Genomic DNA, 288358 nt, shown 5'->3' with positions numbered 1-288358 from the left:
TCCTCTATGAGACTCTTAGCTCCATAAGAGCATGAATAGATTCATTTTTGTTAATTATTCATTCTCTAGCATCTAGCACATTTTAATAGGCACTCGGTAAATATCTGCTGAATAAATGAACAATTCCCAAATCCAACATTTATAATTATTACCTAAAAAATTTGATCATGAATTCCCACTGGCACTATGTCACTAATTTGGTTCAGTCTATTTAATGATCTCCTACTTAAATTCCTATAACCAGTCTTGTATGTCCAAGTCTAGTGATAGCCAAACATTGTTTTTCCCAGTCCACAAGGGAATAGAGAGCTTGCAACAAAAGGTAACTATGTCAACACTGTCAGTGAACATATTGCTTTGTCTGACATTTTTAATAGCCAGCCTTTTTAATGATGATGATGTCAACATTTCAGTTGGCTTGGTTCTGTTTTTTGTAACAAGTCTTCCTTGATGAAAAGCAGGACATTTCCCTGAATCCTGGAAAGAGCTCTTTATCTCTTTGGGAGACCTTAACTAACAGTTTGGGGATCAGCTATTTCCAGCATTACTATCAAGGCTGGACCTTCTCTGAAAGAATCTCATATTCTAACCTGACTGTTCACTCCCAGGCCAAGCTACATGATTTTTACTCCTCTGTGTAGTGTGTCTTATCCCTCTTCTCCTAGGAAGGTCAGAAGCTCTCTTAGCACTATGTTTTTACAATAGTAAAAGCAGTTATTACATGACTTTGTACTTTTTATTCATCTATCTCATCGTGTTCCATATATTTTAGCTAAATAAATGATAAAATTATTCATGAATGCCTTAGTGTATTCAGGTCCCCATAACAAAAAACATCATAGTGGGCTGGGAATTTAGCTCAGTGGCATAGTGCCTGCCTGGCAAGCAAAAAAAAAAAAAAAAAAACCACATAGATTTATAGATTTTTTAAATTAATTTGTTTTTTAAGTTATAAAGGCCAGAAGTCCAAATGGAGTGTCTTCCTTGTTCATTGAAGGCTTTGTCTGTATTTTCACATGCCACAAAGAAAAAGGGATCTCTCTGAAGCCTGTCTTCTAAGGTCACTAATCCCATTCATGGGAGCTCCACCTTTCCAACCTAGTCACTTCCCAAAGTCCCTGCCTTCAAATATCATCACCTCCAGGGTTATCATTTTAACATAAAAATTTGGGGGCAACCAGACACTGAGTCCATTGTAATACTGGATAACATATAGAGAGAAAACATCAGATATAGTTTACATCTACCTAATTTTAATTAAGTTAAAATACATGCATATTTCAAAGAAAATAGTTTACCAGTTTATTTCAACATGATTTTATTCATACAACACACCATATACCTAATAGAGAAAGTTTTCATAAGTCTATACATGAAGAAATTCTGGCCCACAACAAATATTTTTGGCAAGAGTATCTGTAGACAATTTTTGGTCCAAATCTGATTTGGCACCTAAGATCCATTTCCACATCTATTTGGCCCAAAGTTTACTGTTCATATCACTTGAAACCTAGTTGTTCAAGAAAATATGTTTTTACAAATTGTATGAGCATGCATTTTAGTCCCATGATAGGTAAATGTGTGTAATTATGTGTGTGCTATATTCTTGGAAGAGCCAGAAAGCACACACACAAACAAAACAAAAGTAAACAAATACATCCAAACATCTTGTACATTAGCTGATATATTTTCAAGGCAACAGCCTGAAAATGTTCTTCCCTCCCCTGTTTACAGTTGCAGCTGCTTATGCAGCTTGCCACTACCCTCAATTCAAGAATTTACACCTATGACTTGTAATTACCCAGGATGTGTAGATAATGTACTAAAAAGAAAGGTTATTTCTTCTATCTCCATACTTCTCAACTTCATCTTTCACTCCTAATGAAAACTCAGAAAGGCAAGTCAGCATACCCCAACATTTTGGCCTATTTAGTGAGAAATGTGTATCTGGAATAAATAACACAAATTAACATGGAGAAGCTGCATCACTTTCTAGCTTCTCACAGGGGAGTTATTTGCAAGTGGCTTCGTGATTTGTTTGAAATGCTGCAGATGCACTGATTGTCGAGTGTCTTTCCAGACTACTGTATGTAGACAAATACATTACTAAATGTTTCAGGTTTAAAGATAATTTACCATTTTTTAATAGACCCTGCTTATGTCCAAAAACAAGTAATTAGAAACTAAAAAGCTTATTACATACTGATGCACTCTATTTTTCAATTATACATCACATTTCTCTCATATTTAAAAAATTTGGAAACTGCTCATGATACATCTACTAACTGATTATATACTAAATTTGATGAAGTATCATATTAAGCTCATAAAAATCAGCAAAAAAAAATCAGCAAAAAGTAACTATTAAAAAACAAGGAGACAGATGTCAAGTAACTAAATTTTTAAGGACTCTCATAAAAGTATCCAGGTGCTGTTCAGTGATACCATACTCATTTTTCAAACACGAAATATTTGAAATTGAATTCATTATAGTGAATTATTCGAGGAGGAGTTTCATTCATACACCCTAGTAGCTCTCTTCCAAATGGTAGGCTCTCAAAATATCCCCTGCTGAATGAGAGAATTATTGCATACTGGTAAGTCAAAAGGTGCTAAAGCTTCTTGGTCTTGTCTCTCATCAGAGAGTGAACAGAATGGCAATACTTCTCACAAAGTATTCCTATTTTCAGATCACTTTAAATTGATTTGAAATTTAGCTCAGTGGTTCTGCTGCCTGCCTCACAAGCACAAGGTCCCGAGTTTGATCCCCAGTACCAAAAAAATAAAATAAATTGATATGAAATCACCCACCTAGCATTTGATCATTCTTAGGATCAAAAGTCAAGGGAAAAATAAAGGAATTCAGATATTTCTCTTGCCTAAGCCCCGAGTTTCTGTTATACAGATCCAGGAATAGGAGAAAGGGCAGTTTAGATTTTATTTTTTATAGGTTCTTTTCCCTTATACTACAGTTGAGGAGGAACTGAGTAATAGTTTTATCTAAACAATAACTTTGAAGAAACTGAATCCCATAATTAACATGATTTGCCAAAATTCAGACAGCTGTTGAGTAGTAGATTGAATTAGACCTATGCCTCTGATTCCCACAGCCAACACTTTCTCCATTACATCACTCTGCAAAAGGAAAGCACCACCTCCCTGGGCCATGGGTTACAAAGCCTTCAAGTTCAGTAACAGTAGAGTTATATGATTCTCTACATAGAATATCCCTAAAATAAATTATGGCCTTTCTCCTACCCCCTACCACTGGTGGAAGAATAACTATCAATGTCCTCAAACCTAAGAAAGCAGGTGAGACTATATTTGCTGCCAACTCAAACCATAAGTTCTTTGTCTGTTTTAACAACATACTCATCTCTTCCACCTGTAGGTTTTCCTTTCCGTTTTTCCAGGGTTAGTTTAAGTTGTCTCTAACATTGTATATGTTAGAATCTTCAAAAAGTTTTATTTATTATGTTAGCATGTTAGTAAATGTTATACAAAAACATTTACTTTTCTTCATCTACATTTTATATTTCACTATTCACACATTATATTTTTCTTTCTATGGATCATTATATGTGACTTAATCACTGTAAAATTTAGAAAACAAAACTGATGAATACTTTTGGTGATCATTTCTTATTCTTTCATTTTTGTTCTCCCTTGACTTTATATCTAAGTACTGCCTCTTTTTTTTTTAGCATTTTCTCTGCTTTACTAGGTAATCATCATCCTAAGCTTTACTTTCCTAAGTCTCACTTTTTTCCCAATTACAATCTAACTGAATTATGATGGCTATCACTCCATTAAACAGTCCCTTATGTCTACATCATTGATCATTTCCTCTGTGTTAAAGATAGACATAAATCATTTCCTTTCTTGTTTGTGCCTTTAAAGTCCATTTTGGATAACCAACCAGTACTCTACCATATATGTAAACTTGGAGTTAAAATGATTTCTTTTAACATTCTGTGGCTCAGCTTATGTCCAAGTGGGTGAACATTTCTATAACCCCTCATTTATCTTTTTCATAAACCTTTCCTTATTTTTCTATTTCCCCAACCATGTCTGTCATATCAGTTTTCCCTATGACTAAACTCAATTTTGAGTTGCTTAACAATGACACCACAGTTATTTTAAGGTCTTTTCACTCACTCAAGTATTCCCAAATGTCATTGAGCTGGAAATTGTACCTCCAACTTAAGTAAAATATTCTTGTTTTGTTATTTCAGGACCTGGGGAATAGCACACATAGTAAAATAACTATGAATCAAAAACATAGTAAGCTTTCATTAAGTTCTATATATAAATGGAGTTTCTAAATTATGTGAAAAGAATTTCTTCTCATATATTGCCTCTAGATGGGAATCAGGAGCCCTGAGCTGTAGTAGTCCTGCCTCCATCATTAATTAATGTGTGACTTCAGACAGTTTCTTAACTTCCATGCAACTCCCCAGTGACGTCATTTAAACAAATTATCTACTCAGCAACAATTCCCTAAGAGACTATATAAACCCAAGCCAGTCTTAAACTGCATTATAACGAGTTCTGAGTAAATCAAATCCAAGTTAATAAGATTTAAACTATGTTTTTAAATCTTGAGACTTAGTGACACAGTATTCATTTATTTAAACCAATTAAGAAGACACTAAAAAAAGAGAGTATGCTTATTTCCAACAACCAAATAAATAGGAGAGAGAAGCAATGGATGATTTCAACAATAGGTGATCCAAAAATTTATGGTTTGCTTTGGATTGTTTTTATTTCAAGGGTCTCAGCTACAGTATTTACAGTAAGATTTAACCTTGTAACTTTTCCTCTCTTCCCCCATCCTCACTTTATGTTCAAAATGGACTTAGTTATTCTTCAAACTGATACAAGTATTAAGTAAGAAATGCTCTGCAAATGTCCTAATTTATATCTTTCATAAAGCAGATAAATAACTGCTTTTATTTTAATTACTATTAAAATTTGGCAAACATGTTTATTGACTCAATGCTTAAATATATTAAAAAGTTAAAAAGCAATATTTAGGCATTATGATTATGTATCAACAGATAAGTCTTGAGCATGTTCTCTTTTTTACCCTCCATAGAAGGAAATAGAAGACCCCAACACAGAATATGAGTAGATAAATAAAATAATAGAGAACAACCCTGATCATTCTGCCTCCAGCACATCCCTACACACACACACACGCACACACATGCACATGCACACACACACACATACATCACAAAAAAATCTTTGCATAATTCTAAACTAGAATGCCTCCTACTGATGAAACTGTATTAATTGTTGCTGTATGGACAGAAAGCTAATTTCAGGCTAAGCATTTTGTTGTAAATGAAGGAAACTTAAATATTCTTAGTATGTATGTAGAGAACATAATCTTGCTAAACACAGATTAGTCTGCCTTATCTGTGCTACACAAGAAGCCAGAAGTACTTTTCATGGAATCTTGAGTCAAAACTTTAAAGAAGAAGCTGCAAACTGAAGGTATTGATCAGCAGAGATTTGGCAAATGGACTTAGGCTAGGAGAATCTTAACATGGTAGCTTGGGCTGAGGGAAGGGGAGGGGTGAATTCAAACATTTTTATAAATTTTTAAAATCAAGATAATCTTTCTGATCCTGTTGAAACCTATCTTTAATTTTAGATAAATATCATGGAAAAAATCACCATTAGAAAAATAATTTAATTTCAAAATTATGGACTTTTAAACAATTTAAGAAAAAAAATTTAATGTGACTTTTAAAAAGTATATCAAACCCAAGATTCACTGACCTGAAATATAGGACTTAAACAATTGATGATTATCCACAAAATTCATTTAGACATTAAAGGATCAAAATTATCTCTTGAGTAGATATTGAGTATTTGGGGGAAAGAATATTTGAACATACTCATGTAAACAATAAAACATAATTTTTCAACATGAGACTTATTTTATTTGAGACCTGTATATCAATGAACTAGTGGTTTAATATTTGTAGATAGATAAGAGGTAAATGGAGGATAGATAGAAAGATTGATAGATTGTTAGATAGATAGTCAGATGATACAACCTATACCTTCCTTGTGACAAAAGTAAATTATTAAAGACCTTTCTGACTAAGTTTAAAGATTATAATTTTTAAAATTTCATTTTGAATTCTAAATAAGTATATGTGAGATGAAAACATTTTGAAGAGTTTATTTTTTAATGAAGTCATACTGTACTTCTAAAATTTAAATTTCATTGATTCCAAAAGTTTTTAATCTCTCATGATCAAGAGTAACTTTTATAGTTTTCATGTAATATTTTTTGCTGTTCTTTTAAAAATTTAACTTTTGAATCAAAAGGTATAGTAGATAATGTGAAAGGGGAAGAAAAAGGGCAAAGAGGAAGTGGGAGAAGTAGGGGAAAGGAAAGAAGGGAATGGAATCAATATGAGAAAAGGAAAAAAATGGAAACAAAGTCTTTGTAAATAGGGAAGGGTGGAGGCGTTGAAGGGAGGACAGGGGAATGGGGAAAAAATAAGAATCAAGATATATTATGTAAAGGTACAAATTTCCAATGATGAATGTGATTATATTGTATACCTAAAATGTACTAATAAAATTTTTTAAAAATTTAACCTTTGAAATGTGTGCAATTTAGTTTTCACTAAACTAAATTCACTTTTCTATACATTTTAGTTAGCACTGTGAGCAAAAATTTAGTTTTATCATTAGTCATTAAGGTATAAGGTAACCTCTTGATTTTTCTTTGTACTTCATTAAAACATTTTAAGATTAAAAGATACAGAGCTGATTGTACCATCACTATAACTCCAACTGTTATAGATTTGTGTTTTTACTTAGCTGCATATTAGAACATAAACTCTTCTGGGAATGTGTTTCAATCTCAGAAAAAACTCGCATTATTGATAAGCTGCTTTAACCATTTGGTCCTAATGACCATTTAAATGCACTCAAGAGTGATGCATTAAAAGATTTCCTAACAATAAAAATGTCCCAAAGTCCCTAAATGAATTTCAGACCTTGATCATTTCAGGATAATTAAATGGAAAAAAGGGAACCAGCAATCTGGGTAATTGAGCTTGCTAGTTAGTCTTCAATAAATATAAAATGATGTAATTGTCTTTAAAATTCCAGCCATCAATCTTATATACTCTAAAAGATTTCAAAACAATTTGAAGCATCTTATTCTGAATCTGTTGTAACAAGAACATGTATTTTTTGTTTTACTGTTCATCTTTCCCTATAAATCATGCTGATTTTGTTTTTGAAGGAACACTATCCATCTAGTTGATTACCACACTATATGCAATTTGCATGAGAACTTTGCCTTTCTGCACATACACCTTTTGAAGAAAATAGTTACACACTTGGGTGTAGCAAATCAGTTCTTTATATCCATCTGATCTTCTCTAAGAGATTTTTACAGATAACCAGTAAAAACAAGTGGTAAAACCAGCATTTCTATCTGAAAATTTCTGAGTTGAGTTTACTCTTTTCTCTTGAATATACTTTTTAAAAGGCATTAAATGCTAAAAGAAGTAGAAATAAAAGCAAAGTCCCCAATGGCCAAATGAAGTAGAATGTCTTTCGGTATATTTGGATATAGCATTTATCCATTCACTTTTCAAATATTTACTGAGCATCTATTATGCACAAAGTGTTATTATAGCTAAGGTAAGCAAGGCAATAATACAATCCTTACTCTAATGGAGTTTATCTTCTAGTAGAAAGGATGGACAATACAAAATAAATAATGAACAAGATAACTTTAAATAAAATAGTTTCAATTGATTAACATATAAATAGTACAAATAAACATCTATGCATTTTTAGGGTAAACTGAGGTGCTATTGAGACCACCAAGTCAGGAATAGTTAAAGCAACAAACGGAGTTTATTTCAGCCTAGGTGTAGGTGGGCCAAGAGTGAAAAGACAGGTGACAGCAATGGCAGGGCAAGAAGAGACTTTTATAGGGTGGTTTGGGTAGGGGAAGAGAGGTCATCAGGGGAAGGTAGGTCATCGGGGGAGGGTGGAAAGTTTTGACTGGAGGGGGGGAGGTTGAAACTTGGGAAGGGAAAGGTCTGTTGTGGTACAGGATGTTTCTTGTGGTTGCTGGGCATCCAGACTTGTAGGTGTTGCTGGGTGTGGTAGGTACATTTCTTCTCCAAACCCATGTTTTGGCTTCCTCTTGTACATTTCTTGTAGGTGTGAAGAGCTCAGGACATAGCTGCCATGAGATATGTTTCTATTCAGCCTGAGCGGGAGGCCTGACATACATAAAAAATGAAACACCTATAAACATATATAGGACATATAAACATATACAGAAGCTTGATATCTGCTATTCTGAATAATCAGAATAGCATTTCTAGCAAGAATTGTAACCATGTAAATGGCATTGTTTCTCATAATAAAGATATTAAGAAAGATTCCTCAACAATAGATTTTTTAAAAGAAGTAAAAGTGATGTATTTTTCTCCAGAGCCATTCAATCCTTTGGATGATGCCTTAAAGGTGTAATACATTTGTAACATCAATCAATGAATCAATGGCAATAGGCAATGGCACCATTATCATATCTGCTTGAAATCCAACTAAATTGATTATTAGCCTTCTCATTTGCCAGCATTTGGGAGAGCAACTTTAACTCAACTCATATTTATGAATAAATAAGTGTCCAGATGTCATTTTGAATGTCAGTCATATGTGCTAGGGACAGTTCATACCAATTCATAAGAGCCAACAGTTAAATTTTCAGGAATTTGGGCATCTGGCTAACATTATGTTGGCAGCTTGAGTCAACCACAGATAGGGGTGCTTTCACCAAAAAAGTTGGCAAACTCTAAAAATCAGGAGTCTTTTTGAAAGCCAGTTGCTAAACACCACTGCTTCTGGTTAACAATAATAATGACAGTAATATTAGCCTAACTTGACATTTTTAGCAAGTTGAAAATATGCCAAGTACTATGCTAAGTCACCTCAGTTAGTCTTTACGATAACCATTTGAAATGAGACTACCATTAACTGCATTTTACAAGTGAGAAAATGGAAATACAGGAAGATTAAATAAAATGCCCAGTATTGTGTAACTATATAACAGTGGAGTCAAGACTCAAACCCTCAGATTCTCAGACTTCATCCTTAACCTAAATAAACTGAGAATGTTGCCAGGAACAAGGTCTGAAGAGAATGGGCCTCTGAGTGCCTTTTCTTGGCTTTACTCAGAGACATCATAGTCACTATTGATTACTTACCAAAGGGCTTCCCCAGCCCACCCTCCTCTTCCATACACACAAATTTTTTTCTTAGTTTACAGAGCCTTAACATGTTAATGGCAATATTCTGAAGAACAAGGTTTAGAAGTTTTTTAAGTAATCTGGCTCAATAATAGAGCTCATTCCTCATTTTCCCATAAACCTTCTGTAAAGACTTGTCAACATTCAATACTAATGAAACTACATTCAATTGTATTTGGTTTAATGTGGCAACTAACATATGAGAGTGGCCAAAGGGCCAATGAAAGATCAGGACTGCTATAAAGGTCTCTAAAGTACAAAATTTACATTAGGTAAAAGTAGCAACTCTGTTGTTTAAAAGACCAATGTTAGGGTTTGTTAATTTTGCTTTCAGAAAAGAAATGAACCTACAAGATCTACAAGAGAGAACAGGTCAAGGAAGAGGAAAAGATCTGGTTTTATCGTTTTAGCACCCAGGCCAATACATTTCTTATATCTAAAAATATTTTATAATAGTAATAATTATCATCCTGTATTACTCTGGCCCACTAGTTTCTACCTTAGTGTCTTTTCACATTATCTTCTTCATGACGCTTGTTTTCATTATGACTTATGACGTCATTGCATATCATCTGCATATGCTTGTAGCAACATGTAACTGCACTCTGGAATGTATAATTTACCTTGGAATCCTTAAATATGTGGAAAGCAACACTACCAAGCAAACAATCTTGATGCTTTTAGTTTAATGTATTTGAGACTATGAACAAAATGAGCAGCTTGGTGAAGTAATCTCAAAAAATTTTTAAAGACCATGATTATTATTGCTCATTTGATACATGAAGATATTTGTAAATTTGTATTTTAAAATCTTCCCTACCTATACTGATATTAATATTACACTGATGAGGGCTGGTGATTTAGCTCACTGGCATCATGCCTGCCTTGCAAGCACAAGGTCCTGAGTTCAATCCCCAGGACCACACACAAAAAAAATTACACTGATGATATATTTAACAATCTTCCTAATATAATAGTATTTTAAGAGGAATGATGGTTTCATACTTACATACAGTTAAGAACTGCATATGTAAATGAAGTAAATGTGAAAAAATCCAGCTCCTGATCCACGCAACTCTAAAGTAAAAAAAAGATTTTGTTCGCTGACACCAAGGTGCATTTAACAGATTCTAAGGAGAAGAAAAATAGAGTAATAATAAGCCATTAAAAGTTACAATCTATTCAAAATCAGTTAATCATATTAAATAACTAGCACTAATAGGACCACAGTGACAGAAAAACATAGCAGATATAACTTTTATGGAATAAAAAATATTATAGCAACTTAATATCAACTTTGAAACTTGGCTGAGGAATTTCTCTAAAAACAAAAGGATGGCAAACAGTTCTCCATGCCACAGGAACCCAGAAAAAAGCAGGAGTAGCAATCTTATTTGCAAACAAAGTAGATTTCAAACCAAAACTAATTAAGAGAGACAAAGATGGTCACTACATCCTTGTGAAGGGAACAATCCAAAAGGAAGAGATGACAATCATAAATATATATTCACCAAATATGAATGCCCCCAACTATACAAAACAAATATTAATGGACATGAAAAACCAAATAAGCACTAATACAATTGTAGTGGGGGACCTCAATACCCCACTATCACAAATAGACAAATCATCTAGACAAAAAATTAACAATGAAATTCTAAAACTGAACCAAGCTATTGAACAAATGGAATTAATAGATGTTTACAGAGTGTTCCACCCCACAAAATCAGAATACACATTCTTTTTGGATGCACACAAGTCATTCTCCAAAATAGACCACATGCTAGCTCACAGGACATATCTAAGTAAATGTGAAAGAATTGAAGTTACCCCCTGTATATTATCTGACCATACTGCAATAAAATTGGAGATTAATAACATAAGAAACCGCAAAACACCCACAAACACATGGAAATTGAATAACACCCTCCTGAACAACCAATGGGTGACAGAGGAAATTAAAGAGGAAATTAGACAGTTTCCACAAGTGAATGATAATGCCAGTATGACATACAGGAATCAATGGGACACAATGAAAGTGGTTCTATGTGGAAAATTCATAGCAGTGAATGCCTATATTAGGAAAACAGAGAGAAATCAAATAAACAACCTAATGCAGAATCTCAAGCTCCTAGAAAAAGAAGAGCATAACAAAGCCAAAGCTCAAACAAGAGAGGAAATTATAAAGATCAGAGCAGAAATCAATGCAATGGAGACCAAGAGAACAATACACAAAAAAAAATCAATGAATGAAAGAGTTGATGTTTTGAAAGAATACATAAAATCAATAAACCTTTACCCAACCTTATCACAAAAAGGAAAGAAGGCTCAAATCCATGCAATTAAGAACAAAAAAGGTGAAGCCACAACAGATCCAGCAGAAATCCAGAGGATCATCAATACCTACTTCAAAAACCTGTATACTCCAATAAAATGGAAAACACAGAAGAAATGGACAGATTCCTAGATACATATGAATTGCCAAAGTTAAATGAAGAAGATATAGAAATTCTAAATACACGAATTACAATGAGTGAAATTGAAAATGTAATAAAAAATTTACCAACAAAGAAAAGCCCAGGTTCTGATGGCTTCACTGCTGAATTCTACAAGACATTTAGAGAATAACTATTGCCATTACTCTTTAAACTCATCAAGGAAATTGAAAGGGAAGTAATACTTCCAAATTCATTCCTGGAAGCAACTGCTACTTTGACTCCAATACCAGGGAAAGACCCAACCGAAAAAGAGCACTACAGGCCAGTCTCCCTAATGAACAGAGATGCAAAAATCCTCAACAAGATACTGGCAAACAGAATACAGATGGTCATTAAGAAGATCAAACACCCTAACCAAGTTGGATTTATCCCAGGGATGCAGTAATGGTTCAACATACGTAAATCAATAAATGTAATACACTGTAATAACAGAGCCAAAGACAAAAACCATATGATCATTTCAATAGAAGCAGAAAAAGCATTCAACAAAATCCAACACACATTCATGGTAAAAAAAACCCTACATAAAATTGGAATAGAAGGTCTTTATCTCAACCTAATTTTGGGGGGGGGGGTTGGTTCCATTTCCCATTAAGTTTATTGGTACATTTTTGGTATAAAATACAGTTACATTCATCATTGGAATCTTGTACCATTACATGAATATCTTGGTTCTTATTTTTTTCCCCTTCCCTTGTCCTCCCTTAACACCCTCCACCCTTCCCTATTTGCAAAGACTTTGATTCCATTATTTTCCTTTTCTCATATTTTTTCTTTTCCCTTTTTTCCTTTCCCCTACCCCTCCCACTTCCCCTGGACCTTTAGACCTTTTCTTCCTGTTACACAATATCAATTATACATTTTTTAAGATGCAGAATCTCCCCGCTGCAGACAGGCAGCCACCTGGTTCCACACTACAAAGACGCAGAGAACCCCAGACCACCAGACCAAGATACTGAGTCCCACTGCTCCCGGCCCAGAGGTAGGGGCTTCTGAGCCGCTGTCCCACTGCTCCTGGTCCAGAGAAAGGGCCTTCCCGGTCACCATCCCTCCTGCTGCTCCCAGCCCAGAGGAAAGGGATTTTGGGCCACCTTCTGTCCCACGGCTCCTGGCCAAGAGGAAGGAGCTTCTGGGCCACCATCCCTCCCACCGCTCCCAGCCCAGAGGCAGGAGCTTCTGAGCCGCCATCCCACTGCTCCTGGTCCAGAGGAAGGGGCTTCCTGGCCACCATCCCTCCCACTGCTCCCAGCCCACAGAAAAGGATTTTTGGGCCACCATCCCTACCACTGCTCCCAGACCCTGTCCCACCTCTCCCAGCTCAAAAGAGGTAATCCGTGCAGGAGCTAATGGCCACCCGCACCAGTCGAAATGAGAAAACACATAAATAAGTCTCAAAACCAGACTTCCAGATCATCTACAGCAACCTCAAAGGGAAATGAGATGGAACACTCTGATACTCAAAGACCTGGACCCACTGAACTGGCAACAAAAGGGGATCTGGAAAAAATGAAATCAGAAATAATTTCTCAGATAACAGGAGAAATTGTGCCCCTAGTGCAAGACATGATTAATAAATCTAGAGAGGAGCTCAGGAACATGATGGAATCCCAACACAAGAAACAAATGGAATCCATAAAACAGATGCAAATAGATTTCCAGGACATGAAAAACTCCATTGAAAGTCTACACAGCAGAATGAGGCAATGTGAGGACAGAATTTCAGATATAGAAGATAAGATTGCAATTAGTGACCAGGAAAAGAAAAATTGCTTCAAAATTATAAAGGAACATGAGAAATCAATCCAGCAGCTGCTAGATGAGGCAAAGAAGAATAACATAAGACTGATTGGCCTCAATGAAGAAACAGAAGAGAGTGGAGATGACATAAAAAATTGCTTCACAGAAATAATGGCAGAAAACGTTTCAAGCAAGGAAAAAGAGCTTGACATACAGATAAGTGAGGCATATAGGACTCCTAATAGCCTTGATCAAAAAAAATCTACACATAGGCATGTAATTGTTAAGATTCCAGAAACTCAACAGAAGAACGAAGTTCTCCAAGCAGTCAGTAAAAAGAAACAAATCACATACAAAGGAAAGCCCATCAGAATCACAGCAGACTTCTCAACACAAACCCTTAAGAAAAGAAGAGTTTGCAGTGATGTATTTCAAGCCCTAAAGGAAAACAGCCTCCAACCCAGATTGATGTACCCTGCAAAACTATCTTTCAAAATTGATGGAGAAATAAGATACTTTCATGACAAAGAGCACCTAAGGAACTTCATGAATACCCATCAACGTTAATGGTCTCAATTCACCAACCAAAAGAAATAGACTGGCAGAATGGATCAAGAAGCAAAATCCAACAATATGCTACATACAAGAAACACTCTTAATTCAAAAGGAAACTCATAGACTGAAAGTTAAAGGGTGGAAAACAATACTCCATGTGACAGGAACCCGAAAAAAAGCAGGAGTAGCTATCCTCTTGGCAGATCAAGTGATTTCAAACCAACACTGATTAAGAGAGACAAAGAAGGACACTACATCCTTGTAAAGGGAACAATCCAAGAGGAAGAGATGACAATCATAAATATCTATGCCCCAAACACTAGTGCACCCAACTATATAAAACAAATACTAACACACAAGAAAAGTCATATATGCGCTAATACAATTATAGTGGGAGACATCAACACCCCACTGTCACAAATAAATAGATCAACTAGACTAAAAATAAGTAATGAAATACTAGAACTCAATCGAACTCTTGAAGAAATGAACTTAACTGATGTTTACAGAGTCTTCCACCCCCACAAAATCAGAATACACATTCTTCTCAGCTGCACATGGCTCATTCTCAAAAATAGGCCACATACTCACACATAGAACATGTTTAAGTAAGTGCAAAGGAATTCAAGTTATCCCCTGTATATTATCAGATCATAGTGCGATGAAATTGGAAATCCATAGCAAAAGAAACTCAAAAAATTTCATAAACATGTGGAAATTGAACAACACACTTCTGAATAACCAATCGGTCACAGAGGAAATTAAAGAAGAAATCAGACACTTCCTTCAATTAAATGACAATGACAGTACAACATATCAGAATCTATGGGACACAATGAAAGCAGTCTTACAAGGGAAATTCATAGCAGTGAATATGCATATTAGGAAAACAGAATGAGCCCAATTAAACAACCTGATGATGAACCTCAAGCTTCTAGAAAAAGAAGAGCAGGACAACCCCAAAGCTTATACAAGGGAGGAAATTATAAAGATCAGAGGAGAAATCAATGCAATGGAGACTGAGAGAACAATACAAAAAAATCAATGAAGCCAAGAGTTGGTTCTTCAAAAGAATCAACAAAATTGGCAAATCTTTAGCCAACCTTATCAGAAAAAAGAAAGAAAAGGCCCAAATCCATGCAACTAGGAATGAAAAGGGTGAAATTACAACAGACCCAACAGAAATCCAGAGGATCATCAATACCTACTTCCAGAACCTATATGTCAATAAGATGGACAACACAGAAGAAATGGACAGATTCCTAGATACATATGAATTCCAAAGTTGAATAAAGAAGACCTAAAAATTCTGAACAACCCATATATCAACCAATGAAATTGAAAATGTAATTAAAACCTTATCAACTAAGAAAAGCCCGGGCCCTGATGGCTTCACTGCTGAATTCTACAAGACATTTAGAGAAGAACTGCTGCCGCTACTGTTTAAACTCTTGAAATTGAAAGGAAAGCAATACTCCCAAATTCATTCCTGGAAGCAAGCATCATCTTGATCCCCAAAGCAGAGAAAGACCCAACTGAAAAAGAGAACTATAGGCCAATCTCGCTAATGAACATAGATGCAAAAATCCTTAATAAGATAATGGCAAACAGAATGCAGAAGATCATCAAGAAGATCATACACCCTGATCAAGTGGGATTCATCCCAGGGATGCAGGGATGGTTCAATATATGCAAATCAATCAATGTAATACACTATATCAATAGACCTGAGGACAAAAACCATATGATTATCTCCATAGATGCAGAAAAAGCATTTGACAAAATCCAACATGCATTTATGATAAAAACCCTGCAAAAAATTGGAATAGATGGTCTCTACCTCAAACTGATAGAAGCCATCTATGAAAAACCAACAGCCAATGTCATACTAAATGGTCAAAAACTGAAATCCTTCCCACTAAAATCAGGAACAAGACAAGGATGTCCACTATCACCACTCTTCTTCAATATAGTTCTGGAAACATTAGCCACGGCAATTAGACAAGAGAAAGAAATAAAAGAAATAAAGATAGGAAATAAAGAAGTCAAATTGTCATTATTTGCAGATGACATGATTCTCTATATAGAAGACCCCAAGAACTCCACCAAAAGTCTTCTAGACTTAATAACCAAATTCAGTCAAGTAGCTGGTTACAAGGTCAACACACAAAAATCAATAGCTTTCCTCTACATGAATGACAGACTTACTGAGAGAGAAATAGGGCAAATAATTCCTTTCACAATAGCATCCAAAAAACTGAAATACCTAGGAATCATCCTAATGAAAGAAATCAAAGACCTCTTCTCTGAAAACTATGGCACTCTGAAAAGAGAGATTGAAGATGATATCAGAAAATGGACAGACATCCCCTGCTCCTGGGTAGGAAGGATTAATATAGTGAAAATGGCCATACTTCCAAAACTGCTATATAGATTTAATGCAATTCCAATTGAGATCCCAGCAGCATACTTCATGGACCTTGAGAAAACAATCCAAAAATTCATTTGGAACAAGAAGAGACCCAGAATAGCAAAAGCAATTCTAGGTAACAGAGATATGGCAGGGGGTATCACAATCCCCAACCTGAAACTCTACTACAAAGCTACTGTGATAAAAACAGCATGGTACTGGAAAAGAAACAGACCTGAGGACCAGTGGAACACATTAGAAGATGCAGAAACAATGCCAGACACACTCAGCCATCTCATCTTCGATAAAGGAGCCAAACACCCTCACTGGAGGAAAGATAGCCTCTTTAATAAATGGTGCTGGAAAAATTGGGCTTCAACTTGCCAAAGATTAAAACTACACCTGTATCTCTCACCATGCACTAAACTAAAATCAAAATGGATTAAAGATCTAAATATTAAAATAGAAACTCTGAACCAGTTGGAACAGAGGTTAGGTAGAACCCTTGAAGACATCGGTGTAGGAAAAGATTTTATGAACAAAACCTCAGTTGCCCATGAACTAGCACAAACAATCAACAAATGGGATCTCTTCTTATTAAAAGGCTTCTAAACAGCAAGAGAAACCACCAGCAGTGTGAAGAGACAACCCACAATGTGGGAAAAAATCTTCACCTGCTCTTCCTCAGACAAAGGTCTACTATCTCGAATCTACAAAGAACTTAAAAAGATCAGACCTCCCAAATTTAAAGACCCAATCCAAAAATGGGCATCTGAAATGAACAGACATTTCTCAGACAAAGAAGTAGAAATAGCAAATAAATACATGAAAAAATGTTCAACATCACTGGTCATTCAAGAGATGCAAATGAAAACAATGCTGAGATTCCACTTCACTCCAGAAAGAATGGCTGCTCCCATGAAATCAACCAATAACAAATGCTGGCAGGCTCTGGGGAAAGAGGAACCCTGCTCCACTGCTGCTGGGAGTGTAGACTGGTGCAACCACTATGAAAATCAGTATGGAGATACCTCAAAGAACTAGGACTGGAAGTCCCATTTGACCCTGCTATTCCACTGCTGGGGATCTTCCCCAAAGAATTAAAAGAATCATACCACAGTGATATATGTGTGCCCATGTTTATAGCAGCGCAGTTTGTAATAGCTAAAACTTGGAAACAGCCCAAATGCCCATCAACTGGTGACTGGGTAAAGAAAATGTGGTTTTTTTATAAAATGGAGTACTACTCAGCCATAAAAAATGAGAAATTAGAGACATTTATAGCTAAGTGGATGCACATTGAAGTGATACTCGTAAGTGAAATAAATAGGACACGCATGTATAAATACTGAATAGTTTCTCTGGTGTGAGAAACTGAAAGTGTAAATAAGGACTAAATGTATAACAGGTAATGTGAAACAGGAAGAAAAGGGGCAAAGGGGAAGGAAGTAGGAGGGCTAGGGGAAAGGATAGAAGGGAATGGGCTTAATATGAGAAAATGGAAAAATAGGAACAAAATCTTTGTAAACAGGAAGGACTGGAGGGGTTGAAGGGAGGGCTGGGCAAGGGTGAAAAACAAGAACCAAGAGAGACTATGTAAAGGTGCAAATTTCCAATGATGAATGTCATTATATTATATACCTAAAATGTACCAGTGATTAGAATGAATAACCGATAATGTAAAATAGGAAGAAAAGGTCCAAAGGGGTAAGGGTAGTGGGAGGGGCAGGGGAAAGGAAAAATGATGAAAAATGGAAAAAATGGAAATAAGTCTTTGTAAATAGGGAAGGGTGGAGGGTGTGAAGGGAGGGGTAGGAATGGGGAAAAATTAAGAACCAAGATGCATTATGTAAAGGTACAATTCCCAGTGACAAATGTAATTGTGTTGTATACCTATAATGTACCAATAAAAGTATTTAATAAAAATAAATAAATAAATAAATAAATAAATTATACTTATTTTAAATTGCAATATCAAGATCTAGGAGACATTACCACAGATTTTACAGAATTTAAAAGGATATAGAAAGCATATTACAAAAATCTGTTTGGAAATAAATTTGACAACTTCTAAGAAGTACCTTGGAAGACAAATTAATGAAACTAACTCTGGAGGAAATATAAAATTTGAATAGCACCTATTAAAGAAAGTATATTCCTAGCTTGAAAACCTACCTATATGACAATGACAACAGCAGGCTCATAAACATTTTAACTGATAAGTTATATCAAACAATTAAAGCAGAAAAAAGAAGGAACACTTCTCCCCTCATTTTAGGAACTCAACATTGTGCTAATCCTAAAGTTGGATAAGGATAATAGAAGAAAAAAGTATGAACATAGATAGAAATTTGTTTAACAAAACAAACTATTAGAAGTCAGATCTGGCAGGATGTAGAAAGTGGTTTTGTTATAGGGGTGGCAGTGTTGGTTCAGCATTGGAAGACCCACCCCCAAAAGTCATCATTTTAACAGAGGAAAGGAAAAAGCCATATGATCCTGTCACTAGTTGGAGAAAAAGTACTGGACTAAATTCTACAGCTGTTCATGGTAAAAGCTATCAGGAGACTAGAAGTAGAACAGAACCTTCTCAATAAAGACATGTACTCCATACTTCCAGCGAGAACTCCTTATATGAATGGAGAAGATACAATGCTTTCTCCTTAAGGTGGGGAACAAGGGCAGATATGCTTACTCTTTATCTGTCCATGAAACTTTGAAACCTAGGCCCCACCAAAATAGTCTGGCAATAAAATGATACAGGAAACCCAGCACAATGAATCCATTGGGCGTGACAAATTAAATGCAAAGGGGGAGAATCCAACAAAAAGAAGAAGTCATAACAAGGCTTTTAAAACTTTTAACTTCATCTCCCTAAACTTGATCTTAGCCAAAAGGCCGAGAAGCAATTAACTTCATCTCCCTAATGAATGTATAATTCAATCTTGTTATTGTACTGATTAGTATTTTTCTGATTCTAGAGTTGCACACCTTTCCTCATGCTGTACTGGCTATTTATCATCTTCTTATGTCTACTTTTTAATTGGATTGTCTATTAATGAGCTCTAAGAATTCTTTATATATTCTGGTCATAGATTATGTGCATTGTTATTATGGTCTGTTTAAGGACGACTTTTCATTTTAATGATGTCATTTAAAGTTCTAAATTTTGATGGAATCTCATTTATCAATTTTTTTCTTTTATCAACCTGATTAAGGCTATGAAAAACCAACAACCAACATCATACTAAATGGTCAAAATACCACAGTGATATATGTGCATCCGTGTTTATAGCAGCACAGTTCATAATAGCTAAAGCTTGGAAACAGCCCTAGTGCCCATCAACTGGAAACTGGATAAAGAAGATGTGGGGTTTTTTTTATAAAATGGAGTATTACTCAGCCATAAACAACAAAAAACTAGAGACATTTATAGCTAAATGGATGCATATTGAGAACATACTCTCAAGTGAAATAAATAGGACCCACATGTGTAAATACTGAATAGTTTTTCTAGTGTGAGAAACTGAAAATGTAAATAAGGATTAAAATGAATAATTGATCATTTGAAATAGGACGAAAAGGTCCAAAGGTGTAGGGGAATTGGAAGGGGAAGTGAAAAGGAAAGAAGAGAAAGGAAAAATTATGAGGAAAGGAAAAAATGGAAACAAAGTTTATGTAAATAGGGAAGGGTGGAGAGGGTGAAGGGTGCACAGGTAATGGGGAAAAAATAAGAACCAAGATACATCATGTACAGGTACAACCACCCAATGATAAATGTAAATGTATTGTATACCTAAAATGTACCATTAAAAAAAAAGAAAAATTTTTCAGAAATGCATAAAATGCCTTTGCAAGAACATTTTTTCCATTTTTATCTGTATATTTAGGTGAACAAGTTTTCTCATAATTTATGCCTCTAAAAAGAAAAACTGTAAATAGAACATTATAATTTATCTCATTCTTGACAAGTATTTTAAAAATTTGAAATATTTATTTTTCTCAGTTGTGAAATGCTAATTACCAAAAATTCTATTAAAAACAAATTTCTAAAGAGCCATAGATAACATGAAATGACTGTTACAGCATTTAAATGTATCCACAGGCACTTGAAAGAGAAATATGATAGGATGATCAATAAAAGACTTTCTATAATTAAAAGATACCATATTATGATAAATTTACATGGTAATAAAATTGAAATATGAATTCAAGAAGAAAAATTAAAACGTGAAATTTCTTGTTAAAAAAAGATAATCATTATATAGTTTAATTAGAGGATGGGAATTTCAAATTGATTCAAGACTAATTGTATACAATACTTTCAAAAGTGAAAAACATTATTTTTATATATTGATTTTGGATTTCTCCCAGTAATTTTTCCCACCAACTATTTTTCTATATTTTTTTAAATTTTTTGTAATTTTCAAGTTAAATGAAAAAAAATACCTTTTAAAACAACTTCTGGGAAAATAATATGTTTGTATTTCCCTACCCATTTATCTACAGAAATGTAGTGAATGATTTGAATATTATAGATTCACTAGTAAAAGTAAATGCACAAAGCACAAATTGAGACAAGCAAACACTAATTAATAATCATAATTCGATTTTTTTTTTTTGGTACCGGGGATCGAACTCAGGTCTTTGTGCTTGTGTAGCAGGCAGCGAAACCACTGAGCTAAATTCCCAGGCCCATAATTCTATTTTTAAAAATACAAAATAAGATATGCTTAGTTGTCCATTTAAATATATTTAATTTTTGTCTCTATGTCTAAAATGTGGTTTTGACCAATATTTTATTCATTTATTCTCAAAAATCTTTTTTTTAACCTTTAATCATAATGGAGCTTGACTTCAAAGAGAAATTCAATACCCTTTTTTTAGATACTTTGATAGGATATACATGTTCACTTTATAGCTTTTGGTTTCATGTATCCCAGCACACTTAAATAGTTCATATTTATCCAAATTTTTACCATCATAGAGCATAGGAAACATTATTCTTTAAAACTCATGACATTGGAAGTTTTTGTACCTGGAAAAAAGTAAACAATATCTTTTATTTTCATAGAAAATTTTTAAGTTAATAATTTGTGGTGGATTCAAGTCCTGATTTTTCTTCTTTTAAAAAGAAAAATTGGTTCCATTTGATCCTTGTTATAAAAAAAAAAACAGGTTCCAGGAAAATGCAGATTGGTGAGCAGAAGTAATTCAGCCTCTTGGAGATTCAGAACCCAGACAATGGAAAATAACAGCTTGGGGAAGGAAAAATGGGGGATAATGGGAATCAAGAGGGAACTGACAGGAAAATTAAAAGGTGACCACAACACAGAGAAGGGAACAAAACAGTCTGGACTTTCTCCAGGACTCCTGGCTCCTGACTTGTGGGGAAGAGAAACTTAATCTGCAAAACAAAATGAATGCTGGGGACTCCAGGGAGCCCCAAGAGGAAATAAGGATAGTGGAATGGACTGGTGTTTGTTGTGATCTGCAGCGACAGCAACTAGTTCTGCTTCCACAGGAGTCCTTCCATAGGCAACAGCTGGTGAGTGATCCCAGTGCAGGCACCTGCCATATCCCTGGAAATAACAGAGGCTTCGGCACCATTCCAGGAAAGGGTTGAGTGTTTAAAACTGGGACTCTGAAGAACCATGGGATGGTTTCACTTCAGGGTTACCAAGGTTGTCTACCCACAGTGACTGAATGAGAGACAGATGTGGACAGGGAGCAGGCTAGTAAGAGACTGACTGAGGAGTTTGACCTCTGTCTGGAGGACACAGGTTCCACCCTCCATGACCAGAGGCTAGGACTAGGCTGAGTTGCTCTGGATTTGAAAGTCTTGGCATCAGGCAACTGAGCTCTCACCCAATTGCCCACATCCAGCACAGATTTTGGGTCCATAAGGGCCCATTGCTACCGCCTGGAAAAACAGGGGGAAAACTGAGAATTGCTAGAATCCAAAACTGAGGATCCCAAAAGGAAATGACTAATTCAAACTCCCAGAGAAAGCTTTTTTTTCATTTCTGTCTCTCTTTTTTCCCTATTCTTCCCTTTATTTTTATCCTGTTTTTTACTTTTATTCTTCATATCATGTCTTTTATTTTCCCCCTTTTTGCTGTTATCTTCTATTTCCCATTCATCTCGCAGGATTTTTCTTATTTCAGAAACTCAAAATATAATAAAGTGCAAAATAAAAGATAGACAATAGAAAATAATGAGATAGATCTTTAGCATTGGGAAGGGAACCAAGAGATGGAGGGAGAGGGAGGACTGAGGAAGAGGATAAAAAAGAATTAAGATATGCACATGTACCAACTCCCTATGATGAATGTAATCTTTATGTACCACAGACATGTACTAATAGAGAAGAAAAAGAAATTTAGTAGCAACTATTGGGAAGTATAATACTATATCAAAGAAAACACTCTTTCCCTTAAAGATTTATGATTTTTTTTCTCTCTAAAATCTCAAACATAAGAAACTTCAGCATCTTGCTGTTAATCTTAATCAATTTTGATTTTAGTTAGTAGCTCAGAAAAGTATATGGAACACTGTTCTCTGGAAATTGTCAGTGTGTCTACTTTACTTTTTCAGCTCCCACCAGAATTATACACCAAGAGTAAGATTTACTGATGGGCAACATAGCAGAAATCATTTGACAATTTTATTTTATTGAGAATTGTTTTCACTGCTAGAAAACTATATGAATATCCTTTGTACATTACCAGTATTACAATCAATATTTAAAGTTATGTATAACATAATTTTTTTTTCATCTTCAGATCAAGTCACTAGAAGACTCTTTAAATAAAAAGAATGTTATATACTTATTTTTACCTAAACAGTCTAAACAGGTCCATGTTTGTTCAATAGCCCTAAGCATCAGATTTCAAATCATGTTATTTAAAGATACATGTGGGGCAATATCACAAGCAAGTAATAAAAAGCACTTAATGTAAAATAAGGTCAGGAAATTCAGAAGATATGAAATAACTCTGTTGGCTATTTATAGGATATATCATTAAAACATTACAAAAATGTTTAACAATTGAATACGTAGCATATACAAATAGTTCTTATCCAATATTCACATTTCTATTCTCCCTTTTCAAGATAACCCCTATTTGGAAGATGGAAAGAAGAAATGGCAAGATGCTCAAGTTTTTAAAACATTACATTACTGCTTCCCTTGCAGGTAGGCTTTGTGGCAGTTAATCTTCACCAATGAGAGCTGACAAAGGTTTCTGTGAAGGCCAACTTCGGGGTTTCTGCAAAAGCTTTGCTTCTTTAATATAGTTACCACCTCTTTCCCAAATTTCCTTTTTATTCCTGCCTAGAATGTGGGTTTAATGGCTGGAAACAGCCAGCAGAACCACAAAAGTAAAGCCAAGAGAATCAGAGACTTCAGCCTTGATGTCCTTGACTGGCTAAACCAACCTCAGTAACTACTTATCTCTAAACTACTTATTATACAATAAAAATAAAACAACTATTTGTTTTTTAGTTGGTTTTGAGAAGTCTAAAGCAAATCTTTACTAATGGAGAATACAAAATTTAAGGTTTTTATTTTGGAGGGTTGATATAATAAGTATGTTTTGAAACTGATGAAATTTCATTCAGCAGAAAACTTGCGATCTCTCTAAGGTCATAGTCAATAATTAAGTCCACCAATATATGTAAAAAATAACTATTTGAAGACATTTCCTGAAAACCTGTAATTGATGACTTTACCTATTGGTTAATCAGGCTGAATAAGTTTCCAAACCATAAATTTCTCAAAACAATTTGTATCATAGAAAAGCAGGTCCGGATAGGCAAATATTTAGGAGTCCATTAACTAGATAATGTGAAATTGATGTAACCTATCTTATTTCCCTATTAGCCAACTAACAGGGAGTTGAATTTCATACTCAGTTGCAATAATTATTTTATTTCAATGTGTTAGTCAGCTTTCCATTGTTCGCTGGAACAAAATACCTGACAAACACAACATAAAGGAGAAAAAGTTTATTTTCAGAGGTTTTAGTTAATGGTTGGCTGGTTACAAGCAGAAATGGCATAAGAAGGAAAAAAATCTTACCTCATGGAAGCCAGGAAGCAGAAAGGAGAGGAAAGCCCAAAAGGAAGAGGACAGTGGACACCAAACAACTTATAACTTTCAAAGCCACTTTCCCAATGACCTGCTTCATTGAATTAGGCTCCACCTCCTAATAAACCAACTCAGGTATCAACTAAGCTATAAACTCATCAATGAATAAATCCACTGATGAGATCAACACCCTCATGATCCAATTACCTCTCTAGGCGTCACCTCTGAACACTGCTGCATTGGACATCAAGCCCCTAGTATGTGAGTCTTGGGAAGATGACTCATAACTTTCATGAAGCACAAACTTGCTCAAGTGTCCAGTTTTAAAAGCAAGTAAAAAAAACTTTCTCCAAGTACCTAAGTGTAATGGTTTAAATATGAACTACCTTCTTTGAAGTAAGAAATATAAAATTTTATACAAAAATTTCTGGGATAAAGATCTATTCCTTTTATAAAATCTCAAAAGGGTACATGACACCACCCTCAAAGACTAAAAATCATTTCCTAAATTGTTTTAATTTATTTTCCCAAATTCTTCTAATTGTTGGTGCATAACAACTATTGTATAACATAGCATAACAATAGCATAACAGCTATTGTTGGTGCATAACAAATTACTCTAAAATATAGTAGCTTAAAATAAGGCCTTTGTTATCACTCATCATTTCTTTGAGTGGTAATTCAGGAAGGCATGGCTGGGCAGGCCTGTGTCAGGGTCTCTTATGGAGTTGTAATTAGATGATGACCTAAGTCAGAACAGCATGAATCTGGAGAGCTGTGGGTGCCAGCAACTCTCTCTTCATAGAGTCTCAGGACATCTGCATGTTGCTTTTTCTCATGGGTTGCTTTGAGCTTCTTCAAAACATGATGACCTCCCAGATTTTCAATTTGCATATCTTCATATATAACCAATTACATATGAAAATATTTCTAGAAAGATTTTCATAAAAATGAAAAAGCTTGCTCTCCTCAGCACCTAAACACACAACATAATGTATAGTAGATATTGAAATATAAAATATAGGGCTGGGGATTTAGCTCAGTGGTTCCGCCACCTGCCTCGCAAGTGCAAGGACACGAATTCGATCCCTGATACCAAAAAAAAAAAGAAAAGAAAAGATAGTGAAGTTGAGAATAAAAGCAAGTTCATAAGGACATAAGAACTTGATCCAGGCCTATTGTCCACACAGCTTGGCTATAACCAACCTTCCTTCTTAAAACAAAATTATCTTCTCTGAAAAACATTTTAATCATTCAAACTTTCCTTAATAATCCACTTCTTACAAGTTATACATTAATGTATTTAAAGCTACTGTTTACAATATTTACATTGTACAATTTATCCAGTAAAACCTTACTGCTGTGATAATCATAACAATATTCTTTTTTCTCTAAAGTTTATCTTTCACTCTTCATGAGTTTTCCCACATATAATATTCTGAAATGTACAAATGTAGTAAACCTGTCACTGCCCACATACCTCATACCCATTACAGCATTACCAACTTCAAGCATGTGATCCCACCAAGAATAGTCTCAATCTTCCCAGCTCACTTTCATAATTTTTTTCCTCATGCAATCATTCCTCTTAACTGATGTGAGTGCCCTTCTTCACCTTTTTATGGCTCCCACCTCTTCCCACCACCATCTTCAACAACAATAAGACCTCCTAAAGCTCAGAATTGAACATGCCACCACTTGGAGTCAGGGAGATAATATTTCTCTATCTCTTTCCAAAAGCACTTTCAGCAAGTTATAAATTTTCCACACGCTCTTAAATCCTGTCTTTCACCACCTCTGGACCTTTAGAAAGATAATCTAGCCAGGAAAGAAAAGAAAATGAAGGTAGAAATGTTTCTGTATGAGAAATGGGGTTCTTTAGCAGTGGGTCAATTAGCAGCATTTACTAATCTATCATAACTATTTGAATAAGTATCTTATATCTCTTTTTCCACTACATGCCTATTTTAAGCAGAACTGTATTTTAACAGTTTATGGATTCCCATAGTAAGCATAGAAAATAATATTTTGAGTGTAGTCATTTCAGTAGATAATTCTGTGAATGTTGAAGGAAGACCTATTAAGCCACATATGTATGGGTACATTAAATTATATACATTAAACATATACATGTATATGTATATACCATATGCCTGCATATAGGCACACATGTATTGATATATATATTTAATATACCTATATATAAATGGCTTAATAAGTCTCCCTTCAACATTCATATGTATGCACATGTTATATGAGTATGTGTGTACATATATTTGTTGAATCTAATGTAGTATTTTATTCACTAATACAGTATTGGGCTACTAGTACCATGGCATATAGAACTAAATTTACATGCTCCTAGAACCAGCTGCCATTTCCCTTCTGGAAAAAGATAATAACAGCTGCAGAAAGTTAGCATTGAATGAACCCATAAGAATCAACTATAACATAGTTACTAATAAGGAAATTTTATTTTAGAGAGGTTGAATAATTCACCTAATGTCACAAATTAGGGCAAGCAAAGACCCAGGCCTCTCTTTTAGTAATAAAGTGCCCTTCCTTCCATGTGACTTGGATCATCCTTTTCATATTTCTGAGTGAGTAAACTGACAAGTGTTGTGAAATATGGAGGATAGCTGGACTTAAAGTGCCTGAGCTAGCAATACCTCTTGCTTGGATATGACTCTTGCTTCCCTACAGGACACATTAGGCATAAATGAATATTTATAATAAGTTACACAAAATTATACTATAGACCCAAGTTATCCTTACCCTCTGAGTTGCCCTGGGGCAGTCAATTTTTTCGTGTTTTATTTGTTATGTTCTTGCTTATATTTTTCAAAGATGCTATGATCAGTCAAATTCCAATGATCATGGGATATCCCAGAATGCAAGGCTCACAATTACAAACCCAAAAATGTGTTTTCCTGCCTGCAGCTCTTTTCTTTTGCAATAAAGAGGATTCATGAGTCAAGATTTTGGATGAAAAACATGCTATCCCAAGGTATTTGGGGTATTTTGTGGCTGTTGGGAGAGAAGACTGAGAAAAAAAGAAGCTCCACTCACATGCTCATGCCTTTGTTTATTTCTTAGCAAGAAAAGAGAAGAAAACCACAAAGCCATAATTTACAGATCTTGTTTGCCAGGAACACTCCTGAAGGTAACACATCACACTATGATTTTAATCTTGCGATTCTTGACTCAGTGTCTTGAAGAAATGGCTCTTGAGAACACCATTACAATTGCCCCTGCTCCTCCCAAATCTTCCATTCTCATCTTATATTTTAAAAGATGTTTGTTGCTTCTTTTTTTAAAGTTTGTTTTTCCTTCAGTCCTTTTTCTTCTTTGGCTGGTTCCCTCAGGATCATGGACAGGAAAATATATTTTATCTCCTTCCTACCTAGGTCACAGTCCCTTTCCTTACTCCATTTAAAGTAACTGATACAAAATGCATCAAGAGAAACAAAGCTTAAAGAGAAATTACAGAGTGAAGAGGATTTGCTAACACAGGGTATTAAAACACAAGAAAACAGGCCAGGGATTTAGCTCAGTTGGTGGTGCTGCCTGCCTCGCAAGTGCAAGGTCCCGAGTTCAATACCTGGTACCAAAAAAAAAAAACCCCACAAGACAACAGGGGTCCCTGACAACCTAGAAATAATATTGCAATTTCTTTGATGATAAACATACTTTCCCTTCCATGTGTCACTTCCACTTCCAGTTTGTCAAGCAAAGATTCCTAATAGTTCAATAAAATGCATGATCTTCTCTTTTTCCAGAGCACATAACTATATTGTATTTCATAGTTTTCTTTGCCTTAGGTGAGGCCATGTATTGACTTCTAGCAAATGAAACATGAGTAGAAATAATATGTGCCCCTTCCACCTGTTACCTATACTAACTTTGAATGTGTTCTATTTTTGAATATGTTCTGTTTTTGTCTTTTGGCTGGCAGAGATGGCAAGAATGATTTTAATAAACATGTGTTGAAATTGGCAGTCTTGACAAATCTGAGTCACTAAGTAAAGGAAAGCCACCCATGATTACATGAATTTCTATTACTCTGAGCTATTACAATTTGGGCCTATTTGTTAAAATAGCTAATATTGGGGCCGGGGATTTAGCTCAGTGGTTCCACTGCCTGCCTTGCAAGTGCAATGACCCTAGTTTGATCCCCGGTACCAAAAAAAAAAAAATAGCTAATATTACTGTAACTGACACACACTGTTTTTTGGAACTGTGGTCATAGAACAGGCATCAGAAGACCTATAAATTGTTCCAACTCTGCAGTTGGAACTCTAAATATGGTTTTTATTCAAGAGTCATTCTTTCATTTCTTTATATCTTTTGATTTGTATCTTTTGATTTTTTTAGAAATAAAATCAATAGTTGATCAAAGAATAATAGAACTTTAATGTTAAAAGTTCATTTAGCCCAGTTCCTTTACTATACAGATGGGGAAAATGCAAGCCAGAGCAAGCAGTCTATTTGAGCCAGATCTTACCAGATATATAGATATAGATATAGATATAGATATATCATATATGTCACATAATATATGTATCACATAATATGTGTATTACATAATATATATCATATATATCACATAATATATAAAATACATAATAATTTCAATCATCTTAGGGAATTAGTACATATACATATCACATCTTTCTATCACTATCATTGGGTAAAATAAACTACTAGTTATTTTTGATACATAGTACCTGAATTGCAAGCCTTAGGTAGAAAGTCCAACATACCCTTAATCCAACATGCAGAATAGTGTAGTAACTAAAAACCATGGACATTAGCCAGACAGCCTGGGTTTTCATCCCAATTCTACAAATTACCTTGTATCCTTTACCTATCTTTACTTGCCTTCTAAATCACATATGGGTGCTGATAATTACAGAATATACTTCAGTCTGAATAACAGCAGAAAAACATAACACACTGAATGTTTGGAAAAGTTCAATGAAGACAGTTTTTACAGACTTGTGAGCAGATCATCCCTGACCTAGTAACATCAAGGAGAGTTTACCACTACTCCTAGGGCTAATGAGTGAGAGTAAGAAGCTGTTACCAGAATCCAGAAAGAGTAACTGTTGAAGATCAAATTTAAAAAGTGCAATGGTTCCTTTTCTTAGGGGAAAAGAAAGAAGGGAATGGAATTAATATGAGAAAAAGAAAAAATGGAAACAAAGTCTTTGTAGATAGGAAGGGGTTGGAGGGTTTGAAGGGAGGGCAGGAGAATAGGGAAAAAATAAGAACCAAGATGGATTATGTAAAGGTGCAAATTTCCAATGATGAATGTCATTATATTGTATACCTTAAATGTACCAATATAATTAATAATTTAAAAAGTGCAATGGTACCCAAGAGAAAGATGCAACCAGCTCATAGTGCTCCTGAAGGGAAAGTTCTAGGGTAGTGTCTTAGTGACTTTCTCTCTTAGATACAATACCATATACCCACAATTCTTCAGTTATGACCTGAATGGCAACAGCTTGCACTTCCAGTTTGTCTCAGATACAGATTTAACCCTTAAAGAGTTCTGGAAAGAACATTGCAACGTCCTTTCCTGTGTGGAGTTAATAGAGAAATCCTGGCTCAATGCCTCTCTAAGGACACTGAGATCTGCTTGTGTACAGGAGAGAGACTTGAAGGCTGTGTAGAAGAGCCTTCAATTGACCAACTTGAGTTACAACCAGCCCTCATGAACAAATTGAGTTTGTAAGTCAAGTGTCCACTGAACTGTTACAGTATACAGTTAATTTCAAGTTTATCCCTTAGGGAGGCATGAAGGCCTGGCCATTGCATCTCTATCTTGAAGCCTGGCCTTCTTTAAATGTACCTCTAGCCACAATTCTGATGTCTTTATTTTATGCTGACTTCCTTGAGAGCCCAGTCACTCTCTCACTGTGTATTAATTTCTATCTAACTTTGCCATCTATAATACTCCCCCCTCTGAAGAGCTATCCCTAAATGCAGTTAGGGGAAAATGGGAGACGTTTCAATCTAGCTGCTTCGAGCTGAGCAGAGTCAGTGTAGGTGTGACTGCAGCCAGGGGCCCTTTTCTGAAGAGCTGATCTAGGGGCCTTGAATAGAAGTCATGTTGCAGTTCAGAAGTTATGAACTCCCTTTACAAGGTTAATCTAGTAGATGGCACATTTATCATTGTTTCTTTCCATCTGCATGATCGCTTAGAGTCTGGCAGTCTCTAGGCAAGAACAAACAAATTTTCCAAGAGATTAAAGCATGTATGACCAAAGCATGAGCACTAGAATAGAAAAAAGATTGGAGAAAAGCACTGATCTTAAGGATTGGAATAGCGATTGTATCCAGCTGGCTCCTAGACTTCTCTATTAACTGAGGTTATCTATAAGTCTGATATTTCTGTCGCAAGTCCCTCCAACTTTTGCTGTAAGAAGAAGGTTTGGTGGTTTTAAGGTCAATTTTATCAAGAAATTTAAAGACCCCTGCTGAACTTTTATAGCTTCCACTGTAGCTTCCTAGCCTCACTGAATCATAACAGTGACCAGCTTCAAGTATAGCCAGAAATTGCCAGCCAGAGTCAGTGACTGCAGCCCCTTTCACTATCTAGCCTTTATTAATATGGTATGATTTTTATACATCTTTTGGTTATACTTTTCTTCTAGGTGTTTAAGACCAGGTAAAGTTAAGACCTGTTACTCAAAATTAACCTCTTGCTATCTATCAAGGTCAGTTAAACTTTTCAGGGGTTACTTTTGGAACCATGTACAGAGTGTCTTAGCTCCTTTCATTGTCAGCTGCCAAGATGGCTCATAGTCTTGCTTGACAAATAACAGTTATAAAGTTTTATAGACAAAATTTGAGATCAAGAGCAACATAACATTTTAGCATAACAATCATGATGACATTATTAGAAATATGCATGCATTTTGAAATGGCTTAACCAAGCTATTTAATACATGAATTATTTTACATAATATCACTTTTTGTATTGTAACATGTAAAATTTACTCTTAGTGAATGTTCAAGAATGTATTACATAATTATTAACTATAGTCACCATGTTATACAATAGATCTCTTGAAAGTATTTGTCTATATAAATGAAATGTTGCATGCTTTTTGTAAACTTTTTGCATACTTTTTTAACAAGACATTGGCATTGGCATTCTCAGATGTCACATAAAGTGAGAGGTAGAGGGTATAGCTTTCAATAATGTAAGCATGCCTCTGCTTCACTCTGAACAGTTATGTTTCCATGATTGAATACAGAGTTAGAGGAAACAAAACAACTAAAGAATAGGGCAGCCAAACCAAGCCCAAACAACAGATTACCTGGCCAGCTGCCTGGAACCCTGTTTAAATCCAGTCAAGCACAGAACCCACAAGGTTCCTATTTCCTCTTTTTCACTCCTTGATGCCACCAAGGAAGACAGATTCAGACCATTTAAAACTCAATTATTGCATACCATTTCTAAAGGAGAAAGAAACAGAGTCAGGTCCCCACATCCACTGCAGTTGCAAATTTTTGAAATACATATTTTTACTTCTTCAAAAAGAAGTTTAGTTCTCAAAAACACTGTTTATAATAAATCATATGTCTCTGTTTTTAAATTGTAATCAACTATAGGGTGAGAGCAGCTCTTTTATAAAAACTCTGAAATTAAAACAACCACTTAACACTCGAATCTAATGCCTGCAGTAAATCAAATGTCTTTGTTGTTTAGATTTTAGCTGAACAGGTCCATATAAAAAAAGGATTTTTAGCACTATTTATAAGAAAAATTGTCTCTCCAAACCCATCCAACAATTTTTTTCATTCTTTAGGTAAAAACTTCAGCAGGAACTTAAGTAGAGTATAGGCAGGCTACCAATAACTTCTTATGCCAGACGTGATATAACAGGTCAGATTTTAATGTACACACAAATATATAGCAATTTAAAAGAAGCAGTTGTTCAAAAACATTGTCCAATAAATCATCACCACAGGCTTGGAGGGCTGACAAGGCATCTGTGTTAAAAGTACACTCGGTCACCAGCACACTGTGTGACCTTGGACATATCACTTAACCCCTCTGCTTCTCGGCCTCCCTATATTTGACTTCCCTACTATTCCCCTATGTCTTTGAGATCAAACTTTCTTAAGAACACTCCATGTGCCAGTGTTCTTTACAGGTTCTCTGAAAGGAATTTACCTCATGACCTTTTCTGCAAATCTTTTCCACAAAGAGTGTAATTCAGTGACTGTTTTTTCTCTACAAAAAGCACACTCTATCCCATAACTAGATTTTCCAATCTTGAAAAAAACAGCAGAAGAGAGCTGAGAGCAGCACAGTGTAGGAAGAAAAGTATTATGTCGTAAATCAGGAAAACCAGTTTCCAACCCTGGTTCTGCCACTCCCTGTTTTAGGAAAAGACACTTGACCTTCAATGTCTGTTTCCTCATATGTAAAAGGTGAGGTCAGAATGTGATCTACTTGTAAGTAAAACCACATGGTACTAACACATGAAAAGACAAACATACTGGTAGAAAAGAGGGGAAAATCAAAAACCAGACCTAACTACTTATGGAAATGGTTTATGGTAAAGGTGATATCTCAGATGACTAGAACAAAGTGGGCACTTTAGTAAATGACATTAGAGCAACTGGATAACAATTTTGAATAAAAATTAATTTAGATCCATTCCTAACAGCTTTTATAAGCATAGACTCTAAATGGCTCTAGACTATGAGGGTCAAAAATATAAGTGATCCAAGTACTTAGAGAATACAGGGTTGAGTTCCTTTATAACCTGGGTGAAAGTAAAGGCTAAAGATGATTCAAAGTCCATATGCAATAATGGAAATTCTAGTAGATGTGAAACTGCCTATCACAATCAAAAACAAATTACAAATTAAAAGATAGAACAGAACTAAAGGGCTAATTGTTCCTAATATTTAAATTTTTAATTAAAAGAATCCAATATAAAAATGAACAACGGACTTGTAATTTTGGTTCAGGTCTAAAATCCACCCCCTCCCCAAGTGTCATTTTTACAGAAGTGGGGCCTGGCCTAAAGAGGCAGGTGGCATGACCTGGAGGGGTATATTTGTCCCCAGCTCCTCCCTTCTTTGTTTCCTGGCTGCCATGGGTTGAGAAGCTTTCTTCCACCATAGCCTTTCCTTTTTCTGCCTTGAAGCCAACAACCATGGACTAAACCCACTAAAATCATGAGCCAAAATAAACCTGTCCTTCTCTAATTTGAAGGTATCAGATATTTTTGACTCAGTGACAAGAAAGTGATTAATAGTCTTATACAGAAATTTCAGAAAATTCAGAAATTTCCTTAATCATACAAAAAGGCGTTCATGTTTATTCATAACAAGAGAAGTACAAAACAAGACTATACTGAAATAAAGTAAAAAAAAATTCAAAAGTTTGACAATATGTCCTGTTGACTTGGCCGTGAAGGAAAATGCTTTTAAAAAAATTAACCCTGGCAGAAAAGAGCAGAGCCAGTGCCCTGATCTTGTTTTCTTAGTCCCATTCTCCATATCAGAGGAAATGGACATCCTTGGAGATAGGGCTAATTTGGGAGCTATAGGAGAAAATACAATATGAGCCTGGAACATCTTTTTTGGAAAAAATAAGAGCGTTCTCCAAAAAACGATGGGAATGAAAGAACACAGAAACCATTTTGCAAAGACACCAACCAACAAAATCTACTATATTTGAGCATGAAAGTAAATAAGGCTAAGAATAAATTGCAATGTATTTGATAAAATAGGAATTCATGAGTCTATATGGATAACAAATAAAGAAATAAGTACAATAGAAGAAAGTATTTTTCTTTACAATCAAATTCCTGTAAATAAATGTGGAGGAGCTTGAAGATCAGTATTTAACAATTATCCTAGCAATGCTTGGGACAGTCAAGAATTATCAGTGGATACTAAAATTTGATGAAAAACAGCATTTATGTAGTCTAAATATGTCTCCCCATTGATTGCTTATGAGTTTCATAAGAGAAAAATAGTAACTATCCAGTGCAGAAACCAGAGAACACCTTGACCAGGTTATCAAAATTAACGTTTCCTATGAAAAGTAGACAGACATCATGTGCTTCCAGATTTGACAGACTGAGGAAGGACATAACATCCTTATGTACTATTCTGGCTGAGAATGTATAACCTGTACCTGATCATGAATATTGCAATGAAATCACACTAATTGACATTCTATAAAATACTTGGCTCACTTTCTTTAAAAAATATGTCAGTGCTATGTAAGGCAAGGAAATGCTAAAGAACTGTTTCACATTAAGAGAGATTAAATGATCTCATTAACTAAATGCAATATAGATTTTAAACTGGATTCTGTTTTGAAAGAGGGAAATATCAAAAGACATTATTGATCAGTGAAAACAGTTGAAATATGAACTTCAGATTAAAGTATCAGCTCAACTTTAAACTTTCTAAATTCAATATCTGTACCATGGTTATATAAGAAGATATCCTTTTTCTTAGGATGTGCATAAAGGACCTATACTCAAACTTTCTAATAAAAAATTAATTATAATGTTTTTAAGTAGAGGATCTATCAAATGCTGTAAAGGATAGAACATGAGATTTGATGCAAATTCTGTCCTCACTAATGACTTCTGGTTTTTTACTTTTGCAAAGTTTTAACTTTTTAGAGCTTTAGTTACCTCACTCTTGAGGTAGATTAAAAGAATATGCCTTATAGTGGGTTTTGAACATTAACCAAATAATTTATGTGTTAATGAGACAGCACTGAAAATACAAATAAATTACTAGCGCCCTTCTTTCTACCACCTCTCCCTTCTAAGTACTAGGATGTTTTGGAAACTCATAAATGTTTTTAGGCTACCATAACACTACAAAGAATGTAGTAGTAGAGTTAAAAAATTAGTAAGCAACTTCAAACAGTTAACACACAATGTAAGTTCAAAGTTCTGCATCACTTTCTGTGTACAAATGTTTCACAAACTAGTGTGGCATTCTGTTTGGAACACAAGCTCCAGCAGTTACTAGTTGTTGACTTCCAAACCTCAATTTTCTCACCAATGAATCATGCATAATATTACCTTGCACGGTTCTTGAAAAGGCTAGAAAGAATATCTGGGAAAGCCTCAGTTCTTGACATGAAAATGTTGTTTCCATAAATGTAGGTATTATACTAAGGTTACCAATGAATGTTTATTGATTCAATTTTACAGTTCCTGACAAGAAGTTTTGTTGTTGTTGTTGTTGTTGTTGTTGTTAAGAATAATGAACACATTTCTGAGAAAAACACGGTAGATTACAGAATTTATTAGGGCTTTGGTGGTCCATTCCACACAATCTCTTTCCAGTGTTGCCAATCAAGGCCAGTAATTGCTATTCAAGTAAATAATTACCAAATGGAGACTGGATTCTTCATTAACTGTTAGGAACTGCCCATTAATCCATAATTCCAGAAATTGTGTTAGGAATATAAAGGTAGCTAGTGATGTAATTAAGGAATAAAGAGAAAATGAACTTTTTCTTTAGGAACAAAAGAATTTTATTTTATTTTATTTGCAACTTGGGAGGAAGTAGGTAGTAATAGAGGTAAAAAATGGAAGCAATGGCCACTCAGACAAAAAGTATGGAAAGTGAAGTGCTACCTAAGTGACCTGGAAATTTATTCTTCTGAAAAGCTGAAATGAGACTGCTGAAGATTAGCCAAACATCACCACCAGGACTTTTAAAACAGAAAAGTCCCTTGGCTCCCTACAATGACATGAGTGATGTGTCTTGCCAAGATGAAACTTTGTAGGACTCTTGGTTTCCATACATATTCTAAAGGCTCTATTTTACAGATGCTAGAGGAAAGGGAAGTGCTTTCAGCTAATTTCTGAAGCAAAGAGCTAAAGTACTTTGCTTTCTTGCTGGGGGATGGGCTTTCCAAATGTGCTGCATGGGGCTCAGCCAGTGATATGAGACTCTCGATGTCTTGGTCTGTTATCACTTTTTTAGTTTGAAGACAAAGGTGATTATGAAAGTTTTCTACAAAGAAGAAATCCCAAATTAAATGCCATAGAACACTGAAATCTCAAGAGTGAACATGGCAAACTACCAAACATGTAATTATGTGCTCAGAACAATGAAAAAAAATCAAACAATTGAAACTGGATCCCAGAATCTTTGAAAGATCACATCTGGAGATGTCACTCATATTAAAACAGACTATAGTACTATAATGAAGCAAGCCAAGTGTACCATAGTACTATAGTGAAGCAAAATGTACAGACTACAGTACTATAGTGAAGCAAGCCAGTGGAATCCAACATTGAAATTTTAAAAATCCATCCAGTTTCCAAATGTCAGAGTAAATACCCAGGATATTGTAGACTCCCTTCTCTAATCCACATTTGGGGAAAACCCAACCTACCAGACTTGCTTGACTATTCCAGTGTCAGCCAGTCCAGAGAGGATCCTAACAGAGTGGACTTTTTTTTTCCAGAGTGGACTTTCCTGCACTGTATCTTTTAGCCAGAGATGCCAATTAGAAAACTAAGTGAGGCAATATATATGTTCACTTAATGATTTATTGCTAGAATTTGACCTATCAGCAGGGAAGCAACAGATCTCTAGTAACCAAGAATTTCCCAGACATGTAAGGTTGACATTGCATATTTTTATAAAAGTATCTTTCCTCTTCCTACTTTACTGTCCTTTGACTTAATCCAAATTCCTTCCTTGTACTTTTTTGAGGAAGTTTATACAGGGCCAGTCACGTTGGGCTAGTCATAACTAGGCTAGTCATTCCAATTACTTCTTTATGCTATCACTTTACTATAAGGACTGTTTTGGAGTCCCATTTAGATAGACATATGCATAAGCCTTGCTGGTGGCAACAATTAATAAACTTAAAGCCCATTTTTTCACATATAGTAGTATAATAGTAAATAGTAAAAGTGTAATAATACTTTTCTGGGTGCTCATCAACAGATGAATGGATAAAGAAAATGTGATTTATATAAATATACAATAGAGTACTATTCATCAATAAAGAAGAACAAAACTCTGTCATTCACAGGAAAATGGATGGAACTGGAGATCATCATGTTAAGTAAAATAAGCTAAACTCACAAAGATAAGACTCACATATTTCCCTTTGAATGTGGAATATTTTTACATGATATCAAAGTAGAAGAGATACTATTATTAGATAAGAGGGAAGGAATGAGGGACAATGGCGGTGTGCATAATAGAAGAGATGAATAAGAACAAAGTACATTACATACACTGAAATCCCCTCCCCCCCAAAAGGTAAAACTAAGGGGGAAGATGGAGATGGAGGTGACAGGGAGTGATGATTAAAGTGTGTTATGTACATATGTATATCCACCACAATGAAACCCATTACTCTGTATATCCAAGGAAACCAAGACAAAATTAGAGGTCAATATCAAAAGATGAGTCCTGGGTGCTGTGTAATAAAACCATTCTCCCAGGCACCTCTCCCTTGGTCAAGCTGCAAGTTTCTTTTGGAAAAATTGCAGCAACATGTCCTCTATTCTCCTCTTTTCTCTTGTATAGTAAAAAAAGGAATTACTAATACTATAAAGGGCCAACAGAAAATTTTGTTAAGCTTACTCCAAGAAAAAAATATTTTTAAACAATCAAAGACACTCTCCTTATCCTGAGATTAATGTGCTACTATATGAACCCACCCAACTGTTCAGGGTTTGAGGACATTTCCTTTATGTTCTGGCTTCTGTATTTTTTCCTTAGGACTGGCTAATGCACCTAGTTAAATTATTCTTACCTATTTCCCATATTGTATTAAACCCTATCCGGAATCCCTAAATATAAATCCACTTTCTACAGTTCACCAGGCTATCTCAGACAGTGAGCTCTGTATCCTCTAGCCATAGATTTTTATGTAACCTATGCTCATTTTGAATCTCTGAATGTCTACCTCAAATTACCTATCAAACTCCTGAACCCAAAGTTTGGCCTTTCTTCTGAGACTACAATGTCTAGTTTACCCTTAAGACTCTCATTAGTTGGGGTAACCACAACCATATCTTCTTCTTACCCTGCTCTCCATTGACCCAACATGTTTTGACCACTGAATCCAGATACCAGCAAAAAGACACAGTGGAACTCACCAAATAATCCTTCAACTTACTGAAGATATGATGAGAGGCCTAGAAACAGTTTCCACATTAAGAAGAAAAATTGGATCTAGCTGATCATTTCAAACAAGAGTTAAAGTGATTTAAGGAGAGAGCTGGTTGAAAACTATGTTTTTGACAAACAATTCTATAACTGTGTAAAGTTGGGGTTTTTTCAATGATTCAAGGAGAATACCACAACCACAACTATAGAAATACACGTGTTAGAGTAGAGTTTTCATTGTTAATGCATTATATAGTATAGCTTTCACAAGAAAAATGTTAATCCTTGTAAGGAATTGGCATTGCATAACCATCAAATATTTTAACCTCACAGATGCTTTAAGATGGTTTTTTACATCTTGCCACATTCTTCCACAGTTTTCTTCATTCTAATCTTAACATCAAAGGTGAAATTCCTCAATGTATTAGACTTAAGTTTTTACATTAAGTTCAAATAATACCTCTATATAACATCTCTAAATCATTTCTGTCTCAAGTTCACGATTGGTCATTTTCTGTGTGGACAGTGAAATATGCAGTGTTTTGGCAAATGTTACAATATTCTAGTGGAAGATGTAGTGCTCAGGCCCCTCATTCTGTCTGCCTCTGGTTTGTATCAACCTTACACTCTGTGGGTCAGTTCACTCATCCTTAATACATTGTTTAAATATACAGTAAAAGCAATAGTCATGGAGTGGTATAAATATCATACCCCCCAAATTATGGCAGTTTTATTTAAATACTCCCATTTCTTCTACAGAACTCATAGAAATTTCAATGTTTTCACAATTTAAGAATCTAAACAGATGAAAGGAAATACTGTGAGATGGATGGGATGAAAGTAAAATATGAAAGGAGGTATCATGGCTTTTTAAGTCTCCTTTTCATGCATCATTATTTTGCAACTTTGGAGAGAAGTGCTAGTGAACTATGGATCATGCTAACAGGTAACAATATTTTCTATAAAATGCATGAATTTGTAAGATCCTTTCCCCAACCCCATCGAGGAAGTCAAGGACAAAAAGATTAAATGGTCACAACAGCAAACTACATTCATCAAGGAAATAAGATTTAGAACTAAATTTCCCCATGTAGAATGAAACTACCTGATTGGTAAATTGCTATACTAATTTCACATAGATGACTTAATATAGCACATGATAGGAAACTAATATATACTATTAATCACCATTCTCACTTATAAGAAGAATCCCTTAATTGTTTTGGTTCCCCTGAAATCTGACTTTCTAGGTATTTAAAACATTTGCAGTTTACACTGGGTCTGGGAAACACTCTGAAAGAGAAAAATTTATTTGTAGCCCCAAGTTAATTGCCAAATAGATGTGTGGCTTCATTCAGAAATTAGAGAACAGTTGGCTGAGATTGCTAAGAATCATCTGTTAAAGGGTTATCAAAAACACACAAAAAAAGAATCCCAAATCCAGAAAAAATAGTCTTTTCTTACAATCTGAGAATTCCTAAGCATAACACCTACAAGTGAATTTCAAAATTTGTTATGCCATTTATCATTATGCCTAAAGAAAGGATATATTTCATTTGGGGAGAAATATAAGAAAATTCAAAATAAATTTGTATCTTGATATTTCATCACTTCATTATTAGTACTAGATATATTACTCCCTCTCTTATGATGATTCAAATGAAAATACTAAAATGAATATAATAAACAAGTTTCATTGAACAAAACACATTAAAATACTTTTTCTTTTGAGAGGAATGCATAGTGTATCTTCACAAATAGTTTCAGTAGATGAAGAGCTTCCTGACATGAAAGATGGCAACAGATAGTCAACAACATAAGGTAACATTGAGTCATAGACCAAAACTCTAGCTGAAAGCTTCAAAGACCCTAAGAATTACTAGTGAATTACATTTAAATCCATTGATATGAGAAGAATTTTAAGTATTTTTCAAATGCAGATGTCTGTAGAATAATGAATTCAGCAAAGACTTCCCTTGATTTTATTGAGAACTTTTTTTAAAAGAAAACCCACCTCCTGATGTTGACTCAAAAGTAAAACTTATTACAATCAAATTGTTGTCCTATGGGGCCCTCTTCACTCTGCTTTTTGTAATTGTGGGCAATCACTAGACACAACATTCCCCTAGTATGTGAGCCAAAATCCCAGAAGTGTGCCCAGGTTCTACCTTTTTCAATTTACTCTGACATCCTCAGCTCCTTTCATAGGAAATGAACATCAGCCTCTTTTGAATCTCCCTTACTCCCTGATGTCCTGTCCAAAAGTCCAGTGTTAGAAACGAGCCAGTTTTTACCTGACCCAGGCACATAATTGAAATACAACTTTACAGGTGTTTGGCAGATGAACTAAGAGAAAAGCTTCTGTAATTTCCATTTTTATTCTACAGCCCCACTGTCTGGTGCTTACATCATTTTTTGTTTTCTCTTATTGAATCTAAGTGAATGTTAAAGTAGTTACTAAAGGGGGACTCATTATAGTTTTTGCCATCTGTTAAAATCTGCCAAGTTTGTGTATTGCTTTCATCATTTTGTGACCCATTCTGCATTCTGGCCAGGACCTGCTCCTGGTTTGAGATGATGACCTGTGGCATTAGTCATAGAACGATGGAGAACTTGCCCAACAGCCAGTTCCCTGGCTGATGAAATACAGTGTAAGCTATGACCTATGCCTCAGCCTGCATGCTCCAGAAACAAGAAGTCACATTTTGCTTCTTAAACACGAAGCTACTTCTGATACAATTTCCTACTGCTTGCTGGTAATTCTAGAAGGAAATGGACTATTTGTTCCTCCATGAGAATTTTCAAAGCCACAGGATAATGGTTTCAAAGACAGCACAGTGGAATGATGAAATAACAGCAATGCCATTACCCTTTCAAGGAGAAAAACTACCAGCATATTTCAACTGGGTGGTCTAATTATTACAAATGAATACTTGTTTTTTATTTGTTTGTCAATAATATGACTTTTTCCAGAAAGGATTTAAAGCAGCTTCAAAAGAGACTTGTAATTCAGCAAGATGTAATAACTTTAAAACACATAAGGAAAAAAAATCAAATAAATTAAAAGGGAAAAAAAAAGGAGACAAAATTTGGTAAATAAAATTCATGTTAAGTCCTTTGTCTCATTAAAAGTATATCACAGATTATTATTATTACTTATTAACTATAAACTAATAAATCTACAAGTCACAAACTACTCAGTACAATGAAGAAATGGGACTGAAGAGTTCTGAGAGGTGTTTTTGAAATGAAGACTGTAGAATTCTTTGTAGAACAGCCATGTTGTCACTAACATATGGATTTATTTCATATTAGAGGCAAACATGCCAAAGCATACTCTTAGTCTTAACCCCAAAGTTCCTAAATACTAAAGCCAACATGAAAGCATATCTTTATTGAGAATTTATATTTATCTGTTCGAGATCATGCCATGAAAATTTCCCACACATAGAAGACTCATGATTTGCATCCTAGAAGCTGATGTTCTAGTGTTTCATGCCAATGACAGATGAGCAATGGCACTACAAAATAACACTTGTAATTAGGATTAAGAAAAAAATCTGATAATGACTAGAAAGCAGGTTTTTACAGGCCTAACAAAGAAGATCCACAAATGGATTAAGCACTAGGGAAAAATTTCTCCTTTTGCCTCAGTAGCTGTCAATATAATTTCACCATAGCTTTGGGTAATTTCTTACCTCCTGGTGGGAAGTTACTAGGAAACTAAATCATTATTCACAGAACTATTCTATCCATGAATCCTGTGCATGACATGTACTGACATAGCAGGATGATTTTTCAAAATCACCAGCCCCTGCTGCATTCATTTTCTGTTGTTATAACAAAATACCTGAGGCTGGTTACTTTATAAAGATGAGCAATTTATTTAGCTCACAATTTTGACATCTGAAAATCCAAGATTTGGTAGCCCCTTCAGTTCAACCTCTAGTGAAGACAGCCTTCACTTCATCACAGATGGCATCATAGTAGGTACATGTGTGACAAGGACAGATAAGACAAAACAACTTACTTGTTTAAAATAACTCACTCCCAGGGAAGCTAACTGAAATCCCACAAAAACTGCCCTTAACCCTTCCAAGCGCAGTGTTCTTAGTGACCTGATTATCAGGAACTAAGCCTCACCTCTGACAGGTTCCACCATCTTCCAACATTACCACACTGGGACCAATATTCTAATACATGAACCTAAGATTCTAATCAATGAATTCTAATACATGAACCCACATTAGTCATATCTAAACCATAGCACTCACTTTCATTTTATCCTTGAATGAGAGGGTGGAGAATTGTCCTGGCTCTTTCTTCAGTGCTTCACCCTCTACTGTTAAAGAGAACATGTAGAAAACTGAACATAAAGAGAAAGTTCAACTGACTTAAAATGTCTTCTGATGTATTTTTTGTAGTTCATATTTGCAGTGCATAATGATTACATTTGTGGGAGTTGGTCTATGAGTTTTGTTTTTTATGCTGCTGTATTCTTCAAGGACAGCAGAAAGAAAGACTTATGGACCTTTCTACACTGGCCAAGACAATGGTGACATTATAGGCTAAGATTAAAATTTTCATCTTAAGGTGTAGATGGTTTGTGTTGGCCTTTTCTTGGCACTAGCATGGTAAAACGCAGTTGTGCTTCAGTGAATGCCAACATGCTGACTGGTGTCCTTGGATGTGTAGTGCTTTATTTCACAATGCAGGACTGAGATTTCCAAAACTTTCTCAAGATTAATTGCAATCCAATTTAGACTGTATCTGACCAAAATAAATTCTTCTTGCTATGAATGAAACACTATGTTCACTGGGGGGTTAAGAAGTGTTGAAGCATATTTGCAGAGCCTTTCAATTTCATTTTCAGAGGCTTCTTTGGCCTATCAAAAAGCCACAAAAACAAATTACTGGTGTGCACTTTCACTCTTACCCAGATTCATTCATCTGTCCTTTGTATCCATAGAAATAACCAATATCATTCTAGTCAAAGCTTGGGATAACACCAATAATAATGGCAGCAATTCCAATTCACAGATCTATCATGTATCTGGTACTCTCCTAGATGTTTTGTTATGTAATTTTATTTGATCTTCATAATAGGCTTATGAGATTGAATCTATTACTCTCATTTTACAGAGAAGGAGACCAAAAGTTAGTGAAGTCAGTTCAAGAACACCCATCTAACAAGCGGTGGGATGGAAAAAGTTTAAGCACGGGGCTGCTGAAAATGTCTTTCAACCCTCTGGAGGAATACATCATATAAATTGTAAATTATTAAACTTCTGAAAAAGCTTTCCAAAACTATTTATTGACCAACCATGAAATTGTTAAGGAATATAGTTAATTGAGCATAGACAGCCACATGGACAACACAAAGTCTGCCTCCAATTCAGAGAAGCTGGACAGGCTAGAACCATAATGTGAGTTTGTCCCAAGTTGCTATTTGTTATCTCCAAAAAAAAGAAATAGTGGTTAACAAGTAAAAATAAGTTTATTATTGTCCTAGAAAGGTGGGATCCACAGAGCATAGTCCCCAGTCATTTATTCACTCACAATTCACTCAGATATTCAAACTAGCTGACACTCCCTAAAAACACCCTATTTATTTCAAGGAATCCAGCAAAACTCTGTCCAACTGAAGGCTTAGCAAAATGCCTCCAACTAATCCATGGCCTGTGGGTTCATTGGGAGCTACTTTGGGAGGTCAAAGCTTACACACAAAGGAAAACAAAACATGTGCAAATGTAGCTGGCTCTTTCCTTCCAAAGCAGTGTTGGAAAACTCATGTAAATATACAAATGCACTGAGCTGTATTGTGAAAGGAGCCATTTGTTTTACTAACACAAGTTGGTATGGTGCAAGATTTTTCTTGGCAAATAAACAGAACACAATGGAAAAATTTGTAAACAATGGAGTTTTCTGGCAATTTGTTAAAAACTGAATGAATAGCCTTTCCAAAAGGTAAAAAAGAAAAATAAGCCTCTTTCTTTTCCTCTGTCTCTCAAGAGACACCACTTACATATAGTCATTTAAAAAGTCAAAGCAGATGAAAAAATATGGCCCAATGACCAACAGAGCTTGTTTAAAAAGACCATTTGGTCACTGGTGAACTAACCTGCCAAATGTCCAATGTGGGAAACTATGTAAGCCAAGGCTTCTTAGCCAGAGCGAGAAGTCTCTTGATGATGGTCGCATGCTAGAGTTCAGAAGGTGAAGAAACTACTTCTCTTCCCAGAATTCCTTTGAGCATAGTTGTCGTCACAGTGACGGAGACTCAAATACAGGTTGCTTTAATTACCAAATGTTACTTTAAAGACCAGATGTTCTTGCTTAAATACAGGTTTCTAGGAAGAGTGTTGGCTGAAAGTAAAAATCATAGAGGAGAAAATTTCCCCAAAAATAAGGTGGATGATGGTGGCTTAAGAAATCTGAGCCTAGTCTGGCCATTTCTGTCTCCTGAGTAGACCCCAAGCAAATAGGTAAAGTCCTGTCTTTAACAACTTGTATGTCTCTTTCTCTCCTTTGTCATCTAAAATGGTTAAAACAGACACACAGACACGCACACATCACACCACACTTTAACATGCTCAGAAATACATTTACATTATACACATTAAAGATGAAAAAGAGTATAAATTAAATTTACTCTTAGATCAGTTTATATCCAAAACATTTTAACCGAGAATTTTATGTACTTTTCTGTGTGTGTGTGTGTGTGTGTGTGTGTGTATAAAATTATTTAAAAGTACATTCAAAAAATACATAATGGGGTTTGGTATCCAATTTGTCCTCCCTAAAAACCGGTAATAATCCTTAGTTACTGTGCCTAAGGGAATATCTTGTATAATTCTAGATCTTCTTTGTGCCATAGTAGGTTTATGCTGTCTGGCTTATGCTGGGATGTGTCCTTTCTTATTTCAGGGTCCTCCATCAAAATTCACAGATGCTCCTTAAATTCTTAAAGTCTATTTGTTCTCAACCAAATAACCAATGTTGACAGTCTGTTAAACATCCATGTGTATATTTATATATTCTCCTCTAAGTTCACATATTCATATATAAGCATACATATATACATACAATATACTAACACAGGAGTTGAAAATATGTTTTCATTTTCAAGAATAAAGCTGTATGCACCTATACATACATGCACATATACATGCAATAAAACTGCATGCACATATACAAGAATAAAGCTGTATGCACATATATTATTTCCTCTTGCTTCAAAATAGATGCTGGATATCCTTCCCATTTTTATCTTATTTTTTAAATTATATAACAACCCATGGTAAAAGTTTGTTAGAGTTTAATCAACCATTGTTCTGTTTATGAGGATTTATTTAGTTTTCTTATTTTGATATTTAAAATAATACTATCCAGCTAGTAGTAAAGTATCAGTGGAAATATATGTAAAGTTTACTTTAGGGCACCTGAAGGGCACTCCAAATAGAAAACCAAAGCTGAACTATACGTACATAAATTATATTCCTATGTCCCTCTTCTGATCTGGTATCAATGCACAGACTGCAGTAATTCCCAGTATGTCTCTATGTCCACTCTTGCCCTTCTGCCTCCTATTCCTTGCATAACAGCCAACTCGTTGTTAAAATAGTAAGTACCTTTTGTTTCACTCCCTCCAAAAGCTTTAATTTACACAGAGAATGACATCACAGCCCACCAAACCCTAGGTGATCTGGCTACTGACCACTGTTCCAACCTCTTTCCTGGACATCCCACATATTCATCCCTCCAACCACATTCCTCTCTCCCTGTTCCTCAACTGCACCAAGAATACTCCAGCCATCAGCCTTTACCCTTGTTGCTTTTTCCCGCCTGAATCCTCCTCTCCAGGAGCCCCTGGTTCCCTCCTACACTTTATCAAATCTCTGCTTTGACATCCTATCTTCAGAGAAGACTTTCCAGAATTCCATATTAAAATTGCCCCTCACCTTGCTATATTTGTCTGAGTCACTGATCACTACTGGATAATACAGAATTATGTAACTCTATATTTTCCTTCATTAGAATGTAAGCACGTACCTTGTCCTCCACAGTATCCCCAGTCCCTGAAACCATGTATAGCATGAGAAGGTGCTACATAAAAATTTCTTGACAAATAAATAAACATGAGTGTAAAAAAGATTATAAATGGAACACTATGCAATAAACACAGCCCATGTCAATTTTGAGGATTTCAGGAGAGTGGTACCTAGGGGCATTTTGCCTGGATAAGCTCTAGCATGCACTCCATTTTGTATTAGTACTTTATGTTACTAAATCTTCTCCACAACCATAGACACTTAAAATTTTCTAAGAAAGCAGCCAATTGTGGATTCATTATGCCATCTATACAGTGGCACACAGTTGCCTGAGTTTTCATTTAATTTCACCCTTTGTCACCTTCCTGAGCATGAACTGCAGAGTTGTTAGTGGAGACTAATGACAGTACTGGAGAGAAAAACATCATCACATTTAAGGGGTGTTCTGTTTCACTTTGTGTTGTGATATCAAAAAGAGTCTTTGAGAAAAATTATGAGAAAAGAAAAAAAAATGGAAACGAGTCTATGTAAATAGGAAAGGATGGAGAGGGTGAAGGACGCACAGGTAATGGGGAAAAAAATAAGAACCAAGATACATCATGTACAGGTACAAGCACCCAATGATAAATGTAAACGTACTGTATACCTAAAATGTACCAATAAAAGAATTTAAGGGAAAAAAGAAGAATCTTGGAAAAAATGAATGCTGATTTGTATTAAATTGTTTCATACTTTCCTGTGAGTCCAAAATAATTGGAAAGATATTCAGCCTATATATAGAATATCTATAGGATATATATACATATATAGGCTTTATATAGGATATATATGTATATGTGTATATATGTATATGTGTATGTATGTATATATATCCTATATATATATATTTATAAATATTTATAGTTTGTTTCATATTAATTTTATTGGTGCAGTTTAAATATACAAAATGATCACATTCATCAAAGGAAGTTTGTACCGGTACATGATATAGCTTGACTCCTCTTTTTCTCCCATTCCCCTCCCCTTCCTTCCTCCCCTCCCTTTAACCTCCAGCCCCACTTATTTACGAAACCTTTGTTTCCATTTTATACTTCTTTTATCAATTTTTTCCCTTTTTCCTCTCTCCCTTTCAGTTTCCCGTTCCTTTTGAATAGTTTATTCCTATTTCATACTATTACACATTTTGATCTTTATTTACCTTTTCAGTTTCTCACACTAGAAAGACAATGCAATATTTACACGTATGTGTCTGATTTAGTTCACTTAAGAGTATAGTCTCAAGTTGCATCCATTTAGCTTAAATGTCTCAAGTTTATCTTTCTTTATGGCTGCGCAGTACTCCATTGTATAAAAAAACATATCTTTTTCATTCACTCATTGGTTGATGGGCATTTGGTTATTAGATTTAGCTATTAAAAACTATGCCACATAGGTGCACATATATCATTGTGGTATGATGCTTTTAATTCTTTTGGGAAAATACCCTGCAAGGAAATAGCTGTGTCAAATAGAACCTCTAATCCTAATTTTTTGAGGAATCTCCACACTGATTTCCACAATGGTTGCACCAGTCTATATTCCCACCAGTGGAGAAGGGTTCCTTTTCTCCACAGCTTGCCCAGCATTTGTTTTGGTTTGTTTGTTGTTTTTGGATTTTTGGTTTTTTGGTACCGGGGATCAAACTCAGGACCTTGTGCCTGTGAGGCAGGTGGCAGAACCACTGAGCTAAATCCCTGACCTGGCCAGCATTTGTTGTTGGTTGATTTCTTGATAATAGCTATTCTTTCTGGAGTGAGATGAAATCTCAGCATTGTTTTAATTTGCATCTCTCAGATGACAAGTGATGTTGAACATTTTTCATACATTTATTTGCCAATTCTATTTCTTCAACTGAGAAGTATCTATTCATTTCAGATGCCTATTTTTTATTGGGTCTTTAAATTGGGGGAGTCTGATTTTGTAAATTCTTTGTATGTTTTAGATATTAGTTTTTTATCTGAGGGGCTATTGGCTAAAATTTTTTCCCACTCTGTCTTGTCTCTTCACTCTGTTGTTGATTTCTTGTGCAGTGCAAAAACTTTTTAATAAGATGAGATCCCAGCTGTTGATTCTTTACACTATTTCCCATGCGGTTTGGGTTTTGTTCATGAAGTCATTGCCTACCCCCATGTCCTCAAGAACTCTACCTATTTTCTCTTCCAAAAGATTTAGTATTTTTGTTTTAATATTTAGATCTTTTATCCATTTTTATATTAGTTTAGTGCATGGTGAGAGATATGGGTCTAGTTTTAATCTTCAGCATGTAAAAAGCCAGTTTTTCCAGCACCACTTATTAAAGAGGTTATCCTTCCTCCAGTGAACATGTTTGGGCTATTTGTCAAAGATAAAGTGGCTAAGTGTGTTTGGTGTTGCTTCCACCTGTTCCACCTCTTCCCAGCTGTTCCATTGATCCTCAGGTCTGGTTTTTTACCAGTACCGTGCTGTTTTGTTTTGTTTTTTTTTAAACATAGTAGCTTTGTAGTCTAATTTCAAGTAAGGGATTGTGATGCCCCCTGACTTGTCTTTGTTGCTCAGAATTGTTTTTGCTATTCTAGGTCTCTTCTGGTTCCAAATAAATTTTAGGAGTTTTTTCTCTAGTTCTGTGAGTTATGCTAATGGTAATTTAATTGGGATTGCATTAAATCTGTATAAAAATTTTGAGAGTATGGCCATTTTCACTATGTTGGTTCTTCCCACCCAAGAGCAGGGGATATCTTTCCATCTTCTGATATCTTCATAAATCTCCTTTCTAAGAGTACTGTAATTTTCTATGTATAGGTCCTTTATTTCCTTTGTTAGATCAATTCCTAAGTATTTCTTTTTTTTTCTTTTTTTGGTGCTATTGTGAAAGGTGTTGTTTCCCTACTTTCTTTTTCAGTGATTTTGTTGTTTGTATACAGGAACGTTACTGATTTTTTTTTTGCTTAAATTCTTTTATTGGTACATTTTAGGTATACAATACATTTACATTTATCATTGGAGCTTGTACTTGTACATAATGTATCTTGGTTCTTATTTTTTTCCCCATTACCTGTGTGCCCTTCACCCACTCCACCCTTCCCTATTTACATAGACTTTGTTTCCATTTTTTAATTTTCTCATAATTTGTCTTTTCCCTTCTTTCCTTTCCCCTTCCCCTCCCACTTCCCCTACCCCTTTGGACCTGTTATTGAATTTTGAGTGTTTTGTATCCAGCTATGCTACTGAATTTGGTTATTAAATCCAGAAGTTTTTTAGGGCCAGGGATTTAGCTCAACAGTACTGCACCTACCTCCCAAGTGCAAGGTCCTGAGTTTCATCCCTGGTATGAAAAAAAAGAGTCTAGAAGTTATTTGGTGGAGTTTTACAAATATTTATAGTTTAAATATAGATTAGATCTTTGGTCAATAGAACTAGTTAATTAGTCTAGAACAAGCATTTCATGAAATGAGAAGTAGTTGAAGATTTCCTTAAGCAGAATATGAGTAGAAAAGATTAATACTATTTTTAATAGAATAGCCTATCTGTTGACTAGTCATAATCATACTGTAATTTCTGGTCTCAGTACCTTACTCCAGGGGCAGCAAATTGAAGTGATTGTCACCCTCTCAAGTTTTATGAGATTATCAAAGTTAAGAGAGATTAATCAAATTTATAATCAATTTATAGACAGGCCGAATCAGCCCGCTGCATACAGGCAGTTCTGCGCACGCCCTACTGAGGTTGCCAGTCGCACATAACACGCCGAATCAGCCTGCCCCCCAGCAACAATCCACTGGACAACTACCCCCCCACCCTGCTCCTCTGTACAGCCACCTGGTTCCACACTACAAAGACACAGAGGACAACTGACCACCAGACCACGGTACTGAGTCCCACTGCTCCCAGCCCAGAGGTAGGGGCTTCTAAGCCGCCATTCCACTGCTCCTGGTCCAGAGGAAGGGGCTTCCCGGCCACCATCCCTCCCACTGCTCCCAGCCCACAGGAAAGGGCTTTTGGGTCACCATCCCTACCGCTGCTCCTGGCCCCTGTCCCACCTCTCCCAGCTCAGAGGTAATCCATGCAGGTGCCAACAGCACCCCACCCCCAGTCAAAATGAGAAAACACATAAATAAGTCTCAAAACCAGACTTCCAGATCACCTACAGCAACCCCAAAGGGAAATGAGATGAAACACTCTGATACTCAACCACCTGGACCCACTGAACTGGCAACAAAAGGGGATCTGGAAAAAATGAAATCAGAAATAATTTCTCAGATAACAGGAGAAATTGTACCCCTAGTGCAAGACATGATTAATAAATCTAGAGAGGAGCTGAGGAACATGATGGAATCCCAACATAGGAAACAAATGGAATCCATAAAACAGATGCAAATAGATTTCCAGGACATGAAAAACTCCACTGAAAGTCTACACAGCAGAATGAGGCAATGTGAGGACAGAATTTCAGATATAGAAGATAAGATTGCAATTAATGACCAGGAAAAGAAAAATTGCTTCAAAATGATAAGGGAACATGAGAAATCAATCCAGCAGCTGCTAGATGATGCAAAGAAGAATAACATAAGACTGATTGGAGTCAATGAAGAAAGAGGAGAGAGTGCAGATGACACAAAAAAACTCTTCACAGAAATAATGGCAGAAAACATCCCAAGCCAATATCAACCAATGAAATTGAAAATGTAATTAAAAACTTATAAACAAAGAAAAGCCCGGGCCCTGATGGCTTTACTGCTGAATTCTACAAGACATTTAGAGAGGAACTACTGCCACTACTGTTTAAACTCTTCAGTGAAATTGAAAGGGAAGCAATACTCCCAAATTCATTCCTGGAAGCAAGCATCACCTTGATTCCCAAAGCAGAGAAAGACCCAACTGAAAAAAGAGAACTATAGGCCAATCTCACTGATGAACATAGACGCAAAAATCCTTAATAAGTTACTAGCAAATACAATGCAGAAGACCATCAAGAAGAACATACACCCTAATCAAGTGGGATTCATCCCAGGGATGCAGGGATGGTTCAATATATGCAAATCAATCAATGTAATACACTATATCAATAGAGCCAAGGACAAAAACCATATGATTATCTCCATAGATGCAGAAAAAGCATTTGATGAAATCCAACATGCATTTATGATAAAAACTCTACAAAAAATTGGAATAGATGGTCTCTACCTCAAACTGATAGAAGCCATCTATGAAAAACCAACAGCCAATATCATACTAAATGGTCAAAAACTGAAAGCCTTCACACTCAAATCAGGAACAAGACAAGGATGTCTACTATCACCCATCCTGCTCGATATAGTTTGGGAAACATTAGCCACGCCAATTAGACAAGAGAAAGAAATAAAAGGAATAAAGATAGGAAATGAAGAAGTCAAATTGTCATTATTTGCAGATGACATGATACTCTACATAGAAGACCCCAAAAACTCCACCAAAAGTCTTCTAGACTTAATAACCAAATTCAGTCAAGTAACTGGTTACAAGGTCAACACACAAACATCAATAGCTTTCCTCTACACGAATGACAGACTCACTGAGAGAGAAATAGGGCAAATAATTCCTTTCACAATAGCATCCAAAAACTGAATACCTAGGAATCAACCTAATGAAAGAAATCAAAGATCTCTTCTCTGAAAACTATAGCCCTCTGAAAAGAGAGACTGAAGATGATAGCAGAAAATGGAAAGACATGCCTTGCTCCTGGGTAGGAAGAATCAACATAGTGAAAATGGCCATACTTCCAAAACTGCTATATAGATTCAATGCCATCCCAATTGAAACACCAAAAGTATACTTCACAGACCTTGAAAAAAAATCCAAAAATTCATTTGGAACAAGAAGAGACCTAGAATAGCAAAAGCAGTTCTAGGCAACAGAGACATGGCAGGGGGTATTACAACCCCCAACTTGAAACTATACTACAGAGCTACTGTGATAAAAACAGCATGGTACTGGCAAAGAAACAGACCTGAGGACCAGTGGAACACATTAGAAGATGCAGAAACAGCTCCAGACAGACTCAGCCACCTCATCTTTGACAAAGGAGCCAAACACCCTCACTGGAGGAAAGATACCCTCTTTAATAAATGGTACTAGAAAAATTGAGTTTCCACTTGCCAAAGATTAAAACTAGACCTATATCTCTCACCGTGCACTAAACTAAAATCAAAATGGATTAAAGATCTAAATATTAAAACAGAAACACTAAACCAGCTGGAAGAGAGGTTAGGTAGAACTCTTGAAGACAATGGCATAGGAAAACATTTTGCGAACAAAACCTGTTGCATGTGAACTAGCACAAAGAATCAACAAGTGGGATCTCTTATTATTAAAAGAAACTTCTGCACAGCAAGAGAAATCACCAACAGTGTGAAGAGACAACCCACAATGTGGGAAAAAATTTTTATCAGCTGTTCCTCAGACAAAAGTCTACTATCTCGAATCTATAAAGAACTTAAAAAGATCAGACCTCCCATATTTAACGACCCAATCCAAAAATGGGCATCTGAAATGGACAGACATTTCTCAGACAAAGAAGTAGAAATAGCAAATAATCATATGAAAAAATGTTCAACATCACTGGTCATTCAAGAGATGCAAATGAAAACAATGTGGAGATTCCACCCCACCCCAGAAAGAATGGCTGCTATCATGAAATCAACCAATAACAAATGCTGGCAGGGCTGTGGGGAAAGAAGAACCCTGCTCCACTGCTGCTGGGAGTGTAGACTGGTGCAACCACTGTGGAAATCAGTATGGAGATACCTCAAAGAGCTAGAACTGGAAGTTCCATTTGACCCAGCTATTCCCCTGCTTGGTATCATCCATAAAGAATTAAAAGAATCATACCACAGTGATATATGTCCACCCATGTTCATAGCAGCACAGTTTGTGATAGCTAAAACTTTGAAACAGCCCAATTGCCCATCAACTGGAAACTGGATAGAGAAAATGTGGTTTTTTAATAAAATAGAGTACTTCTCAGCCATTAAAAAAATGAGAAATTAGAGACATTTATAGCCAAATGGATTCACATTGAGGCAATACTCTTAAGTGAAATAAATAGGACACACATGCATAGATACCGAATAGTTTCTCTGGTATGAGAAACTTAAAGTGTAAATAAGGATTAAAATTTATTACAAACAATGTGAAATAGGAAGAAAAGGGGCAGAGGGAAAGGAGAAGCGAGAGGGATAGGGGAAATGAAAGAAGAGAATGGAATTAATATGAGAAAATTAAACAATGGAAACAAATTCTTTGTAAATAGGGCAGCATGGTGGGTTTGAAGGGAGGGCAGAGGAATGGGGAAAAAAATAAGAAACAAGATAGATTACATAAAGGTACAAATTTTAATGATGAATATAATTATATTGTATACCTAAAATGTACCAATAAAATTAATTTTTTAAAAATCCAAATGAAAATAGCTCTCAGACTTTTTCCAAAAACTAGAATAGTTGATTATAAAGATTGAAAAATGAGTCAAGTAGTAATTTTGAGGAAAAATCTAAAAGCAAAGTAACGATAAAAATAACTAAACTATTACAAACTGTGCTGCTAGAAACATGGGTGCACATATATTGCTGTGGTGTGATTCTTTTAATTCAAACAGCCCAAGTGCCCATCAACTGGAAACTGGATAAAGCAGATGTGATTTTTTTATAAAATGGAGTACTACTCAGCCATAAAGAATGAAAAACTAAAGACATTTATAGCTATATGGATGCATATTGAGGCAATACTCTTAAGTGAAATAAATAGGACACACGTGTAAATACCAAATAGTTTCTCTAGTGTGAGAACCTGAAAGTGTAAATAAGGATTAAAATGAATAGTTAACAATTTGAAATAGGAAGAAAAGGTCCAAAGGGGTAGGGGAAATGGGAGGAGAAGGGGAAAGGAAAGAAGGGAAAAGAAAAATTATGAAAAAAGAAAAAAAATGGAAACAAAGTTTATGTAAATAGGGAAGGGTGGAGGGGTGAAGGGTGCACAGGTAATGGGGAAAAAATAAGAACCAAGATACATCATGTACAGGTACAAGCACCCAATGATAAATGTAAATGTACTGTATACCTAAAAGTTACCAATAAAAGAATTTAAGGAAAAAAAGGTAACTAAACTTACAACAGGTTGATATTTCTATTTTTACTTACTGTCCTTGTCAACATCTTAATTTAGATAAAAGTAAGTCAATAGCAATACCAAAGGTGCCTTCAAGTAGGGATAAGGTTAAAGGAAGGAAGTCAAACCTGGAAAAACACCTGTCCATATGTAGTATACTATAAAATAATATAGTATATTATAAATTATATATAATATATAATACTATAGATAATATTATATATAATGTATTAGATATTATCAGCAGACAAGTGTTTATTTTTTAAATACTCATAAAATAGCCAATCACCTGGCAAAACTTATGGAAGAAAAAAATACTGGACTTAAATTTCATTTAAAATCATGTGAATATATACAAACTTTCTATCCAATGGGAGCAGAATACATATTCTCCTCTAATGGAAATTAAAAGTGGAATGTTCATGCGACTCAGCAATCCTTTAAGAACATATTGACAAAGGAAATGAAATCACCACCTCATAAAATATCTTCATTCTCATTTGCACGTAGCATTAGTAAAAATAGCCAAATATAGAAACGTGAGCATCCATCAATGGATGAATGGATTTTTAAAATTGTAGTGTGTGTGTGTGTGTGTGTGTGTGTGTGTGTATTTAAAGTAATATTTTACTTGGCCTTAAAAAGTGACATCCTGCTATTTGCTACAACATGGGTGGAACTGAAGGACATATGCTAAGTGAAGTAAGGCAAAAGAAAAAGACAGAAAGAAAAATACTGCATGATCTTGTGTATGGAGAGAATAAAACAATAGTTAGCAAGGGTGAGGGGAGAGGAAGAAAATGAAGAATGTAGGTGAGAGAACAGAAAGAAAGTAGTAGATACGTAGAATGATCAAGTCTAGACATCTAATATGCAATATGAGGACAAATTAAAAATCTTCTGAACAGAAAAAGGAAGAACTAATGGTGAAAAAGACAACCTATAGACTGGGGAAAAAGTTTGCCAGTGATTCTTCAAACAGAGGACTCATATTTGGAATATATAAAGAACTCAAAAATATTACACCCCTCAAAATAAAAGACCCAATCAAAAAATGAGCAAGCAAAATAAATAGGCACTTCACAGAAGTACAAATGACCAATAAATACATGAAGAAATGCTCAGTTTTACTGGCCATTAGAGAAATGAAAATTAAATCAACACTGAGATTCCATCTTACCCCAGAAAGAATGGCCATCATCATGAAATCAAATAAAACAAATGTTAGAGAGTCTGCAGGAAGAAGGAACCCTGCATTTCCTTTTTCTGGGAATGTAAACCAGTACAACCACTATGGAAATCAGTATGGAGATTCCTCAAAAAACTGTAACTAGAAATTCCCTTTGACTCAGATATTCCCCTTCTAGATATCTTTCTGAAAGAGTTAAGGACAGCGTATTCTACTGATACATGCATACTCATGCTTATAGAAGCACAATTTATAATAACTAAATCTTGGGAGCAGCCTACATGTCCATAAACAATGGATAAAGACAATGTGATATTTATACACAATAGAGTACTACTCTGCCATAAAGAAGAATAAACAAATCATTTTGGGGAAATGGATGCACCTTGAGATCATAAAGTTAAGTGAAATAAATCAGACACACAAGCTTAAACATCATATGGTTCCTCTTATATGAGAGTAAAAATAAAGAGCAAAATAAAAGATAAATAATAGAAAATAGAAATTAAATCTTTTTCAAAGGGGAATGTGTTAAAAAAGATGAAGGGCAGGGAAGGGAAAGGGAGGAAGGGGGAAAGACAGAAGGAAGAAGGGATGAAAAATGAATTGGAATGTGTTATGTACATGGAACAACTTCACACAAGGAATGCAAACACTATGTACTGCAAACGTACAATAAAAAAGGTAGAGGATCAAGAGAAGGTTGGAGAGAGAGGAAGGGAAGGTAAAGGAGATTTTAAAAAGGAATTAAGATATGTTATACATATATATCAATTCCCCACAAGGAATGTACACATTATGTACTATACACAGGTATTCATAAGCTAAATTAATTTTTAATAATGAAAAAATGAACAAATAAGCCGACATGTATATTAAGTTGATGGCATAGCCATATAAAGAAAAATTATATCAAGTATTTTAAATGCAACATTTGTATTGTACATCAACAGTGGAATATATCCTAAGGCCAAGAATCACAAAAACTTAAAACTGTTTTAAGTGTCATATTAGTAGTACTATAATTGTTATTTTGAAACTACTGTGTATATAATGCCCCAATATTACATTTATTTCTATACAGTAAATATTGTATTAATATTAATAATGAACTCAGTGTAACAGATATACACCTATAAAATCAATGTGACTAGATTAAAACCCTATAATCTTACATTTGAATGTGAAATGTCCCAGTGAATTATTTACTTTTCTCTTTCTAAAAAACAAATTTAAGCAGCTCTTACCACTGAAAGAGCCTTAGAGGAATGATAATTCAAAAGCAATGAGCACACCAGTCTCTAAACACTAATTTCCAGATGGGCAAGTAGTACACAAGATGAGCTTAGGAACCTCTCAAGCCAGAAATCAAAAAAGCTGTAAGAGACAACATTGACCCATGCTGGGAGAACAAAGAAACGAACTCTAATTAGTTCACTGGTCAAAAAGCACTCCCAGAGGAAAAAAAATTGAACCGAAGGAAGGGATGGGAGAGAAGAAAGGGGAGAAAGGAAAAAAATATTTTTAAAAAGGAAAGGAAAGAAGAAAGAAAAATACGCGTATCATGGGACTGGGGATTTAGCTCAGTGGTTCTGTTGCCTGCCTCACAAGCCCAAGGTCCTGAGTTCAATCCCCGGTACCAAAAAAAAAAAAAGGTCCTGTGAATTAAATGCAGGACCCAGAATACACACATCAAATTTATAAGGCTGCCAACTGATTATTCTAAAATAATAAATTCATAGTAAATGAAAATAATTATTTTTCCTGTCTTTTCTACATACACTCTACAAGAGAGTAACAAAACTGTTGATGAGCAAAATAATTCCAACTCTAATGCAGAAGGAATAATAGAACTATGCAATCATCATTAATGGGTGCAAAAACTAGTAGGTGAAATGTTGAGAATTTTCAAAAAGGGAAGAGCCAAAATGCCTAAACCCACTAATTGATGTTAACATCACTAAGAGCGAGACAATTTGATGTTATGGGTAAGATGTGATGAATTGTATGCCCTGAGACATGATGAATAAGAATTACACAGAACCTATGAACTAGCCCGACCAAATGAAATTGAATATCATTCTCCAAATCTACCAACCAAATTACAGGAACTATATGGGATAAAGAAACTAAATAATGTCATGAATATCTGTGGCGGACCAGCCGTCACCAGTCGAAAGGTTCCTGAATGGGGGAAAGGAGGACTGAGAAAATAAGACAAAGAGACAGAGTCGGGAGGGCTCCCAAGACCAAGCGAGCAAGTTTATTTTCACCTCTCTTTTATACACTCTGTGAGTTAGGTCATTAATCATGACCTTTATAAAAAGCACCTGCTTCCTTGTTTACTAGTTCTTTGGGAATTCCCCACCCTCATGGGCTTCCTTGTTTCTCGGGCTTACAGAACGTTCATCACGTTCCAGGGCAATCTAACTGGGCAAGTACGTGGTTCCTCATAACATAGTCTCCTTGCTCTATATAATGGAGGGTAAGATCAAACATGGATCCTCTATGGCTAACACCGCTCTCCACAAATATCCATTCAGCCAAATACAGAATGAGAGATGTTCAATAATAGCAGCAACAATATCATTTGTCCAACAAATTAATATTAAGGAAAGGGGAAATGGAAGAAAAGAAAAATATTACAGATTGGAAAACATCTTAAGAAACACATCAAACATAACTGTGGTCTTTATTTAAATCCTGCTTCTAATAAACCAACTGAAAACAACATTCTGAGAAAATTAGGATAATTTTAAACAGCTTCAGATTTTAAATGGTTCTAAGGTATTGGTGCTATTTTTTTTAGGTATAACAATAGTATTGTCATTATATTTTAAGCCCCTATTGATTAACAATACCTACTTTTCATAGAAGAAATAATATAAAGTATGGTATTTGCTGTCAGTTGCTGGAGTCCTGGAGAAGGAAAGTAAGAAAAGGCCTCAGAAAAGAGAAAAAATAGAATTGGCAAATTGCTGGCAATTATTGAAACTGAGTGGTAGGTATATTGGAGTTCACTATACTAATTCTCTCTACTTTCATGGGTGGACGTTTGAGAAATTCCACAATGAAAACATTTTTAAACTTTTATTTGAATTTCAGTGTGACATTGGCAATCGTAATTCTACCCAAAACCTGTGCTAACTGATTGTCTCTGCTATGGCTAAGCAAATATTTCATATACTTGATACACATCATGCTCTCTTCGTCTTCCATCCTCCTTATTCACTGAGTGCCCCAATTCTACACTGTCCCCAGGCCACGGAAATACGGGATTGCATAAAGCCTAAAAAAATAATAGGCTACATGCATCAGCTGGCTCCACAGGCTAGTGACATCATGAAAGCACTTTATGTGAAGGCTAAACTAGTTGAGGATAATATTAGGTTTACTTAGGTCAGATGAGAATTGTGTTTGTCAGGACCTTTAACACGGATGTTCCAAAACAACGACAATGTTTAAATGTCGAGATGAATAATGAGACATTTCCAAGATCCATTGACTAGATTTACAATCCCTTTTTGGTACTACTACTCTCTCTATGGACCATCACAGAAGGCTCTTATTAGAAATATAATACACAAGTTACATGAGGGCCCTGTCATCCTCTGCTGCTACAAGAATATCAAGCTTGATCTGCAAAGGGCAACACGATCCTTCAATAATCCCTCGAACAATATTTTCAATTCCTTTAAGAAATATTCAGTGCTACTGAAAAAAAGGAAATTTTGGCATAGAGATCAGCTGTAAGAATACCGATATGCCATTTTAAATGATTAAAAGTAAACTTCTGAAAAAATACTGTTGAGTCATAAAAAGCACACAGATTTTGGAATCCAGCAAACTTGCATTCAGATTCTACTTTCATCACTTGCCCAGGATAGGCTGTTAAACTTCTCTTAAGTTTTATTTTCCTCATTCATCAAGTAGATATGAAAGTGCTTATTTGGCAAGATTTTGTAAGGACTAAAGAAAATTTTACACACACTCATACACATGTAAGTGATCAATAAAACACACTATAAGTACTAAATAAAAAGTAGCTATTAGAGCTATATGAATTAGAGTAATGAAATGTTCTATCCAATTAAAATGACAGGCACTTAAAACTACTACGAAACTAGAAGAAAGGAAATCCAACAGACAATTTTTAAGATTATTTCAGGTGCATAACAAAACACGAACATTTCATGGATCATTTATCATTGCTGAATACATATCTCCTTGATGTGGTAGGAACAGATATCTAACTTTACAAATAAGAGACATAATGACATTACTGAAAATGCCTTGGGTGAAGAGAACAATCAGTTGGTCAGTGAAAACTTTAGCTCTCTGTTTCCTAGTACCATTTCATAAAATTTCCATTGGTCCATTTGTCATTACTTTGATTTCTTCCCATCAACTCCTGGCCAGCCTGGTGTGCAATCCCAATGGTCATGTCAACCTATGTGCTCATCTACTATCTCACTTCTAAAGTACATTTACCTTTTATTGTCATGTAATCTGTTGCCCATTTTTAACCACCATTTTTAAGTGACTGAAAAGTTCAATTTTTTCCCCCATTGGCTGGAATACAAATATAATATTCAAAATTCAAACTATTTTCCTAACACTGAGATGGAATTTTAAACTTTTTTTCCATTTCAACTTCATTTATGAAACTTTAAAATTGCTCTTAATAGATATGCAGAGAGCTTTCTAAAAACAGATTTATTTTTTAATTTATTTTAATTGATATATAAAAACATGAAACAGTATGTGTATGTTTCAATACATATATATCATGTAATGTTCAAACCAGGTTAGATATATCTTCTCAAACATTTACTGTTTCTTCATGATAAAAACATTCAGAATCCTTTCTTTGAGGTGTTTTTAAATATACAATATCTATTTGTTATCTATAGTCACTTTGAAGTGCGATAGTACAGAAACTCTTACTGCTCTTTAACAGTAACTTAGGGAGCCGGAGATTTAGCTCAGTGGTTTCACTACATACTGCACAAGCACAAGGACCCAAGTTGGATCCCCGGTACCAAAAAAAAAAACCAAAAACAGCAACTTAGTACCTCTATTGATCAGCATTTTCCCTTTCCCTCCTACTCTCTCCATCCTTTGGTAATAGCATTCTCCTCACAACTTTTATAAGATTAATTTTCAGTATTTTTTTCTGTCTGACTTATTTGACTTAACATAAAGATCTCCAGTTCCATCCATATTGCCATAAAAGACAGGATGTCATTCTTTTAATGAATGAATATTTGCGTACACTTTCTTTATTCATTCAACACATAGATATTTAGGTTGTTTCCAATTGTTGGCTGTTGTGAATAGTGCTGAAATAAACATAAAGGTACAGATGTCTCTTTGGCATACTGATTTCATTTCCTTTAAATATATATCCAAAATAGGACTAATGGATCATATAGTAGTTCTAAATTTAATTTTTTGAGGAAACTCCATACTGTTTTCCATAATAACTATACTAATTTATAGTCCCTCAACAGTGTGCAAAGATTCCATTTTTATATAGTATAACTTGGTAATGGTCATTTCTAATGTGCGATAACCTGTAGTGGCCAATTTTTACTATAGTTTTCAAAACTTTTTTTTTTTACATACAGGGATTTTTTTATATTGAATAAACACTAAAAATTTTAAATATTTTAGCAAATAATACTAAAATTTTTGTAGCCACATTGAAATGCCTTCATTATTAATGAGCTGTTACATTATGATACCTATATCTATTTAAAATTAAATGAACACTTCTGATATTTAACAAATGATGTATTTAACTGAAAGTTTTATTTTTTTTCCCCCATTAACTTTGTTGGTACATTTTAGGTAAAAAATACAGTTACATTCATCATTGGGATCTTGTACCATTACATGAGTCTCTTGGTTCTTATTTTTTTTTCCCCTTCCCTTGCCCTCCCTTCACCCTGCCACCCTTCCCTATTTGCAAAGACCTTGTTTCCATTTTTTTCCTCTTCTCATATTTTTTCCTTTCCCTTTTTTCCCTTCCCCTACCCCTCCCAATTCCCCTGCTCTTTTAGACCTTTTCTTCCTGTTACACAATATCAGTTATACATTGTTTAAATTACAATATTAAGATCTAGGAGACATTACCACAGATTTTACAGAATTTAAAAGGATATAGAAAGCATATTACAAAAATCTGTTTTGAAATAAATTTGACAACTTCTAAGAAGTAACTTAGAAGACAAGTTAATGAAACTAACTCTGGAAGAAATATAAAATTTGAATAGCACCTATTAAAGAAAGTATATTCCTAGCTTGAAAACCTACCTATATGACAACAGCAGGCTCATAAACATTTTAACTGATAAATTATATCAAACAATTAAAGCAGAAAAAAGAAGGAATACTTCTCCCCTCATTTTAGGAACTCAACATTGTGCTAATCCTAAAATTGGATAAAGATAATAGAAGAAAAAAGTATGAACATAGAAATTTGTTTAACAAAACAAACTATTAGAAGTCAGATCTGGCAGGATGTAGAAAGTGGTTTTGTTACAGGGATGGCAGTGTTGGTTCAGCATTGGAAGATCCACCCCAAAAGTCATCATTTTAACAGAGGAAAGGAAAAAGCCATATGATCCTGTCACTAGTTGGAGAAAAAGTATTGGACCAAATTCTACAGCTGTTCATGGTAAAAACTATCAGGAGACTAGAAGTAGAACAGAAACTTCTCAACAAATTAAAGACATGTACTTCATACTTCCAGCGAGAACGCCTTGTATGAATGGAGAAGATACAATGTTTTCTCCTTAAGGTGGGGAACAAGGGCAGATATGCTTACTCTTTATCTGTCCATTAAACTTTGAAACCTAGTCCCCACTAAAATATTCTGGCAATAAAATGACACAACTAGGATAGGATTGGCACGGCAGAAGCAAAATCTTTATATGTAGATGAAATGATCATCTACAGAGAAAATACTAAGAAATCTCTAGAAGCCCCTAGAACTTGTACTTGAATTCAGCAGAATTAGAAAACACAAGGTATATATAAAAATTCAGATCTGTGTATACTTGCTATAAATGAAGAACTGGATATTGAAATTTAAAAGTTATATAGGAGTACAAAGGACCCAGAAAAGCCAAAAACAAAAACAAAAACAGTGTTGGAAGACATTTAGCACCCAATTTTAAGACTTCTTCTAAAGCTACAGTAATCAAGGCAGTGTTGGTGTAAGGAAAGACATATAGATCATTGGAATAAATCAGAGAATCTAGAAATAGAAGCACACATATATGGTCCACTGAGTTTTGAAAGATTATTTAACCTTAACATTTTATAGAATATAAACTTGATTCAAGAGCTGAGGAAGAGATAGTGTCTTCAGCAAACGGCACTAGAATGCCTAGTATCCATACATAAAAAATGAACCTCAACCCTTTATTTCCATACATGAAAATAACTTGAAGGGATCTATGAACCGAAATAAGAAAGCCTAAAAGTATAAAACTTTAAGAAGAAATTATAAGGGAAAATATTTATGAATTCAGAGCGGGCAAGAACTACCTAGGATACAAAAAACATGATGTATAAAAGAAAAAAAATTGATAAATAAGATTCCATCAAAATTTAGAACTTTAAATGACATCATTAAAATGAAAAGTAGTCCTTAAACAGACCATATTTACAATGCATATAACCTATGACCAGAATATATAAAGAATTCTTAGAGCTCATTAATAGACAACCCAATTAAAATGTAGACATAAGAAGATGATAAATAGCCAGTATAGCACAAGGAGTGGTGTGCAACTCTAGAATCAGAAAAATACTAATCAGTACAATAATAAGATTGAATTATACACTCATTAGGGAGATGAAGTCAAAAGTTTTAAAAGCCTTGTCATGACTTTTTCTTTTTGTTGGATTCTCCCCCTTTGCATTTAATTTGTCACACCCAATGGATTCATTCTGCTGGGTTTCCTGGGGTTGTGATCCTCATTGTCTTTTCCTAGGGTGTTGTCTAAAATTTTTTGGAGTGCCAGTTTGGTATTCATGAAGTTCCTAATGTGCTCTTTATCATGAAAGTTCTTATTTCTCCATCAATCTTAGAAGATAGTTTTGCAGGGAACATCAATCTGGGTCGGAGGCTGTTTTCCCTTAGGGCTTGAAATACATCACTCCAAGCTCTTCTTGCCTTGAGGGTTTGCATTGAGAAGTCTGCTGTGATTCTGATGGGCTTTCCTTTGTATGTGATTTGTTTCTTTTCTCTCACTGCTTGTAGAATTTTGTTCTTCTGTTGGATTTCTGGAATCCTAACTATTATATGCCTATGTGTAGAATTTTTTTGATTAAGGCTAGCTGGAGTCCTATATGCCTCACTTATCTGTATGTCAAGTTCTTTTCCCCTCCTTGGGAAGTTTTCTGCCATCACTTCTGTGAACAGTTTTTTTATGTCATCTGCACTCTCTCCTCTTTCTTCATTGACTCCAATCAGTCTTATGTTATTCTTCTTTGCATCGTCTAGCAGCTGCTGGATTGATTTCTTGTGTTCCCTTACAATTTTAAAGCAATTTTTCTTTTCCTGGTCACTAATTGCAATCTTATCTTCTATATCTGAAATTCTATCCTCACATTGGTTCATTCTGCTGTGCAGACATTCGATGGAGTTTTTAATCTCTTGGAAATCTGTTTGTATCTGTTTTATGGATTCCATTTATTTCCTATGTTGGGATTCCATCATATTCCTCAGATCCTCTATTTTTTTTATCTGTGTCCTCTCTAGATTTATTAATCATGTCTTGCACCATGAGCAAAATCTTTGCTGTTATCTGAGTAATTATTTCTGATTTCATTTTTCCCAGATCCTCTTTTGTTGCCAGTTCAGAGAGTTCCAGGTTGTTGAGTATCAGAGTGTTGCATCTTGTTTCCCTTTGGGGTTGCTGTAGGTGATCCAGAAGTCTGTTTTTGAGGCTTGTTTATATGTTTTCTCATTTCCACGGGGAGAGGGCTGCTTCTGGTGCTCACGTGGCTCACCTTCTCTGCCCTAGGAGCTTGGGGTGGCAGCGGGGGAGCTTCCTTCCGGGTGCTGGGACCGGCTGAGCTTCACTGCCCTCTAACTGAAAGTTTTATTAATGATGGTCGCTCCATCTTTGTTGTTTCCAAAATATTTTGCATAAGTTTGAATTAATGATAACAATAACAGCTAATAATTCATTAAGCAATTATTATTTGCCTGAAATGAATAAACTTGTAAAATCCTAAAAAACAACCCTATAAAGAAAATTGTCTATTTTCGTGGTACAACAGGGAAACAAGTCTTAGAACATTTCAATTTTTACTGAAATTCACACAGTGAATATGGAGAACATGGAGAGTAATTGTAATAAAACGTGGAGAATAATTGTAATAAAAGCTCAGTCACTCAGAATCCAGAGTGCACTGTCTCTCTCTCTCTCTCTCTCTCTCTCTCTCTCTCTCTCTCTCCATGGAACAGGGGTTTGAACCCAGGGCCTTATGCATGCTAGCCAAGTGCTCTATGACTGAACTACACCACCAGGCTAGAAACTTTCTCCTCACCATGATTTCTATCATTTATTTGTATTTAGGATTCTTTATCATAATTACCTTATAAGCTCAGTATTATTCAAATAATAAAAATATAATTTGCTGAATCAATGAAAGATCATATCTTGCTTAACTATACTTTTGTTTAGACCCCTGTCATGTGCACAATATTTGATAACTGATTAATTTATATCATACAAAAATGTAAAATCTTCTAAATTGGTAGATTTTGCTTTGCTTTGTTTTTACTCAAATTTAAAGAATTATTACCCATTTTCCAGTAGACCAACATAATTTTTTTTTAATATTTTGATCTTTTAACACAAACCCTCTGTGAATTTTTATAAGCTGTACTTTAGCAGTCTAGCTTATTAAACTAGTATTTTTTAAGTACTTTAAATTCATAAAACCAAAATTATATTTTGCCCAAAGTATCCTTGGTATGTTTTCTATTAATTCAATTTATTAGTCCAGTAGAACTTACCACTTTACTTAGGCCAAATTAATGAAGTTTTGTTGGGTTGGCTTTATATATTTACCTATTGTGCACAGTGCATATAGGCCTAAGACGTGCAAAATCATACATACATTGAAAGTCTATATAAATGCCTATAAGTTTTCTGTGTTTTAGCTCAATAAAATTAATATTATGGGGCCGGGGATTTAGCTCAGTGGTTTTGCCGCCTGCTGCACAAGCGCAAGGACCTGAGTTCAATCCCCGGTACCAAAAAAAAAATTAATATTGTGAAGAATTTGGGAATGGCTTCTGTATTCTGGCAACTAGCATGTTCTTTTTAATGATAATAAAAACAAAAGTCATTGGAAAAATAACCACTAAATAACTCAAGGCTAAAAGTCTTTTCATTTGGGTTCTCATCATCATTAAATATCATGATCAAAAAGAAACATTTATTGAGAACCTCTTATGAGTGAGACAGTACTCACAGCTTAAACAGAGTAGTCATGACAGAACAGGAACTCTCATTGTGTTCATATACTTATCTGTTTTGTGCAACTTTTCTTAATCTATAGGATGAAAATGTCCATTTCTGTTTTCTTCATATTTTATAAATATATGAGATCTAAACAAATACAAAATGAAAAGTTTCACAAAAAGCTGTATATAAATTCAAGATGTCTTTACCTCTGATATCATATTAAAAGCACATGAAGCAAGCAAGAATAACAGCACAACAGAGAGCCAAGGTCCTAAAAGTTACGGAGCTTAGATCTTTGTTGAGTTCTGACATCTTGTTTAGCTCCTTGCTGAAGGATTAGATGACTGAAAACTAGACTAGATTAGTGAGAATCTCAAGGTTAATCAAAATACATGTCCTAGGCAAAAGAGAAAAAGCAAGTCCCATTTATGTTAAACATAAATAATGTGGGACAACCCACAAAGAGGAAGAATAAAGAGAATGTGCCTCATAATCCATAGTCCCCATCTCCTAAGATTTTAGTTTTATCAGTTTAATTAAGTGTTGCCATTCATTTTTTCACTTACAAGTTACTAGACATCTAATATATGGCTAATCATCAGGTATCTAAAGATGACAGACAAAATCCCATCTCTCAAAAAGAATTGTGAAATAGAAAAACAAGTAAAATTTTATAAATTTTCTGCTGAAATTCTTATTCTACTTGAATGCAACTTTTCATCTCCCCTTTGCCCTGCCTGGGCAATTGTGTGCCTACAGAAAAGCACACCACCATGAAACAAATCTCTTTTCTCTTTGTTCCAGTAAGCTATGCAAAGCTCTTGATACTGTCTGGAAATTCTCATTCCCTACTTCATTCACTATCCTACGCTCTTAGAAATCAATGTCACACTCTTCACTTCAAATTACAAATGCCTCTTCTGCTTCCTCCCTCTCAGCTCTGGCCTTAGTTACAATTATACTGAGAAAACAGAATCCATTAGAAAAGTAACTTCCACATGTTTCCCACACCTCACATCTACCACTATATATTTTCTGCCTCTCCACCTGTTACAAATGGTGAATGGTTCGTGGTCCTATCCAGTGCCAACTCCTCCACTGGTACATGGTTCCCGTTTGCTTTCATTTAATCAAGGATATTGCTTCTGTTCTTGTTCCTACTCTCTTCTGAATCAACACTTTTCTTCTCTGATGAATCAACAGCATTTTTCTTCTTCTTTAAACAGTTTCCTTCCTTAACTGAGGAGACATTATTCTCTCTTAGTTCTTTTTCGAGCTCAGGGACTGCTCTTATTCAGGCTCCTTTGCTGGTTTTTCTTAATCTTCCAAAACTAAATATAGGAACACTGACCTCACCTGTTCTCTGTCTATACTCTAAGTAAGTTTAAGTATATAAATTGCATTTATACCTTCATGGCCCCTAATCTCTCTTTCTTCCCTGGACTCTCTTTCTTACATGTAACACAGAGAGTCAGAGTTTTTTTGGGGGGGGGGGCAGGGCAGATAAGGAGCATATACATAAAGAGAGGTGACCCAGGATAAAAATCACAGACCAACTAGTGAAAAGAGAGGGTGAACATGGAAGGGAAATTCAGCATGGGATATCAAAGCCCAAAGATGGCAAGAAGGACATCGATGCAATAGGGTAGTGTAATGTGGGAAGTCCAACAGACCAGTAGCCTCTGCAAGATGAGTAAAGCAGACATATGGGTAAAAGGAATGGGCCATGAGGGGCAAGAGCCCAAACAGGGAGAGGAAGACCTTGGCAAAGGAATATGGCCAGGCATAGACTATCACAGCCCAGTCTAGGTCTCCATATTCCCAGCACTGCCTCCAACCCTACAGTGTATCTATAGGGTAAATGACAAGATGTAGAAGCCAAGAATTAAGCAAAATAAAATGTCTACACACTTTTCTTCCAAGGAACTATTTGGTCTCTTTTAAGTAACTTTGTAGATTTTCAACTTAATATAGTATGTGCTTATTACATATTTAACCTTCAAAATACAATCATGCATCTTTTCATATTTTTCAAGGTCACTTGCTGCTACATCCATGTTCTACCCATAAAAATAAAGTACTATGAGAACTTGGAATGGGAGTTGGTAGACATATGAGCAATGGCCCTCTCTAGTATCACAGAAGAGGTTGTATTGCTCAGGCTATCAGAATTAATTTGTTTTCTCTAGTTGGGAAGAAGGAGCAAAGTTAATCTGGGCAGAAACAAGATGTGGAAAAATACAAAATATTGAGGAATTGAAAATAATGAAATAAAGTCTGAGTGGAAACAATCTCAACTTAAACTGGATTATCAGAAGCCACAGTTCCTGTTTAAATAAGAAAACCCAAATTCCATGTAGTAGTGAGTATGGTATGTGGGTTAGACATTCATTTCTGTAGCTACATTTTGCTATCATCTGTGATTCAGAAATTACTCTTCACAAGACTGTGAGAAATTATTTAATGTTACAAGACTTCATTATTAAACTACCTATAAGATGGAAAATTAAAATTCTACTTATTTCATAGAGTGATTATGAAGATTAAATCAGAAATCAGTAGTTCTCAGCTGGAGGAAATTTTTCCCTTCAGGGACATTTAATAGTATCTGGAGACGTTTTTTTGTCATATTGGGCAGGTGAGGAGGCTACTAGGTGATGATCAGGAGTGGTCTTAATATCCTCTTTCGCATAGGACAGCCCTCCAAAACAAAAATTATTTAGAACCAGATACTGAGGAGCTTGAGGTTGTGAAACCCTGACTTGGACCAATATCTAAACTATAGCACATAGTAAAAAGAAAAAAAAATGTTATCCAGAAGGAGCAGGTAAAGGGAAAGAGGAGGAGGAAAGAAGAAAAAGGGGAGAGTCAGGAGGAGGATGGGGAATAATACTATGCAAGAGAGACAAGCTCACAAGAGCTGCTTTCTGTTCCAGCGATCTGACTGCATGCCCAGTCCGAGCCATCACCTGTCCTGCATACAAATTGGTCATAAGGTGACTAGATAAGAATTCCAAACCAGTAGGCCCTGGAAGGGCTCAGGCATCTGACCAAAATAAATTATTATAAAATCCAGGAAGGTACATAATCAAACACACATGACCACCATCTTCTGTTCAAGGAAAAATCATCTCAGACCTGAGAACAATAAATGGCATGACCTAAAAGCCAAACATGCAGATTTGATCCACTAATACATGATCATTTTGTCCACTATCTTTGAAAAAGTGAATCATACATTTCAGGTTCAGTGAACTAGGCATATATAAAAAATGGCCCGTGGCACACAAACAGCCCTCCCATATAAAATCTATCAGGCCAGGGCTGGGGATTTAGCTCAGTGGCACCATGCCTACCTCGCAAGCACAAGGTCCAGAGTTCAATCCCCAGTATAAATAAATAAATAAATAAATAAATAAAATCTAGAAGTCCAAAAAGCTTCTGAAGATTCTGCAGTCCGAAGGATGGTATGACAAAGGTAGGAAGATGCCCTGATAAATATGTAGAATCAGTGATATGATAGTATTCAATCTAAGCTTCAACTAACCACATCTTGGCACAACCACACTTCTACAGAAGCAAGGCTCTGTCAACAGAGGCTTGAGCCACAAACCAAAAAGCAATCTGCATGTATACATGATGTGGAAAGAACTGCTTGTCAGATGTTGATTTTCTCAGCCACAGGCTCATATGTGGTGGGATCATCTTCAAATCCTGAAGGACAGTTTGATTCTTTAACTCACCAGGCATGCAGAAAACCAATGAAGCAAATTCCCTACATTGACAAATTAATGTCTCAATCAGGAAGGCCAATTAGAAAATGTGTCATTTAGGGTGCTGCCTACACTTCCAGAAGCAACACAATGTCTTTATTTGAACTGACATCTCAAGAGAATGACTAATGCTGAGGCTCTAGAGTCAGACAGAATTGGGTTTCAATGCTAGCTCCACCACTCCCTGGCTCTGTAATCTAGGAAAAGTTATCTGATTTCTCCAAATCCCAATTTCCTCAATTCTAGAATAGGAATAAAAATGGTTGCTTTGTAGAATTGTAGTGAATTAAATGTGATGATTCAGGGAGAATTCCTACCATAAAACCCAGCACAGAATTAGTCATGGGTAAATACTGGCTGCCTTATGGTCTTTGGTATTCAAGAAAAAAAACAATTTATTTTGCTTTCACATATTCTCTTACATTCAAGAACAAAGGATACAAATCCTATCAATCATATCACATGACAACTGTGAATTGGGGTACCAGGGTCCCAGTATACTAAAAATAAAACTATAAACAAAAACTATGACTCATAAATTTGTTCATAATTCTTAGATGTAGACACAATTGTCCTTTAGTTTTGATATATCTATTCAAGTGTTTGTCCTTCTTCTGTATTCTTTTACTAGTATCTTGAGAAGAAAGATATTTCTTTTGAATAATCTTGAACTCTTTTCTTTTCCGTTATGATCCTGACCAACCACTGACAGAAATCTCTTGGCAACAGAAGGTCTACTGGCAGAAGTTTTTTATCAGTCACTGCAGTTGCTAAAGTGTGGGAACCATAAGGCAAAAACAAACCCACTTCTTCCAATTCAGAAGTTAAGCTAACCCAAAGTCCAACACTAGAACATAAGTGCCTCTAATGAAAGAAATGTTCAGTAAAAACAGAAGTCAATTTCACATATACAGACTGAGTAATAATAGGTTTGAATACTAGAATAGCAGAAAGAAAAGAAAGAAGCATAAACTTAAATTGGTATTTTCCCCAGTGGTTTATGACTTAGGATCTATTAGTCTTCCTTAGTAAGTGAAACATAATGAAAAAGGTCACGATCATTAACATTTTTTGAGGGCCTACAATGTGCCAGACACTGTTCTAAGTCTTACAAACATTAACTCACAACAATCTTATGTGGTAGGAACCATGACACGTTTCTTTTGTGAAACTGGGGAAAATATGTTTGGAGAGGTTAATCACCGAAATCACACAGCTAGTCATAGGCAGATGTACAGTTTAAACTCAATCACTATGGGTCCAGATACTTTTCCTTCTATACCCCTTTACATTTTAAATATCCCTGGATGAAGGGAAAATAATATTGCCTATCAGGCAGCATTAAAAATCTGGATAACAACCCATTTCACAAAATAGGTAATGAAGCTATACTTTCATGCTAGTAATAACTCAAACAAGTTTACTTCCTGCTGAAGATTAATGTTGTATTTTAAGGAGAGTAAAGAATGCAGAAAATCTTTTAATTTACTGGGTTTACCCCTCAAAGCATTCATAGTTTGATGATCATAATGGCCTTAACGAGTTAATTTTTTCTTCCAAGAGTGTAACATTTTTACCAGAAAGAGAGATGAAGTTTTCTCCAAGTAGTTTAAACTATAAAGGGCTGTCTTAAATGTCTTAATTTTTAATTGCCTGGTTCTATTTAATTCACAGATTTCTTTGTTCCCCTAAGTGAATAAACGATAAGCTCGATTTTTCTTTTCTTTGGCTCACAAGCACCATCTAGTGAAGAAAGAGGATGATTACAGAGCCATTCCTGGCATCCCTATTTAACTTGTATTAACAATGCATAATGTGGCCCTTTCGTTGTTCTAAAACAGAACGACATTTGTTAAATGTAAAAATTATGGCTAAAGCTAAAAATATTTATTTCAAATTTGTTATTATTTTGAATTCACAGAAGTTGATGATTAGCCTAAGCTGTATTTCCAATCATTTTTTTTAATTCATTAAATTTATTGGTATATTTTAGGTATACAATATGATGACATTCATCATTGGGAATTTGTACCTTTACATGATATATCTTGGTTCTATTTTTTTCCCCATTTCCCTGCCTCCCTTAAACCCCTCCATCCCTCCCTATTTACAAAGACTTTGTTTCCATTTTTTCCTTTTTTGTATTTTTTCCTTTCCCTCCTTTCCTTTCCCGTACCCCTTCCCCTTCCCCTTCAGACTTTTTTTCCCTATTTCATGTTATTTATTATACATTTGATCCTCATTTACACTTCCAGCTTCGCACACCAGAGAGACTATTTGGTACAGTTTGTAATAGCTAAAACTTGGAAACAGCCCAAATGCCCATCAACTGGTGACTGGATAAAGAAGATGTGGTGTTTTTATAAAATGGAGTACTACTCAGCTATAAGGAATGAGAAACTAGACATTTATAGCTCAATGGATGCACATTGAGCCCACACTCTTAAGTGAAATAAATAGGACACACATGTGTATTTCCAATCTTATTGGCCTTTCTACTGCCAATGACTCCAGTTTCTCAGAGTACCAATGCTCAAGAATGGCTTTCCAATTTTTTTATTCTACATTAGCCCAGACTCTGTTTCTCTCTCTCTCCCTCCCTTTTCATTATTACACTATACTCTAGAAGCTCACAGAGCAGTAGGTTTAGACTGAGGGAAATAAATTATGAAATCATTACAAGTATTATGATAGAATTATGGCAGAATTTAATCAGTTCTAATAAGTGTCAGAATTGACTATCATTTTGCAATTTCATTGCAGGTCCGGGAACACATTTTATTCTGCAGATCTTTTAGCTAACCTTCCATTAGCCACTCACCACATTAACTGAATTTCTCCATTATATGTGTAAAATATATTGACCCGTGCCCATTGCACACTGAATGCTCAGGGATAGCAGGCTGCTCTAAAACACTCATAAACTTCTGTCCCTACTGCATATTTGTATGCTTCACAAGAGACAATTTACTTGTTTCCAAGAACATTATGCCAGTTTTTCTTGAATTATAGAGTATGAATTATGCAATTTCAATTATTAATACATCAACCAACAAAACATAAGGTTAAGAATTACTGTCAAATTTCTATGCACCTTGAGGCCATACTCTTAAGTGAAATAAATTGGACACATGTGTAAATATCACATTGTCTCTCTGGTGTGAGAAACTGAAAGTGTAAATAAGGACCAAAATATATAACAGATATTGTGAAATAGGAAGAAACTGTTCAAGAGGAAAGAGGAACTAGGGTGGGAGGATGGGGAAAGGAAGGAAGGGAAAAGAAAAAAAGTGAGAAAAGGATAAAATGGAAACAAAGCTTTGTAAATAAGGAGGGGAAGAGGGGAGGGGAATGGGGAAAAAAAGAGAAATCAAGATATATCATGTACAGGTACAAATTCCCAATGATGAACGTGAGCATTATGTATATCTAAATTGTACCAATAAAATTAATTTTAAAAAGAATTGGCATTAAATCAAATGGAAATGAAACAACTATGGAAGACGGGAGAAATCTAAGAGGATTCTGCATTCAAGTTGAGTTAAAGATGACAGTTTAAAATTTGAGAACTTAGAAATGCTATGCATTACTTCTTTGGCATAAACATACCCATAAGTATGAGCTGTTCTTAAATCCTATCTTGCTTTGTGTACTATAAAAATAGAATGAACTTTTAGCTGGAAGAGGTAAATGAGAGGACTTTATAAAGGACCTTTTAACTGCTCTAAAATTTGTCCAGAACATGCCTTGAGATTAATGAATTTGTTGTCAAGCATCTTCAAAGAATTAAGACAAACAGGAGGAGCACAATACAAGATTGATGGAGGGCAAATACATTTCTGATCAAAAGTACCAAGAGATAGACATTAAAAATGATGGACTTGGAAAATGCTATCATCCTCAGCTACATCTTAGAACAATTTACTACAGTCTAAAATGATGAGACTTTCAAAAAGGAATGATTTTGAGTAAGACTCAGAATTAATTCATAAGAAACAAGGCCTACTCATTTCTGTTTTCATATATTTATTAGGTTAGTCAGTTTCCTATTTCTATGTTTTTCATAAGACATTTGACAAAGCTTATAAAGATATCCATCTGGACAAAAAATGAAGAAATGTGAGTTCAAAACACTACATTCATTGCTGTTTGTACCTAATTGTCTTGATTATCAGATCAAAGTCAGCCTTGAAGAACAGACTGGCACATGTTATTCACTTTTGTCCTACGACTTACAAAATGAGGAAGTCTTTTCTCCCTCAGTGAGAATATTGATGTCATATTTGAAAGTTGACACAAAATTTGAAGGAACAGTCAACTCACTGGATGGTAAACTCAGGAACCTGATCTCAAAAAATAGAAAATGAGCCCAAATGAGTCAAGTTAAAAAATAAAAACTATTTTAAAATAAACTATGGACTTGTAAATGGGAGAAAATGGATTATCAGCAGCATGTGTGAGGAAAGAAGTTTTAGTTTAAGTTCGCTGTGAGAGAAAATGAAGTATCAAAAGAATTAATTTGTTTATAGGCCAAATTAATTAATATAGTAGTACCTAGAGTAACACATAGAGATGTTTTCCATAGTTGCTAGCTAAAAAAATGTCCAAGAAAAGAGATTCTGAGATTTATATTTGATGATAAGGAGGTCACTGTTGACTTTCAAGAGTGATTTCAAATAAGTAATTAGGGTAGGAACCAACAACAGAAGTGTTCAAGGAGAGATGAAGATATGGCAAAAGTAAACCAAATATTTCACAGATTTTAAAAAGGAAAGAAAATAAGTTTTAAATTGAGAAGATAAATTAATGCTGGATTCATTTTAAGTTCTCCCAACTTAAGAAAACTGATAATTTTATGCAACTCAGAACAAAACAAAAACTCATCATTAAACTCAAGAACTAAATGCTCATTATTCATAGATTACTATCTAACTTTGGCTATACTCTGCCTCTAATAACTAATGATTTTGTATTTTATCTTATATGTAAGCCTATGAGAAAAAGTAGCTGTAAGATAATATAAAGGAACTACCATATGGTTTAGCAAAATTGTTAGGCTAATTTTTAAAAAATAGGGGAGTCTAAATGGTGAGCTGCAAGAGATGAAAGATAATTTCATCTTAGCGGCTGTATTGTAAAGAAAGAGCCTCTGTAGGGAACATGGACAGACAGGCAAGGGACAAAGAAGGGGATCAGAAGATGAAGAACCCAGAAAACAAAGAGAAGGACCCAAAAGAGACAGACAGGGATCCTGCCCAAACCAGGCTTCTCTACTGAATTCTAATTTTTAGTAAGTAATGAGTGGTAGTTAGCACCAGAACCACAATGTAGTTTTGAAGTTGAATTATTTGTACCATGTTGTATAGATGTGTATGTTTAAGTACATGAAAGCTTCTATAGCTATATCATGAAAGAAGGAAAGGGAAGGGAAAGGAAGGAGAGAGACAGACAGAGAGAGAAAAAGAACTCAAGAGCAGCCTGCACTTCAGCATTAGTAGTCCAGACACTTGGAGTGAAGTACATGAGACTTCTCATGGCACCACACCAAAAAGACAGATTCTGCATTTCTAAAAGGTGAAAAAAAAATCTTTTGGAAAAACTGACTCTGCCAAACACATGCATGAAGTTAAGGAAATGTCAAACAGGTACATTAAACTACATCTTTGCTTCTTTGTTTAGTAGTGCAAAGAGTTCACAAATTACAAGTAGTTCCCAATTTATCAAAAAGTCATTTACTAATGTTAGTTGGCAAATCAGTCCTATGACAGCTAGTGTTGTGGTTGTGAGTGGAACCAGGTTCAAATCTTGACTCTACCGCTTAATTGAACTCACATGTATAAAATGGAATAACTACTCAAAAGATTGTTCTGTTCTGCTTAATAGTTATAACACAGAAAATCTTTACAACCACGCCTGGTGTTCGGGGAGTGTTAGACAAAGGTTAACTATTATGATCATCAGCACCACGCAGAGACAGGAGCTCAGGAAGTGGTTCCTAGAAAAAGATCAGAGGTCTGTGGCTATGGGGATAAAGGGAGAAATGCCATGTCCTGGGGATCTGATCATGTATATATGTCTTTAAATTTAAGAGATTTTGTGAGGTTACATCTCCCAAAATATTTAGTATAGCCCACTTAAACTTCAAAGAAAACACTAAACTATCTCCTAATTAAATTACAATGCTGTATATTATATCCTTTTTCCTTGGAGATTTACAACGCATATTAGTATCAATCATGTGGTTTTTTAAAGAAAAAAAAACCTTACTTTTGTTTAATCTAGCATTTTCCAAATGTATATAGCCATACAACCCATTTTTCTCTTACCTGCCATGCATCATCCTTTAGGAAAAGCTTCTCCAAGTCAATTACTTCCTAGATATTCTGAATTGAAGAGCAAACAGCAGTGATCTCTAGGGAAATTGAAATGGAGGTTTTTGACTCACATCCCTCAAAGGATTATAAAAATGGTATTGATAAGTTGAACATTGGTTAAGCTGTGATTGCTACTCTTGCTCAACACATTCAAAGTCAGAATAGCAATATTAAAATGAAATCCAAAATGTCATCACTTCCTTTTTCTGCTCATTTTAAACCCATTATAAATATTTTTGTTTAATTATTATAGACTTTAACGGAGATAAATCTAAGAACTGCAAAGTGTACTAAAGATTTTAGTTCTTCCTTAACAAATCTGAAATTATTTAATTATAAAAGAAAGAGAAGCTTCTTATTATTGCATGGAAAAATGGGAGTCATGTTTACAGCATCCCAGTGATAGTTTTACAATGCACGCTAGTATAATGCATGTTAGCTCTTATTAGTTTTCCTGTTTCTGGGAATGGTTTTGTTCATGAGTAGAATTTAAATGGATGAGGCATTGTAAGTAAACTAAGGTTGGTCTAATAAGTCTTTGTTTCAGCACAGCACTCTTAGCTTTAATTTACTCTCTTGAACTAGCTCACTGAGGTCTTAGATTGCCAAGAGCTATCTTCATGCCTTCAATAAAACACCAAGCCCAGGCACAGAATTTCCAAATTAAGGGCCGGAGATTTAGCTCAGTGGTTCCGGTGCCTGTCTCACAAGTGCAAGGTCCCGAATTCGATCCCTGGTACCAAAAAAAAAAAAAAAAAGAATTTCCAAATTAAGAAAGTAAGAGAGAGAATTTAATTGTCCCAAAATCTTCATTCATTAACAAATATTGAATACATTCCATGGTCAAAGTATATTCAAGGTATTGGGAATACAGTAATTCATCCTTATCAGTTTTGCATTCCATGGCTCAGTTACCTACAGCCAACCATAGTCCAAAAATGTTGGCATTTGTCTTAACTCTCTTGAGAAAGTGCACACTGCCATAATTTTAATATGGTACATTTTTATAAATATTTCATTGTTGTTAATCTCTTACTGTGCCTTATTTATACATTGAACTTTATCACAAGTTGTATATATTACTTTATCACAAGTTGTATATATTAGAGAAAATATTATATGTAGGATTCCATAGTTCTGTGGTTTCACAAATCTATAAGGAGTCTTAGAACTATGTCCTCTGCAGACAAGGTGTAACTACTGTACTACATAGGTTAAAATGTACAAGGTCTCTGTCCCATGGAGCTTATAGTCCCAGAGCATACAAATATAATACAATGAATATAAAGAAGATTGAATTGTAACTGTGATAAGTTTCCCTGAAGAAGAGATATATGAGAGTCTATAATAGAACTGTCTTTTTTCTTTTTTTGTATTAAATTCTTTTATTGGTACATTGTAGGTATACAACACAATTACATTTCTCATTGGGAATTGTACCTTTACATAATGCATCTTGGTTCTTATTTTTTCCCCATTCCTAGCCCTCCCTTCACGCCCTCCACCCTTCCCTATTTACAAAGACTTTATTTCCATTTTTTCCATTTCTCATCATTTTTCCTTTTCCTTCTTTCCTTTCCCCTGCCCCTCCCATTACATCTACCCCTTTGGACCTTTTCTTCCTATTTTATATTATCAATTATTCATTCTAATCATTGGTACATTTTAGCTATACAATATAATGACATTAATCATTGGAAATTTGCACCTATACATAGTCTCTCTTGGTTCTTATTTTTCACCCTTGCACAGCCCTCCCTTCAACCCCTCCAGTCCTCCCTATTTACAAAGATTTTGTTCCTATTTTTCCATTTTCTCATATTAAGCCCATTCCCTTCTATCCTTTCCCCTAGCCCTCCCACTTCCTTCCCCTTTGCCCCTTTTATTCCTATTTCACATGACCTATTATACATTTAGTCCTTATTTACACTTTCAGTTTCTCACACCAGAGAAACTATTTGGTATTTATACATGTGTGTCCTATTTATTTCACTTAAGAGTATTGCCTCAACGTGCATCCACTTAGCTCTAAATGTCTCTAATTTCTCATTTTTTATGGCTGAGTAGTACTCCATTTTATTTTAAAAAACCACATTTTCTTTATCCAGTCTCCAGTTGATGGGCATTTGGGCTGTTTCCAAGTTTTAGCTATTACAAACTGTGCTGCTATGAACATGGGTGCACATATATCACTGTGGTATGATTCTTTTAATTCTTTGGGGAAGATCCCCAACAGTGGAATAGCAGGGTCAAATGGGACTTCCAGTCCTAGTTCTTTGAGGTATCTCCATACTGATTTCCACAGTGCTTGCACCAGTCTACACTCCCACCACCAATGGAGCAGGGTTCCTCTTTCCCCACAGCCGGGCCAGCGTTTGTTATGGGTTGATTTCATGACAGCAGCCATTCTTTCTGGAGTAAAGTGGAATCTCAGCGTTCTTTTCATTTGCATCTCTCAAATGACCAGTGATGTTGAAGATTTTTTCATGTATTTATTTGCTATTTCTACTTCTTTGTCTGAGAAATGTCTGTTCATTTCAGATGCCCATTCTTCGATTGGGTCTTTAAATTTGGGAGGTCTGATCTTTTTAAGTTCTTTATAGATTCAAGAGAGTAGACCTTTGTCTGAGGAAGAGCAGGTGAAGATTTTTTCCAACATTGTGGGTTGTCTCTTCACATTGCTGGTGGTTTCTCTTGCTGTGCAGAAGCCTTTTAATAAGAAGAGATCCCACTTGTTGATTGTTTATGCTAGTTCATGGGCAACTGAGGTTTTGTTCATAAAATCTTTTCCTACACCAATGTCTTCAAGGGTTCTACCTGACCTCTGTTCCAACTGGCTCAGAGTTTCTATTTTACTATTTTAATATTTAGATCTTTAATCCATTTTGATTTTAGTTTAGAGCATGGTGAGAGATATAGGTCTAGTTTTAATCTTTGGCAAGTTGAAGCCCAATTTTTCCAGCACCATTTATTAAAGAGGCTATCTTCCCTCCACTGAGGGTGTTCGGCTCCTTTGTTGAAGATGAGATGGCTGAGTGTGTCTGGCATTGTTTCTGTATCTTCTAATCTGTTCCACTGGTCCTCAAGTCTGTTTCTTTTCCAGTACCATGCTGTTTTTATCACAGTAGCTTTGTAGTAGAGTTGCAGGTTGGGGATTGTCATACCTCCTGCCATGTCTCTGTTACCTAGAATTGCTTTTGCTATTCTGGGTCTCTTCTTGTTCCAAATGAATTTTTCAATTGTTTTCTCAAGGTCCATGAAGTATGCTGCTGGGATCTCAATTGGAATTGCATTAAATCTATATAGCAGTTTTGGAAGTATGGCCATTTTCACTATATTAATCCTTCCTACCCAGGAGCAGGGGATGTCTGTCCATTTTCTGATATCATCTTCAATCTCTCTTTTCAGAGTGCCATAGTTTTCAGAGAAGAGGTCTTTGATTTCTTTCATTAGGATGATTCCTAGGTATTTCAGTTTTTTGGATGCTATTGTGAAAGGAATTATTTGCCCTATTTTTCTCTCAGTGAGTCTGTCATTGGTGTAGAGGAAAACTATTGATTTTTGTGTGTTGACCTTGTAACCAGCTACTTGACTGAATTTGGTTATTAAGTCTAGAAGACTTTTGGTGGAGTTCTTGGGGTCCTGTATATAGAGTGTCTTGTCATCGCCAAATAATGACAATTTCACTTCTTCATTTCCTATCTTTATTCCTTTTATTTCTTTCTCTTGTCTAATTGCCGTGGCTAATGTTTCCAGAACTATATTGAACAAGAGTGGTGATAGTGGACATCCTTGTCTTGTTCCTGATTTTAGTGGGAAGGATTTCAGTTTTTGACCATTTAGTATGATATTAGCTGTTGGTTTTTCATAGATGGCTTCTATCAGTTTGAGGTAGAGACCATCTATTCCAATTTTTTGTAGGGTTTTTATCATAAATGCATGTTGGATTTTGTCAAATGCTTTTTCTGCATCTATAGAAATAATCATATATTTTTTGTCCTTGGCTCTATTGATATAATGTATTACATTGATTGATTTGCATATATTGAGCCATCCCTGCATCCCTGCGATGAATCCCACTTGATCAGGGTGTATGATCTTCTTGATGATCTTCTGCAATGTTTGCCATTATCTTATTAAGGATTTTTGCATCTATGTTCATTAGTGAGATTGGCCTATAGTTCTCTTTTTCAGTTGGGTCTTTCTTTGCTTTGGGGAATCAAGGTGATGCTTGCTTCCAGGAATGAATTTGGGAGTATTGCTTCCCTTTCAATTTCACTGAAGAGTTTAAACAGTAGTGGCAGTAGTTCCTCTCTAAATGTCTTGTAGAATTCAGCAGTGAAGCCATCAGGGCCTAGGCTTTTCTTAGTTGATAAGGTTTTCATTACATTTTCAATTTCATTAGTTGATATTGGGTTGTTCAGAATTGTTAGGTCTTCTTCGTTCAACTTTGGTAATTCATATGTACCTAGGAATCTGTCCATTTCTTCTGTGCTGTCCATCTTATTGGTATATAGGTTCTGGAAGTAGATATTGATGATCCTCTGGATTTCTGCAGGGTCTGTTGTCATTTCACCCTTTTCATTCCTAATTGCATGGATTTGGGCCTTTTCTTTCCTTTTTCTGACAAGGTTGGCCTAAGGGTTTGTCAATTTTGTTGATTCTTTCAAAGAACCAACTCTTGGCTTCATTGATTTTTTTGTATCGTTCTCTTTGTCTCCATTACATTGATTTCTCCTCTGATCTTTATAATTTCCTCCCTTGTATGAGCGCTGGGGTTGTCCTGCTCTTCTTTTTCTAGAAGCTTGAGGTGCAGCATCAGGTTGTTTAGTTGGGCTCATTCTGTTTTCCTAATATGCATATTCACTGCTATGAATTTCCCTCATAAGACTGCTCTCATTGTGTCCAATAGATTCCGATATGTTGTATTGTCATTGTCATTTAATTGAAGGAACTGTCTGATTTCTTCTTTAATTTCCTCTGTGACCCATTGGTTATTCAGAAGTGTGTTGTTCAATTTCCATGTGTTTATGAAATTTTTTGAGTTTCTTTTGCTATGGATCTCCAATTTCATCGCACTATGGTCTGATAATATACAGGGGATAACTTCAGTTCCTTTGCACTTACTTAAACATGTTCTATGTGTGAGTATGTGGTCAATTTTTGAGAATGACCCATGTGCAGCTGAGAAGAATATGTATTCTGATTTTGTGGGGTGGAAGACTCTGTAAATATCTGTTAAGTTCATTTATTCAAGAGTTCGATTGAGTTCTAGTATTTCATTACTTATTTTTAGTCTAGTTGATCTATCTATTTGTGACAGTGGGGTGTTGAGATCCCCACTACAATTGTATTAGTGCATATATGACTTTTCATGTCTGTTAGTATTTGTTTTATATAGCTGGGTGCACTAGTGTTTGGTGCATAGATATTTATGATTGTCATCTCTTCCTCTTGGATTCTTCCCTTTACAAGGATGTAGTGTCCTTCTTTGTCTCTCTTAATCAGTGTTTTTTTGAAATCTTCTTGATCTGCCAAGAGGATAGCTACTCCTGCTTTTTTTCAGGTTCCTGTCACATGGAGCATTGTTTTCCACCCTTTAACTTTCAGTCTATGAGTTTCCTTTTGAATTAAGTGTGTTTCTTCTATGCAGCATATTGTTGGATTTTGCTTCTTGATCCATTCTGCCAGTCTATTTCTTTTGATTGGTGAATTGAGACCATTAACGTTGATGGTTATAACTGAGATGTATTGACTTGTCATTGCCATGACTTTTTCTTTTTGTTGGGTTCTCCTTTACATTTAATTTCTTGTCATGCCAGATGGGTTCATTCTGCTTTGCTTCCTGGGGTTGTGATCCTCAATGTCTGTTCCTAGGATATTGTGTAAAATTCTTTGGAGTGCTGGTTTGGAATTCACAAAGTTCCTAAGGTGCTCTTTGTCATGAAAGTATGTTATTTCTCCATCCATTTTCAAAGAAAGTTTTGCAGGGTACCTCAATCTGGGTTGGAGGCTGTTTTCTTTTAGGGCTTGGAATATGTCACTCTAAGCTCTTCTTGCCTTGATGGTTTGTGTTGAGAAGTCTGCTGTGATTCTGATGGGCTTTCCTTTGTATGTGATTTGTTTCTTTTCTCTGACTGCTTGGAGAACTTTGTTCTTCTGTTGTGTTTCTGGAATCTTCACAATTATATGCCTATGTGTAGATTTCTTTTGATCAAGGCTATTTGGAGTCCTATGTGCCTCACTTATCTGTATGTCAAGCTCTTTTTTCCTGCTTGGGAAGTTTTCTGCCATTATTTCTGTGAAGAGATTTTTATGTCATCTCCACTCTCTCCTGTTTCTTCATTGACCCCAATCAGTCTTATGTTATTCTTCTTTGCATCATCTAGCAGCTGCTGGATTGATTTCTCATGTTCCCTTATAATTTTGAAGCAATTTTTCTTTTCCTGGTCACTAATTGCAATCTTATCTTCTATATCTGAAATTCTGTTCTCACATTGGCTCATTCTACTGTGTAGACTTTCAGTGGAGTTTTTCATGTCCTGGAAACCTATTTGCATCTGTTTTATGGATTCCATTTGTTTCCTATGTTGGGATTCCATCATGTTCCTGAGCTCCTCTCTAGATTTATTAATCGTGTCTTGCACTAGGGGCACAATTTCTCCTGTTATCTGAGAAATTATTTCTGATTTCATTTTTTCCAGATCCAGATAATAGATAATGTGAAACAGGAAGAAAAGGGGCAAAGGGGAAGAGGAAGTGGGAGGGGTAGGGGAAAGGAAAGAAGGGAATAGAATTAATATGAGAAAAATGAAAAAATGGAAACAAAGTCTTTGTAAATAGGGAGGGATGAAGGGTTTCAAGGGAGGGTAGGGGAAAGGGGAAAAATAAGAACTAAGAGAGATCATGTAAAGGTGCAAATGTCCAATGATGAATGTCATTATATTGTATACCTAAAATGTACCAATAAAATAAAATTTTAAAAAAATTTAGATGACCTAGAAATGCAAACTTATGTTCCTAAAATTGGAGTAATTATCAAAGGAGCTCTGTTTTGACCTATCTTTGCTTCAGATGTGCTCCGTGAATCAATGGTTCTTTTTAACTTTTGGCTAAGTTAAAAAGATTAGTTTATCAACTAAAGCATTGTTGATAACCTAATAGAAAACACATTATAGAGTACTTTCCTTTCCTCACAGGTTTAGTGGAGGTCAGCAAACAAGTCAATGTCTCAGTAAATTTGTGAAAGCATAGATTTCTGAAGCAATTTAGTTCATCTTTAGGAGATGAACTAAGTGGCTCTTCCTTAAAATTTCTTTACTTGGAACATTTAAATGCATTCCATTTCAAATTATTTGAAGAGTGCCGCCTATCTTCCTTGTGAGAAGAGCATTAATATTCCATTCTCATACGAAGGCTTTTAAAAATTGCACCCCAATTGTAAATTGTAGTAATAGGAGAAAACTGTCAAAATATGTTGAGATAATTATGTTCTCTGCCTTTTGTATTTCTTCCATTCATCTCAAATGGATTCAAGCATCTTGAAACTTAATTCACATAGTCCAAAGAATTAGGAAGTCACCGTGCAAAGATATCAGTAACCAAGACTAGTTAGCACACTATACATTTCAGACTGGACCCATGAAGACCAAGGACTCATTCCACCCAAACTTGATATCATAACATTGGCCTTCCTCCCCATCTCACTTGGCCTCTCAGCGAAGATATGTCCATAGGAGGAGGAAGACAAAGAAACATCCTGAATTAAAATCAAATTTCTATCATCAGAAAAATAGAAACTCAAAAGTAGAATTTAGTTATAGAAAAATAAAGTCTTATTTCGACACATCTGAGTTTGTGGACTGCGAAAGGTAAAAATTTACGGCAAAAATATTTTGCTTCAGTAGCTGTGAAGTAGGAAGGAATAAGTCAAGAAAGGATAAACCAGGCATGGTGGGTGTAATCCCAGCACTCTGGAGGCTAAGGTAAGAGGATCACTGTGAGTTTGAGGCCAGACTGGGCTACATAGTGACTTCAAGGCCAGTCTGTACTACATAGCAAGAACCTGTCTCAAAAAAAAAAACAAAAAAACAAGTGCAGCAGGTATGGGCTTGGAATGGTCATGGAAAGCAAAATTCAAAGAAATGGTGATTCTGTGCTGAAGTCCTCATTATTCTGCTCCTAAGGAGGAAGGGGTTTCAGTTTTTGTCTATAAGGCAAAAATGGCAGTGGCTGCTTGAAGAAAAACATTGGCAGAAGCACAAACCATGATTGTATAACCAGCAACTTTTCCTAATGTTACATAAAACAGTAGACATTTATTTGATGCAGGAAGTTAACATTTCCTCCTATCATTGTGTAAGTGACATCTTCTTGCTGAAAATAAACTGGAATCTTTAAAAAATATTTAATTTAGCATGACATTGTTCTTTCCTTTCATAAATGCCAAGCTTCACTTGAATTATTTTTGTTTAACCAAAGTCAACAGAATGGTTAAGAGGATCTCTTCAGAGGTTAAGAGAACAATACCCAACACTAACAACTTAAAGAAGAAAAGGTTTGTCTTAGAGTTTGGTTAAAGGCCAGGCCTGGGGTTAAGTCTCACTGCCATTTTCTGTTGTAAAATGCAATGAAACCTGTAGGATACTGATAGGATGGTGTAGCATCAAAAATTCATTAACTAATAGCTACTCCTACTGTTACCCATGTAAAGAGATACTAAAATGAATGGGAGAGCAGAGTCTTTTCATGCATAATCTAAAAATAAAATAAAATAACTAGGATGCATTTCCAAATAAAGAGCCCTGAATAGAAGTCAATGTGAAACATAAATAAATGTGCATGATTCTCCCCACCCAGCCCTGACTGGGGGAGACATGCCCTTGTGCTTATTTTATCGAGGTGATACATTCTAGAAATAAACACAAGAAGTGGTTCATTATGTAAAAAACAGTAACACTTCTCATAGTAATGCCACTACCCAAATATTCATCCCAGGTTGAGCACTGAAATTCACCCCTTAGAGCTGCTTTTACACAGTTCTCTGAGTAAGATGCATTACAGCAAGGACCAAAGACAATACAGATATTCTAAAATCCTTAAGTGTATGATGTTCCCTGTAAGATTTTTCTGTTATCATCTTTGAATGTTCTGTTGCCCTCATTTACAATGATAGTCCTAATCTTTATAAGAACATTTTCCAAGCTAATATACGACATCCAACATTAATGAAATAGTTATTTCCAATGCTGCCATGCCCATATATACTGAATGGCACAAAATCACAGCCCTAGAGGTAATTTACAAGTACAAAGTTTTCCTGAATCATTAAAGCCATGAAAGCTTTAAAAGGCTCTTTTTAGGAGTGATTTCTGAAGCATAATATTCCAGTAAACTTGGAGAATAGTGACAAAATATTATAAAGACAATCTTCACTCTAACAGAACAAAGGGGTCATTGAGACACATTCTCCCATTTCTGTGTTGAGGTTTAGACATGTCCTCTCAGTTCTAACCCACTGAGGCTGCTTCCTCTGTGCATATCACAGGGGACTAGAAACACAAAATCTGAAGAGAATTAACCAGGCATGGTATCCTGCTATGCTATTGTTAAAACTGTATTCTTACGAAAAATGCACTCCCCAAGAGGGAGAAAGAAAAACTAAAAAGACAAGACTGAATGATAACAACTCATTGGATTTTGGAAAATAAGTTTCAGAAAATGAGTTCATTTAGCTAAAGTTCACTAGCTGAATCAAGTTCTGCACTTTGCTATAGATATTTCTAAGTTTTCTTTTTTCTCTATGGTAAGCCAAAAATAAAGTAGAATAAAAGAAAAAGAATGGCCTACTTTTGATTTCTAAGGCAGAACAGCATGGCACAAGGGCATGGTAGAGAAGTGTTGTTCACAGCATGGCAAATAGGAAGCAGAGAGAGATCAAGGAAAGAGAGGATGAGAAAACTCCATTAGATCTTCATTTTTCATCTTTAAATAAGAAAACTGAGCAATTCCAAACCCCTTCTCTGAACCCTTACTGCCCTGTTCACTGCTCTTGATTCTGGGAAAAAGAACTGGTCACCAACATTCTAAGCATCATGTGTGTTCTCCAAATCCACATCTCCTTCACAATTCTTCTCTAGCCCAGGAGCCAGTTTTACTACCCACTACTCTAACTCTCATGTGTACATTTCTCTCTGAATTTCTAGTCACCTTAGGCCAGTTGGATTTTTACTCTATCCCAAAATCTTTGGGCCTATTTTTCATAATGACTCTAAACAATGTGGCTCAAGTACACATGTCTCTAAAAGTTGGTTTGGTCTATGGGTAAAATACAAAATATCCAAAAGACAAACTGGACTCCACAGCTTTAAGACAATTTTTTTCAGTGACTATTACCCTTCACAAATATGCCTTTGACAAGAACTAAAAAGCAGAATTTAAAGCAGTAACCTTTGGCAAGATATAAAATGCAAATACCTTATAATGAATAAGGCAATCAGAGGTTCTGACAATGTGATAGTCATCCTTCACTTAGGGCTACAAATTTGCAAAACTCTCCACAATCATTAACTGGGCTTTCTCTACTAAGTATGATTTCCCAATATTTCTTCAAATAAATTACCTCTGATCCATCTGTTCTTAACCAATTTCTTAATCACTAAAGACTATGAAATATTGTCAGCTTTAATTATTGTCTCATCATATACGTCACTGTTGCCAGCATCCAAAATATTTTCATTTAGAATTATAAGATACGATGTGTTAAATGTCTGTAATTACTTAAATAGTAAGTTTCTTAGCCCAATATGTAATTTTTAAGAGATGAAAGAATAAAAAGAATCCTGAGTGTTTTCAAATTTACTGTGATCATTTCTACTGCTCTCCTGAACCAACACCTCAAAAGTTTCACTTAGAAAATTTTATTTTCCCTTTGTTAACTTAATTCTTTTTTACTTTGAGAATCTAAACAACAGCTGGATTATGCAAGTTGCTGCCACTAGAGTGAGGGATTTTGATTTGGGTAATTTAGGGGGAGGAAAATTTTTTAACCATTCTGATCTTAAAAAATATTTGTTAGCAAAGGTTCTCAAGTACTGGCAAGGGCTTTAAATTAGATGTTTGAACTATTCTTTGTAGTATATCAAAAAGCTATCCACCTTTCCAGCACTAAATGCTTTAACTCACAGGATTTATAATTAGTGATCAAAATAAATGGTGAATGTTAAAATTTATCAATGATACATTGCCATTAATCTCACTCAAAATACTCTCCTTAGTATCAAAAGTACTTACCATTCTTAACACTTTCTGAAGCAGTTCTGGAAGTCCTTTTTTGTATTCTTATGAAATATAACCAAAAATACAGTGAATGCTGCTTTCCGGGTGCTTATAAAAACATTATGGTGGTTGACAAGGCCTAAAAAGAACAATGCTTTAATAATTCACCATGTAAGGGTAATTTTTTAACAGATCGTAGGGTACAGTGGTTTGAATGTGGTTTGTCTCCCAAAGATTCATGTGCTGGAAGCTAGGTCCCCAGTGTGGCAGTGCTGAGGGTCCACCAAACCATTTAAGAGGTGAAGCCTAGTAGATGGTCATTAAATCCATCCTCATGAGTTGACTGGTGGTGTTTCAAAGAAGTGGGACAAGTCTCCTAGAGTAGATTAGTTCTCTCAAGAGCAAATTCTTATAAAGAGTAAGCCTCGTCCTCCCACTCTCTTGCTTCTTTGCTCACACTTGCACCCCTACTGCACACAGCAAGTCACGATGTAACACAGATGCCAGGACCCTGCTGTCTGGACTTTCCAGCTAAGCCTGAATCAAATAAGCATCTTTTGTATGTAAAGTACCCAACTTCAAGAATTTTGTTCTAACAGATGTGCTAGCATTGTCTAGCTGTCAAATGAGAGAATGAATAAACAAGTAAATTTACAGGCCCACAGGATTCTCTCAAACTCGATCTCACTCTATCAGGCTACAGCAGATCAGAGGAGCAGAGGAGCTAAGGACCCAAATAGTGAAGGAGCCAGAACCTGAGCAGCAGAGCCCCAAGCAGCAGCTTCAGACTGATGGGTCTGGGCTGCGGAAAACAACCTGGCTGGCTCCAGCTGTGCTGCTGACTTGCATTTTCCTAGCTTGTCCCCCAAGACAGAGACCCAGCAGAGACTACTGCATATACTCAAGGAATAACAGGGTCCACCACAATTAAGCTAAATAGTTTGAAGTGATAAACAATACCTCTTGAAAAATAAAGCCAAAAACACATCACTGGACAACAAAAACTTAGAGATTTTTATACCAACAACAAATTCCCTTTACTCTATTTATCCTCCACTCTCACCACGCACACGCAAAAAAGGTACATGAAAAAATAAGGCAACAAAATGACTCCAAACTCTCCCAAAGCAGATTCAAGGAGCACCAATGGAGAAGAAATCAAACATCAACTAGCTGAGTTATATAAAGTTATCAAAGAGAAAGCAAAGAAACATAGTGACCTCAAAGATGACACAACACAAAAATTAATGGAACTAACAATCTGACCAAATGGTTAAGGAAGAAACAAATAAAAAAATTAGAAGAAGTAAACAAAACATGAATGACAAATGTACTAAAGAAATAGACCCATAAAAAGGTGTCAAATAGAAATCACAGAGATAAAAAATTCTATTAAATGTATGATCAGCAGAAATGAACAATGTGAGAAGTGTCTCAGAAATCAAGGAGAAAAGGGACACGTGTAACGATATATGCAGAGAAAACTTAAAAACAACAAAGGGAGCAAGGAAAATTCATCCAACAGGTACTAGATGACTCTAAAGACACTAACCTAAAGTTAACTGAAGTTGAAGAGAAATTACAGGATAGTGCACATGGAATAAAAAAATCTATTTACAGAAATCATAGTGGAAATCTTTCCAAGTATGAGGAAAGAACTCAACATACAGGTAAGTGTATAATGTAAAACAACAAATTAGTATCTTGAAAAAAAGACCCTGCCCATGACACACCATAGTCAATATCCCAAAAGCCCAACACAAAGACAGACTCTTAAAAGCTCTCAAAGAAAAAGAAATCACTTGTAAAGGTTAATGCATTAAAATTACAGTAAACTTTTACACAAACTTTAAAGGCCAAGAAAGCATAGAGTAAGGAGTCTCTAGCCCTAAAACAACTTTGAACCCAGACTAATATATCCTACAAAATTATCTTTCAAAACTAATGGAGAAATAAGGACATTCCACGACAAAACACCTTATGAAATTCATGAAAAGCAAACTGGCACTCCAAGATATACCCCAAAAAAGAGAGACAAAGCAGCCAACAAACCCCAAAAGTGGGATAGAATGAGCACAATAAGCAAGGTGAGTAGTGAAACAAGGAAAGATAAAGGAAACAACAGAAAAAGAACACCCAATGACAGGAATAAGTCAATACCGTTAAATAATAATTCTCACTGTAAATTACCTCAACTCTCCAATTAAAAGACACAGATTGGTAGACTGGATTTTTAAAAAACTGACAGTCTGTTACATTCAAGAGACTCATTTAATCCAAAAATATACATTCAAAACACTCGTTTAATCCAAAAAGAAACTGATTCACTAGAAAATCAGAGGATGCAAAATAATATTCCATGCATGAGGAACCCAAAAGCAAGCAGAGGAGCAATTTTACTCTCCAAGCATAATTCAAGCTAAAACTGATCAGAAGAAGCAAAGAAGGTCATGACATATTAGGAAACAATTCAATAGGAAGAGATAACATAAAGAGATATTTATAAATATATATCCACTAAATATAAGTGCACCCAACTTTGTAAAACAAACACTATTGAACATAAAAAAATCAAATAAACTCCAACACAGTTATACAGGGTGACTTCAAATTCCCACTTTCACAGAGAGATCAACTAAACAAAAACTTAACAAATATCAGAGCTGAACCACACCTTTGAAAATATTGGCTAATAGGTATTTACAGAGTTTTGCAAGAACAAAATGCCCATTCTTTTCACCAGATCATGGAATTTTCTCCAAAATTCTAAAGCCTACTTAAATAAATATAAAAGAATCAAAATGGTCTGATATATTCTATCATAGTACCCTGAAACTAGAAATTAATCAAAAAGAAATTACATATATTTCAAAAACACTTAGACATTAAATAACACACACACACACAAACACTCACTGGGTCACAGAAGAAATTAAACATTGCCTACAATCAAACAATAATTCCAGCACAACATACCAGAACCTATGACACAAAGAAAGTAGTCCTAAGAGGGAAGTTTCTTACTGTGAATACTCACATTAGAAAAACAGGGGTTGGTGATTTAGCTCAGTGGCACTGCACCTGCCTCACAAGCGCAAGGTCCTGAGTTCAATCCCCAGTACCAAAAAAAAAAAAAAAAAAGAGATCAAATATACAAATATATAAGCTAATCATACACCTCAAGATTATAGAAAAACAAGAACAGTCCAAACCCAAACCTAGTAGAAGGAGGGAAATCATAAAGATCAGACAGAAATTAACAAAAGGGAAAGAAAAAATTGAACAAAGGAAAAAATAAAAACAAAGCTTTTGTAAACAGGGAGGAGTGGAGGGGTTGAGGGGGGAAGGGAATGGGAATGGGAAAAAATAATAACCAAGATATATCATGTACAGGTGAAAATTCCCAATGATGAATGTGATCATAATGTATACCTAAAATGACCAATAAACTTAATAAATTTTTAAAAATCAATGAACCAAACAGCTGGTTCTTTGAAAGAATAAACAAAACAGACAAACCCTTAGCCAATCTTACCAAAAGAAGGAAAGAAAAGACTCAATTTAAGGCAATTAGAGATGAAAAAAACAAAATCACAAGGAACACCACCAAATCCACACAGTCATTAGGATCTACTATAAAAAAATATCTGTTTAGTAACATAGACTTTAAAATCCACAACAGGACACTCCCAAAAAGAACACAACAAATCATCAAAAAGATATGACCAATTAGGCTTCAACCCAGGGATTCAATGATGGTTCAACATACTCAAATCAATATATGTAATATACCACATAAATAAAAACAAGGACAAAAATCACATGATCATCTCAATAGATGCAGAAAAGGCCTTTGAGAAAATCCAGCATCCATTCATGATTAAAAACCCTGAAAGAAATAGGTAGTAGAAAGACTCAACCTCAATCTTAAAAAAAAAAAGTCATTTATGGCATGTCAATTGTCAACATGATATTTAAGAGGAGCTGAAAGCTTTCCCTCTAAAATCAGAAACAAGACAAGGACATCCACTATCAACACTCTGTCCAATGTAGTTCTCAGAATATTAGCCAAAGCAATGAAGCAAGAGAAAGAAATAAAAAGAGATATGTATAGGAAAGGAAAATGTCAAATTAAAATTACTTGTGGATGACATGATTCTCTACAAAGAAGACCTTAAAAGTTCCATCAAGACTCCTAGAATTAATCACCAAATTCAGCAGAGTAGCGGGATTAAAAAATCAGAACACAAAAACCAGTAGCATTCATATAAACTAATAATGAACTCACCAAGATATTAGAAAATAATACATTCACAATAGCATCAAAAAAAATGAACACTTAGAAATTAACCTAACTAAGGAAATGAAAGACCTCTACCGCAAAAAATAAGTACTCTGAAAAAGGACATCAAAGAGGACATCAAAACTGAAAAGAATCCCCCTGTTCTTGGATAGGCAGAACCAATTATTATCAAATGGCCATACTTCCAAATGGATATATAGATTTAATGCACTCCCAATTAAAATATTAATAGCATTCTTCACAGAACTACACAAAACAATCCTAAAATTCATATGGAACCAAAAAGAGACCTAGAATAGCAAAAGTAATTCTGTCCTGATCAACAAGAGCAAAGCAAGAGACATAAAAACTCCAAATTTCAAGTTATATTACAAAGCTACAGTGATAAAAACAGCATGGTACTAATACAAAAACTCATATGCGGATCAACAGAACCAATCAGAGGATATAGAAACAACCCCAGGCACATTCAGCCATCTGATCTTTGACAAAGATGTCAAAAAACACACTGGAGGAAAGATAGCCTTTTTAACAAATGGTGCTGGGAAAACTGGTTATCCACATGCAGAAGATTGAATCTAGACCCGTATCTCCCACAATATACTAAACTAAAATCCAAATGTATCAAAAACTTAAATATCAAAACATAAACACTAAATCTGTGAAAGATAAAGTTGGTTAACCTCTTGAAGATATAGGCATATGCAAAGACTTTCTGAATAGAACCCCAATTGTACAAGAAATAACATTAAGAATTAACAAATGAGATCGTATCAAATTTAAAAGCTTCTGTATAGCAAAGGAAACAACCAACAGAGTGAAGAGACAACATACAGAATGAGAAAAAAAATTTGCCAGGTACAACTCAAGCAAAGGACTAATACCTAGAATACATAAAAAACTCAAAAAATTAAGCCCCCCCCATAAGACCCAATAAAAAGATGGGCAATTGAAATCAATTGACACTTCTCCGATGTCAAATGGTCAATAAATATATTTTAAAATATTTAACATCATTGGGAATTAGAGAAATGCAAATTAAGACAACACCGAGATTCCATCTGACTGCAGAATGGCCATCATCAAGAATTCAAACAATAATAAATGCTGGCTAGGCTATGGGGAAAAACCCTTCTACCTTGTTGGGGAAATGTAAACTAGTATAACCACCATGTATATCTGTATGGAAATTCAAAAAAACTAAATTAGAAATTTCATTTGACCTATTCCTTTTTTTAGGTATCTTCCCAAAAGAATTAAAGACTTCATATTACAATGATACATACATACCCATGAATAGCAGCAAAATTCATAACGGCTAAATCTCAGAAGTGGTTATACGGTTATCAACAGATGAACAGAAAGAAAATGTGGTATCTATACACAGTGAAGTACTACTCTGCTATAAAGGATACACTTGAATCCTTTGTAAGAAAATAAATGCAACTTGAAACAAGAGAAATAAATCAAACAAGCTTAAATATCCCATTATTTCTCTTATATGAGAAATCCAAAGTATAAATAAATCAAAGAGCAAAATAAAATGCAGATAAGAGGAAACATGGAGATGGATCTTCTGCTAGGGCAAGGGAACCATGAGATGGAGGGAGAGAAGGGAAAAAGGATGTAAAAAGAGTTAAGATGCATTATGTATAGGCACCAACTCTCCACAGTGAATGTAAATATTATGCACTGCAAACAGTACTAATAAAATAAAAATTTTAAAAGAATTAAATTTACGGGAAAAAAGAATTTTGTTATAACAAGACAAAATTGACTAAGGTGATATCACATTTAGTGAATAATATAAAAATAAGTCAAATCTATCAGTTGTATGACATATCAGAAAAGGAGGAATAAAATAGGATGTGCAAATCCATTTTTGTTGCTTTTAAGCCTTGGCATACTTAATGAACCAAGACCATCAACGTTTGAGTATTAATTTAAGAAATTATATATCCAAAAATCTTCTGTATGACCTAACCAACAAAATAAGACCAATTGGAACACGAATTTTCAATTCAATTAACACAATTAGATGACTAAGGATTGGTAGGCTTCAAAGAATTAGATCATATTAAACAAAAGTTTTATATACGTAAAGATTACTATAAATGACAAAAATAAGTTAACAAATCCAAGTATGGTTATTTTTCATTTAAATGGAATGCAGGAACTACCTTTTTAGAAGAATCTAAGTTGCTACTTTCCAGATACACCTACAATTACTATATGAGAAGTAAAAGGACATGAATAGATTTCTTCATACAGAACTTCCATGATAAACTTCAGTCCTAAGTAAACACAGATCCACCAACAAATTGCATCAATACTTCTAAATTTAAAAAGTCTTTCCTGCCTTAACACACACAAACACACACACACACACACACACACACACTCACACACACCTTAATCGCAGGCATAGCAAAAACAAATCAATTACCAAGTCAACATATACTGTGCATTGTAAACACTGTAAATATGAGTATATGGGAATTACAATTAAAAACTTTTACACTAGTTTTTTTCTGGCTCAGAGATAGTTTTTGATGAGTTAATAATTGTTTTGAGAAACTTCATACCAAATTGATTAATAGAGAGACAGATATTCTAGTTGTGTATCACAATCACCTATATTTAGAGCTGCTGGCACAATAGCAAAGTCACAAAATCTATACACTTCTACCACAGACATGAGTTTTAGTGGTGCTAAGATCAACTAAAAGGTTGCTAACAAGAAAAGTGTAACCATGTCTTTCAAGTATCATAAATACACAGATGTCAAAACACACTCTAGTTTGAAAAACAAATCTATTCTTATAAATAGTTAAGACAGATTAATTTCATCTATTTCAGAGTAGTAGGTCTTCCCTCAGTTTTAATAGCAAGTCAAACTGTTCAACATTAGTCTTTTTTCACCAGAGACAATTGCTATATCATATGAAAACATGATAAACTTGATTTATTAGTCAAATAGTTGAAGGTCATTCATGTAATTAATATATTACACATTATAAACTGATTGAAATTAAAGAGATCTCCAATTGGAAATGGGGTTTTCAAAAATACAATTAATATTTTCAAGTTCTATGTTTCATTGAACATATAAAGAAAATGATCTGTTTCCATCATCAGTGAAAGATTATCTAGTCCTTTCATGTATTAAAAAAAGAAGTGAGAAAATATACCCTGGAAATCTAGAATCTGAAGCACAATTTGAAAAACTGAAAACAAGGTCAGGTACAATCAATTTTGACGATTACTAAAATGCAGAGAGACAGCGCAGGAGTTAACAGAAGTTTCAAATTAGTCATGTTTGCTGAAAACATAAATGCAGGTGCCTGCAATGTTTACACTGTTATATTTTTCAGACCCAAGCATAACGTAAGTCCTGAAATCCTACATATCCAACTTCTGAAAATATTTCTGGATACTGAAAGGTAATTTAAAAATCCAACAGGATTATATCTAAAATGAAGTTGTTCTTTTTCCTTCTATAAAACTTTTGCTTCATAGATTAAAAATATGCAGAGAGACATTTAGAACTTTAAATCTTTTTTTAAATCAAGGGATCACTGCTCTTGAAAATTTTTCCTCTATCCATTTGGCTTTCTTCAGTCTACTTTTTCTTCCAAGAGGTTTTCTACAGATGTGTATCAAGCCACATATACTGATACTTTGCTCCTACAATTGTAGAGGTGGCTTTATTAGACACCAGTGTGATCTACAGTATTTATTTCTGATAGGATTCTCTAACTTTTGCCTGCAGTGCATCACATGTCTTCTTGGCATCACCCAGAAGCATGGCCGTGTTCGGTTTGTAGAAGATTGGATTATCCACTGCAGCATAGCCAACGCCCAAAGACCTCTTCATGACAATGACCTGGGAACCAAAGAGTAAATGAGACCTGATTAGGACATATTAGGCACACAAACATTATCAATCCAACTCTTGTTTTTGTGGTGTTGCTGTTTTTTAAATTTGTACATTTCTCTTTTTAAATTCAAATTTACTTTTATGATATATAAAAATTTTATGTATTTATAGGATACTGGGTGATATTTTGATACATGTATACACCGTATAATATTTGGAATAGACTAGACATATCCACCGCCTCTGACATGTATATATGTGTGGTGAAAACATCTAAACTCCTTTCTTTTAGCTTTTCAAAACACACAATACATTCTCTATATTCACCCATTACATGCAAAAACGCAACAGAACCTCTTCAATAACTTTGAACAAAGATATACCACCACTAATTCTTCAGTACAAAGACTTTTAAAATATACCAGTAGTTTTAAATGCATGTCTGCATTGTGTTAATGTTAATTTTTTTCTTTTTTTTAATTTTAATTAATTTTATCGGTACAATTTTAATATACACAACAATCACATTCATCAAAGGGAATTTGTACCTGTACATGATATATGTTGATTCCTTTTTCTTTTAATCCCCTCTTTCCTTCAACCCTCCCTCCCCCCTATTTACGAAAGCTTTGTATCTATTTTTTTCATCTTTTCTCATTTTTTTCCCTTATCTCTGCCTTCCCCCTTCACAGTTTCCCTTTCCTTTTGAACAGTGTCCTCCTATTTCATATTATCTATTATTCATTTCTGTCCTAATTTACCTGTTTAGCTGCTCATGCGAGAGAGACAACGTGATATTTACACGTATGTGTCTGGTAAAGTATAACCATATCAAACCATTCACAAAAGGTCATGTTAACAATTGTTTGTCTAAGGATGTCCACTACCACCACTCTTGTTCAATATAGTTCTGGAAACATTAGCCATGGCAATTAGACAAGAGAAAGCAATAAAAGGAATAAAAATAGGAAATGAAGAAGTCAAATTGTCATTATTTGGAGATGACATGATACTCTATATAGAAGACCCCAAGAACTCCACCAAAACTCTTCTAGACTTGATGACCAAATTCAGTCAAGTAGCTGGTTACAAGGTCAACACACAAAAATCAATAGATTTCCTCTACACCAATGACAGACTCACTGAGAGAAAAATAGGGCAAATAATTCCTTTCACAATAGCATCCAAAAAACTGAAATACCTAGGAATCAACCTAATGAAAGAAATCAAAGACCTCTTCTCTGAAAACTATGGCACTCTGAAAAGAGAGATTGAAGATGATATCCAAAAATGGACAGACATCCCATGCACCTGGGTAGCAAGGATTAATATAGTGAAAATGGCCATACTTCCAAAACTGCTATATAGATTCAATGCAATTCCAACTGAGATCCCAGGAGCATACTTCATGGACCTTGAGAAAAGAATCCAAAAATTCATTTGGAACAAGAAGAGACTCAGAATAGCAAAAGCAATTCTAGGTAACAGAGACATGGCAGGGGATATCACAATCCCCAACCTGAAACTATACTACAAAGCTACTGTGATAAAAACAGCATAGTACTGGCAACGAAACAGACCTGAGGACCAGTGGAACACATTAGAAGATGCAGAAACAATGCCAGACACACTGAGCCATCTCATCTTCAATAAAGGAGCCAAACACCCTCACTGGAGGAAAGATAGCCTCTTTAATAAATGGTGCTGGAAAAATTGGGTTTCAACTTGCCAAAGATTAAAACTAGACCTATATCTCTCACCATGCACTAAACTAAAATCCAAATGGACTAAAGATCTAAATATTAAAATAGAAACTCTGAACCAGTTGGAACAGAGGTTAGGTAGAACTCCTGAAGATATCGATGTAGAAAAAGATTTTATGAACAAAACCTCAGTTGCCCATGAACTAGCACAAACAACCATCAAGTGAGATCTCTTGTTATTAAAAAGCTTCTGCACAGGAAGGGAAACCACCAGCAGTGTGAAGAGACAATCCACAATGTGGGAAAAAATCTTCACCTGCTCTTCCTCAGACAAAGGTCTACTATCTCGAATCTACAAAGAACTTAAAAAGATCAGACCTCCCAAATTTAAAGACCCAATCTGAAAATGGGCATCTGAAATGAACAGACATTTCTCACACAAAGAAGTAGAAATAGCAAACAAATACATGAAAAAATGTTCAACATCACTGGTCATTCGAGAGATGCAAATGAAAACAATACTGAGATTCCACTTCACTCCAGAAAGAATGGCTGCTATCATGAAATCAACCAATAACAAATGCTGGCAGGGCTGTGGGAAAAGAGGAACCCTGTTCCACTGCTGTTGGGAGTGTAGACTGGTGCAAGCACTGTGGAAATCAGTATGGAGATACCTCAAAGAACTAGGACTGGAAGTCCCATTTGACCCTGCTTTCCACTGCTGGGGATCTTCCCCAAAGAATTAAAAGAATCATACCACAGTCATATATGTGCTCCCATGTTCATAGCAGTGCAGTTTGTAATAGCTAAAACTTGGAAACAGCCCAAATGCCCATCAACTGGTGACTGGATAAAGAAAATGTGGTTTTTTTATAAAATGGAGTATTACTCAGCCATAAAAAATGAGAAATTAGAGACATTTATAGCTAAGTGGATGCACATTGAGGTGATACTCTTAAGTGAAATAAATAGGACACACATGTATAAATACCAAATAGTTTCTCTGGTGTGAGAAACTGAAAGTGTAAATAAGGACTAAATGTATAATAGATAATGTGAAACAGGAAGAAAAGGGGCAAAGGGGAAGGAAGTGGGAAGGGTAGGGGAAAGGATAGAAGGGAATGGGATTTAATATGAGAAAATGGAAAAATAGGAACAAAATCTTTGTAAATAGGGAGGACTGGAGGGGTTGAAGGGAGGGCTGTGCAAGGGTGAAAAATAAGAACCAAGAGAGATTATGTAAAGGTGCAAATTTCCAATGATGAATGTCATTATATTGTATACCTAAAATGTACCAATGATTAGAATGAATAATCGATAATGCAAAATAGGAAGAAAAGGTCCAAAGGGGTAAGGGTAGTGGGAGGGGCAGGGGAAAGGAAAGAAGGAAAAGGAAAAATGATGAGAAATGGAAAAAATGGAAATAAAGTCTTTGTAAATAGGGAAGGGAGGGCTAGGAATGGGGAAAAAGTAAGAAAAAAAAACCAATCATTTGTCTAGTGATTTTCTGCAGTGATTTTTTTTTGTGCTTTTCCCTATAAAGACTATGAATAACATTTTCTGGTCAGAAAAATAGCAACTTTAGCTTATTCACCTATGAGTAAGCCAAAGAAAATGAACTTAATGCATAAGCTCCTGCTACAAATCCTAAAATAAATGTAAGGAAGTGGTATGATTCCTTTCTATCACTTTTGAGTAAACTATATCAAAAACTCCAAAATGCAACCCAGCTTCTCTCAAGTATAGAGATAGTAACTAATAGGATGTTCCTACAACCCACAACAAATGGGGAAGACAATCTATAATATTGATGTGTTATAGACATTTATAATGACATCCATCAGTGTTGATATCCCACTGAATGTCAAATCAGTTCTTTTCTTTTTTGGTACCAAGGATCAAACTTGGGACCTTGCGCTTGTGAGGCAGGCGTCAGAATCACTGTGCTAAATTCCCAGCCCTCAAATCAGTTCTTAACGAAATGAAAAGCCTTTTTATGGTTTTCTAGGACACATAACTGATACAATAATGGAAGCAGTGAAAATTTATTCATGGATCATGTTATACAAAATTAATACAGTAATGCACCCTACAACCTCTCAAATACTGACCACTGATATGATGTTTTCTATATAAGCAAGTATATTTCATATCCATTCACTCACTTTCTCATCTTAATTACTAAATTTTAAACTTACAGATGTAAAATAAAAGGAAAAAAATTAAAGGGAAAGTGTACATATATTATTATAATTCTTAAAAATCCAAACATGACTTGGGAGTGGTAAGGAGATGTAACCCTGCTGAGGCAGAGGGAAATTTATAAGCTGTTGATTTCTCCAAAATCTAGCAATTAGCTCTTTTTAGAAATAATGTGTTTATGAGCAAAACTTGCCTTTTTATGCCATGTTATTGTTTGCATTTCTAAATCACCTTTCTGCTAGACATTTCATAACAACATAAAAATTTCCTTGCAAAAAAATTTTAAAATGTGCTCATCTTGGTATATAAAGACAATTGTCCTGAGTCACTGTCCCAGAGGGAAGCCATCTGCTTCACTAGACTGGATCTGGAATTTGGCCAAAGTCATCTCAAAAGCTCACAGCTATTTTTTTCAGCTGTGGTTACAGATTGTGTTAATCCATCCATATAATCTCATCTGGTTCTACTCATGATGAGGCATTCACTCTGGTTCTCTGATTGCCAGAGAACTGATAGAAGCTGGACACAGGGAATCAGACTCTAAACATATTCTTACTTCTGTGCTTCCTAAAAGACACCACTCATTTCTTACCAAGTGAATGAAAAAGTTCAGTGGGCATATTTTAAGCAACCTTTGGTTATCAGAATGAAATACAAGTTTAAAACTTTACCTGCTTTGATTTCCAGACCTCAAGGACTGGCATGCCTGCAATAATAGAGTTGGGATCTTCTTGAGCTGCTGAGTTAACAGTGTCATTAGCTCCAATTACAAGGACCAAATCAGTGTCTAAATAAAGAAAATGAAAAAAAGAAATGTAAAATACAAAAAGGTCACTTTAACTTCTTTTTGAACAAATAATAATGATCTGGCTTTAGAATAATAATAAAAGCTAATATTTATAGGAAGCTCACTTGTGCCAGGCCCTATACAAATGGCTTATCAGAGAGGGTAGCCAATTTAGACAATGTCCCACATCTAAAAAGCAGCTGTAGGTGCTTCACTGAACCTGACCGTCCTGATTAGGGCTTGCTTGATTTTATCTCCTCCCCACCACCAATGGATCTACCTAATTTAAGTCTGTAATTCCTTTATTATCCCCAAATTACCTTGCTAGTCACATTATTTTAAAAGATCTGCATCCATTATTAACTTTTTAAATGACCAATGAAGATGCAATCTAATGTCTAAATAGCAATGGTCTAAAAATCTGTACTGTATTAAAGATGTGTCCATAATTCCTGGAACTGGCTGGTTTTACATATAGCAACAGTGAAATTTAAAAAGGGATATAAAATTAAAATAAACTAAATTTTCTCTTTTTAAAGAGTATAATTTAAACTAGCTTAGGATGTTGCCAAAAGTGCCATGTGCTTCTAGACATACATGCAATTTCATTATTTTTTTCCTAATAAACAGTGTTTTTCAAGTTTACAGTGGATACTTGCCAAAGGGAATTGGTCTAATTTTAACAAACATGATCTTGGGCCAAATGTCATCTCTATTCAACATCTACCCATGACAGCTATTAAGTACAGTACTTTATCTCACAAAGTCTTAGTACTTTAAAAATGAAAAGAATATTATTTCACTGATCATGAACTGGTTCAATGGAAAAACCAGTAAAACTCTGAGACTCCAAAAGTCAACACTAAATCATCAACAGAAGCATTTCTGTAAATAAGGAGCCTGGAGTCAAGGTTACAAGTTCCTGGGCATCAGGACCCAAATTCAAAAGCCAAGTCTGCCCAGATCTCATATTCACCTATGTGCTACACTTTCACCATCCTTCAGTTATTCACAGAGGAACAAAATTTAACAATGCCACTCACGAATCTTTTCCTTCTTATTCAATAGTGTCTTTCACTTACTTACTTAATTTTAATTGATAGATTACTTTTCATTTGGCTAGTCAGTCATCACTGATTGTACAATTTATGTTCTAAGTCTAACATCACTTTATTCACACTACAGATATTTAAATTTCACCATCACCTACCTGGAAAATCATGGTTGATTTCATCCATTTCCAACACAATGTCATATGGCACCCCAGCCTCAGCCAGCAGCACATTAAGCTGACCAGGCATTCGGCCTGCAACTGGGTGAATTCCAAACCTAGACATGAAACACATGAACAGCTGGCCTTACTTGGTGGGCCAAAATGTACAAGGACTCCAGTATCACCTCCAAATCTGCACACTCTGTTCTTGGCACCTCTTTTTCCTGGTACTATCTGATCTCTACAAGCAGAAGTAGAGTAAGTCCAGATATATGGTCAATCTACAAATACTGAATTTCGAAGTTTGATGTCTTAGTAAACACAAACTATAACTTTCCTCATAAAAATAAAGTGTAACTTTGGAAGCTGACTTTTCCATATGTTTTGTTGTTTTTTTTGGTACCGGGAATCAAACTCGGGATCTTGCGCTTGCAAGGCAGGTGCCGGAACCACTGAGCTAAATCCCTGGCCCTAAATGCAATGAACATCCAACAATATTAATAAATGAATATCCTCTTATGGTTTAAAAGCATCATGTTCTCTCCTGGTACTGTCTAATAAATCTTGAATCTTTAAAAATATATTAAGTCAACCTGCAATTAAATATTTCCAATGAAAAATCAACTTTATTCTATCAAAAGCTGTCTCCACACTCAACTTTAACCTCTATATTCAAAGGTAGGAAAATAAAGTATTATCATATAGATGATGTTAAAGACCTACAATCTTTCAGAGAATAATATAAACCATTACTCCACATCACAGAAGAAACGTCATAATAACACACTGGGAAGATTAAAAAGACAGAGTGGGTAATACACAAAAAGAGCTCCACATTTAAGGTAAAGGAAACCAAATCATCAATTTCTTTTAGCCATAGAAAAAGAGAATCTTTAAAGTTTGGTTTGGTTTGGTTTCTCCAGAACTAGGGATTGAACCCAGGGCCTTTGCATTCAGCTATATTCTCAGCCTTTTTTATTTTTTATTTTGAGACAAGGTCTCACTAAGTCACTGAGTTGCTCTGGGTGGGCTTGAACTCGTGATCCTTCTGCCTCTGCCTCCCAGAGTGGTGGGATTACAGGCATGCACCACGTGGCTGGCTAAACTTTTTAAATCCAACCTCTTGCCCACTATTTATCTCTCTGCACTTGCCACATAAGAAAAGCTCCCTAAAAGTGAAGGAGTAAATGAATTCAATGAAGAAATGCATTTTATAATATCTCTTTTATTTGTACTTTTCAATTTTGTCTAATGTTTATCTTTATGTATAATTTTTTATTTTATTAGTATATGTTTGCAGTACGTGCATTTTATAATCATCTTGGGAAATTGGTACCTGTACATCTTTTTTAATACCCTTCCCTCACTCCCCCTCCCCACTCCTCTAGTTCTCCTTTCTCTCTTTTTATTCTTGTTGATATTATTAATCTTAGTTCATGTTTATGGGATATAATGCCCATTTCACTGAGGTTATTAGGACCTTGTACCTGGCACATCCTTACTCAACCTATTTCCCCATCCCCTCCTCCTTTACAGTATCTCTTGACAGGGATCCACTCAACCTCAAAACCTCAGCTTAAATATATAGATGTACGTCTGTGTCCACATATGTGTATACATATATTATATATTCATATATATAAGAGAAAGACCCAAAGAAAAACAAATTATATATGTGTGTAAAGACATAATTCTAAACCAAAGAGAAGCCCCATCTCACTGTTTTCCAAGGTCTGTGGTTTTACCATCTAGAACCATAATGAATCCGCTCCCACTTTTATATGTGGATTCCTTTCAGCTGACTCCAGTATGCCTTACTAAGCAAACTATCCTCAATTCTCACAACTGTTCAAGAATGGCAGTACTTCCTGACCTACTGCTCTCCTAGTCACGGGTTCCAACACTGTCAATATCTTGCTTAACTCTTGAACCCCCAAAGTGAATGAATACAAACAAAGTGGACATAACCTAGATGCACAAAACATAGAAAGAAAATCTTATCCTCAGATCTTTTATTGGTAAAGCCTAAGTCTACATTAGCATTTATGGCCACCACAACACATAGCTGATTCACAGAAAACTAAAGTCCCTTAATATGTGTTGTTACTTTTCACACAAATTTCTGCTAAGCCAGGACTCCCTGCTCTAAACACAGGCCTTTTGGGAAAAGATTAAAGAGCATGGGAATTGACCCATTGTCAAAAGCAGATCTGAACAGAGCTAATGGATGGCCATTTATTTTGTTCAGATAATGAGAAATGGCCTTCTATACCTTTAAAACTCATGAAGAGCCTGAATTATTGGGGTGTTTATAATTGAGGGAAAAAAGATTTGTACCTTGATTGTACAAATCAAGTAACAAATTGCTCCCTTTAATTAAACTTGTATTTATGTAATATCTGCCTGGGATCATTGAATTTTTCAAAATAACCAATTTATATTTTAAGAAAAAACTGAATCTCTAAAACTATGATGAAATGAAAGTTACCTCTAGAAGAAGTGCAATAGGCAATTGATTTATTTCCCTTGTTTTTTAAAAGAACAATTCCAAATTTTCTATGGATATGTACAGTTTTTATAGTGGAAAAAATAACTTTTCATTTAAAATAAATTAACACTTCATGCTTTTATATTATGACACAGATTATAAAATGATTTCTTGTATATTATTTCATCCTATTCCCACAGCTTTAACAATTTCAATCTAGAAGCAGAATTTAGGGCAGCCGATTCAAACTCAGTACAGTACTTAATTAAATAAACTAGACTTTACAGCACCACTCATGTCCACTAAAAAGAACAGACAGAATGTATACTAAGACATGTATCTGATGTTTATTTTAGAGTATGGCTAATACTGACTCCATAAGCTCTGCTATGTAGTTCATACAAATTTTATTTTTTTAAGTGAAGATGGAAATTCAAGGGTTGGGGATGTACCTCAGCGATGCTGAGTTCGATTCCCAGTACCAAAAACAAAAATGGAATTCAAACTCAAGTCTTTTTTAAATTGACAGATAATTATACACATTTATGGGTACAGTACAAACTCACATCTTTCTGCCTCAAGAGTCTGAACTCTTACCATAAAATATAGGCAGTGTAGTCATGTCTTGAGAAGTACTTTTGTTTTGTTAACAGCTCAAGTTAACTAGTTGTGTGATTCTGGGCACGTTACTCACTCTATCTCAGAATTCTCAAATAACAGTAACTAGCTATTTATTGTAAGCCAAGACTGTGCCAACAGCTACAGAAAACTATGTAGAAAAAAATCTGAGAAAGACTTCTTTTTTCTGGGATGGTTAAATAAGGTGATAGGAAGGTGTTTGTCTCAGGAATCCAATTTATAATGTTCTTTGGAATAACAGAGAGCCCCAGAAAGTTTCAAAAGTGCTAAAAGCTTTAAAGTAAAAAAGACATTAGATACTTGCATGGACAAACAGCAAACAGAAGAAAAAATGTCTGCTAGTACACATCCTATCTATCCCAAAGCAAAATATTTACAAGCATTCCTTAAACTCTGGGGAAGTTGATTCTGAAAAATTACTAGAGTTGGTCTGATGCTGTTTCTGCCCACAAGCCTTCTGACATGAGCTTTTCTGCACAACCATCACTTCTCTAACTCCACAGACATCAACTGGGTGTCCTCTAATCCAATTCAATTCCCATTCTACCCAGAGTAAGTATAGACAGCCAAAGTTTAAGGGCTCACTCTCACAAGACTGCCTCCACTTCAGGCATAAGTCACAAGTCTCAGGTTGTTACCTATACTTCTAATCAATCAGATCTTGCTCACAAGGCTCAGAGAAACCCTTTACTTATGTTTCCCAAATTATTATAAATGATAAAGCTCAGGGAAAGACAAATGGAAGAGATCCATAGAGCAAGACTGGTGGGGAGCAAAGGGAGTACACGGAGCACCTTAATGTGTTCACCAACCTAGACACAGTCTCTGGACCTTTTACTTTGGGGTGTTTAGGAGGTTGCGTTATGTAGGTGTGATTGATTACATCACTGGCCACTGGTGACTGAACTTGTTAAATGAAAAACTGAGGCCAATAAATTTACAAAGTTTACTTGAGCAAAAAAAATCGTACTAGAACCAGGTAGCATTCCAGACCAAAGATAGTTCAGAAGGCTCCACTCTACTACATGTACAGATTATATTTATAGCCAAAGAAAAGGAAATAACATAATGATAGATTTCTCTCCAATTTAGGGTGGCTGCTATATATAATAGCTGCCTTCTTCCCATAATGCCCTGCTCCCCACCTAAAGCCACCCCAAGATGGCTTCTCCCACCAAAGGACCTTCTTCTTCCCAACATGCGCCTATTCCCACCAAAACAGTAACCTAATACTTGCTCGCCTCCTAGCAGCTAGTGACATCACAGGCTCCTCCAGTCCCTAGCCACTACCTCGCTCAACCCCACCCCAGCTCCTACAAGCCCCACCCCAGCTCCTATAAGAAGCGCTCCCCGTCCCGACCATATTGCTTTTATCTCTCCTTTGTTTAGATACAGCCCAACAGATCATCCCTGCAATAAAGGCTTGTTGTGGCCTGGTCTGGTCTAGGTTTTCGGCTCTTTTACCTGACACCTATATGAAAAAAAACCTGATTGGCTGCAGTGTGCAGGTTGCCTACTCGTGTTTTGGCAACTTTCAACCTCTGCTTGACTGGAGTTCAGCTTCTGTAATTGGCTGAGACTGTTGCGTGGCTATAGGAGCATATTCTTAATATTAGGTTACAGTTTGCTTACAACGTCAAGCTAGGTTACAATTCATTATGTACAGAAGTCACTTTGGCCCAAACTTACCATGCAAGTATAGAGGCTGGTCTAGGCCACATTTATTTTGGCTCACAAACTTAATCTCCAGCCCCTTTCTCTTCCCTTGAGGGAGAAGGCCTGTGAGTGTGGCTCAAAGTTCCAATTCTCTAACTACATGATTGTTTGCTCTGGTAAGCAGCCCTCATCCTGAAACCATCTAGGTGTCTACCAAGAGTCAGTTTATCAGTATAAACCCAGGTATGGTTGAAAGGGATTTGTTACTAATATTAAAAAGATGCTCCTATCACTAAGAAAATTCAAGGTTGTTAGAAGCTCTGCATTAGGAATAGGAGACAATAGTTCTTATTATCATAGATGGTAAACAGAAATAAACTGTATAGAGTGAATTAACAACATTAGATTGTTTTGAAAGAAATTCATCATCTCTTCTCTCCATATAAAGCCAGCCATTTAAGTGTGAATAAAATTACGAGAATTCTTTCATTCAGTCCAGAGTGTGGTCACTCAACCTCAACATCTTTATACCAATTTTAAGTCCTTGTACCACAAATTCTACTATCATTTTCAGGAATATAACATCAGAACAGTATTTAAGTAAAAAAAGTTTTAATTCTCCAGAAAAAAAATTTTTGACTAGATATTGCTATCCTATCATCATCATTTACATCAGAGTTTTCAGTCACTCCTGACAACAAATAAAATGAAGCTAAGAACTAACAATTTACGTAGACCCTCTTCATGTTTTAACACCTACTGTATTTACCACTCATACTGCTGTGTTCAAATTGCTCCAGAGAAAGTGTATGAAAATTTTACATGGACTCTTTGCTTGGAGATATCTACTTGAAAGTTTTAATGTTTTTGCAATGGCAGTAAGATAAAACATTTAGTAAAAATTTTTAAAATGTCAGGCTCAGTAGTGCATGCCTGTAATCCCATTTGCTCAGCAGAATGGCTTGACCTGAGCCCAGGAGTTCAAGACAATTCTGGATAATGTAGGAAAAAAAAATCCAAGCACTGAAGTATATTCTCATTGAATGGAAGGTATTCTACTAAACCTCAAATCTGAACATAAATTTCCTTTTAATGTTTTTTAAGACTGAATTTTAAAAATGGACTTACAAAGAAAATGTATTATGCTGAAATAACCAAATAAAATCCTAAGCCTACTGATTGCTGTGAGCTTGGGAAAAGAAATGACACAATGAATGGAAGGTTCATCAGTGTCTGATTTTAAGGGTAAAAAACATCACAGGGGTGATAGCTGAATAAACCCAGGGTACATGGATAATAACAGAAGCAGTAAGAAAAAGCAGATCTAAAAAAGGTAAACTTCGTTTAAGTGTAGTAATAATTTAATTAAAGATGGGAGGATGTAGCTCAGTGGAACAGCACTTGTTTAGCATGTGCAAGGGAGAGGAAGAGAAAGGGAAACGAGAAAAGAAAGGGGGAGGGAGAGAAATACTCATAAATGGACCAGATATACACCACTAATTATGTCCAAAATGGATGCAAGGGTATTACTTATAACTGCAAAGGATGGTTGGCAGTGGACATGATCAAAACAGTTATGGTAGCTGAGACAGCCCTCATTTATGAAAGGTGTGAGAAGGATCCCATCTAATGGTCTTAACACTGGTAAGAAAGAGAAGCAGGTTCAGGTGAACCCAGAATTTCCAGAACAACTAGGTACTGTGGCTGTAACTTAATCTTGTAGTACTAAATGCCTCTCAAATTACTCATGTGTTATTTGAAAAATTAAGAGTTAATCCAGGACATCAAAAATTTCTCTTAATCTCCGAACCTCTGATCATCAATAACTGTTTCCTGTTTCCCCCAGGCCTTTTCTTCTTCCCAAAATCTGGTTAGTGAAACTTAAGAAAGAACTAAGAACATATACTAAATGATAGTTAAGGTCTGTGTGAGTTTCATATTGCTTCTGTAACAAACTGTGAAAACAAATGTAGTATGTCAAAGCAACACAGACTTGTTACTTTACAGTTCTCAAGGTCAGAAGTCCAAAATCAGTTTCCCTGGGTTAGAAATCAAGGTGTTGGCAGAACCACATTTCTTCTCAAGGTTCTAAGGAAAAACCCGTTCCTTGCTTTTTTCCACCTTCTGGAGTTTGCCCCAATTCCTTGTCTTGTGACATTATTTCAACCCTGCTTCCAGTGTTTTATTTCCTTCTCTGACTTACTTTTCTGTCTCTCTCCCATCAGGACTCTAGTGATAACACTGTGCCAATCCAAATAATCCAGGATAATCTATTTCAAAACCCTCATCACCTTAATAAAATATATGTAGTCTTTTTTTACCATACCAAGTAACATGTAAGGTATGTATGATTATGATGTTGATATTTTGGAGGTCCATTATTTAGCCTACCACAAAGCTTCCTTTCTAGTCCTAAGATTCCAAAACTATGGTTTCTATTTTAGCTGAATAACCATTACAATATACACTTTGTGATGCTTTTGGATTTTGATTTTCTATCCTTTCTTGACTCCAGGATTTTTGTTTCACTTCAATTTATTTGTTTGTAATACTGCCTTTGTCATCTTTAAATTAATCCATCTGGCCACCATCTTTATGTTTTATCAGAGGCAGCTTGGACCAAGTTAGAAATCAAAGACCTCTAAATATATTAGTTCTTATTCTAATGTCTTAATTTGGTACAGACTGCATAAAGATAAATTTTCTGTTTGGCTAGTTGTAAAGGATAAATAATCATGATGTTAACTATCACATTATGCCAGATATCCCAAAGGACAGATCATTTTAAATCTGTTTGCATAATAATTTATTACACCAAACTTTAAAGCTCTAAGGTCAAAAGAAAAATACATGCTAGATTATTAAAAGAGAATGCCAATGTTTCAAGAGAAATAACAGAGCACATTCAAATTTGTAGAATATACATGCATGTTGATGAGTTTATAACAATTCTGGCCCATGTAACTGGCTAATCTCCAATGTATTACAATTAATTATATTAGACAAAGACTGACCATGACCAGCAATTTCCAAGAACCAATGGCCAAAGTTCATCAGTGTTCCATCATCACATGAAGAATATCTAGAATTCTAACACGCAAATCTTACCAGCCTTTTAGAGCTTCCCTTTGGACCATGAAAATTATCCTTTATTATGCAGAAACTTGAAGAAACAGAGTCAACTTATCCCTGACCCTGATAAGTTTCTACAGGAGGAAAATAACTAGTAAAGTGAGATCACAAAACTATCTTCCATGCGCCCAGGATGTTCTGTGTTTCCTGCCTACCATACCACACCCTAATAACTATGCTCTTTCACCTGAAAGCTCTTTGAGTATGGGAACAACATCTTATTTTTCAGTTCCCACAGTATCTGCCACTCTACTCCAGGCATTCAAGTAAGAGAAGGGAAGGGGCTTTAAACAATATAGTGTCCTCAAAGGTACACTGACTCATAAATTTTTCATTTCTTTTCATAGAAAGAATTTAAAGAAACAGGGTAAGATTGCAGTTAGGAATTCTAGATTACCACAAGCATCTGAACAATTTACTCCTATGGTCTTCAGTTTCCTCATGTGTACAATGAGACTGCAAACAAAACCTCTTCAAAGGATTATTGTAAGATTTAAGTGAAACAGTTCATGTAAACAGTTTTTCATACAAAGTGCTTTACCATCACCTGACAGATAGGCACATTTAATAATTGTACAGTGCAAGTAAAGTGTGCTATTCAAATACATTTTGTAACATACTCATTTGCATTTTTCAAATTAATACACATTTTCTAGAGACTTATACAAAGACACATACATTTGCACATTAAAACAAATGTTGATTTAATATCAAGACTTTCTGGGCTGCATTTCTAATTTTTACCTTTAAATGCCAATAAATATCAACATAATCCAATAAAAGTCAGTAGTTCTTTACTTGCAACTCCATCAAATGACTAGAAACTCCATCAAATGACTAGAAAATTTATACAGTCAATGTAGACTGAACATTAATGAAAACTAATAATCGTGAACCTTGGACTTACTGGAAACTTGGTAATAACTAATATTCAAAAATACATTTACATTCATAGAGTCAAATTTCAAAAAGCCATTTTAACCATTCAACAGATACTATGAGGCCAAAAAAAAAGTATTCTTGCTTCATTTGACAAATACAACAAATGTTATCATTCAAGTTCGGGTAATCTCTTCAATACCTTGAAACAAGAAAAACCCAAAACTTTTCGTTCTTTTCTTCCCTCAAACAAGAAAATCATAGTCTCTCATGGAACAACTTAAAATAAAAATTTCAGGCCTCAGTCAACAGTTTAGACCCAGGCACAGCTCAAAAGATGTGGAATAATCTACTCAAATGAAACAACTGGATCTTCAGAGCCTTTTAAAATTAACCAAGAAAGAATAAAGCAAGTAAGAGTATACCCAAAAACTATTCATGAATACCAAGTAACTAGATAAAGTGTAGAGAAAGAGCAATTCAAGCTTTTTTAAAGCTTCTCTTACAATACATGATGGCATAAGCCCAAGTCTGAAGAATTTTTTGCAACCTCACATTAGATTTCCAATACCACATGTTTAAAAGGGGACACAATATGAATTTCCATAATCACAGGCCATGGAGACAATATGTCCTCAGTAGGGTGGCTTAATAGCAGTTGTTCTTAGGCATGTGGGGCTATTAAAGTACACAAAACACTCAGCACATTTATCCTACTGCAAATGTCCAAATAAACCACATTTTCCTTTTTGTGTGAAGGAAATATTCAGACCTAGTTCCACAATAAACCATTAAGAATAGCTTATTGAATTGACTATTTCAATTCAACAATAACACAAAGAAACTACAGAGATCACTGGGTTCCTTTCTAAAGTATATAGAGTATTTTTTCAATTTTGCAGCCCTTTGCTAAGACAATACTGATAAAGATTTCCAGATTTTTTTTTAATTTCTTTACAACCTTCAACTATTTGGTTTTACATTTTTGGAGTCACTAGGCCAAATTTACTTTCATACTTAGGATATTCAAAGGATTCATTTCCCTTATTTTATGGCTTTTTATATTTTAAAATCAAATTACATATAGGAAAATGTATATTGATAGCATTTTCGAATTCTGCCTTTTCAATTCCATCACCCCACAGTTTTCCTAAATATGTTATTTCCTAAATATGTTATACCTTCTTAGGAGGTTGACAAATTAGGAAAACAACACAGAAAAGCAAAACAAGGGCTCAATTTGTGAAAGCCTACTTACTGCTTCCTGTTTTTAAGCCATATATACTTACAAACCAATAAAATCACTGCAAGAACACTTGTAATTTTCTATTGCCTCAGCATCCATTTCGGATATAGTGTTAGCTGTCTCACACAAGAAGCATAGCTTAGTCACTTCCAAGTTCCCAGCTCTCTACCTCCACCTCCAGTGGTCACCCAGATACCCTGCTGTTCAACCACCACCTCCTCCTCCTGTGCGTGATCCAGATATCTGCCCCAGAAAACCACCCACCTAAGGGACACATAGAAACAACCTTCCTGATGCACCCGATTGACCCCCATATGCTGCATGGCCTCTCTGAAGCCACAGAGCAGCCCCTCAGACACCTGCCAGCTTTCTCTAACCCGTCAGCTAGAACTCCTCACTTGAGAAGAGCCTCAGTACCACCCTGGACTCCAATAAAAGTTTTGTCCAGCAGGTCCTTTTTCACTCTCTTGTTTCCTACCCACTGGCTGAACATGACATGTCCCCCTCCAATCTTCCCACTGGTACCCATCTGTACCCTTCTTTCTGGACTGCAGGAAATAACTGCTCCTGTTATTCCTGCATTTTGATGTGTTGCTTTTCTGTATCTCCCATGACTGACCCACTAAACCTCACCTCACTCTCCTCTTGTCAGGGGTCTCCTAGGAGCGTGACTGTCTTTTCTTTTTTTTTTTTTTTTTTTGCGGTACCAGGGATTGAACTCAGGACCTTGCGTTTGCAAGATAGGAGCAGCGCCACTGAGCTAAATCCCTGGCCTGAGAGTGACTATCTAGATAGGAATAAACTGGGCACAGGTCAGATAAGAACCAAAAGGCCACAAACAAGTTTTCTGTGAGAGGCACACCTAGTCACAAGCTGGACACTTAAGTATTAGGTTGCCCCCCAGGATAAAAATGTCCCATGAAACATCCACAACCATCACTCCTGGATCCCTATCAGGGCAGAGCTACACTTGATAGCCTCGTAAGAGATATCCCAGGACCAAATTAGAGAAAAATCACCACCTTAATGGTGAAAATAGACCTTCAAGATCCACCAAGCCAACTGCTTCCGAAGGCAGGAACTCTATTAAGAATTACACCAAGCTGAGCATAATGGCACACATCTGTAATCCCAGCATTCTGGGAAGCTGAGGTAGGAGGAAGCTGCAAGTTCCAGCCCAGCCCAGGCAACATAGCAACTTAGCAAGACACTGTCTCAAAATTTTAAAAAATTAAAAAGGGTTGGGGATTTAACTCAGTGTGAGCCCCTGGGTTCAACAACCACTATACTGACAGCAAAAAAAAAAGGACTGAAGACAGTTCTGGAATTTAGGATTTATCCATTTTTCTCCATCCTTCAGAAAAAAAATTATGAAAGTCCAAGACCTTATGAAAACATCTCAGGGATACAGTTTTTCTAATACAGAACAATAGACCTTGTTCTGTGAATGAGGAAATGTCTGACAACCTTGCAGTCACATTCTCCATCTATCCGAGTGGTCTGTGACACTGAAGCCATTCAAAGAGATAAACCATCTACAGAGGATCAGGAAAAACAGCGCAATCACACATCCATGCAGTCCTCCACAGCACAGGCCACAATGCTACCCTTCCCACTCCAAACTTAATTACAGACTGTGCCTAAATCTGGCTTTTCTAATAGTGAATCAAACCCAGAGATTTTAAAAAAAAAATGTACAACTACTGACATTTTTTACTTTCCAAATAATCAACAGGACTATGAAGGCTGATATCAGAGGAAAAATTAAAATTCAATTTTGAATAATGTTCTAGAATATTACATTCTGGCATATCATAGAGATTGAGTTAAAAATTATAACTTCATCTTTCTGCTTGAATAACTTTAATGATATTGTTGAATGTCTCTTGGAATGCAATCCCTAAGAAACACCATAAAATGAAAATTATAAGCAAGATACAAGAGAATATGAACATAAAATGAAAAGACTTATTTATACTCTGTTATGTTTACATGAATCTCTGAAAAAACTAGAGAGTTTATGAAAACTAATACTAAAACTAGAAGAAAAAATCTTCCTGATATTAGCAACACTGGCTTCATCCAGTGAAACTTTCTTTCTCAAGCTACTGGAATCCCTCAGACAGGAATTTCTAAGGAATGACACCTATAATGAAATGCCTGGAAAAGGCTTTACAAAGCACATGAAGCACTGGCTTTTAAGAGTCTTCACCACACTGATGTGGCACAGACACCATAAAGCCAAGCAATCTGGGAAGAAGGTTTCACTTTCTAAAAATTTAACAGACTGGCAATCCTATACAGTAGGTTCAACATATATGTAAGTGAATGCATATACTCTCTTTGATTTTCCTCTCTTCCATCGAAAATTTAATGCATTTTACCCAAGTGCACAAAAAATTCTTATCATGCCCATCCTTCTACTACTGCTAAGTTTTTTAAGAAGGTTAGTTCAGTACAAAGTAACACATTACTTCTTTGAGAAAACCAGAAACACTGGCTAATTCAAAAGAAATAGTCCCAGTGAGTTATAACTAGTCTGATCCAATAATCTACAACTAAAGTTGTTCTTCTTTACAAATGGTATCTGAACTGCAGACTCAAGGGAGCTGTTAAGTGTCCTCAATTCAGAATATCTCAATGCCTCTTATCTAACCTCCCAATGAATGTTAAGCTCCATGGATTAGGAATTTTCCTATTGTATTCACTGATGTATCTCAAGGACCTAGAATAATGCCTGGTACAAAATACTATTTAATTATTTGTTCAATGAACACCCACTGATAAGAATAGACATGTCTTTTATTAAAAAAAAAGTATTACAAAGCTGACACAAAATTCCTAAGTAATGTGTATTAATTTACTGAAATACTATACTAAATCTTTTTTATTTTTATTTTTTAAGAATATGTTTACAGTACATAATGATTAAATTCATTGTGGGGAGTTGCTACATGTACATAACACATCTTAATTTTTTGTTTCATCCTCTTCCCCAACCCTCCATCTCTCCTCCCTCCCTCTCTTCATCCCCTTCCCATTTACAAAAGTTCTGCCTGTTTCCTATAATCTTTTATTTTGCTCTGTCATATATTTAAACTTTGAGTTTCTCATAGAAGAAAAACCATGAGATATTTAACCTTGTTTGTCTCATTTATTTCATTTAACATTATGGTCCCAAAGTACATCCATTTTCTTACAAATGACTGAAATTTATCCTTCCTTATAGCAGAATAGTATTTCACTGTGTATAAATACCACATTTTCTTTAGGCATTCATCTCTTGATGGCCATATAGAATGGTATTTAGTTATTGTGGGTTGTACTACTATAAAGACAGGTATGCATGTGACACTGTAATATGATGTCTTTAACTCTTTTCAGAAGATACCTAAAAAGGGAGTAACTAAGACACTGATTTCCATAATGGTTATACAAGGTCTTTCACATTCATTAGGTTAATTTCTAAGTATTTAATTTTTCTTGATGCTATTGAAAATGATATTACTTTCCTAATTTCTCCTTGAGTCCATTATTAGTGCACAGACATATTATTGATTTTTTTATCCTGCTATATTGTTGAATTTGGTTATTAATTCTAGGAGTCTTTTGGTAAAATGTTTTCAGTCTTTTCTGTAGAGGATCATGTCATTTGCAAGTAATTTTAATTTGGCTTCTTCCTTCCTATACATATCTCTTTTATTTCTTTCTCTTACCTGATTGCTCTGCCAAATGTTTCAAGGACTATATTAAATAGGAGTGTTGACAGTGGATGTCCTTGTCTTGTTCCTGATTTTGGAGGGAAAGCTTTCAGCTTCTCCCTATTTAAAATGATATGGATCATTGGTTTGTCATAATGGATTTCTTCAGATTGAGATAAGGTCCTTCTATACCTATTTTCTTCAAGGTTTTTATCACGAATGGATGTTGAATTTGGTCAGAGACTTTTTCTGCATCTATTGAGATGATCATGTGAATTCTGTCCTTGCTCCTATTTATATATTACATTCACATGTAATATCCCAAGGATATTGCATCCTTGCATCCCTAGGATGAAGTCTACTTGGTCATGATGTTCTTTTTAATGATGTGTTGCACTCTGCTTGCCAATATTTTGTTGAGGATTTTTGGGTCTGACCTGAAGCTTTATTTTTAGTTGGGTCCTTGGTTTTGGGATTAAGGTAATGATTGCTTTCAGGAATGACTTTGAAAGTACTCTTTCCCTTTCAATTTCATTAAAGAGTTTTAAGAATATTGGCATTAGATCTTCCCCTAAAGTTCCTGTAGAATTCAGTGCTGAAGTCATCAGGTCCTGGGCTTTTCTTAGTTGGTAGGTATTTGATTATTGCTTCAATGTCATTGCTTGTTATTGGGTTATTCAGGATTTTTATATCTTGGTTCAGTTTTGATAATTCATATGTATCTAGGAAATTATTCCTTCTGGATTCTCCAATTTATTGGAGTACAAGTTTTCAATGTAGCTACTAATCAGCAGTGTCTGTTATGATTTCACTATTTTCATTTGTAATTACATTGATTCGGGTCTTTTCTTTCCCTTTTTTTTTTTTTTTTTTTGGTACTGGGGATCGAACTGGGGTCCTTGTGCTCGCAAGGCAGGCGGCGGAACCACTGAGCTAAATCCCTGGCCCTTCTTTCCTTTTTTTGATAAGAGTAACTAAGGGTTTGCCTATTTTTTTTTTTTTGCTAATTTGAAGAACCAGGACTTCAATTAACTTTGTTTTGTTTTTGCTTCAAATTTTATTAATTTCTGCTCTGATCTTTATAATTTTTTGCCTTGTACTAGCTTTGGATTTGGATTGTTCTTGTTTTTCTAGGACCTTAAGACACTTAGGTTATTTATTTGGGCTTACTCTGTTTTTCTGATGTGGGCATTCACAGGTATAAACTTCCCTCTTAGGACTGTTTTCAATGTGTCCCATAAATTCTGGTACATAGGACTGGCATTATCATTTGATTCTAGGAATTGTCTAATCTCTTCCTTGATTTCTTCTATGACCTGCTGATTTTTTTTTTTTTTCTATACTAGGAATCAAACTCTGGGGCTTGTGCTTGCCAACCAGGCGTGGCGCCAGTGAGCTACATCCCCACCCCTAAAACCTATTGATTATTGAAGAATGTGTTAATTTCCTATGTGTTTGCTAATTTCTATGGTTTCTTTTGTTGCTGACTTCTAGTTTCATTGCACTATGATCTGATAATATGTGTGAGATAATTTTGATTCTTTTGTATTTACTTAAGCATGCTTTATGGGATAGTATGTGATCTATGTTGGAGAAAGTTCCATGTGCTGCTGAAAAGAATATGTATTCTGTTCTTAGATGTAACAGTAACTCCATGTGGATGTGGATGATCTCAACTTCCCAATCAAAAGACACAGATTGGCAGAATGGATCAAAAAACAAAACCCAACAGTATATAAGAAACTGTTTTAACCCAAAATGACATTTGTAGACTAAAAATCACAGGATGGAAAACAATATTCCATACAACAGGACCTTGAAAAAAACCAAGAGTAGATATCCTATTTTCACACAAAGTGGATTTTAAGCCAAAACTGATCAGAAAAGGTAACCCAGTAACTTCACATTAGTTAAGGGAATTCAACAAGAAGAGATAATAACTACTAACTATATATGCAACAAACACCAGCAGACCTAACATTATAAAAGAAACACTACTGGACATAAAAGATCAAATAAATATCAACATAACTGGGGCCGGGGATCTAGCCCAGTGGTTTCGCCGCCTGCTGAGCAAGCGCAAGGACCCGAGTTCGATCGCCGGTACCAAAAAAAACCATAATTATAGTGGAGGACCACATCTTCAAACAAATGAACTTAATAGACATCTGTAGAGTGTTTCACCCAATAATAGAATACTATACTAAATTTTTTACCTGGCCTAATTTCCATTCTCTTTAGAATCATGTATCTTTATTATTTTATAGATGTGCATGCTTTGGCTCTTTCTCTACTCAAAAGCATAACAAACGCTAGAAAGCTGAACTCAGTTTATTTGAATCACATTTAATTCATGAAAAAAAAAAAATCCCGTTAAGGCAACAGAACATTTCATCTTCAAGTATCTCCAGGAAATTTATTTCTTAGTGAAAAACATATCTTGGAAACTATGTTACAGCCATGTTACACAGGACTGTAAAACCCTATTGAACTGTAAATATCACATGCAGTTTGATACGATTAGGCAGGATAAAAATAAAAACACACATATAAAATTCTAATTGTAATCAAGGTGAAGTATACATATATATGCATGTGTATAAATATACATATTCATACACACACATACATATATACACATCTTCAAAATTTTCATGTTATGAGCAGTATAAAAAATTGAAAATGTCTCTTGTATAGTTAAGTATTCCTTTCCTTTGTATTCCTACCCTACTTCTACTCTACTTGTCTTAGCATATTATCACATTAAATGAAATTCATTGATTCATTTGTTTACAGATTTGTTTTCTTCACTCCCATAAAATTTTGAAAGTCAGAACTGAGCTTTTGCATCTTTATATTCTCAGTATCTAATAATATATCTCTATTAGTAAGTAATCAAAACAGAAAGATATAAATGAATATTAACATAAGTAATACATAAATGAGGCATTTTGGTGCACTCTTATACTCCCAGCACTTAGGAGGCTGAACCAGGAGGATAGCCGTGAGTTCAAGGCCAACCTGGGCTATGTAATGAGTTCAAGACCAACCTGAACTATATAGCAAGACCTTGTCTCAAAAAACAAAACAAAGCTAAAAACAAGTAATACACAGTATCAGTCAATCAAAAAATCTGAAAAGCATTTTCATAAATTCAAAAGATTTCTGTAATAACGTAAGCAGAAATAGTTTATAGAGAATATCAAACAGCAATTAATTATAAGACAAAAAATTATATACCTTTCTGTGATTTACTGAAATGCTATCTCTGCTTTAAAGTGAAAAGTCCATCATATAATCAATACAAAGACTAGGAAGTGAAGAGAAAAAAATGTCTGCACTTTTTGTCCAGACTTTTTTGGGGGGAGGGTCATAAAATGCTTTTAGAGATCCAGCAAAAGTTAGGTAAGTTGTTCACACATTCAGGACAACTGTGAAGCATAGATATCTTGGCCACTAAACAACCTAAGTCAGTGAACTTTCATGACATTGATGTCCTGAAATGAGTTCTTGTCATGAAATGTCGTGTGCTTCATTACGTAATCTCAGCCTTTTGTGAGCATGTTATGACTATGGCCAAAGCAAAAGAATACAGGAGTGTCTCTAAATCAATCATGGGCCACGAAGCCAGACAGACTGTATGTCAGATGCAATTTTTCTTGGCACCACTTGGGCATAACTAATTGATGACAATCGTATGTCCACACTGGCACATTTCCACAGAGAACGTGTGTGACTGTGTCACCACATCTGGATGCGAGGCTCACTAGGGTCCTGAGGCACAAAAACCTACTAAATCTAGAGGCCCAGCAGCTGCACTCAATGAGCACCGTGGGAGCTCCACAGAGTGATGAAAGGACTAAATTACTGAAAACTGTAAATACAGATTTATTCCATTAAAATACGAGGTAACTGCTCCAGTCATTTCTCATTCAGGCATTTGCCTCTTACAAAAAGCTAGCATCTAAGTATATATATTTCTAACTTTGTCAAGAAAATTCACTTTTCTCCTATGAAAAGATGACCTTCACATAAAGAAAAATCAATGAAGTTTCTGTGATTTTTAAAAAATTTCCACACAGAAACCAGAAAGAAAAAATGATATTCTACTCTCATATTTGTAAGAATAGTCCTCTTCCATTTAATTCAAATGTAAGACTTACATAATTTGTAACAAATCTCATGTTGAAAATTCAACAAGCTATAGTAAAAAGCACTTTAAAATAATAATATATAATTTCACCTTTGACATGAAAGACAGGTGAATATAAATAGTAACTTTTCCTAACTCATAAATATGGAAATCAGATTGAACAATAACTTTATTCTGATTGTACCCTACTGTAAAAATAAATGAATTGATTAGCAATAAATTTTGAGTAAATAACGTCAATAATTACGTGAAACAATGAAAAGATCCTCTCACGAAGTTTTGTATTCTATTCATAAAACAGCTTCAATAAAAAACAATCTATAACTGAGAAAATATGCACATATATATAATTAAATCTCTCATAAATCTTAAGTCAAGTAATTACTTTTCCCATGTAGAGTGACAGAAGTCATCCTACAAAGGCAGTTACAGTTGTAAACTTCTAATTTTAATCAAGTCAGAAACTAAAAATTCATTTGTCCTATACCTTTTCTTTTCAAATAATTTTTCTCAATCTCTCTTATTCATTTCTGTCCTGTATTCCTTCAAACTACCCAACAGTCTTATGATGCTCTTCAATTCTTCATTCGCCCACCTAACACTGGACTGATTTTCTAAGACATCTGGTTAACCTAGACTGATCAGTGGGTAACAAAAGAGGTGTGTCAAATTAAGCAATCCCTTCCCTGAAGATAACTCAGACATGAAAGGCATCTTTCTCTCTCTATTTTATTATGACTGCCATTTATCTCCTAAACATTTATGTGGTGATAGAAGGCATTACTAATACATGAGACTTTTTCACATATGGGTTGAATAAAGAAAACAATTTCCTTTTAGGAAAATCATATAAGCTCTTGTCTGGTGCTGTCCCATCCCCTCCCCCCAGTAGGAATGGAACCTAAGGGCACACTACCACTGAGCTACTTCCCCTGCCCTTTTATTTTTCATTTTGAGAAAAGGTCTAAGTTGCCCACGTGGGACTTGAGCTTGTGATTCTCCTACCTCATTTTCCCCTCAATGAAGGGATTAAGGCACACAATGGTGTGCTCAGCTTCATAAAAGGTACTTTAACACACTGTTTTCACTTGTAAATCTACAAATACTCTATAAACTGCAAGACTCTTTGACTAAAAAAAAAAAAAAAAGAAAGCACAGCTTAATATCCTATGAGGAAACAGAAAGAAGAATCTAAAAGAAGAATTAAAGAACAATTTAAAAATAATGCCAATGACTTCTCTCATCTTCTATCTTTAAATTGTCTAAAATTTTCTCTACCCATTAAAATCATCCATGTTACAGAAATGCTGGTCCTACCACAAAATAGTATCTTGATTCTACGTATTTGAAAACTATAAACTACAGACTGCAAGGCTGGACTGTGAAGGAGTGAGAGAAAAAAAAAGTGAGAAGGAAAAAAAGAAAGAAATGATATTTCTCTAGTGTGAGAAACTGAAAGTGTAAATAAGGACTAAAAGGTACAATAAATAATGTGAAATAGGAAGAAAAGGGGCAAAGGGTAAGGGGAAGTGGGAGGGGTAGGGGAAAGGAAAGAAGGGAATGGAATTAACATGAGAAAATGAAAAAATGGAAACAAAGTCTTTGTAAACAGGGAGTGATGATGGGGTTGAAGGGAGGGCAGGGGAAGGGGGAAAAATAAGAACCAAGAGAGATTATGTAAAGGTGCAAATTTCCAATGTTGAATGTCATTATACTGTATACCTAAAATGTACCAATAAAATAAATTTTAAAAAAAGAAAAGAAAGAAAGAAAGAAAATGTAGCTAGCACAGTACCTGACACTAAAATAATTTAGATGATTCTTTGATTTCATCATCTAAGATTCTTTTACCATCATGAAGAGCTGGGACATTCAGGCCAAAGAGCAGGATTCTGCATACAGTTTGGCACAGATACTCTGATTAATTCTAGGTACCTTGTCTATTTTCTTATTATCTATCCTCAGACAAAAATGTACAGTTAACATCTAAAAGGGATTTTTATTAATAGATAAGTTTGGTCAACAGATGTTAACATCCTAGTGAATAAACTAAGTTCTATTTAATAAGTTATCTTGGTGCTCACTTCGGTAGCACATATACTAAAACTGAAATAAGTTATCCTGGTCTCTCTGATTTACAGCTTCAGGTCAACACAACTGCTAGTAAACCAGTTTCCCCACAAAATGGGCAGCACAGGCCTACTGGGAGTGACTTCTCGGGCTCTTTAGAATGAGGGGACCCAGAGATAGGCTGGACATCTGCAAAGTATAGCAATGGACATCAGGACCCAGTTCATTAGGGCCCAGTGGTCCTGTTTTTCTATTCTCAAAACCTTTATTCTAGGTCATAGAGAAAAATCAAACAATGCAGAGTTCTATTGTATCCAAAAGCAGAGTCCAATGCCCAAACTGCAAGTGGCAGGAACACTTGCAATTTATATTTCAACAAGTGTCAGACTTGAGAAAAAGAATATTTCCTGCATTCTTTTCCACCCTCAGAGTTTGAGAGCTAAGCTGGCAACCAGTGATGACCCACAGGGACTCTTCAGAAACCTCTTTGGAGGCCTTTTATTTTTCCATGTGAACAGAATACAAAAGAACGTAACTTTATGTCATTCAAATGCTATGCTTGACCTCCTTCCCCCAATCAAACCACAAAAAACACAGCTTCTGTTTTTCTTCATTAATAAATACCCTGGGATTTGGGATAATGAAATTTCCCTGTCTAAAATGAGTCTATAGTAGATTTGGTGCTATTAGACAGAAGAAGTGAAAAGACCAGAACAGAGGTTTTTAGTTGATCTAGGATGACATGTGTTAAATATTGTTTTTTTTAAAAAAAAAAAAAAATAGTCATTTTGAGGCAACCCACTTTCTAAACCCCCTCCTGTCTCTCTTAGACAGAAGCTATCTTTCTCTCAATACTTCCTACTCTTAAAAAAAAGTAGACATCTTTTTTAAAAAGTTGTCTATTTTCTTTTATTCACACCCACATATTTACACACCCTGCAGCATCAGGGTGAAAACACTCACCTGACTCACCTGAAAACACTGAAAACACTTACCTGACTTTTTTGCCTTGCTCACTGAGCATTTTTACCAAATCAGCAATAGGGTACTGAGCTTTAGCTGCACAGAGACCATAGCCTGCAAGGAACATTAAAAACACAGAAGAATGTGGGGTGTTTTTTTTTTGAAATCTTATGAACTACAACTTTTTTTGATCAAAACATACTGTATGGCAACATAGGTAATCAGTCAATAGAATTAGAAATGAAAACAAACTTATACTCTGGACTTGAACAGTATTAGCCTAAATTTGAAAATTAAAAAGTCTAATAATCCCTCCCCTCCAACTTCTGTATTATCTGGTCCTGTTGGGCACCCCTGCCACATACTGTACCGTGAACACAATTGCAATATGCTCTCTCTTCCCTCCTCCCTCTCATGTATTTTTAAACTCTTTGTATGTTTGGCTTTGGTGACACTGCACTCCTCATTCTCCTCTTAACTTTGTTCTTCCTCAAATTCCTTGAATTGGTTTTTTCTTTCTGTTCTACTAATTGGATGACCAAGTTTCTCCTAGGTCTTTAAATCTGGTCCTCACTCCTCCCTGAAAATCTCAGCTCATCCCAGAATTCCAACAACCATCTGATGACTCCCAGTCTGTCTGTCATTGAGTACAGCATGGCTTATCATTTGTACTCCAGGACATTATGCTCATTGTACAAACTTAGTGTCTCCAAAAAGTAACTTGAAATTACCACCCTCACACCTAAATGAAAAAAAAATTCTGCATATATGATGTTATTACATGTATAACAAGAAATTCTGTCATCTTCCTTCACCCTTAACTCCTCCATCCTGTCCTCTCTACCTGCACAATGACTCTCAAATCTGTCTCCACTTTTCTAGATCATTTTTTCAAAATCCCAAGGCTGTTCAACCTATTCCCTCTACCTCATCCATTCCCAACACCAACCATCCTCTAAGCCCAAAACAAATCCTTACTTCCCTACAAACCTTCTTAAGTTTCTTATGATGGAAAAAAGTGTTTACACAGTTCATTTTGGCCTTTGTCATAACCCATGTACATTATTCACCTATTTGATTTCTTCACTGGATGAAAAATGCTGACAGAGTAGACCCTGTCCTCTACACCATTACACCTTATACTCTAGCAGTTTCTCAATACCCAATACCAATGCTACACTGGGTGGGAAAATTCATTATGCATAAGTGTCCCATGCATTGCAGTGTATTTGGTTAATTTCCTTCTATCTGCTAATTAGCAAGAACAGCTCCATTACTCAAATCCACATTTCAAATACCCCTAAAAACACTGCCCAAAGTTGAAAAGGTTTTCCCTGCCTATGATTCAATTCAATTAATTTTGTTATTGTTGTCTTAGTATATAACCAATCAGTAAACTACTTACATGTCAAGTCAGTATTTTCTTTATAGAAAACTCATATGATAGGATAACATAGTTAAAATCTTAATCAAAAACCAATGTAGGGGGCCGGGGGTTTAGCTCAGTGGTTCCGGCGCCTGCCTCACAAGCGCAAGGTCCCGAGTTCAATCCCCAGTACCAAAAAAAAAAAAAAACCAATGTAGGGCCAAGGATGTAGCTCAGTGGTACCACACCTACCTGCCAAGCTCAAGTTTGTGAGTTTGAACCCCGTACAAAAACAAAAGCAATGTATTACTGCTGATAATACCTGAAATAAGAGTAACGAACTGGACTAAACCTTAGAAAATTGGAGAACTGAGGCCTAGAGAAATTAAATCACTTGATCAGTGTCATGCAGACAGATATTAAGAACAAAAGCTCATTCTACTTGGCCATGTTCCCTCATCCTGTTGGAAACCACATAATTCTGAATAATTTTTTAAATATTTGCTTCTTTAAAAGAGTAATGTTTACTGAGTCTAATGAGTGACTTTCATATACCAAATCTAATTTAATCTTGATAATAGCCCAAAAAATTACCAATGATAAAAAAAACCTAAAACTCAAAACTGATTTCTACATATGTACAGAACTGTAGAAAGACATAGCTAGAACTCACTACATTATGTTACAGAATATCTATGTGAACCTCAAATATTAATTTAAACAAAGAATTTTCAGTATTTCTCTAGTAGTAATGGCAGACTTGCTACATAAGTTTCCATTGTTTTCAAAAATGAATATGCTCCAATTCTATTTTTTCTTATTATAAGAAATTATTTTAATATAATAAATTACAGCCATTATAGGTTATTTCCTTTTTGTTATTTTGGTTTTTTACCTGGAGTAATAATAATGCTATTAGCTTCTCGAATCATGTCGATCGCATTGTCAAGGTTGATTTCTGTATGTGTGCCAGAAATTTCCATGGGTTTTCCACCAGCTGTTGAAGTGGTACCATAGCCTCCAAGAATCACATTAGCCAGGGAGCGATTCATTGCCTGAAGAGTGAAATTATCAACTTTGAGATTTCAATCCACATAACTCTTTGTGCATGGTGTCTATTTTGTATATATGACATTCAGAATCATGTGAAAAGGTTTATTTGATCTTTGAAAGCATTTAATCAGATAAATATTAAAAACTTTAAATGACAGAGACATCTAAAAACCACATTTTTTTTTCTATGAAGTCAATTTCACACAGATGTATTTCAGTAAATAACAACAAAGATTTTAATGAAAATTACCAGTAAAACTTAAAAATTAATCAAAATTCAGATGTACTGCTGTCTGAATGCTGATTAAGCAAATTCTCTCTCCATATTTATATGTGTTTCACCAGAATAAAGGAAGACCAAAGAGAATTTAAAAAAGGAATAAAAAAATTTGTAAAGTGACCCTACCAATCTCTCCAGGGAATTCTGTTATCAGGTACAAGCTGTCCAGAGGCAGCCAAAAGGAATCAAAATGACAGCGGTACATTTCATTTAGAACTCTTCTGCCCTCTGTCATCACAAAGAAAACGTGGAGGTTGACATTCATTTCCCTAATCTATTACGGCTCCACGAAATCATATAACTAAGTTGTAAATGAATTCATCACTAGGATCCTAAAATATTTCACTTCCGAAGAGGTAGATGAATAAGATTATATACTTTATAAATCTACACTCATCCTTTTACTTAGGAAAATAATCTTGGGAGAAAAATAAAAGAAAAGCACTTCTCACTGCACACTTATGTTCAATTATCCAAGAATGCACTGTGCAAACACCACAAATTAAATAGATGACTGTTCTAGTTTAGAGCACAGTCCCTTTGTAAAGATATCTGGAAGTGCTGTGATAAAAGTAAAAAAAGAAACTAGATATTTTGAATAAGTGAATGCATTTTAAGAATTCAAACCACTTACTGCGCATGATCAAAGCAGTCATTCTACACAAGTAGTACTGAATTTACCACTTTAGAAAAAATCCCAAAAAATTATTAAACCCTATTTTAAGGGTTGTAATAAATATATCATTGCTCCACTGTACACCTAAAATGTATATGTCAATCTATTACTTTAACAAAAAGTAAGACTTTGCTATTTAAAAAGCACCTAGATGGGCTGGGGATTTAGTTCAGTGGTTCCACCACCAGCCTTGCAAGCGCAAGGACCTGAGTTCGATCCCCGGTACCAAAAAAAATAAATAAAATAAAAAGCACCTAGAGATCATCAATGATAAGCAAGGAAAATTCTTGAGCACCTGACAATGACGGCCACTATCATGGAACATTTCCATCACTGCTGAAGTTTAACACAGGGAAGGCAAGGAGGAAAAGCAGCACAGAAGATATGCCAAACCTCAGTTAAACAAATAACAAATGTCCAAGATGAGGGGTCAAAATGCTGTAAGAATTTTTTAATTGCTCTTTTGATCGATCTCATTTACCAAATATAGCATTTACATTTTACAGAGCTCAAAATCTGATAAATTAGTCTGATTATATATATATAATTTTAAATATACTAAGTATATATAATTTTATATATGCCTGCTATATGTTTATATGTATATATAATGGATGAGTGAATAAGAAAAAAAATTATTGTTTTTAATTAAGTTCATAATCCCAATCTTACATGAACTTTTAAATTCTTAATACTTCCTCCCATATTTAAATCCAATGTTTAAATGAAAACCCAAATAGTCATACCTGAAACTCCTCAAACATTCAACTTTGCTGATTTTTATAACTCTTTTCGTTTTAAATTACAGGATCCTGAAATAAAGTCATGAAAAAATGTTGTACCAAGCTTTTGCCTTTGAAAATTGATTCAAAAAACTATTTTAAACTGAGATATTCCTGTCATAGATAATTTTTTTTTTTTGGTACCGGAGATTGAACTCAGGTCCTTGTGCTTGCAAGGCAGGTGGCAGAACCACTGAGCTAAATTCCCAGCCCCATAGATAATTTTTTAAAAGTCAAATGAACAAAAGGACTCCATCACCTTATCACACAGTTCTACAGAGGGACAAATCACAGAGGGTTATGATGCAGACAGCCACATGAACAGGGAGGGATACAGCCGCATCATTGTAACAGTTCAAAAGAAGCCATTATTTTCTCCTATAAAATTGAATGGAAGAGAGGGAAAGAATTTCTGAGGACACTTAAAGTATACCCACTTCTGATGGCAACTTAGGGAGAAAAAACAGGGAACCCCAGAGTAGTTTAACAATCAAAGTGTACTTATTAAACACATATCCACAATTATACCACCATTATACTAATTCCATGTGGACTCTTAAAAAATAAATTATTTTTCTCTCTAAATTTACCATTGCAACATCATGTTCTCAACAAATGTTTAGGGGTTGTAACTTTGTTTCTTTTTTCTTTTTATTTTTGCCTGCTTAAGTGATTAATGAGACTATCCTCTGGCCAGTGATCCAGGGACTGAATAATTCCCAGCTTCTAAGACAAGAAATATACAACACTGACCAAAACTGTTCCTGTTAAGTGGTTAAGCCCAATAACGAAAATTGTAGTCTACATTAAAGAGAACTTTGATTCATATAATTCCAAGTACATTGAAAAAATAAGTCTGAAAAAGAAAAGTCATAAAATACATAAACTGAAAGCAAGAACACATACAATAAACCAGTACCAGTGGCTCTCATTTCAATGTATCGTAGGTACTTATTAATCATCCACAAAGCAAAAAAATATGTTTTATATATATTTCACCTAGTTTTATATATGTATGTGTATGTGTATTTTTTGTTTGGCTTTTGACCACTTCATTATGTTCTATTTTCATCTGGAAACATGCAACAAAGTACAAAAATCTGAAAATTTTATCTGAAAACATTGTTCTATTTTGCAAGACCTCTATTTCCCATTCAATCTAGACTCCTTATCACAAGTAAAGGACCTACAAAATCATTTTTTAAAATGTCCATTTGATATCTGAATATAAAGTACAATGGACCTTCAAGTTAAGATCAGCCTTACGTATGAACAACTTGGGTTACAACCAGAATTTTAGTTTTAACTTACAAAGTCTTGAGTTACAACTCAAATGCCAGCCACTTGTGCTTCCAGATGGTCTCAGACACAGATGTAACATAACCTTTAAAGAGTTCTGGAAGGAACATTACAACATTCTCTCCTGTGTGGCATTAACTGAGAAATCCTGGGCCAATGTCTCTGTAAAGACGCTGAGATCTGCCTGAATACTGGAGAGAGACTTTGAAGGATGTGTAGAGGTGCCCGAGCCTTCAACTGACCAACTTCAACTGACCAACCTTCAACTGATTTACAACCAGCCCTCAAGAATGAGTTGAGTTCTCCCCGCAACCACAGAGGAGGTGAGCCGCTCCCAGCACACAAGAGGAGGCTTCTGGGCCGCTGTACCACCCCCGAAAGCACAGAGGTGAGCCACACCAGTGCCAGTAGCACACCCCCACTCCCCATCCCCCCTACCTCTGTCGAAATGACAAGACATGTAAACAAGTCTCAAAACCAGACTTCCAGATCACCTCAAGCAATACTAAAGGGAAATGAGATGGAACACTCTGATGCTCAACCACCTGGACTCCCTGAACTGGCAACAAAAGAGGATCTGGAAAAAATGAAATCAGAAATAATTTCTCTGATAACAGCAGAGATTGTTTAATTATGACATGATTAATAAATGTAGAGAGGAGCTCAGGAACACGATGGAATCCCAACACAGGAAACAAATAGAATCCATACAACAGATGCAAATAGATTTCCAGGAGATTAAAAACTCCATTGAAAGTCTACCCAGCAGAATGAGCCAGTGTAAGGACAGAATTTCAGATATAGATGATAAGACTGCAATTAGTGACCAGGAAAAGAAAAATTGCTTCAAAATTGTAAGGGACCACGAGAAATCAATCCAGCAGTTGCTAGATGATGCAAAGAAGAATAACTGATTGGATCGGAGTCAATGAAGAAATAGGAGAATTCTGATGACATAAAAAAACTGTTCACAGAAGTGATGGCAGAAAGAACTTGACATACAGATATGTGAGGCATATAGGACTCCGACTAGCCTTGACCAAAAAAAAATCTACACATAGGCATATAATGGTTAAGATTCCAGAAACCCTAAAGAAGAACAAAGTTCTACAAGCAGTTAGAGAAAAGAAACAAATCACATACAAAGGAAAGTCCATCAGCAGACTTCTCAATTCCAACCCTCAAGGCAAGAAGAGCTTGGAGTGATGTATTCCAACCCCTAAAAGAAAAGAGCCTCCAACCCAGATTGATGTACCCTGCAAAATTATCTTTCAAAATTGATGGTGAAGTAAGATACTTTCATGACAAAGACCACCTTAGGAACTTCATGAATACCAAACCAGCACTCCAAAAAATTTTAGACAATATCCTAGGATAAGACAATGAGGATCACAACCCCAGGAAGCCCAGCAGAATGAATCTAGTGGGAGTGAAGAAATGAAACACAAGGGTTGGGGATTTAGCTCAGTGGTTCTGCCACCTGCCTCGCAAGTGCAAGGTCCTGAGTTCGATCCCCGGTACAAAAAAAAAAAAGAAATTAAACACAAAGAGGGAGAATCCAACAAACAGAAAAGGTCATGACAATGATAAGTCAATATGTATGTGTTATAACCATCAATGTTAATGGTCTCAATGCACCAATCAAAAGAAATAGACTGGCAGAATGGGTCAAGAAGGAAGATCCAACAATATGATCCATACAAGAAAACACATTTAATTCAAAAAGAAACTCATAGACTGAAAGTTAAAGGGTGGAAAACAATACTCCATGTGACAGGAACACGAAAAAAAAAGCAGGAGTAGCTATCCTCTTTGCAGATCAAGTGGATTTCAAATGAAAGTCTGAAACACTCTGGTCCCAAGAATTTCAGGTAAGGAATAGTCAACTTGCATGTACAAATCTATTGCGAACATGTGAGTTCATTCCTCTCAAGTAAAAACTTAAGAACAGGACTGTTGGTTCTTAACAGTAATACAAGAAATTTCTACATTGTTTTCCTAAATGGTTTTATCATTTTACATTCACATTAGCAGTATTAGAAAGTTCTAACTGGTTCACACTTAAGCAGACATTTGTTCTTCTAAAACTTTTAACTTCATCTCTCTAATGAGTGTATAATTCAATCTTATTATTGTACTGATTAGTACTTTTCTGATTCTAGTGTTGCATACCTTTCCTTATGCTGTACTGGCTATTTATCATATTCTTGTGTCTACTATTTTAATTGGGTTGGCTATTAATGAGCTGTAAGTGTTCTTTATATATTCTGGTCATAGGTTTTATGCATTGTAAATATGGTCTGTTTAAAGACTACCTTTCATTTTCTTAACGATGTCATTTAAAGTTCTAAATTTTGATGGAATCTCATTTATCAATTTTTTTCTTTTATACGTCACGTTTTCTATATCCTAGGAAATTCTTGCCTACCCTTAATTCATAAACATTTTCTCTTATAATTTCTTCTTAAAGTTTTATAGTTTTAGTCTTTCATATTTAGGTTCATAGATCGTTTCAAGTTATTTTTATGTATGGAAATAAATGGTTGAGGTTAACTTTTTATATACAGATACCAAGTGTTCTAGTGCTATTTGCTGAAAACACTATCTTTTCCTCTGCTCTTGAACTGAGTTTATGTTCTATAAAATGTTAATGCTAAATAATCTTTCAAAACTCAGATGCTGCACCCTTGCCTGCACAAACCACGTTTCCTTGGCCCATTCAACCCTCGATGGGCATCTGAGTTGCTTCCACCTCTAGGCTGTTGTCAATGGTGCCACCTTGCAGGTAGGTTTGCAAATGTTCCCTCCAGAGATTCTGCTTTTCAGTCTTTTGGGTATTCACCCAGAGCTGAGACGATTGGATGGTGAGGCCATTGGCTGGGGATTTAGCACAGTGGTTTCACCACCTGCTGCGCAAGCACAAGGATTCGAGTTTGATCCCCGGTACCAAAAAAAACTCAGTGGGCCATATATGTGTGGTTCTATTTGTAGATTCTCCGTTTTATTCCAATAATCTATATGTCTTTCCTTACACCAACACTGCCTTGATTACTGTAGCTTTAGAGGAATTCTTAAAATTAGGTACTAAATGTCTTCCAACACTGTTGTTTTTTTTCACTTTTCTAAGTCCTTTGTACCCCTAAATAACTTTTAAATTTCAATATCCAATTCTTCATTTATACCAAGTATACATAGACCTGAATTTTTATATATACCTTGCGCTTTCCAATCCTGCTAAATTCAAATACAAGTTCTAGGTGCTCCTAGAGATTTCTTAGTATTTTTTCTGTAGATGATCATTTCATCTACATATAAAGATTTTACTTCTACCTTGCCAATCCTATCCTAATTGTGTCAGTTTATTGCGAGACTATTTTAGTTTAGGCCTATGTTTCAAAGTTTGATGGACAGATGAAGAGTAGGCATATCTGCCCTTGTTCCCTACCTTAGGGAGAAAGCATTGTATCTTCTCCATTCATATAAGGTGTTCTCGCTGGAAGTATGGAGTACATGGCTTTGATCTGTTAAGAAGGTTCTGTTCTACTTCTAGTCTCCTGATAGCTTTTACCATGAACAGCTGTAGAATTTAGTCCAATACTTTTTCTCCAACTAGTGGCAGGACCATATGGTTTTTTCCTTTCCTCTGTTAAAATGATGACTTTTGGGGGTGGATCTTCCAGTGCTGAACCAATACTGCCATCCATATAATGAAATCACTTTCTACATACTGCCAGGTCTGACTTCTAATAGTTTGTTTTGTTAAACAAATTTCTATCTATGTTCATACTTTTTTCCTCTATTATCTTTATCCAGTTTTAGGATTAGCACAATGTTGATTTCCTAAAATGAGGGGAGAAGTGTTCTTTTTTCTGCTTTAAATGCTTGATCTAATTTATCAGTTAAAATGTATATGAGCGTGCTGTTGTCATACAGGTAGGTTTTCAAGCTAGGAATATACTTTCTTTAATAGGTGCTATTCAAATTTTATATTTCCTCCAGAGATAGTTTCATTAATTTGTCTTCCAAGGTACTTCTTAGAAGTTGTCAAATTTATTTCAAAAAAGATTTTCGTAATATGCTTTCTATATCCTTTTAAATTCTGTAAAATCTGTGGTAAAGTCTCCTAGATCTTGATATTATAATTTTAAAAATGTATAATTGATATTGTGTAATAGGAAGAAAAGGTCTAAAAGAGTAGGGGAAGTGGGAGGGGTTGGGGAAAGAAAAGAAGGGAAAAGAAAAAATATGAGAAAAGGAAAAAAATGGAAAGAAAGTCTTTGCAAATAGGGAAGGGTGGAGGGGGTGAAGGGAGGGCAGAGGAAAGGGAAAAAATAAGAACCAAGATACTCATGTAAAGGTACAAGATCCCAATGATGAATGTAACGTGTATTTTATAGCTAAAATGTACCAATAAACTTCATGGAAAAAAAATAAAAAAGAAAAAAAAAAAGAAACGCTTTGCCTATGCCTATGTTTTCAAGAGTTTTGATTATTTTATTTTCCAGAAGATTAAGTGTTTCTATTTTAACATTTAGATCTTTGATTCATTTTGATTTTAGCTTAGTACATGGTGAGTACATCTAAATTATTTATCCACATAAAGTCCATTCTAATTTCACTTAATTTCATGTTTGTACTTTCACAGTCACTCCAAACTATTATGTAAGGAACAGTATCTATAATTTGAAAAAGTTTTCTAGTCAAATCTTTAATTATTCACAGGACATTTTCTTCCCATGAAGAAAATAATTAGAAACAAAAAGAAAGCTAGGAAGTATTTGTGTTGGTACATTTTTCTACTCTAATTTTTTTTAATCATGTTGACGATAAAACTTCAAGATAGGCACCCTCACAGATGACCAATAGAAGTGAAAATTAGTACAAGCTCTCTGGAAACATGGTAATAAATATACAAAGCCTATAAAAATAAGCATACCTTTTCACTTCTAGGAATCTATCCTACGACAAAAGTTAGAAATGCGAGAGATGTACTTACATACAAAGAGAAATAGAAATTGAACAACTTGGGCCGGGGATTTAGCTCAGTGGTTTCGCTGCCTGCTGCGCAAGAGCAAGAACCCGAGTTTGATCCCCAATACCAAAAAAAAAACAAAAGAAATTGAACAACTTAAATGTACATACACCATTAGCGAAAAAATAAATGAAACTTTATATATCAATATGGTGGATTAATATAAAGTTTTTAAAATATTTAAAAGCATTTTAATGATTAAAAAGTCAAGAATATAGGAATATTTTTAATTGAGAAAAGATCAAATGAAAAATATATAGATATGTAATATACAATTAAAATTAAAATATACAATTACAAATTAAAATCTTATGTATTCATTTCCAAATTGGTAGTTATTAGAAGATTTTTATCTTTATATTTAATTTTACTAATTCTCCACAGTTGAGTGGTTTTAAAAGATTCTTAGAATTTATTCAAATAAAACTAACTGATATTCCTGCTGAAAAAGAATTAAAACTGACAGATTAATTTTTACGGCAAATAAATGACATTTTCTGCATCTCAAAAAATAACAATTCTTGAAGTTTTACTTTTTCATACTATACATTTGATTTTGAGACTTTTGAACCTCTTCTGCTTTAACAGATTAAAAATATTAAAACTTTTTCTTCCATACTTCCAGCAGGCTATTTCCTTTCCTTCGACACCAGTGTTTCTTACCACACACATGATGTATGACAGGATAGCACCAGAGGAGCCAATCAAGGCACCCACAATGGTCAGCAGGTTGTTGTTGAGCAGGAAGCCCTCTGCACACAGGGCCCAGCCTGAGTAGCTGTTCAGCACAGTGATGACCACGGGCATGTCAGCACCCCCAATGGCAGCCGTCAAAGTCACACCCTAGAACAAAAACCAAAGCAGAACTCAACCAGAGAAAAATAAAGCCTTGGACCTTTAGTTTCTTGGTTCTTAATAAGTCTAGTTTTCCAATTAATATGGTTCTATGTAAGTTCTAGTTCTATGTAAGTTCTACTTCTGGTAATGACCAAGTGTCTCCCATCTGATCAACTCTCCTGTAGATATAACAACTCTGCAAAATAAAAGCAGTGATGTAAAGCAGGTACAAACTGGACAGGGGTCTATTCTTGGAAAAATATGATGACACGAAGTGAATTTCACAGCCTTTATGGCTTTGGACTAAAGTCAGACCTCTGTCGGTACCAAATGGAGAAGCGAAACCTAAGATTACAGACTCACAGTATCACTGGTTTGAAGATTCTGAGGGCAGGGTTTGGGGTCACTATGAAGCAGCTAGAAACTGAAAAAGGAAATCCTGCAAAGCAGCAAGCTAGCAGAACTTGAGGGAGCCCCAAATTTTGTGTTTGAACTCTACCCAAATCTCTGACTGATTCTTAAACTATGCATGTGTGGCACGGACTCCAAGCAATTCTGTTAAGGATAAAATAACAGTAGGTTCCAGCTGCCCCCACTATAAGGGAGCCAGAATTTGAAATTTTAGTCCAGCCAAGTTATCTGCCTACAAAAACAAATAAATTAAAATTATAATCAATACTCTTTGGATGAAACAGAATCCAAGTATCTATAAGACATCATTAACAATGTCTGTGATGCAGTTCAAAATTACTGAACACTGGAAAGTAAAGACGATGATGAAGTGAAAGATTTTTACTTTTTTTTTTTTTTTTGGTCAGGTACTGGGATCAAACTCAGGACCTTGTGTTTGTGAGGCAGGCACAGGGCCACTGAGCTAAATCCCCAACCCTAGAGTTTTACTTTATATTCCCCATACTACATTTTTCTTGCTTGTTACTATATAAGTATTTCATATATTATTTATTTAATCCAAAAGCAATTAAAATATGAGCAAAAATACTTTACCTTATGCAGACATTCTCATAGGGCCAATAACTAACTACCTTTTAAATATATTCACTGCATCTCAAAAACTAACAACTCTTAAAGTTTTACTTTTCTACACTACAGGTTTGAGTTTGAGGCTTTTTAACCTCTTCTGCTTTATTAGATTAAAAATATTAAACCCATCTTTATTCTGTTTAAAATAAACATCACTAGGACAAGAAGATTGGATCATCAGCATTTACACAATGATAGACTTGGGGGGGTCGTAATTGTTTTTTGAGACAGGGTCTCCCTACGTAGTTCAGGCTGACCTTGAACTCACTATGTAGCCCAGGCCGTCTCTGAACTCACGGCGATCCTCCTGCCTCAGCCTCCCAAATGCTGGGATTACAGGCATGTGCCACCATGCCTGCCTACCATAATGACAGAATTTTAAATTACTTTTCAATTTTCTAAAGTTTCTGTATTGAAATCATGACCTAGCTATTTTCCTGCTGGGTATCTTACCAAAAGAATTAAAAGAATCATACCACAGCAATATATGTGCACCTATGTTTATAGCAGCACAGTTTGTAATAGCTAAAGCTTGGAAACAGCCCAAGTGCCCATCAACTGGAAACTGGATAAAGAAGACGTGGTTTCTTTATAAAATGGGAGTACTACTCAGCCATAAAGAATGAGAAACTAGAGACATTTATAGCTAAATGGAGGTATATTGAGCACATACTCTTAAGTGAAATAAATAGGACACACGTGTAAATACCAAATAGTTTCTCTGATGTGAGAAACTGAAAGTGTAAATAAAGATTGAAATGACTGAAATGAATAATTGATAATTTGAAATAGGAAGAAAAGGTCCAAAGAGGTAGGGGAAGTGGGAGGGGAAAGGGAAAGGAAAGAAGGGAAAGGAAAAATTACGAGAAAAGGAAAAAATGGAAACAAAGTAGGTCCTGGGATTTAGCTCAGTGGTTCTGCTGCCTGCCTCACAAGTTCAAGGTCCCGAGTTCAATCCCCAGTACCAAAAAAAAGAAACAAAGTCTTTGTAAATAGGGAAGGGTGAAGGTGGTGAAGGGTGGAGAGGGAATGGGGAAAAAATAAGAATCCAGATACATCATTTACAGGTACAAATACCCAATGATAAATGTAAAAGTATTGTATACCTAAAATGTACCAATAAAAGAATTTAAGCAAAAAAAAAAAAAAAATCACGACCTAGCTCTTAGGATCACACAAAAATAAATTCTCATTTTTATACTGTATATCTTATATTTCTAAATCAAGGAACTAGTAAATGTTTAATAAGCAATTACATGTCCAACTTTGTGCTAGGCACTGTACATAATTTTAATAGCAAACTTAAAATATAAACTTTATCTAAAAGTATATACACAAGCAATTAGTCAATAACACAAAATTGCACATACTAGCATCAAACACTATAAAAATATATATAATAAAATGCAAAACAGTAACATATAAACAAAAATACTCTCTATATATTAATACACTAAATGGAAAAGTTGGAGAGGAAGAGGAAGACAAATCTACAAATGAAAGGCTGAACTCTCTCACTGAACACACAGAGCTTATTATTTGCATTTCATTTTATATAATTATTTGATCTGATGCTATATTTTCCATGAATGTGAGAGCAACTAATGGACAGAGACTAGCTTACACATATTGTATAAACACCCAAGCACTCTTTTGTAGGACTTGTCACAGAGTAGACATTTGAATGAATGGAGTTGACTCTCTTGACATTTTTAAACTCCTATTCACCAATACTTTGATCCAGCAGACTCCACAGAAATAAAGATATCACATGAGCCAACTTTTAAATTAGCAACTGAGAGAGTGATTTTCTTCTTATACTTTCTCTATTTTCTACATTCTAAAAAGATTCATATATGTAACAAAACTTTGAAACCTTTTTATTCTACTAGTGATCTTGATCGACAGAAGCACCATTAGACTATAATCTAACAAGACACTTCCAGTCGTTCACTAAGTATTATGTGCTTTTCCATCTCTGGCTTCTTACCATGACAGCAGAGAGAGCTGACACAGAGCCCAGACAAGCAATGCCAGTAACAAAACTGGGGTCAACCATGAATGGGATAATTCCACCCACACTAGCAGCCAACAAGCCTGCATTGAGTGCATGTCTTCCAGGTAGTAGAAGAGGGGCAGAGTTCAAGATACCTAGATCAAAACACACAGTATTCAGAATCCATAGTATAAGAAACTCCACACACATACACATATGTCATTTAATCCTAAACTATCAATATTTAATATGAAAATGATAGAGTATTCAAAATATCACTTTATAGCATCAGATATGAAACATAAAAGCATATTAGAGTTACTACATTGTAACAAACATTAATAGAAACAGGAAAAGTATGATTCAACTTAACTGTTCTTTTCCTTACTTTGATCACACAATTTCTTTACCCTTTGTCTTGGAATCTTAAAGCACGATTTTTTTTTCCAGTATGACCAACACAGAAGTTGTTAAGTATGATTTATTGAAAACTTCAATACAGAGTCCTAGTACATTAACATTCTGATCCTATCAATAACCCCAAGGGAAAAGAACCCCTGTGTGTTAGCTGTTTTTGAAGACAAAGCCTAAGCCTGAATGTCTTAAGTTTGAAGTTCTTTTATGATTTTTAAAGTTTCATTGGAGTTCCACACTTAATGACTTTATTACTGAGAAGGCAAAACCAGATTTTTAAATCACAAACTAGTTTCTCCAGGGACCCATTTGTTTCTGAAAACACTGAACCTCTCTGGATTTTTTCCTCCACTTTCATTTTCATAATTCACTGTAACAGTAACAAAAGTTTCTCTGCTAGTGACCTAAAATGTCATTTGTTTTCAGAATGAGTACTGTTTACCAATCACAAACTTAACCAGCTTCTCACTATTCTGGGGAATGTATAAAGTTTATTTCTGTGAACTCTACAGACATTTCTAACCAAAGATCATGTATATGTTATTTTGTTTATATGTATTATCAATTGTCTTTTTGTCTCTACACAAATTTCTGTGCATTGATTTCCTTCAATAGTTGTGTGCAGAAAAAACAGCTTCAAAGATTTGATCCTTGCAAGATTAGTAAAAGGGCATCCTCTTTATGAAGAAAATATTTGCTGTTTTTCTCAGTATTATAAATACTCTTCTTTAGCAGTTTCTACCATGAAGGTACTTTCTGAAACTGAAATCAACCCATCAATATCCTAAACAACAGCTATTTCCCTCTACATTATGTTGAATCACTTACCTTGTAACTTTCCATAGGCAACAAGAGATCCACTAAAAGTGACACCACCGATGTAAGTGCCAAGGTAAGCCACAATCTTGGTGAGATTTGCAGTTGCATCCATAGCAAAATGTGGATATTCTATGATGTACTCAGCTATGCAAGTAAGTACAGCTGCCAAACCCACTAAACTGTGGAAAGCAGCAACCAACTGAGGTAAATCGGATATCTGGATGCGTTTAGCAATTGTCAAGCCTATTGGGAAATGAAGGCCAAAGATACATTAAAGTCTGACAGTTCTTTCAGAAGTAACCACAAAGATTACACATAAAGATTTCTGTCACTGTCACCAATAACTATTACCTAGTTCTTAGTATGGACTATGTATTCTCTAAAGGGGCTGTAGACAAGGTAAAGACACTGGTTATGTATGTATGCCCGCTTCAAAAATGGCAAGTTTTCTCAAAACAGCCAACCAACGCCCAGCTCCAAATAAATAAACGTCATCAATGCATGCCTCTTTCCCTCATAAACTCTACTCTCCTAACCAAATGCTTCTTTGGATTACTTAAAGCTTCAATTAGATCTCCTTAAATTCTCCCCCACTGAATGAATATTCTAGGCCCTCTGGCTCTATAGCCAATTCTTGCTCCTGTGCACATAAACAACTGGAATATAAAATAAAACAGGTTTTCCTGTGAGTAGGTCAAAGCCAAGTCCAAAAGTAAAGAAATGCAAATTTCTGAGCAATGAATGCCCAAATTAGAAGACTATGAAACAGTTTCATACCTGTGGGGAGGTAAATAGGAGTGGAGCTCAGAATATTTCCTGAGGTCATGTCTAAAGGATTTGAACCTATAGCACAAGCATTTTCCTGCAAGTGCCTCTCTAGGTATTGTCAAGAACTCAAAGCTTCTCTTGGGAAGTATAAAAAGAAGCCTAAAGCTAACCCTGTGCTAGTATTTAATAATCAGTTTATAGGGAGGAAATATGTGCACATATAAATACATGTATTTTTACTAATAAAAGGTTTTAGCACACAACTTTCAATTAACAAAATACACAATACTCTTTATCTCAAGTTCCACGTAATAATTGACTTTCATAGAATGCTTTTGATGGTTTTTACTAAACTCTTGTGCCTGTAGGCAACCTAGTGTTTGCAAGTGATAAATGAGAGTACTTCTTATATAAGCATTGTTTAATATCTGTTTACATTAACAAGTATGATGAAAGTAAAACATTATATGGTCATGGCATGTATGAGATGTATGTAAGAACTTCACTTATTTGTAAACAGTGTGAGTGACTTCTGACTCTAATAACAGTTTTTAAATATTGGAAGACTATTTGTTCAATTTTTTTGCTATTCATAATGCACAACATATTTTAAGTTTAAGGGGAAATATTACTCTCTCAGGTCTGGACAACAAACAAATAATGAATCAATCCTAGATTTGTAGCATGCATTTATTTTCATGGTGTAAATACTTTTACCAAAGACAATTCAACTTGCCAATGTGACACCTTATTTTGTTTTTGAGACAGGGTTTTGCTAGATAATTCAGGCTGACCTTCAACTCACTATGTACCCCACACTGACCTTGAACTCACTGTGATCCTCCTGATTCAGCTTCTCGAGTACTGGGATTACAGGCATGAGCTACCAGGCCCAACTAATGTGACATCATTGAATGTGAAATTAGGAAGAAATTTCATTCTACTAAGTAATATAACAGATATAAATAACTTCAAGAACACAGATAATAAAGTCTAGTAAATTAATTGGAAAGGTATATGTTTTTAATATTATTACCTCTGTTATTCAATACAATATCATGCTGTACATGTCTAGCCTAGGAGCAACAGTGTGTGTAGGAGGCTATGCCATTTAGATTTGTGTAAGTACACTTCGTGATATTTGCACAAGGATGAAACTGCCTGAGGACATATTCCCGGAAATATATCCCCATCACTAAGAAATATTATTAAGAAATCTATGTCTGTAGTCTTAAATCTCTGAGCCTAACTACCTTCAGGTAATTGATGAGTTCACATGAAGGCAGAAGCCCAAGACTGCTTACCAATGGTGCCGCCCATAGCCATCGCTCCAGACATCTGAGCTAACAATTCTGGGCATGGTTTTAGGCCTCCGAGGGTGGCTGCCAAGCCTCCAGCAACCCCAATCATGCCCAGTGCATTGCCAAGACGAGCTGTTCCCTGGGTCGAAAGGCCAGCTAGGGCACCAACACAGCATAAGCCTGAGCCTAGATACATGATCTTTGCAAAAGGAGAGAGTGAGAGAGAGAGAATTAAAATTTCAGTCTATTGCACAGCAAGGACCTCCTGTGGAAACATGATTCCCTAAGGACAATTTAAGTTGCAATAACAGAAGGATAGATCTGAGCTCTTCTTTTAATAATTCATTATATTTTCCTACTCAATATCATTAACATGTTAAATATTTTAAAATGTACTTGAAACTATACCACCTGGTTTCTTTTGCATCATATATTATGCACAAATACATATAAAAAGCACAATTAAATTTAAATAGGTTATTTTGAGGTCTGAAAATACTAAACTTCACCAAATGCTATGCAAGAGTCAGCCCCCCAATGTCATAAGAGAAAGGAACTGTTCATATACTTTACTTATACTATAACGGTCTCCTGAGATCCACATGAGGAATCATTTCACAAAAGAGTACATCGAAGCTTAAAGAGTCTACATCATCCTCCAGGGTCAAGTGATCAGTAAATGGCAAATCTGGAATTCAGACTTGGGTCTCTCTGACTTGCTACTTCAACTCTTCTCAAAAAAAATTTTGTTCATTCAACAAATACTGCTTTTTGGGACACGATTTTTCTGCTATTGGAGAGGTTGCAATACAGTGACAATCACTGACATGAAATAGAAAGTACAGAGTACAGATCAAAGTTAAGGCTGTATTATATTTCAACCGGGAATTGTCAAAGCACAACCTGATTATTTTCCTTTTACTATAATACATTAATTTTTAAATTATCTTTTTGAAATGAATTGGTATAATCTCTTGTCCTAACATGAGGTAATGTACTACATTTTTAGAGGAAGACAGAGAGTAGGATAAGGATTAACAGTACTTGATAAAAATTTTTCAAATTTATTACTGATTATTTCATTGCATCCTTACAACAATCCAACCAGGTACATAAAGAAGGCACCAATATGGGCCAGGGATTTAGGTCAGTGGTTTTGCCACCTGCTGCGCAAGTGCAAGGACCCGAGTTCAATCCTGGTAACAAAAAAAAAGAAGGCACTAATACTTCTTAACTCTTTATGTGTGAAAACTTAGGACCAAACAGGTAAACCCATGTTAGCAGGCAAAGCTGTCATTAGAATCCAGGGTCTTACTCCTTGGGGAGTAGAGATGCTCTGTTCAACCAAAATGTTTCCAGAGTTATTGTTGTATTTTCTTGATAGTTATATTTTCTAGAAAGTTTGAATTTTTTTTTTTTTTTTTTTTTTGGTACCAGGGATCGAACTCAGGTCCTTGTGCTTGCAGGACAGGCAGTGTAACCAATGAGCTAAATCTCCGGCCCAAATCTTTTTTTTTTTTTGGTACCAGGGATCGAACTCGGGACCTTGTGCTTGTGAGGCAGGCGCCAGAACCACTGAGCTAAATCCCTGGCCCCTGAATTTTGTAATAATAACATTAAACCTAATAGTGAAGAAAATAGTGGTAAAAATTAAAACTTTCCAAAAGCCTCTTACCTGTTCAATGTTATAACCACTGTAAAGGGCAGCTAAATATCCACCAACGAAGGTACCAGCAGGGAGCAGATATAAATAATTGTATTCTGGGGGATCTGTGGGCCGCTTGAACATGTCCAGCATTCTCTGAGTCACCAGAAAGCCACCTTATCAAAGCAAAGGAAATTCAAAATAGAAAAAGGTATCACATTTGAGCTCATTGAGAAGCATGATTTTTTTAAGTGCTATACTTTATTTTAATTATATCCTTATCACCTAGGAATAAATGTAATTTTAAGCAACGTTTTAGAACCTTGAAATCAAAGTCACTTTATTCTATTATTCAAGCCAGTTCCACTAGAGTGGAGGGAGAAAAAAATCCTCTGAATTCAGTCAGGAAAAAAACCTTGCAATCAGAATACAAAACCAATTATTTCTTCATGGCTAAAAGTAAATAGCCATTCAAAAGGCTTGGAAATGGAAAAGATCAAAGGTTAGTATTTTTTCTAATAGATTATTCTTGTTAAACTCTAATAAATAATAACTATCATATCAACCAGAACCATTTTTCTTGAACACATAAAAAATGTTTAGTCATAAAATAACATCAGCTGGGTCTCATACATGACTGATGTGCTAGACTTTCAGTTTTCAGGAATATTGGCTGCAATAAGACAAAGGACTAATATTTTATCTGAAATTATACGCATTTATAGGTGTTACAGTGATAGCAGTAGTTCAATGTAATTCAAAACTATGCATTTGATAATTTTCCAGTTAATCTGTATCCAGACTTCATTATGTTTGATTTGGGGCATGAGAGGACTTATTCTTTTATCAACAGTTTCTAAAAATTACAGATGGGCAAAATGATTTTCCTTCACAAAGATCCTTTATGGTTTGAGTGAAGTATTTTTTTAAAGGTACAAACAAATTCTTAAAATTGAAAAGTCTACATTATGCTGATTTATATTTGCTTCTTCTATCTCCACTAAAAATAGTAATCTGAGCTCTTTCAATATCATCTCAATATCATCATACCTGCAATGTTGACTGAGGATATGAATGTTGCAAGAGCAGCGAGACCCTGAGAGGTTGTGGAAGGATACAAATGACCTCCCATCAGTGCCAGCCCACCAACTGCAGTCAAACCTAAACAGAAAACATCAATGTAGTGAGTAACTGTACTGATACCTGCAAATCAAATGACACAGCTAAGGGATCTCATACATAGATTAAAAAAAGGGAAAGTGGTCAATGTCAAAAATAAGGCTGCTTTCTTTAGCCTTCATTAAAATGACACAATTTTCCTGTTGAAGACTGTTGACAACATACCTTCACACCTGTCTCATTTGAATACTGTTGTGGGCAAAAAGTTAACAAAACCTTTCTTTTTTTTTGCATAAAAATCTTGACTTCCTTTAACTTTCCATCTCTGTTTCCTGATAAAGACATAAATCAACAGTGATACCAGACAATATTGTTCATGGGGGAAAGTGACAGCTAATGGACTCCATGCAACTGGACCTAAAAGAACTAATCATGAACCATAAATACCTGACTGGAATGTCATAGCTTTGGGCTTCCCTGAATACAGTACCTTTTCAAACTGGTGTGCTCCCTGCAAAAATCCTGGAAGTGATACTATGGCAATATTTTAAGAGATAACCGTGGCCCTGTTGCCTGACCACTGTGGGTCTCATTCCCTCTTATCTGAGCCATTACCCAGGATCAAATGTAATAGTTCCTAGGCAGCTGTGTGAATCCCTGCATGGACTATTATGAAGATTCACACCAAGAAGTGCATACTGTCCCACTAGAAATCTGGTTCTTGTCCCCTATGCTTCACTGTGAACCAATGCCACTTGTACTTCTTGCTACACCAATGCCTAATTGACTAAAAGCCCCCAGAGGATGTTTTGACTGATTCTGTGAAATACTAGTCTTCAAATTTCATCAGTGGAATCTTTCCCTTAAAAGAAATTATAACTGAATGAGCAGCCCAAAGGGCTGATATACGCAATGGCTTCTTATTTCACAAACCCACTAACCTTTGGGAGCCCCTGGGTACTCACAACAACCGCCTCCCACACCAGGCAAAACAATTTGATAACAGACTTTGTAAACCTCACTGAAAGCATTCCTAGAGAAGATGAGGAAAACAGGTAAAGAACAAACCTGAGATTGCATTTGTCACAGACATCAGTGGTGAGTGGAGAGCTGGGGTCACTCCCCAGACGGTGTGGTAGCCCACAATGCCAGCCAAGCCAAAAGTGGTCACCATCTGAGAAAAGGCTAGATTAGGAGCCGCAACGCCCAAACCCAGTATCCCAGTGAGGCCTAGAGAAAGAGAATTAAAGTGTGAAATAACATCCAATTATCTCAGTAAGATTAAAAGCACACACACAGCCGCACACAAACATGTGGAAGAGTCAATGTTTTAAATTCCACTCCCATGCCAATAACGAACAGATTTTTTAGACATCTGACAACTGCACAGTAGGGGAGAGAGGCAGATATTATAGATAAAACCCAACTTTCTGACCACTCCTCCCACCCAAATCAATTGTAAAGATCTAGTGATATTTATGAGTCACCTTAATAACATTTTGCACATTTTCCTGTGCATAGCTTTGCCGTCTTCTTCCCTGTTTTAATTTTCATTGACAATGCCACATGTGTTCACACAGGAATTTTTATTCCAAATTATAGGTCTTTAGAGGCGCTACAAAGCATTTTCTACTTGGGTAAGATATAACCTTTAAAAAACAGTACTTTTATGAGGCCAATTTTATGTCACTCTCAGATTTGGCCAAGAAAGAGGGGTTTTAAAAGAGCAGGAAGGATTTCATTCACTCCAGCACCTCCCCAAAACATATGGTTTCCACCCACCCGGGCCAGGAGTTTTGCAATTGCTCCCGAATCTGGACTGGACTGCTGGCCAGGGCAGTCAGCTCTAGCCTCAACACCAAGTCAGCAAACAGGATTTTACAAAGAAAAGAAAAAAATACAAATTAAATTAAGAATGTGCACAATACAACAATCAGCTCTGAACATACATCTTTAATTATCGCCTTCCTTAATAACAAACATGTGGATGGCTATTCCACAACAGAAGAAAGGGTTACCTAGTGGTCAGTAAAAACATAATGATAGGGTTACCAGGAAGCTGAAATTTTACTCTCCTTAATAAGGGACCTTTTCCCTTGATAGAACTATGATTTTATAAGTGGTATGGCTGGAACATCAAAAATCAATGTTAATTTTACTTTATATCACTCAGTAAGACTGAAGTTTTAGTTTATACTTTCTTACCCACATACAAGATTCCCAACTTTTTAATGCATGGCCTGTTAACCATCTGGAGGGAGAATCAGATAAAATGTCTTGTCTGTCAGTTAAAAATCAGAGAAGCTATATATGATTGTGCTTAATCATGTTTTCTTAAACCATAAAGCCTGGTTCAAATCCTTATTCCAGTGCTTGCTAGCTGTGCAATCTCAGACAAGTTATTTAACCTCTCTCTGTTTTAGTGTCCTCATCTACAAAATTATTAATCCTCTCTGTATCTGGGAAAGAATAATACACCCACCTCACTGAATTCTCAAAAGGAATAAATAAGCTAAGGCAATTGAAGTATTTAGCACAACATTATTCTGATCATATTATTCAGAGAGCACTAAATTATCATAATCCACAGTTCTTTGTGTTGGCCATCAAAGATATACATCACATCACATTGTACATGTGAAGGTTTTCTTGTGAATTATTTAATAATTTATTGGAAAGCAGTATATCTTGATTCTCTAAATAGAAACCTAGAAAAATAAATCTATATATATGTCTTGCGTATTTCTTAGGAATCTCAAAGACAAAGAGAAATTTATGATCCTATTCAGAAAACACTCTGTGTGCAATACAGTAATCTAATTTCTTTTTTTTTCCTTAACAAGTGAGTGCAAATAGGGACACTGCCCCATCTATTCAAACTGCTCACAACCAGAAGCTGTTGCTGTCCTTTTGCTGAGACTTGCTCTTTATTCACAGAGAGTTACATATTTAGCTTTAAAACAGCTGGACTCACATGGGAATTTAGAGAATGCTGAGGCTACAAGAATTATGTGTGCCTCCTGCTGGTCCTTAATTCCTTATAGTTTGTTTTTGTTTTGTTTTTATTTTGGATCTAAGCAGATCTAAATATTTTTAATTCATTCTATGACACAGAAACCAATTTAAAATCAAATCCCTATTTCAGCATAGCCAAAACACTATTTCTCACTATTTTACAATGATTCTTTAGTGTTTTTATGAAGATGAATGTTAAAAAAGTACACTAAACTGCAAAGAAAGAGATCAAACGTAAAACATTACTTTTACTATATGAGTAAATTAGAATGTCAGTCAAACTTGCAAGGGCTGTACTTTATCCCATAATGCTTATCCTTCCAGGAGAATATTTGGCTCCCCAGTCATACCCAACTGTACAGATAATCACAACTGATGTTTTACACAGCACAAGAAAACTTTAACTACATTTATATGCACTTAACACTAGCACAATCTAACATCCATCACTATTAATATATTTGATGCAGATAAAACTATTAATGACTACATTTAGGATGTTTTCTACAGAAGAAGAAGTGTTAGCAGCCTGGATATTATTTCATATGTTTTCACTCATATTTAGCAAAGTGCCTGTGTCTCTCAGGGGAGTCAAATCAGCGCAGTCTCCAGTTCTACAATGCTAAAACAAGTAACAAACACATTGGTTAAAAAAAAAAAAAGGTCTAGCAGATGCAATTACTAATAGAATCCAAAGAACAACAGCACTGCATTTACTAACTTTGACAATCAATACATTACTTGCAAAATTCAAACAGGACTAGATCTTGACCCATGAGATGCTCACCTGCTGTATATGCAGAAGCTGTCGTCATCGTCTTCCTAAATGGTGTAACAGTAGCTGCTTTTTCGGCTTCCAGCTCAGCCACTGTCTTCTGTTTCATCGGGGCACCTTGTGGAATATTTTTCGGTGTGGGAGCTGGGAAAATCACTTCACCATCCTAATAGAGATTAGAAAACATTTTCTAAGGCAAATAAACATTTCAAAATCACTTACAGAAGATAGCTTACTACTGAAAAACTCAAGTATAATTTCATGTAAGTATATAAAGTCATATATTCATATATAGAAATACTGTATGTGTTACACACACATAGATACATAATTTGCATGTGTCTAGGACATGTATTCAAGAATATAGATCAAACTCTTAAAAGCAGATACATGAACAGAACATTTAATTTTTTTCTTTAATCAATTTATTTCTGGTTTTCAAAAGGAATTTATATTTTCAGGGAGTCATGAGTCTTTGAAATATTTTTCTTTAAATTATTCTCCATTTTTGAACAATTTTATTGGCATAAACCTAGCACATCAATACTCTATCAGAGTATATCTCTATTACAATGTAGGCTTCTTTCATGAATAGAAACCCTAAAACAAATTTACCTTCACAATACAGGAAATCTCTCTTTACTTACCTTCATCACTACAGTTCCTCTAATGACATGACCCATTGTACCAAAGTCAAAGTCATCTCTCACATCAAAATAAAAATTATCTTTGTCGGGGCTGATGGCCTTCAGAAGTTTGGTGATGTTGTTAGAATATAGCGTGCTGGCCTGAGTGGCCATTCGGCTGGGAAGATCTGTGTAGCCAATATGAGTAACTCCCTAAATCAAAAAATATAAAGTCAAAAAGGCTCATTACTCTATGCTCACATTCTTTCTAGGACGATTCTTCAATGTCACACTTAGAAATATCTTTACATATACATACACGTACCCACAAATGTAAATAAATATATTGTGTCAAAGGGAGCTTTAAATGTGCCTGTTTATAATTTTTTAAAGTTTCAGGCCTCAATTTCTCCTCTTAAAGGAATAAACACCTCTTCCCTGTGGGTTAGGATGTGGCTCTGTAATAGAAGACTTGCCTTGTACACATGGGACCCTTGGTTCAATCTCCAACACCACTAAATGAATAAATAAATACTTCGAAAATCATTAAACCTATCAGAACTGAGCCAGGCATGGTGGCACATGCTGACAATCCTAGCAGTCAGGAGACTGAGGCAGGAGGATTGCTGTGAGTTCGAGGTGAGTCTGGGCTACACAGTGTGTTCAAGGCCAGACTAAACTACATAGTGAGACCCTGTCTCAATCCCCCCACAACAGATATTCACAGGAACAAGATGCTTTTTTGTACTGGCCATAATGGCACACACCTATAACCCTAGCATGCTGAGATGCTGAAGCAGGAGGAGCATAGGTTCATACCTAGCTTGGTCAACTTAGCAAGACCTTGTCTCAAAATAAAAATAAGTAAATAAAAAGAGCCGGGGATTGTACTTCAGTGAGAAATCCTCAGCTCAATCCCTAGTGGGGAGGGGAGGAAATGTTTTTTGGCTATACCTTATGAATATAAAGTTCTCCTGGCTTAGTTGTTTCAAAGTTTCCTCCAGCCTCAGCAGCTAAATCCACGACAACTGAACCTTCTTTCATTGACTCAATCATTTCTTTGTTAAATAAAACAGGAGCTTTTTTACCTAATAAAATCAAAGAAAGCAATACAAATTATATTATTTTATCCTTATAGTCTTTCAATTGTTAAAATAGTCTCTAGGCACTCAGAAATTTAACATCTAAAATTTTAACTCTTTCTAAGAAACTCCTAAAGACAGGTGATGCTGGTCATTCTCTTCAGGAAAAAAATACATATATATGAGTGAACGCTGCAAAGCTAGTGCACAAGAGGGAGCCATGTAGCTAGTGACAAGCTTCACCACCTGCTCAGCCCACCTGACTTAGAACCAGTACCATCTACAGAGAGAGAACCATTTCACTGGTTTAAAAAAAAAAACAAAGGGCAGGGATGTAGCTCAGTGGCATCATGCCCACCTGTTAAGCGTAAGGTCCTGAGTTCAATTCCCAGTACCGGAAAAAAAATAATAAAGAAATAAAATTTTAAAAAGCATAATAATAAGCTATCAGGGAAACTCTGTTCCCCCACATTGAAGAATTCATAAAGGTCAGAACTGTCAGGAATGCACGTACAGTATTAATTTATAAATTCCAAATAGAATATTTCCACTTATCTTAACAAAATGCAGCCAGATTTTCCAACATACAAGGGGTGATCGAATTATATAGTGAAAGTTTAAATTAAAAATCTGTGTTACAGTAAGTGACACACTGCTGATGTCCCTCAAAATATTCCCCCTCACACTTATGGAACACACTTATCTCATTGTTCTTGCCACTCTCTCAGGTAATTCTGGACATCCTTTTTTGTGAGCATCATTATAAGATGTGATCAAAATACAGGGAATACTGCTGCTGACTGCCACTCAACAGAAAGGCAGGCTGGTAAAAAACTACTATGGAGTGTCCTCATCCACCTGTTTCACTAGATCTGGCACTATATGACTTCTGGCTCTTGCCAAAGTCAAAATGTTCTTGAAAGGTGAAAGTTTCGAATTGATTCAGGACATTGAGGTAGCCACGATAGTAAAACTAAAGACTCTCACAACAGAACTTTCAGAATTGCTTCAGAAAGTGGTGAGAATGTTCCAAGAAGTGTGCTCGAATTGAGTGGGAGTATTTTGAGTAGGATTAATGGCAATGTGTCTTTTATCATAATTTTTTAATTATAATATTCATTGTATTGATCACAGCTCATATTACATCTTAATTTAATAAGAATAACTTCTAGGGGGGACAGGAAAATGCCATGAAATCACAACAGGGGAATACCACAACTCTAAAATTTAATGAATCACTCACACACTTCTATTCCTGTTCAACGGATACTGATCTGTACCTGTGGTAGTTCAAGCTCTATCTTGGCCTGGTGCTTGGTAGGTCGGGGAGGACAAACACAAATGGCCCCTCTTTTCATGGAACACATTCTCTTCACGTAATATTTGACTTTTTTAACTCACAGTGTCCTTTTAAGAAGTTCTCTAATTCTTACCAAAAAGATAAGAGCCCCCAAATTAAATCAAAATGTTCTACAAGGGCTCACACTGTCAGTTTATGAGAAATCATATTTCATGAAACAATGCAAATACCTAAACCAAAAGAAAAAGGCTTAAGAGATTAGCAGGATAAAAGAAGAGCATTAATAGCCTTATTATCTTCACCTCCTTTTTTTGAAAGTTTTCAATTCTGTTTTTACCAGCTTTTAGTGAAAAAGTATTAATTTTGTAAGTGAAAATCAATTAAAAATAAAATTGCATTATAACCATGTTTTTAAATCCAGTTAACTGGTATACAAATGATTCAAAAAGGAAAAACAGCATTTGTTTGTAATACACATTTTTAAAAAACGTAATGATACAAGTGTGATGTCTAGGTGGTACTTCTTTCTTTTTGTTACCAACTTCACACTTCCAAGATAAAGTCCAAATCCCAAATCTCCATTACTGAAGGCCTTCTTCCCTGGACTGAGGCACTCTTTCTAATGTTCCCTGTTTTGACCTCACTGAACTTTCTATTCCATCCACATTGGGCTAACTGTCACATCTCCTATAACCTCTTGTTTTCTCTTCCAAATCTCCATTCAAAGAGCAAAAATAGGCCGGGGATTTAGCTCAGTGCTTTCACCACCTGCTGTGCAAGGACAAGGAACCAAGTTCGATCACCAGTACAAAAAAAAAGAGCAAGAATCAAGAAGCAATTTTCCTCAAAGACTATACCCTAAAAGTCCCGGTGTTGAGAAAGTCTCACCATTTCTCAAAATTCCCTGGAAAAATTCCTTTCCTCTAACCTCCCCACAGTGTCTAGCAAAGGCATCTTAAATATTTAACTAGACCCTAGTCAACATTGAGAATTTGAGGATGTAAGCCACATATAAGATGGCCTCTTCCCATAATAAAGGCCATGCTGCTCAGCCCTCCAGTGATTGATGGCTAAGAGTCACAGGGCACCTGCATCCACACCAAGGCAAATCCGAAGTGCTACCTGCACTTTCCAGGTAGAACTGTGATCACCATACCTATCCTCTTGTTCTGAGCCTCTCCTCTATTGGCCTGATTCTTGCTCCTTGCAGCTTTTCTTACCACCTTATTTGCCCAAAACGATCCTTCTGAATTCAGATCTACCACATATGACATCTGACTGCACCAATTTTGTGGCCACCAAATCTCACAAATTTTATTTGGCATTTAACTAATTTCTCCTGCCCTAGAATTCTGTATGCCTTCTTTCTTCTGAGACATCTATAGCTAAAGACAAGTTTCTGTACTATAATGTTACCACTGGCCAACATCATTTAGGTTCCCTAGAAATCATGAAATATACAATGTTTCTCTCCTTTTATTTTACTCATTTCAATGAGCACAAAATAATCATTCACTAGCTGATATAACCTTAGAAAACACAAATATACATTTGCACATTAGAAATGATTTAAGTGTTTTGCCCATATTGTTGCTCTGATATTCAATCACTTTTGAAACAATAGCATATTCTTTCATATTACCTAATTATTTAGTGTAGATTGCAGAGAATATTAGAATAGTTTAAAAATCCATTTAAGTCACAGGAATATTTAAAGGAACGGAATTATTATGAAAAAGCATGTAACAAAATAGTATGTAGGTTTAAAATATATCTCTCTCCATGAGTGTTTCATACATACATACATAAAATATTCCCTAATTATACAGTTTATAGTAAATTGTGTCATGCAGCACTAAACAATATTAGATATATTTGAATGGTGAGACTAATTTATTTTCTTCTTTGTACTTTTCCTTATCTCTGAAATGTTCTAATTTTAAAATTAAGAAATCTTAGTAAGGGCTCCAGGGAATACAATGATGAATGTAACAATGCAGCTGCCTGAAAGCACGTACATATGGATCAATTTTTTTTAATTCTGCAAAGTGCAGAAATAAAAATTTAAAACAGAAGGGGAAAAAACAGAGCCAAAAGAGAAGCAGGGTAGTAAACAAAAGTTCCAAAATGAGCAAATCCTCAACAGAATAGGTCAACAGAGAGAAAGGCTGAGAAAGCAATTTCAAAATACTATCTTATTCTGATAGCCTGCTGTGTTAATACTGAATGCATGATAAATGTTACATCACAAAATGGAAAAAACAAAAACAATAAGATGATTAGTTGGGTATTGGAGGAAGGGGAGTATTGCCAAACTTAATACCAAACTTTAAATTCTAGATTGATCAGAACTAATTCAAGGAGAATCAACCCATATAAGGAAAAGGAAACAAAAAAGAGAGAACAGAACTTGGTGACTATCTCTGTAGTCTGTGGGTAAAAAACTACTTCTTAAATTTAAAGCAAAAGCTGGAAATTATAAAGGAAAAATCAATAGATTTAAATTTGAAAAATGTATGTATTATAAAATGTATTATCCAAATGCAGCTGTGCAGTTGGGACAATCTAGCAAAGAGCAGAATGAAACACTTAGAAAGGGAGAAAGATATAATCAAAGGTGGAGACAGGAAGATGTATCCAGATTTTTTATAATGTATAACATAGGAGAAAATATATCCAGTTTATTGCAAAATCATTCAACTATAGTGAGACAGTCCAGTGAAGGTCCGAGAACTAAGGATAAAAGACAAAATGAGTATATCAGGTATTTTAAGACACAACTGAAAAAGAAAGCAGAAGAGTTAAAAAAAAAAAACACCACACACAAGTAAGAGGGTTTTTTTCTTTTTTTGAAGGCACAATTGGGTCTTCCCACTTTGAAGCTCTTTTCTGTTAATTTTATCATTTATCTAAAAAAAGATAGGATACACAAAAAGGCCAAGAGTGTTACCTTTCCTAACATCACTTCTCAAAAAAAAAAAGTCATGGGCTGGGGATTTAGCTCAGTGGTTTTGCCACTTGCTGCACAAGCGCAAGGACCCGAGCTCGATCCCTGGTGACAAAAAAAAAAGTAATGATCATAGAAAAAAATTAAATGAAAGTATTTCCTGGCACAATACAAACTGGGTGAAAGATGTGATAAGTTGTCCAGCTGCACGAAATATTTCTTGCTTCTTTCTGGGTCACAGACATTAAGCTTTCCTGGTAAAGTTCCCATTTCCCATTTAGGAGTTATTTCCATACTTTTGCCAAGACAATGGTAGGACATTGAGCACTCACAGTCATCATTCAAATATTCATTTATTTACTCACTGACTCAACTAATAATTATTCAGTGCCTCCCATGTGTAGCATAAATCGAGAAAGAAATTTTTACTTATACTTTTTTTTTTTTGGTACCGGGGATCGAACTCGGGTCCTTGTACTTGCACAGCAGGCAGCAAAACCACTGAGCTAAATTCCCGGCCCTTTACTTATACTTCTGCAGTCTAACTTTTTAAAATATTTTTTGGCCATGGATTTAGAGCTTTCTATCCTAGCTGAAAGAGGCTGCATCCAAAGATTACTGAACAGTATTTTTTTTAAACAACCTTATTATTGGAAGAACTGGTATTTAAAGCACTCATCCGAAATATTTAATTATAGTTTTCCAATTGATTATCAATTATTTGGGGTGAGTAGGAGTATTGCAAGTTAGTTAAGGCCTCCTAGAATCTCTGGGTGAACCATGAGTTGACTGTAGACTATCAATGCCTCATGTATGTGTGCTGTTTCTTGATGTATGAGCATATGGCTATGAATTCATTTTTAAATGTTACTGAATTTGTGGTATCAGAATATCACATATTTTCTCAATAAATGTATGCTGATAATGGTTTTTAAAGTATTAAAATTAGAAGCTGCTAGAAAAATATTAATTTCTAAAAGTAACTTCAAATATTTATTATTATGCAGCAAAAGAACACATGACTGGCTTGTCTACAACACTAACTTCAAAAGGAGTGATGCAGCTTAAACTAAAGATTTACCGGAAATTTTTGTAATATACCTCTGTGAATAAATCAGACCTAACATGATCATCTGAAATCAATAAATTCTCATTCTATTTTATTGGGAAAAGAATCAAGCCCTTGTCGACAACTTTAATTACACCAAAAAGAGAAAAGAAAAAAAAAAAAGAAACAAATTAAGGCAAAACCACTAAAAATATTAAGAACAAAAAGACACCAGGATGAAACTGGTTTACCACAAAATTTTATAATGATTCCAAAGAGCACTTACTATTATTTACGGGAATTATTCAAAGACATGTAATCATGAGGAAATTCCTAACTTCCTGGCCTGTAAAGCATCAAATTAGAGGCTCAAGGAAAACTTTCTGCTTTAATATAAACATGATACATTTGACTACATACTAGTAAACAGATTAATAATATAATCATAGAATATATTTACCCAAACCAAAAGACATTTCTCATAAACAAAGGGTAGAAAGACAGGAATAGTTTTTCACTTAATATAGTACTATCTACTGACTAAATGTAAAATTGAGCAGGTAAAGAAAAACATCCTGAACTTTGGTACTCATGCAGTATGAAATTTCATTAAAACATCACAATTTTGCACTATGCATTGTTAGTATCAACCTAGCATCAATTCTCTCCATCACTACTCTGATTTCCATTTTCTCCATGGAGTTCCTGAGGTCCACAAGAGAAAACCCACAGAGGGGCTGGGGATTTGGCTCAGTGGTTTTGCTGCCTGCTGAGCAAGCACAAGGACCCGAGTTCGATCTCTGGTACAAAAAAGAAACAAAAAACCCTGCAGAAACCACTCCCGAGGTGCACCTGGCTGGCCTGAGGGTAATCTCACCACCTTATCAGTGACTGGGCCAGAGATCCAAGTGTCAGGAGAAGAGCATCACACTGCCCTGCCTACATGGATTGGTGCAGAAATGTTTTCAAAATAAAATTAAGGCTAAAAACAAGGGAAAACTTGCTAAGAGCTTCTAAATAGCAAGTTTCCTTGCTTTAAAGATGTAGCCTGTCTCATCTTCTAGATGCTGTGTTAACAAACTGAAGGCCTGAAATTGCTGCTGCCTCCTACATTCCACTGAGGATGAAGCAGAGTCAAAGAAAGGGGCAGAGCTATGAGAGCATAAAAGAGCACATCCAGGGTCCCTGACCCACACACACTGCTCCACTGGTAAAACCAGACTTTTTTTCTGTTAACATAACCCAAGAAATCTTCTTTCTTAAGGCAGATTAAGTTGGAATTCCTGTTTCTGGCAGCCAAAGGCATCGTGATACACACCAAAAGCTTTTTTGGAATTTCAAAATCACAGATGAAGTTAAGTACTGGGTGGCAAGCTTTAAAAAATGTTACAGATGAGGACAAAAGTTTTTTATACATATACATGTGAAAAAAGAGATTATTCATTATGTAATAACCAGGGTATAGAAACTGCTGACCATCTCATCCACTGATCCATTATCTATTAAGTCTCTGATTTAACCAGCTCCATGGTAGAGCCAAAGTTCACATGCGTTCTTTCGATCTCTGTAATATATGACAAAACAGACTATCAAGAGCTATTATGTTCATGAATATGGAGAGATATACCCAAGCCTAAATGGCTAAGCAGAGTACTTTACATGCACATTCTACTCCTGGAACTAAAGGGAAATTTTCTCTGCATAATTTAATTATTTGTATAAGGAACCAAACAGGAAGTCAGGTTGGCAAATAGTTGGCTTTTACAAATTGGATGCCTTGAGATAATACTAAATTTAATACTGTACTTGCAAAATATGATTTAGTCAACACCATTTTTAGCAGATTGGAAAAATCCCTAAAGATGTATTTAAAGAAGAAACTTATAAACAAGCTTTTATCTCATAAAGAACGTTTATAAAATTTTTAAAAGAAGGCCAGGCATTTAGCTCAGTGGTTCTGCTGCCTGCCTCACAAGTACAAGGACCCAAGTTTGATTCCCAGTACCAAAAAAAAGAAAAAGAAATTTTTAAAGGATTACGTTAATAATTTATCACTCATAGCTGCAAAATTCTGATTTTGCTGTTTCAATATAAAATAATTAAAAGACTTTAAAAATAGTATTATTTTCCTTCAACTTAGGTCAGAATGAAGTTAATTGTCAAAAGAGTTTAAAAAAAAGACATCTTCAGAAAATTCGGACAAAAAGTAATTAAGACATGTTTCTCACCCCAAGGAAACCCATGCCAGACTGCCACTTATGAACACTGGTTGTGTAACTGCACAAGTGGATCCACAAGCCTGCTGACCTCACAGACCATTTTCAACATTCCACATAATCCTTGAAAACCTCTGGACTTTAATTACAAAATAAGCATTTTAATCCTGAGTGCTGAGCACAAGACTCAGCATCACAAATGAAGATAAACTTACGCTAATATTCTATATGCTCAACTCTATACTGGATTTTTTCCTTTAACTACTCAAAATACTTCTGCAAAGTAAACATTTTTATCTCTATTTCAAGGATGAGAACTCTGATGATCAGAGAGCCAAATCAAATATTAAGCAATGGAATCAGAATTTGAATCTACTTGATCTGGCTCTAAATCCAAGAATTTTCCTCTGATTTCCAATAATCATTTTAAATCTAAATGGATAAAATTAATCTTAGCTGCACATACAAAAAAAATCCACATTTGTTTTGGGCTGAACTGCCTCCTTACCAAATTCAAATCTTGAAGCCCTAACCTCCAGTACTTCCAAATATAACTAAAGAGGTGAACTGAGTTAAACTGAGGCCATTAGGGCCCCCCTAATGCAATCTGACTGGTGTCCATAAAGAAGAGGAAATCATATACCAAAAGAACTCTGGGGGATGCACGCACACAGAGGAATGATCACATGAGGACACACTGAGAAAGTGGCCATCTGTAAGCAAAGGAGAAGATCACAAAAGAAACAAAACCTGCCAACAGCTTGATTGTAAACTTCTAGGCTTAAAACTATGAGAATATAATAGTTGTTTAGCTACCACATCTGTGGTATTTTCTGACAATTTTTAAAAATTAATGTAATAGTCTCTTATTCCTGGACACATAGAGAGGTAACAACCTCTAGCTTCCCTCACAGTTAGGTTTGGCCAGGTGATTAAGTCTCAGCATATGAAGTGTGAGGCAAGAGTAATGGGTACCACCTGCAGCCTTCCACACACACCCCTCAAATGGAGACAGTGTGCAGTGACCATCAAAGCTTCACTGTATTGATGACAACACTTAAAACCTGAATCCCCAGATGATCATGGGAAGGAGAGCTGCCCACCAATTGTAAACCTACCTATAATTAGCTAAGAGGTATATCTCTGTAATGTCTGAGTCATTAAATAATATTGAGTTCATTTGTCATAGCAAAGATCGTGGGTTTTGAGCTAAACTTCCCTAATTAATATTCAGACAATCGCAAGGACCCGAGTTCAATCCCCAGTACCAAAAAAAAAAAAAAAATTCAGACACAAGAAGGTAGAGTGGACCCTCCAGTTACAACTACCTTGACATACAAATGACTTAGGTTATGACCAGAATTTTAATTTTAACTTATGAACAAAGTCTTGAGTTACAACCCAAATACCACCAACTTGTGCTTCCAGATGGTCTCAGATACAGATTTAACCATTAAAGAGTTCTAGGAGGGGCCACCGTACCACCACTCCCACTACAGTGGAAGGGGCTTCCGGGCTGCTGTACCACCACTCCCAGCACAGAGGAAGGGGCTTCCAGGCAGCTGTACCACTGATCACAGAGGAGAGGAGCTGAGCGGTGTGAGCGCCAACAGCACACACACACCCTGCCCCACCCTCGCCATCAAAATGAGAAGACATGTAAACAAGTCTCAAAACCAGACTTCCAGATCACTTACAACAACCCCAATGGGAAATGAGAAGGAACAATCTAGTACTCAACCACCTGGACTCTCTGACCTGGCAACAAAAGAGGATCTGGAAAAAATGAAATCAAAAATAATTTCTAACATAACAGCAGACATCATGCACACAGTGCAAGACATGATTATTAAATCTAGAGAGGACACAGATAAAAAAAATAGAGGAGATAAGGAACATGATGAAATCCCAACATAGGAAACAAATGGAACTCCATTGAAAGTCTACACAGCAGAATGAGCCAATGTGAGGACAGAATTTCAGATATAGAAGATAGGATTCCAATTAATGACCAGGAAAGAAAAATTGCTTCAAAATTGTAAGGGACCACAACAAATCAATCCAGCAGCTGCTAGATGATGCAAAGAAGAAAACGTAAGACTGACAGGAGCCAAAGAAGAAACAGGAGAGAGTGCAGATGACATAAAAAAAATGTTCACAGAAAAAATGGCAGAAAACTTCCCAAGCAGGGGAAAACAACTTGACATAAAGTTATGTGGGACATACAGGACTCCAACCACCCTTGATCCAAAAAAATCTACACATAGGCATATGAAGAAAGCCAACAGAAGAATGAAGTTCTACAAGCAGAGAAAAGAAACAAATCACTACAAAGGAAAGCCCATCAGAATCACAGCAGACTTCTCAATGCAAACCCTCAAGGCAAGAAGAGCTTGGAGTGATGTATTTCAAGCCTTAAAGGAAAACAGCCTCCAACCCAGACTGATGTACCCTGCAAAACTATCTTTCAAAATTGATGGAGAAATAAGATACTTTCATAACAAAGAGCACCTTAGGAACTTCATGAATACCAAACTAGCACGTCAAAAAATTTTATACAATATCCTAGGAAAAGACAATGAGGATCACAACCCCAGGAAGCCCTGCAGAATGAATCTGTCGGGCGTGACAAGAAATTAAATATAAAGGGGGAGAATCCAACAAAAACAAAAGGTCATGACAATGATAAGTCAATACGTATCAGTGATAACCATCAATGTTAATGGTCTCAATTAACCAATCAAAAGAAATAGACTGGCAGAATGGGTAAAGAAGCAAGATCCAACAATATGCTGCATAAAAGAAACACACTTAATTCAAAAAGAAACTCGTAGACTGAAAGTTAAATGGTGAAAAACAAAACTCCATGCGATGGGAACCCAAAAAAAGCAGGAGTAACTATCCTCTTGGCAGACCAAGTGGATTTCAAACCCACACTGATTAAGAGACAAAGAAGGACACTATATCCTTGTAAAGGGAACAATCCAAAAGGAAGAGAGGACAAACATAAATATCTATGCATCAAACTATATAAAACAAATACTAACAGACATGAAAAGTCATATAAGCACTAATACAATAGTAGTGGGGGACCTCAATAACCCACTGTCACAAATAGATAGATCAACTAGACTAAAAATAAGTAATGAAATACTAGAACTCAATTGAACTCTTGAACAAATGAACTTAACAGATGTTTACAGAGTGTTCCACCCCACAAAATCAGAATATACATTCTTTTCAACTGCACACGGGTCGTTCTCCAAAATAGACCACACACTTGCTCAAAGAATATGTTTAAGTAAGTGCAAAGGAACTGAAGTTATCCCTTGTATATTACCAGACCATAGTGCAATGAAATTGGAGATCCATAGCAAAAGAAACCACAAAATTTTCATAAACACATGGAAACTGAACAACACACTTCTGAATAACCAATGGGTCACACAGGAAATTAAAGAAGAAATCAGGCAGTTGCTACAATTAAATGACAATGACAATACAACATATTGGAATCTACAGGACACAATGAAAGCAGTTCTACGAGGGAAATTCACAGCAGTGAATACTCATATTAGGAAAACAGAGCAGGCCCAATTAACCTGATGCTGAACATCAAGCTTCTAGAAAAAGAAGAGCAGAACAAACGCAAAGCTCATACAAGGAAGGAAATTATAAAGATCAGAGGAGAAATCAATTTAATGGAGTCAAAGAGAATGACACAAAAAATTGTTGAAGCCAAGAGTTAGTTCTTTGAAAGAATAAACAAAATTGACAAACCTTTGGCCAACCTTATCAGAAAAAGGAAAGAATAGGCCCAAATCCATCCAATTAGGAATGAAAAGGCTGAAATTACAACGGACCCAGGAGATATCTAGAGGATCATCAATACCTACTTTGAGAACCTATACACCAATAAGATGGAAAACACAGAAGAAATGGACAGATTCCTAGATATGTATGAATTACCAAAGTTGAACAAAGAAGACCTAAAAATTCTAAACAACCCAATATCAATTGATGAAATTGAAAACGTAATTAAAAGCTTACCAACTAAGAAAAGCCCAGGTCCTGATGGCTTCACTGCTGAATTCTACAAGACATTTAGAGAGGAACTACTGCCACTACTCTTTAAACTCTTTAATGAAATTGAAAAGGAAGCAATACTCCCAAATTCATTCCTGGAAGCAAACATCACCTTCATCCCCAAAGCAGAGAAAGACCCAACCGAAAAAGAGAACTATAGGCCAATCTTACTAATGAACATAGATGCAAAAATCCTTCATAAGATACTGCCAAATAGAATGCAGAAGATCATTAAGAAAATCATACACCCTAATCAAGTGGGATTCATCCCAGGGATGCAGGGATGATTCAACATACGCAAATCAATCAATGTAATACACTATATCAATAGACCCAAGGACAAAAACCATATGATCATTTCAATAGGTGCAGAAAAAGCATTTGACAAAATCCAACATGCATTTATGATAAAAACCCTACAAAAAATTGGAATAGATGGTCTCTACCTCAATCTGATAAAAGCCATCTATGAAAAACCAACAGCCAATATCATACTAAATGGTCAAAAACTGAAATCCTTCACACTCAAATCAGGAACAAGACAAGGATGTCCACTATCACCACTCTTGTTCAATATAGTTCTGGAAACATTAGCCACAACAATTAGACAAGGGAAAGAAATAAAAGGAATAAAGATAGGTAATGAAGAAGTCAAATTGTCATTATTTGCAGACAACATGATACTCTATATAGAAGACCCTAAGAACTCCACCAAGTCTTCTAGACTTAATAACCAAATTCAGTAGAGTAGCTGGATACAAGGTCAACACACAAAAATCAATAGCTTTCCTCTACACAAACAACAGACTCACTGAAACAGAAATAGGGCAAACAATTCCTTTCATAATAGCATCCAAAAAACTGAAATACCTAGGAATCAACCTAACAAAAGAAATCAAAGACCTCTTCTCTGAAAACTACAGCACTCTGAAAAGAGAGAATGAAGATGATACCAGTAAATGGAAAGACATCCCCTGCTCCTGAGTAGGAAGGATCAACACAGTGAAAATGGCCATACTTCCAAAACTGCTATATAGATGCAATGCAATTCCAATTGAAATCCCTGCAGCATACTTCACAGACCCTGAGAAAACAATCCAAAATTCATTTGGAACAAGAAGAGACTCAGAATAGCAAAAGCAATTCTGGGCAACAGAGACATGGTAGGGGTTATCACAACCCCAACTTAAAACTATGCTACAAAGCTACTGTGATAAAAACAGCATGGTACTGGTAAAGAAATAGACCTGAGGACCAGTGGAACACATTAGAAGATGCAGAAACAACACCAGACACACTCAGCTGTCTCATCTTCAATAAAGGAGCCAAACACCCTCACTGGAGGAAAGATAGCCTCTTTAATAAATGGTGCTGGAAAAACTGGGTTTCAATTTGTCAAAGATTAAAACTAGACCTATATCTCTCACCATGCACTAAACTAAAATCGAAATGGATTAAAGATCCAAATATTAAAATAAAAAAGCTGAATCGGCTGGAACAGAGGTTAGGTAGAACTCCTGGAGACACTGATTGGTGTAGGAAAAGATTTTATGAACAAAACCTCAGTTGCCCATGAACTAGCACAAACAATCAACAAGTGGGATTTCTTATCAGAAAGCTTCTGCCATAGCAAGAGAAACCACCAGCAGTGTGAAGAGACAACCCACAATGTGGGAAAAAATCTTCACCTGCTGGTCCTCAGGCAAAGGTCTACTATCTCAAATCTATAAAGAACTTAAAAAAATCAGACCTCCCAAATTTAAAGACCCAATCCAAAAATGGGCATCTGAAATGAACAGACATTTCTCAGACAAAGAAGTAGAAATAGCAAATAAATACATGAAAAAATGTTCAACATCACTGGTCATTCATGAGATGCAAATGAAAACAATGCTGAGATTCCTCCTCACTCCAGAAAGAATGGCTGCTATCAAGAAATCAACCAATAACAAATGCTGGCGGGGCTGTGGGGAAAGAGGAACCCTGCTCCACTGCTGGTGGGAGTGTAGACTGGTGCAACCACCGTGGAAATCAGTATGGAGATACCTCAAAGAACTAGTACTGTAAGTCCCATTTGACCCAGCTATTCCCTTGCTGGCTATCTTCCCCAAAGAATTAAAAGAATCATACCACAGGTGCCCCATGTTCATAGCGGCACAGTTTGTAACAGCTAAAACTTGGAAACACCCCAAATGCCCATCAGCTGGAGACTGGATAAAGAAAATGTGTTTTTTTTATAAAATGGAGTTCTACTCAGCCATAAAAAAAATGAGAAATTAGAGACATTTATAGCTAAATGGATGCACATTGAGGAAATACTCTTAAGTGAAATAAATAGGACACACGTGTAAATACCGAATAGTTTCTCGAGTGTGAGAAACTGAAAGTGTAAATGAGGAATAAAAGGTATAATAGATAATCTGAAACAGGAAGAAAAGGGGCAAAGCGGAAGGGCAAGTGGGAGAGGTAGGGGAAAGGAAAGAAGAGAATGGAATTAATATGAGAAAATGAAAAAATGGAAACAAAATCTTTATAAATAGGGAGTGATGGAGGGGTTGAAGGGAGGGCAGGGGAAGGGGGGAAAAATAAGAACCAAGAGAGATTATGTAAAGGTACAAATTTCCAATGATGAATGTCATTATATTGTATACCTAAAATGTACCAATAAAATAGTATTTTTTTTTTAAAAAGTTCTAGGAGGAATATTATAACATCCTTTCCTGTGTAGGGTTACCTGAGGAACCTTGGCCAGTGTCTCTCTAAGGACACTGAGATCTGCCTGTATATAGGAGAATGACTTTGATGGCTCTGTAGAGGAGCCTGAACCTTCAACTGACCAACTTGAGATACAACCAGCCCTTGCAAACAAGTTGAGTTCATAAGTCAAGGGTCCCTTGTACAAAGAAATGGAAGTAAGGAGATTCAGAAAAGCATATGGTGGAGAGTACTAGTAAGTTAGCATAGGCAGACTCATCAATCCTTCTCAATTCAGGGACTGCCAGAGAGGAGAACATAATGCTTCTCAATCTTGCAACATACTTTTTAGAGAAATAACAGGCCAAACCAGAATATAATTCTGTGCCATAAATTTTCCTAACACAACATTTATTACATTTGGCCCAGTCATTCGCTGTGTTCAAATCACACCCTAAGACATCAAGACTTCCAAATGGCAATGGGAAACTCCCAAAACTCTGGCATCCTCCTATTGATGACAAGTTGGCCTGTCTGTGTTGAAAGCTACTAAGAGGTGTGTAGATAGCCTATGGTTACCAACCCTTGATGGTGCAATATAAAAGCATTTTTCTCTGTCCTTCAAAATTCTCAAAACAAATGAAACTTCATATTACAAAATTTCATATAGTCCTAAGATACAGAGGCAGAAATACATATGTCATAAAATACATGTGGATGAATCAGACAGTAAGTAATAATAATAATAATCCAAAAAGTGGGAATCACTGACATGTAGTCTATAGTTGTGAACTCTAAGATCATAATGGATACTAAATAAAAGTCTTAAGAAACTAAAAAATAAACCCTTACTTTTGGAAAAAAAAAACTTTGGATAGCAATCAAAACATTAATAACTTTGTAGCACTGTACAAATGGACATTAATTATTATCATATCGGATATTCTCTTCCCTGGAAGTACAAGTTTGCAAATTAATGTGAAAAGTCATTCTTTAGTACTATAATTCTACTAGACACGAAAGATGAATTCAGCACCAAGCATGGCGGCGCATTTCTACAATCCCAGGACTTGAGAGGCTGAGGCAGGAGGATTGCTGTGAGTTCAAGGCCAGCCTAGGCTAAACAGTAAGTTCAAGGCCAGCCTGAATTACAATAGCGAGACCTGTCTCAAAAAGAAAAGAAAGTGAGATGAATTCAAATAGGTAGAATCAGATGGAGAACCAATGTTGACTTTTCAAGAGACTGCAAAACCTCCTGATTTGAGCTCATTCATGGAAGACCCTTGCATATCAGAGGAAAACATCTTCCTTCACGTTCTCCACAATCATGGAAATTCACCAACTGTTTCTTCTGAAACCCTAACTGGAATAGAGAAAAACAAAAAGTACTACTATTCTAATCCAGATTGTATGTAAAATGAGATCCAAATATACACGGACTAAGTTATTAAAATTTATAATCAAGCAATGAATATATTCTTTCCTAACAAGATACATTCTAATTCCTGAAGAGATCTTTCACTATTTCCCAATTTGATCTCCCAAGAATACTAGCTAGCCACCTCAAATTGCAGACTGGAAATGTGTCTTAGTTTTGAATAATTTAAGAAAGCTAAGTTTCCAGTCTTACATTAGCCTCTGAAATGTTCCTATTCAAAAGTGAGCCAGCAGTATTCTTTCTGTCTTTCCTTAGCAGCACTGGAGAAATAAAAAGGACTGTGCCAACCAAGAGCTAAGGAAGGTATTCAAAACATGAGTTCCGCAACATGTATCTGGCCACTACTGTGCATAAAGCACTGTGCCAAGCACTGGCCACGGCAGAAGTAAATCTAACTCTCTGCTGTGTTCCCAGGATAAACGAACAGCTGAGGAATATGAGGCTGAGCACTGTCATTAGATGAAGCAAAGATAAGGTGCTACGAATAGGACATGATAGATACTATGAATAAAGTAGTAACTGAGTAAAGTAAGGTTTCAAAGGCCAAAGATGGCATTCCAGTGAAGGAGCAACATGTGCGAAAGGTGTGAAAGTATCTTTGGACCCTGGGCGAGGTGGCGCGTGCCGGTAATCCCAGCACTTGGGAGACTAAGGCAGAAGAATTACTGCAAATTTGAGGCCAGCCCAGGCTACATAGCAAGACTCTGTCTCAAAACGAAACAACAAAAAAAAAGTATCTTGGCCTAATTGAGGAAACAATAGCAGCCATCATGACTGAAATTACACCCAGGTAATAGGTAATAGGTAAGACATAAGTTTAACATGAGGCTGAAAAGCTAAATCAAGACTAGCAGTAAGTGCCTTACCACAGAATGCAACCTTATGTCCAGGAAGTGGGGTTTAGGGGCTATAACCCAATCCTGATTGATCAACATGCCTTCATCTAAGGATGCTGGTTACCCAAGTGGCCCAACGTACTAAACAAAACCTAAGGTACTACAGTAGCTATGAGTCATTAAATTAATAAGGACAAGAATTGAGGTGGGGAAGGGAAAAGCAGAAAAGCAATGTGACTAGAGAATTGTTATGATTTTTTTAATTAGGGAGTCATCAGGAAAGATTTTCCGTAGAAAATGTGATTTCTGTGAGGATAAATCTAGCATCACATGATTCCTCTTATATGAGAAACCCAAAGTATACATAAAGAGCAGATAAAAGATAGATGATCGCAAGGAGGGAGATAGATCTTTCTGAAAGTGAAAGCGATGAAAAGATGGAGGGGTAGGAAGGGAGGAGAAGGGGATGAAAAAAAGAATGAAGATGTGTTATATTCATGTACCAACTCCACAAGAGGAGTGTAAACACTATGAATTGCAAACATGTGCCAAAAAAGAAGGGAAACAAGATAGTGAGTGAGGAGGGAAAGGGCATGAAAAAAGGAAGTAAGATATATCATGTCCATGTACCAACTCCCCACAAGGAATGTAAACATTATGTACTACAAACATGTACTCATAAATAAATAAATAAACAAAACAAAAAATCTAGCATGTGTTCAAGTGCTCTTAATTTTTAATTATTCAATACTAGGACAAATATCCAGTCTACTTTAATTCTCAATGGAATTTAGGTGAAAATTTTCCAAGATACTGTCAAAGAAAATTCACCACAATTCCTCCTCACTCCATCCCAGGACTCCCCTCCCCAGCTTACCTAACAGATTTTCAATCTGATTCAGCCTCTTCCTGATTAAATATTTCTTTCTCTCTGCCAGGGTTCCAGACCATTCAGATGCTGAAAAAATCTCTTGTAGCTCAAAAGTCTTAGCAGAAAAGATTCTGAACACAGCCTGAACATTACCAGAAAGCAGGGCTGACTTACTTTTTCATGGTAGCCCCAAAGGCCAAAGAGTTGGATAGGAAGCTTGGGAGCTTTGTCTTTGTGCACAGCAACATAAAATGAGACTGCATCTTGGCCTGGTCCTGAAGTTACTTTCATTAAGTGTAATTGCCACCTTTAATCCATCACCCAGACCAGGATGGGGGCGAGATATCAAACAGCATAACAATTATCTAGCTACATGGAATCCATATGTAAGCTGTACATACAAGGTCATTGTCTTTTCAAGCCCACTGATTGATATTTCGGAAGAATGAAAGCTTGGCAACTCCACAATATTGCTATCTGAAAATTGCTACTTGCCTATGTCCCTCTTTGAACATTCTTTTGTTTTTTCTTTTCTTTTTTTTTCTTTGAACATTCTTATCCATGCCAAGTCTTCAGCCCAGTCTTCCGTGGATCTCAGACATGGCATCTCAGCTTAGAGAATTTCTGACAGGTAACTTAATCTTTGAACTCAAGGAAAACTTTAGAACAATTTCTGTTCTAAGAGTCTCTCAGGATGCAGGCACAACATCAGGTGATACATACAAAGGCTTAGGACATAAAACAGTAAAGGTAAAATGCCAAGGACACTGCTTTCCAAGGGACATTTATACTTTTATATAATCTTTCTGCCTTTTTTTTTAATGCCCATGCTTTCAGCTTTCAGTTCCTCATGAATATAAAAGATCTTTAGAAAAACCACGTTTTTCTTACAGTATTATAATTAACTTCACTCTCTCGCTCTTTTTTTTGGTTTTCAGTGGAAGAGAAAAGTCCTTTTCAAGCAGCCTTTTGAGAACAAGCTCATAAATGCAGATGAAGGACTAGGCAAGTTTAATGTGAAGATCACATCTTCAGGAAACATGAAAGGCTCAGTGGAACACATTAACAAAAATTCTCTAGCTAGACTTGAAGACTATCATATAATTTGACCTTTTACTAAAATACACTGACTATAAACTACTTTTAAAAAATATTATAAAAGTCTGTATGTTTATATAAGGCATCAAGTTGTATCACTTACTACTAGCTTTACAATCAATAATAAATCTGTATACTGTGTCCAAATTATCTCCAGTTCTTATTAAGAGTATGAGTTGACTGAAGTAGCTTCCTGGTCTTATCTTTTACTCTGTGAGAAAATCTTTTAGCACCCTCTACTGGCCACTCCTTACTTCTCATCAATTCAAAAGAGCAGTAGCCTCTCAATGGTCAAATGGTGCCTTATAGCACAGGTCTCCTCATCCCCTCTTCAAAGCCACCTATATAAAAGCAGACATAGGAACCATTGCCACAAAAGGAAAAGAAGAATCCTGAATGCTCTCCTTCCACTGCTTGAGTGTGACTTCTGCCCTGGCTGACAGGTCTCACATACTCCATCTTGGGTCAGAGGCTCCAGACCTGCAGTTACCTCTAGTAGCCAACCATAGGCCTCATCTCTACATTCACAGATGCTTCCATGGGCTGAGTTCCACACCACCCTCCCATCTGTTTGCTTCATCTAGCCACCTTTGGAGAAGAGAGACATCTGGAGGGACCAGCTCTTCTATCACCTGGATTAACAAAGGACAGAAAGAATTGGAAAGCACATATTCCCACAGGGCTCATAGATCTGATGCCAATCAATTCCCTGTTCTTGGATTTATATTACTCAGATTTGTTAGTGAGGTCAGGTGCCAGAAAAGAATTTTTCCTCTTCCATGGTCTCATGACAAAGCAACTTCTAATTCTTCACAGTTCGAAGTGAGAATTCCTTAGTAAGATCAAATACAATCCACTGTAAAACCTTTATCTCATTATCTCACACATTTTCTTTCAGAAAGGAAAAAAAATTAAAGTCCACATGGTACTCATTATTCAATATCAGAAAAGAGGGGGTAAGAGATAAGAAAATAAAAGGTAGAGTTTCTTCGCTACAAAATCTTGCCAGATCAAGCTACCACTTAGTGATCAACAAATGTTTAATTTTACATCATGCATTGAGTGCAAAATATTCTTTAAAAGAAGACACTGTAAAAGGACTAGGAAGTAATTCCTACTATCAAAGAGCTCGTGATTTGTTAACATTACAGAGGAAATAATTAGAAAGGAACAAACTGTCAAATCCTTTAGGAAAAATATACACTGGAAATTCCATACATACATATATATAAACACATAACCCCTCTACACCCATGTATGGAAAAATGATCAATAAATATTAGTAATGGTCATTGCCGGTAGAACTTCTGATGATCTGTACTTTTTTTCTTCATGTTTTTCAGTACTGTTCAAATTTCTATGAGAATACAGTATCTTAATAAAGATACAGAAAAAAGTTAACAGTTTATCAAGGATTTAAACAGAAAAAAAACTGTTTCCGAATATAACAAAGTACACAGAGAATGATCACAAACACAGTTATATAAAAAGCACACGGGATGTCGGGGATTTAGCTCAGTGGTTCCGCTGCCTGCCTCGCAAGCACAAGGTCTGCAGTTCAAGGCCCCGTACCAAGGAAAAAAAAAAATACAGAATCATTAATGACTGTTATCGCTAGGGACTGTATTGATTTGTACCATGTGCTTTCTTATTTTCTTATACTTTTATAACAGAAAAATGGATCTTCACTTTTAAAATTTCAATACTGGGGCTGGGGATTTAGCTCAGTGGTTTTGCTGCCTGCTGTGCAAGCACAAGGACCCAAGTTCATTCCCAGTACCAAAAAAAATTTTAATATTAAACACTGTTTTCACCCCTTTTTTTAACATTCCTTGGTAAAAGTGCTTTAAAGATATTGTCTCAGCATCATACCTGGAATAAGTGCTGTGCTGATGAGGATATCCACTTCCTTGCATTGTTGGGCAAAGAGTTTCATTTCAGCTTCAATGAACTCTTTGGACATTTCTTTTGCATACCCTCCCTGTCCCTCACCAGATTCCTTCAAGTCCACCTCCAAGGGCTCTGCACCAAGTGACTTGAACTGTTCCAAAGCTGCAGCTCTAGGGTGATTAATGAAAGGGAAACTAGTTATTTCGAACCCTTAATACATGAATCAAAATCTTCATTTACATACACATTTTTCAAGAAAAGCAAACTGTACATAGTCAAAAATCAGGAGTTTCTCTTCATGCCTCTGGTTAAACTGTTTTGATATTTTTCCTTACAAGTAGATAATAGTTTCATGACTATTTTTTCTAGAAAAAATATAGAGAATTCAATCCCCTACTTTAGTCAAGTTACAAAAAGAATTTCACCATTGCCAATCCCAGGAATCAGTTATGTTCTTTGTGGTTCCAATATATTAATAATAATATGGTATCTGACATACATTAAGAGTTGATATTATTCATATCACCCAAGTTGAGCTTTGCATTTGTAAATGTTCTGAGTTTGTTCTTATTGGGGTCAGGTATTCTCTTTTTTCTTTTTTTCCCATTAACTTTATTGGTACATTTTAGGTAAAAAAATACAGTTACGTTCAACATTGGGATCTTGTACCATTACATGAGTCTCTTGGTTCTTATTTTTTTCCCCTTCCCTTGCCCTCCCTTCACCCTGCCACCCTTCCCTATTTGCAAAGACCTTATTTCCATTTTTTCCTTTTCTCATATTTTTTCCTTTCCCTTTTTTCCCTTCCCCTACCCCTCCAAACTCCTCTGCTCTTTTAGACCTTTTCGTCCTGTTACACAATATCAGTTATACGTTTTTAAAATTATAATATCGAGATCTAGGAGACATTACCACAGATTTTACAGAATTTAAAAGGATATAGAAAGCATATTACAAAAATCTTTTTTGAAATAAATTTGACAACTTCTAAGAAGTACCTTGGAAGACAAATTAATGAAACTAACTCTGGAGGAAATATAAAATTTGAATAGCACCTATTAAAGAAAGTATATTCCTAGCTTGAAAACCTACCTGTATGACAACAGCAGGCTCACAAACATTTTAACTGATAAATTATATCAAACAATTAAAGCAGAAAAAAGAAGGAACACTTCTCCCCTCATTTTAGGAACTCAACATTGTGCTAATCCTAAAGTTGGATAAGGATATTAGAAGAAAAAAGTATGAACATAGATAGAAATTTGTTTAACAAAACAAACTATTAGAAGTCAGATCTGGCAGGATGTAGAAAGTGGTTTTGTTATAGGGGTGGCAGTGTTGGTTCAGCATTGGAAGATCCACCCCCAAAAGTCATCATTTTAACAGAGGAAAGGAAAAAGCCATACGATTCTGTCACTAGTTGGAGAGAAAGTATTGGACCAAATTCTACAGCTGTTCATGGTAAAAGCTATCAGGAGACTAGAAGGAGAACAGAAACTTCTCAACAAATTAAAGACATGTACTCCATACTTCCAGAAAGAACGCCTTGTATGAATGGAAAAGATACAATGCTTTCTCCTTAAGGTGGGGAACAAGGGCAGATATGCTTACTCTTTATCTGTCCATTAAATTTTGAAACCTAGGCCCCACCAAAATAGTCTGGCAATAAAATGACACAACTAGGATAGGATTGGCACGACAGAAGCAAAATCTTTATATGTAGATGAAATGATCATCTACAGAGAAAATACTAAGAAATCTCTAGGAGCCCCTAGAACTTGTACTTGAATTTAGCAGGATTAGAAAACACAAGGTATATATAAAAATTCAGATCTGTGTATACTTGCTATAAATGAAGAACTGGATATTGAAATTTTAAAGTTATGTAGGAATACAAAGGAACCAGAAAAACCAAAAACAAAAATAAAAACAGTGCTGCAAGACGTTTAGCGCCCAATTTTAAGACTTCTTCTAAAGCTACAGTAATCAAGGCAGTGTTGGCGTAAGGAAAGATATATAGATCATTTGAATAAAACAGAGAATCTAGAAATAGAAGTACACATATATGGTCCACTGAGTTTTGAAAGATTATTTAACATTAGCATCTTACAGAATATAAATTCGATTCAAGAGCCGAGGAAGAGATAGTGTCTTCAGCAAATGCCACTAGAACACCCGGTATCCGTATATAAAAAATTAACCTCAACCCTTTTTTTCCATACATGAAAATAACTTGAAGGGATCTATGAACCTAAATAAGAAAGTCTAAAAGTATAAAACTTTAAGAAGAAATTATAAGGGAAAATATTTATGAATTCAGGGTAGGCAAGAACTACCTAGGATACAAAAAAAACATGATGTATAAAAGAAAAAAATTGATAAATGACATTCCATCAAAATTTAGAACTTTAAATGACATCATTAAAATGAAAAGTAGTCCTTAAACAGACCATATTTACAATGCATATAACCTATGACCAGAATATATAAAGAATTCTTACAGCTCATTAATAGACAACCCAATTAAAATGTAGACATAAGAATAAATAGCCAGTATAGCACAAGGAATGGTGTGCAACTCTAGAATCAGAAAAATACTAATCAGTACAATAATAAGATTGAAGTATACACTCATTAGGGAGATGAAGTCAAAAGTTTTAAAAGCCTTGTCATGACTTTTTCTTTTTGTTGGATTCTCCCCCTTTGCATTTGTCACACCCAATGGATTCATTCTGCTGGGTTTCCTGGAGTTGTGATCCTCATTGTCTTTTCCTAGGGTATTGTCTAAAATTTTTTGGAGTGCCGGTTTGGTATTCATGAAGTTCCTGAGGTGCTCTTTATCATCAAAGTATCTTACTTCTCCATCAATTTTGAAAGATAGTTTTGCAGGGTACATCAATCTGGGTCGGAGGCTGTTTTCCTTTAGGGCTTGGAATATGTCACTCCAAGCTCTTCTTGCCTTGAGGGTTTGCATTGAGAAGTCTGCTGTGATTCTGATGGGCTTTCCTTTGTATGTGATTTGTTTCTTTTCTCTCACTGCTTGTAGAATTTTATTCTTCTGTTGGATTTCTGGAATCCTAACTATTATATGCCTATGTGTAGATTTTTTTTGATGAAGGCTAGCTGGAGTCCTATATGCCTCACTTATCTGTATGTCAAGTTCTTTTCCCCTCCTTGGGAAGTTTTCTGCTAACACTTCTGTGAACAGTTTTTTTTATGTCATCTGCACTCTGTCCTATTTCTTCATTGACTCCAATCAGTCTTATGTTATTCTTCTTTGCATCATCTAGCAGCTGCTGGATTGCTATCTCCTGGTCCCTTACAATTTTAAAGCAATTTTTCTTTTCCTGGTCACTAATTGCAATCTTATCTTCTATATCTGAAATTCTGTCTTCACATGCACTCATTCTGCTACATAGACTTTCAGTGGAGTTTTTAATCTCCTGGAAATCTGTTTGTATCTGTTTTACAGATTCCATTTGTTTCCTATGTTGGGATTCCATCATATTCCTCAGATCCTCTTATTTTTTTAATCTGTGTCCTCTCTAGATTTATTAATCATGTCTTGCACCATGAGCACAATCTTTGCTGTTATCTGAGTAATTATTTCTGATTTCATTTTTCTCAGATCCTCTTTTGTTGCCAGTTCAGAGAGTCCAGGTGGTTGAGTATCAGAGTGTTGCATCTCATTTCCCTTTTGGGTTGCTGTAGGTGATCCAGAAGTCTGTTTTTGAGGCTTGTTTATTTGTCTTCTCATTTCCACAGTGCGGGGGCGGGGGGGGGGGCTTCTGGCACCCACGTGGCTCACCTTCTTTGCCCTAGGAGCTTGGGATGGCAGCGGGGGAGCTTCCTTCTGGGGGCTGGGACCAGCTGAGCTTCACTGCCCTAGGAGCCTGGGATGGAGGCAGGGAGCTTCCTTCCGGGTGCTGGGACCGGCTGAGCTTCACTGCCTTAGGAGCCTGGGATGGCGGTGGGGGAGCTTCCTTCCGGGTCCTGGGACCAGCTCACCCTCTCTGCCCTAGGAGCCTGGGATGGAGGTGGGGAGCTTCCTTCCGGGTGCTGGGACCGGCTGAGCTTCACCGCCCTAGGAGCCTGGGATGGCGGTGGGGGAGCTTCCTTCCGGGTGCTCGGAGTCAGGTATTCTCAATAGGGTTTTTCCCACATAAGTGAATCTTTTACTTAGAAATATTTTAATTAATGGTCTGGGGATGTAGGTTAGTGGTAAAGCATTTACCTGGCATGCACAAGTACCTGTGTTCCATCAAAAGAAAGACAAGGAAGGCAGGAGAGAAGGGAAGGAGGGAGGGAGGGAGGGAGGGAGGGAGGAAAGAAAGAAAGAAAGGAAGGAAGGAGCGGGAGGGAGAGAGGAAAAGAAAGGAGGGAGGGAAGGAGGGAGGGAAGGAAGGAAAGAAAGAAAGGAAAAAAGGAAAGGAAGGAAGAAAAAAATTTTTAATTATTTTTTTCCTCTAGCCCTCATTAAACTGTTTTCATAAAAAGTAAACTATAAATTTAGTAAATGCTAAACTGTGAAAAGCCAATATAAGGTATGTAAAAAGAAATTCAGTTGAAATAAATGCTACCCAACCACTGTATCCTGATTAGAAAACCAGAGCTAACAAAAATTTCACCTCAGTGGTGAAATCCATTCCACAGCAATAAATCCCAAACCTCCCTAAAGACAACAGACACTCAAGGTACTTGCTAATATTCAAATTCCCACCCTCCTTCTCAATGCCACTGAATTATGATCTCCAACACGGAGGCCAAAAGCAGAAGCTATATTTTTAGCAAGAGCAGCAGATCATTCTTGGGGGGCAGGGTGGGGAGTACTGGGGGTTTTAACTCAGGACCTTGTGCTTGCAAGGCAAGTGCAGTGCAACTGAGCTAAAACCCCTCCCCAGCAGATCATTCTTGTCATTAGTGAAGGTGGGGAAACTGCTCTGAGCCAATAAATCCCGAACAACCATCATGTCCTGGTTCTCTCTCTCTGGCTTCAACAAGGCCTCTGGTAGCCCGGACTGTCCCAGGCAGAATTAGCCTCAGGAGGAAGTCATAGCTGAGAATAGCAAAGAGGCAACAGAAAGAACCTAGTCCTCCCCCCGCCACCATCCCTGCACACATATGAGCTACACCACCACCACCACCACCCTTTTTTTTTGGAAACAGGTCTCACTAACTTGCCCAGGCTGGGCTTGAATTTGCAATCCTTCTGCCTCATCTTCCCAACCTGCTGGCATTTAGGACATTCTTCACTCAGAAAAGCTATATTTGTTCCAACTTTAAATTTTTTAAAAACATTCAATATTCAAGAGTGGAAATAGAGGGTTGTAGCTCAGTGGTAGAGCATGTGCTTAGCATACAGGAAGTCCCAGATTCAATCCTCAGCACCAAAGAATTAGGATTGGCAGTAATATTATTCCTCTATTGCCCTCGTTGATAATAAATAGCTATATGTTTTAAACTCAAAGAAGTACTGGATCACCTAAATGAGAACAGCACTTAATAAAATCCAGAACGTAGTGTCTTCAGCAATGAAAAATTTTTTTTAAACTTCTCTTAAAGACAATCTAAGAAAATGTTTACATATCTGCTTTAGAGAAATATAGAGTGAATGTAATGAAGAGGAATAATATTCAAGTATTTTTATCTAGGGACTCTAAAATTATAAAAGATATTCAACTCTCTTAAAATTCAAAGTAGGCATCTTTGAAACAATAAAGCAATAATAATGTATCTGTTGCTGCACTTGGGTGACAGTATTTGGAGATTATGGCCCAGTCAATTCTATTAGCTTCAATCCATTCAATGAAGGGCAATTCATTCACTAAGACATCTCCTACGCCACCGTTTCTTTTTTTTTTTTGGTACTGGGGATCAAATTTGGGACCTTCCGCTTGTGAGGCAGGCGCAGGAACCACTGGGGTAAATCCCCAGCCCCCAATGCCACTGTTTCTTTATACTCAAAACAGCTTTGTTCATGCCCCGCATGGTGCCTAGAAGCATCCTGAAGAGCTAGTAAAGCAGCATATCAGAAACTCAGCAAAGAGGTAACTAGCACTAGTCCCATTGAATGCTAGTCCTCTGCCAATTTACCCAAAGAAAGAACTACAAGTTATTAGTTTGTAATGCTTTTGCTTATTTCTACTGCACTGAGGCTGGGCTCATACATTTTTTTTCCACTACACAATACATTTTTCACTCTGAGTTAACTTTTAAAAAATAGAAACATTTGGGCCAGGGATTTAGCTCAGTGGTTCTGCCACGTGCTTCATAAGCACAAGGATCCGAGTTCAATCCCCAGAACCAAAAAAAAAAAGAGAAACATAATAAAATGAAGAGTTTACACAGAGGTTTCAGTGAGATATTACGATTTATGAATCCTAAGGAAAATGTATTAGGCCCCATTTGAAACAACACACTTTCAGCCAGCACACAAGAGGAGGCTTCCAGGCCGCCATACCACCCACGTCAGCACAGAAAAGGTGAGCCATGCCAGGAGCAAACAAGTCCCCCCCACCCCAGCCCGTCCGAATTAAGAAGACACATAAACAAGTTTCAAAACCAGACTTCCAGATCACCTAAAACAACCCCAAAGGGAAATGAGATGGAAAACTCTGATATTCATCCAACTGGATTCCATGGACTGGCAACAAAAGAGGATATGGAAAAAATGAAATCAGAAATAATTTTGACCAGGGAGTTAGCTCAGTGGTGCCACCACCTGCCTCACAAGCACAAGGTCCTGAGTTCAATGCCCGGTACCAAAAAGAAATAATTTCTCAGATAACAGCAGAGATTGAGCCCATAGTGCAAGACATTATTAATGAATCTACAGCGGACCCAGATTAAAAAAATAGAGGAGCTGAGGAACATGATGGAATCCCAGCATAGGAAGCAAATGGAATCCATAAAACAGATACAGATTTCAAGGAGATTAAAAACTCTACTGAAAGTCTATGCAGCAGAATGAGCCAATGTAAGGACAGAATTTCAGATATAGAAGATAAGATTGTTATTAGTGACCAGGAAAAGAAAAATTGCTTTAAAATTATAAGGGACCACGACAAATCAATCCAGCAGCTGCTAGATGATGCAAAGAGTAACATGAAACTGATCAGAGTCAATGAAGCAATAGGATAGAGTGAAGATGACATAAAAAAACTGTTCACAGAAGTGATAGCAGAAAACTTGCCAAGCAGCGGAAGAGAACTTGGCATACAGATAAGTGAGGCATATAGGACTCCAACTAGCCTTCATTAAAAAAAATCTACACATAGGCATATAATTGTTAAGATTCCAGAAAACCAACAGAAGAACAAAGTTCTGCAAGAAGTTAGAGAAAAGAAACAAATCACATACAAAGGAAAGCCCATCAGAATCACAGCAGACTTCTCAATGCAAACCCTCAAGGCAAGAAGAGCTTGGAGTGATATATTTCAAGCCCTAAAGGAAAACAGCCTCCAACCCAGATTGATGTACCCTGCAAAATTATCTTCAAAATTGATGGAGAAATAAGATACTTTCACGACAAAGAACACCTTAGGAACTTCATGAATCCCAAACCAGCACTCCAAAAATTTTTAGACAATATCCTGGGAAAAGACAATGAGGATCTCAATCCCAGGAAGCCCAACAGAATGAATCCGTCAGGCATGACAAGAAATTAAATGCAAGTGGGTAGAATCCAACAAACAGAAAAAGTCATGATAATGATAAGTCAATATGTATAAGTTATAAGCATCAATGGTTAATCATTAATAGTCTCAATTAACCAATCAAAAGAAACAGACTGGCAGAATGGGTCAAGAAGGAAGATCCAATAATATGATCCATACAAGAAACACACTTGATTCAAATAGAAACTCAGACTGAAAGTTAAAGGGTGGAAAAGAGTACTCCATGTGACAGGAACCTGAAAAAAAGCAGGAGTAGTTATCCTCTTTGCAGATCAAGTGGATTTCAAATGAAAATCTGAAACACTCTAGTCCCAAGAATTTCAGATAAGGGATAGTCAACTTGTATGTAAAAATCTATTGTGAACATGTGTTTTCATTCCTCTTAAGCAAAAACGTGAGAACAGAACTGTTGGTTCTTAACAGTAATACAAGAAATTTCTATATTGTTTTCCAAAATGGTTTTATCATTGTACATTCACATTAGCAGTATTACAAAGTTCTAACTGGTTCACACCTAAGCTGACATTTGTTCTTTTAAAACTTTTAACTTCATCTCCCTAATGACATAATTCAATCTTGTTATTGTACTGATTAGTATTTTTCTGATTCTAGTGTCACACACCTTTCCTTGTGCTGTACTGGCTATTTACCATATTCTTGTGTCTACTTTTTAAGTGGGTTGTCTATTAATGACCTGTAAGAGTTCTTTATATATTCTGGTCATAGGTTATATGCATTATAAATATGGTCTGTTTAAGGACTTTTTCATTTTCTTAACGATGTCATTTAAAGTTCTAAATTTTGATGCAATCTCATTTATCATTTTTTTTCCATTTCCTGAAAACACTATCTTTTCCTCTGCTCTTGAATTGAGTTTATGTTCTATAAAATGTTAATGTTAAATAATCTTTCAAAACTCAGTGGACCATATATGTGTGGTTCTATTTGTAGATTCTCTGTTTTATTCCAATGATCTGTATGTCTTTCCTTAGACTAACAGTGCCTTGATTACTGTAGCTTTAGAGGAAGTCAAAATTAGACACTAAACATCTTCCAACACTGTTTGTTTTTTGTTTTTTTTTTTATTTTCTAGGTCCTTTGTATTTCTACATAACTTTTAAATTTCAATATCCAATTCTTCATTTATACCAAGTATACACAGACCTGAATTTTTATATATACCTTGTGTTTTCTAATCCTGCTAAATTCAAATACAAGTTCTAGGGGCTCCTAGAGATTTCTTAGTATTTTCTCTGTAGATGATCATTTCATCTACATATAAAGATTTTGCTTCTACCTTGACAATCCTATCCTAATTGTGTCATTTTATTGCCAGACTATTTTGGTTTAGGCCTATGTTTCAAAGTTTAATGGCAGATGAAGAGTGGGCATATCTGCCCTTGTTCCCCACCTTAAGGAGAAAGCACTGTATCTTCTCCATTCACATAAGGCATTTTTGGTGGAAGTATGGAGTACATGGCTTATCTGTTGAGAAGGTTCTGTTCTACTTCTAGTCTCCTGATAGCTTTTACCATGAACAGCTGTAGAATTTAGTCCGATACTTTTTCTGCAACTACTGACAGGACCATATGGCTTTCTCCTTTCCTCTGTTAAAATGGTGACTTTTGGGGGTGGATTTTCCAATGCTGAACCAACACTGCCATCCATATAATAAAACCACTTTCTACATATTGCCAGATCTGACTTCTAATAGTTTCTTTTGTTAGACAAATTTCTATCTATGTTCATACTTTCTTCTTCTATTATCTTTATCCAGTTTTAGTATTAGCACAACGTTGATTTCCTAAAATGAGGGGAGAAGTGTTCATTCTTTTTTCTGCTTTAAATGTTTCATATAATTTATCAGTTAAAATGTGTATGAGCCTGTTGCTGTCATATGGGTAGGTTTTCAAGCTAGGAATATACTTTAATAGGTGCTATTCAAATTTTGTATTTCCTCCAGAGTCAGTTTCATTAATTTGTCTTCCAAGGTACTTCTTAGAAGTTGTCAAATTTTTTTCAAAAAAGATTTCTGTAATATGCTTTCTATATCCTTTTAAATTCTGTAAAATCTGTGGTAATGTCTTCTAGATCTTGATACTGTAATTTTAAAAATGTATAATTGATATTGTGTAATAGGAAGAAAAGGTTTAAAGGAGCAGGGAAAGTGGGAGGGGTAGGGGAAAGAAAAGAAGAGAAAAGAAAAAATATGAGAAAAGGAAAAAAATGGAAAGAAAGTCTTTGCAAATAGGGAAGGGTGGAGGGGGTGAAGGGAGGGCAGGGGAAGGGGAAAAATACAAGAACTAAGACACTCATGTAAAGGTACAAGATCCCAATGAAGAATGTAACTGTATTTTGTACTTGAAATGTACCAATAAACTTAATGGGGGACAAAAAAAAAAGAAAGAAACAAGACATTTTCAAATTAACGTCCGTTAGTTTGGATCTGAAATGCCCCCCAAAGACTCATGTGTGGAAGGAAGGCTTGATCACTGTCATGGCTTATGTTTAAATGTCCCCTCCAAGCCTCATGAGGTCACAGGTGGGGCTTTTTTTAGAGGTGGCTGGATCTAGAGTGTGTGACACTGGAATTGATTCATGGTGCAATGCTAGGATCAAGGGCACTAGAATTAAGGGTGTGAGTGCTGCCTGCCCTAAGTAGCCTGGATACGATATAAGGGATAGAAAGAGCAGTGGTCATCCATTGTTGCACTGCTATCTTCTCCCCACCATGAACTGTTTCTCCTCTGCAATGCCACCTTGCCTTGAAGCCAGCCGATTAGGAATTCTAAACTGTTCCTCCCTTACCTTGTAGGTATTGGGTATTTCGTCTCAGCAACAAAAAAAGTAACTATGGCAGTCCCCAGCAGAGCAGTATTCAGAGGTGGGACTTCTGGAAGATGACTGGATCAGGAGGGCTCTAACTTCATCAACGGATTCATCTATTGAGGGATTCCTATTTAATGAGCTACTGGGAAGTGGTAGAAACCTAGGAAGTGTGGCCTAGCTGGAAAAAGTCGCTCTTTTAGGGTGTGCCCTTGAAGACTAGACTGTGTCTTGACCTCAAACCCTTTCCTTCCTCTCTCTTTCTGTCTTTCTGTCTTCTTCCTAGCTGCCATTAGGTGAGCAGCTATGCTCCACAGTGCCTTTTCATCATGCTGTTTCTGCTACTTCACAAGCCTAAAAACAATAGAATCACCTGAACATGGACTGAAACCATGAACCAAGTTAAACCTTTCCTCCTTTAAGTTGATCTTCTCGGGTATTTGGTCAGAGTTATAGCTGACACCACATCAATCAGTAGTCAAGTTCTTACCTTGTATCAAATCCTCGAACAACTGCACCCATGGACTTCGCTGCACCTGCAGAAGCAAGCCCAGCAACACCACCACCAATTATCAGAATCTGAGAAAAAAGAAAAAAACAGTTCTGTTCTACTTTAAGTTCACTATGAACTGATTATAACATCAATAGCAACTACCAGTATCTGGTGCACAGTTAGGATTCAGTGAACAGTGTTGCTGACAATGGTGGTGATGATCAGCTCTCCACACATGGACTGAGTGGATAGACTATTCTGTAAGTGAAACACCAGGTTTTAAAGATTTATCAAAGGAATACCTGCTGGCAGTGGCCAACAACCTTCACTTAAAATAGCCTGACAGTCAGCATCTCAGTGTAAAACCTATTATATAAGCACAGTCAGTTACACAGGTTATAGAGTAACAGGTTCTTTCTCACTGTACAAAAGCTCCATCTACTAAAATTTCCAGACGGCATTCTAACTATAACTACCTCTCCACTCTCAAATTCCAAGGTTTTTCTGTGTTCATAAAATACCAAAATACATTTCACAGGCAGTCGTGGAGAAACATCTACACCAACTCCTATTTGAACTCCAATGATTCTGAACAGAACTGCTGTTCAACCACATAATTCTGAAGCATTTTGAATGAACTATACCTGAAGTCTGAAGCAATGTATCTAATCTCCCTAAGTTTGGAAGGATCAGAGCCAAGAGAATCAAAGAATTCCTAAACAAGAATCTCCCCCACCTCCTCAGAAACAAGTGAGAACAATGATGTCTCTAGTCTGCAGGCCTTTTAGAAAAAACTCAGCTATACATCCCATATACAGTCAATTGAATATAACGCTTTGTTCCTGTAGAAAAAAATGCCACCCACAGCAACCATGAAGCTTATAAACTCCCACCCACCATCATGCCCACATCTCCTTCCACCTTTCTAAGAAATCTAGCTAGGGGTTGGGGATCTAGTTCAGTGGTTCCACCTCCTGCCTCACAAGTGCAAGGACCCGAGTTTGATCCCTGGTACCAAAAAAAAAAAAAAGAAATCTAGCTAGTCCAACTGCCCCAGTGACTCACTCCTAGGCAGTCTCTCAGAGATCATGTCACTTGATCTTGATGATAATAGTTTGTTCAGGACAGAGGGAAAGTCCACAGGAAAGAGACAGAGGCCAGAGGAAACAAGCAGGCTCTGTACTCCAACCTTCCAATCCTGTTTTAAACAAAAGTTACACCTCTGCCTTAAAAAAATAAAGGAGAGAAATAAAATATGTTAAAAATCATAGGACTGGGCCAAGTTATCCTGACTCAAGAAACAAGAATGCATGACTACAGTTAATAGGGATAAGTTTCAAGAGATCACTTGTACAGCAAGATTACTGTAATTAATTACAACATATTGTACTCTTGAAAAATGTAAAGTGGATGCTTAGTACTTTTATATAAAAATGACAACTATCACTGGTCATTTGAGAGATGCAGATGAAAACAACACTGAGATTCCACCTCACCCCAGAAAGAATGGCTGCTATCAAGAAATCATCAGTGGTTCTGCCACCTGCCTTGCAAGTGCAAGGTCTCAAGTTCGATCCCTGGTACCACACCCCAAAAAAAGAAAGAAATCAAGCAATAACAAATGCTTTCTGGCAGGATTGTTGGGAGAAAGGAATCCTTCTCAACTGCTGATGGGAGTGCAGACTGGTGCCACCACTGTGGAAATCAATATGGAGATACCTCAAAAAACTAGAATTAGAGGTCCCATTTGACCCAGCTATCCCTCTGCTGGGTATCTTTCCAAAAGAATTAAAAGAATCATACAACAGAGATATATGTGCACCCATGTTTATAGCGGCACAGTTTGTAATAGCTAAAACTTGGAAACAGCCCAAATACCCATCAACTGGAAACTGGATAAAGATGTGGTTTTTCTATAAAATGGAATATTACTCAGCCATAAAGAATGAGAAACTAGAGTCATTTATAACTAAATGGATGCACATTGAGATGATACTCTTAAGTGAAATAAATAGGACACACATGTAAATACTGAATAGTTTCTCTGGTATGAAAAACTAAAAGTGTAAATAATGTTCAAATGCTATAACTGATAATGTGAAATACTAAGAAAAGGTCTAAAGGAGTAGGGGGAGTGGGAGGGGTAGGGGAAAGGAAAGAAGGGAAAATAAAAAATATGAGAAAAGGAAAAAATGGAAAGAAAGTCTCTGTAAATAGGGAAGGGTGGAGGGAGTGAAGGGAGGGCGGAGAAATAGGGAAAAAATAAGAACCAAGATACATCATGTAAAGGTACAAGATCCCAATGATGAATGTAATTGTATTGTATACCTACAATGTACCAATAAACTTAATAAAACAGAAAAAAATAAAATAAAAATAAAAATGACAACTATGTGAGATATGTTAATCAGCTGGATTCAACCACTCCACAGCACATGTATATACTTCAAAAGATCATGCCATATATGATAAATTCACCCAATATTATGTCAAGATAAACCATTTTTAATTAACAAAAAATGAAACAGCAAGGATGTCAAAACTTAAAAGATAGAATTACACACAAGTAAAGCAATGTAGGTACTATAATAAAAATTTACTCTCTGAGCATAGGGTGAAGAAAAAGACAGAAACTAAGAGTCAGGAAGCTAGGATTGAAATTCTGACACTGTAAGTAATTAGTTCTGGGAGACTTTGGGCAAATCACTTAGCATCTGCAATACAGCAGTGCAAATGCCTTCCTAAAATGTCATTAAATGATGAAATCTAAGTAAAGCCCTTACTGCTCACTGGCACAGTGTAGACATATATTCAAGAAACCACAGGGGGAGAAAGGGAGCAAGAGAAAGGAGCTACCTGTAGAAATGTTCTTCGTGTAGTAGGCTGATATAACCCAATCCTCTTCTCAGCTTCCTCAACAAGAAGAGACCCTAATGGTGCACAATTCTTTGTGCCAAAATGAAGGAGTCACTTTGCATTCTCTTTGCACATTTCCCACTTTAGTCCACCAACAAGTGCTGCTGGCCATAAACCCTAAAGATTTCTCTGCTCAACATCTCTGTTGCCACCACATTCCCAGATACAACCAGTTCATGACAGATCTTGCCCACTGTATGTTCTCCCCAGAGCAACCAGAAGATTTTTTTAAATCTTAAATGGGGCATTTCCCTCACCTGCAAAAGAATGTGCATTGAATAACATGACCTATAAGAGAGGCCTCAGATAATCCAGTCAGACCTTCTTTCCCACATCATCTCAGATCACTCTCCACTTTGTTTGCCACACTCCAAGGCCAATGGCCCTCTCTCCTTTCCTAGGACACACTAAGGTCTTTCTCATCTCAGGGCCTTTCTATGTGTCGTTCCCTTTGCCTAGAAACCTAAATCCCTGGTTTCTTTCTTCTCGTCCTTCAAATTTCAGCTCAAATGTCAAGAGGAGCCTTCCCCAACCCCTAACTGAAGTAGTCAACATGTTCTTATTACTATCATAATATCCAGCTCATTTCTTTTGTATCTAAAATCATCCCACATATTTTTCTGGCTTCTTGTTTGTGTCCTCACTGTGATCCCCCCACTAGGATGTAAGTTTGGTGTTGCAAGGATGTTGTTTATCTTGTTCAGGACATGTCCCCAGTACCTAGAAAATTGTCTGGCATAACATAAGCCTTTAACTCAGTGACTTTGGTTCATTCTAGACAAGCAAAAACCCTCTATGTTTAAAAGAAATCCAAACTAAAAAATCTATCTTGATGAGCCTTAACTGGTGTCTTAATTCTTTAATTTCAAAACGCTATTTCTGACATGGAACCAAAGTGTCTTAAACTGCAACTGAAATTCTAGTAAAGGTAGTCACTTCATATCTTTTAAAGTCTAAGACTCTCTTTCCTATAAGCCTCTTATCTTTTATTTCACTTTTTAATCCCTTATATTTACATATGTCCTCTCAACTTTCACACATTTCTAGAAAGACTCTATTCAAAGCTGAGTAGTGGATTTGTGCACCAATGTATTCAGCTATTTTAAACTTCTGGCCACCTTGAATGACAGATGTTTGCTTATGATCCTAAAAAAGAAGTTGAAATGTAATCATTACATATATCACCTGTGTTGTTTGCACATTCTTCCTTACTAAGTATTTGGGCCTCTGCTTGCTGATTTTTTTTCACCTGGTCATTTTTTCAAAGCAGTAAGTAACTAGACTTCTCAAAGCTGCTTAATTAGGTAGCTGTTTGGTTTTTTTTGTTTTCTTTTTCATTGTTTAATTTATTTTTACTAGTACATGCTTACAGTACATAATTATCACACTGATCATGGCAGATTTGTACATATACATAATACTTCTTAATTCCTTTCTTTTTGTCCCCTTCCCCTCCTATCTCTCCAACCCTTCTTCTCCTCCCCATTTACAAAAGCTCTATTTCCATTTTCTTCCTTCAATTCTTGTTTTTTTCTTTAAATCCCTTTTCCTTCCTTCCCTCCTCCCTCCCCCACCTCGTTTCCCTTCCCATTTAAAAAAGTTCTTCCTGGGCGGGGTTTTAGTGGTACTGCTCCTGCCTGCCTCACAAGCCCAAGGTCCTAAGTTTGATCCCCAGTACCAAAAAGAAAAAAAAAAAAGTTCTTCCTACTTCTTAATATCTAGGCTCCTTATTTATACTTTGGGTTTCTCACATAAGAGAATGCAATATTTAAACTTATGTGTCTGATTTATTTTACTTAAGATTGTGGTCTCACTTATATGAGAACTCTGGGTTTATTTAATGAAGTACTTAGAGCAGGAAGCACAAGATAACCTAAACCCTACTGGTAACACTGAAAATCCTATCCTCGGGTGAGGGTATAGTTCATTGGTAAAGAGTGTGCTCAGCATGCGCAAGTGCCAAGGACCCAGGTTCAATCCCTTGCACCAAAACAAAACAAGTCTAAAGTCCTTTTCCCTATATCTAGCCTCAGGGTTTGTCATTTAGCGTTCTTAGTATTGAAAGATCACAGCAAAATCTATTCTTTCATCTAGCCATCCCTACCTCTTGACCCAAAAATCAACAGTGAGGAAATCAAAGAAGTCTTTTCTAGGAACTAAAATGTTGCAATAATTGGGAAACAATCTTGAATCTTTTTTAAAATTAGTAATAAACATACCATACAGACCAAATTATCCAAAATCCCTTTGAGAATCCAAATTAGTAAGTAACAGGAAGGAAGACCAGAACATCCAGAAAAGTCAAAGATCACTTTTATCAAGCAATCTTTTTTTGTTGTTGTTGTTACTGGGGATCGAACTCAAGACCTTGCACTTGTGAGACAAGCACGGTTCCACCAACCTAAATCCCCAACCCAAATTTTCAAGCAATCTTAAATGATCGGTTTTGAGGTTCTGTCATAAATTTTGTACATGTCTCAAAAGTCATCAGTGTGAAGTTAACACACAAAAAACTTATTAAATAATTATTGTAAGATAATACATATTTTTGCTTTTAACTAATTCATATGATGAAGGAACATTAAAAGTTGTACCTACCTTAGCTGGAGGAACTTTCCCAGCAGCTGTAATCTGACCAGTAAAAAATCGTCCAAAATGATTTGCTGCTAGGACAACAGCCTTATAACTAAAAAATAAACAAAAAGATAATTGTATAAAATGAAGCTCTTAAGTCTATACATTATCATGTTAGTAATTAAGCTTTGTCGAAGAATAACAGCTAACATGTATACAGTACTTGCCATGTAAATAACATTTCTGAGTGTTGTATATATATATTGACTCCTCCAACCTTCACAATAAGCCTACAGATAGGTAAAATTATTACCCTTATGTTACAGGTTAGGAAACTGAGACAGAGACAGATGAAGAGACTGGCACATGGTCATTCATCCAGTTAATGGCAGAACTTGAAGTCTAACCGAAGCAGACTGTCTATGGAGACAAATCCATATCCATGATGCTACCCAGCCTCTTCATAACAAATACTGCAGAAGATCAGGTAAGACTTTTAAAATAATAAGAAGAAAGAAAAAAAAGACAAGAAAATACTAACAAATACTTCTGGAAGCTGCTGAGAACACACATCCTTTAAACTTTCCCTTTCCAAATTTTCTTTGACAACTACATAATAGGAAAAACTTGTAAATAAAAAAGAATTAGATTAGCTATATGCTTGTACATAAGAAGATTCTGAACTCAAAGAACAAAAGAACACTACCCTTGATCTTTAATGACTGAAAGCATAGATTTTGAGACAAACTGACTCCGTTTCACATCCTGGTCCTACAAATGATTGTCTTTGTGGCCTCAGGTAAATTTCTTTAATTTCTGGTTTCCTTACCTATAAAAGTGGAAAAAAGATGAGCATCTATCTCTGAGAGTTACTATGAGGACTAAATAACATGATACAGGTGAAGCACTTACCATTACAACTATCATGTAGTGCCCAATAAATGCCTAATAAATATTAAGTATTTTGGCTAAAGTAACAAGCTATACAATGAAAAGTAATAGTGTGCTACATATTTTTCTTGGTAGGATAATTTTTATATACTACACTGATCTCATTTTGGTATCATTTTATACTTAAAGGGTACTTTTGTACATTGTCTCATGCTAATACACATTCAATATTATAATCCAGCTATTCGAGTTAAGACCCATCTGGCAAAAGAACTTCTCCTTGATCATTTTTTATATAATAATGCTTGATGTAAAAATTCATGCAAAAACATGTAAGTCACTACTATTAAGTTAATCACACTAGAGCAGCAAAATATTTTAGAGTTATTCTGTTAGTCCTATTCTTGAATTAAAGTGATAGAATTTTTCAAAGTGTAAATACAACAAATATTCAAAATAAGGAAATCAATTTTAAATTAGCATTTTAAAAAATTCAGTTACTATTCTGGGAAAAAATTATAAAAATGAGGCTGTTTACAAAGGAAATGTACAAGAAAACGTTTATACTGGAAAAAAGTGATTAACCTAGCCTTCCTCCCCCATTAAAAAAGCTTACAATGCACTGTAACGAACTGGGAGCTGTATATCTTCACTGTGACATGGCCATGTGTATGAGTTAGATAATTTATCACACATTGTAAGAGTGAATATAGTAGAAGATTCACTCATCAGCTCAGAACATAAGATAGTGACTCTTCAAATTGTGTCCCCTAGATCCTCAGACAAAGCTGGGGCCATAAAGGGTGGGACAGAGTAGGCATGTTTCTGGATACTCTTCCCTACCTAAATGCACTCAACTTTTACTGGACTTAGTCTGGCTTACTGTATTTTTTCTTCTCAAAAGATTCTGATGGTAAATCCATTAATCTAGAACAACTGGTTGGTTGGTTGGTGGGTTGGTTGGCTGGTTTTTGAGACAGACTCTCCCTAGGTAGCCCACACTGATTTTGAACTCCTGGGCTCACATGATTCTCCACAGGTGTGTACCACCACACCATGCTCAGCTACTGATTTTGATATTCTTTCACATAATGTGCGTTTCACATGACAGAATCAACAGCACCCTTGAAACTTTCCATTTTACATTTTCTATTTAAAATTTTAAGTCCTACATTGCACAGGATAACTCTTCTACAAACTAAAATATGGGAAGAATTTCCTAAAATATAAAACCTAAGGAGGGCCAGGAATTTAGCTCAGTGGTTCTGCCACCTGCCTCACAAGTGCAAGGTCCCAAGTTCAGTCCCCAGTACCAAAAAAAAAAAAACCTAAGAAGATTTTTCTGTTCCTGTGTCAAGCTGTGAAAGGCTTTATTCATATTAGTCTTTTCCAAGCACTGTTTTTCTGTTAATATTCCCTTTATTGGTGCCTCATTCATATTAGCAAATTTTCAACTACTAAAAGTTTTTCAAGCTTACAATCTAATTAACATCTTAGAAGAGTTGATTTTATAAGCACTACCCTATTTCCAGATTATTTCTATCCTCTCAGGCAAAGTCAGCCACACACTTTATTTATGCATTTATTCCTATCCCTTTACCATGCTGGGCATGATTACTCAATTACAGCCACAGTCCTCTGAAAAGAATGGACCTTAGAATCCCTATATAGCATTCCAGGCAATAAGCAGGAAATGTAATAGTGCTGGCAGGCAAATGGAGCCCATTATCATTGTGGCTTTAGAGGTAAGACATAGACCTCAGTTAATATTATGGGTTTTGACAGCAGATAAACTCCATTTAAGGCAGACATATCCCCTACTCGTTAAAAATTTCATGACTTCACCTAAGAAAAACTTAATTAAGATGATAAATCTGCTAATATATATATGCATACAGGTTGGGCATCCCTAATCCAAAAATTCTAAAACTGAAATGTTCTAAACTTTAAAAATTTTACAGCACTGACATGCTCTAGTAACAAGTAGAAACTTCTACACCTGACCTCATGTGATGGGTTGCCATAAAGATACAGGTGTGCACCACAATTTATTCGACATCCCCAACACATACTGGGTGTAGTGGTGGTTCATGCCTGTAATTCTAGGTATTCAGGGGGCTGAGGTAGAAAGATCTTAGACTCAAGGCCCATCTGGACAACTTAGTGAGACCTTGTCTCAAAATAAAATTTTAGGGCTGGGGATTCAGCTCAGTGGTTCTGCCACCTGCCTTGCAAGTGCAAGGACCTGAGTTCGATCCCCAGTTCCAAAATAAATAAATAAATAAATAAATAAATAAATAAATTTTAAAGGGCTGGGAATGTAGCTCAGTGGTAGGGTGCATGTCTAGTATGTGCAAGGCCTTGGGTCATTCAGTCCCCAGTACCAAACAAACAAAACTTCAGACCTTGCAGCTGCAATGCACAAACTGTTTCACATACAAAAATATTAAAATATTTTATAAAATTACCTTAACACTATGTGTATATGAAACATAAATGAATTTCAAGTTTAAACTTGGGACCTTACACTCAAGATACTTCACTATGTATATTCAAATATCCCAAAGTCTGAAAAAAATCTTGTGGTCCTAAGCTTCTCAGATAAGAGGAATTCAATCTGTATTATATTTAACTACAAGAAACTGACAATATTCAACCACTTTTCATCTATAAAAACAGTAAAGTCAGCCTTGTTTTTACATATATACACAGAAATGAAAATACAGATTATGTCTCATACAAATAATCTGACAGTTATTTCCTTTGGTAGATGGGAATACTACCTCTCTTCTACCAATGAAGATTATAAAGAATAGAATTAATTTCTTATCTGACTACTGTGAAACAATAAAACGAGCCACACAAATAAATTAAATGCACTTTTCTCAAAAGGCTGCAGTCTCCAACAATTATAATAAAGTAATCACTGAAATAGAGATCTATAGAGTGTGAATATCCACATATCACTATTGTGTTTCTGTTCAACTGAAATGAAAAGAATCAACTTACCCAGCAATGTTAGCCATGGAGCTTAGCGCGTCATATCCCTGAGCAATGGTAACTCTTGGAACCTGGTCCATTGCCAGAACTGTAGTTTTTCTTTTGGAAAGTTTATTTAGCAAGTCTGGATTTTGAGCTGGGTAAATAAAACTTATCAATGCTCCTGATGTCTTTAAAAGGTCAGCTTCATGAACACCTGATGTTGGATTAACCATGGGAGCTCGCACCTGAAAAGAAAGTCAAATCACAGATAAAAATCTGAACACCAGGCTAGGATGTAGCTAGTGGTACAGCACATCCCTGGAATATGCAGGGCCATAAGCTCATCCCCAGCACTATTTTTTTAAGTATATGTTTATACATATGTGTGTGTAAATACAAATGGTACACATTTTTAAGTACATAGGATAACTTAGATAATATTCCATGAATGGAATTCTGTAACACTCCAGAAGTAAACTTTTCATTAATAAGTGTCCACTTAATTCTTAAGCAGTGTAAGGCACACATAGAGCATACCATCTAACCTATGGACTGTTTGGCATAAAGAAAACATACACCCAGGAAATACATATCACCAGGTCAGGTTTGACAATTAACTATAGAGGAATCCAGTAATAAGGAGATTTTGTAATAAATCTGTCCTCTCAAAACCTATTAGTCTAGTAAAATTAAGAGATATCAGAAGAAGTAGGAAGTTTTTGTTATATGCTCAAAGGTTCAATTCTTGCTAATTTTGGCAAGCATAAACATTTGAAGTAGGGAAATATCAGAAGTGTTCTAAACTAAAGTCTCCAAGATAACAAGTAGAGATTTGTGTCACTCTGAAATTCTAGATGACTATTTACAGACAAACACAATTCAAAATAGTAGCTTTGCTGAACTGGGCTTAAGTAAAAAGCTACAATATATTCTGTTATGTTAACATGTATCATTTTATTTCTTTCATTAGCTCCCAGTCTGCAGTAATGTTTTGATTTAAAACACAAATAAAAACACTGGGTCAATCATTTCCTAACACAATATTGCACTTCAATTTACCTACAAGATGACTTCATCTGTTAGTACCATTTCAAGTGCTGACCTGGTGATACATATGATTCTAAGGTAGAAATTTTAATTAAAAATCACGGAGGGGCTGGGGATTTAGCTCAGTGGTTCCGGCGCCTGCCTTGCAAGCACAAGGTCCCAAGTTCAATCCCCAATACCAAAAAAAAAAAGTTTTGGCTGAATTACAATTTATCTCCATACTATAAATTTTCTATAGTAATAATTAGTTTTGCACCTTCTGCATAAGTTACCATTTAGGATCCTGTCAGGGCTAAGGGGGTAGCCTCATGCTTAGCATGCTTGAGGCCCTGACTTCAAGCCCCAGCACCAAAACTAAAATGATCCTGTCACATTTTTCACAAGACTTTGATTTAAAAAAAAAAACAACAACTATATGATTGCTTCACCTTAGAAATTACTACAGAAAATGCACGTGTTTCCCAAAAAGGAGCTCATCTTAATCTAGTAGTCATACTTCCATAATCCATACATCCCTGTTTGACTTGGTTGAAGGTTGTTTAGAATTTAATTTAATTCTCAACTCTTGTTATCATCTGTGCTACTCTTGATACAGGCTCACCCTCTTAAGTCATTTTTCAATTCAGATTTTAATTCTAAAGCTCTTTATCATGTAGACTTCTATATATTTTCTTAATACTTTTTTTTTTTTGGTACCAGGGATCAAACCCAGGACCTTGCACTTGCGAGGCACCGGAACCACTGAGCTAAATCTCCGGCCCTTCTTAATACTTTTTTTTTTTTTGGTACCAGGGATTGAACTTGGGTCCTTGTGCTTGCGCAGCAGGCGGCAAAACCACTGAGCTAAATCCCTTCTTAATACTTTTTAAAGTCAGTAGGCTAGTCACCACTCAGCCCAATGCTGCTTTCTCCAGAATAGTCATGCCCTCTCTCTAAACAGCCTTTCTGTCAATGTAAATCACTGTGCCTTCAGGCATCAGACACTGAACATTCAGTCCCAGGCTGGCTTTCATACCTTCTTTCCATTAGTTAACTATTCACCTCTAGGTATTCTGGATGTGGATGGATCATGTCATACACATCTCCCTAGCCAAGTAAAGGGGAATTTCCACACAGCAAATGTAGAAATGAAAATCACTTTTCCTCTTCTTATGGTTAAACATACACCACCTTGCCTAATAAAAGGTCTACTAGAGCATGAAAAATATTCACAAAATGCAATCATTTCTTTGCTAAAAAGGCACTATTTGAAGAGAGGAAAAGATAAAATGATTAATGATAGATATGCTAAACCCTTATTTGATTACTGCACATTGTATACATAACTCAAAATGTGACACTGGTACCCCATAAATATATACAATTATTATGTGTCAATGAAAAACAAAAACATTGGAAAAGCTATAAAACTAAAGAAAGTAATTTAACTTTTCCAAAAAAAAGATTTCAAAAGTTAGCAAGCTATAAATGAGACATAGAAAAGAAATAATTACTTTGACCACCAAATCAGAAGCCAGCACTTCCTTTGTTCCTTGTATTTTGGCACCTGCTGCTCTGTAGTGATCATCTGAGAACTTCGAAGCTTCGCCTGCACCTGATTCTACAATAACATTAAAACCCTGCTTGACCAAAGCCTGAACACCAGCAGGAGATAATGCCACCCGTTTCTCATTTTGGAAAATCTCCTTGGGGACGCCAACAGTCAGCTGCTTATATGGAATTCCTACAAAAAACAAAGGCAAAAAAAAAAAAAGCTTAAAAAAATAGCAACTGGCAGCCTGTTGTTCAAACTATATTACTTACAAAGCACTATTCAAAATGATGGTTTTTGTTTGGTTTTTTTTGGTACCGGGGATCAAACTCGGGACCTTGTGCTTACAAGGCAGGCGCCAGAACCACTGAGCTAAATCCCTGGCCCAAAAACAAATGACTTTTTTTTTTTGGTACCGGAGATCGAACTCTGGTCCTTGCACTTGCGAGGCAGGTGGTGGAACCACTGAGCTAAATCCCCTGCCCAAAATGATGTTCTTGATTCATAATTATAATTCTTACACTTTTTTTGAAAGCTGATGAGAGAATTTTATGCTCACTCTACTGTAAGTTCTAAATATTTAATCAAATGGCTCTCTTTGGGGAACATGAAGCTTAGTTTATTCTTAGGGAAGAAAATGGGTTGAGAGGACACACAGCATGTTAACTCCACTCTTCAAATTAACCCACTAAGATTACTGTCTCCCTGTACTGACCTTCCACAAAGATAGAAGTAAACCATCATTTTAAAGAATAAGCCTATGGGAGATACTCTGATGGCCTAACACACTCAAAGTCCCATTCCTGGTAATTTGGCCACTGAAAATTCCTCAGAGATTTCCAAATGTTGTATCTTGAGACCATACACACTTAGCAATAAATGATTAGACAAGGAATGACAAGTAGGTCAAAGACAATCATCTACAGGACAAACAGGAGAAAAAACAGCAGCTAGAGCATACAAGTGACCTGTACAGGGACTCTGCTTGAGGACATTCTGTGTCGGCCAGTGATTACTCCAGCCAATCAGGTTCTCCCCCAGGAAGTCTAACAGGGAGACTCACAAAAAAAAGACAAGGATAGTAGAATGGTACAGGGGTTATTTGAAGCACAGCCTGGAAGTTATCAAAGGGAGGTTAGCAGCAACAGTAGTAGACAAACCAGTAGTAGACACGCAAAGAAAGAAGACAGACATAGCTATGAAATCTTTACTTCTTCAAGAAATAATAAAGGGTTTCCTGGCTCCCATTCTTCCCAAGAATCCTTACAATAAACCCTCATCAGAAAATGTAACCTGATGCCATCCTGTCCCTTACAATTCAAAAGAGCTTATATAGCACAAACTTCTATTTACATACAGTTCGGGTTAGCTTTAATTGAAGAACATTAGTTTTTTCTGTTGTTTTACTCAACATGTGGGTATAAACACATTTTGATTTGTTTTGGTTTTTTTGGTACCGGGGATTGAACTCAGGTCCTTGCGCTTGCGAGGCAGGCGGCGAAACCACTGAGCTAAATCCCCGGCCTCTATAAACATATTTTGAACAGAGTATCTGTTTCTATATAAACTTTATTGAAGTGTAGGAAATCCACTCTGACAACCTAAACTCTGAATACATACAATAAAAAAAGAATTAGATTATCAATACAGAGTAAGTTATTATGACAGACTTTGAGAGATCTAGTCCATCTAAAGCTACGTGAATATGAATACTTATGCATTAACAATTTATAGTACATCAAAGGCAAACAATTGCTTACTCCTTTCTTGAGGAGAAGGAGGAAAACAGAAAGCTAGCAAATATTTGGGTTGATGCACAAAATTAAGTCACATATACTATCTGCAGCATAGTTATCTGATAACCTCAAATATACTCCCTATATGCCAAAAGTCAAGGAAGCTACCAGTGATGACTGAAGTCATGTCAAATGTATTTGGAACCCAACTTTAAGCAGCTCCCACTGGCCAAATATGGTAACTTAAGCATCAACGGTAATGGAATAAAACATATCCAAAGATGTTACAATCCATGAATTGGTGTTGTATCATACACAAAAAAAAACTATTTCTTGAAGCTTCACTGGTCAACTCAGGAGGAAACAGTATGTGAAAGGCAAAATAATAGCCTCCTAAAGATATCCATGTCCTAGTCCCCAACACCTTTAAATGTGTTAAAACACAAGGCAAAGGGGAACTCTGATAGCAGATGAAATTAAGGTTGTTACTAAATTGACCTTCAAACAGGAAAAACATCTTGGATTATCTGGAGAGCCCCAGCATAATTCCAACAGTCCTTAAATGGAAAGGAGGGAAGCAGCAGAGTCACAATCAAAGAGCAATTTGAAGATGCTATGCTGCTGCTTTGAAGATGGAAGAAAGGGGCCATAACCCAACAATTGCAGGTCCTCTACCAAAGCTAGAAAAACACAGTGACAAATTCTCCCCTGGTGCTTCCATGAGGAATGCAGACCTGTCAACGCTTTGATTTAAGCCCAGTGAGATCTACTTTGGACTTTGACTTCCAGAAGTACAAGATAACAAATTGGTGTTGTATGGCAATGGCACAGACCTGTGATTGTTAAGGAGGGCTAGGAAACTAATAAAGGATCTTATTATTAGCAAAACTAGTAAATAACAAGAAAAGAATCAAGTATTTATCTCACCTTTCCAGTATAATTTTAGGATAACCAAATGATAGGTCAAAAAGTTTTCTTTATAGAAAAATTCTAGCTAATAAAGGAATGTAGAATGATGGAATGTCACCATTTTGAAGCCTCTAATACATTCATGACCATAAGTCAAATGGCTATTACAGCCTCTGAGTGAAAAACTGATAGGAACTTCACAATACCTAAACTCACTGATTAATCTTCTTAATGTAATGCAATGGTACATAGCACCACCAATGAAGTAGGTTTGCAAAAACAAAACAAACAAAAAAAAAAGGAAACCTAAGTCTAATTGAGCCTCCATATCCATCTATATATACAAAAATTAAAAGAGACAGAGAAACTGATTAAACAAAATCAACAGGATTAAATCCATCAAACTTAGAATGTTAGAAATTACACAGGACAACAATTAAACTCTCCAACAAGTAAATTTAAAGAAAAAAGTAGAGTGGAACCTATAGCTCAAAATAGACCTAAGAGTCATAGCAACCAAATACAACATGTAACCCCTAGAGACTAAAAAGTATTATCTAGAGAATAGTCAAGAATCAGAAATTAAACAAAGTCTTATATGTGGTTAATATAGCAAACTTGGAGTCCATGATATACTCACAAGGACAAGTGTCATGTCCTTCATATAGTTACTTACTTTCATATTATGCACAATGTTATCACAGTGGGTTATCTGGCTTTCCACAGCAATTTAAAAGAAAGCACCTGAAGATAAAGTTGGGAGCTTTTAGGAAAAGGTACTGTGACAATAGTGACTTGTCAACTAAGTACAAGGGAAAGAGGCTATGAAATCTATTCAAGCCACACCAAAAAAACAAGCACAAAAAAAACCTCAAAATGCCTAGAATTTGAGAGACCTTAATGAAAGAAGTCTTACAAATATAAAAGTGAAGAAAAATATTCTATGTAACAAAGGTTGTCCTCAAACATACATCCTGTTCCTCCACCTAATAGAATGACATTTTTAGCTGGGTATGTTGCCATCTGGAATAAAAACTAAATCTCTACATCTGCCGTACAAATGGCCATATGCTTGAAGTCTGGACAATGAAAGGCAGACAGAAATGCTAGGATGGTCTTTGAGAAGACTCCTGAAAGTTGGCTAACAGCTTAGAAGCATCCCCTTTTAGTCTCTCCTCTTTCTAGCCTGAACAGAAGCAAATGAGTTTCATATCAGAGAAGGCCTTGGAAGACTTGTGGAAGGTTTCAGTGCCTTCTTTGTATGAGCTGGGAATCCAGTGGTGAATTTTGAGAGGAACAACACGATCTTACATTTAAAAAGACTATTCTCACTGTCATGTGCAGAAGTCTGAAGGTGAACAGAGGTAGAAAACTCAACGATTACTTATTGGACCCATGCATCAGTCCAGGGGCAGATAATGGTGGCTTGAATCAAGCAATGTTGAAAAGAAAACAGTGTCTAGACAGAGGGTAGAGGATGTAGGGTAACTCCAAGGTTTCTGACCTGAGCAACCGAGATGAAGCTGCTATTTACTAAGTCAGGAATCATTAATACAGATCAATTAATACTCTTAATCCCTAATTCTTGAGTATAGATGAGTCAACTATGGTACAATTCCCCAATACTAACTAGGAATAAGGGAAGGTTGCTCAGAGAAATGGTTAGGATGGGCAACAGGCCTCCAAGTGCAACTCAACTGGTTTATCTTTACCTTTTTCTGTTATTTTTTCTTCTGTTAACAAAGGTAACTAGGAAGTTCTATACACAGAAAATATAAGACAACACTCTGTCTTCCATTTAAAATGATCACTCGGACCAGGGATTTAGCTCAGTGGTTTCACCACCTGCTGCACAAGCACAAGGACCCAAGTTCAATCCCCAGTACCAAAAATAAATAAATAAATAAATAAAAATAAAAATAAAACAATCACTCACAAATACCAGGCCATAAAACTATATGGCTTTTCCCTTTATCTGTCAGCAAGAGTGGTACTAGCTCCTATAATTTGAAGCAATCATTGAAGTAGGACTTTACCTGGTTTTGCAGGGGCTTTACACCACAGTGCTTGATGAGTATGAAATGTTCGTAAGAAATCCTTCTTCCCAGGCAGAACCTTACAGGACCCCAAATTGCTAAGTAAAGGACAGGAACAGCCAGTCACCACTGTTTTCAGCAGGTTTGCCATGTTGATAATCAGCTGCCAGCTTCCTGAATCCCCAGTTTCCTTACAGGCAAATCACTAAGGGGAGAGGAAAAAAAAGGTTTATATGCCAAGAAAAAATATTCTTTGTCTTTTGAACATTAAGTAGCATCTAAATTGTTAATCTAAAGAGCTTGGAATGTAACAGTTATATGCAGACATCTACAAAGAATTTATTTTCCTAGTTCTTTACTTATAGAAGATGTTTCCAAAGTTTGTTTCTAATTGAAGTAGATAGAACTTGGAGTTATAGATTCACTACTCAATTCCAAGCCTAAGTCACATACAAGTCTATTTGATCCTTATGTAGCTAGAGTTCACACACACACACACACACACACACACACACACACACAGGCACACAAACCTCTAGAATTAATTCATATCTTAAATGAAAGTTATCTTCTTAGTCAAAATGTGCTGCAAAACAAAATTACATATAACCAAAGTTACCTTTGGAAACAAAGTCTTTGTAAATAGGGAGGGATGGAGGGGTTGAAAGGAGGGCAGGGGAAGGGGGAAAAGAACCAAGAGAGATTATGTAAAGGTGCAAATTTCCAATGATGAATGTCATTATATTGTATACCTAAATTGTACCAATAAAATAAAATTTAAAAAATAATAATAATAATCAAAGTTACCTTTGAATTTCCCTTAAATTATCTAATATACCATACAATACATGACTTACAAAAGTGACATCCTATCCAGCACTGCAGGATGCTCAGCCAGTGATATCTCCTGAACCGAGGCTGCCTGAGTGAACACAAGATTCCTGTTTGCCAGGTGTAACTCTCAAGAGCATTAAACATGCATGGGCTATGATGCCAATAAAAAAAAGAAAGAAAAATCCAATGACAGCTTTACCACATAAATTTGTGTTTGCAGATATGGGTATATGAACTCTTTTGTCAGGTGTTCTCACAAATGGCCACTTTTCTCCACCTATAACAGGACTTGGTGAAGTGTCACTGGCCCCTGCTGTTTTTGAGACACCCTCATCTACTACCTTGTCCTTCCTAGGCAGATGCCTAGGGATGCATGAAGCGCACTCCCACCACCCTCACAATTCCCAGTGTTCCTATCTTTTATTTCCTTCCTCCAAAATGGGAAGCAGAGGACCTAGAACCCTTGTCAAACTTCACTGCCACCATCAACTATGCCTGTAGGTTATGACCCATCAACTAGGTGCCTATGCAGCTGAGCGCCAGATCCCAGCAGACTCCATAAACATTTTTCCAGGCTCCAGAGGAAGAGGGCTTTAGCTCATGTTTTAATTTCAGAACTGCTGCCACAACTCCCTGAAGAAATCTCTTTAAAATACCGAAAAGGGGGCCCAGGGATTTAGCTCAGTGGTTTCGCCGCCTGCTACACAAGTGCAAGGACCCAAGTTCGATCCCTGGTACCAAAAAAATAAAAAATAAAATACCAAAAAGGAACATTGGTAATAGAAATTCTCAGTCCAGGCAGTGCATAAAAAAATGCCCTTTAATTCAACAAACTGTACTAAGGACAGAGTCTCAGGGGTACTGCCATTACAAACACTTGTAAAATCAAGCTGGAATAGGCCATACACTTGGAGATAAGAAAAGTCAACAAGTAATAACACTACAAAGTAACATAAATTCTTTAATGGAACAAAGAAGGTGATTGTGTCCTTTTATGTGGCTCAGAAAAGGAAAGGAAAAATATTCAATATAGAGAGAATAAAAGCAAAACGGGTTTAGGCCTGCAGCTAAAAATGTGTATGGATAATCCTTTGCATCTGAATGGATGGTTTTACATTTGGAGAGTCTTCCCACGTGCCATTTCACTTCAGTCCTAAAGCCTTCCCAAATCCCATAAATATCCTCCTTACTCATTCATCAGTCACATGTAGGGTTATTCACACCTGAGTGGAAAAGGAAATGAGTCCAAACTTTAGCTACACATACAACTTTCACTGAATCTATGACAAAGAGAGGGAGACACAAAGATATGTAAAAGATAATTATTGTCTGAGGGAGATTTTTTTCCTACCAATACTGAATGACCTGCTCCAATCCCAAACTCCTGATTTACCCAACTTTCTCTTCCAGGATCATTCCAGTGCCCCAACCCCCCCTCAAAAAATCACCATTTTCACAGGACTGACAAAGCTTTTCCAGACCTCATCAGCAAATGAATAAAGCTGAACCAAGCCTCCAGCCACTCACTATAAAAAGAGCACAGGACACCAGGTTTCTAGGGCCCTTTGAGGCTCTAGAAACGTTATGATTCAATGAGATTTTGCATTGCTAAAGTCCTATTTCATGGACTGGACCCTGGGGAATTTGTCCTGCCTACTGGGAAAGTAATTTGATGTTGAGCAGATCCCTGGCAGGGGCATAAGACATCAAGAGGGCCAAGGCCTTCACAGGTCAATTTCTTCAACAAAGGCCACTTTATTCATGTTGTACACATTCAGGGAAGAGATCAGGAACTAGTTTATTGATGAGACCACTTTATATCACTAACCCTAAATTAAATACAAATGACTGAAAGATATTCAGAGGGTAGCTGAACTATCATATCATTAGCCAGTACACGTTTACTCCAAATATAGTGCTCCATATTGCCTTAAAGCCAGTTTCCCCTATCTTCGCTTTAAAACTCTCTATTTTATCATCCATGGGCTTTCAAGACTTTGAAGCAATAAAGGGAAATTTTTTATAACTCAAAATTGGAAAGCAAAAATCCTTTTCTGTGTGCCATTCTTGTGGCTGTTTAATGTAAGTTATTAGTGTAACTATCTCCCCTAATAGCTAGTACAATCCTTGAGGGCAAGCACTCAACCTACCAAAGGACAAGGGAGAAGAGGGTGAACTCTGTATTGGAAACCCCTTCAACTTAGCTGTCTGACCTTGGCAAGATACTTAACTTCTCTGCACCTGATTTCCTCATCTTTAAAATGAGAATAACCATAGCACCAACTTTATAGGGTGATTGTAAGGATTAAAAAAACAAAATCCCCTGCTCTTAAGCCTATTGAGAGAATTAAAAGAACCTAATATCTTGATTAGTTGTTACATTCACTTTAATATTACCTCTGACCCAGTGCTGTGCTCAAAACTGAGGAAGTAAATAAGTTTTGGTTTTATTTTGTTTTTTTACTGGACTAAATAAGTAGGCATAGATATCCAGAAGCCTGGGTACCTACAATGTACTTTCTCCAAGGAGTTTGCAGAGATTTCCTCTGAAAATGAAATGTTTGCATACCCTGTGGAAAACTAATCGTATCAGCAAAGGTAAGTAGCCTTAGCTGGTAAGAAGGTAATCCTAAACTGTCCCTTCAATACTAATAATTTGTCTTAAATCCAAGATTTGCAAATAAAAGGGGCACCATGGAGAGGAGGGGAGTATTTCAAATACGAGTAGGTAGACAAGTACAGCCCACCTCTCCGAACAGCAGAACAGCCGACAGGACTCCTGCCAAACAGCCTTTTAAGGACTGCCTGCGCCACAGGGCAAATAAAGGACACATAAAGGCGTAACATGGCATGCTTTTAAAAGCAACATACCAACAAGGACACAATACTCTACTCAGGCAAGCTTAGCCTTGCAGGCGGCGTGACCTAGCCCAAAGCCACCGGTGCCGCCCCTCCCACTGTAATTTAACTGCCCCTCTCTGGCATCTACATGTACCGCTATTTATAACCTCTCGGGAAGTCCATTGGCGCAGGCTGCATAATAGTCACTGGGCCTCTCGAGTCTGAACCAGCTCTGCCCAGACCGCCCCCAAGACTGTCTCTTCGCCCTCGCCAAGCTGGGCCCTCTCAGCCTCGTAGAAGTTTGCACCCATCACCACCAGTCCGCCCTCTGCTCACTCCCTACCGGGTACTAATTCCAAATTCCCTCAAGATTCAAGAACAACATTGGCGCGTCCAGCTGCCACCTCGCTGGGCGCACCGGCCACCGAAAATCCTTTAGGTCCGCTCTTCACCAGGTGCTTGGAGTCGAAATGCCCTCACACGACCTTCGTTGTCCTCCAGAGCTCCTTGACTGCACCTGCGCGGCTGCCGCCTGGTCCCTCACCCTCTGCGGGGATCCAGATCCTGAATCCACCCACCGACTCTCTTCCACGTCGACGCAGCTGGACACAGAAACAGTTCTCCTTCTCCCAAGCCTTGGGCTTGCGGGCACCCTGCGCACCCCTCTTTCCCCGGCCGCGCCCTTCGCTAGCACCGCCACGCTCACCTCGGCCGGGGCCGGGCTGCGCGCGCTGGCACCACCCCCACCCCCACCCCGCTCAGCCCGAGGCGCAGTCCCCAACCCGGAAGCACAGCATAGCCCCGCCGCGGCGGTGACGACCACGTGACCGCGCGGCCCCCACCGGCCCGGCGCCCCTTTCCCGCGTCCCCTCTGCGCTCGGGCCTTCTTACCAGCCTCTCCTCCCGATCGTCTGCCCTTTTCCCGAACGAGACAGCGACCTCACGAAAGACCCCTCTGAGCGCCAAGGCCGGTACAGCCGGTCCTTCCACCCCCGGTGGCAGCCAGAACCCCTTTGTTTCTGTCTGGGCCGCGGACCCCAGCCCCGCCCCCGCGCCTTCCCTCGGCGGTCCTTGTCAGTCAAACCTGGTGCCACAGACGGAAGTTTTCAGGGGTTCATTTGTTCTCTCGTCCTAGAGAATCGGTTACAATGTGTGATTTCCTCTCTGGTATCCCACCAGAACAAATAGGCAGATAATGTAATTTTGCTGTTGGTACCTGACTTTTCTCTAGCTCTCTAGGAAAAATCCTAACTTCTGTACTGGAGAGCAACGAAGGGAAGAGAGAAGGCGGCCGAGGGCGGGAATGGGGGCGTTGTTTTTCCCTTCTAGCTGAGGAGGTGGAGTCAGATTCCTCAGAAAAGATGTCAAGGCCCGAAAATTAACACACATCTGCATATTTACATTCCAACATCAGAGCCAGCCTAGAAGAGACTTGTTATTCTTTATATACCTTGCATCCGGAATCCACTTTCTTAGACGCTGTTACTTTCCTGACCAGGCCTAAGCTGTTTTCGACAAAACTACTAAAGGACTCCAAAACATAAAGTCCTAGTTGTTCTTTTCACACTGTTCTGTTACTTATTGTGGAGGTATATTCTGACTCACAGTGGGAAGAAAAAAATACAATGTAAAATGGTTCACTCACCCAAAGCTCAATCATAAAATGTCATTGTAAGGTCACCTTATTTTAACTTCAATTAAATATTTGAAAAGCATTAAGACAAAACATGTATTCCATAACCTTAAAAAGAAATGAATCGCAGAGAGGCCCTCTACTTTGAGAACGTCTTGTTTAACTGTCACAAAAGGTCATTTGGGTAATGGACTCTGGCTGCTATCCAAAGCAAAGCACTGTCCTGGTCCTGCAAGAGTTCACAGATAGGAAAGGACTCAGCCTCATGTTTTAAAACAATAATGAACCATGAAGAGAGCAACCATAGAGACAGTTTCAATATACTGAATCAGATGCGATGGGTAAGGATTTAAAACTAAGCTTTTTTGCAGGGGATGTACCTCAGTGATAGAATGCACGTGAGTAAGAGCCAGACCCTGGGTTCATCCTTAACACTGCAAAAATAATAATAAATAAATAAAACTGAGCTCTTGTTACACCACTTTTTGTTTTAAGTTGCAAAACTTAGTGAAGATCATTTCCTTCTCTTTCCGGGCCAAAACAAAAAAACAAAAAAAAAATCTGTTTCTATCTGGGATCAATTTTGTTAAAGGGACATTTGGCAATCTTTGGAGACATTTCTGTCGCCACCACAGTAGGGAGACTTGTAATGGCGAGAGGCCAGAGTTGTTGCTAAACAGTCCATGGTTCACAGAGGACACCCTCACAACAGAATCAACCACCCCTAAATGTTCAGAGTAAGAAGGCTGAGAAATCAGGCTTAAAAATGTTCAATGTGTTACTTAATTTTTTTGTCAACTGACAGAGTGTTCTTTTGCTGAATTTGGATGGATATCACAAATTGACAAAATGCAGCTCCGTTAGAAGTTCCTGGCTTTGGAAGCCAGTGGCTCTGGGCTCTTATTGTTACACCTCTGGGCTCTCAGCCACCCCTATCAGCTCCTAAGCAGCGGAAGCTAACCCTCAGCTGCTAGCCAGAGCTCTACCAGCACCTTCCTACTGCCTCTGCAGGTCTCCACTAAATCCCGCTGGCCAGGCCATGTGGCTGGTTAAATATGCTCACAGGGCCCGGGACTTAGCTCAGTGGTACCACCGCTTCCAAGAGCAAGGTCCCGAGTTCGATCCCTGGTACCAAAAAAAACTGCCCACAGCTGCTGGTCAACAGTGCTGGCTGGTCAATGCTGTTTGACGCCAGTTGTTCATAGACCCAGTCGCTTCTGGTCTCTACTGCTAATCTCCACTGATCTTTATGAATTTCTGCCACTGGTCTCTGGAACTCTTCAGGACTAGCAATCCCTGGTGTCTACAGTTCTTTTTAATGCAATCTGCTCTGCCTATACTACTGGGAGAAGCCGGAACTGTCCAATCCACAGTACTCAAGAAACAAATCACTAGCAGATATGCAGGACAAACCAGGTGAAGCTTTGTTTGGACCTGGGCTGGGTGAGGGGGTGAGGAGGGGAGCTGACACATACTAGAGGAAGCTGGCCTGACTAACCCATAGAGCTGGAGGGAGTGCTGTTTATATAGAGCAGCAGAGAGGGCAGGTTCATATGGAATTGGTCCAAGTTTCAAGCCTTGACCAGCTGGGGTCATCAGAGATTGGCTAGAGAGCAAAGTCAACTGGGATTGATGAACTCTCAGGCCTTCTTGGGCAGTCATTTAGAGGGCATGAGGTGGAGTCATCTAGGATTGGTCCAAATTCCAGGCAGCTGATTGGTTCAAATTTAAGCCTTTGGATCCAGGTAGACATCTCCTGAAATGGATAAGGACATTCAGGACAGCCTCAGCTGTAGCTGTCAATCAAAGTACACCGCTTCTGGCTGCCAGGGAGAAAAAGGAGGGGTTGGGCTGTTTCTGATCTATCTCAATTTGACTTTCTTATGATTATATCATACGAGAACAAATCCAAATATAACATACTGCTTATCATTTCTGACAATAGTAAATAAAATAGGCATATGATAATTTTAGGTAAGCATATAATAATTTATTTCATTCTGCTCATTTTACATTCAACATAATTTGAGTGGCATCTTTTCAGGTTAAAAACATGTCATTTAAATGATAGTTTAAGGTCTTAAGCTCCTACATATAATTATGTATGTTGTTCAAAAGAAAGTGCCCCAAGAAAATTGGGTAAAGGTTTAAATGTTACTTTATAATTTGCTTCTGAATCATAGAAACTGCCATGTATAAAATTTTTTTGAAGATTATATATTTCCCTTTAAATTGTAAGGGTCTTACCTAGTTTGCTATCTGTTCCTTGCTTTGCCAATCTTGGCCTGGAATTGCTCATCTTAGGATATTGCCTCTTGCATATATACATTTTCATTACTAACTGTTCTATTATTGAATTTTTTTTTTTTTGACAGGGTCTCACTATGCAGGCCAGGTTGGCCTTTAACTTACTATGTAGCCCAGATGGGCTTTGAACTCACAGCAGTCCTCCTGCCTCAGCCTCACAAGTGCTGAGATTACAGGCGTGCACCACCACACCTGGCTCTGGATACTTTAAATATGTTTTAAAATCAAGATAAACATCAAAATTTAAACCATCTGAAATTTGACTTTGTAGGCACAAATGCTTGCAAATAGAATTCAGTATTTAAAGTCCTAATGTATCAGAAGAAAATTCAATCAAATCTTGGATAAATACACTGTTAGAATCTACTTGGAGGCCTCAAAATCAGATAGATGCCCAATGACAAAAAATAAAAATGTAGGGCCGGAGATTTAACTCAGTGGTTTCGCCCCACCTGCTGCGCAAGCGCAAGGACCCAAGTTCAATCTCCGGTTCCAAAAAAAACAAAAACAAAAACAAAATGTAAACTGAGCCTGAGAAGAGATGTTATTAAACATTGAACTCAAAATCTAGCATCTGGTTAAAACCAGTCCAAGTTAATAAGTACCCTTAATGTCTTTCATTACGGTTATTATTATGCTTAGCAGTTGTTACCAGTTTATTGCTTCAGGGTTCCTTTCTATAAGTACACTACTTGCTAAGTGAACAGTTCTAATGAGATAAAATTCTTAGACTAGGGTAAAATCTAACAATGCAAGCATCTGGCAGATATTAAAACAACCAGAGGGGCAGGGGATTTAGTTCAGTGGTTCCGCCGCCTGCCCTCCAAGTGCAAGGACCCGAGTTTGATCCCCAGTACCAAAAAAAAATAAAAAATAAAAAATAAAACAACCAGAATTAGGATTGAGGATGTAGCTCATTGGTAGAGCACTTGGCTAGCATGTGTTAAAAACTGGGTTCCATCCCCAGGTGGGGAGACAGAGAGAGAGAGAATGAGAACATGATCAACAACTCAATCTTAGCTCTCTCAGGCCAGCCAATCAAGAGTGTTTGATCTTCGGAAATACTAATTAAATGAACTGATTCTAATCCACATTAATTGCAAGAGGATGGAAAACTGACACTAAGCTGCCATCACAAATTTAAATAATTGATGATTTGTTCTAACTATTTAAATAAAGCTAGTTTACATTTGGAATTGTGAACTTCTGAAAAACTACCTCCTGGCAGTTGAGGTGGTTTGTGCCTTTACCGGGTAGGTACTTGGAAGCCTGATCCAGAAGGACCACTTGAGTTCAGGAGTTCAAAACCTACCTGGAGCCAGGTGTGGTGGCACATGCCTGTAGTCCCAGCTCTTGGGAGGCAGATGCAGGAGGACTGTTCTGAGTTTGAGGCCAACCTAGGCTACATAGTGAGTTTAAGACCAGCATGAACTACACTGTGAGACCTTGTCTCAAAAAAAAAAAGACCTACCTGGGCAACACAGTGAGACCCTCTCTTAAAAATAAAATTAAAGGGGCTAGGGATTTAGCTCAGTGGTTCCAGCACCTGCCTTGCAAGCGCAAGGTCCCGAGTTTGATCCCCAGTTCCAAAAAAAAAAAAAAAATTAAAAACTAACAAATAGCATACCTGTGTGAACACTCTCCTCTCCATATAATAAGTGCCAATTATAAAAATCTAGGATATCTTTTTATCTATATAGAGATTACCCATCTAATGACACCCATGGTGGCCTCAAAAGATTGTGACAGACAGGGGCTATATTAGTATTCTGAGGCTGCTGTAAAAAAAATTATAAGGAAGATCAAAATAAGCCACCCAAAAATATGCTTCTTTAGCATATTTCAAGATGATCTTCAGAAGGTCTTCGGATGCAGGAGTAGCTCTGAAAAGCTGTCCTTCTGTGGGGCAGATCTGAATCTACAGTAGAAGTAAACCATAGATGGAAACAGGCTTGCTTTGAGCCCTCACCCCCATCTGTGGAGCAGAGAACTTTTCACAAGAGGAAGAGATTGGGAATCTGACACTGACCTAAACAGAGATGCTCAGAGGTTGATAACTGTTGATGATCAGACTCTGATGACTGTTGCCTGGGAGAGTTCGGATGTCTCATCCCACAACTTTTGCTTGGTGCATTTTCCTCCCACCCTTCAATGACTTACATCACCACCAGTTTAAAATGCTATTTAAGCTTCAACTATCTGGCCTTACTTTGAATATCATATTGTGTGTATGGTTCTTATGTTTCTGCTATTAATCTATTTTTTCTTGTTAGTCTACATTGCAAATTTATTTCATAGGCTAATTTATTGAAACTTTAGTGGGAAAAGAAAATTTTAATCTTCACTACTACTACAAATTCAGTGGTTTAAAACAACAGAAATGTATTCTTACCATTCTAAAGGCCAAAAGTCCAAAATCAAGGTGTCGTTAAGGTAGATTCCTTCTGGTGGTGCTAAGGGAGAAATTATCCCACACCTCTCTCCCAGCTTGTTGCAGATTTTAGCAATATCTGTTTGCATCTTCACATTACTTTCTTTCTGTGTGCCTGTCTGTAAAAGAATCTCCTTTCTCCAATAAAGACAACAGTCTGTGGACTTAAGGACCACCCTAAAACCAGAATGATTTATCTCCAGATCTGTAACTAATTATAAAAGCTGTTTTTCCAAATAAGAATGCACACAAAAAAATGGGGGAGGGCAGTATTGAGCCCCCTACCTTGACATCCAATGTGTTTATGGGGATTACAATGTAAAGAGCATGGCGGCAGGCGCAGGAGAGAGGGGTGGATTTACCAGTTTTTGAGTTTAAACTGAAAATCCTAATTATTTGGGGAAATATCAGGTGAAAGTTGTTTTGTTTTAATAATTAGGGCTGGGGATTTATCTCAGTGGTTTCACCGCCTGCTGCGCAAGCGCGAGGACCCAAGTTTGATCCCCAGTACCAAAAAAAAATAATAATAATAATAATTAGGAGAATTTCCTTAGTTATACAGTTGGTTTGCTTTCTTAAAAAATACTCAACCCCCCCAAAAAAATACTCAACCTAACTGAACTTTTCCTTCCATTTTTTATCATCATTCTTATCACCATTATCAAACTGACAGATTAAATCCCATAATAATAGTTAACATTTTTATAATCATTAAGTTTTTAAATATTGCATTTAATGAAAAACTCTAGTTCCATTTTTTTAAGCAGTACTGGTGATTGAACTTGGGCCTTCACCCTAAGCTTCATCTCACCCCACCCCCACCCTCTTTTTTTAAATTTTGAGACAGTCTTCATAAATTGCCCAGGATGAGCTCAAACTTGTGATCCTCCTGCCTCAGGCACCCAAAGTTCTGGAATTATAAGTACAACTATAACAAAATACTTGCTGCTTCCTGAAGGAATGGAGCTGTTGCAAACTTCCCAGCCTTTTTGTATACTCTTCCATCTAGAATGCTCTGCCTGCCCTCTTTGTAGATCTGTACTCATCCTTTGAGGTCTGGGTTTTGTCTGTTTTTCCATGAAGCATTCCAGTAAGTCTTATTCAACTCTTACTTCCTCGAGCTCAGCACAGCGTTTGGCACATAGAAAATGCTAAGTAAAAGTTAGATAAATAAGAAATAGCTGCTATGGAAGAAAGACAAAATGGAATTCTGGTTCTGGCTAAGTATCTGAGTTATAAAAATATGGAGACAATAACTATTTCACAGGTTATTTTGTGACAAGAAACAAATTCAAAAACCCAAGTCTGGCAAATTATAGATTTTCAAAAATGTGCCCAAATATTGTTGGAAAAGATGTAAAAACAATGAGGAAAGACAAGCTTTCCAACAAATCATACTAAAGTAATTGGACATCCATTGGCAATAAATAAACCTCAACCTAAGTTTTGCAGCTTATCTAACTGACTCAGAACGGAATCCATATCTAAATGGGAAACCATAAAATATTCAGGAAAAAAAATAGAAGAAAATCTCCAGGACCTAAGACTAGTTATAACACTCAAAGCATGGTTTATAAAAGAAAATATCGACTAATTGAAATTTGTCAAAAAAAAAAAAATTAAAAAGCTCTGGGGGGCTGGGAGTATAGCTAAGAGATAGACAGCATGCCTAACATGAGGCCATGAGTTTGATCCCTAGCATGCAGGCACACACACACACATGAACTTTGGCTCTGTAAAAGACTGGTTAAAAAATGGAAAAACAGGATACAGAAGAAAATATTGTAAGCACATAGCTACAAAGGACTTATCTGTAGAGTGTATAAATGTTATGGTTTAGGTCCAAAATGTGTTGGAAGGTGATCGGATCATGGGTATTATAAGGGGCCCCATACCCATCAGTGGATTAGTTTACTGATAAATTCAAAGCTGACTTACTGTTAGGAGGTGGATCCTGGTTAGAGGCAGGTCACTGGTGATGTGACAAGGAAGAATATATGTCCATTACAGCTCCTTCCTTCTCTTGAAGCTAGCAGCTTTCCTCTGCTAGGGCCCTCTGCCATGCCATTTCTGCCTTGGTGTTGGCTGACCATGGACTAAAACTGTGAGTCACAATAAACTTCTCCTCCTCTAAGTTGTGGATGTTGAGTATTTTGATTCAACAAGAAAATGACTGAGACAACAAAAAACTCTCAAAAACTCAACATAAAAAAAGTCTAAATAGAAAATGGGCAAAAAGGGGCAGGGATTTAGCTCAGTGGTTCCACCGCCTGTTGCGCAAGTGCAAGGACTCAAGTTTGATCCCTGGTACCAAAAAATAAAAATTTTACAAAGGCATAGGGATGTAGCTCAGTGCAAAGGCCTTTTTGAATTTGGGGGTAAAGAAGTTTTGCTACTCCTCCATTTGGTGTTTACAATATTTATTTGTCCTACTAATTGTCAGGTTCCTCTTTCTACTAGCTGTTCTTCCCATAGAGTACTTATAGTTCTCTAAACATTACACTGCTCAAATATTCTACTGCTAGATAATACATTAGCTGCCACATCCTCAGTGTGGTGGCTTTTGGGTAGAGGACAAATTAGAGTAGTTTATGGCACTAACTCAAACATTTTAAATAGTTTTGTGGAATAATTTCTTTGGGGGCTGTCTTAGTTACTTTCTCATTGCTGGGACACAATACCCAACACCCACAACTTAAAGGAGAAAAGATTACTTTTAGTAGGTTTCAGTCTATATTCAGCTGGCTCCAAGAAAGGGTGGCATGACAGAGGGTCAGGGCAAAGGAGAAAGAGGTCACAGCATGGCAAGCAGGAAGCAGTAGAGCTCAAGGGAAGAGGAAGGATATACAATCCTTCCAGGCCATGCCCACAGTGACCCACTTCTTCTCATCAGCTTTCACTTCCCAATATCACACCCAGCTATAAACTCAGCAGTTGGCTAATCCAGTATCACACACCCATGATGCAGTCACCTCCAAAAAGCTTCACCTATGAGTGTATAAGGCTTTAAGGGAACATCTAAATATAAATCATAATAGGGGCTTAAACTTGGGAATCTTGGAAATTACCTATAAATCTATATTGGTAGGTAGGGGTGCTTTATTTCCTTTTTTTTTCTTTTGCTACCGGGGATCGAACTTGGGTCCTTGTGTTTGCACAGCAGGCAGTGAAACCACTGAGCTAAATCCCCGGCCACTGTGCTTTATTTCTTAATAATTATAATGGGCACAAGAGTACAAAAGCATAAGGCACACTACCTTAGGACAGTAAAAAAATCACTAAAATCTACATACTGTTTAATAGCTTTGCATGATCATTGGACATGCATAACATTATTTGACCATTTCAATAACTCTGAAGTTTGTACTTTTATTACTCTTTTAAGATAAAATAAAACCTGTGGCATAGTATCAACTGACACATCAAAGGTCATACCTACTAAAAGTAGAGCTGAGATTTAAATCCAGATCTTCCAGTTCTAACTTTGGTGATTCCAGCTGGGGACGAGTATGCTTAGAAGGGGATGCTAAGAGGACTGTCCTGTGTAAATGAATGTGCCAAAAGAGGCAAGGAAGGGCTGGGGATTTAGCTCAGTGGCTCCACTGCCTGCCTTGCAAGCTCAAGGACCCAAGTTTGATCCCCAGTATCAAAAAAAAAAAAAAAAGAGGCAAGGAAAATAGAAGGCCCTTCAGAAAACAGAGACCTAGAAATAGAGAATGCACTCTGTGACCATCAAGAGCCCATCTGCTTTCCTCTTTCCCATTCATCTGCCTGTACATATTATACACTTTTATTTGTGATGAGACATTTTCACAGAAGCCCTTCCAAACCACCCAGGGTTGAGTTAGGTGCCATCCCCTAAGGCACAAATTTTGATATTATTATAGTGTTTATCACTCTGTGTCTTAGTCTATTTGGACTGCTATAACAAAACACCATCAACTGGGTGGTTTATAAACAACAGAAATTTATTTCTTATGGTCCTGCAGGCCAGGAACTCCAAGATCAAGGCACAGGCAGATTTGGTGCCTGGTGCAAGCTGCTTCCACATAGATAGCTGTACCCTCACCTGGCAGAAGTAAGGGATCACTTTGGAGTCTCTTTTATAAGAGCTCTTGTCCTATTTATGAGCCCTTACAACCCAATCACCTCCCAAAGGTCCCATTGCCTAATATTATTGCCAAGGGGGGGTTAGAATTTCAGTATATGTATTTGGTGGTGGGGTTTGTCATTAGCAGTTATTTGTATTCTGAATTAGTATTGCTTACTTGTCAGGTTCCTGCACTTAAGTGTAAACTCCTTGAGGATTTGTATTTTGTGCCATTCACTGACAGGGCATCAAACCCTAACAAAATGTCCAGCTTTATTAAGCAATCAACAAACACTTGCTAAATGGAAGAAAATATTATGAGTTCTCCATTTGAGTATTTGTATTTTGTGGTATTCATTGACAGGGCATCAAACCCTAACAAAATGTCTGGCTTTATTAAGCAGTCAACAAATACTTGCTAAATGAAGAAAACATTATGAGTTCTCCGTAGGAGTTAAAATGGAAGGAAGATACTGGCTTTTGACCTAATGATAACAAAAAAATCAGTGAATAGACTGAGCTGGAGACCCCAAAAGCGACCATGCCAGGTGCAAAGGACCTCTTGCTTGATATTTACATATTGAACACTGACATTCCCAACTGTCTCTTTATTTCCAGACTTGGACTCTACATCATCTGATTAATGAGCATTTCCACTATTACATTACCTTGCTGCTGGCCAGCATCACTCAGTTCAATTAGTTGACTTGTGCAGTTAGTGACATATAGCATGTTGTAATTACTCACGCAAAACTCCTTCTAAATTGTCAACTCCTCTATCTCAGGCACTGACCATTACTTTATTTCCAGACCCTTGATTTCTGATTCTTGATCCCCTTTTCCCTTCTCATCTATCACCTGTCTTCCCTTGTCAGCCCTTCTCTACCTAGCCTCAACTATAAACAGCTTCTCAGCTCCCTTTACCTTAAATGCATAATAAAATTACATCCCCACCAAAAGACTTCTCAGGTTGTAAACAATTTGTGATGCAAGTGTTGCCCCTAGGAACCCCTAGTATCCAGCCTCAGCAGAATCTCTGTACCAGCCCTTGTCCTCTCAGAGCATCTTTTCCAACAGTCACTTTCCTCACACTCCCCGTTTTGCTTGTTTGGCTGGTCAGTTTTTGTTTTGGCTTTGGGGAGATTTCTTTTTGTTAGGAGGATTTACTTGTAGTACTGGGGATTGAACCCAAGTCTTCCCCTCACACTGAGCTAAATCCCCAACACTTTTAAGACACTTTTGAGACAAGGTTTCACTAGATTGCCAAATTATCCGGGCTGGGCTTGAATTTGTGATCCTTCTGCATCAGCCTCCCAGAGTGCTAGGCTTATAGGAATGCACCACCACTCCCAGCTTTCAAATTCATTTCTTCATTTTAGGGAATTCCTTCCCACCCTCACTCTTAACAAAGACATTTTCTCCTTTTTTGCTGAAGCCATGGAGACCTTCAACTTAAATTTCCAGCACTCTCCCCCTCCTTCAATATCTGCATCTGTTTTCATTTCTTAGTGAAATAGCTTTTCTCCTATCCACTTATCCTGCTGCCTATTTGAATTTGTGATCTACCAACTTCCTCTAATTCTCTTTTCAATTTTTACCTCTTCCCCGGAGAATTCCTTTGTCTCACTATACTACTGGAATGCCTACTTACTAACTTGTAGAGAGAAATGTTAACTCAAAGAGAACAAATGTTTGCATCAGTGTGATCCGTTTATTGTGGAGGCAAAGGATAGAGCGTATTGTTTAAGCTTGCAGACTCTGGATTTAGAAGTGCATTGCTCACTATTTATGTGATGTTAGTCAAGTTAATTGATATTTCTGAACCTCAGTATCTTTATATATAAAATAGGGTAAGAACTAGGACCTAGTTTATAGGGTTGTTTTGAAAATTAAATCAAATTATCAATGTGCTTAGTATTAGCTATTACAGTTCTTGCTTTCCCTCTCAATATGTAAGTTAAGACAGATATTAAAATTATCATGAAATGATTGCTTAGTGAACATGAACTATTTTCCCACAGATGGTTGTTTATTCAGTTGTTTAATGACCCAATGTAGAGACCAGAGTGCTCAATCTCAGAGAAGGGTGCACTTTTATGGACTCTTTAGAACCCTATTATTTATCAGCATTACATTTGACACTCTTGGACTCTTGCTCTTTAGTCTTCTCTCTTCCACTGGCTTTTCTTAGTTTTAGTCCTATGTTCTCATAAACAGAGAAAATAGGGTTTTTTTGTTTGTTTTTGTTTTATATTTGTGGTACTGGGGATTGAACTCAGGACCTTGAGCTTGTGAAGCAGGCACAGCGGAGAAAATAATTTCTGTCCTTCATTCCAACTGTTGGAATTGGTGCTTCTTTTCCTCTTCTGCTTTTATATGCTTTTCCTGTGTAACCTCATTTCTACCTGTGCTTTTTAACCATCAAATCTATAACTCTGGCACTACTACTATGAGTTCCAATATCATAAACTTAACTGTTCAATTCCTCTTGGCCATTCCAAGTATCAATTGAAATGTCCAAAATGGAATTAGAGAGATCTCCTATTTTTCTGGACTTTCTCCCTTCTGGTATTTCCACTTTAGCTGAGGCAACAAACCTTATCTCTGGTCTCTTGTTAATGCTTCACACAAAATAGATCAACTAACTCTTTCCTAAACATCTATTGAATTTGGTCCTTCTCTCCAGTCCCACTACCTTAGTAGCCATCATCATCTCTCTCCAAAATTTCTGCAATAGCCACCAAATAGACTTCCTGCTTCCAGTCTGTTTGCCTCACATCCATTAATCTTACACTCCTGCATATCCCTAGCACCAGAACAGTATCTTCCACAAAGTAGTCATGCAATCAATATTTGCTAAATGGATGAATGAGTGAATGAATGAACTCCTATCCTGAGTTTACAGTCCAGCTGAGACATCAACAATACAGAAGTATTACTAAATATTGGGGCAATGTCACAAAGCATTCTATAAAGGATTGGGACCCTGATCCAGCTAAGAGTTTCAAGTGCTGACTGGCTGAGGTTCTATTGCATAACGGGCCCAAGAGACTAGGAGAAGACAGTTTACACAGTGAGACCCAAGAGAACAAATATATCAGGTAGTTAATTCTTAGTCTCTTAGTGATGCCTCCAATCATTTATAATGGCTTTTAAATTGCCATGATGATTTGAGTGGGAAAAGAGCAAACTGACTTAGTTGGAAAGAAGTAGGAATGATGGAAAAAAGAAAGAACAGGACTTATTTATATATATTAAGTTCATGAAATCTTTTAGAGTTACTTATGGATTCACATGCAGTTGTACGAAATTATAGAGAAATCTTGTTTCTTCTTCAAGTAGTTTCCTCCAATGGTAACATCTTCAAAATTATAATACAATATCATATCCAGGAAACTGACAGTGATACAATCCATTTATATGCACTACTGGATTTGAATATTTAGGATCTATGTAATTTTATTTATTTATTTATTTATTGGTACCAGGGATCGAAGTCGGGTAGATCTATGTAATTTTAACACATGTACAGATTTGTGTGGCCACCATTACAGTCAAGAACAGAATAGTTCCATCACAAGGATTCATGATCGTACCTACACTTTAATAACCACACCTACTCTCCTCCAAACCCCATCCCCTATTGATCCCTGTTAACTGCTAATCTGCTCTCTATCTTTATTTTTCACTGGTCAGGGCCAGAAGAAGCCCAAAGCAGAGATGAAAGTTGTAGGTTCCCTGGCTTCCATTACAGAAAATTAACTTTTTCTTCTTTTCTCTTCTCTTCTCTTCTCTTCTCTTCTCTTCTCTTCTCTTCTCTTCTCGAGACAGGGTCTTGCAACATAATTCAGGCTGACTTTGAATTCACTATGTAGCCCAGGCTGGCATTGAACTTGGCGATCCTCCTGTCTCAGCCTCCCAAGTGCTGGAATTACCAGTGTGCACAATCACACCCAGTCAGAAAATGAATTTTCAAGATGCATCAGTAAGGGGCATAAGGAGGCTTATTAGGCAGAATTTTAAAAGTACACACTCAAAATAAAGTCCAGGCCCTGAAGAGAAAGAGGCACATTATGGCTGTGAGCTAGTACATTATTATGGTCTTAGGGGTAGAAGTCTATGGAAAGAAAGGGTTCAATTTACAAGTGAAAGATGATGTCACTTCTATAGGTGAAAAGTCCATTTTACAGGTAAAAGCCACTATACACAGGTGAAAAGCCCTTCCTACAAGTGAAAAGCAAGGGCCCACACTTACTGTGTCTTTAGGACCCTTAGGAAGTGTGGGGGGTGAGTTTATTGGAAGGCAAAAAGGCCTGAGTAACTTCTTGTCCTGACACTTATTTTTCTTAAAAGTATAATTTAAAAATTATAATTTTCTTTGTCTCCTTTCTACCCACCTTAATTTCTCCTATCCTACCTCAATTTCAAGATTATATAAATGGAATTATAGAACACTTTTTTTTCACTCAGCATATTTCCCTTGAGATTCAAAGTTTTTATATTAGTTGCTCCTTTTTCTTGCTTAGTATTCTGCTGCTTAAGTAAATGTACTGTAGTTTATTCATTCCTTCAAGGACACTGAGAAATCCACTATAAACATTTGGGTGCAGGTTTTGTGTGAACATAAATCTTCATTTCTTTGGCATAAATGCCTAGGATTGCACTTGCTGTTTTATGGTGCATTAGTTAGCTTACCTGTTGCTGGTACAAGATACTCAACAACTGCAATTTAAAGGAGAAGAGGTTTAATTTGGTTCATGATTTGATAAGGTTCAGTCCATGGTTGGCTGGTTCCAAGATAGGAACATCATAGTGGAAGGATGTGGGACAACAAAGCTGCAAAGGGAGAAAGCAGAGACAAGGGAGGAATACTATCAAGAGATACACCTTCCAAAGGAATGCCCCCAGTGACCCACTTCCAACTGGGCCCTACATCCTAACAGCACATTTAGCTACAAATATCAGTGGATTAAGCCACTGATCACTTTAGCAACACTTAACTAGCCTAAAAAGCTGCACTGTCTAAACCCATAATGTCCAATGATGAACCTGAAGTCAGTAAGTTCTGAAAACCAGTTTTCTTCATTGTCACCATGCTGGTGACCCAAGGAAAGGCAGGATTATTGCAGGTGAATACTGTTATTGTTAAAAGCCTACTATGGACCAAGTTCTGGACTAGGATCTAAAGATTCAGAGATGAGAAGGCATGCTCTGCCTTTAGAAGGTTAGTTTAATGGAGGAGACAGTTAAATAAACAAATACTAACAACCAAGCATGCTAGGTGCCAAGATAGAGCTCTTCCAGGATGCAACTATCACAAAAGAAGGAATAAAAAAATAGGCAATTTGAAGAAATCTTCCTGGAAAACACTTATGAAGCCTCATTTAAGAAAACATCTTTGCTGGGCCAGGGATTTAGCTCAGTGGTGCCCTGAAAGGTCCTGAGTTCGATCCCTGGTACCAAAACAAAAAAACAAACAAAAAAGAATATATCTTTGGTATAGTTGATAGTAGGTCCATTTCTTATATTACAACACATTTTCCAACCTCTCAGAATTTAGTCTGCCAACACTACACCTGTTAGGCAGGTAGTTAGACCTTAATGGGGCTGAGGGAAAAAAGGGTAGGGGTGTAAAACAGCATGTCTTTCCAGTTACACTTGATTTTAGCCAAAAGACCAAGAAGCAATAACATGTCTTTCCAGTTAAGAAACAAAGACTTCAATATATAATACATTCATAATCATTTGTTAGGTCTCAGACCTAAGTTGACCCCACAGAGCAAAATGACATTTTAAGGTTACATGTTGTATGCATTCCTTCTGATACCTGGCCCCCTGTCTCTAGTTTTATTATTTTGTATTTATTCGGTACTAGGGATTGAACTCAGGACCTTGCACTTGCCAAGCAGGCAAGGCACCACTGAGCTATATTCCTGGCCCACTGACTAATTTTAAAACAAGTTCTACAGCCCAATGATGTCAGGAAAGAAAATATTCTCATGCTTTGGCCTGGAATCTGGTTTAAATTAAGAATTTATGTTTTATAGATTTCTTTTGTAAGTTTCTTACCTGATTAAAGCCCCTAAGGAAACAATGACCATCTAAAAAGGACAAGAAGACATTTTGCAATTCCAAAGTAACTTCTAAGTAAAACGCTGATAAGCACCATAATTACCCTAGTTCCCTGAAGCCCAGGAGTAACTCTTATGTGAATAAAAAGAAATCCCGGCTCACACTTGGTGAAGATTCCTTTGTGGTATGGCCCATCTTCTCTCTTAAAAGGTATAACTCTCTCTAAATTTACTTTATAATAAATTATACCTATACTTCTGCACAGCTGCCTGTGTCTCGTGACTGGAAGTGAGGGGCCAGTTCCTTGTTGCACCAGGACCAGGCTTCCTAGGGACATGAATAAGAAGATCTGTAGTGGAGGAGGAGCATTTTTAGATTATTCTTTTCTTGCCATTTTGCAATACTTAGCACCTTTTGCAATAGTTAGTTTATGATAATTCCCAAATGCTTCTGAATCCCTGTGGTATCTTGTACCTTTTCTGTAAAGTGGGAATGCTAGAATGTCTATTTCACAAGGTATTAAGAATTAAATAGGCCAGGGATTTAGCTCAGTGGTTCTGGCACCTGGCCATGCAAGCACAAGGTCCCGAGTTCGATCCCTGGTACCAAAAAAGAAATAAAATGATAAAGGTAAACATTTGACACAGTGACTGGCACATAACAATACACACAATTGCCATGGCCCCTGTGGCTGAAGGGTTCACGGAGAAAGGATGGTTGAAGATTAAGAAAAACAAAGAGATCTAAGGTGGGGCCAGGTGGGGCTCTAACTACTGATGGGAGAAAAAGACTGCAGGCAAATGGCTGAGTGTTTATTTATACTGGTAGAGATAAGGGAAGTGGGGTGTGTGTGTGCAAAAGGGGCTGGTCTGTAACCAAAGCCAGGAGAGTAGCTAAGGTCTGCTGGACATCATGCATGATGGTTTTCTGATGAACGGGCAGGGAGGAAGCCAGTCCTCTTCTTAGCCAAGCCTTGCACCACCAGAACCTCTTGTCGCCTGTTCTCCTCCCATAGACCCCTGCCTCATCCACGGGAGGCTGTGAGTTAGGCCTGGCCATAGTGATCTACAGCATAGTGCTCCCAGCACTCCATAAATACTGGCTATTATTATCACAATCCTAAATATATCCACATTATCCCCAAGTCCATCTTTCACACATAAGACCAGGGCTAAAGTTACATAATAGCAAATAGGGAAAAACCGAGGATATCTCTGAATTATCCAACTTAGCTAACAAAAGAAGGCTGCAGAGCCCAGGTCCCGAGCCTCATGTTGGGGCCCCACCTGTAGCCAACCCACCCTGCCAGCCTCTTCCAGGATCTAGACCCACTACTTTGCTCTCCCCGACAGGGGCAAATGAGAGGATGAATGACAAAGAGACACGGAGTCAGTATGGCAGGCAGGCAACCTGGGGGTTCTTGCCTCCTAGCAGACAGAGGAGCACCCAGCATCTGGTTTATCTTGCCTTTATTTACCCAAACTCGGGCACAAGCAATCAAAGTAATACAGTAACATGAGACTCATCTGCTTTCCAATATCGATTAGTACATGCTCGGGTAAACAACTTAACCTCAGCTGTCTTGTTTTCCTTGGAACCTGCAATATGCAATCACCCCTGAGTGCAGCCTTTCTCCTTTGTGTTCACAGAGGAGACCAATTAGGCCTCAATTCTCCTCTGGTCTTCTATACACCCTCACCTTTCCAAGGATCCAGAATAACCTTACCTTGACATAGGAAAAGTCCGTAGTGTTAGAAAAGGTGTTATCCAATACCTATGGTACAAGAGGAAACAAAAAGGTGATGAGTACAAACAAATGTTTGGGACAAAGTCAGGACATCTAAGTCAATAAAGCATTCAGGAATAGTCTTTGAGTTTTTAAGTATAGTTTATGGAGCCCTTCTATGTAATACAGTAGTGCAGGGCAGAAGACTGATAACTACATACAACAATGGATTTCAAAATGTTAGGAGCAAAACTTAATTTTTGTTATTGTTTTCATTTTTTGAGACAGGGTCTTACTATGTAGTCCAGATTGGCTTTGAACTCCCTATGTGGGCCAGGCTGGCCTCGAACTTTTGATCTTCTTGCCTCAGCCTCTTGAGGGCTGGGACTACAGGTACACACCACAAATTTTAAATGTAATATTGTCTAACGGCAGCATGAATCATTTATTCATGCTTTTCCTTATTAAAGCCATTTTTCTTATTCATTGAGATGAAGAATAATGTTTTGTTGGTGAGTTGAGAAAATGACTAATCAGTGTTTTTTGACCCTGAAATGATTCTGGTCCTGAAAGATGGAAAAGCACTAAACACTATTTAACTCAGAGGGCTAAAATCAGAATTTGTAGAAATGGTTCAACCCAACAGTAAAGAAATTTATTTTTCCCTCTTTATTACTCACACTCTTCCTTCCCTTGGCATTGGTGTCTTAAGGCCTGACAAAAACAAGAATTCACATCCAAATTACTACAAATGTGTTGTACCGTGATAGACACTAGCCACATGTTCCTTAAAGCACTTAAATGAACCTAATCTCAAATGAGATGTGCCCTAAGTGTAAAATACGTTGAATTTCAACTGAGAAATTATTCATATTTTTATATTAATTACATGACAAAATGATACCACTTTGGCTATATTGGGTTAAATGAAATATATTAAATTTAATTTCACTTTTTACTCGTTTATATTGTGACTCTGGAATATTTACAATTACATAAGCGGCCTGCATCTGCACCTCGCATTATATTTATATTGAACAGCGCTAATAGATGAAGGGAGAGCTGCAGTGAGCATTTTAAAATTTCTGGAGAGGAAGAGACAAGGGAACAGTTGAAACTTGGTCGCAGATGTGACCTACTGCTGTAAATACATAGTGTGAACAGAAAGGGAACCAGCATATTTTGACTGACTTCTGCTCCCCTCCCCGGCAGCTAACGGAGCAGGTGGCAAAGCTTCTTCCAGCGCCCAGGTCCCCACCAGTCCCGGGATCGGCGGGAGCGGGGCATCTAGCCCACCTACTCGCCCAGGTGCGCCGCCGCGGCCGCCGCCGCCACCGCCGCCGCGACCCCCTTGAAGCTCGCGCCCCTCCCCCGCCCCGGGCTTTTATTTTCCAGCATCAACCGTCAGCCTCACACGTCTCGGGGCCGACCCACCGAGGAGGTCGGGCCGGCCCGCCTCAGGTAAGCGTCCCCCACTTTCCCCACGCCTGGGCCGGGGAGCCGAAATGCCAGGGCCCAGGTGCGGACGGGACCGGCCCGCGGGCGAGACGCCTCTCGGCAAGCGGTCTGGGAGCCGCAGCTGCGGGCCATTCGCGGCGGGAGGGCGCACGGCCTCCGGGCCGCAGGAGGCCGCTGTGACCCGCCATGGCCCCGCCGCTCCGAGGGCGGGGTCGGGAGGTTTGGGGGAGAATCCGAAAGCGGAGTCAGCGGTGGGGTCCCGGCGCCGGAGCTGCCGTCCGTTCCGCCCAAGGCAAGGAAGGAGCCGAGCGGCCCGCCGCCCTCCTTCTCCATGAGGCCTGAGTGAGGCGCAGCGGCGAGAGCCGGCCCTCGGCGCCTCCCCCGCGTCCTAGCCGGAGCGCAGCGGCCGCGGCCCCGGAGGAGGAGGAGCATGTCGGACGGTTTCGATCGGGCTCCAGGTGCTGGTCGGGGCCGGAGCCGGGGCCTGGGCCGCGGAGGGGGCGGGCCTGAGGGCGGCGGGTACCCGAATGGAGCGGGGCCTGCGGGGCGCTCGCGGCACCAGCCGCCGCCGCAGCCCAAAGGCCCGGGCTTCCTGCAGCCTCCGCCGCTGCGCCAGCCCAGGACGGCCCCGCCGCCAGGGGCCCAGAGCGAGGTCCCCGCCGGCTCCCAGCGGCCTCCCCGGCCCGGGGCGCTCCCAGGTACGGAGCAGCTCTAGGCGACCCGGTCCACTCGGGCCCGCGCTTCCCCGCGGCCCTGCGCGCGTGCCGGGGCCCGGCCTGGCGACGTATCCTCTGCCCGCGGTTCCCCGAGAGCATCCCCGAGGGGCCCGCTCGCCACGGCGGAGGAACGAGCCGGGACCCCGTGGGAAGGTGGCTGCCAGCTGGAATCCTTTGTGCACCCCGGCTGGGGGGGAGGGGCGAGCGCGGTCTCGGAGTTCGGGCGTCCGGGGAGAAAGTAATATCGCCGCCCTCTCCCCAGCCAGGTGCAGTGTGCCGTGAGGTAGCAACCACCGTTTTAACCAACTCCTTGAAACGGAGAGGGAGAAATAGCCCTCAGGCGTTCGGGGGGGGGGGGCGTTCTTCATAAAAGGGCTAAAGCAAGTCTATTGTTCTTTTTTGAAGTGTCTTTGTACATATTTTGGCCACAATCTTAAATTTTAATTCTTACAAGCCGCTGCTTCTCAGATGGTTTTTCAGCATACAGTAAGATATTATGCGAATGAATACATCTAACACTGCTTTTTTTTCTTAGAACAAACGAGGCCCCTGAGAGCTCCACCTAGCTCACAGGATAAAATCCCCCAGCAGAACTCAGAGTCAGCAATGGCTAAGCCCCAAGTGGTTGTGGCTCCTGTGTTAATGTCTAAGCTGTCTGCCAACGCCCCCGAGTTTTACCCATCAGGTTATTCTGCTTATACAGTGAGTACACAATTTTCCTCAAATCTTGGGTTAATACTGTAGGAATACAGTAGTGTTTGAGTATGGTGGTGCTTTCTGTACTGCACATTTGAAAACATTAATTCATTGCACTCGTGGAAATAACTGACGCAAGTATTTTGTAATTACAGTTAAAGTATCAGTAAACTTGAGGGTAAGAATTCTTGTTTGCTTGGTTCACTGCAGTATTTTCAGCATCTTTAGGGTATCTGTTAGCCGATAAATCTGATGTGAAAGACATCTTCAATTTGTAAAACTATATTTCTAAATTTTATGGACAGCTTGTAGAATAGCGGCCAAGCAAAGCTGATTTCATTTTAGCGAGGTGGGTAAATATTCATTAGTGGTTTAAGAGTAAATGTGATGTAGCTTTCTGCATGTGGAGAAATAATACATCTAGGCTCATTTCTACTGATTGTTAGTTCATTATGTTAAAATGGAAGTGTAGTGCGAGTTACCTATTGCCGAAATGTTGGGAGGGGTTTTGATAAGGTTTTTACATAGATTATGAAGAGCTTTTAAGTTTTTCAGTTTCATCTTTGTCAATAATGATTCTTTTTTTTTTTTTTTTTTGTTACCGGGCATCGAACGCGGGACCTTGCGTTTTCGAGGCAGGCGGGAGAACCACACTGAGCTAAATCCCCAGCCCAGTAATACAATGATTCTTAAAATTTGCCATTTTTTCTTAGTAGCAGAAAGCACAAAGGACAGAGAGGACATCTAGAAAGGAGTTATGCTTGGTAGACCTAGATGAGTAATTGTATAGGAGTAATTGTACAGCAGTGGGTGAAGAAATCATTTTACTAGGTTGAAAAACTGATAATACTTCAGCATAAACCCCACTTTCCTGTCATCTTACTTTTATTGAAATACAACATAAGTGCATAAAGATTAGCTAAGTTTTACAAAGGGAACACTCAGGTAATTAGCTTCCCAATCAAGAGATTGAATGTTGTCAACATCCTTAACGCCCTCTTTATCCTCTAATTATTAGTGATGCCCAAGGGTAACCACTGCTTTAACTTAAGATAGTTTTGCCTGTTTTCAAAGTTTATATAAATATGGCCAGGGATTTAGCTCAGTGGTTTCACTGCCTGCTGTGCAAGCGCAAGGACCCGAGTTTGAGCCCTGGTACCAAAAACAAAACAAAACAAAGTTTATATAAATGTGTATTGTTTCTCATATTCACTGTACATCAAAATTAAGTCATGTATTAACTCATGTTGTTACATAACTTGAGTTAGTTTGTTCTTAGAGCATTTCATTGCATGCCCATATCAAAGTTTCATTTGCTGATGAAAAAGCTTCCATTTTAGGATATTATGAATAGGATTTCTGTTCCTGTCCATGGCCTGGTAGATATACACCTTTATTTCTGCTTGGTATATACCAAGGGGTAGAATTGCTGGAACATAGAGTAGCCAGCTTTAGTTGACATTGCCAAATAGTTTTCCGAAGAGGTCATTTCACTGTACACTCTGAGTAGTATATGATTGCTAGTTGTGCTGGGCATCTCTTGATACTTTCCATGTAGCTGTTCTGATAGGTACGTCATATGTAGTTATGGATTTAATTTGTATTATAACTAATGATGGTACACTTTTGGGGGGCTTTTTATATTTGGTAGGAAAAATATGAAAAGCTGTATTTTATAGAAACTCTGTCCATCTTGTGCCATATAGGAAAAAGCCTTGGGATTGGAATGGACAGTGTAGACATAGCAGGAGGAGCAATTGATTTGGGGTGAGAACAGCTTTGATTCTTGCAAGACAATTGTATTTGGCTCAGAGAGGAAAAGAACCATTGGAGAGTTCTATGAGTAGTTGAATAAACTCTTAAGGATGTTCACTTTCTAGGAGTGCCAAACAGTTCTCCACTTGTTTTTCTCCAAGTTGACTTCCTCTGTTTTATGATGGGAAAGATAGAGTCTTTCACAGTACTGTACAAAGTTAAATGACTTGTGGCCTAGAGAGTAGTATATTACATCGTGTTAGTCCATTTATTTTGAGCTACTGTCTTAAACATTCTTTGTTATCCTCCAGTGGATGAGCTCCTTCTATGTACTGTTTAACAGAACAAATTATAAACTAGAAGACTGGCTTATAGTTTAAAAATTTTTTAAAAGCTTGTTTTATTTTCTGTTCAGATTAGATGTTGCAAATCTGAATTTTCTGGTTTGTTGAAATCGTAGAATCTAGCCATATTGAATTGGCATTCTGATAGAGCAGAAATTGGCTGGAGCAGAATAGAGGCACACCATTTGCTACCTGGCTTTCTTCATTCATTTGTAATCCACTTGAATTCCATAAGTATTCTGGTTTGCTAGAGTGATCTGATGAATTCTTTGGCCTTACTAGCTTACCCTCACATTTACCTTCAGTCAAGGCTAAAAGTGTTTCTCAAGCTATTTAGCCATAGAACAGCAGGACCTCTTGAGGTAGGATCTTGTGAGGGAAGCTTTTCCTTTTAATAACCATAATCTAGAGTTAGCTACATTCACTTATTCAACAAGTAGTTGAGTACTTAACCATGAGTCAAGTCTGGACATATAGCAGCAAACACAATAGACAAAAATTCCTGACTTCATGCAGCCTCTAGTCTAGTGGTCTCCCTTTTGTTTTGTTTTGTTTTTGGTACAGGGGATCGAACTCCGGACCTTGTGCTTGCAAGGCAGGCACCAGAACCACTGACCTAAATCCCTGGCCCCATCCCTCTTGCATTTCTATAAATTTCTTGAGTCTGCTTCTTGTTCTTTGTATGAAGATCACTTGCCTGGTATCCCTGAGCCAGATCTTTCTTAAGAATACATTGTTTTAGCCAGGCACAGGGGCATACACCTGTAATCTCAGCTATTTGGAAGGCTGAGGTAGAAGGATTGCAAGTTTGAGGCTAGCTTGAGCACTTAGACTGTCTCAAAATAAAAAATTAAAGAGCTGGAATGTAGGTCAGTGGTGTAATGCCCCTGGATTCATTCCTCAGTACTTAAAAAATAAAAATTTCTCAAGAAGCCTTTATGATAATCTTTTGCTATACTTTCTTAACTTTCAAAGCCCCAAGCTCTTTTATCTTCAGTCCTTTCTTTAATTCTGCTGCTAGAATTTCTTAATTTTCATACCTTCTTAGCAGTGAATTGCTATATCCATTTATTCCTTGTGTTTATTTCTCAGGCAAACCAGTGTGCATTGATATTTAATTGCAATTTACTTAATACCAAAAACCAAGAATTCTACATATGTATTCTTAAAGCATTTAAGAGGCAAAAGTCCTCCCTCTGCAAAACAAACTCAGATTTTTTTCTAAGGGCATTGCTCTTCAAGTTACTGCCTAATTTTTCCTCTGCCTTTCAGTAATAATGTGCTCTACAATGTAAACTTATTCATTATTAGCACTGCTTTATCTCTCACTGACTGTGCAGACCTCTCCGATCTGATCTCTTTAGAGGTAGTGATACTTTTTTTAACAGTGGTTGATGCTGCTCTCCTGATTTTTAAATCTGTTGTCCTTTAACTTCCATTTTTGCCATTGAACACAATATGATCCATGAGCATAATATGATCTATCCAGTTGAAAAGTCCCGGTGTGCTAGGAACTGTGGTGTCAGTTACCTTTTTTTTTTTTTTTTTGAGACGGGATCTCACTTTGTAGTTCAGGCTGGCCTTGAACTCATGGCAGTCTTGTCTCAGCCTCTCAGTCTTGTGCTGGGATTACAGATGGGAGGCAACATGCCCCCTACCTTTTTTGTTTTGGTACTGGAGGTTGAACCCAATGTCTTCACATTGAACTACATCCCCAACCCTTCTCAAATTTAAAAAAAATTTTGAGTTGCTAAATTGCTGATGTACCCAGGCTGGACTCAAACCTGTGATCCTCCTGTCTCAGCCCCCCAAAATGCTGGTATTGTAGGCATGAACCACCATGCCTGTTTAAAGTTACCTTTTTTGTCTTTTAAAACCTCTTAAAATTTTATGAAAACTAGGGCTGGGGATGTAGCTCAGTGGTACCACATCTGCCTGACAAGCACAAGGTCCTGAGTTCGATCCCTGGTACCGCAAAAAAAAAAAAAAATTATAAAAATTTAAGTATTAAGGGATTTTAGAGCTGGGTGTGGTGGCTCATGCCTGTAATCCTAGCACACGAGAGGCTGAGACAGGATTTCTGTGAGTTTGAGGCCAGCCTGGGCTATACAGTGAGTTCAAGGCCAACCTAAGCTGTACAGTGAGACCCAGTCTCAAAAAAACAAAGATAACTGATTTTATTCTAATTTTTTTTGTGTCTGTAAAATCTTCATTACTCCCCACACTCAGCAACCATTATTCACGTTCATATTTCAGCCTGTAAATTTATTTGGTAGCATTTAATATTATGAGGATTACCTTCGTTTATTTTCTCCTTTGACTTCTGTGGCAGTACTTGGTTTACCCTCCCAACTTGCAAATTATATTATTTCTTCTCCCTTAACATGTTAGTCCCTGAGGTATTTTCCATTTTATTACCTTCTTTGCTAATCCTGTCTGTCCATAGAATCTGATTGTCACCTTCCTATGTGCTAATAAACCTGAAATGTAATTCTTTGAACTCCAAGCTTATGTTTCCATTTGTTTGCCATCTTCATGAGAATCGCATATTCAAACTCAAGTATAAATCAGAAGAACCGGGTGTAGTGGTGCATACCTGTAATCCCAGCACTTGGGAGACTGAGGCAGGAGGATCACTGTGAGTTCAAGGCCAGCCTAAACAACGTGGTGAGACCTTGTCTCAAAAAAAAAAAAATTAAAACAATTCATCTTCTGCAGGTGTCTTCTTTCTAACTATCCTAGGCCAAAAACTTGGTAATATATTGACACCTCTGTTTATACCCTTGCGCTGGTTCGGTTTAGTCTAGCTAATTTTAAATAGTCGTGACTGTTTTACCATTTTAGTTTTTATTCCCACTGCCATGGATTATCAGTGATGGTAAACCTTTTAGAGCTTTCAATGATACAAATAGCCCATTGCAGTACACTTGCTGTAGGTTCAACATCCTTGAATTAGGTTCTCATTACTTAACAGTGCATGCATAATTCCTACCATGAAAAGTACATTTTCCAGTTGATGTCCTTCCTAATTGCTGCTGTAGAATTCTAAGAAAAATAAATAAGGTTTGAAAATATTCTTCAGCTTGAAAGCCATTTGACTCCACATTAAAGATTGAAGAAATTTGTACTTTGAAAAGTCTGATGCTAGACATCTAGTGCAGGCTTTGATTCAAGCATGTTGGGATGCCTATCTGTTTAGAATACTCTGCCTTGTTTGTGCTTAAAATGAAAGGCTTTGGATGCAGCCTTCTGTTCTGCTGTATTCAGAGTAGCTCTAATTTTTTGTTACTATCAGAATTCAGACTTTCTTTAAAAAAAATGCCATTGACTTTATAAAAACTGGAAATCAATGCATTTTTGCCACAATGAAATTTGATAAAAACTAAAAATTAATAGCTTTAGCTGGGATCTATAGATTTGACCTTCTGCTTTTCATTATCAATAATAGGATACTATTAGTCTGCAAAACTAACATGTACATGTCAAAAATTTAAACTAGTTTTTAATTATAAAATTCACACACGTGATTGTTGAATATATTTGTTATGTATGCATTTTTATGCTTAACTGTTATCACCACTTTTCTGAGCATATTTATAATACAAACATTTCTTTACTCCAGAGGTAAGTACTGGTCCATTATTTGTTTTTCCAGAAATTATCTCTGCCTATACAAATACATATCTTTTTAAAAAAATTAAGTTATAATATGGTTGTGTACTTAATTTTTCATTTAATACACTATCTTGGAGATATTTTTTTCCTTTACTGTCTTGTCTTTCTCTTCGTTTGTACTGAGGATTGAACCTAGGACCTTCATACTGAACTACATCCTCAGCCCTTTTTTTATTTTGAGACAGTGCCTCACTAAGTTTCTAAGTTACCCAGGTTAGCCTTGAATTTGTAATTCTCTCACCTCAGCCTCCCAGAGTGTTGGGATTACAGGCATGTGCCACCATGCCTGGTTTGGAAATATTTTTTAATGGATATATAAAAATATATCTGGTTTTCTTAAATGGCTGTATGGTAGTTCACTGTATGGATATACAGTATTTAAACAATTCCTTGTAATGGACTGTTGCATGGATTTCTTAGTAATGAACATTTGTATACATAATGTCAGAGTTGAATTTTAACTCAGTAATTGCATAAAATATAGAGCAGTGATGGTAAACCTATGGCACATGTATCACAGTGTGCTGTTTGTATCATTGAAAGCTCTAAAAGGTTCAACATCACTTGTATAGAGAATAAAAATAAATAAGGTCTTTGATCTGTGCTCAGTTATTCTAACTGGCTATGAAACCACACATAAATTAGGTTGGTGTATGGTTCTTCTTTGCTCAAACCTTTCCCCATTGCCATTTTGCCCAAAGGCTTTCGAACCAGTCTCCTTGGTGTGGCCCCAATGACCCTACTTGGTTTGTCTGCCTCACTGACCTTGTGAGCCACCATTCTATCCTTAGTGTCTGTTTTAGCCACCCTCTTGCTTTCGCTAAGGTATCTAGTCGAGTACCTAACCTCTCTGAGACCCGTGAGCATCTTGTGCCCACTTCATAGGATATCTTTCCTCAAATGTTTCTGAGGGTTATTTTTTTCTGTGTCAATTTAGATACACTTCAGACTGTCTGCTCATGTTTTTTTTCTAGTGTATTTCAGTGTTTGAGTGTGTCTTCCATCATGGAATGCATGAGAAGAGGACTTTGTGTTATTCATGGCAGATAGCATGTCTTGAAAGTATTCCCAGGCCCTAAAACAGTTTTTGGCACTTAGGAGGCATTCAGCACACAATAACCAACCTGACAACTACTCTGCACCTGTTTCTTCTGTGTGGGAGGGATGGTGATGCTTACCTTAGAATTTTCTAGGGTTAAATGAGATAATGCATGTAAATCCTCTATTTAAAATCTTTAAAAAACATTGAACAGTCATTAGTCTTCCTACTAACACTTTATCTCCAGCATGGAAAATTTCTAAGGTATTTTTTTTAACCATGTTTTTTTTTTTCTTTTTTAACCATGTAGTTTATTCTTTTGCACTTGTTGATAAGCATTAAGCCCTTTCATAAAATGATTTCATACTAAATGATTTTTTGTTTTTTTGAGACAGGGTCTCGCTATGTATAGTCCAGGCTGGCTTTGAACTCACTGTGTAGCCCAGGCTGCCCTCGAACTTTCGGTGGTCCTCCTGTCTCAGCCTTCCATGTGCTGGGATTACAAGCATGTGCCACCATGCCTAGCGATACTATATGATTTTTCATGAGATTCCTAATAGTCTATTTGGAGAAGAGTGAATTTATCAAGCAGTATTGTTATTATTTGAACATAACTGTTAGGTAAACTTTAACATGCTTTGAATGGTATTCCAGGCATTGATAATGAGAAGGTTGTTGCTCTGGCTTGATACCTTTGGCAAAACTTGCCTTCTCGGCCTTGCACCATTAATTATAAAGTTGGCAGCTACCAAAGTGTAATATTTCCAGTGGTGGAAAAATAAGCTGGAAACTACTTAATCTTGAAGTTGGTTAGAAACCTAGATGTAGCAGCAGCCAGAAAGTCTCCTGCCATTTACCAAGTAATGAAATTGTAAACTTGAGCAACCACAGGCAATTCCCTGTCCTTGAGGATTAACCAATAGGTGACAAAGCTTACTAGGATTTTTTCTTTGCAATATAGAAATTTTCAAACATCTACAAGAATGTAAGGAGTAGTATCATTAATCTCCCTAGTCAATATAAATAATAAGCTACATATTCTTATTCATATATTCCTAGTCCATCATTTTCCTCCCATTTTGGAGCAAATCACAGATTTTATTTCATCCATAGAGAGATTAGATTCTTTTTTTTGGTACTGGTGATCGAACCCGGACCTTGCACTTTCAAAGGAGGCGCTGGAACCACTGAGCTAAATTGCTGGCCCAAGAGATTAGATTCTTAATTTTGTATTTTGTTATTGTAATGAAATTGGTTTAAACTTTCTCAGCCATTTTCTAAATTTGTCAAGATTGAAAAGACAATTACTAGTCTAGTTAAATACAACTCTTCTGTTATAATCCAAGAAAGGATAGCTCAGTACAGTGGTACCTCTGTTTATGAAATGAATTTGTTTTATGATTTTGGGGGAGATGGCTGTGTTTGTGTGGGGAAGATGGCCATGGTCATGTTTGTCACCCAAGCGAGAGTTTGCAGAGTTTGTGAATGGAAGCAAAATTTTGCCCAATGCTTTTGTTAAACTTAAAATGTGTTAAAAATTACCATGAAAATGATCCTTAAAACAATCATTTGTGCTAGAGACATTCCAACTTAAAGCCACTGCATATTTTTAGCCAGTTGCGTGGATTTAAGTTGTTTGTGTGTGTGTGTGTGCCTGTTTTGTGTTTTTTCCTGTAGGAATCCTATGAAGATGGTTGTGAAGATTATCCTACTCTATCAGACTATGTTCAGGAGTTTTTGAATCATCTTACAGAGCAACCTGGCAGTTTTGAAACTGAAATTGAACAATTTGCAGAGACCTTGAATGGCTGGGTTACAACAGATGATGCTTTGCAAGAACTTGTGGAACTCATCTACCAGCAAGTAGGTTGGCTAATAGCATGGGGTAGTGTCCTTGAATTCCAAGGATGATAGTTACTCCTTAAAGGAGGCCAGGTTCATGTTCATCTGTCTCCACAATTGGTAATTCTTATGGTTCGTGGGAGCTTTGAAATCTGTCTTGTATGAAATTTCTGTCCTTGGAGATCCTGTCCCAGAGCCAAATTGGACTGCTAATCCACCTTACAGGAAATAGGCTTTGTACAGGAAATATTCATTGGTGTAGCTAAGATGCTATAAACATGGCAGTACTGCAGGAGATTTGGGCTAAGCTTAGGGGAAGACTACATAAATATCACCTTTTTTTCCCTCTCCCTGTTTTGGAAGATCTGAAACTAACACAGAAGAAAAAGTGCAGCTATTTTTTCCCTGCATGAATTATTGGAGGAACAATTATTATTCCTAGGTGTAGTATTGGAGAAGGGGAGAAAAAAGTCTTGGGAGAACATTCTTGCCTCATAAATGAGTCTTTTAAAAAAAAAAACAGACTGCAAAATGGGTTGTCCTGAGTCTTAACATTTTTACTTGTCTTAACTTTCTCTTTAATTTTAAGAATTTACATCTTGACTTCTTAATTCCTTGAAAGTCTGTCGAATTTTTTTGTCATACAGTGTTTAGTTTTCGTCTTAATCTGTTGACCACTGACACATTAATGCTATTTTAGGAGTGAAAGTATGGAGTAGACAGAACACTAGCTTTTTTTTTTTTTTTTTTTAGGGATCGAACTCGGGTCCTTGCGCTTGCACAGCAGGTGGCGAAACCACTGAGCTAGATCCCTGGCCCCAACACTAGCTTTTTAACAAAAATATTTTGTCATTGTGAGTCTGACCAGAAATAGGATATGAACAGAAATATAAATTTTAGTGTTCTTTAAGTCACTGCTTGAAAGAGCAATTTAAATTAAGAATACATGGAAGAGTGATCAGAGTAGCAAACTGATCCTGTCTAATGTTTCATTTGGCTACTTTCCCAAGTTTCAGACTGTTACTGGACCCCAGTTACTTAGCCAACTATTAAGTTTCAGGAACAGTGTGAGTTTTAGGAAATAAAACTGCTCTGTCCTGATTCTTACTTTCTGCTTCTACATGGATTGAAAAGGAATATGAGATAAGAAAATGGAAAAAAACACTTCTTGCTTTTCTGATTTCTCTATTTAGTTTCTGCCATTCAATAAGATGCATAATCATAGTTCCTGAGGGCTGGGTGGATGATCTGTAACCTGATGAGCTGTATGATTTGTCTCAAAGCCAGTTCTTCAGATATGTACTCAGTTCACATTTTTTAAGGTTTAACTATTTGTTGTCAGAGATACATTGATCTGATGTACAGGTTTATCCATAGCTTTTAAGTTTTATTAAAGTAATTTACCAACTAACAGTAAAGGACCTATTATAAAAAACAGACTAAACATACACATTCACCCTTGATCCCACCTCAGATACCACTGAAGTGACTGGGGATTTGTAAAAGGTAGGGATCCAGTAAGGACAAAGAAGATGGAAGAAGATAAAAGCCTAATTTTGAGCATTAGAAAATAGATAAATGTTTGGTAACTAGCTATGTAGATCTAAAGTTAAGTTGCAAACCAGTGAGGAAAACTGAATTATCACATTGATTTACAGTGTAGAATCTCTAAAAATCTCTAGAAAAAAAAAGTTAAAGTAAGGCTAAAAAGATTTCCTGGGAATGTTAAAAAATTACTTTCTAGGACCGGGGATTTAGCTCAGTGGTTTTGCCACCTGCTGCGCAAGCGCAAGGACCTGAGTTCAATCCCCGGTACCAAAAGAAAAAAAAAAAATTACTTTCTAGATCTTTTTGCATCCAGTAGCCAGTGTGAAGTTTCATTGTAATCCTTAAATTAACAAAGGAGGTACTTCACCAAAAAGAGACACAGGCAAAGGCAAAGACACAGAACAAGGAAACAGGTAATTCTATAGGAGAGGCTAAATAAATTATCTAAATTATGGGGAAAGTTGATCCCAAGACATTAGCTGTGTGTGGTAGCGTGGCTGGGCTTCACTGGAATAGGTCAGAAGGCTTCAGGAAAGATGTCCCTGGTAAATTGAGCACACCTATGTTTGAGGATACTTGGAATAAATTGTACAACCTAGCTAATGAATATAGGGATAGGGAAAGTAAAATTGTTTTAAAAAGGGAAGAATTGATCTGTTACATGGTTCTGGTGCCAATGAAAACACAACTAAAATCATGTAAAACCATATTGGTAGGTGGTAGATAACGGAAATAGTGGAATGGAGGGGGCTTGAGTAGGGCTCATCTTCATGGTAGGAAACTAGTAAAAATTACATTTAAACTGAAAAATGTAGTGTGGAGATACAGAGGCTAAAATCTTTTCGGCTGAAAGAATTGAAAGTGGTTGTAGGAGAAAATTGAGGTGCAGGTAAGAAAGTAGAAAATTTGAATGACAGCCTTGTAGAACTAAGTCTTTGAATTATGAATGTGATAACTTCAAAAAGAAACTAAAGGAAAACAGACAAATGCCAATAATGGGAAAAATATCCGTTTGAATTTCTTTTGTTAAGCATGTATAGTATCAGGAGAAATCGGTCTTACCTTTTTTAGTGATATGTAAAGGGTCACCTGTGATCAAGGAAATAATTAGAAATAAAAGATAAAATAACTATAAAGTACTGTATGACAGACAGTGCTAAGCACTTCACATGTAGTTAACCCATTTAATCCTCAGTGGTTGCAAGCTATTACTTTTAACCCCATTTTATACATATCCAAACAGAGAGGTAAGTGACTGACCTAAGGTTACCACTCATGGTGAATAGACTCCATAGGAGGTCAAAGAGGCAAGAGGCCATTTGTTAGGCCCCAAATCTACAATTGATTACCTTTACGATCTTGGCTGGCCCTTAGCCACTTAGTGTGTTTTATTACCTAGTATAGGTGAAAAACTACGTTCTCTACTATTTATCTTTAAAAATTGTAATTAAAGTTAAACTTCCTGAGTGTTGCTTTGGCTACAACATACAATCTTTGATATCTAGTGTTTTCTCAGACTTTTTTTTTTTTAATAGCTTATCTGTTTTGATTTTCCCTTTACTCCAAGCATTGTTGGCTTGTTATTTAAGTGTTAGTCCCTTGTCCAGGTACAGTAGAAATCAAACAGAAGCTCAGGGAGGTGCAGTAATGTCCAAAGTCACAAAGCAGAATTCTCTGGCATCTTATTCTGGGCTGCTAGACCTGTAAATCTCTGTTGTCCTGCCCCTGAGAAGCACCACTGGTCAGTACTTTGGCAGCTGTTTTCTTCATTTAATTGTTGCTGCCATGCAGTTGGGTACATGTCCATATTTTCAGGGGGGGAAAAGGGGTTAGTATCAAGACATCAGTTGCTTTCTGGTAACCTCAGGTCAGTTGGGTGGTGGGGGTAAGGGAGAACTTGCCCTAAGCATTTTTCTTTGAACTTGTGGTTCTTGGTGTAAAATTGGGAGGGAGAGTAAACTTAATTTCCTTATACCTAAAAAAAGACTTACCATTTTCCTATACAATATGGTTACTTTTGGGAACCAGAGTGTTTTTTCCTTTAAAATGTTGCTAAATGTTTGCATTAATAACTGTATATATTTTTTATATATATATATATATATCATGCAAAACTTTTCTTTTTAAAAGGCCACATCTATCCCAAATTTCTCTTACATGGGAGCTCGCCTGTGTAATTACCTGTCCCATCATCTGACAATTAGCCCACAGAGTGGCAACTTCCGCCAATTGCTACTTCAAAGGTCAGTGTGCATATGAAATTGAAGGAAAATTACTTTTAAACATACTAGAATTTGACCGTTCCTCTTTTCTAAAGAATGTTTCTTTCTTTCTTTCTTTTTTTTTTGGTACCAGGGATCAAACTCAGGACCTTGCGCTTGTGAGGCAGGCGTGGTGCCACTGAGCTAAATCCTGGGCTCTAAAGATTGTATGTTGCAGAAAATTGTAGAGGAGAATAGGGTAGACCATTTTTATTTGCATAATGAAAGCTTATAATCAACTGTATCAAGTTCTTTTTCCCTGTTATGGTCTCTGCCTTTGGTTTTGTATTTAGAAGGGCCTTTCCAAGATATCAGAAATGCTCACCTTAGAGTACTTTAGAAATTTTGATTTGAGAAAGGATCTAATTTCATTAAGATTAGAATACAAGTGAATAATTCATTTCTTCCTGATTTATCTGAACTACCACCTTCATCACTTTCCATTCTTAAATTTGAATTTTAAATCTGGACATAGTTATATTTTCTTACGATTTGATCCTTCTACTTACCATACAAAACCTGTGAAAAACCTCTAATATTTTAAATATATGGTCATTAGTTATCCATTTAAGTCTTTCTATATTGTCTGGGCCAGCCTTGAAGTCACTTTATAGCCAGGCTGACCTCAAACTCAAGATCCTTCTGCCTTAGCCTCCAAGTGCTTGGATTACAGATGTGCACTGCTATACCCAGCTCGCTCGCTCTCGCTCTCTCTCTGTCTTTCTCTTTCTCTTTTTTTAGTCTGAGACAGGGTCTTTGTTATGTAGTTCAGGCTGCCCTTGAACTTTATAGCCCAAGCTGGCCTTGAGCTCATAGTGATCCTCTTGCCCTCAGCCTTTCGAGTGCTGGGATTACAGGCATGTGCCACCACACCCCACTTTCTCACATTCTTTTGTTTTTTGCAGTACCAGAGATCGAACTCAGGACCTCACACTTTCAAGGCAGGCACAGTAACACTGAGCTAAATCTTGGGCTCCTCTCATTTTTTTTTTTTTTTTTTTTTTTTTTTTTGGTACCGGCGATCGAACTCAAGTCCTTGCACTTGTGCAGCAGGTGGCTAAACCACTGAGCTAAATCCCCAGCCCCTACTCTCATTCTTTTTTGTGGTTATCTCCATTGCTTCATCATTTTTATCCAGTGAACTCTAAAATCAGTGCTTGAGTTACACAAACATTGGCAGTATTTGTTAAATATTTGGGGGAAAGTATTAAACTCATAAGCTAATTTAAGGAAAATAATTTTATCATTTTGAGTAGAGTTATAGTTTGTCCTTTAGATTATTTTTCTGACTTTTTGTTTAGTAGTACTGGAGTTTGAATGTAGGGCCTTGCTTGTGTGTGTTAGGCAAGTGCTCTACAACTGAGCTACATCCCCAGCCCTTTTTATTTTAAAATAGGGTATTGCTGTGTTTCCCAGGCTGGCCTCCAACTTGGGATCCTCCTGCCTCAAGCTTGAAGAGTAGCTGGAATTAGAGTCATACACCACTGAGCCTAGCTATCTGTTCTTTAAAGGTACCTCTAATGAGGCTGGCAGTTTAAAGGCCCTAGGTTCAATCTCTAGCACTGGAAAAAAAAAAGTGAAGTTGGTACTTCAAATGATTATGTAAAAGATGATTTGTGCTGCTCTGACAGCTGGAACATTCAGGAAAAAAAACAAAGATGGTTCCTGTCTTACTCTTTACACCAAATTAAATTCCAAATACATCATCAAAGACTCAAAGTGAAATAATAAACTCAGTACTAAGGGTGCAAATTGAGAAACAAAACTCTAGAGTTGGTAAAGCCCTTTTCAGTAAGACATGATACCCATGGGTCCTAAAAGAAGGCATTAACAAATTTACGTATCGATTATAACAGTTGGTAGAAGGCATAAATTTAATGAAGTGAAAAGAGGAAAATTTGTAGCACATGGCAGTGAACTTGTTCATATAATAACTAAAAAAAGAGACCTCTTAGGAATAAGTAAGAAAAAGACCATTGTCTTAATAGAAATATTTGGAATGCCTTTGGATAGGTACAGTTCAGAAAAATATATATGATAATTTTTTAAAAGTTACCTATAACTAAAGAAATCCAAGTAATATCTTCTAGACAGCAAATGAAATGCAAGGGATAGATTCTTGGTAATTTTAGGAGACAGAATGCCAGAGAGGCTGCTTTATTGCATTCCTCAGTGCTGCTCACCCCTAGCTGTGCATTGAGTTGCATAGAGATTTAAAATAGGGCTGAGACCCTGCCCCCACTGTGGAAACTGATGTACAGTAATTGATCAGTGGAGGCTGAGTAGTCTTTTTCTTTTTAAATTAAGAGCCATTCTTCTGGTTTTCTTTGATTTTTTCTTTGTACCCCCTCCCTGTGTGCAGTTCTATAGTACTATAATGCTGTAAAAGACACTAATATAGAGAAATGCTAATGATACAAGTGAAAAACAGCTTAATCCTAACTTACTGAAAAATGTATACTTTGAAAAAGAATGAAGTTACCTTTGCAGCAGTTACCTCTTGGTTGTAGTGGTATTGGAGACAACTTTGATCTTTGTTTTCCCTGTTTTTACCTTCTTCGAAAAAAATACATTGCTTTTATAACTGAAAATGAATAGCTCTAAAAGGCTTAGGGTCTTTCACTTAGATAATTAGCCATGTACAAGGATAAGGATTTACTTTTCAAAAACATCATGTCCTAATGTACAATCTAATGGTCTTAGCATTTTATAAAAGAAAAAAGTGGTTTAATTGAAACTCTAACCTGCAAAGTTGTAACAGAAAGGAAAGAAAAGAGCCAACAAGGTGCTTGGATAGCTGAGCTGGCAGTAATTAACTGGTCTTTTCCATTAATTAGTCAGTGCATTCTATATAAATATTCCAACTTTTTTTCTGGTGGTGATAGTTAATACAGCTTGTGAATACTAGAATTGGCCATATAGGTACTATAAGCTATGCTGGTTTTGTGGTAGTTTCAGACTGACCCAAGGTAAATATTTGGGCAATAGGTAATTTCTTTGGCTTTGTTAATTTAAGAATAAGAAAGAAAGAAAAAAAAACATAAACTGGCTTTATGGAAGCCATTTGGTCTCCTTAATCTCTTCCCTTTTGTTCTTTAGAAGAAAAACTATAAAAATCAGTTTTGCCAGACAAATTACTTTCCCAGAGTTTTCTCACCATTTTATCAATAAAGAAAAAAATACTTAACACCAAAATGATAAACTTTAAAATCCACTTTAGTAGTACCAGTAACTGACTCCATAATTCATTTATGAAGACAATGACTAGCTTATTGTAATTAGATACTTTGTGGAAAGTGTGATTAAAAGCTCCAAGATAATTTTGTTGTTGTAACCTGTGTGACACTAATGGGGCAAGTTAAGAGAAAATAAAGTAAGGAAAAATCAGTTATTTTGATGCTTTAAGTTTCAATTGGAAATAGAGGTCAAATTAATTACTTTATACAATCGGAGTTTTTTCCTCACTGAAATGAAAAGTATAAGAACCATGAACTTAAAATTTTATTTACAATTTAGTCGGAGGCCAATATATATATATATATATATATATATATATATATTTTAAAGTCCTATTTCAAAAGTTCTTACATCCAGAGGAGAAAACTTCAGAGATAATTTGGGTAAAAGAAGTGCTTTCTTCACCAAAACCCCCTAAGACAAAATGAGACCCCACCCCCATTTTGTTGCTAGTATCCTCTGAACCTCATGAAATCTATATGGCTTAAACTTGAACAAACTTAATCTGAGCATTTTATTTTTTGCTATCATTAGTTTCTTAAAACTGGGAGTCTTAGTATGAAAAAGTAATGCAGTGTTTCTATACCAAAGGGGAATCCTTTTTCTTTATTATATAATGTCAGGGCATTGGGTCATTGTGCTTGCCTCTTTTGCTGTGGACAACCAAACCGATAAGTGGCCATCTTGTTTGACTTTTTAAAAGACAAAGTAATGTGAGATTATAAAAGACATGTCTTTATTAGATGTCGGACTGAATATGAAGTTAAAGATCAAGCTGCAAAAGGGGATGAAGTGACTCGAAAACGATTTCATGCATTTGTACTCTTTCTGGGAGAACTTTATCTTAACTTGGAGGTAAGAAGAGGTTTTTCTTTTTAAGTATTAATGGGGCCTGAAAAAAATTGATCTCAAGGAATTGTTTATGTTATACTTTTGTAATATCAAATATGAAATGGGAGATTAAAAAATAATTCAGTATGCATTCATGGTAAACTCTTTATTTTTTTTTTTTTGGTACTGGGGATCGAACTCAGGACCTTGCACTTGCAAGGCAGGTGGCGGCACCACTGAGCTAAATCCCTGGCCCAAAGTCTGTATTTTAATGGAATTTCCAGTGACATTTGTTTCTTCTGCTTATGGGAAGGATGTTGGAAATAATTACTCAGCTTTAAAAGACTTTACTCTTTGGAAACTGTAGTATACATGTGAGTATAAGCATTTGAGAGATGGAATTGATACCTTTGAATTCTTACATCATAAATGGTTTTTTTAATTTGTTTTTCAATTTAATTTAATTTTTTTCCCATTAAGTTTATTGGTACATTTTAGGTATAAAATACAGTTACATTCATCATTGGGATCTTGTACCTTTACATGAGTATCTTGGTTCTTATTTTTTTCCCCTTCCCCTGCCCTCCCTTCACCCCCTCCACCCTTCCCTATTTGCAAAGACTTTCTTTCCATTTTTTCCTTTGCTCATATTTTTTCTTTTCCCTTCTTTCCTTTCCCCTACCCCTCCCACTTCCCCTGCTCCTTTAGACCTTTTCTTCCTATTACACAATATCAGTTATACATTTTTTAAATTACAATATTGAGATCTAGAAGGCATTATGACAGATTTTACAGAATTTAAAAGGATACAGAGAGCATATTACAAAAATCTTTTTTGAAATAAATTTGACAACTTCTAAGAAGTACCTTGGAAGACAAATTAATGAAACTAACTCTGGAGGAAATATAAAATTTGAATAGTACCTATTAAAGAAAGTATATTCCTAGCTTGAAAGCCCACCTACCTATATGACAACAACAGGCTCATATATGTTTTAACTGATAAATTATATGAAACATTTAAAGCAGAAAAAAGAAGGAACACTTTTCCCCTCATTTTAGGAAATCAACATTGTGCTAATCCTAAAACTGGATAAAGATAATAGAGGAAAAAAGTATGAACATAGTTAGAAATTTGTTTAACAAAACAAACTATTAGAAGTCAGATCTGGCAGTATGTAGAAAATGGTTTTATTATATGGATGGCAGTGTTGGTTCAGCATTGGAAGATCCACCCCCATAAGTTACCATTTTAACAGAGGAAAGGAAAAAGCCATATAATCCTGTCAATAGTTGGAGAAAAAGTATCGGACTAAATTCTACAGCTGTTCATGGTAAAAGCTATCAGGAGACTAGAAGTAGAACAGAACCTTCTCAACAGATAAGCCATGTACTCCATACTTCCACCAAAAATGCCTTATGTGAATGGAGAAGATACAGTGCTTTCTCCTTAAGGTGGGGAACAAGGGCAGATATGCCCACTCTTCATCTGCCATTAAACTTTGAAACATAGGCCTAAACCAAAATAGTCTGGCAATAAAATGACACAATTAGGATAGGATTGTCAAGGTAGAAGCAAAATCTTTATATGTAGATGAAATGATCATCTACAGAGAAAATACTAGGAAATCTCTAGGAGCCCCTAGAACTTGTATTTGAATTTAGCAGGATTAGAAAACACAAGGTATATATAAAACTTCAGGTCTGTGTATACTTGGTATAAATGAAGAATTGGATATTGAAATTTAAAAGTTATGTAGGAATACAAAGGACCTAGAAAAAAAACCAAAAAAACCAAAAACAGTGTTGGAAGATGTTTAGTGTCTAATTTTGACTTCCTCTAAAGCTACAGTAATCAAGGCACTGTTAGTCTAAGGAAAGACATACAGATCATTGGAATAAAACAGAATCTACAAATAGAACCACACATATATGGTCCACTGAGTTTTGAAAGATTATTTAACATTAACATTTTATAGAACATAAACTCAATTCAAGAGCAGAGGAAAAGATAGTGTTTTCAGCAAATGGCACTAGAACACCTGGTGTCCGTATGTAAAAAATTAACCTTAACCCTTTAATTCCATAAATAAAAATAACTTGAGAAGATCTATGAACCTAAATATGAAAGACTAAAACTATAAAACTTTAAGAAATTATAAGGGAAAATGTTTATGAATTTAGGGTAGGCAAGGACTTCCTACGATACAAAAAACATGATGTATAAAAGAAAAACATTGATAAATGAGATTCCATTAAAATTTAGAACTTTAAATGACATCGTTAAAATGAAAAGTAGTCCTTAAACAGACCATATTTGCAATGCATATAACCTATGACCAGAATATATAAAGAACTCTTACAGCTCATTAATAGACAATCCAATTAAAATGTAGACCTAAGAAGATGATAAATAGCCCGTATTGCACAAGGAAAGGTGTGCAACTCTAGAATCAGAAAAATACTAATCAGTACAATAACAAGCTTGAATTATACACTCATTAGGGAGATGAATTTAAAAGTTTTAAAAGCCTTGTCATGACTTTTTCTTTTTGTTGGATTCTCCCCCTTTGCATTTAATTTGTCACACCCAATGGATTCATTGTGCTGGGGTTCTTGGGGTTGTGATCCTCATTGTCTTTTTCTAGGATATTGTCTAAAATTTTTTGGAGTGCCAGTTTGGTATTCATGAAGTTCCTGAGGTGCTCTTTATCATGAAAGTATCTTATTTCTCTCATCAATTTTGAAAGATAGTTTTGCAGGGTACATCAATCTGGGTTGGAGGCTGTTTTCCTTTAGGGCTTGAAATACATCACTCCAAGCTCTTCTTGCCTTGAGGGTTTGCATTGAGAAGTCTGCTGTGATTCTGATGGGCTTTCCTTTTTATGTGATTTGTTTCTTTTCTCTCACTGCTTGTAGAATTTTGTTCTTCCTGTTGAGTTTCTGGAATCTTAACTATCATATGCCTATGTGTAGATTTTTTTTTTTGATGAAGGCTAGCTGGAGTCCTATATGCCTCACTTATCTGTATGTCAAGTTCTTTTCTCCTCCTTGGGAAGTTTTCTGCCATCACTTCTGTGAACAGTTTTTTTTATGTCTTCTGCATTCTCTCCTGTTTCTTCATTGACTCCAATCAGTCTTATGTTATTCTTCTTTTCATCATCTAGCAGCTGCTGGATTGCTTTCTCCTGGTCCCTTACAATTTTAAAGCAATTTTTCTTTTCCTGTTCACTAATTGCAATCTTATCTTCTATATCTGAAATTCTGTCCTCACATTGTTTCATTCTGTTCTATAGACTTTGAGTGGAGTTTTTAATCTCCTTGAAATCTGTATCTGTTTTATGGATTCCATTTGTTTCCTATGCTAGGATTCCATCATGCTCCTCAGCTCCTCTATTTTTTTTTAATCTGTTTCCTCTCTAGATTTATTAATCATGTCTTGCACTATGCGCACAATCTCTGCTGTTATCTGAGAAATTAGTTCTGATTTCATTTTTTCCATGTCCTCTTTTGTTGCCAGTTCACGGAGTCCAGGTGGTTGAGTATCAGATTGTTCCATATCGTTTCCCTTTGGGGTTGCTGTTGGGGATCTGGATGTCTGTTTTTGAAGCTTGTTTTGCTCACCTCCTCTGCCCTGGGAGTGGTGGAATAGTGGCCGGAGAGCCTCCTTCTGGGCCCTGGGATTGGCTCACCCCCTCTGCCCTGGGAACGATGGAGTGGTGGCTGGGAGCCTCCTCCTGGGTGCTGGGATTGGCTCCCATCATAAATATTAATACAATTAGATGTTGACTTTCAGATATCTCAAAGTAACTTAGTACAGAACACAAAGCCTTGAGGGACAGTGATAGAGATGAGAGTTTACAGCTTAACCCAAAATAGTTTTTTTTTAATTAATTTTTTTTTAATTAAGTAAAAATTAAATATGGTATACAATATGGTTGGTTTGTTTGGGTTTTTTTTTTTTGTACCAGGCATCAGACTCAGAACCTTGTGCTTGTGAAGCAGGTGGTGGCACCACTGAACTAAATCCCCGGCCCTACAGTATGTTCTGGGGTATGTGTGTATATGTGTATGTGTAGTGGAATGGCTAAATCAAACTATTTAACATGTTTTATCATATATATATATATATATAATTTTTTTCATAGTAAAAACACAAACTTAGCAGTTTTCAAGTATATGATACATTGTTTTTAACTCTAGTCATTATGATGTACAACACATCTCTGGAACTAATTTCTCCTGTCTGAACTGAAAGTTTGTGCCCTTTGGCCAACATCTCTTTAGTCTCCTGCACAACCCCCTAAAACAGCTCTTTTTTTGTCTTATTGTATATTAATTTTTACCGAAAATGCACCTGTACAAAGTCCATAGCTGAACATATTTATAAATTTAGGTGATAAATTTAACCTGTATAAACCTATGCATGAGATCCAGTAATAATGAAGGTGTATAGATGTATATCTTGTTAAACACTGATGTATGAATTTAATATCATAAACCCTATATAGTTGTAAACTTCAGGAGACAAATGAATCAACCATTGAGTATGCATTTTCATCAGTGTATCTATCTAAAAGGTCTATGTCCAGTCCAGTGCCTAATTTATTGTCATTTTTTGACCATAGGAAGACTTCGTTTTTAAAAATCTCATGCCTTATTCTTTTTGCAGTCTGATTTTTATATAAGCCAAAATAAGAACACCAATTTAAAATAATTAAGACTGCTCAGTGGTTTAGCTTGGTGAGATTTACCTCAGTGGTTCTGGTGCCTGCTTCGCAAGCGCAAGGTCCCGAGTTCGATCTCCAGTACCCCAAAAAAAAAAAAAAGGTTTTGATGATCTTAGCTGCTTGGGAGGTTGAGGCAGAAGGATTGCAAGTTTGCAGCCAACCTGGACAACTCAGACCTTTTGTTAAAATAAAAAGGGCTGCGCCACTTGCCTTGCAACTGCAACGACCCGAGTTCAGTCCCCAGTACCAAAAAAAAAAAAAGGAGAAGTTCTAAAATAAAAAGGGCTGGAGATGTAGCTCAATGGTAGAGTGCCGCTGAGTTTGATACCCAGTATTGGGGTTGGGCGGAGATATCGATGGCCATTGCACATTTCCTATGTGGAAGTAATGATCCTGGGTCTTTGGGGAGTGTGAAAATAGTGTGTTCCCAGTGTTGATTTCCTGAAATGAGGGGAGAAGTGTTCTTTCTTTTTTCTGCTTTAAATGTTTGATATAATTTATCAGTTAAAATGTATATGACCCTATTGTCATATAGGTAGGTTTTCAAGCTAGGAATATACTTTCTTTAATAGGTACTATTCAAATTTTATATTTCCTCCAGAGTTAGTTTCATTAATTTGTCTTCCAAGGTACTTCTTAGAAGTTGTCAAATTTATTTCAAAAAAGATTTTTGTAATATACTCTGTATCCTTTTAAATTCTGTAAAATCTGTCATAATGCCTTCTAGATCTCAATATTGTAATTTTAAAAATGTATAATTGATATTGTGTAATAGGAAGAAAAGGTCTAAAGGAGCAGGGGAAGTGGGAGGGGTAGGGGAAAGGAAAGAAGGGAAAAGAAAAAATATGAGAAAAGGGAAAAAATGGAAAGAAAGTCTTTGCAAATAGGGAAGGGTGGAGGGGGTGGAGGGAGGGCAGGGGAAGAGGAAAAAAATAAGAACCAAGATACTCATGTAAAGGTACAAGATCCCAATGATGAATGTAACTGTATTTTATACCTAAAGTGTACCAGTAAACTTAATGGGAAAAGAAAATAGTGTGTTTCTATGGTTTTTGTATTTAACTACCACACTAATTTTGCTGACACCTTGTTAGGTCACTTATATATCTCTTATTATATTTGGGCTTCTTTTAATTTTCTTTTGCCTTGAAAGATCAAAGGAACAAATGGACAGGTTACAAGAGCAGATATTCTTCAAGTTGGTCTGCGTGAATTGCTGAATGCTCTCTTCTCTAATCCGATGGATGACAACTTAATTTGTGCAGTAAAATTACTAAAGGTAGATTTTACTTTAAAAAAAAAAAAAATTAACGGTTTTACTCATTTATAATGTAGAGTGAGTGAATTCAGGATTAAGTTTTTAAAGTTAAAACAGTACAATTAGTATATACTAATTGTGTGTGTAAGAAACAAAATTTAGAAGTGAAAAATTGAACTTTTTCACTGTGTTCCCTTTTATAAATTCCCTTCCCATATCTGTTTGTGTGCTCTGTAAATAAGATCTAATTCTGTTTTGGCTTCTCCCTCTCATCCCTACTTGCATGGCACACAGATTTATCTCTGTATTGTTTAACTCTTGTATCCCATTGCATTAATGTATATTATGCATTCTATTAATGAGTTATTTTCACTTTAGTCACTGAAGCACTACTGTAATCTTTCATTGTCTTTATGTGTGTAGATATTTCTGTAGATTAAATTCCTAAATAGAGAGTTGGTTGGCCAGTAGGCATGTATACTTTATATTGACAAGTAACATCAAGTTTTCTTCCAAATACTAAACCAGAGTGTACTTCCAACAATAGTGAATGAGTGCATGTCTTTCCCCACATTTTGTGGTAATAGATTTAATCAGTCTTAGTTTTTGTTTTGTCATAGATAATGAGTAAAAACAAAAACCTCATTTTACGTTCATTCTTCTGATCAGTAATAAACTTTAGCATTCATGTTTATATTCCATTCATTAGTTTCTGTGAATTGCTTGTTGATATCCTCGATTGTTTTCTTGATGGAGCTTTTTTTTTTTTTTTTAACTTGAAGCTTCTATATTTGTTGCATATTTTTAAAAGTAACATGTTCAATCCAAGCATGGGGACACATGCCTATAATCCCAGGACTGTGGGAGGCTGTGGCAGGAGGACCACAAGTTTGAGCCAGCCTGGGCAACTCAGACTTAGCAAGACCTGCTCTCAGAATAAAAAATTTAAAAAGAGCTGAGGATATAATGTGAAGGCCCTGGGTTCAATTCCCAGTACCAGAAAAGACAAAACAGAAATGTGACACGTTCATTAAACTCTAATAGACTTAGCCATACAATATTGATACAGTCATGACACAAAACCCATGATTAAAGTTCTGCCACAGTTCATCCTTTTACAGTAGTACATAGGTTCACGAACTTGATTATTTCCATGATTCTGATTGCAAACTGAGTTGGATGAGAACTGAATCAAATTCAGTGGTTAGGTTCAGTGGTGACCTAGGGAAAATTTGATTCAGTTCTTATCAAGTTTGGTCGTGGAGAAAATTGAGTTCAGGAACTGAGGTACCATTACAGTTTGTCTCAGTCAAGAACATAGAAGGTATAGAAGTTTATAAATGTTATTAGATAGGCAGAGAGCATTTGGAAATACTTAATTTGCTGTATGCTTGAACTGCAGCTAATGTCTTTTCAGAATTTCTATACCACTGAATTTTTTATTGAAACCTGCCTTCTCTAGTTGACAGGATCAGTTTTGGAAGATGCTTGGAAAGAAAAATTAAAGACTGATATGGAAGAAATTATTCAAAGAATTGAAAATGTTGTCCTAGATGCAAACTGCAGCAGGTAGGAAAAGAAACTAATAGATCTAAATTTTTTGCCCCTTTGTGGGTGGCAGGGGGTTAATCTGCTGTACATCATCAGAATAATTTAAATCTTACAGACTGGTTGACAGAAACATTTAAAGATACAGTTTAGCCAGGGGCTTCTCACTGATCATTTTTTTTCTGTTAACGTTTAAAAATTGATCAGTTTGTTTGTTTGTTTGTTTGATACCGGGGATCAAACTCAGGACCTTGTGCTTGTGAGGCAGGCAACGGCACCACTGAGCTAAGTCCCGGGCCCTTAAAAATTGAAATAGTAAGATTTTCCTGTTGGAAGATACGAGTCTGATGAAGAATCGAATGATTTAGACCTTCAGTGTTAACAAATACTTGTGTAAAGAACTTCTGTGTATAGTGAGAAATAAGAATTTTTAAAGGATAATCATTGCTTTTAAGAACTATGTAGTCACTTATGTGGAACACATTTCAAGGCTGTTTTTAAAAAATAAAATGAATTTGTAACATCATAGGAAATGCAGTAGACCTTTGACTTATGAACTTGATTGGTTCCTGAAGGCTGGTTGTAACTCAAGTTGGTTGTAAGTCAGTACAGCTGAGACCTGGATGTTTACCTGGGTACATGCTATAGATAACAAAAGGCAGATAAATCTTCCATTAACCTAATTAACCCAAGTTGTTCATTTGTCAGGCCGGTAACTTGAGGGCCCACTGTATCTAGAAAATTGAAGTATTGGGTGTACATGTTAAATTAGAAAATAAGGTTTTAGGAATCCATGAGCTATTTTAGGGCCTTATAACACATGGTGAATACATGTTAACTCATTTTGGACTTTTATCTGCAGAGATGTAAAACAGATGCTCTTGAAGCTTGTTGAACTCCGGTCGAGTAACTGGGGTAGAGTCCATGCAACTTCAACATACAGAGAAGCAACACCTGAAAATGATCCTAACTACTTTATGGTAAACCCATGTTTATATTTTAAATTTTGCTTATTGCTTGAACTTTACATTGACACAGGACTGCACAGGAGCCAGATACCTGGTAAATAGGACCATCCAGAGAAAGATCCATCCCCTACAAGGGAGATTGATAAGTCTTGTTCTTGAGTCAGCATAGAGATGCCAGGAAGCAGATTTTCTAGAGAATTCATAACCAAAGTACAGCATTTCAGATTGTACTTTACATATTGTAACAAAGTAAAATAAAGTAAAAATGGTTACTAGGCCAGTGATGACCTGGAGCTTTTTGGTCTTGTCAGTTCTTAAGGAAAGGGGGAAAATGTGGCCTAAGTGAGCTGATTTTAATTCATAATATACAACAGAAAAATTGATCAGGAATGTCAGATATTAGAACCTTAGGAACATGAGATTACTAGAACAGAAATCTAAAAGCCATAGACTTTTCTCAGTGAAGTGAAATGGCTGGTAGGAATTTAGGATTTTTTTTTTTTCCTTTCCTTGCATTTTCAAGAACAGAAAAGTGACATCAGCCATTCTGCACTAATTAATTTACTTCTTAAAAATTCTAAATGAAAAATGTTGTCACTTTGATTCACCCTAGAATGAACCAACATTTTATACATCTGATGGTGTTCCTTTCACTGCAGCTGATCCAGGTACGTAGTCTCATAGTCATTTTCACCTCCACATTTTTGATAAAGTAGGAAATTACAGAAAACCACTTTTTACCAATACAAATGTAACTTTTTTGATGTCTTCACTGAACTAAAATACTAGGCTTTCTTACATAAAGTATTTACAGCGACATGAGCCATTTCAAATTGAAATCTGTGCATATAGTGTTTTGTCATTCTACCTTAAGGATTTAATGAATCCCTCAATTACATGCAGCCACTTTTATATTTCCTCTTAATATTTTGTTTTTATACTCTTAAACTTTCAGGTGGTTAGGATGAAAAGGAAAGATGGTTTTAGTTCACTACTAGATACTTAGGAATTGTAGATTTCATTAATACCTGACATTTCAGAGTTAATTAAAATCTAAATGTATACCTCCCCTCCCAGAAAAGGGTCATTTATGGATAGATTGCTTTAATTTTGATGAATGGGACTGAAGGGTGAGCCAAAAATTTTCCCACTTACTATAAACTACAACCAGCTTATGGTTGAGATTTTTCCTTTTGAATAGCAGGCATTAACTGGTATGTGCCCTAGCACAAAGAAGTTTCTTTAAGGTGAGGAAGTAGGATTAAGTTACAGTCTATCAGCATCTTCAACTTCACTAATTGTTGCTAAATTGCTTTCTAATGCAATTGTGCCACTTAATATTTCCACCAACAGCTTATGAGAGTTCCTACTGCTTATCCTTGGAGACACTTATCAGACTTAAGTTTTTCAGTCCAATTGTATGAATTTCTGTCTTGTCATTTTATTTCCCCGCCTAATGAGATTGAGTCTCTTTTTCTTTTTCTGTTGACCTTTTGATTTATTCCTCTGAGAATTGTCTGTTTGCCCTTATTTTTTTGGGTCATTTGCCTTACTGATTTGTGATTCCTTATGTAGTCTAGAAAAAAGTGATCCTTAGTCAGCGGAGAGTTTCAGTTATCTTCTTCCTGTATGGCTCTTCCGCTTTTGTTTATAATGTCTTGTAGAAGCTTTGAGTTTTAATATGAAACTTAGCAATCTTATTTGTGTGTTCTCTGATTTTACTTCACCACACTCAAATTTCATTTTCTTCTAAAAAATCTTATTTTGCTTCTTTTAACATTTAGATTTTTAATCCACCTGGCTAATCTTTATATGTGACAGGTATAGAAATTAAATATTTTTCCATAGTCTTTTCTCAGCAACAAATACTAACTCATCCTTCTTTCCTTAGTTATATAAGTACCTCTGTTATATACCATGTTTATTCACACTCTAATTATTCTTGACTTGCTGTAAGTCTTGCTATGTCTGGTAAGATAAATCTTTCCTCTTATTCTTCAGTTACATTGATTCATTTTCACTGTTGTTCATTCATTATCTGTGTCTAGTTCATGTAGTATCTTAACTATTTCTAGTAACTTTCGTTCATGGAAATTTCATTTGGTTTATCTAAATTGAATTGTTTTGCATTTCATTCAGTTTATCTTGACCTTTTTTGTCATCATTTATATATGCTTGCTTTTGTTTCATGTTTTTGTTTCATTTTCCTAATTCTAACTGATACTATTCCTGATTTTCACACACAGAATGGAAATTGTTTCCTTATGTCATATTTCTATTGCAAGGTCATGTTTGACCCTTTTTTAAGCTTCATTCTGAAGTGATTTCAAACTTCCAGTAAAGTAACAAATGTAAAAACTACCAAACATCCATCTCCTTTTCACCTAGATGTACTTTTTTTTTTTTTCCCAGTACAGTACTGGAGTTTGAACCTGGGATCTTTGCACTAAACTGTATCCCCATCCCTTCATTTTTTTTTTTTTTCTTTTTGGTACTGGGGGTCAAACTCGGGTCCTTGCACTTGTGCAGTAGGCAGCGAAACCACTGAGCTAAATCCCCGGCCTCATTCATGTTTTTTGAGAAAGGATCATGCAGAGTCACTGAGTTATCCAGGCTGGGTTTGAACTTGTGATCCTCCTGCCTCAGTTTCCCAGAGTGCTGTGCTTAGAGGGGTGTACATGCCTGAGTCATATGTACTTTTTGTTAACAGTTAAACTGAGTAATTTATATCTCTTTACACATTCTTTTTTTCTAAACTATTTGAAGTTACATTTATTGTGGCTCTTTATTAATGCTTTACTATTTTAACTTTTTTTTTTTCATTAAAAATGTTACAGTTTGAGTTGTAGGAATCCATTAAAAATAAATTTGCTTCTTTTGGGAGTGACAGAGTTATCACTCTAGTGACTAGGAATAGATTTTTTTTTTTTTGGTATAGGGGTTCTTCATGTGAGCAGTAGAAATCTGAGGTGCAGGTCCATCGTTTCAAACTCTTGAAGACCAATTTCTCCAGAGTACCTGAATCCCATTCCGAGCTCATGCAATCAGTGGCGCTTCCTTCCTATATCTGCCTTTGCCACTCCACTGAGCTGTGTGTTTTTGTTTTTCCTAGCACAGCTTTTGCTTAAGTTATTAGCTCTTTGGAGGTCTCTTGTTTGTGCAGGATGAGATGAATATGGAACTTGGATTCCATTTTCCTGTTTCATATGCACCCAAGACCTTGATGCTGATCTTCTGTGGGGTTTTTGTTTGTTTGCTTTTTGTTTTTTCTGAGACAGTGTCTTACTTTGTAGTTCAGGCTGGCCTTGAATTCACTACGTAGTCCAGGATGGCTTCAAACTTGCAGTGATCCTGCTGCCTCAGCCTCCAAAGTGCTGGGATTACAGGTGTGCTCTGGCACACCTGGCTTTCTGTGGGCTTTAAAGTCTAAGCCCATAGTTACTGAGACCAGAACCATCTGTCAGCTTCCCTGCCAGCAGCTATGGTAGTTTATGGACAACTTTCAGTTTTTTTTCAATTGTCATCTGGTGCCTTGACTTTTTTAGGTGAGCTCATGTAAGGAAAGGTCTTCTCTATTATCTCAAGCATTTGTAAGGCCTGGAGTGGTGGCACAGGCCTGTAACCCTAGCACTCGGGAGGATGAGGGAGGAGGATCACCATGAGTTTGAGGCCGGCCTAGGGTACATAAGGCCAGTTTGGATTACATAGCAAAACCCTGTCTCAAAAAAATCAGGTATTTGTAGCAGAAAGGCTTTATAGTCAGTGTGGTCTGTAAATTGTCAACACTGGAAGTCATCAAATCTTGAAGCTGAGTTAGTTTTATAGAGACTGACAGTCTTGGGAAAACATGGTCTTATCCCATAATTATAATATCCTTTCAAGATCTGTGGTGGCTTTTATTCTTAAATTAATTTTATGTAACTAGTAATGTTATACTTCATATACACTGATTCACTTTATTATTCAGAGATAAGGACTCCATACATACATAATAAGTTGAAAAGGTACCCATTAACTCTGCCTGCAACAGCTGCAGGTAGACAGCTATAATATTACCTGTGTCCCCTCAGGAGACTCAACCTAGGGAGAAGTGGCTGGAGCTGAAGTAAGTAGGGTATCTTACTTTCCTGGTCTCTAAGGGAAGGAAAGAAAAGAAAATCCCCTCTGTTGAAAACCTTTGACAAATTAATCTCATCAGACTGAATGAATTCTGTTGCCTGGTAGCCAGAGAGATTATCTCCCTGTGGAGGAGTAATGTGGGAGCTGGAAGCTGGGAGTATTGGGAGGGATAGAGGGACAGAAGGATGGAAGAAAAAATAGTATGGACGTGTTCCTTCCCAGCAGAACCAGAATTTTGTCTTGTGAAAGCAGCACAGAGATACATAATTAAGATTTGTGAGGTTGCAGCAGAGTGGGGAAAGTTGGCAAACTTAACATAAGTTTTTTGAGAGCTATTTTATGTAATTTGAGAGCTTACTGTCTTTAAACATTGGTTTAGTTAAATGAAAAGACTTTAAAAAGAATTTTTAGGGGCAACTGTTCATTTCATAGGATTTTTTAATTTAGTTTTTGTTGTTGTCTTAAAGATTACCAAGAGAAATATCAAGAGTTACTTGAAAGAGAGGAGTTTTTTCCAGATTATGAAGAAAATGGAACAGATTTATCAGGGGCTGGTGATCCGTAAGTTCTCTAGTTACTAATTTGTTTTGTTTCTGTGATCAGTTTTTAGGTAGAAATTACAATAGAAAAAGATGAAAGAATGGCATTTTGATTCGATATCTTAGTGTAGTTTGGAAGTGATATATCTACTAAAAATTTTCAGAAATCATATTGAAACTCAGGCTCTGATTCTAAAAACGTATAGTTGAAGGAAAAAATAAAACAGTATTCTTAAGCATAATTTTTTAAACAATAGACTTTATTATACCTAGAGTTTAAGAATCTCTGATACTTGGGCCAGGGATTTAGCTCAGGGGTTTCACCGCCTGCTGCGCAAGCACAAGGACCTGAGTTTGATCTCCGGTACCAAAAAAAATCTCTGATACTTACTGTAAGATCTTGGGTAACCTCTGTGCCTGTTTCTCCATCTCTTAAGACAGAAATAGTAGTACCCCACTCTTTGAAATTTTTTTTTTTTTAAACTGAATTGAGAATACATTAAAAATACTTGACAGCCTTCTAACACATAGCTAAAGGATAGAGTGAAAAAAACAGCTTACTCTATAGAAATGTTTGGGCTGATAAAAAGATTATAGTCTTGTTCTCATATCTCAGTTTCTTCACCTGTTACTCTCCCAGGTCGTTTAACAACCTGTGTGTATTTGTACGTGCTACTTAGGTTCTTTTCTTCCTGTGTTGGTGGTGATGGCGTAAATTATGTCTGTGACTTTAATTTTTCTTGTGTCTTTCATATGTATTCTGTGTTTTTACAAAATGAATCACTTTTATTTTAGTCATACCTTACCAGTTTAAGATCTAGAAATATAATGTTGCTATACTTTTATATACTAGTTTAATAAAAAAATACAAAGATTTAAGGACCCAGGGACAACTAGAAAGATTTAATCCTGCTGGGTATTAAAGGTTGTTCTTGGCACTGAACTATTAGGTTTTTCTCTAAAGTTCAGTAAGCATCATATTCTCTTGATGAGCTCATGAATGTTTCAACGTGTTGGTGGCCTTATACTAGAAATAAGAGAGGAAATGGAAAGAAAATGACCCGTCTGAGGTTGATAGACTTGGCAGAGACCTTTTTTGTTGCACTTGTAGGTGGAAGGAATTTTGGGAGGTGGGGGTGAGAGTGGAAGGAGGGGATGTAGACAGCATCATTTTGTGGGGAGAAAGTATAGAAAAGGGAAAAGATGTGGAGTCAGATTCTTTCTCTGAAACATGCTTAGTCAAAATTTTATGTTATTTTCTACACCTCCTCTTATCTCCCACTTTTTAAAATCTCCAAAATGAAGATGATAGTACCTTTTTAAGACATCCTGGGAATTTAATAGGAGTATGTATATTAAATTCTTTATTGGCTCTTTACATTTTCCTCCCATACTTAATTAAACAAGGAAAGGCCTTGCTTTCTATCATTTTATTTTTTTGTTTTGGTTTGTTTTTTTGAGTAGGAAATTTATTGAGGGAGAGACAGCTCCTGAGAGGCAGGAGGGGACCCGGAAAGTGGGTTGCCCACTTTCTAGCATTTTAAAATTCTAATAATTGGGGGAAGAATCTAATAGATCTCTAAATTAGCTTCCTATTGTGAAAGTCTGATTCCAGATAAATGGGAATGTAACTAACTTTGTGAGAATAACCTAGCAGAAATCAGAGCAGGAATATACTTTCTGATGTTAGTCATAATGAAATAATAAAACATCACCAGAGGTGAACTCTATCTGAAATTACCTTGTAGCTATAGTGTAATTTGTTTATTGATAACTTAGTATCTGGAGCCCCAAGTTTACATATCAAGGCTTTGATCAATAACCTTTAGGTAAAAGATATATCTGAAAATATAATAGAATCTTAATATCAGATATAAGGACATGAAATCTATGTAGAAATTCACTTGTCAAAATAAACATTTAGTTTTCCAGAGACTGCCACTTACATAATTCTTGTGTTTTATTATAAGTCTAGGAAAGTTGTCACTTACATTCTTTATGTGGCTTTGCATCTTAAGATATTTTCTGAATTGAAAAGCTTTAAAGTTATGAATCATCTTTGGCTTCTTTTACAGATACTTGGATGACATCGATGATGAGATGGACCCAGAGATTGAAGAAGCTTATGAAAAGTTTTGTTTGGAATCAGAGCATAAGCGAAAACAGTAAAGTTAAATTTCAGCATATCAGTTTTATAAAACAGTTTTAGGTATGATGATTTAGCAGAACACAGGAAAGCAAGAACATGTGTCATACTTACACCAAATTAAGGATGTTGAATTATGTTACTAATGTATGCAACTTTAATTTTGTTTAACACTATCTGCCAAAATAAACTTTATTCCCTATAACTTAAAATGTGTATATATATAAAATAGTTTATTATGTACAGTTAATTCTACTGTTTTGGCTGCAATAAAATCGATTTTGAAATAAATGAAATGTTGAAAGTAAATTTTGCTAGCTGGTTAGATGCTTATCCTTTAAGTTTTCTTTCTTGAGGGAAAAAAAATGTCAGCCTAGAAATACATATTACTGCAAAAATGTAGCATTCTTTTTTAGATAGGAATATTACAGCTTTTATTTTTGTTTGATACTTATGTCTCAATGAATTGAATTTCAAATATTGCTGGTTGTGGTGGCACATACTTGAGAGGCTGAGCCAGGAGGATCACTGTGAGTTCAAGGCCAGCCTGAGTTACATAGTTCAAGGCCAGCCTGAACTATATAGTGAGACCCTGTCTCAAAACACAAAATCAAATATTAATCAGAGTCTTGAACATCCTTAGCACTAGTCTTGGAATATATCCACAATTGATTAACATATGTAGATGCTATTTGATTCAAAGGACTTGTAAAATACCATTAGTAGGGGAAAGAAACTTAGAACTCCCAGCTAAACAACCAAGATTCTTCACTGAGGATTCATTCCACTTCAAGGATTCTTTTTTTCTTTTACTTTACTAACTTCATTACCCTAAAGCCTAGACATTATTCTGCTTTATTTATATGGCTTTCTCACTTTTATTTTGTAGCATGGGTTATATTGACTTTTTTATCAGAGAATTTTACTAGATATTTATCATTCAAGTTTTCATCTGCTTTATAATTGATACACCTCGAGAATCACTTTTCTAATATTTTACTATAACGTGGTACCACCTCAGTCCAATCTAATATTTTTACCTAATGTCAAATGTTTTTCCAACTAAAAGTAAAACTTATATATAAAAGGATTGCCTGTAAATACGCATGTAAATAGTTCTGTTAATAATCCAGTGTTTTACATTTGGTACATCTGTGTCTGCTAATACCGTTAGCTTTCTCACTTTTCTGCTTGTTTGTTCAGCCTGAATTAAAATTAGACTTTGAAAATAAAACTTAAATAGTTTTGTTTCCTCTAAGTTTTTGAAGTGGTATTCTGGTATTTCAAAGAATTTGATGTTCAACTTATTTATATAAAAATTTACTTTAAAACCATATTTGATACAGTGTCTATTGAGAAAAACTAGCAAATATACATTAAAATTTTCAGATTCTTGTTAAGGGAAATACATATATATAAATGAAATTAGAGCTGGGTGTTGTGGTACACGCCTATAATCCTGGCACTGAGGCTGAGGTAGGAGGATCACTGTGAGTTTGAGGCCAGCCGGAGTTCCATAGTGAGTTCAGGGCCAGCCTGAACTACTTAACGAGACCCTGCCTCAAAAGAGAAACTAGGGGTTTTGGAAGTGTAATAGAATTCTTTTACAAAATGGCTCCTGTATCATGGTAATTATTAGTATAATCTACAGTTATGTAAAGGTGGTGTTTACAGTATATTAGAACAGGGACTAAGGAATGCTAACTGTATATACTTTAAACTTCTAGCCCTTGTTCTATGAATAATCCAGCATTTGTCCATTAGCTCATTGTCACCAACAACTGCTATACTTATAGTATCTGTCAACAGGATCAATATATGTTCTAGATACTTCTGCATAAAAGCCCACCCAGGAGCTGGGGATGTAGCTCGGTGGAAGAGTACTTGCCTACCCATTAGGCCCTAGGTTCACTCCTCTACATGGGTCGGGGGTGCAGTGGGGAGACCACCCAAATTTAGTGTCTTAACCATTTTATGCATATGGATTCTGTGCTTCAGTAATTGGACCTGGTACAGTGGGGATGGCTTCTCTATGTGTGATGTCTGAGGCCTTGTCTGGGAAGAGTAAGGGCTGAGGATAGCTTGAGCATCTGGGGGCTGTACTGATCTGGAGTCATCATCTCACATAGCTGATGACTGGATTTAAATTCCCTAAAGCCAGAACTAGTCTGGAACTGTTGACCAGAACCATCTACAGTTTACCTTTGGCCTGTCTATGTTTGGACTTCTCACAGTCTGTCAGATGGATTCAGAAATCATGCATTCCAAAATACCCAGGAAGAAGCTGCACTTAGAAGCTATGGAACATTATTTCTGCGTTTTCTTAGTTTTAAGTGAGTCACTAAAGGCATCAAGCAACGTGAATGTTTTAAAACTGTAGGTCTATAGTTGATCTTGTGTCACTATTGTTGGCTTTTAGAGATGTCGTGTTTTCAAAAGGAAAATGTATGAATGTTTTGTAAGAATTATTAGTGTATCTCGAATGAACAAGATTGGTAGTAAATGCCAATAGTATTGTTTTCTGGCAACAAAACGCAAATATCAGTCTTAACTTGGCAGTCATGTTACCAAGTTAAACTGTCTATATGTTGTCTATGCCCTCAATCTAAAACTACCAGGAAGATACCTTTACCTGAAAGTGTTTGTTGCAGTGAGGGATAACATACATCTTGGAGAAATGGGTGTATCAATATAAGAGTGTTAGAATCTAAAATAGGATTTGAGTTTTAGTTGGATAATTTGGGGGGTGGTCTAAAGCTTTAGAGGGTCACTGCAGATTGGGAGTTGTCAGGAAGCAAGGGTAATTATTGATAATTGCATTAAAACTTATTTGTGCGGAGGACAGGTGAATGGATTAAATTGTACTTGTGAAAAATTCAATCACATTTAGCAAGAGAGAATGTTCAGTGTGAAAGTTAAACCTATTGATGACTGGAAGTTGGCTCACACTGAAAAAGGAAAAAGCACCTCTAGTGTTAGGTTGGAAGGTAGATACAGAACCAAGTACAAAGGTCACAGGAAATATTTTCTTCCAACCCCTTATAGCAGCTATAAAGTGCATCATGACTCCAACCTTCAGTGGCTACTCCTTTGATATCCCTAGAACTGCTTCCACCCTTCCATTACTGGGAATACCCAGTTGCTAAACCATCCTTGCCTCATGACAGGACCCAGACCCTAGTAGATCCTTGCTTCTAATCTTGCTGCAGAAACAGCATCCTACCTAGAACTGCTCTTTGTCTTAGAATTTAGAATCCCTTCAGCAGGAACACAAACCTTACCAAAGATGATACTCCCCCTTGTGAGTACATACTACCTTCAGTTCCCCTGCAGTGTGCTCTTGCTTTCATGTCAATAGTTGATTTTTCCAGATGGCAGGTGTGAGGTTGGTGGTTTGGTTGACTAAATTTCAGCAGAGGTACATTATTTAAGTTCATGTATGCTGCTGCCCTGTTAGGCTCACCCAGGGGTGGTGTTTTGTCAGGCTAACACTACTGCATCCTTGCAGCTAGAAGTTACGGAATTTTAGGGAATGGGACCAAGGGGGTGCTCTACCACTCAACCCTGAGCCTTTTAAATGTTTTGAGATGGTCTTGGTAAATTGTCCAAGCTGGCTTTGAACTTAAATGTTCCTGCCTCAGCCTCCCAAGGAGCTGGTATTATAGGCATGCAGCACATTACCTGGTTACAAGCCATGCTTTTAGTAAGTTTGTACCACTATAAATTCATGATCACCTTTAATGAGGCTCTCAGCACTGCCAACAATCTTAGTTTCCTTAATCCCTTTTTAACTATTTCATACCCCCTTCACACTAACAGCCTCTTCAGCCCATAATAACTTGCTTCACAGGAAAAAGGCCAGACAGCAGGGGATTTAGCTCAGTGATGCTGCCGCTGCCTCACAAGTGCAAGGTCCTGAGTTCGATTCCTGGTACCACACCCAAAAAAAGGCCAGACGAACCTGTATTCCTGTAGAGGAAATATCCCACTTTTTTTTTTTTGGTACCAGGGATTGAACACGGGTCCGTGGGCTTGTGCAGCGGGCGGCAAAACCACTGAGCTAAATCCCCGGCCCTACAATATCCCACATTTTTTTTTCCCATTAAGTTTATTGGTACATTTTTGGTATAAAATACAGTTACATTCACCATTGGGATCTTGTACCATTACATGAGTCTCTTGGTTCTACTTTTTTCCCCTTCCCTTGCCCTCCCTTCACCCTGCCACCCTTCCCTATTTGCAAAGACCTTATTTCCATTTTTTTCCTTTTCTCATATTTTTTCTTTTCTCTTTTTTCCTTTCCCCTACTCCCACTTCCCCTGCTCCTTTAGACCTTTTCTTCCTGTTACACAATATCAGTTATACATTTTTAAAATTACATTATCAAGATCTAGGAGACATTACCACAGATTTTACAGAATTTAAAAGGATATAGAAAGCATATTTCAAAAATCTGCTTTGAAATAAATTTGACAACTTCTAAGAAGTGCCTTGGAAGACAAATTAATGAAACTAACTCTGGAGGAAATATAAAATTTGAATAGCACCTATTAAAGAAAGTATATTCCTAGCTTGAAAACCTACCTATATGACAACAGCAGGCACATATACATTTTAACTGATAAATTATATCAAACAAAGCAGAAAAAAGGAACACTTTTCCCCTCATTTTAGGAACTCAACATTGTGCTAATCCTAAAAATGGATAAAGATAATAGAGGAAAAAAGTATGAACATAGAAATTTGTTTAACAAGACAAACTAATAGAAGTCAGATCTGGCAGGATGTAGAAAGTGGTTTTGTTATAGGGATGGCAGTGTTGGTTCAGCATTGGAAGATCCACCCCCAAAAGTCATCATTTTAACAGAGGAAAGGAAAAAGCCATATGATCCTGTCACTAGTTGGAGAAAAAGTATTGGACTAAATTCTACAGCTGTTCATGGTAAAAGCTATCAGGAGACTAGAAGTAGAACAGAACCTTCTCAACAGATCAAAGCCATGTACTCCATACTTCCAGCGAGAACACCTTATATGAATGGAGAAGATACAATGCTTTCTCCTTAAGGTGGGGAACAAGGGCAGATATGCTTACTCTTTATCTGTCCATTAAACTTTGAAACCTAGGCCCCACCAAAATAGTTTGGCAATAAAATTACACAATTAGGATAGGATTGGCAAGGTAGAAGTAAAATCTTTGTATGTAGATGAAATGATCGTCTACAGAGAAAATACTAAGAAATCTCTAGGAGCCCCCTAGAACTTGTATTTGAATTTAGCAGGATTAGAAAACATAAGGTTTATATAAAAATTCAGGTCTGTGTATACTTGCTATAAATGAAGAATTGGATATTGAAATTTAAGTTATGTAGAAGTACAAAGGACCTAGAAAAGTTTAAAAAAAAACAGAACAGTGTTGGAAGACGTTTAGTACCTAATTTTAAGACTTCTTCTAAAGCTACAGTAATCAAGGCAGTGTTGGTGTAAGGAAAGACATATAGATCATTGGAATAAAACAGAGAATCTAGAAATAGAAGCACACATATATGGTCCACTGAGTTTTGAAAGATTTAACATTAGCATTTTATAGAATATAAACTCAATTCAAGAGCCGAGGAAGAGATAGTGTTTTCAGCAAATAGCACTAGTACACCTGGTATCCGTATATAAAAAATGAACCTCAACCCTTTATTTCCATACATGAAAATAACTTGAAGGGATCTATGAACCTAAATAAGAAAGCCTAAAAGTATAAAACTTTAAGAAGAAATTATAAGGGAAAATATTTATGAATTCAGGGTAGGCAAGAACTACCTAGGATACAAAAAAAACATGATGTATAAAAGAAAAAAATTGATAAATGACATTCCATCAAAATTTAGAACTTTAAATGACATCATTAAAATGAAAAGTAGTCCTTAAACAGACCATATTTACAATGCATATAACCTATGACCAGAATATATAAAGAATTCTTACAGCTCATTAATAGACAACTCAATTAAAAAGTAGACATAAAATGATAAATAGCCAGTACAGCACAAGGAAAGGTGTGCAACTCTAGAATCAGAAAAATACTAGTCAGTACAATAACAAGCTTGAATTATACACTCATTAGGGAGATGAAGTTAAAAGTTTTAAAAGCTTTGTCATGACTTTTTCTTTTTGTTGGATTCTCCCCCTTTGCGTTTAATTTGTCATGCCAAATGGATTCATTCTGCTGGGTTTCCTGGGGTTGTGATCCTCATTGTCTTTCCCTAGGGTATTGTCTAAAATTTTTTAGAGTGCCAGTTTGATAGTCATGAAGTTCCTGAGGTGCTCTTTATCATGAAAGCATCTTATTTCTCCATCAATTCTGAAAGATAGTTTTGCAGGGAACATCAATCTGGGTTGGAGGCTGTTTTCCTTTAGGGCTTGAAATACATCACTCCAAGCTCTTCTTGCCTTAAGGGTTTGCATTGAGAAGTCTGCTGTGATTCTGATGGGCTTTCCTTTGTATGTGATTTGTTTCTTTTCTCTCACTGCTTGTAGAATTTTATTCTTCTGTTGGATTTCTGGAATCCTAACTATTATATGCCTATGTGTAGATTTTTTTTGATGAAGGCTAGCTGAAGTCCTATATGCCTCACTTATCTGTATGTCAAGTTCTTTTCCCCTCCTTGGGAAGTTTTCTGCTAACACTTCTGTGAACAGTTTTTTTTATGTCATCTGCACTCTCTCTTCTTTCTTCATTGACTCCAATCAGTCTTATGTTATTCTTTGCATCGTCTAGCAGCTGCTGGATTTCTTATGTTCCTTTACAATTTTAAAGCAATTTTTCTTTTCCTCCTCACTAATTGCAATCTTATCTTCTATATCTGAAATTCTATCCTCATATTGGTTCATTCTGTTGTGCAGACTTTCAATGGAGTTTTTAATCTCCTGGAAATCTGTTTGCATCTGTTTTATGGATTCCATTTGTTTCCTATATTGGGATTCCATCATATTCCTCAGATCCTCTATTTTTTTATCTGTGTCCTCTCTAGATTTATTAATCATGTCTTGCACCGTGAGCAAAATCTTTGCTGTTATCTGAGTAATTATTTCTGATTTCATTTTTTCCCAGATCCTCTTTTGTTGCCAGTTCAGAGAGTCCAGGTGGTTGAGTATCAGATTGTTCCATCTCGTTGCCCTTTGGGGTTGCTGTAGGTGATCCAGAAGTCTGTTTTTGAGGCTTGTTTACGTGTCTTCTCATGTCCACGGTGAGTGGGGTGCTTCTGGTGCCCGTGCGGCTCACCTTCTCTGCCCTAGGAGCTTGGGATGGCGGCAGGGGAGCTTCCTTCTGGGTTCTAGGACCAGCTCACCTTCTCTGCTCTAGGAGCTTGGGATCCCGGCAGGATCCTTTTCAAAGCCTGTCCTGCCTCACATCCCATGAGTCTAGTCCTCTCCACACTACTGAGGCCGCTTCTGAAGGCCCTGTGGCAGACAGAGGTCGCTCAGCTCCAATATCCCACTTTTTAAAAGTTAATTATTCCAAATGTGCTGGAATCTGGTCTCTGTTTCATGAAATCTATTGTTACTGCACGCACGTGCGTGTGTATATGTGTGTTTTAGATCTGGTTCCTTGTGTGAGTGTGCCACTCCTCTTCTCAAAAGAAATTTGGCCCTTATATTTCTCCCAACAGTTCTCTGCTTCATAGACTTCTCAAGTATTGTCCCACTTTTTCCATTTCTGTATCTCCTATTTGATCTTCAAAGCTATGATGATTTCTACTCCACTATATACAGTGACTTTCACTGCAGTCACCAGTAACCTTTATGTCACTAAATCCAGTAGATGCTTAATTCTTTTTAACTTGATCTCTGGCAATATGTGACATAGAAATTGAAAACCTCTAGGCATCTTGGACACAATAACCTGTTTCTCCCCAAAACTTTTTGTGGTCTTCTCTTCCTTTACCTAATGTCTAAAAAGCTGGTGTTCTTCAAATCATCCTAAGCATTCTAATTTTCTGATGTCACCATATTTTTGGACTATTTCATCCTCTCCCGTAGCTTCAGTCAGCTCCTATCAGCAAGTGACTTCCAAGTTTGTTTCTGTCTACTGATTCCAAACCTTTACTAACTTACCATTTCCACCAGGTGGACTTAAAATATTTAATTCATGCCAACACTAAATTTATTCTTCTACTACCCCCTCTCACTGTTGGCACTGCCACCTTTTCACTCCCTAAACAGAAAGCTGTCATTGGTTTAGATTCCTACATCTCCCTCAAGTCCTTCTAGGTTCAGTCATCCCCAAGAAGAGTTGGGGTCCTAAATATGTCTTGGAGCTGTACTCTCTGCTCACTGCCCAGGTCCTAAGTTCCAGATGCTATTTTTCTCTCCTGTTAATTTGTTTTTGTGTTTATAGTTGGGGTCTTGCTGGGATGCTCAGGCTGGCCTCCAACCCCAGGTCTGACTCAAGGAATCTTTCCAACCTTCGCCTCCTAAGTAGCTGGTGTTACCGAATATAACAAGCCCGTGCTCTCACATAAAGGAATGAAGTTGCAAACCAAAGGAGGTTAGGAGAGTTACTGGAAATAAGAATATAGTGGGTGGCTGCTGTGGCTCCTTGTTGGGCATTTTATATAGCACAATCACAACATAGATAACTATGGGTCAAACTACAATCAACTTACAGGATTTCAAGTATAGTTGCTTAGCTAATATTGCTCCAATAGAGAAGTGGGGCATTAGCAAGGGTATATGATGAGCATCATTAGCTTATCTGTAACTTAAGGTAGAACAGGCATTTCTGGGAAGGAATGGGAAGTGTGGGTCAGGATGTTTGATCAACCCACTTATGCTTCTGATGCAGGCTTCCTGGGCTGGGTGGTGCTAATTACAGTGTAATCTCAAACTGCTGTTTATCTCTAGGGAGGCCTGCATCCCTGGCTCTCTTCAAATTTGTTGCAGCCACAATTTTGATGCGTCTCATCTTTTGCACTGATTTTCTCAAAATCCTGATACCTCTCTGAGTGCCTATTAATCTTAGCTGTCTATAATACAGAGATTACAGGCACCAGTCACCGCACCCATCCTCTCCTGTTGTTTTTTAAAAACCCTTCTAATGAGCTCTCCACATCTGCTCTTGCATCCCATAATCCACTCTCAGCAGTTCCAGAAATCTTTCAGAAGTACAAATAGCATCACAAAATCACTCTGTAGTAGAATTTCCATTTAGGAAACTTAAGACATTGGAGGGCAAAAAGGCTAGGGTGGAATAGAACTAAGCAACTGTATAATAAAAACTGATGTCTAAAGATGGCTTCACACTTTACTTAAGATTGAGATCAATTTGTATAATCAGTCTTTTTAAAATGCAGGTGTTTTCGGAGGTTGATGTCTTTCTGTCCCTTTGTGCTGTCAGTTTTGGGTGAAGTTGTTGTAATACAAGTATACTTCAATAAAGTGGTCTGAACAAAACAAACAAGACTGTCCAAGGGCTGGGGATTTAGCTCAGTGGCACCGCGCCCGCCTCGAAACACAAGGTACTGAGTTCAATCCCCGGTACCAAAAATTAAGACTATCCAGATAGAAACCTTTTCCAGTTTGGTATCAGAAAATGTCATAAAATAAAGCCCATGATTCATAAACCCATAATGATTTGGCCCCAGCCACACTCCCCTTCAGGCTTCTCCCTCTTCCTTTTGCTTAAACTATCTTGCTTTCTTTCAACCCATTTAAGAGGAAACATCTTTTTCCTGGACTTCAGAGCTTTAACCTCTGTTTGAAATACTTTGTCCCCTACTGTACCTGCCTAACACTTACTTAAAACTTGATTTCAGTGGAAATATTTTGCCTTTCCACTATATTCTCTCACAAACATTTATCTTAGGAACACTTCCCAAAAGTGTTATTAAATTATTTAGGCTTTCTTCCCAATTAAGCTCTAGTCCTTACCCTCGCCCCCAAAAGAACTGGGCCTCTTTCTCTGCTTCCTGGTGTACCTTGCACATAGCAGGGTCTCTGAAAACACTTATTCAATGGCAATAAACATAATTGGAAGGCATATTTTCTGGTACCACATTAACGAAAGTTCTCTGTGGAGAAGAGGTTTTCTTCTTTCTTCAAACAGCTTTACTGAGGTGTAATTGTTTTGGTTATTTAAAATCCACCTTTGTGGTTAGTTCTTGGCTGGACTATTAGAAGGCTGGTTAATTACTACCAGATCTGACCGCTTCCCTGTGGGTACCGGAAGTAAAGACTGACTGACTCACGGGGTGCAGCCCAGATTTCCATCTGGAAACCCGGTCCCCCACTCCCGCTTCCTGACCCACCCTTTGCAGCGACGTGAATGGGGCTCGGCCCCTGGTGCCGAGGGGCGGGACTTCCGGCTTCATATTTCCGGAGACGCCGAGCTGCTGACCCAGGGCGGGGAGCTTTGAACTGCTGGTTAGGTTTTCTCTCTTTGGTCTTTGCGGTACTTGATGCTGTTCTTCCGCTGTCCAGACTCGGCCGTCATCTCAGTCAAAACATTTTTCCTGTGGCCCTATTTCTCTACAGTTGCGATTATTTTCCGTCATCAGGAAACATCACTCGTTGGTAATTTGTGAAATTCGGAAAATATCCCTGGAGACGCTGTCTTGGGAAGGCGCAGGCGCTGCAGTTTCCAGCAGTTTGGCAAAGTAAAACTCAGAGGCCTCCTAACCACAGCTTCGTAGCTCAGAACTGTTGTGTGAGTGCAAGACCTTTAGTTGTTTGGACGAGACTTTTCTGTAACCAGATACCGTATTTTGAAAAGTGAGTTTCCTACCAGTGTCAAGAAGATTAATTTGTGGCTAACATGCTGACAAAATGTACTGGGTGGTAAGAACACAGATAGATATAAGGCAGTAGAGATGAGGCTGGAAATGAGGGTTGGGGCTAGATTATGATTTTCTTTGATATGCCAGGAACTTCAGATACTACACTGGTTCGTATGTATGCTTGATTATTTAAAATTATTATCGATTGAAACACATAACTTGTACTTCTCGTAAAGGTATTTTAAAAACAAAAAAAACTTAGACAAAGATAGAGACCTCTTTTCCCAATTTGGAATCAGAAAATAAGGAATTGTTCAGGTATATAGAGGCACCCTTTTTTTTCTTGAAATACTGGATAGATATGTCTGAGTTGTGTGTGTTTAACAAATATATTACCACTTATTCCCATGAACATTTATTGCCATTTAATAAGTATTTAAACAAATGATGTAAAGCAGTTAGTATAGTCTGTCTTGTGGAAAGTTACCTATGCAGCAATACTAGAGATGGATCAGAGAGAGAAGAAACTGGAAAAATATACTAGACAGTTGCAGGATTTGAGAGAAGAGTAGATAAAAAAGGGATAAAGAGAGCCAAATTCAAGAGAAACTTACGTACTGAAATACTGAGAAGTCAAATACATATTGCTAACTTTGACTACTAACACTGAGCTTCCATTATCTCAAATTGTGAACTCAAGAGAATCTAGAATTTAACATTTTACTCATTTATTCCTTGATCATTCAATGAATATTTATTGCCTAATACTGTTTTTAGATCCCAGAGATACAATTATGAGTAAGACAGATAAGGACCCTGCTCTGTTGAGTCAAAACAGTGGAATTAACTGTACATAAAAAACTATTAAATATGTATGTGTACGTATTATATTTGTATATATTTATATATACACACATAAGTTATAGGGAATAAAGTATTTTTGTAGTGTTCAAGTTGCATACATTAAATGCAAAAAGACAAGCAAGTGAACAATTTGAATAGCAATAAATTCTATGAAGAAAAAGATGAAATAGAATAAATGATTAGGAGATGACTGGGAGCAACTTTTAACTTTGTGGTCAAGTCAGTCCTTTTGAGACCTTAAAGACAAAAAAAAGTGGTTGATAAACTAAGGAAAGGACAAACTAGGCAGAAAGAATGTACAAAGATTCTGAGATGAGAACTTGTTTAAAGAAGGTTTGAAAAGCCAGTGTGACTAAAGGGTCCTGAAGAAGTGGAAGGGAGTTGTGAGATGATGCTTGTACAGATAGATAGGGTAGGTTGTATGGCCTTTGTAGGCTACGATAAGGAGTTTGGGTTTTATTGTAAGTGGAAATGGAAGGTATTGGTGGGTTTTAAGCCATGGAGTGATAGATCTGGTTTTTATTTTAAAAGATCCCCTTGGCTACCGTATTTAGATTGGACTTGAGGGAAGAGATGAGAGTGAAAGTGAAATTAGAGGATATTACAGAAGTCTGCTTTTGGTGGGAGTGGTTAAATTCTATGTTAGTCATATTGGATTTGATTTATCTATGAAACAGACATGAAAAGAAGCCTAGCAGGCTAGCAGTCAGGGTACTGAATGTACTGGAAAGAGGTCAGATGGATTTAGAAGTTCTCTAGAGAAAGAAAATAAAATTATGTGAATCTCCATAGGAGAGACCAAATGGTTACTTATATCCAGACATTCCACACAAGATTATAGGACTTATCATATACAGCTGATTACATGCACTGAAAGGGGGCAAGATTAAAAGAAACATGTGAGGCCTAACAGTAACATGAGTGTTTATAGTAAGAAGAGATGAAATGGAGACTAAGATCAGATCTTGAAGAATCTTTAAGGTAATTAAGTGAATGATAAAACAGAAGTAGAGAGAAGAAATCTTTAGCAGCCCAAGATGGGAAATGGTGTTTGGGTGGGGACAGCAAGGGAAGAGAGTTTGGTACAGGGGAAGGTAGACAATATTGCCACAGTTTGACCAGGTCTAGTAGGATTCAGAAGACATTGGTGACCATTGTGAAATAATCTCAGTAGAGAAGTAGACGAGAAAGCTGGATTGCAGTGGATTGAAAATTGATAAAGTAGGCAATGAAAGTTTTACTACTCTTCAGAGGTTTATTTGTAGGAAGTGGGTTAAACTGGGCAATTGTTAGCTGTGGAAAGTTATGTTTTTTTATAGGTGAAATTTGATCATCTGAATAGTAAAGGAGATAATATAGAAGGGGTGGAATTAGTGTTAGGAAGGAACGAAAACATGTCATGAGCTTTATTGAGCTCTTACAAGGTGACTTTCACAGTGCTAGGCATTGTATGTATTTTCTCATTTATTTCTCACAAAGTCCTGCTACTGTCCCTGTTTACAAATGTAGAAACAACCTGGGAGTCATAGCTACTAAATGGTAGAGTGTGAGTGGAAGTCAGCTCTCTACTTCACCTGCACTTGTATGGAGATCATAAGTGAAGATAGGGTCATTTTTAAAGGTAGAAAATTAAACTCAGGAAATCATGAATCTAAGCCACTTGGAGACACATGCAACTGCTTCCTTAATGCCAGGCTAGGGACAAGAATCCAGGTATTTGGATTTCTTTTTCAGTGGTCTTTTCTCTAAGCCTAGTAATTAATTTTGGCCTGCCTTTTGCGTGTATCATAGATGTTTTGCTGTATTCATATTATAACAGTGTAATTTACTTGTTACTTGAAATGAGATCCTCAGCATATCATTTACAAAGCTTGAACTTCAAAAGTAATAAAGTTACAAAAATTATAGACAGTTATAACTTTGTGAGCTGTCTTCTCCCTCCAGGTTATGGTCCTACATTAGAATAAAATCCTAGGGGGATTATCAAGGCATTTTGTTAAAAATGTTAATTTTAGATCCTTTAAGTATCTGTAGTAAGGTCACTTTTCCTCCAGCATAAGTAAATGCAATGGCATCATGTTTTACTTATGTTGTTAGAAAATGCATCTATTTATTTTGATGGAACTTTTATGCATTAAAAGAACTGCTGTGCCATTATGTTTTTCATTTCCTTCAGTCTTTACCTTGGGAGGACATAGTCATACCCTGTCAGCAATGGCAGCGGAAGTGCAAATGGTACTCTATGAAGATGATTCAGTGCAAGTACAGTATGTTGATGGTTCCAAATTGCAACTTTCTCCCTGTGGCTCTGAATTTTTATTTGAAAAGTCACCTCCTATTTCAGCACATCCTTTAGAACAACCAGAAAGAATTCGTCAAAGGACACACTTTGTTATCAGCACTTACCAAGTAAGTAATATCACAAAAAGTACTTTTTTTGAATACTAAAATATTGTCCAAGGGAGCGGGAATATGAAAAGTAATTTGTATTCTGGAATACTGTTATTCTATACTGATTTTCAAATCATTGTATTTATTTATTTTTTCCATTAAGTTTATTGGTACATTTTAGGTATACAATACAGTTACATTCATCATTGGGATCTTGTACCTGTACATGATGTATCTTGGTTCTTACTTTTTCCCCATTCCCCTGCCCTCCCTTCACCCCCTCCACCCTTCCCTATTTACAAAGACTTTTATATTTTTTAAGGTAACATTTTACATTTCTTCTAGAAGCAACTTCAGCGTGCCCTAGATTTTCGAAACTCTTCAGCTGCTTGCCCTTTTTTATCTGAAAGCATCATACCTTCTGAAAGAAAAAAGGTAAGTTTTTAAAAACCTCATTTTTATAAGTAATATTTAGGTAATTAGATTTTAGGGGGGTTTTTTGGTATCAGGGATTGAACTCCGAACCTTGTTCTTATGAGGTAGGCAGTGGAACCACTGAGCTAAATCCCCAGCCCTTTAGGTAATTAGAAATGTTTAGTTTTTCTGCCTTTCCCCTAGGATACTCAGGAAGGACATATGCTATAGAATGCATAGGCCTATATATTTCACTTAAGGAACATAGAAGTTATATAGTTCATATCTCTGCCTTTTTTTTTTTTTTTTTTTTGGATTTTTGAGACAGGGTCTCGCTATGAGGCTCAGGCTCACCTTGAACTCACTATGTAGTCCAGGCTGGCCTCAAACTCGTGGTAGTCCTCGTGCCTCAGTCTCCTAAGTGCTGGGATCATAGGTGAATGGCACCACACCTGGCTTCTGCCATTTTATTTATAGCCAAAGATTATAACTTTTCAGATTGGTGACTTTTTCATTCTCAAAAGTCCCAAAATTTAAGAAAGTCTTTGAGCATTTTCATAATTTATTTGTAGTTATTTGTTAGTGTATAGTAGGGATATGTAATTATAGGTATAAAAATTTTATTCTTTTGCTTAAATTTTATTTTGCACTGAGGAATACTAATAATAATTGTCATTTATTGAGTTTACTCTGTGCCAAACACTAAGAATCATGTTGAAAATACTCAATACTGGTGTTACAGTATGGATGGCTACCTTCTGTCAGAATGGACGTCCAGCCTATTAAAACAGATGTATTGGCTGGATATCAGCCCCCCCTCTTTTTTTTTTTGTTAAATTCTTTTATTGGTACATTTTAGGTATACAACACAATTACATTTCTCATTGGGAATTGTACCTTTACATAATGCATCTTGGTTCTTATTTTTTCCCCATTCCTAGCCCTCCCTTCACCCCCTCCACCCCTCCCTATTTACAAAGACTTTATTTCCATTTTTTCCATTTCTCATCATTTTTCCTTTCCCTTCTTTCCTTTTTCCTGCCCCTCCCACTACCCCTACCCCTTTGGACCTTTTCTTCCTATTTTGCATTATCGATTATTCATTCTAATCATTGGTACATTTTAGGTATACAATATAATGACATTCATCATTGGAAATTTGTACCTTTACATAATTAATCTCTCTTGGTTCTTATTTTTCGCCCTTGCCCAGCCCTCCCTTCAACCCCTCCATTCCTCCCTATTTACAAAGATTTTGTTCCTGTTTTTCCATTTTCTCATATTAATCCCATTCCCTTCTATCCTTTCCCCTACCCCTCCCACTTCCTTCCCCTTTGCCCCTTTTCTTCCTGTTTCACATTACCTATTATACATTTTAGTCCTTATTTACACTTTCAGTTTCTCACACCAGAGAAACTATTCGGTATTTATTTATTTATTTATTTATTTATTTATTTTGGGTACCGGAAATCGAACTCGGGACCTTGCAATTGCGAGGCAGGCAGTGGCACCACTGAGCTAAATCCCCGGCCCCAACTATTCGGTATTTATACATGTGTGTCCTATTTATTTCACTTAAGAGTATCGCCTCAATGTGCATCCACTTAGCTATAAATGTCTCTAATTTCTCATTTTTTATGGCTGAGTAGTACTCCATTTTATAAAAAAAAACACCACATTTTCTTTATCCAGTCACCAGTTGAATATCAGCCCCTTTTTATAGGTGAGGAAATTGTGTCTCAGAGAGTATACCTGACTCATCTGTGGAAATTTTCTAAGTGGCAAAGTTAGGATTTGCACCCAGTCAATATAACTCTGATTTTTTTTTCTTGGTACTGGAGATCTAACCGAGGGCTTGACACCTGCTGGGCACATCCCTAGTCCAACTACGTCTTTTAACTACTTTCTGCTTCTTTTCTAATTCTGCCACAGTGCTTCTGGCCTACTGAATAATATTCTGTTATATTGTGACAAAAGAGTCATAAAAAGTTGTAAAATATAAACTAATCTGGTGAGATTTTTTTCTCTGGTGGCTTTTAAATAACTTTAGTAATTGAAACTGTGTAGCTTGCTGCTGATGCTACAGTAGTATTATTAAGTAACATAATTCTAGAAGAGACCGTCCTTACAAACCAGGCTTGCCATCAAATAAATAGTGACTTTAATTTTAGCATCCTAACATAGGAAGCACTGTATATTTAAGAGGCTTTCTTGACAATAGTTTTTGTAAAATTAAGGCTTATTTTTTAAATTTTAAATTTATTTTTAAAAATTAAATTTTTTTTTTTGCCTTCACCCTGAGCTACAAATCCAGTCAATACCTCCCCGTTCCATCTTTATGAATTGCTTAGGGTAGGCTCAAACCTGTGATCCTCTTGCCTCAGCCTCCCAGAATGGCGGGATTATAGGCATGTCCCACCATTTCCAGCTAAAATTAAGGTTATGGAAGTTGAAATGTTACAGTATTACTGTTTATATCTTATATGAAAAAACAGCAGGTGCTGTTACTTCTTATGAGTCTGTTTGCTGTTTTATCTTCTTTTTTTTTGTACCGGGGATCGAACTCAGGTCCTTGTGCTTGCACAGCAGGCGGCGAAACCACTGAGCTAAATCCCCGGCCCGCTGATTTATCTTTGACTCTTTCAATCTTTTTAAATTCCTCTTTAACCTGCTTGGAATTTATTTTAGTTTATGATGTATCAATTGCTATCTAGGGTAGGTATTTTATATATATTGTTTTATATTTTCAGTCCATGTGATAACCCTCCAAGGTAGTGTTTCCTAAATGCTGTTCATAACTTCAGTACCATTTGGCAAGAGAATTCTCTTGCCCTGAGGTGTAACTCAGTAATAGAATATTTGTGTAGTGAGTGCCAGCCCTGTGTTCAATCCATAATACTGAGAGAGAGAGAGAGAGAGAGAGAGAGAGAGAGAGAGAGAGAGAGAGAGAGAGAGAGAGAGAGAGAAAGAGAGAGAGAGAGAGAGAAGAAATAACTCTCCATAACTCTCCTTTCCCCCTTGGTTTGAAAAACATGTTATCCCATATAATGTTTTAAGATATAATGGAGCCTGTTTTTGTATTTTCTTTTTTCTTTTTTTGTGGTACCAGGGAGCGAACGCAGGACCTTGCACTTGCAAGGGAGGCAGTGGCACCACTGAGCTAATCTCCAGCCCTGTTTTTTTAATTTTCTGAATTGCTCTATTAGGAACTTATATGTTGGTCTTGTATCATTTAAGCTCTGAATGCTTTTAAAAAAGCATGTTATATAAAAAAGAAAAGTATGTTATAGCCCAGGTTCTCCCTTATTTCTGTTTTCTTTCAGAGTAGACTTTTGGGGTGAGGAGTATGCAAATCTGTTTATCTGCAATTCATTGTATGTTCTAAACCAAAATATGTTAAGTGCTAAATATGATCAGGATGGTGTGTTCTTTTTATTTTTTTCATTTTGTATTTTAAATCTTTTTCTAAGAGAGATTATACAGTGGACCCTCAAGTTATGACTGGCCTGACATATGAACAACTTGGGTTAATTAGGTTAATGGAAGATTCATCTGACTTTTGTTATCTATCATGTTTGTATCTTTTTTTTTTTTTGGTACCGGGGATTGAACTCGGGTCCTTGTGGTTGCGAGGCAGGCACCGGAACCACTGAGCTAAATCCCTGGCCCATTGTTATCTATCATGTGTACCCAGGTAAACATCCAGAACTCAGCTGTATTGACTTACAACCAACTTGGGTTACAAACAGCCCTCAGAAACCAATTGAGTTTGTAAGTCAAGGGTCCACTGTATTAACTATCAAATATTCTCTGGAAAGCTATATATAAGCTCCCTTTTTTATCCTCTCTAGGTAGTAAAAACACAAGTATGTGAGTATTTTCTTACACAATACTTAACTGTCAAAAGTATGGGAAAATCAGATGTTTGCATGTTTTTTTCCTTCTGCAATTTAGCATATCTTCACTGATACCTCAGAAGTGAGATGGCCCAATCTTGAAGCAGATGATAGCATGATAAGTATGGAGAGCGACACCGTGAAGATAGCATCTTTAGATGGTCATGCATACCTTTGCCTGCCCAAGACTCAGCATGAATTTACAGTACATTTTTTGTGTAAAATTAGCCAGAAGCCAAGAGTGTTGTCAGAAATAAATAAAAAAGCTCCAGAAGATAAACTGGTTGAAAGAGTCAACAAGATCTCTGGAAGTTTATTAGGACAAAGAATAAAGAGTAAAGAAAATGAACTTTTTTGCCAGATCTTGAAATCCAAAGAACCTTTAGAGAAGACGAGTTGTGCAAATGAAATTGAAAGGAGGGTGGAGCCGCCTTCATCTGGTGCAGATCACACATGTGTATACACATGGGTAAAGCAGCGCTGGTCTGTGGCCTCCTGTCCAGAAGAATGGAAATACCCTTTGTCTTTAGCACTTCGTTTTCATAATAAAATTAATGATATGCCTAAAATTGATCCAGATATCACCACAAGTAGAATTTTAACTTCTCGTGTTTCAGAGGAAAGAAGAAAAGAGGTTTCCATTCTTCCCAAGGCCCTGTTACTCAGTTGTCCTTTCCCACACTTGCACAGGTAATGGAAGAGTGACTTATTGGTCATAACGTTTTTGTAAGAACCAGTCTAGGTCAGCATAATTTTCTAAAGCATCTGACCAAAACCTTTGCTTAACTTAACTGACCCAAATCTTTGCTTTTAACAGGAAAGATGTTACCTGTGTTTTGGGGTGGCCAGCTCCACACTAGATACTTTGCAAACCACAGTGTCTGTAGAGATGGCTAAGACACAGTCACTGCTTTCTAGCAATATAGAGTCCAGTGAAGGCCACTGTCCCTATGTGTGGTGAGGGATTGGACAGGAGTGGCTGTCTGGGGGAGAGCCAAGAGGAGCATCTGCTGCTGCTCAAAAGAGACAGTGACTTGGATTTCTGGGGCATGGGTTTGACAGTTATGGTTATGAGTTCTTTCTTTTGTACCTGGCCTCAGAGATTGGTTTACTGACTAAATATGTCCATTTTCAAAAGGAGTGAACAGGTTGAGGCCACTCAGTGGCTAGGTATAAACTTTTTACCTCCACTGAGATGAATAATTTAATAGTTGTAGGCTTATAACCTGAACTTTGTATAAATATTGCAGGAATAATAGCTAACAGAAACTGTTTATATGCCAGGTACTTTGTATTTTACCTATTTGATCCTCATAGAAACAGTAAGTACTGTTATCATCTCTTTGTAGAGGAATTTGAGACCCAGAAATGTTAATAACTTGATTTTTTTGGTTGTACCGGGGATTGAACCAAGGCCTTTACTGTAACCTGTATCCCCAGCGCTTTTTACTTCTTTATTTTGAGATAGGGTCTTGGTAAGTCACTAGGTTGCCCAGGCTGGAGCTTGAATTTATGATCTGATCCTCCTCCTTCACTCTCCCGGAGTGCTGGGATTACAGGCATGTGCCACCATGCCTGGCACAAATGTTAGTAACTTGAGCACAGTTACATATAAGGACTTGAAATTCCATCCCAGGTAGTCTCTAAGTACACATTTGTTTTTTAGGACAAAATATGGGAATGGCTTTTTAGGCTTGTCATGGTTGTCTGTTGTACTTAAAATTGGAAAATCCAGGATTATGATGAGTATGTCAAAAGAAATTTTATGCCTCTATTTAAAAAATGTAATTTTCATTTGTACATGTTTGCAGTAATGATTACATTCATTGAGGGGAGTTGGTTCATTATATAACACATCTTAAATTCTTTTAATAGCCCCTCCCCCTCCCTCCTCCGTTCCATCTCTTAGTCCCCTTCCCATTTGCAAAGGATCTACCTTCCTTAGTGTAGTTTAAGACATCTGCCATAATCTGGTTCCTTCACAGATCTGTAAACAACTCTCTCGTTACTCTTGCCCTTGTTTCTTTGTTCTTCTTAAACTGAATTTCTTGCATTCCTTAAAATGCTCACTCAGGCTTGTTCACCAGTGCACCTGGTTTTTGGTTTTCCAGGAGCACTCTTCCTGATCTCTCTGCACTGGCTGACTGGGCTCATTTCCAGGTTTCAGCTTAAGCCTCACATCTTTTAGGATAGTTTTCTGAGAGACGCTAGACAAATTAGGTATATATGTGAGTCCACAGAATTTAGTACCTTCCCTTTACATTCAGTGATTACTATTTAACATCCATGTCAAGTAGGAATCTCCACTGAGGGCAGGAACCATGCCTGCTTTTCTGAGTGTTATATCCTCAATGTGTATGTACAGTGCCTAGCCCACTATGAATATTTCAGTATTTGTTTGAATTCAGGCTAAATTTTAAAGATTAGTAAAACAATTTATGTAACTTGTACTGGAATCCAATAATGAGATTATTGAAACTACTGAAAAGAAAAGTATTTGCTTACTCCAGGTATAATTGGTCACCTCTTGTTTTAAAATTCATTTATATACTTTTTTTTTTTATACTTTTTTTTGACAGTGTCACTATGTAGTTCAGGCTGGCCTTGAACTTCTAGTGATCCTCCTGCCTCAGCCTCCCAAGTGCTATGATTACAGGCATGCGCCACCATGTTCGGCTATTCATATACATCTGTATTTTATTTTTCTGTCGTCTAATGAATTAAGCAAGAAATACATGCTACAGTGGTACTATTTGTTGGCTTTTATAGGCAATAATTTTGAGCAACCAGAATTAATAGTCTGCATTTTGTCCTTCACAGGTGGAAGTTTTGTGATACACTTTTACAGACACAGTCTGATGAAGAAGAATATTCTTATCCTGAACTAGTGAAAGTGGTTTGGTATAAGGGTATTACATACAGGTAAGGGCACCTGTGTTGGTGAGGGGCTGCAACTAGCCCTACAGAAAGACTCACAAGAGGATAGTTTTTTGTTTTTTGTTTTTTTGGTACTGGGGATCAAACTCAGGACTTTGCACTTGTGAAGTAGGCACAGTGCCACTGAGCTAAATTCCTGGCCCAAGAGGACACAGCTTTGCTAGGTCATCTGTGCTCCTATATTTTATCCTGAATTTTATAGGTCTCAAAACTAATTTTATTACTGTACCCGGGGTTCTTGCGACTCACATTAACCATGTTTACAAGACTTAAGTGGCAACTCTGAAGACAGTGGAGGCTCAATTTTGCTAGTGAATATAATATTCATATCTCAGTTATTTAGAATATATCAAAAGACCTACTTGTATGAATTAGTCACGTCACCATGTTATCTACTGAGTGTAGAATTAGAGATGTTAGGTATCCTGAGGGAGAATTTTAGTGTTCATTCAAAGCAAATATTCTTTGAATAACTTCTCTGGCCCAGCACTACTCCATAAATGATCCTATTTTCTTTTTTTGGTACTGGGGACTGAACACAGGACCTTACGCTTGCGAGGCAGGCAGTGGAACCACTGAGCTAAATCCCTGGCCCACCATAAATGATCCTTACCTACAATAGATTGTGTATCTCTGGTGACTGCAGTACTGCTATTGGCTGGATTGCGAGTTTCACTTACATGAACAATGCTAGAAGAACACTGCTAAGTTTTTTGGGGGGTGGAGAGGGGCTCTCCTTTTCCTGTATGAAAATTCACCCCTTTCTAATGACATAGTCTTCATATATATTCCAACAAAATTCACTTGACTTCACTTTGTACACATTATATACACCATACCTTGATTTTAGCATGCTATTCCAGGTATAATTTGTCACCTGCTTTCAGGGATATCACCTTCCACAGATGATTAATCTCATCCATCAGGTATTGGTTACACTAAAGAATAATCTTACTTTCTGGTCCTGGAAGTGTTGTATTTAACGTAAATGCAACAGACACGGCTTTGGTGATGGTGTATGTGCCAGGCCCTGTGACTGGCAGTCAGGATACCAAGAGGATGGTAAGATGCCTGATTGCCAGAAGCTCTGAGCTTAGTTGTTAAAATAAATATATAAACTACTGCTCTATGTTCTGTTTATCCTTTCCAAAAAAGTTATTTTAGCTGGTTTGGTTCAGAATATGAAATAATTTACTTATGACTGCCTTTGTGTATGTTTTAATAATTAGAAAAAAACTTAATGATTATATCTTCTCCTTAGGCTTACTCATAAAAATGTGAACTCAATAGAGATTTATCCTGGAGATGGATCTGTTTTAAAATCAGAAGGAGCTTATTTTGGGAACTATTTTACCTATTATTCCTGTCGAGAAGGATCAGAAGAGGTAAGCCAACTATGAGATACCAACTCAAGAAGAGTCTTCTAAATTCTTTTAAAATTCAGAATATATATGGGAAATTTGGTCTTTATACAACATTACTTTCTGCTGTTTTGTTTGGAGAATTAATGTCACCTTACAATTAGCATTGGCACCTAGTTAATTATGAAATACTGAAACTTTTACTGTCTTCTCATCCACTACTATCTATTAGCCTAAGCAACTCATGTTTAAATCAGAAGCTAAATTTCATCTGTCATAGAATGTATTAATATAAAATTCTAAAACCAGAACCATCACTTTGAGTCAATATACAATTTAGGATTAATATTTGCCCACTAAAAAGCATATTTTCTCCTACCGTGTAATTGTATATTTTAAGTACATCTTTATATACAACTATATATAACACTATTGTTCAAAACACTAAAACATAATATATTTACCAGACCATGTGATGATAATGTGGATACTAATGAGATTTCATTTATTTACTGCCGCTCTGACATTTGACATCCACCCTTCTATAGCAGTCACCATAATATCACATTGCTTTGTAGGTTAAAATAGAATAAATATGTTTTTTCCCTCCATTACAGACTGGAGTACTTAAGTAACAAGATTATCAGAGTCACTAGGGGGAAGAATTCAAAATGGAGTGGACTTTTTTTTTAACTATGGAAAATTTCAAGCATACGAAAATAGACAAATGTAACAGATCCCTAGGTACCCATTACCCACGTATTCATCTGTACTTCCCATTGCCTTTTCCACATCACTACCTATTTAAATCCCAAATTTTACTCATAAATATTTCAGTATGTATTAGAGCAGATCCCCTATTGAAATTTATTTCTAGGCAAATGTTCATTCATTTATGCAGTATTAATTGAACACTTACTCTTTAGCAGGCATTCTGGTAAGCACTGGGAATGATGAAAATAAGGAATTCCTGCCCTCAAAGGGTTCACAGTCTAGTGGTCAGGCAGAGAGACATACAAGAAAATGAGATGTGGCTAAGTACTGTGTATAAGTATGTGAGTGCATGTAGTGGAGGAAACAAACGGGCACACAGGGTGGCTATGAACAGTCACACTGCTGACTGCTGTATGGGAGTTTGCACAGTTGCAGGACAAATGTAGTGAATCTTCATGGAGCTTCCCTATTGCTCAAAGCTTTCAGGAGGGAGTGTAGTTTTTATATTGAAGCAAACATATGGAGTAGAAGCTTGAACTTTTGGGAAAAAATAAAACTTTCTAACAAGCTTTACATTTGTGGTTGACTGCTTTGGGCTTCATTCTTAGACCTGTGTGTGGACCACCCTTCTCTGTCTGCCTTGGTGAAGAGATTTAGAAACAATTGACTCTCTTTGGGATAAATTTGCTTCTTTAACCTATACTCCAAAATCAATTCCAGGTGAATTAAATAATTAAATATAAGAAACAAAACTTTATCATTGTTAGAAGAGAAAGTAGCCAGGGGTGGTGGCACACATCTATAATCCCAGCACTTGGGAGGTTGAGGCAGGAGGATTGCCATGAGTTTGAGGCTATCCTGGGCTACATAGTGAGACCCTATTTCAAAAAACAAAACAATAACAAAAAAAGAAGAGGAGGAAGATGAATAAGAAGATGTTATAGAAAACCATTTTATAATCTTTGGGCAAGGGAGACCCTTAAGAACAATAAAAACAGCTTCAAGTTTGACAAGCTTGAAATTTTCAAATTTTTGTTAAGTTTTAAATATTTAAAGCTTCGGTCATATTAGATAAAGTAAAAACTACAAACAAAAGCGTGGAAGAAAATATTCCATACTAAATCAGCAATAAAGACCCCTCCCCCCAAAAAAACTAGTAGAAAAAAGAGTGAAGGATAAGAAAAGGCAATATAAAATTTTCAAAATCCTATAATATTTGATAATACTATAATGTTAAGCTGTACTAGTTGCATCAGGGAAATGCAAATAAAGTAACAGTTGACACAATCTTTTTCACTTATTAAAGTTATCAAAATTTTAAAAAGATAATATCCACTGCCAGAGAGGATGTGAAAAGGGGTGCTTTCATAGTGTTGGATGGAGTATAAATCGGTTCAGCCTTCTTCGAGGACAACTTGATAACATCAAGTAAAACTGATCAGAAATTCTGCTTTAAAAAGTTTGCATAACCCACATATTGTTGTAGTTAGTAAGAATCAAACTTGCAATCTGAATCCGGATCTGTCTGATTCTGAAGCCCATCTTCTTTCCCTGATGTGGGTCTTATGCTCTTTACCTCTTGTGGTTCAAATCAGATCTGTACTACTGCTTATCTGCAATTTCCTCATCTAGAAACCAGGCATTAACAGTTCTTCAGAATTATTTTGAGGATTAAATGAAAAAATCCATAAAATGTATAGAATAGCACCTGTGGCACACTCCATACATGTTGTTACTATTATATTTGTTGTGAACACGGCTTTGGACCTTCTAGAATTACCTAAAGAAGAAATCAGGAAGTCAGAAGAAAAGGCTAGAAACAGAGTCCTGGGGAACACTAGCAGGTTTGAGAAAGAGCAAATTCAGAAAGAATAACAAAATAACATTTAAAAAGAAATTCTGAGCCTGTAAATTCTGAGTCTTTTACAAAGTATAACAATAGTTCTTCTCTTATTCTTTTTTTTTTTTGGTACCGGGGATCGAACTCAGGACCTTGCACTTGCGAGGCAGGCGGTGGCACCACTAAGCTAAATCCTTGGCCCCAACAATAGTTCTTCTCTTAATAAAATGTAACAAAATGATTCATTTAAAATATTCATTTAAAATAGTGGCTTTTAAATCCATGTAGCCATTTTTTTTTTTAGGAAAGCATGTGGCTTAGGTGATAAATTTCCTGCTAATGTGTGAAAAGTAGTTTCGTTGCTATATTAATTGAAGTATAGCCAAGATTTAAATTGGGCAGTAAGTTATAGGCTATTAGAACGTCACTTTTCAATATAGCATTCTATACTTTAAGTGGGACAGTGGAAAGGCATCATGAAACACTGTTAAAATATGTAAGTTATATGGGCTTTATATTGTTAAAATAACTCTTACCTTGTCATTATATAAATACATATTTTAACAAAAAGTTAAAAAGGACCACAATTTATTGTTAATGAGATTTTCCATTTTAAACTAATTTTCAGAGAGAAGAGAAAACTTACTCAGTGAACAACCTTCCTCCAGATAGACCAGGAAGTCTATTCTCTGTATGTTCTCTGATTAAGCAGGCAACCAGGTAATTTCTTCACATTCAATTGAACCAAGTGGTATATACCCAAAAACCTTGATGCATTTTCTTGTGATTAAGGATAGGATTAAGAATTGATAACTGCTGGGTGTGTTGGTGCATACCTATAATCCCATAACTGTGAGATGCTGGGGCAGGAGGATCTCAAAATCTAGCCCAGCCTGGGCAATTTAATGACTTAGTGAGACTTGGTCTCAAAATAAAAAAGGGGCTGGGAATATAGTCAGTGTGAAGGCTCTAGGCTCAAGGCCCAGTCTAAAAAGAAAAAAGCACTTGGAAATTCTCTCCATGGAGTCATTTCATTGTCAAAGGTTAGAAGAATAGGCTTTACCTAGGTGAGATTAGTACAGAGGGAAACAAAATTCCCTTCTAGGGGCTCATGGATTCTTCGAAGAAGAGTTTCAAGTACATTTCAGTGGAAATGAGTTACTTGCCATCTAAAATGTTACACAGCATTCAGGATGGATTGCTAGCATTAGAATATGTTATTATTTGCAAATGTTTAACGAGTGTTTTCATGTTCACAGAATTCTTCAACATTGTGCCAAGATGAGGCTTTCTCTAAGCCATAACTATCGTATATGCTGCTGGAAAATGGTATATTAAAATTATTTTTAAAATTATTTTATTTGAGTCCATATTTCTAAATTCAAATTGGTTTCATCTAAGTCATGCAAGAAAGTCTGTAACAGTAATATTGGTTTATTCAGAATAATATTCACCTGATAGACAATGAAAAGTCAAGCCTTTGTGTTCAATCTTTTCCTTCCCGTTCCCTCTTCCCCTTCCCTTCCTTTTTGTTATGCTTTTATTGTTTATAGTTTTCCTCTCTTCATGCTATGCTTTTATTGCATATAGTTTTCCTTATTGTATTTGTATCTTCAATCCTGTGCTAGTGATTGAACCAAGGACCTCTCAAATGCTAAGCATGAGCTCTACCACTGAACCATACCCTCAGCCCAATTTATTTAGTTTTTTTTTTTTTTTCTTGGTAGGGGGGATTGAACTCAGGTCCTTGCGCTTGCGCAGCAGGTAATGAAACCACTGAGCTAAATCCCCAGCCCGCAATTTATTTAGTTTTTAATAGAGGGGAAAACAGAATTGATTAGATTTAAAGTATATCTAATTTTTTATCTATTTTCTATGTAATGTTCAGAGTTAAATGTTAGCTCTATAAACATTAATACTTAATCTGCTTGTAAAATACTGTCTTGGTATCTATTTCTGAAAAAGTTAAACATAAGAATTCTATAATACTAAGCTGGATAAGAATCTGAAGTTGTTTCAGAATTCATTAATATTCATTTAAATCTTGTTAATGGATAACTTTATTCCTTGCTACTTTTATTTATTTGGTTTTAGGTACCTGGGATAAATGATAGCAATATACTGCCTTTACTTTTGAAAGAGTCTCTCATATCCAACGTGGGAAGATTTCTTGCCTACTCTGATGACAAAGTACATGCTATCTTTTTAGATGGTATCACTTTAACCTTGAATTGGAATTTCACCTCTTCTGTTGAAAAAGGACAGGTTAGTATATTTTAGAATGAAATCTATTTTTTTATGTGTAGTAAGATTTATTGGAGCATTTTAAAAATTGACACAAAAATTGTGCATATTTATGGGGTACCAAGTGATGTTTTGATACAGCATATATTTTAACATTGATAATAAGTACATCTGTTTTCTCAAACATCATTTCTTTGTGCTAAAAACATTCAAAATCCTATCTTCAAGCTTTTTTGAAATATACAGTACATTATCTGTAGCTTTAGCCTCTTATCTATGGTTAGAAATATATTTTTGTTGTATATCTATGGAATACAACAAAGACAAAGTTCCACAATATCTCAAATTAATTTTCAAGTATAAAATCTGTCAAGAGGCTTTACTGATTTCATTGGATTTCCCAGCAAAAGTCAGAACAGTGTGACAGTCATTTGTATAAAGACAACTTATTATAGCAAGAGGGGTATTTTTATTTTCTTGATAATTATCTCTATGAGGGGTGGTAAATTAATAGCCATGTCAAACTAACTTTTTAATGATTCATCTACTTATTTTTTTAAATTGGTAAGTCAGAAGAAGTTGACCATATTTTTGTTTTCAGTTTTGGAGTGATAAAATTTGCCTTTCCTCCTTGCTTCTTAAGGTAAATCAAGGTCTCAACTTAGGTTGGTGTAGGTTAACTTTTCCTGATGGACAAGATCAGTTAATTCAAATTGAACACCCTGGACCATATGAAAGGTACTAAAACGCAATTCTTTATAACATCATTTTTGAGTTGGGATGTAGCTCTGTGGTAGGGTGCATGCCTAGTGTGCACAAGCTATGAGTTTGATCTCAGCACTGCTCACCAAAAAATTAGTTTTATGTTTTGACAGAAGCAGCATTATAAACATTTAAATGTTACGTATTTTAATTTTTTCCATGTGATAATGTGAATGAAGTAATTTAATCAGACTCCAAAGTTTTCAGTTCTACTGGTGTTTAGCACAACTAAATAAATCAGGTCAGTTTTAATCATTTCCTTGTAGTCAAGTGATTTTTCAAACTGATATGTGATACAGACATGATCACATAGCATACAGACTATGGAGATTGGGCTGTGTTCAGATGTGTTAGCCAATTAATTAATCCTGATCCCCTAACCAATTTGAAATAAGGTTTGCAACCACAAATAACTAAAATTATATCTATTTCTAGAAAGTAGGAAAAATTAAATGAAATTAAGCTGATGATTCTTAAAAGGGCACAGCTTCTTAAAGTCAGTTTTTATGAATATGCTTTTCTCTTTTGGTTTATGTAATTTTCTGTTATAGTAATTCTACTTGTGGTAGTCTTGATATTTTAGTGATTTTTACTTGATGTTCACATAAGCACTGCTCGTTTTACTTCCTGAACTTATTTTTCTGTTGGTCTTTATTGTTTTTTGGTCTAAATGCTCTAACATTCAATTGTTATTTTGAAAAATTTGCTTCAGAAAGATAGTTTCTTTACAAAATATTATTACTTGTTGCAGCCAGTCACTTCATAATTCTTTAAATTCCAGGTTTTTTTATATATGCAGTTATATATAATCATAAATATGTATATTTGTGTGTACATGTGCATACATTAATGGATGTTTTCTGGTTTAAATTTTAGTAAGCAAAATGTACACAGAGTCATAAGTGTGATGGCATTTTCATGATAAAACTTAAAATTCATTTTACTTTGAAAAACTAAAAATAGAATTTAAACATTTGAATTTGATCTTTAAATGAGATCTAAGTATTACTTTTGTTTTGACTCTTAAATGTTATCTTTATTAACTACAGATATGGGTAAATCATTGCAATTTTGATGAATAATGAAAAAACTTGTCTTTTCTGTCTAATGAAAGTTTTCGAAAATTACCCAGTAAATGCCTAACTTGTTTTTTTTTATCCTTTTTCCCCAAATTGTCTTAATGCTACTCCATTTTTATTACACTTGCAGAATGAATACAGTTCATTTTCAAGTTTTTTTAATGTGTTCATTGTAGATATGTGACAACAGTAACATCATGGTGCAGAGGACTCACCCAGATGAGTCCAAGAGAGATGCTCACATGTCCTTCATCTTCTGTTCTTGAAGAAAATTGGTATTTATATTTCTTTTAACCTGTCTACAACAGCCAACTAATACTTAAATATTCAAGTGTCAAATGGTAAACTCTGAAACTTTTTTCCCAGAAAACTTTCAGTGTAAATGTATTTTACTCCTATATTTATGATACTTAAAATTTGAAAATAATTTATTTCTACTCAAATACTTAATTTGTCATATTAAATCATATTTCATCTGAAGGGCACAAAACTGGTTTGAAAACTTTGTATCAAAAATGAGTGGTTTATATAATAAATTCAAAATTTTATGGAAAAATTTAAAAAGAATTCTTAAAATTTTAGTGATGTTAAAGGAAATAAAATGTTGACTGTGTTAGTTTTCCATTGCTGTGACAAAATACCTGGGAAAACTAACTTACGGAAGAAAGGCTCACAGTTTTAGAGGTCAGTTCCATGCTTGGCTGGCTCCACTGCTCTTATGCCGTATGAATGCAGAAACATAGAGAAAGGGAGTAGAGTCATGGAGAAAAACTGTTTACCTCATGGGAGCCAGGAAGCAGAGACAGCAAGAGAGCCAGAGAGCTGGTGCTAGCTGGGTTTCTTCTACTTGTGTTCCATCTGGGCCTGCACCCCATTAGGTGGTGCCTCCCACAATTAAGGCAGCTCTCGCCCATCAATTTGCTGCCCCCCACGTCAGTAGTCTCTGCGAACACCCTCACACACAACCCCAGAAGTGGCTTTACTAATTTCCTAGGTTTTTCTCAATCAAGTTGACAATCAAAATTAACCATCACATTGACTAACAAAAGCTTTCTGAAATTGACTTTTAAATATTTTGTCTTATTATTAGCCCCCTTCCCCATTTACTGGCAAATGAACAAATAAAGCAAGTAGGGGACTAGGTCTGAGCTTCAAAGAAATATTTAGAAAAAATAAGATACTGTAGGGAGGAAGCAAGGCCAGAGCTAAAAAGGATCTTTGGGACTGTGGAGATGGTGAAAAGATAATTTTTATGAAACAGATGCTACCTGTTAGGAAATAATGTGAGTTTTGATGGATAGGAATGAATCTTGAATTAAATACAGGTGTTCAGACTTGATAGAAACACAAGTTCCTAAGTGGAAAATGACAGGAAGAAGGCTCATTAGGAAGATTAATGTTACTGAGTATAATCTGACTATATTGGAAAGGATACAGGAAAAATTTAGAAACCTTTTAATGCAAATTTTGAGATGACCTAACAGTGTGACTTTTAAAAAGGTAAACATTAAGCTTTCTTCTTTTTAAAAAATTATTTTTAAAATGTTTAATTTATACATGTTTGCAGTACAAAATGATTATATTTGTCATGGAGATTGGTACATGTACATAATACACCTTAATTGTTTTTATTTCTCCTTTTTTTCTCCCATCCCCTCCCTCTCTTGGTTCCCTACCCATTTGCAAGAGAGCTGTCTCCCTGTTTCCTATTATCTATCTTTTATTTGCTCTTCAAATTATTTATACTTTGGGTTTCTCATATAAGAGAAACTGTACAATAGTTAAGCTTTGTGTGATTTACTTCACTTAATGTTATTGACTCAAGGTGCATCCATTTTCCTACAAATGACACAAATTTCTCCTTTGTGGCAGAGTAGTTCTCCATTGTGTACAAGTATCATACTTTCTGTATTTATTCATCTATTGATTGATATACAGGTCATTTCCAAGAATTAGCTATTATGAGTTATGCTGCTATACACATGGGTATGATTGTATCACTGTAATACCATGTCTTCTTGGGAAGAGATCTAGAAGGGAAATAGCTGGGTCCAATTAAGCCTGATACTTACCACCTTTTCTGAAGTTACTTCTTAGAAGGAATCCAGTCAGTAGGTATCAAGTATCTCAGGTATCTAAGGATCTAGCTTTCCAATGCCTCATCCTTTAGCGGTAGCCTGTTTGGCTATAGCCAAATAGAAAATTACTCAAGTACATAATAAAAAACAGCTGGGAAGAAAGGGAAATTTTTTTTTACATGGTTATAAAAATAATCAATATTGTTCAGCTGCCAAAGTTTGTAAAATGCCAGCCTCTTTACCGGAAAGCTTAAAGAGGATAACTGTCAAGACATACTGAGAAGTAAAAGTGCATATTGGTGATAGCACCTATGGCTGGAAGGAAGGGGGAGGAGCAGAGAGGTAAGATAAGGAATTGAGGAGTAGTAGCTCCATTCCCCTTGCAAAATGTAAGCCATCTCCATTGTGATCTGTCTTGTCATAGTAGGTTGAAAGAAGAGATTATGCAATAAATGGATACTTAAATTATACTTCAGTTAAGTTTTCCATCTCATTCACCATTATTAGCTTATCGATTCAACTTTTTAATAGCAATGTTAGTCAAATGAGTACAGAACCCATCACTCAGGAGGCTGAAGCAGAAGAATTAGTTTAAAATGTGTTTTGGAATGACAAAGAATCAGTAGGCTTTTAGAGTAAGTCATCTCTAATAATTTTCCTGGATGCTTAAAATATGAAAAATGTCTTTCATTCACTATCTGTCTTAGTTGCTTTTCTCTCAATGCTGAGACAAAATACCTGCTCATACCCAGAGTTAAAGGAGGAAAGGTTTATTTGGCTTACAGTTCTTGGAGGTTTCAGCCCTTAGTTGGCTGGCTCCAAGGCAGGGTGGCACATGGCAGAGAAGTATCACAGAGTAGAAATAGTTCATTGCAGGCAGAAGACAGCAAAGGTAAACAAGGGACCTTAGCAGCTTTTTTTCAGCCCCTTTTATATTCTATCTGGGCTACTGGGATTAGGGTGGTGCCAAACCACTCAGTGGCCTGATTTAGTAACCATCCACCCTGAATCCTAGCACCCTTAATCCTAGCATTGTACCATGAATCAGTCACACTCTAGATTAAGCCATGTCTGAAAAAGCCCCACCTATGGACTGCATGAGGCCTTGGGGGAGACATCCAAACACAAGCCATAACACCATCCATAGGCTGGAGTACAAGGAAGAAACACTGCAAGTTGAGAAAAGGTGCTTGCAATTCATTGTAGTAAAGGCAATAAAGGATATACATAGCATTCCCTTGTTAAAGATTTTCTGGTGATTTGAATAAAGAAATGTTTTTAGACAGTCCTCATTAATTTTTCATAGTGGTAGTCAAGCATATTTGTAGTTGTATGCCACAATAAACATAAGAATATCAGAAAGCTATAGTTCAAGAGAAGACATTAAAAATAAGCATATAATTGATTAACAATGCTATAGAAATTCAAGAAAGGAGAGATCACTTCTGTAAAAGCAAAGAAGGGCTGGGATTTTAGTAGGTTTTAAAGTTTGAGTAAACTTTAGGGAGGAAAGTAGCTGATGTGCCAGTTAAGTACTGAAGGAAAGTCCATTACCTTAGAATATCAATACTTGATTACAAAGTCCTTATAGTGGGGACTTTTATTCATTTACCTTTAAAAGCTCTCAGTAAAAATCAGTTTAACTAAGTTGATTTGTTGCTAAATAAAGCTAACATAAAGAGAATTCTTAACTTCTATGATCTCCCATTTAAAATCCTAATCTTTAAAAAAAACAAGTCAAGTATGGTTATTTGAATTTGAAGCCTGGTGTGGTGGCACACATATATGATTCCTGCATACCAGGAGACCCAAGCAAGAGGATGAAAAGTTTGACTTAGTGAGACCCTGTCTCAAAGTAAAATAAATGTTTGTGAATATAAAAGAATGAGACAACTAGCATAAACTTACTTTTATTTCTTGCACAGGTCTGTTGCTTCTGAACTTGAAAAGATACAGAAGTTTAACTGTATCCTTAGAATGTATTGTCCTTTGGGTTTAAATTTGGCAAAGACTGGTGAACTTGGGTTAAGATCTCCTCTGGAGACTTTTTCTCTTATGTATTATATTCTAAATTATACCTGTGAAGGCCTCTTTTTCCTTTTAAAATGTTTCATTCTGTATATTCTCACCCTATTTACCTAAATTTGTTTTCTTGTGGTTGTTCTATATCTTACTCAAATGATAAAGTAGTTCTGTAACAAGGGACAGGTTTTGTTTTACTCTACAAAACATACTACACAGATTGTTTATAGTTCTGTCATCCCTACTCTTGTTCCTTTTTATTCTCATAACACTTGTATAAATGAATTAAATGTCAAGCTGGGTGTGGTGGCCAGTACCTGTAGTTCCAGCATTCGGGAGACAGAGGCAGGAGGATCACTGTGAGTTCAAGGCTAGCCTGAACTAGATACATGGTGAGACCTTGTCTGAAAAAACAACAAAAAAAGTTATTGAGATTATAATTCTTTTATTTCCTCCCTACCACTGTCTTTCCCTTCCATCCATATACTTATGTACATACTCTTTCTTGCTAATTACACTATAACAATATTCCTCATTTATGGGTAGACTCCATAAATTTTTAAATTCAAACTCTATTAAAAATCCAAGAGATCTTCCTTGCAATCAATTATATTTTAATATGAAGGCCAGGCTTTTTGAAAATAAAAATATTTATATAAAGAAAAATGTGAGGGAAAACTCCTTAACTAGCTCAGTGCTACTGGAGAATAGTGGTGTCTTAAACTGTACCTCAAGCAAGAAAAATGAACAGTCTTCTGACTCTTCAGAAACCCTATTAGAAGTGAATGAAAAGAGAGTATCAGTGGCATTGAAAAAAACTTCTGAAATCCTTCAGGATATTGACTATCTTCTATCAAACTCCAAAAAGTGAAAAATGGAATAATTACATTATTAAATTTAGGAGGGGTGCTTCAAGTTACTGGTATAAAATTACTAGTAAGTGCAGAAATTGCATATATTCTATACAGTGGTTGAGAATTGACATTTAATCTTGATTGTATTTTACCTAATTTATAAATTCTTAAAATATATAGTACATTTTAATAAAGAACTCTTATGAAATTGTAAGTTTATTTCATTTCTTCAGATATTTGAGAACTTCTAAAATTATAAATTTTTGCTGGTTTTTTTCGGTACTGGGAATTGAACTCGGGACCTTGTGCTTGTAAGGCAGGCAGCAGAACCACTGAGCTAAATCCCCAGCCCTGAATTTTTGCTGTTTTTATGTTGTAAAACATTAGTCTTGAAGTTTATTTTTTTAGTATGCATAATTATGTATTTGGCCATTTGCTACTTCAATCT

The 288358-nt window shown here is 36.4% G+C and overlaps 3 protein-coding genes and 1 long non-coding RNA gene across 21 annotated transcripts; 2 read left to right on the top strand and 2 right to left on the bottom strand.

Moving 5' to 3' along the window:
• Positions 1–94976: 94976 nt before the first annotated feature.
• Nnt (nicotinamide nucleotide transhydrogenase) lies at positions 94977–202053 on the bottom strand. 14 transcript variants are annotated; one of them, XM_004848552.4, is made up of 22 exons: positions 201936–202053; positions 197045–197249; positions 192326–192555; positions 189813–190030; positions 185937–186024; positions 180420–180508; positions 169410–169597; positions 148876–149009; positions 147943–148134; positions 147308–147461; positions 144574–144735; positions 143437–143547; positions 142417–142562; positions 140745–140940; positions 138682–138915; positions 137434–137594; positions 134229–134408; positions 125339–125498; positions 123110–123191; positions 102148–102266; positions 100822–100937; positions 94977–96251 (listed from the first exon to the last, which is right to left on the bottom strand). In XM_004848552.4, exons 2-22 carry the CDS (start codon positions 197193–197195, stop codon positions 96102–96104), a joined length of 3261 nt encoding a protein of 1086 aa, XP_004848609.2. In that variant the 5' UTR covers positions 197196–197249; positions 201936–202053; the 3' UTR covers positions 94977–96101. The 14 variants fall into 14 exon arrangements, with proteins under 14 accessions (XP_004848609.2, XP_004848606.2, XP_004848605.2 ...); XM_004848549.4 differs by having other exon boundaries at positions 201804–202018; XM_004848548.4 differs by having other exon boundaries at positions 201611–201980.
• Positions 202054–207911: 5858 nt separating this feature from the next.
• Positions 207912–219992, bottom strand: LOC110350091 (uncharacterized). The gene is made up of 3 exons (XR_002396392.2): positions 218979–219992; positions 215876–216016; positions 207912–215232 (listed from the first exon to the last, which is right to left on the bottom strand). It is a non-coding gene; the product is annotated as an uncharacterized LOC110350091 (long non-coding RNA).
• A 317-nt stretch (positions 219993–220309) lies between these two features.
• Positions 220310–254928, top strand: Paip1 (poly(A) binding protein interacting protein 1). 4 transcript variants are annotated; one of them, XM_087189359.1, is made up of 11 exons: positions 220310–220439; positions 221688–221854; positions 230339–230524; positions 234182–234294; positions 238293–238404; positions 244264–244389; positions 245831–245937; positions 246779–246896; positions 247498–247552; positions 251471–251564; positions 253618–254928. In XM_087189359.1, exons 2-11 carry the CDS (start codon positions 221759–221761, stop codon positions 253709–253711), a joined length of 1101 nt encoding a protein of 366 aa, XP_087045485.1. In that variant the 5' UTR covers positions 220310–220439; positions 221688–221758; the 3' UTR covers positions 253712–254928. The 4 variants fall into 4 exon arrangements, with proteins under 4 accessions (XP_087045485.1, XP_087045484.1, XP_087045482.1 ...); XM_087189358.1 differs by lacking the exon at positions 220310–220439 and adding an exon at positions 220556–220894; XM_087189356.1 differs by lacking the exon at positions 220310–220439 and adding an exon at positions 220645–221134.
• Positions 254929–258585: 3657 nt separating this feature from the next.
• Positions 258586–288124, top strand: CUNH5orf34 (chromosome unknown C5orf34 homolog). Of its 2 annotated transcripts, none has more exons than XM_013073489.3 (13): positions 258586–264384; positions 267495–267727; positions 268055–268144; positions 272078–272709; positions 274840–274941; positions 276218–276341; positions 279500–279591; positions 280131–280200; positions 280966–281136; positions 281759–281853; positions 283133–283231; positions 286960–287000; positions 287752–288124. In XM_013073489.3, exons 2-13 carry the CDS (start codon positions 267533–267535, stop codon positions 287925–287927), a joined length of 1887 nt encoding a protein of 628 aa, XP_012928943.1. In that variant the 5' UTR covers positions 258586–264384; positions 267495–267532; the 3' UTR covers positions 287928–288124. The 2 variants fall into 2 exon arrangements, with proteins under 2 accessions (XP_012928943.1, XP_004848611.1); XM_004848554.4 differs by having other exon boundaries at positions 258588–264449.
• Positions 288125–288358: the final 234 nt, after the last annotated feature.

Source organism: Heterocephalus glaber, unplaced genomic scaffold, assembly GCF_053883595.1.
Source record: "Heterocephalus glaber isolate CG9 unplaced genomic scaffold, H.glaber_assembly_v1.0 deba00001538, whole genome shotgun sequence".
In the NCBI taxonomy this organism is placed as follows: domain Eukaryota; kingdom Metazoa; phylum Chordata; class Mammalia; order Rodentia; family Bathyergidae; genus Heterocephalus; species Heterocephalus glaber.
Note: the sequence above shows the minus strand (reverse complement) of the source record. Positions and strands in the feature narration are given on the sequence as shown.

What these genes read in the sequence shown, in the direction of transcription:
- Nnt (XM_004848552.4), bottom strand. Translation starts at nt 197,195, where the DNA reads ATGGCAAACCTGCTGAAAACAGTGGTGACTGGCTGTTCCTGTCCTTTA. An exon ending in GAGAACTTTATATTCATAAG is followed by an intron (nt 148,135 to 148,875) that starts GTATAGCCAAAA and finishes TTTTTGATTTAG; the next exon opens with GGAGTTACTCATATTGGCTA. An exon ending in GTGGTTATAACATTGAACAG is followed by an intron (nt 140,941 to 142,416) that starts GTAAGAGGCTTT and finishes CCTTTTGCAAAG; the next exon opens with ATCATGTATCTAGGCTCAGG.
- Paip1 (XM_087189356.1), top strand. Translation starts at nt 220,867, where the DNA reads ATGTCGGACGGTTTCGATCGGGCTCCAGGTGCTGGTCGGGGCCGGAGC. An exon ending in CAGGTTATTCTGCTTATACA is followed by an intron (nt 221,855 to 230,338) that starts GTGAGTACACAA and finishes TTTTTCCTGTAG; the next exon opens with GAATCCTATGAAGATGGTTG. An exon ending in TTTCACTGCAGCTGATCCAG is followed by an intron (nt 247,553 to 251,470) that starts GTACGTAGTCTC and finishes GTTGTCTTAAAG; the next exon opens with ATTACCAAGAGAAATATCAA.
- CUNH5orf34 (XM_013073489.3), top strand. Translation starts at nt 267,533, where the DNA reads ATGGCAGCGGAAGTGCAAATGGTACTCTATGAAGATGATTCAGTGCAA. An exon ending in TTGTTATCAGCACTTACCAA is followed by an intron (nt 267,728 to 268,054) that starts GTAAGTAATATC and finishes CATTTCTTCTAG; the next exon opens with AAGCAACTTCAGCGTGCCCT. An exon ending in TACCTTCTGAAAGAAAAAAG is followed by an intron (nt 268,145 to 272,077) that starts GTAAGTTTTTAA and finishes TCTGCAATTTAG; the next exon opens with CATATCTTCACTGATACCTC.